At 37.2% G+C, this 288,358-nt stretch overlaps 10 protein-coding genes across 19 annotated transcripts in view; 4 read left to right on the forward strand and 6 right to left on the reverse strand.

The window, feature by feature from the left end:
• Positions 1 to 18,003: 18,003 nt before the first annotated feature.
• Positions 18,004 to 162,080, reverse strand: vti1a (vesicle transport through interaction with t-SNAREs 1A). 4 transcript variants are annotated; one of them, XM_032574341.1, is made up of 9 exons: positions 161,917 to 162,080; positions 157,340 to 157,398; positions 155,539 to 155,649; positions 136,197 to 136,274; positions 131,065 to 131,085; positions 124,357 to 124,441; positions 68,808 to 68,878; positions 64,461 to 64,522; positions 18,004 to 19,357 (listed from the first exon to the last, which is right to left on the reverse strand). In XM_032574341.1, the coding sequence occupies exons 1-9, from the start codon at positions 162,008 to 162,010 to the stop codon at positions 19,264 to 19,266; spliced, it is 675 nt and encodes a 224-aa protein (XP_032430232.1). In that variant the 5' UTR covers positions 162,011 to 162,080; the 3' UTR covers positions 18,004 to 19,263. The 4 variants fall into 4 exon arrangements, with proteins under 4 accessions (XP_032430232.1, XP_032430233.1, XP_032430234.1 ...); XM_032574343.1 differs by having other exon boundaries at positions 19,233 to 19,357; positions 64,450 to 64,522; XM_032574342.1 differs by lacking the exon at positions 131,065 to 131,085.
• Positions 162,055 to 169,155, forward strand: zdhhc6 (zDHHC palmitoyltransferase 6). Of its 3 annotated transcripts, none has more exons than XM_032574339.1 (11): positions 162,055 to 162,164; positions 163,667 to 164,195; positions 164,341 to 164,432; positions 165,592 to 165,751; positions 165,847 to 166,005; positions 166,394 to 166,447; positions 166,661 to 166,828; positions 167,250 to 167,291; positions 168,171 to 168,319; positions 168,397 to 168,443; positions 168,533 to 169,155. In XM_032574339.1, the coding sequence occupies exons 2-11, from the start codon at positions 163,929 to 163,931 to the stop codon at positions 168,631 to 168,633; spliced, it is 1,239 nt and encodes a 412-aa protein (XP_032430230.1). In that variant the 5' UTR covers positions 162,055 to 162,164; positions 163,667 to 163,928; the 3' UTR covers positions 168,634 to 169,155. The 3 variants fall into 3 exon arrangements, with proteins under 3 accessions (XP_032430230.1, XP_032430231.1, XP_032430229.1); XM_032574340.1 differs by lacking the exon at positions 162,055 to 162,164 and adding an exon at positions 162,170 to 162,367 and having other exon boundaries at positions 168,174 to 168,319; XM_032574338.1 differs by lacking the exon at positions 162,055 to 162,164 and adding an exon at positions 162,171 to 162,367.
• Positions 169,156 to 170,490: 1,335 nt separating this feature from the next.
• On the forward strand, positions 170,491 to 193,122 carry LOC116727363 (poly(ADP-ribose) glycohydrolase). Of its 3 annotated transcripts, none has more exons than XM_032574751.1 (17): positions 170,491 to 170,941; positions 171,027 to 171,112; positions 171,190 to 171,884; positions 172,441 to 172,563; positions 172,954 to 173,022; positions 173,396 to 173,470; positions 176,958 to 177,050; positions 177,371 to 177,525; positions 182,037 to 182,116; positions 182,210 to 182,270; positions 182,400 to 182,475; positions 184,214 to 184,361; positions 187,613 to 187,691; positions 187,951 to 188,059; positions 189,363 to 189,468; positions 191,440 to 191,568; positions 192,575 to 193,122. In XM_032574751.1, the coding sequence occupies exons 1-17, from the start codon at positions 170,835 to 170,837 to the stop codon at positions 192,748 to 192,750; spliced, it is 2,367 nt and encodes a 788-aa protein (XP_032430642.1). In that variant the 5' UTR covers positions 170,491 to 170,834; the 3' UTR covers positions 192,751 to 193,122. The 3 variants fall into 3 exon arrangements, with proteins under 3 accessions (XP_032430642.1, XP_032430643.1, XP_032430644.1); XM_032574753.1 differs by having other exon boundaries at positions 170,846 to 170,945; positions 171,029 to 171,112; XM_032574752.1 differs by lacking the exon at positions 172,441 to 172,563.
• Positions 193,123 to 207,156: 14,034 nt separating this feature from the next.
• On the reverse strand, positions 207,157 to 228,864 carry chatb (choline O-acetyltransferase b). 2 transcript variants are annotated; one of them, XM_032574904.1, is made up of 15 exons: positions 228,687 to 228,864; positions 227,298 to 227,391; positions 225,661 to 225,852; positions 225,150 to 225,268; positions 217,286 to 217,339; positions 216,989 to 217,169; positions 213,524 to 213,701; positions 213,259 to 213,428; positions 213,081 to 213,181; positions 212,876 to 213,004; positions 211,544 to 211,666; positions 211,317 to 211,458; positions 211,018 to 211,080; positions 210,180 to 210,317; positions 207,157 to 209,346 (listed from the first exon to the last, which is right to left on the reverse strand). In XM_032574904.1, exons 2-15 carry the CDS (start codon positions 227,340 to 227,342, stop codon positions 209,080 to 209,082), a joined length of 1,902 nt encoding a protein of 633 aa, XP_032430795.1. In that variant the 5' UTR covers positions 227,343 to 227,391; positions 228,687 to 228,864; the 3' UTR covers positions 207,157 to 209,079. The 2 variants fall into 2 exon arrangements, with proteins under 2 accessions (XP_032430795.1, XP_032430796.1); XM_032574905.1 differs by having other exon boundaries at positions 227,298 to 227,394.
• Positions 228,865 to 229,582: 718 nt separating this feature from the next.
• Positions 229,583 to 232,672, reverse strand: LOC116726631 (probable vesicular acetylcholine transporter-B). The gene has a single exon (XM_032573432.1). It carries the CDS (start codon positions 231,891 to 231,893, stop codon positions 230,337 to 230,339), a length of 1,557 nt encoding a protein of 518 aa, XP_032429323.1. The 5' UTR covers positions 231,894 to 232,672; the 3' UTR covers positions 229,583 to 230,336.
• Positions 232,673 to 246,778: 14,106 nt separating this feature from the next.
• rgrb (retinal G protein coupled receptor b) lies at positions 246,779 to 254,365 on the reverse strand. Its single transcript, XM_032573416.1, has 8 exons — positions 253,917 to 254,365; positions 251,390 to 251,546; positions 250,610 to 250,731; positions 248,791 to 248,944; positions 248,554 to 248,671; positions 247,711 to 247,824; positions 247,095 to 247,408; positions 246,779 to 247,061 (listed from the first exon to the last, which is right to left on the reverse strand). The coding sequence occupies exons 1-7, from the start codon at positions 253,990 to 253,992 to the stop codon at positions 247,268 to 247,270; spliced, it is 882 nt and encodes a 293-aa protein (XP_032429307.1). The 5' UTR covers positions 253,993 to 254,365; the 3' UTR covers positions 246,779 to 247,061; positions 247,095 to 247,267.
• Positions 254,366 to 258,689: 4,324 nt separating this feature from the next.
• lrit1b (leucine-rich repeat, immunoglobulin-like and transmembrane domains 1b) lies at positions 258,690 to 262,046 on the forward strand. Its single transcript, XM_032573533.1, has 4 exons — positions 258,690 to 259,018; positions 259,343 to 259,803; positions 259,982 to 260,287; positions 260,399 to 262,046. Exons 1-4 carry the CDS (start codon positions 258,897 to 258,899, stop codon positions 261,463 to 261,465), a joined length of 1,956 nt encoding a protein of 651 aa, XP_032429424.1. The 5' UTR covers positions 258,690 to 258,896; the 3' UTR covers positions 261,466 to 262,046.
• Positions 262,047 to 262,969: 923 nt separating this feature from the next.
• On the forward strand, positions 262,970 to 265,819 carry LOC116726828 (leucine-rich repeat, immunoglobulin-like domain and transmembrane domain-containing protein 2). Its single transcript, XM_032573704.1, has 3 exons — positions 262,970 to 263,079; positions 263,295 to 264,076; positions 264,622 to 265,819. The coding sequence occupies exons 1-3, from the start codon at positions 262,970 to 262,972 to the stop codon at positions 265,407 to 265,409; spliced, it is 1,680 nt and encodes a 559-aa protein (XP_032429595.1). The 3' UTR covers positions 265,410 to 265,819.
• Positions 265,820 to 267,487: 1,668 nt separating this feature from the next.
• LOC116727719 (cadherin-related family member 1) lies at positions 267,488 to 284,156 on the reverse strand. Of its 2 annotated transcripts, none has more exons than XM_032575326.1 (17): positions 283,775 to 284,144; positions 282,698 to 282,793; positions 281,935 to 282,080; positions 281,801 to 281,851; positions 280,930 to 281,019; positions 280,750 to 280,836; positions 279,356 to 279,472; positions 278,371 to 278,514; positions 278,199 to 278,277; positions 278,007 to 278,107; positions 277,091 to 277,294; positions 276,609 to 276,761; positions 275,624 to 275,788; positions 273,882 to 273,949; positions 272,522 to 272,750; positions 271,760 to 272,014; positions 267,488 to 269,089 (listed from the first exon to the last, which is right to left on the reverse strand). In XM_032575326.1, exons 1-17 carry the CDS (start codon positions 283,833 to 283,835, stop codon positions 268,547 to 268,549), a joined length of 2,589 nt encoding a protein of 862 aa, XP_032431217.1. In that variant the 5' UTR covers positions 283,836 to 284,144; the 3' UTR covers positions 267,488 to 268,546. The 2 variants fall into 2 exon arrangements, with proteins under 2 accessions (XP_032431217.1, XP_032431218.1); XM_032575327.1 differs by lacking the exon at positions 267,488 to 269,089 and adding an exon at positions 271,131 to 271,420 and having other exon boundaries at positions 283,775 to 284,156.
• Positions 284,157 to 287,462: 3,306 nt separating this feature from the next.
• The window catches only part of ghitm (growth hormone inducible transmembrane protein), a 5,549-nt gene continuing 4,653 nt past the window's right edge, over positions 287,463 to 288,358 (reverse strand). Inside the window, exons 8-9 of the mRNA XM_032574796.1 lie at positions 288,190 to 288,358; positions 287,463 to 288,095 (exon numbers count right to left, since the gene is read on the reverse strand). The exon at positions 288,190 to 288,358 is cut by the window's right edge and continues 3 nt beyond it. Coding sequence (XP_032430687.1) covers positions 288,008 to 288,095; positions 288,190 to 288,358 — 257 coding nt within the window. The 3' untranslated portion in view covers positions 287,463 to 288,007. The remainder of the gene's footprint in view (positions 288,096 to 288,189) is intronic.

Genomic DNA, 288,358 nt, shown 5'->3' on the forward strand with positions numbered 1-288,358 from the left:
TGAAGCCATTTTCTCCAGCTTATTTGTCCGTTTTGAGCCCTGTGGGTTCTGTAGTCACCAAAAGTTACACTGTTCTCTGTGTTTCCTGGCGCTGCTGGTAACAATGAGTAAAAAGCCTGATAATAAATAAATATTTTAAGAGTTTGGGCATTTTTTTTCTACCTTCTTTTTTTTTAGCCAGATAAACAACGAATCCCTGAATTAAGATCATCACACATCTGTTTTATTTGAATGGCATGTTCTCTCGTCTTCCCATTTTGAACGCCGAGGAAGAGAAGTGTGTCCTTTTTGTCAATTTAAAACAGTATATATTAAGTGCTTCATTTACATTTATCCTATTGGACCATTATTAAGAGCTACAAATTCTGTTTTACACATTTACTTGAATCGTGAGTTTTCTTGTCTTTTTCATTTTGGGCGTAGATAAGTAAATTATGTCTATATAACTTGAAAACACCTTACTTAACCATCATGTTCGCTTGTGTTTCCACTTCTGAAGAGTCAACTTTAAAACTTTTATTTAAATTTCTTTTGTAGGAATTGTCAGGACTGGTTCATATCAGGTGTTTTATTTGCTTGAAAGATATGTTCTCCTATCTTCCCCCTTTTGAGGAGCAGCTTAGAGAAATAGACTCACTCTGTCACCTTTATGAAGTACATAGTTTACATTAAAAATGCTTCAGCTTAATTTATTTTTCAGAAATTGTTTGGAGCGTCACTGACAACTGCCTTTCTAGAATAGAATGGTTTCTCGTCTTTCCCATTTTGAGGAGAGTCTAAGAGAAATGGGTCTCTAATTCATTCATACTTAAACTGGAAGAAAACAGTCTTATTGATTACTTGTTACAAAACGCACCTACGCATTTTGATAACCAAAATATGAATTAAAAATGTTCCAGATTTACTTTAATAAGCGTTATTAGGGGAGCTGCTGAAGATCAGTAACTGTAACAGAAAAGTGGATTAAAACCAAAGAAAGATCACATCCAAAAGCTCAAATTTCTGCCTAATTTGTAATTTTAGATAAAGCTATTCCTATTTAAATCTGTCCTACTTTTAAACGAGAAAGATAATTTACTTAAAAACTCAGTGAAAAGTTGTGTAGCTGTCCATGGTGCTGATGAAACCTGATTAACATTGTTTCTGATCTAAATGCTCATCTGGCTCTTTAAATCTTACATGTCAAATATGTTGCAGAGTTTGTCACTATGTCTGTCACACAAGAGTCTTCAATTCTCCATTCTGCATGCCAAAGCCTGACGTTGTGCCCTCACAAGTCGTCCTCTTGCAGCTTTTCTGGCATTTCGGAAACCCTTAAACTGAATTTCACATTTAAGAGGACCTTTCTTTCACTTGCAAGGTCAGATGATTTCCCTTTCCATGTTGGTTTCCTCTGCTTTGAAGCAAACCTCTCATGCATGTCCCCCGGCTTCATGTTCAGCTTGTCTTTGTCCACATGTCTGGCCTTTTCTTGGATTCTTGGTCTTCTCAGGTGGATAGCCATCATCCATCAGTCAGGATATTGTAACTCCTGGAGTTAAACCCCTGACAGATATCTACTGAGGCATCACGACTGCTAAAACTCATTTAAGACTATTGACTAACACACACCTGGCCTTAAATAAAACAAACATTGTGATTTAACGTTGGATATCTATTGGATTGAAAATGTTTTTTTGATTGGTTTTCCATCAATGATCTTTTATGATAATTGGATAAATTGCATAAATATTACCTGAAATGGCCATAACCTCCTAATTATGTGGTGATCAGGCCAGTAAATATAAACAGAAATCATTTCAAAATGAGGTTGTACATACTTTTAGCAGCAATGGCGCCAATAAATGCAGCATTTTAAAAGACACTGAAGGTTGGATTATCCTCTTTGTTTTGGTTGAGATTATGCTATTGCTGTACAATAATATGTCTCTTAAATCACTGAAGGCTCTTGTCTCAAATAAATCAACACAAAATAGAAAAAAGAAAGTTAGTTCAAGGCTTTTTTTTTTTTTTTTACATATTTTTAACTGTGGTGAAATTAATAAATGTGGGGCCAGTATGAGGTTTTATTTTTCTGCCCACATGGATTTCTGCTCAGCCAAATTTCCAAATTGATTTCACAACTTTTTTTTTGCTTAGTGTTTTCTTATAAGATGCTTTGTTCTGTATGTCAAGCTGCTAAATACGTTGGTTTGACTTACATGTTTAGGTTAAATCACTATGATGACATCTTCAACCATTTGCATGATTTATGTTCTTTATAGTTTGGAATTGACTTTATTTTTTATTAGCGGTCTCTTCATGAGACATAAAACCCTGAAAATGTCACAAGTTTTCAGTTTTAAAGGACACAGCTCTGCCTGTGAGGCTGAACCGTATTTCTAGACGTTTTGTTGGACATAAAGGAAAGTATGAAGTATATTATATAGCGTTAGAGTTGCACCGAGATAACCCTTACCTTCAGGAAGATTTCCAAGTTTTCCTCTTCTTCTAAGTTTGAATAGCCTATTAAGAGACAAAGACACATCTGTTCATCACTCTTTTCATGTTTTGTCACTTTATGGCAAAATCAATAAATCAATCAAATTAGCTTGTAAGGCACATTTCATCAACAAGGCAGTTCATAGCGCTTTACATCATAAAAACATAAAAACATTAATAAATAATAACAACAACATGTAGTCACCAATTGAGAAAGCAGCAACAAACATTACATCTTGTCATTTTGTTTAGTGCCGTCCTCAAAATCATCAATACCCATCATTTATTTTGGTTCGAAAGCAGCTCTAAACAGGTGGGTTTTTAGTCTTGATTTAAAGGAACTCAGTGTTTCAGCTGTTTTATGGACGTTTGTTCCAGATTTGTGTCGCATAAAAGCTGAATGTTGCATCTCTGTATGTGTTTGGGGAATTTATGGAATTAACTTCCAGAAATGTTGAGGAGCAAAACTAATAAAGTCAAGAGCTTTTCTTGAGGAAACCGCGGTTAAAAAGATGACAAGATAAAATCTAATCAGATTTAAGACATCATTTATATCAGAAAGAATGGGTATGGGAACAAGAGAGCTTAAGTTGGTTTAAAAACATGCAAACAAAAATTGAGGAAAACATTCAATTGTATAGTTTTGTTTTATTATTATTTTGTTTGTAATTCCTGGGTGTTAAATTCTGGCCTGTAGTGTGAACTTTTCCAGAGTTGACGGCAACAGAATCCAACAGGAAGTCCATGTGTTCGTACCTGAGGCAGCTACTTTAACACAGCTTCTCTACACATCCAGTTTAAAAAATATAAACATCTTTTAATATGTTTGAAGCATTAGGGCATTATTATTTTAGGGAAAACAACTAATCTCTTTTTTTAGATATTAAGGTCATAAAACATTCTCCAAAATTCTGTAATTTGCAACCGTGGGGAAAATATCTCCCCTTGTAAAGCACTGATATACAGTCTAGCAGCTCAGTTTGAGGGTTTATATTCATCAGGAAGGGAACAAGAGGTGCATCTGTTAACTGAACTGCTAATTAAAGATACAGCGCAACTCTCAGACCATCCCTCTGAATCCATGCAGACCTTGAGTCCTGTCCGTTCAGTTATCAAATGAGATACTGGAAAAATAAATAACTACAGCATTCAGGTGAACACTTAATGGAGTCCCTTTCACAATCTGGTTTTAAAGCTGTTTCATTCATTTCTTTAGTGATTTGTGATGATGTAATGAATGAAATGAAGAGGACGCTGATGAGGGTTTCTCACTATTACTCTAAGTAATATGTTCTAAAAAAATGTTTGATTTGGAGAAAATATCAAATTTATCACAAGCCTTTATCATCAACAAAATTTAGTTGTGTTCTTCACTTCTTTTAACTGCAGCAATAATTCAAACCACTCATTCATATCTGCAGCCATTATCATGAATCCCTTAGAAAATTTGAGCAAGGAGAAAAAATAAGTTTCCACACAATGAAACGGTGTTGAATGACCATGTGGAAATAAAAGATGGGCCTTAATGATGGATGAACAATGCACATAGGACCAGGACAAGTGTCCTACTAGGACACTTGTCCTAGTAGGACACTTGTTGGTCACCATGGACAGAAAGAGGAGAGTTGTCTGAAAGAACAGAGGCAAAAACTGTGCAGAAGATAATCTGGAGCTCAGCGTTAGGAGCAGAAGACGCCCACTCAGATTCGAGGACAACCCGAGGTCAACGCACAGCCACCCCGGCACGACTTGACCTCTCTGCATCTTTGAGTAAGGAAAAACAAAATTCTTTGTGAAAGCATCAGTCTACCAGTTTTATTTACCTTTTGTTCCCGTTGTCCTGCTTCAGTGAAAGACGGCCACTCGAGAAAGCATTTTCCCTCTTTGAATGAGTCCTGCGGTTCTGAGCGTCCTTTGAAAGGAATTAGATGCGTGCTACTCTGAGATCGTTCTGTATCCAAATTGTTTGCCCTTCAACCGTTTCCATCAAAATCTAATGCAAGATTACATTTGATTTCAATAGTGCACACAGGGGGTTGGATGAATAAGCAGTTTGCTTTGTGCAAGCCATAGAAGAGGATTTATTTTTAATCAAATGGTATAATTTGTTTAGCCTTTACATTTCAGAAATACTGAAATACTCTTGTGTACAGTGTCAACTGTAACACTAACTGACTAGTGTTACAGTTGAATTCAGAGGGACGGGTACTTTGAATCCACTTTTGGTTCGGGGAAACCTCACTAGAACATAAACAGTTTGGTTCGCTTTAATCAACCTCTAATATGTTTGCCTGGAAAGTTTGGTTCATTTGGGGAGGTGTGAATGAACAATCAAACTCTGATGTGGACCAAAAGAGCGAACTCTGGTCCGCCTGCAAATCTAGGTCTCAGTTTGAGTCTCCATCCACATGAAGATAATTTTTCCTTTTTAAAAAAAAAAATCCTACTATAAAGTATTGGTTCATTTACCCAATAATAATATTATAATAATGCATTTTGTTTGTTAGCACCTTTACAAGATGAAAACAATACAAAAATAAACAAAAAAAAACCCCCAAGATGAGTGAAAAAGCTAACTTGAGTTTTGAGTTGTGATCTAAGCGTCAGAATAGTCAATATTATGGATGTCTGGAGGTACGAAGTTCCAGAGTTGGGGAGCAGAGAGAGAAAAGGTTCTGCTCCCCATGGTGCCGAGGCGGACGGAGGGAATAGTGAGGTGGATAGAAAAGAAAGAACGGGGAGAGAGGGAGAGAGGGAGATTGGACCGGTAGGGAGGGTTGATGCACTGGATGGCCTTGAATGTGTACAAATTGTATTCTGAACAAGTTGCTGTAAGACTGGGGAGATATGATAAAATGAGGGGTTTTAGTCAGTTTGGACCATTTGAAGTTTTTGGAGGGATTTATTCGGCAGACCAAGGAGAAGAGAACTAGCAGCCTGAGATCAGAGCGAAACCACGGAGACAAACTGTTGACTTTGGATAGGATGGATTTAGAGCCAAAGAGTAGAAACTTTGTTGGTTAAGGAAGTTTGACACAAACCAGGATTTTATGTGAGCTCGACAGGAAGTGGTGGAAGAGGGAGGAAGTGATGAATTTGATGAATTAGAAAAGAAGAGTTGAGTGTCATCAACAAGGACATAAAATTAATGCTGAATTTACAGAAAATATAGCCAAGGCGTGACTTTTTCCAGCTTTTCATCACCAGATCAACTTTAAATTTGAAATGGGTGAGCAAAAGACAAAAAATGTTCCACTATTTTTTTCTTTAAGTTACCTTAATACTCCATCCTACCCATAGTAACTCTGGATGACATGCAGAAATAAGAAGTGGGAGAACTTATTAAAAAAGACGACAGCTGAGAACTCTAATAGTATGATGACCTTAAGTATGCCCAAAGAGCTACAATGGAATAGTTTGGATGAATGGTCCAGTCAAAGTCTAGACACTCAATTGAAACCTGTGACAAGTCTTTAAAATTGATGCTTGCATCTTCCTATCCAATCTCACAGAGCTTGGGCTGTTTTGGAAAGCAGAATGGACATAAATATTCAAAGCTGGTAGAGAAAAACCTAAAAACACTTACAAGTTATTTGGTTGCAGTGAAACAAACTGTCAAAAAATTCAAAGGATAGTTATTTATACACGGGCAGTCTGAATCAAAAATATTAAAATACAGATTTTTCTCTCTACCAAAGGGAGTAAAATGTCTTTAATTATTTTTTTAAAGTAAGTCATTACCAAAGGTTTAACTCAATATTAACTTTAAGGCATTGAACATATATGGAATAAAACAAAACTCAAAGGCTTTTTAGTCTTTGTATGTAGAACTAAAGAAATATAAGTGCTTTGTGAATTGTTAGAGTCAAACTGTTGGCCTGTGTACAGAATATCCCCATCACAGGTCTCTGCATATTTCTCTTTTCACCTCCTTCTCTCCTGAGTTCAGTGTGTGAATTCAGCATTTTGATCCTGAAGTGTAATTGAGCGTCTCCGTGTTTGGAGAACCACTGAGGGATTGAAGTGCGATCAATCACCTCGCACCGGACTGTCCGCAGGTTTTTTTTTTTTTTACATGTGGCTGAGTCCGTGGGGTGTTCAGTCGTGGGAACCACAGCATGAAAGTTTTCATGGCACTCGTAAAAAGAGAAAAGAAAAAGAGAAGAAAAAACCCCTGACGTTTAAGGTCGGTTTATGTTTTTCGCATTGCATTGAAAAATGATTTTTGAAAATTGGGGTTTGTGCCAATGTCTTGTGTCAGAACTGAACCTCGCTTAAATCAGTCTGAGATTCAAAAAATAAAACACTAAATGTGTTAATCTAAAGCAGCACTGTGCAATGGGCTGCTTTCAGCTGGGTCAACCTTTGTGGTGCGCTTTAACAAGCATGCCAGGAGAATAATTAATATGTTTTTACACCCTCCTACGTCTGGTCAAAGGAAGACCTATGGGTCAGGGATGTACTTGGCCTATTTAGCATAAAATGAGAACATTAATATCCGGAGACTCAATTATTTTACAAATAGTCGTTTGACACCGCAGGTTATGAGGAGCTCCAACACTTTGAAGACTGCTAGCTTGAGGCGATGACCGTTTTCCAATGAATTGTAGAAAACAGAACGGCATAGATTAAATGAAATTAATGATTTTGTTCAGAATCTTTAAAAATACCTTTGTGAAGTCCTGCAAGCCACAAAAAATCATATTGTGTCTCAGATTATGAATTAGTGTATTTAGCTCCTAAATGATCTTGAAGTAACTATAATGTGCATAAACAAACATGAAGTTCATTCATGTGAAAATCAATTCTTGGTCTTTTCAGTGAGTTGAAACACACAATCATAAAGAAGAGGATTAGTTTTCTTTTTTGAAAGGAAAAACTAAACAAAACATATTTATAAAGATCATAGAGAAAGAATATCATGTCCAGTAAATTATTAGACTAAATAAAATAAGCCAGAACAAGCCTCGCTTACAATTAAACCAATGCCAAATTGAAACATACAACTACAGTAAATGAAAAATAAACACTTGTTGACAAAGGGTTAAAAGAAGCGGCAACTCTTTTTCAGCAAAATGAAGCTGTTTAAAACATTACATGTCAAACAATATCTATTTAGATGTCAAAATGAAAGTTATTTCAATGCTCTAACTAGGAGTTTATGAAGCTAATTTTTAAGAAAAACATGTTATCTCTGCAAACTTCTTTTCCGAGAAGTCTTCCTATGATGTGGAGTCCACATAAGACTGGTTACATATTACCTGTTTATCACAGATTTTTTTCTCCCTAATATGCAGTTAATATAATTTCCTTTTTCCCCTGTTTGTCTTGCCTTTCACCACGTTGTGTAATGCAGAGCCGGCCTCATGTTGATGTTTTAATAGATTTGCTTTTTGTGATTTAAAGACAGTTTTGAGTCTTTCCTCAGTCTAGCTTTGCATTGGCAACAAACAGAGCTATGCATTATCTGAACATTAGCACCCACCATCCCTGCCTGCGGTTGTTTCCCACATTTAAAATATTTCACACATGCAATCACTCAACAGAATTTTGATGTAATAAACAATTCGCCATTCACTTTTGAACAATAATAATAAAATTGAAGTGAAATAGTTCACCTTTGCTGTCCCTTGTTTTGTCTCGTATGAGAGTCCAACGCCGCTGTAGAAGGGTTTTGTGTAAACAGAACAACAACAACAGCAGCAGCTCAGAATGTTAATAAAATCATTCATTACTTACAGAGATTAGTTGATATTTTTTCAAATACTTTATTTGATCTAAATTGTAAAGCTTAGTTTATCTGGAGGATGAAGGTCAAAACTAATGGGTGGTTTATCCTACAAGCTTTAAAAGTGACTCCAGACACATAGTTGACCCTAATTCTTTAGTTTTTGGACAATTATAGTCACAATAGCAGTCAGGCATCTGAAAAACCCTCATTTCGAGGACTTGACTGAACCGGCTGTGACTTTCATTCAGCCTCACCTCTCGTTGCTTTTTGCCCTGTAGATCCATACGTTTCTCTTTACCCATAATCCTCCTCCTGACTCCTTCCCCTTCCTCTCACCTGATTAGAATTTCTGGTGTGGCCTCTGGGATCGGATGATTTCAACATATTTTATTTAACCGCTTTTGTAAGCCCTGATATTCAGCAGCTGTGATCTATGGCTGCATTACAATTTCAAGGGTCAAGGAAGGACTTGGTTGTAGGAGACAGTGGTAGGTACAACTGCTGCACAGGTGTGTGGGGGGCGGGAGTGGGAGAGGGGGGAGGGGTGTGCATGTGCGCGCATGCTGGGTGGAAGTGAAGGGTTATGGAAAAGGGAAAAAAACTGAGGGAAAAGGAAAAGAAGAATCTCTCGAGTGGTGTTTAAAAATGAATGAGAAAATGGGTAATCCCAGAGTCGCGGCATGAAAAGAGGTAAAATCAATAAGGCCTCTCAGTTCACTTGGGCCCTCACAAGTCCTTGAGATGAACAAAAAGTTGTGCATTTTGTTGCCACGTCCATACGTCTCAATAGGGAAGTGTGTGTTTGTGTGTAAAGCTCAGAGAGTGTGCACAGTAAGAAAGCCTGTATTATTATTTTTTTCTTTAGTGCCTGCGAGCTGTTTTCTAAGGTGAACACAAAAATGTTTTCCCAGAAAAGCTTGGTTTACAATTTGGTACTTGAGTATAACATGGGTCGGTCTTTGGTTTCAAGAGATACCATGGTTTTAAAAAATGTTCCAGTGGTTTAAACTCCTTTTAATAACTTGCCAGAGCTGGTTAAGGGTTGTTTTCCGTTTATATGACACAGGGTTGCATGGAATGAGGAGTGACACCTTATCCTACCTGCTGCCGCAAGTTGTGAGTCAGCTGTGTGCAATGGTCAAGTGGAGGGAAATTCTCCTAACTTTCTCCTAAGGTGTTTTGGCAAGAACGTGGTTGTAGGAAGAATTTAGAGAGGCTACAGAGAGAAGGAGTTATGCTGGTGCCAAGACGGGATGTGATTGGTACCTAAAGGCTGAAGTCTCTGTTTTTTGTGAGGCTGTCGAGGTTGCCACATCTCTTAAAAGAGGACGATAATGCAAAATTGACATTTGCACATTTTTCTAATTTCCTTTGGGTCTCAGCTGCTTTTATAAACAATCAAAGAGGTTAAAAAAAGCAACCTAGTTGTTATATGGCAATAAGTTAATGTTTTTTGGTGTCTGGAAAACGAGGCATTTCAAAAACCTCCCGACTGTTCAGTCATAATCGATGGGTATCAGCACTGCGCTCTTACCCATCAGCCCCAGCTGAGCCCAGTTCCTCCTTAGTAATCCAAGTTGCTAAGTGAGCTGGTTTTACTGTATGAGTTGTACAATGGCTGCTGGAAAAGATAACTGTTTTGTTGACAGAAACCACTTGCTGCATTCTTGTTGGTTGTGCAGGAGTCTCTACTTCTGCTTTTCAAAGCTGTATGATTGTATGTTTATGCATCTGTTTGCAGCCATTTTCACGTTCAAGTGTAAGCACTGAGTCGGGTGTCGTGGCCATAGCAGCAAATAAGTTGTGACAAGGGATTTAAAGTGACAAGTGGCCCTAAAACAGCTCTATCTGTTTGAGAAGATTTTTGTATATAAATAAAATCAATTATAATCAGTTACATTTTCTTAAATTTCACAACACCTGCATTTTTATTCAAACATCATCCAGTCAGAATCACAGAGCTGCTTCTACTGACTTACAGTACGTGCATTTTGTAAGCAAATAAAACGAAGCAGATCTCGATCCAGTTGGTAGAAAAGTTTGAAAAGACGTTACTAGAAATGTCATAATTACATGAGAAAAAGGAGAAATGAAAATACTGTTTTAAAGGAGAGATCATGCAAGTACTGCAACCTTTACAGTGTTGATTCAGCTGACCCAGTACACCAGTCTGAGAATCAAATAAAACTTCCTGGCTGTCATGGAAAAACTGACCAGAGAGTTTCCGTGGTGTATAACTTCTGATGAATATTTAACTACCAACATCTACCTGCAGGGAGGCTGCATATAGATGGAGGTGGTAAACAAAGACTTGACGGAAGTATTGGAGGGCGTCATCTCTATGCAAACAATCTCTACTTCCTTCTGTCCTCCATCTAGTTAAATGTCTGAGAGCTTCAGCTTCTCAATCTGTCCATCCATCCATCCGTTCCCCAAATCATCCACCCATCTCTGTGCTCTTATGCTAAGCAAATCCCCCCCCTCAGTTCTCCTCCCCACCACCCTTTCAGTTCATTAGCGAGCTCCTCAGTAGCCTGTCATGGCGGATGTGCTCCATCAAAGCTGATCGACTCCCCGTTTTTCCAGAAAGATGTCGCAGGTTATCACGGCGCGCTCAGATCTCCGTCTACGGGAGAAGCGTGACTGGCAGGACGTCTTTTGAAGGCAGCGATTCCTCCACTGATGCCTCCCAGTTGGAAATTTAGAATCGTGTCTGCTAAGACACCGTATGCAAAGTAAATTAATGTACAGGGGCGAGCCCAACTAAACTCTCCTCTCTAAGAACGTCCAGGCCACTCAGTGCCTCGCAGGCAACCTGGCTTCCTTTGCACTCATCCCTACTTTTCACCTTCCATCTTCGTTCTACGATTTTTGTCTTTTAAAACTGACAACCGACCCAAGGAGAAACTTTCACAAGATTAGACCCGACCCCAACATCTGAAAAATCATAAATGACTTTCTTTAACATTTACTTGGACATGCTGTAATCTCTGACTGTACAGTCAGGGGTGAAGGGCGTACGAAAAAGTGGCAAAACATGAATGAAGAGGAGAAAAAAAGGGGGGGTTGCCATTAGCAGCTCGCCTTTCAACATCTTCAGATTATCATGCAAATGACATTGCTGCTACAATTGTACGTCTTTGTAGAGGTAAAGTGTTAATTTCAGTTCAAAGGTTGTGGCGGTATTCTACAGGGAGAAACATGGAGGTGTGATGGAGATGAGAAATGAGGAGGAGGAGGAAGAGGACAGGAGAAGGGGGTTGGTAAATGCCGCTAAGTGATTCGGTTTGGCCATCTCAGCTCGGCTTTTACTTGCTTCTTTGCGTTTTAATGCTTCTTTGGCTGAACATTTACAGAACAACATTAACAGGCTTTAAAAACACACGGCTTGTAGTTGATTTGCCTTTTTACTTGCCTCCAAAGTTATTCAAGTAGTTATTCACTTGCAGCTGGTAGCAAAGCTGGTTACCGGGAGACCGACATTTGGAGAGTCAGCAGAAATCTTTCCAAATGTTTGCGGTGGCAATTTAAGGTAAATACAAATTTTTAGTTGTGCCACAATTTTTGGACAAAAGTCAAGCAGGAAAGCTTTTATATACAATAAATACCTTGAATTCAATCATTTGGTGAGAAAAACCCGTTCCATCGGTCTTCAAATATCTTCAGTAGCCGAACAAAAAACAAAATTCCACAAAAATGTTAATTTTCAAGTGAACGAATCAGACGTACTCTGTTCTCTATGGTGCCTCATTAAAACAAAGCAAGCATAGAACTGTATAGTCTCCTTTTGTGGGTGTGTTCCCTGTGTGTTCATATGGTTACAATTGCTATCGCTAACATTAGAAAGCCTCACAACAACTGAACTTGTTCCTAGAACAAGTTCAATTAGGCTGTAATGTCAACACAAAATCCAAACTAGGACTTTCAAAGCCAACGAAACTCAACATGAGCTAACACTCAGCTAGCCAATCTACCCATACGTAGGTTTAGTGTTGGAGAAGTGTTAAAATAAGAAGCCAAATAGCCGTTTATTTAGCTGTGCTAAGGGTAAAAATTGCTGTTTAGTTAAACAATAGAACCCTTGCCAAGCAATCGTATGCAAACAGAAAATTGTAAACATATCCCCTTTTACGAAAAGCGCACCCAAGAAACACTTAATTATAGTGAGTTATCACATCATGCTAATGCTGTTAGTTGATCCAAAGTGTCATTTAAATTGTTCAAACACAATCACTAATTGTTCAGTAGCCTGTGTGTTGGAAAATTTGAAAGAAAAATTGTACTAAACCTGAATTTAAAAAGGTTAAAGCTGTTTGCTACTTTGCTTTTAAAACAATCAATCCTATGTGTTGTTTGCCCTCTAGGAAACAAAACAGACAGTTTAATTTACATTTGTTTTGCAATTTGGTTGTAAATAGTTATTTATCTGCATTAAATGCTCCTCTACATTGAACAAGCTCCAATTTTCCATGCAGCCAAATCGCTCGGCAATAATAGAGGGCTTTAGTTTCCAGAACTAAAGTCCCCTCCCCCCCTTTTTTTGCGAAGTATCGCTAAGTACAGCTAGTGCTTTGTTTGTACTTTTATCTGAATTATTGTTTTCAGAGAGATTTACCATGTGTCATACCTTGAGAAAACAGCAAAGGTTTCCAGATAACGTGGCAGCAAAAAGAGCAAGAGATACAGAAAGAGAACCAGGGCTCGAAAAAACAGATTTGGTTTTAGATATCTTGAAAATGATCATTTGAGTCTTCTAAGCGATATCCTCAGCTTAGAATACCAGAGGTTTTTCTGCAGCTCTTCACAAACGGGTAAACCCACTGCAGAAAACTAGTCCAAGTTAAAAAAACAAATATTTTGAGCGCATTATCCACACTTTACAAAAACTCCTTTTCCAGTAAATTAACACCTTCAGTTACATTTCTGAGTCACATCCTGAGAATGTGGAATTTTTATCCATCTAAATCCCAATTTACAAGGAAAAAGCTAACACAAATTCAACAACAGGTTGTGAGATTTTGTTTTATAGAGATTGGACTATTGTTTGATTTTCCTTGTTTAACTCAGATTATGTTAATTGCAGCTTATTTTAAGATAAAAACAGTAAGAAACGACGCTGATCAGCTCAGATTCAGGGCCAAACTCTGATGTTTCTTCCTGGTGTGTAAAGTTAATGTAAAAAAAAAAAAAAAGCTTTCTATGCGTCACCGTTTTATCCCACCGCTCAGGCTGCGTCTCAACTGCATCATCATGTAAGCCCACAGACGTCCGTGCATCTACGGCTGCAGAAGCTTCCTGAAATAAATGGGGCCCATTGTCATTTCACTGTGAGCACAAATGGCAATAAAATGCTTGACAGCGCTGATGGGGCGAAAAGAAAAGACAGATGAGAGAAAGGCGGCCATTCTGCTGGGAACTGGTGGCGTGTACAAACGGAGAACATGGCTCCTCTTCTAACAGGCGTACACTGGATTGTGTGTCCCTCTTCTTAATGGGCTGCATCCACCATACGTGCTGCAGCGTGCATGCACTTTTGTGTGCCTGCTGAATCAAAAATAATGCTCATTGTGGCCCTCAAACAGCGCCATTGTGTGTGGGGCTTTCTTTCTTGGGCGGCCGTTGTTGCGGGCCCGCTTTTTCTTTATGTTTTTTACACGTGTGTGTTGATGTGTGGCAGATGACAGCATCGCGGACCCTGCTGAAGATGAAGCGAACCACCCTCCCGTTGAGATCCCACCACTGGCGCTGTTTATGCAGTTTAAGGCCCACCCTGCACGGGGGGAAAGACGGCTCAAACGTCGCTTGTCATAATCTCTTGTCGTCTTAAATGGCTGACAAACATCAGGCTGTTTGTAATGGTGGCGCATCACAGAGAGTCCTTGTCTGGGAGGCTTCCTTTTACAAGTTTTATGTGAAACCTTGAAGAAAGGACGAAGGGAGAACTGCTGAGATCGGCACAGCGGATGGCACTGATGCAAACAAAGGTGGCCAAGAAAAATCAGCACTGCAGAATCTCTAATGTAATGTTTGCAATATAAACGATAAGGAGCTTAGAATATCATGGAGAAGTTTTAATCGAAGCATTCCTTACACACAGAGTGACATACTGTATTTCAAGTGAGAACTTGGTGATTAAAGCCTGCAGCTCACTTCTTGGAAAATCAGATTACCTTATAAAACTGATAAATATTTGCTTACTAAGAAAAACGTCCTTGGTCATTTCTCCTCTAGCATGAATTACTGCATCAATGCGGCGTGTCATGGAGGTGAACAGCCTGTGGCCCAGCTTGCTTTAGCAGCGGCCTTCGGTCTGTCTGTATAGTTGTCTCTGGGTTCGCTTATATTCCTCCTGACAATACTGCTGTTCGTTTCTATGGGGTTCAGGCCAGGCCAGTTTGCTGGACCATTTGATTGGCCTTTAACAGGCCATTAAAGCAGGTTTTGGTGTTTTTTATTTTTAAACAGGCGCCAAGTCCTACACTTTCTCGAAAAAGCTCATCAGTAGAGGGACGTATGTGGAGCCTGAGTTTCCTGCTGGATGGTTATTTTGGACTTCAAAAACTTTTGCATCATCACGACTGCAGAACATTCACTTTCAAGCAACTTGGATTTCTGTAATGTTGTGAACATTACAGAAATCATGGAGCAGTTCACTCCATGATTACAAAGATCATGGAGTGAACTGCTAGCTAGCAGTTCACTCCATGACTGTGTAGGCCAGAGGAGTCCAAACTGAGGCGCAGGGGATATTTGCAGTCCTTGGACTGATTTTGTTTGGACCTCGACAACATCAGTGAATGCCAAAATTTGTTTTGCCAGCTCAGGCAGGGATGTAATAACAGAACTAAGACTGCTTTGCTTGTTTCACTAAAATATTGCGGGTTTAGCTAATTATTTAGCAGGTCAAAATAAAGAAATACAATTTTTTTTTGCAGTATTTTTTTAAAAGAAGACTGGTTACTTTCAGTTTGACATTTTTGGCCCCCACTGCAAACAAGCAAAAACAACAGAAAACACCAATTTTCAGATAAACTCAATTTTGGATTTTCATGAGCTGTAAAAAAAAATCTTCATAATATAATTTACTGAAATAAATGAACTATTTGAAGATGGAGCTGTAAATGGGAGGTGAGTTCAGCAGGATGTGTAGGAAAAACATGAGATCAACGGATGAATGAAGAACTTTCTAAAGCAAACAGTGGAAGGAAATCTAAAAGAAAGAAAACCACTCCTCAGACATCAAATAATTAATCGCCCCACCCTCGTCCTGTGGTGTCTGTATGGAAGACGTCGCTCCTCCAGTCACTTAAGGAGGGTTAACACCCGTCTAAATTAAATATTAAAAGGTGTCTGTACCTGCTGCTATTGTTGCCCTTTGGAATAAGATATAACCTATTTTTGACAAGTTTTCATCCTCAGCTTTCTGCGGTGAAACGCTTGTCGAAAACCAAATCAGCCGATTGAAAGATGATGGTAAAGTGAAGGTGTGTGTGTGTGTGTGTGTGTTGGGGGTTTGCGGGGGTGGGCACTGATTAATAATCTAGTTTGTATTCCGATGACACACGTCACTCAGTAGGGGAGACTGAAAGAAAGAAAGAGATGGAGAGAGAAAGAGGACAGGTGGAAAAATGAGAGCAATGTATGGAGGAGGAAAACATAAAAGGGAGGGAAGGAGAAAAAGAGGAAAAGAGAGTTGATAGCCGACGTCTGCCAGGGTTTCACATGACAGTGCTCCTGTTTAAATAATAAAACAGGAAAAGGGGCTCTAAACAAATCGTTATCTCTCCACCTCCATACGTCCCTCCGCCTCTCCCCCCCTGCTTTAAAAAAAAAAAAAAACTTGTTTTAATGCCATTTCTTAATGAACATAATAGCTCGGCGCTAATAATGAAAAGAAAATAAAAACATCTAAAAACGCGGAGGGGCCCCCGAGTTGTCGCCAGCGCTCAATTATTTCCTTGTCAAGTGGGTCTGTTTTTAATGAGGCCCTGTGGGACTGACGTCTGTCAGTCAGCCCTGACTTTTTGACACCATTACAACTTCAAATAGAAGCCGCCGCCACGCTGCCTTCCACCGCTCGCTTGCTAGCTACCACTCATCTGACAGGCTGGGAGGGGGGGGGAGTGAGGGGAGGACAGGGAGGAGGAGAAAAGGTGGCAGAAGAGGTAGAGAGGGAGAGAGAGAACAGAGCACATCAGCACATACTGTACAGGCTGCACACACAGTACATTTAGACCGAGTGAAAGCACAGTCACACAGGGTCATTATCAGACAAGGTTTGTCAAACTGCCCGGGAATCCAACCCCCCACCTCTCTTCTTCCCAGTCCACTTCCTTCTTTTTCCTTCCTCATTTCTCCACTTTAATGATAAGTCTCTGTGGGTCGGCCCCACGCGGGACGGTCAAAGGGACGATATTTTGTTGGCCGTTAATTCGGTGCTTTGAAGGAGACAGTGACGCCGCGGATGGTGAGGGCCTGCGAAATGGAGGCCGACAGGGGAGGGAGAGATTTGTAAGTCTGCGTGTGTGTATTTGGGGAGGGTGGGGTGCTAACTCCCCTGTATCTTGAAAATGACGAATACGGCCCTGAAACGGAATAGCAAATGTCCTCACAGGGAACCGGGGAGCCAACCACAGGAGACAGTATTCACAGTGAATGCGTGTGTGTGTGATGCAAAAAAGTATTCATACCCCCTGCACTTTTTACCATTTTATCGCCACAAGCCTCAGTGTGTTTTATCAGGTGTTATGTCAGATCAACACAAAGTGATGCATGATTGTGAAGCGGAAGTGAAACGATGCACGGTTTTCTGAATATTACACAAATAATAAGAAAACCTGTTTTAATATTTAGTGTAACACCCCTAAATAAAATCCAGTGCAAGCAACTGTCTTCAGAGAGATTAGGGTTCATCTGTCTGTCATTTACGGTGCATTCACCCCAGCTTTGTTTAGTTCACGTTAGTCAAACTATTTTGTTTGGGGAGCTGTGAATGTGCAACTGAACTCTGATGCAGACAATAAAAGAAACTCTTGATTCACCTGAAAACTCTGTCTTTTGGTTGAAGTGAACTCTGATGCAGTTCTGGATCAGAGACCGCTCCAAAAGCAGGAAGCAAACTATAGCGCACAGCATCCTGGTTAAATACAAACAAAGCAAACGCGAGCGTCCAGTGCTACCAGGAAAAAAGGCTCGTGGTCTTTTACAAAAGACATTAGAGAAATCCTAGAACCACTGAAATCTGACGCTACTCCATTTTTATTTACATTTTGTGAAGAAGGAAGTTTTGCTTCAGGGATTTTCATGTCATTTTCTTCAATGGTTTTTGGTGCAACGCCCCCACAGGCGAGGAGGGGAACAGATTTTTCAAATAGTTTGAATCATTTGACACAGTCCAGTGTGAAAGTGAACCCAGCATCTGAAAATATAACAAATACTGCAATTTTGGTGCCCAATCAAACCAAGTCTCATTGACTATCATGTGAAAACAACCTAAATCTCCCAAAAAAAAATCCAGTTGCTCTGTGAAGACCGGAGAAATGCTTTTCTTCAACAGGGACAAGCACCATTCATTGCAGATTTTTATTTGTAAAATTTTCTGAAAACAATGAATTATTTTCCATCCATTTTAACGTTATGGCTTACTTTATGTTGTTCCATCTCATACAATCCCCCGAAACACAATAAAGCGTGTGGCTGAAATGTGACAAAAAGTGATAATTCAGGGGGTATGAACACTTTAGTGAAACAACCTCAGATTTTCCAAAGAGCCAATAAGAACCACACGGGAGGACAAACCTGCAACCATATTATTTCATCGGTTTGGATACTGATAAACAGAAACATGTATTGTGACAATCCTGAAATACAGACAACAAACATTACAGGTTGTAAAACAGGTAAGATCTGTTTACAGAGAAAAAATAAGAACCTCGAAAGCAACTAAAAACCAACACAGTTTCTTTTGGTCCTGCAATACAATTCATGTTAATTCAGACAAAAAAAAATCGTTAAACAAAAATAAATCATACAGCTATATCACAGATATTTAAATTGAAACCTCTGCATTCTTAAATAAATAGTAACAGAATCACTTGCGATGAAAGCAAAAACACTATACATGACATACATTTAAATGTTAGTACATACATATATAAGCTATATGTTCTCACAAAGAAAGTTGAAAAGAGTTTTGATTTATGATGTGTGTATTGGGAGAAAAATGTACCAAATATGGAAACTTTTAAGGATTTTTTAAGAGTGGGCTCACTTTCAGGTTAAAAATCTTAGTCTCTCTTAAAACAGTCACACATTTGTTCTTGAACTGAAGCAGCATTCTTTCAATAAGCCAAACTATATGTTTTTTTTAGTAGTATGAACTAAATTCTGCCCTGAAAATAATATTTTTGGCTGCGCGGGGCGATTTAATGCAGGAGTTATCTGTAAGCGCTTCTCTGCATCATAAAAATGGCTGACTCATTAAGTTACCAAAGCTCTGACATACTGCAGTTACACATGTCCACATAGAATAGTTTGAGGTGAACAATAGTCAGAGGGGCTGTAGTTTATGACTGTGACTGTTGCAAGCATGCATGCATGCATGTGCAGAACTGTGTCCAAACACTTATGCAAAATGCACACAGTTGTATTTTCTTCCAAGTTCCAAGACAAGATGAGCTGTAAATCTACATCGAGGATGACATGAAAAGTTTTACCAATCAGAAAAAAAACACATTTCACACCACTGTTGTCTCAAGAGATGGTAAAACAAGCAAAGAAAAAAAGGCCCGAGTACAAAAGAAAAGAGAAAGGAAAAAGCAAGGGACGTGAAAAGTGGAGAAAAGGAACAAAACCAGAAGGAAAAAAGGAAAGTCAAATGGAAAAAAGCTCCCTGTCAGGCTTAGGAAAGTATGATTCATGGGTACCATTTGTCCTAATTACAGCAGAACAACGCTGTTGTCGCTATTAATCACGCGTACGTGTGTGTGTTTATATTTGCGTTGAGAGGCGTTGGGGGGGTGGAGTGTTTTTGTATGGGTACACAGTAGAGATCAGTGACTTCGCAGATTTAAATAGATGGCCAAGATGATGGTGAGAAGGATGATGCCTCCGAGGACGAAGACCAGGATGCGATTCTGGATGATCCTGCAGAGAGAGAAGGGAAGGGAAGTTAATGCAGTGTCAACACAGAGCAGTAAACATGTAAAACAGTCACATGTTTATGTGCAAATTAAATGACCAGTAATCAACTGGAGGCTTATTGTGTTTAATAGTTACCATGAGGTTTGGATACAAGGTATTTATCACTCTGTGGTCACTGCTATGAGAACATTAAAACTTGCATAAAGTTGAATGAAAAATGGGGAAAAAAATCTGCTGTGTTTACTCCTGTGTAGTGTCTGTAAAAAGAAGGCTGCCCTAATGTGTGTACACTTCTGAAACAGAGCAAAACACTTATAAACAAATGTGACAGATCAGTATATACACACTGCAAACTGGCTCTAAAACTTTATTTGCACAGTAAAGTGGAAAAAGTGGCTCAGGAGTTCCTGGAGGTAATAAAAGTCGCAGAATTACTGAAGGAATTCACCATAAAACAACCCAGTCTTTTGGACAATAAAATGGTGCCATTTTAACTAAAGCGAGGCAGTTCTGAACCAACAAAACACAACCAGAGAGCAGAAGCGCAAACATGCTGAACTTGAGACGTTGAGGTTTATTATAGAGTTTATGAAACAACATATGCTGATCAGACAGGACGGTAGCTATTGTTTTGATTGTCTTCTGGCATTTTAACCATCTTAGATAAGCACTTTATCAAATAATAAAAAAATATGATAGCTTTAAAAAACACTACACTCAGTGCACTACTGTGAAATGAAAGGAAAGTTATGAGTGGCTTGAAAAAAAAAAGACTGATTAGAATAGAAATATAAAAGATTTGGCTGTAGACCCAGCTCTGGTCAAATATTAGTCAATAATTCCATAAAAACGTTTTTGTAGAAGTCTAAAAAAACACCAAACTTGATGTTGAACACACCCTCCCGATGGTGGAACACGACAGTGGCAGTGTCATGATGGGGGAGTGCTTTCTCATGTGAAAAATGTTATAATTGTGTTTTGTTCACTTCACAGTTATGTCCTGCTTTGTGTTGGTTTAATGCAACTTGAGCAAACATGACAAAGTTCAGGTGGTGTGAATACTTCTTCACGACACTGTATGTGTTTTCTCAGGTTGCAGTAAAACAAACAAACAAAAAAAAAACCTACAGTGAACAGCATCTATTTACGGCTAATTATTTGATATTGTCTGTGGAACGCAACTCAAAGTTATTTGTAGAAAATTGGCTCATTTGAGGAGCTTTTTGTAATGCGTACTTGAAACATAAAAAAAAAAAAAAAACTCAGGTTGGGAAGCTGAAATATTAAAGTGCAAGGATCCTTTACATGTTACTGGCTGGCCTTTACAAAGCAGCCAATCCAGGAGCTGCATTTATTTTCCGTGGCTGTGATTGGCTGCAATCCTAAGAGCAGAGATAAGAAAGACAGTAGATATTAGCTACTGCCAAGATGGTTTGTACTGTGTGTGTTACTGCATATTAAGGCATATTTAAAGTTTGAAATAGACTCTCTAATGTCCAGTGTCTTATTTTTATAAGCAGTTATAATTGGGGTCTCATGAATTTACAGATTTTTTACTGTGGTCCATAATTCCTACGAATACCAGTGTCCTACAGTTAAAACCTGAAGTTGAGAAGTCCTAAAGCAGAGATAAATGATGCCACTTAAAACAATATAGATAAACTGCATAGTCTTTTAGAAACTGATTTGTTTTTCTTGGATAAAAAAAGGAAAAGCTCAACCATTTTTAATTTATTGGAGAATAATACAGGCAAATTCAGTGCTTTTCCAGACATTTTAGGACTCTGCGGGAAACCGTGGCAGAAGCACACGCTCATGCTCACACAAACACATTCCCAACCCTCCGCTGCATCTGACAAATGAGAGAATTATCACATTTGCTGACTTGTGGAGGGATAGGGGAGAGGCCATGCAGGGGGGGGTACTGTCCACTTCTCTAAGCATGAGATGAATAGCCCATGTCGCGGCCATTTATCACTGGGGAGGGTTGAGAAGGGGCTGGCTGGCTGGTTGCTCAGTCACCCTGCTACCCTCTAAAGTCCAAGTCTGAGCTTGCGGCCTTCTACACTCCACCAGCTCAGACTTACAAAAGATTCAGCAAACCAATTAGTTTAAAGCCATGACTGCGGAGGAATGTTTTAAGCAGAAAGCTGCAAAGATGCAGCTCCTCTCGTCCTAATCGATGAGTATATAAACTAAACTCAATCGCCTTGAACTTCATTTTTTAAAACAAATAAGACACTGGACATTAGAGAGATCACCACAAATAATGTTTGAGATTTAGTAGGAATTTAGAGGGAGATTATTATTCATTAAACAGAGAAATCAAACAAAAAATGTGAAGTTCTTTTCATATGAACTAGTGCAATGCATTTTCACACTCACCAAAACAAAACGGTGAATAATTCTGATGCTACAGTGAAATATGAACCGGTAATCGAGAAGTTGTAATGAGTAAACCCCACTCTGGTGTTTAGATGAGGCTGCTGTGATTGGCTGAAAGCAGCTGGGGAGGAGATCCCACTGAAACCCTCATCAGAGCACGCTTAGCAAGGCCACGTCTCTCCCCATTAATTGACATTCATTATTTAGAATGATTATTTATCCAAGCCAAATACCCGGAGGAGCATGTGTCTTGTAGGGGGGGGTGTGGGCGTGTGGGTGTGTGTGAATGCTTTGGGAGAAGCCAGCTTGCTTTGTGGTGTTTGTTAAAAAACAACAACTTAAAGCTTACTTTGGAAAAAGAATTGTACAGGACGTTAGCTTTATCCATTCTGATGAGGAGGCAGAGCACTAATAAACCAGCGTTTATTAGAGGAGTCTTATTTGGCAGCAAAAAACACAGAGAACAACTTCAAAAACCCAAGTGTTCAAAGCTGCACTGAATATGATAAGGCTGGAATTTGTTTAATTATTTATTTCTGTCCCAGGGGTATATTAAAAAAATACCCATAAACACATATTTTGACTTAAGGAGCCTCTGTGCAGAGGAGGAACATCTGTTTACAGATACAAAGCTGAAAAAAAAATCATGTAAACATCGCCAATTAAAGCTTTCCCCGCTGAGGGAAGGTAAAAGTGCAAATTCAATCCCCATTTTTAAACATCTTAAATGGACAGTGAAAGCTGAGTTAAAAATCTAAATGTCTAATTAGAGAACAGATGATTCCGGTTTGATTGGTTTTAAGGATATAACTGCAGAGGTTCATGTTTGAGCTCATCGTTTGCTACAAATATGTGGAACAACAAAACTCGAAATTATTAGAAGATTGAGAATGGATGTTTCTTAATGTCATGTCTTTCAAATAGACTGTTGAATTATTATTGTTTTTATGAATTCCTCTTTTTATCTTGTCTGCGCTGCGCTGCACATCACGCAAGACACGAGAAGTTTTCAGCTTGTTTACTTTGTAGATCTAACTGTACATTCAGGCAGCAGAGACCATATTCCACAGCAACAAGTCCTGGATCAAACCATCAGTTGTTGGTAAGCACTGCTAATCCACCTCATTTGCTTTTGTTACTCCTCCTTCAATCTCTGGAAAACAGGACAGAGAGACGTTGGAGTTGGGGATATGATCCTTGGTCCTACTCTGCATCCACCTTTTCGAGTTCTCTAGAATTATTTGAGTTTTGGGGAAGCTAATCAGTTCCCAGTTGCAAAAACATTCCACCTTGTTGCCACTGTTACGCATCTTCATAACCGTCCTAAAGTAAAATGAAATAAAGGTAAAAATCCTGTCAAGCTCAACACATCCAGAACAGGAGGGAATAATCGTCCAAACAAACAAATGATGAACAAAGGAAACATTGTTCTTACACAGTCACATGAGCAGCGGCAGCAAAGCCTGTCGTAATTAGCAATAAATCAATTAATCGCATGATAAATTAAAATGAACTCAATAATTTCCATTTGCATGATTGTCTTTCTCGGGTCTGTCTCTCTTTATACAAAAGACTAGATGACAAAAGGCTTCAGTCTGCTGCTTGGTCTGAACTAGACCCTTTTTTGATGCTCTGCTTTGTTTACAAAGACTTCAGTTTCCATTTTATTATTTAATTAGCTTGTTTTGTTTATTTATTTTAAATGTCTTCCAGTTCTGCTATTAGATGTTCATTGGAAATGAGAGTTTATTGATCCTTGAGAGGACTAACTTACATTATTATGCCATTACCATTATATTTTTTGAAAATGGTGTCAAAACGATATCATCGTTTATCACAATAACTTCTGGGACAATTTAACATCCAGCAAAATTTGTTATTGTGACAGGTTTAGTGACAGCATCTCATAAGTAATAAGGAGGAGGAAATATGACTTACTTCCCTTTGTGTCTGTGAGAGACAATGAGTCTGTAGATATAGATAAAAGTTATTTAGAATTTTCTTAAATTTTCTCAGACAACAGAAACAACTAAAATGCAACCTGATTGGTAAATAGATAAATGTTTCCTTTAAGCCCTCCCTGTAAAAGGAATTAAAAGAAAAGAAAAAGTGGGAGGTAGGAAAGTGAACACAGCTTTCCTCCACTGTGTGGTTGATCCTGTCCTGACACGTGGCCAGACAGAACAGAACTTATCAAACCGGATCCATCCTCCAGTTTTGACACTTGACATAAAGGCAGAGGGTGAGAAATGTGTGTGTGTGTGTGTGGGGTGGTGGGGGAGACGAAGGATTGAGGATGTGTGACTGATGCAAAGGGTGCACATACAAAAGGGTGCAGATGTGCACACTGACCCACATCCACTCAGATCCCTACAATGACGCTAAGCTACTGAAAACCCAAATCATAACGTGTCGGTTTATGCATTATTGAGCTTCTGAACCATGTTTTCCAGATCAGAGTGATGATAATACTAAAGAGTACATGTAGTGATTTATCATACTGCAGATTCATTCAATTAAAATGGTTTGTTGTAGGATAAAAACTACATCAGAAGCCTTTGTTTCTTATTTTATAAACTTTAATGTTCAACATTTTACATGTATTGCATCTTAATAGGGCAATTTGGATCAGACTAAACCAAATGTTTCCTACAAAAAGATTTTGACAAAAGTTTGTTGCAAAATAAGTAAACAAAAGAAAAGCACTGATATCTTTTTCTGTGACAGGATAGATAAAAAAGTTCATTAAATAAATTAATACAATTCTGCTAAAGTGGTTTCAGCTATTTATTTCACAAAATTCATGTCAACTCAAGAACCTGCCACTTCTTTCTTTTTTCATTTTTAGCAAAAATAAAGAAACAAATAACGGAATAAAATACATTTATTTCCCTACTTGGAGATGGATGTTTAATGTGACAAGTTAAAAACGGTATTAATCAACTCCACTTTCAACCATTTGATGTTGACAAAAGCATAAAAACCCCAATCATGATGATGTCATCTCAGGGATACCCTCTTATGGCCCACCGGTTCTTTTTCAACCCAGCTTGAAGTCATAATTTCTTCATGTTTACATCATGTTTTCTTGTTAACACTGTTAAAGTATGTTATGTAAAATGTTAATAAATTCATCATTTAATTCTGATGTTTTATTCATTTAAATGATATAACGTCGGCAATTTGTTCAGTGCCTGATGTTTTTGTAAATACCATTTAAGACCTTTAGTCAGCAGAAAATATTTAAAACTAATAAACATCCAATTCTTTATAAGGGTTTTCTGCAGCACTACTTTTGTAATCTTATAATGAAATACTTGCTCATCAGCTTTCTTCTAAAGAAGGTGTTTCATTTAGTGAATGGAGTTAGTAAACTTTTCAACAATATTCCAATTTATTAAATATGACTGTATATAATGTTTATGACCTAACAACAAATTTACAGCATCTCTGACTGAAAGAGCAGAGCAGTAACTGTAAAGTGACAGCCAATAAGAGTACAGGGTCCTGGCTATCCTATTGGCTCTCGTCATTGCTCCTCTGCAGGTAACCGGAGAGGTAACACCTAACTGGATGGAAATGCGATGGAGGAGAGACGGACACAGAGAGTGGAAATGATCAGCGACAGAGCAGAGAAAGGAAAAGAAATGGACAATAAAGGAGCTGGAAATGGAAAAACACGAAAGAGCGGAGGGGTGAAACAGAGAGGTGGAGAGTGAGGGGAGAAACACAGATCCGAAGATCGGGAAAAAAAGAGAGGTAAAGAGAGAAAGGTCCGTTTACCCGAGGAGGCAAAGCTGGAGGAGAGGCTCCTCAGAGACAGATGAAAATAATGAGGACTTTTCTGTCAGGAAAGATTTACAAAATCGTACCAGTGTTATTAAAATTTAAAATCTCCCTTTTTTTCCTCCCCTTTTTCCTCCATTCCCATCCTCTTCCTCCCTCCCTTCCTTCCTTCCTTTGCCTGTTTTTCCCTCCTCTTTCAGCAGCACAGCCTTATTACCAGCTTTAATGAGCACCGGGATACACCTCAGCTGTGCGCGCGCAGGCGTTTGTGCGCGTGTGTGTGTGTGTGTGTGGGTGTGTTTGGGTCCAAGTCCCTGGTGCCAGCTCCATCAGCACCCCAGATTCCCCAGCTCCTCAAATGACACACACGTGTGTGTACACACGGAAAACACACAACGTTGGGCACACAGTACACTTGTACAGTCTGCTTTTGATGGCTCTCTGAGGCGGCTGGACATGCACACCCAAACAAACACACACACATAATTTTCAGACGGATAGATAACACCCCTGCCCCAAAACAAAAACAATGGCGGTGAGACAGACATAAGCAGACAGGCCCAACCCACCTTCAAACACACACACACCCACACCCGCCCCTACACACACTTCACTACGAGCAAACTTAGCAGCAGAGTTGCATCTCTCAGGCCCTCCCTTATCCGTCCTCTTTCCACAAGTAGACCAATAAAATAAAAATCAATGGCTGTCTGAGCCATTCTGGCTCTCCTCCTTGCAAACCCTGGGAATATACAGCAAGGAAGACAAGGAGGAGGAGGAAGAGGAGGAGGAGGAGAGAAATGGGAAAAGGAGGCAAGGATCAATGTGTTCACAAATGGTTTGAGTGATGGACACGGAGGTGGAGCACTGGTGGGGGTAAGTCTTAGTAACACCCTGACTTGTTAAAACGAAACTAATTCAAATAAATGTTTCATTGTAGAAGCACATGTGCTCCCTAATATTCACACACCGACTCCCTTTGTCTGAGGCTTCCACACACTCTCGAACACGCACAGAACCTGAAACCGCAGCCTGAAATATGATGAAACAAAGGGCTGAGATGGGCCTGCGATCGCCCCGGTTAGGCAGAAAAATGTGCAACGTTTGAAACAAGTGAACGTAACGAGAAACAGGAAAGCCGAAGCATTCGGGAACGTTGGATCAAGTTCATTCTGCAGACCAGAGATAATGACTTGACTTGTTTGTAAGAGAGATCTGATCCCGCCATGTATGCTCAGCCTACTGCCCCCAAGGGGGTGTTAAAGATAAATGGTGATTCCCCCCCCCCCTCCAAACATCTGCACACACACACTCACACAGAGTTAAAGTAGGTCTTTAATTGGATGCTGTTTACTGTAATTATTTAAAGAAGACCCCAACACCATGTAATTCCCCAAAGAGAAACAACATTTAAGAGCCTGCACACACCAACACTTATATACCGACTGTAGAGCGAAGAGCGAGGCTATTAGCTCTTATTATAGGCAGTCATGCAGCAGTGGAGGGAATTTAAATATATTTTTTTTTAGGAAAAGTACATGTAAACAATTAGAACAATAAGAACAATGATGAAATAAACAATATTTGATTTAAAAAAGTAAACTGTCGTGCTGAATCACTTTCCTAATTTGAGGTGCAAAAATCAAAATTTTGTTGCTGATTTCTGATTTTTTTATAAAGCCCAAACCTGATGGTAGTTGATTTCTCTTTAAGAACTATAATTTAAAATAGTTTTTTCTACCCTTACTGCTGTCAGTGACCCTGACAGCAGTAAGCAGCGGTAAACAGCAGTAACAGAACCCACTTATGAAAAAAGTTAAAAACGATCACCCTGGTAACATTTCAAATGTTACCAGGGTGATTATTGGCATAGTTAGTGGGGGTTAGTAAAGATCGGTCTCGTGGTATTTGACAGAGGCTGAGACGACTTAAGGATAAAACAAATTCACGTTGCTATACTTCCTTCAGCCTTACTGTTACCTGCTAAAAGTCTTGCTCTCTCTTGCAAAAATACAGTTTCCTTTTAAACAACCTTTAAAAACTTTGTTTTTACTTCCTCTGTCTAAATATTGAAATGAGTTATGGATACTGGAAAGAACAACAATCATCATCTTCCATCAGTTACTGAATCCAAACCAAAGAGCAATACTTTTGTTTCAGCGCTTAAGTGTGGTTCAGATTCTGATTTATTTGGGCATCTCTATTTTTACTGTTTATTTATTTTTTTATTTCTGAAAACTAGAGCTATTAGGCTGCAAAAAAAAAGTTTCTAGATTGAAATCCTATTCAATGTTTAAGCCAGTAACTAAAGTCCAGCAATGGCTGTAGATAGGCTTACTAAAAAGTACAGAGTAAGAAAATGCAAGTATATAGCATAAATAAATGTAAATATACAAAAACATACATTTACTTTTGTAGAGCTCAAACTTTATGCAAGCAGCTATAAAAATATTTGCAAAAAATATGAGGGAAGCTCTGACAAGAAACCAACTCCTCTTATGAAAGCAAACAATAAAATAAAGATGTAACAAATAAAATATTTCTAAATTAATGAGTTATAATAATTTATGGCTAAATTTGAGTAAAATAAAAATAATACCAGAGGTTCCTTTAAAGTTACTGATAAAATATATAAAACCTAATTGGTCAGGTTTCAATAAGGAAGACATGGCCTCATTCAATACAGTTTCTTTCTTCCTTTTCCTTCCAACTAAAGGCAGGAAAATAGCACCAGAGCTTTAGCAGTTCATCCATTTTTTATTTGGCTGCTAACAACCACGGCCAGCAGCGGCAGCAGTTCAAGGCTAGACTGGGATTCAGCAGTCTGCTGGAGAAGTAGTGCGAGGAGGAAGGGAATGGGGGCAGAAGGAGAAAGTTAGCAGAAAGAAGGTGTAAATTCAGTGTGGGAGGCAGTAACGTGTATGCAAAAAATGAGATAAAGGATTAAAAGAGGGGGAAAAAAGAGATGGAAAGAGGAAACTGAAATGGGTGAAAGAGGAAGAAGGAATATGTTGCAACTGTTTCTGGAATTTTTAAGAACTTTTCTTGCCGGCAGCAATTTTGTGTTTCTGCTGCAACTTTTCCCTCATTCTGGTCTCGGTGCAGGTGGCTTTCAAAGCTCCAAACACACACAGATCAGTCCCATGACAGCTAACCTTCCTGAACCCTCACCTTCTTCTGTCTTTTCTCTTCTGGTGCACAGTTGTCTCATCTTTATGTCCCCTCCCTCACACCTTCTGCTTACTTTCTGTTCCTTCAACAGAAAGCCCTTCTTGGTTGACCTTCTCTAATTTTTCCCCTTTCCTATTGTTCTCTGTTCAGGCTGTAAGATGATAGCAGCATGTATTTTTAAGTAGAAATGTACTTTATGAAGGCATGCCATATTGACTAACTGTAATTTTCTGAATAGAGCATCCTGAAATAAGACTGTGCAGCATCTTGGTTAGCATTTAAGAGAGATAATGGTCTATTTTGAACAAGTTCCATTATCCTTAATTGGTGAGATACTCAAAGAAAATGTCAACACTAAGGGTATTTTATATAGTCACTGATCAGGTTTCTCCTGGCTGATGCTGATTGGTGGTCCACGTTTGTTCAACTGATTCCAATTTTATTTCTCGGGTCTATAAAACAAAGAACAGCCAGTTCTGATGAAGGTTTCTTGTCAGAGCTAGCAGGTTTGAATCAGACAGAAAATAAAGGCACTACAAGACTATTGCAAGTCATACATTACGTTATGAATTGCATTAAGTTATAAATTGCATTAAAGTGCATGCTGTTGGTTATAGAAATTGTGGATAAAAAAACATTTAATTGGTAAGGGAGGAGTAAATTTCTACCAAAGAATTTAAGTTTTGAGAATAAATTAACGTATTTACAATAAAAATCTCAGTTGTTCTCTCAAAACTAAAGTTTTTATGATTAAAAGGCATAAAATTACAATAATTTATTATATAATAAAAATATTGTGAAGTCAAGAATTTGAAAGAAAAAAAACTTTAGAAGGTTTTTAAAAACTACACAGATTAAGATTTGTGACAAAAGCTCTAGAGGTCCTCTATAAGGCTGAAGTGGAAAGTTTATGAGATGAGAATTGAGATGAGTTTTTCAAAGTGTAAGTAGTAGAGTCGGGTTCTTTTCCTGTGTCAGAACAAAATCTCCAGAGTGTGGACTCACTATAAACCTGGAGTGAAATCCCGAATGCACATCTAGTGAAATTTAAGCCTTTAATCAGAGGAAATTGTAATTTTCTTCTTGCAATTTATAACTTTAAGATATCAGACAGTAGTGGAAATGTACTCAAATGTTGTCTTTGTCAATAATTATTTTTTCCTCTATCTACAATGGCCCTAATTGTCCGACACAGTTGTTTGATGCATTTACAGACTGAAAATATTGGGAATTCTTGTATTTGATGCATTTAATGAATAATAATAATAATAAAAAAAATTCAAAGAAGGAGAAAAATGGCCAGAATCTCTCTCTGTCCAATTAATTAGTGCTTCTCTGTTGTGTTGCAACTGCTTTCACCCAATGGAAACAAGAAAGTAGAGTTAATTCAGTAAAAAACAAAACTACATGGGGTAAGAGTTCCTTCCTAAACATTGATAGTCATTATTAAATTTATATTGAATGAAAAGAACAGATACACTTATTACTTGTATGAAGAAGCTAACTTTGTTTTGTGTTTACTCCTCGTTTCATAAGATTTTCTAAAGACCAACCTGCCAAATGCAAATGCCATAAAAATGTGATCCGGTGAGAATTCGAAACAGCTGAAAGTATTTTTTTATTGCATTTTTTAAATAACTCAACATGACTTGATTCATAAACGCACAGTCTTCTAAAATAAATCTGAACACATGTTTGAATGTTAAATTTAAAAATAATAAACAAAACTTTGTTAAACTGTTGAAAACTGACATTTTGCACCATGTGCTAAGGTTACCCCATAAAAAAAGACCCTAAATCCCACTTGTATACATTCCACGAGGGCCGGGGGCCAGCTGCAGATCCGATTTCTGGCCACAGTGAAAAAAGGTGAAAGAAAATAAAACATTACCCATTACAGCTGCAGGCCTTCAAAAACCTATGACTTCAATAAATTTTTGCTGTTTGTTCAGTGTCGAAATGCCATTAACGTACATAAATCGAGTTAACGTCATGCTAAACTTTTAACTTTTTTCAAGATAACCTGTCGGAGCTGCTTTTCTTTTGCTGGCTTACTTTTTGCAGACAGACAATGTGAATCCATGCTTGGACACCTAAAACCAGCACTATTGTACAAAATGTCTTTAAGACAGTAAATAAAACGCTGAACCAATATGTGAGATTAAAACTTTCAGCTCATTTTTCCTTTCAGGGTTAAATTGCTGGTTTAATTGCTGGAGTAATCTGTTTTCTTAAATGAAAGTTCACATACATAATCTCCAAAGCTTTAACTCACGAGGTGCCTAAAACTGTTTTCCCAGAAAAAAAAAAAAAGATCCCAGCTTGTGATAAATGGTTTAAACTCTTTGGTCACAACAAATCCAGTCTATTTAAGCTTCCATGAGAAAGATGAGGACATTAGTATTTATGTTTGTTTCTGTATTTTTTTTTCTTTTTATAAACGGGTAACAAAGATCCTCTAAATGCGGCTTGTTTGCTTTCATAAAATCTAAATATTTGCTCCAAGTCCCGTGTGGTTTTTGCTTCATGTGTCTCTGCACATACCATGACGTTTTATTGCCCACCGGCACACACTAAGTTAAGCCACTCAAATACACACACCCACACAAATTGGTTGTTTTAAACAAATGCAAAAAATCTGATGCTGGCCAATTCTCAACTATGCAAACTTTATTATATAGTTCAACTGGATTCTTCAATATTACCTTGTTACCAGTTACTTCTATGCGAAAGCAGTCCCAATAGAAGGAAAAATGGCTTTTCAATGGAGCTACTATTTGAGAATGCTAGTGAATAAATTAAGATTCAGACAGAGAGTCGTTCACAAAACAAAAACTAACAACAAAATGGAGAAATTTCTTCTTCTTGAGCTTGTAACTTTCATCAATAAAGTCTCATTTCAATGGTCTTTTTAAATAAAGTGTGCACATTATTAAAAACCTTCCACTGCTAATGCTTTTTTCAAACATTTTGTTTTAATATTTAACTACTTATTTTGTGCTTTTTCTTCAATTCACACATCAAAACAGATCAGGAGGTGTTAAAAAAAAAGCTACTATGTTTTTACAGATTCCTTTGTTTTCTTTGGTATAGTTGAACTAGTTGTTGGGAGCTTAAACAGATTTGTATTAGCTTTAAGTTAAAGCCAGCAAGTTTTAACTGATTCCTGTGAATTTGAATAAGTTTATGCCAATTCAGAAGAATAGCAGTGAATTGGTTCATTTCAACTCGGCTTGATTCCTGTACATCTAAATTGTGAACTAAAACTGGCACATGTGAGTTAGATCAAATTCATGCAAGTTTGGAATGAAACCTTTGAGTTTGAACAGATTCTGACCAATGTTTTTGCTAATTTTTATAAACGCAAATGCAACTTTGCATGTTCGTGGAGGCAATTTGGTGGAGAAAATCTCACAACCTCGACAAAAATCACACAGAACAAATGTACATACGTAATGTACATTTAGCAGCCACAAATCACTTTATCCAGCCAGTGAGAGAAGAGAGTAGGAGTGCAGCAGAGGAAGAAGATGTACGGGTATAATGTCATTCTACAATCCCCCATTTGACACTACATGGTAGACTTTAGTCAGTCTAAATAATCCATGCTGTTCCATTAAATTTGCAGACAAGCTTCCATAGTCTCAGAGATGAGAAAGACCCAAGAGTTACAAGGCAACAGATATGGAGCTTAGGTGGTGGATTAGATTAAACTTGAGGAGGTAGGAAACATTTATTATATTCACCTAATTCAGTGGTTCCCAAAGAGTGGGGCGCATCCCCTAGGGGGGGCGCAGTGCCATTACAGAGAGGAGGGGGCGCGGGAAGTGGTATGGATGAATGAAAAAAACCCAAAACAAAACAGTTACACAAAAGTGTTTCACTGTAAAAATGATTTTGTTGCAACCTGAAGTGTGAAATAAACTTCAGTGGAGTCTGAAAACAAAATATCTTTATAGGTTTATGTCTGGTTGAATACTGTGTGTGCCCAGATGAATTTTTTTCTTTTTTGGGGGGGATTTTATTGTAATCCATAGAGGGGCCCAGAAAATCTTTGGGAACCACTGACCTAATTTAAGAATATTTCCAATTTCCAGAACATAAAATAGTTATAGTTTAGAAAAAATAGAGTCACCTGAAGGACAGAAATCACAACATAAGTGTACACAAATAAGTTTAAATAAGACAACGATCTGGAATAAACACAAATCTCTCCTTTTTTCTCAATCCCTGAAAAATACCAATCGTGAGTGTGCGGGGGAAGCCACCACTGTGACTGGGATTGTTGGAGAAACAGCAATATCGACTGGTTTCTCCAGCTACATTTGCTTAGTGCTCTGGAGGCCTGATCAATAGACTCTGAGCTCTGAAGCCCTGCTAATCAGGGCTTGCATCCTTGCAGAGTCAATCATCTGCTGAAACAAACAAAAAAAAGAAAATAATAATAAAAGTAACTATTAAAAAAAGGGAAATAAGGTTGGGGGAATAAAACGAAAAGAACTTGAAGGGGCCAATGATGACAGCTGGAGTTTATCGACAAAGATTTTCTTCCTCTTTGTTTTAGAAGTAAACTCATGTGGCATGCTATCTTTCCATCTCAGCTACAGCGTGGGCGTGAAGCGCCATGAGAGATGCAGATTGCTGCTTCACCTCTACTTTTCCTGTGAACCACAGTTCAAAAGTCAAGGGGCATCTGGGTTGCTCTGGGACATTTGGAAATAAAAGAGGCAAATCATATTTGCAAAATCCAGTTGTGATATCTCATGAGGACACAAAGAGCTCGACTCACATATATAAGAAGGAGGGAATTCATTTGGAGCAAGTTAACATTATTATTCATGCAGGAATTTAAAGGTATGCCTTTTGAGACAACAGTCTCTAGAGTACTTAATGACCCAATTGCATGAAGTTTGCACAAAGGGGTTTGAATGATTTCAGTCATAAGGGTTATTAATATTATTGGGGAACTCTGAACCTGTTAAACTTTATAAACCTAACCTTGTGGTGTTTCTTTGTGGTGACAAAGGTTAGTTGCTTTAAGTTAAATAAAGAGGTAATTTCAGGATGTGGGCTGCTACACAAAGTTCTTTATTCAAGCTTCCACTTAAATCTTTATCTTCCTGACCAACCTATGTCTATGTATTAACAGATTTACAGCTTAGATATTATCTTTTGTTTACAACACTGTCCTAAATTGCTGACGCCAGGTCTTAAAATAAATGGTTTGGTAGATTCACTGACCACAAATTGTGATTTTTTTACTGCAGTTCTCTATTAATGAGCATGGACACCCTTACCATCCTCCTCAAAGTGAATGGTGGAAAAATAAAACTTGGATTCTTGTCCAGCCTTGTTTGTCAAAGTTACATTTTTAATTCTTTGACTGTAGATATGGGAAGGTTTAGGTGACCATCTATATTCTTTCAATATTTCATTAAGTTCAACCCACATCTGCAGAAAAGTGCATGATAGGTTTATTTTGTCACAACCTGCAAAGAACCAGCCAGAGACAGAGATTAGGTTTCTTTTGATTTCTTTTCTGCAGAATAGGAGAATTGAGAACAGACGCGACGAATCGCTGTCAAACACTGTCCGGACTCAATTCTACCAGTTCTTTCTTTGCATTTCTCTTTATTGTATAGAAAAAGGAGGTTGGGCTTCTCTTCACACAGTCACACAGAGAATTGACCAACCGTCTTTACATTCTGGAACCTCTCATGGACATGCCCTTATAAGGGCATGTGGCTGACCACAACTAATCAGTTACATATGGAACTAATAACACATGAATGTTTAACGTTTTTAGCTTCTAAGCAAACATCCTAAACAAAGTTAATAACATACTACAAAAGAAAGAGAAGTTAAGTAAATATAAAAAGAAGAATAATATGAGAGTAATAATATAAAAGAATAATATGAAAAGAATAATATGAAAACATAACTTGTAAAATAAACTCATGAGTAAATGAACAGGAGGATAAGTTTCCTAACAGTGCAGGTATGTTGCAATATATCAGTATCTTAAAGAACTACTTTGCAAGCAAGTTGTTTATCTATGTGGTTTTACGAGTTGGAAACTATGAATATATTTGGTCCTGCTAATTGCTGAGAGCTGCAAAAATGTTTGATAGTGTTGCTTAAGTAAAGCCAAGCATCTAATGAGTTTTATTGCCCATTACTGAAACTAGCTTAGTTTCTGTATTGGGCAATGTTGTTGAAAAGAAAAAAAATGATTTCCTCTGGAGTATATACCTGCAGTCAATACAAATTTGAAAATTATAAACATGTACATTCAAGTATTTTATATATTTCACAAGTCAAAACAGAAATTTCAACAGTCATTTAAGCGGATTGCATATTCAGCCCTAATTAAAATACAATACAGTGAATATGTAGACAAAACATGAGAAGGTATTCTTATACATTGTCATTTTTTCCATTTGTAATATCCTCCATTTTCATAAGCAAACCATTTTATAACCTCCACAAACCACTACAGATCTAATTTTCTTCACAGTTTATACTTTTGAGGAAATATGGACGCAAATGGTTATAAAAATGGCAAAAGTTTTCATAAAATTGACTAAGGTTTTTTTCCTGAAAATGTTGTACACCTGTAACTTGCTGATAGATTGAATTTCCCCTTTAATGGACAAATAAAAATCATTCTATTCTATCTAATTCCTATTTGGGACTGTCAGCTGTTCAGAAATATAACAGATTCTGGCGTGTTAATAACTCAAAAATAGCTTTGAAGGACGATGAGTGGCCAAAACTGGATCCTGGATTACAGAATATATAGCTACATTTACCAAAATGTAACTTTTTCCACAATACTTTTGTCATGTTAATGTGACAGCTGGACTTAGAACTAGTTCCTCAGGCGTGTAAATGTGCGCAACATTGACACCGATCACACAAAATAACACAAACTGGACATAATTGTTAAAATAGCTTACTTGCTAGCCAATGATCCATGTGATTACCATGTTCCTGAACCTGACTGTGAGCTGGGCTTCAAGTCAAATAAACTCTCTGCAGTCTCATGCACATCATAAGCTCAGTATGGAATGCTATGGGAAATTCATGGGGGACCAATCCATCAAATATTAATGATCTAGCTGAGCGAAGCCAGTTTTCTTGCAGGTCCCCTCCCTCCCCCCCAACTGATATCTATGGTCACTGCCAGTCCAAAAGAGTTTCCATAAAAAAAGAACAACAAAACAAACCAAACTGTAAAGGAGAAAGAGGACAAAAGGGTAAGAAAAGGCAATAAAGATGTGTGTGGGGGTTCAATATTTTCTTTTAAGGGGCCAGAGCCTGGTTACCTTTAGTGCAAACAGGGGTTTGATACATAGGTCCCTCGGTGTAAGCACAAACTTGTACAGTGTGTCATTGCTTTTTCTCTTTCTCAACACTTTTGTTGGACTGTCAGTTGGCGAACTGGGATTATTCTATCCAGAGACAAAAAGGTAAAAAGAGAAATATTTTCACTGGCACTGAGGTTTTCAGTTCTTTACTATCTTTATGATCTTAAAACCAGAAAAAGTGTTTATCAGCTTATTTTAAAGGCAAAACATGTAACTCACTAAGAAAAAAAGCAAGATTGTATGTTTTATTACTGTATTCATTGAAACTGGACATTACTGGTGCTAAACAGAACAAAACCCAAAACAAATAAACATGCAAATACTCAGAGATCTGTAGAACTAAAACCCTTGGACACAGACAATGATGGAAATATTTAATCTGCTCATCAATAGAGTCTTATTCTCCATCTCTTTCACAACCCTCGCAACAACCCCCTGAAATACCAACACCCTCCATAGCTGCATAAGTGGAAATGCAGGGTCAGCACCCTCCCCTTTGGCCTTGCTGACCAACAGATATTTTTATAATCACCTTCTTTCTACACTTGCAGGCCTACAACCAATGGATCCCTCGTCCATTTTGGCCCACAGCCTCTTCCCTATACTGGGGGCTTTACGGAGCGGAGCTGCTTCGATACATTAAAACTGCTGCCCCATGATCAAACGAGCAAATACCTCCCGGGTCAGCAAAGGGCTGCCCCACGTCAGTTAACAATGCAGCATTTAAACATCAGTCGTATGCAAAGCGGCCGATTCGCAGGGGAGGAGATGTGCGGCAGGAGAAAGCGGGGAAGCAAGGTCTGGACTGGAGAGATAATGAGCGCAGAAGCCGACAGGAAGACATCAACAGCTATTTAACGGTACCGTGTCAGCACCTACACAGCTTTATGATAAAAATACAATGCTGCGAGGCTGCATCAATATTATAACAGGGATGAACTAACCATTGCGCATTTTTATTTTATCATTGTTAAAAAGCAGACACAAAATTACATGTGCTTGATTCTGGCTTTAGTTATGTCGTTTGTGTTATGTAAATTATACCTAAATCCACATTCTTAAATTTTGACAATAGGAAGTTACTCTAAATCTACAAAAAAACAAACAAAAAAACAAACTATTGCAACAGAATACAAAAGTTTTACCTCCACCACAGATACTTGAACTGCATCAGTGAGGAGAAAAATATTAAAGATTTTTGACAGCTATAGGACATGTTTATTTTACATACTTATGGTATTCTTTTGGCAGCCTGGAGATCTACACAGGCCAACACAGATGCAAGGCCAGACTGAAAATGTACAAGCACGGGTCATGTTTGCTCAACAGCATTCACTCAGACCTATGTCTCGGGATGTGAGGCCAGGACAATTTGCAGGAGCGCAAAAGTACATGTTTACTCTAACATTTTTGACAAGAATATGATGCACCTTTTAAAATGTGTAGGACTCTTTAATCATGCAGCAAAAGAGTACAGAAGTGTTTTTTTTTCCAGCTGTCTCCCTCTGCCTACTGCTTGGTTAACCGGCTGACCTGCTGTCAAAGGAGCCTTTGTGAGTGCATATTGGCGGAAGGCCAATCAGATCCTCTGGCTTGTCTGTCTCAAGGAGGAAAATGGCGCCCCTGGTATGCCATCAGCAGCAAAAATGTGCAGACTGTCTGACTTCTGAGGCAGCCTTTGCTTGCTGTGGCCCTTTCCAAAACTATGCCGGAGGTAGTACCTGTCTGGCCCGCAGCCAGAGGGAGTCGATCTGTAAAGGCTGCTGGTTGTTTATCTGTTTATTCACTTACACCTTCCTTACATGGGCACTTTAAAACATTTTTTACTACTTCATATCCATTTCCTCAGGTTCCCCTCTGAACTATAAAAGGTACAACATGGGAAACAATCCCTGTTACTGCAGTTTAAACGTACACTTACACAAAACATGTTAATTATAATTACATTTATGTATACACACACACACATGCCTACATATATATATACAGTACAGACCAAAAGTTTGGACACACCTTTTAATTCAATGAGTTTCCTTTATTTTCATCACTATTGACATTGTAGATTCAAACTGAAGGCATCAAAACTATGAATAACACATGTGGAAATATGCACTAAACAAAAAAGTGTAAAACAACTGAAAATACCCCTTATATTCTAGTTTCTTCAAAGTAGCAACCTTTTGCTGTGATTACTGCTTTGCACACACTCTGCATTTTCTTGATGAGCTTCAAGAGGTAGTCACCTGAAATGGTTTTCACTTCATAGGTGTGCCCTGTCAGGTTAATAAGTGGGATTTCTTGCCTTATAAATAGTCATGAAAATAAAGAAAACCCATTGAATTAGAAAGGTGTGTCCAAACTTTTGGTCTGTACTGTATATATATATATATATATATATATATATATATATATATATATATATATATATATATATATATATATATCAGAGAATGTTTTATTTATGCATATTAATGGAAAGTTGAGTGGAAGGAAAAAATGTTGCAGAGAAAGTTGCATGTAACCTTGCTGTAATCATTGTAGACATTTGTTATACTCCTGCGAGAGCCAAGGAGAATCTATTTTTAATTTTTCCAAGACAAGTCAGCACATTATTCGAAACACCCTGGAATTTAAAGGCTGTACTATACTTTGCATGTGAACAAGGTTCCCATGGTTTTCCACCTCACTTCCCATTAGGCGAAAGTTGCTTTACCACATATTTAGCCTTTATTTCATGCCAAACCCACCTGGAGTTTCGGCTTCAACCTTTTAGATTTACCATCTAATTGTTGTTATGGCAACATGGGAACCACAAGATCAATCTTTGCTACAGTTCTCCAATTGTAAGCTTTGGGAAGTGCTTTTGCTGCCTTACTGTCTTCCTAACTGTGCCTGGAGGTAAGATGGACTTACTTGGCACAGTTGGCTCTTTTAAATGTCTCTCTTATTGCTCTGACTGCAGATATGAATGAGTTCAGTGATTTCATATCCACTTGATTGTTAAAGATGATCTTTTAAGAAAATCGGTAATAATGAGAGCATTATTACTATAAAATACTGCAACTTAATTTAATTGAGGCGTCTTCATTCATCTTTACTAGAGATCTCTATAAATGGAGAGAGTGAAAAGACTGTATATAAGTAGTATAAACAAATTTAATTTTGGGGCTACTGCATAAGAACAAATTCCCCCCCAAAAACCAAAAAAACAAAATCAAACGCAACAATAAAACAAGTTCTGAGAAACAAGAAACAAGACTTTGCACACTGTATCGCTGTGTATTTCTGTTCATATTTACTGTGTAAAACCTGCCAAAGACAAATACAACTGCACAACAAAGTGCCACTTGTGACAGATCATCCAAGGAAGCAAATGTTCAGGCTCCTGCTTCAGAAACAAACTTCTGACAGCAGAGGATGATGAAACAGAGCGGATCTCAAATTATTCCTGTGCTCCTCAGAATCTGCTAAACCTGCAACAGCCTGGAGCATGCCCCTCACCCTGACACTGACAGAAAGATAGAAGGAAAAGTAAGGAGAAGAAGTGAAAATAGGTACGAGAGTGTTGACGTCGGAAGGTTTTAGTTTTTAACGTTATTTAGGACTGTTTTCTTCGCAGTGAAAACATGAGGCTCCTCTGCTGTTTACCTGCTGCTCTGGGAATGACGTCAGCAGTTCAGTGAATGTGTGTAAATCAGAAGTCCATCTTCCTTTAAAAGTTTATACACACATGTAGCATGCTTCATTTAGTCACTGTCACACTGATGCACTCAGGAAACTCAAACACAAACATCTCTTGACCATGTCTATGTTTGTCTCCAAGCTTGATGGGGAGATTTAGGGCAGGCGAACCAGTAAAAAGCGACCAGAACAGGTCATAAAACAAAGAGGAAGAAGGGAAAATATAAGATTACACTATCATGGTAACTGTAACTAGTTCCAGACTCTGCCTTCCTTCAAAGTTACCAGTTATCAAGATCAATATTTGTAGCACTTCATAGCAGAAGTATGTAACTTTTATGAAAGAAAGAAAAAAAAATTCACCTATTTGTTAAAACTATCACTATGTCGTGACAGTATGCTATGAGACATGGACCTGCTGTCATTCTGACTGCTCTATTAGAAGCAACCAATCAGAGGCAGGGGGAGGGCCTTAGCTCTGTCAATCATCCTTGTGTACATGCTGCTCACAATCTCCCCCTTTCTCTCTGCTATGCTACAGATGGTTCACCACAACTGATGCTGCAGTGAATGCTTAGACTAGTTAGCATGAAAACCGATGACAGCAGATATTTCTTCAGATAGCAATAGTAGCTCAGGGAGGAGCTTGATCTTTTCAGAGATTATCTGTCTCTTCTTACAGTCATGAGATGGTGACAATTTTAACAAATATGTCAAAAATAGAATTTTGTAAAAGTTACATAGTGAAACTTTAAGAAAAATCAGCTAAAATTAGTATCTGAGAATCAGAGCTTAACAAAATGGTGACTGAAAATTGACCACAAAATCTCTCATCAGTGAATCTTTGGTCTTGTGTTTCACTAAACACACCTCATGAAATAGGTTAAAACTTGAAACACTCCCTCTGGGAGCAGAAATAACCCTCCAATGCAGGAATCAGAGCAAGCAGCTCACAAAAGGGGAATGAGAGCTTCTGCGACAGAAAAAAAGAAAGCAAAGAGAGGCAGATCTGACAGTGGAGCTACAAAAAAAAGCTAAAAAAAGAAAAACTCTAGCTTGATTTTTAAAGAAGTTATGAAGTTTAATAATAATAGATGAAGAGATCTCTTCCTTGTCAAGTGTTCTTGTGATTGTGCCAGTCGGTTCCTGAGGCGGATTTCACTGGTTATTCTATTCTCGTCTGCAGGCCACAGTGGTGTGTAAAATGAGAGGGAATGCTATGTTTTGGGAAATCTAATTTGAGGCTTGTGTTTGTTTTTTCGGCCTTATTTTGCAACCAGGAGGCTAACTCCAAAGTAGTACGACTTTCTCTTTTCCCTTACTTTCACAACAATGTCCAGCAACAACATCGAATACAAGGCCTGCATGCTCCAGTTTAGGTAAAGGTATTATTCTTACATCAGCTGCTTTTTCTCCCGTCTCAAATTTAGCTCAGAAATATACAGACAGTTAATTGGAAGGGTTTTCGTCACAGGAGCATATGCCTACATATAGATGCTTTAAAAACAGAAATGTTAGCAGTCATCCTTTGGCAGCTAATTGCGACATGCTCCCTGTGGGAGGAGAGAAGGGTCCTCTGTCGATAATTAATCCTCGTTTAAAAGAGTAAATGACATTCATTAGTGGGGAATCGAGCCAAGTGCCACTATTTACATGGCAATAATCTTGAGCATGCTGGTGGCAGTCTTTTAATGTTACAGAAATAACTTTGGGACAGGGGATGAGTACAGTTGCTTTTCTCCTCCTTTTTCTCTCCATGTCTTCGCATGCAGGAACAATTAGGCTCAGGCGAACAGATGGGGACGCCTCTGACTGTGAAAGCTCCTCTTCATCTCATTCCTATCTCATTCCCTCATCCACGCAGACTCAGGCATGAGACAACTTTTACAGCCAAAATAAGGCCTAATACACAAATACTCACAAGAGAGCATACTTTTAACTGAGTCAACTTCAGTGTTTATGATAAAGGAAAAGGTTTTACAAGAGGCTAAACATGGACTTTAAAAATGCACAAATTTAAAGAAGAAAACATTGTAATGGGGAAAAGGATATGTTAATGAAAAAATTATTAGGAGTTCAATATGACTGTTTCCTTTTCATTAGTAGCTGGTAATACAAATGCATCTCAAATTATTAAAATATGATCAAAAGGGGTCACAGCCAAGACATTTCTGTATTAGAATACTTTTCTCAATCATTAATGGTTGTATGTAATGTTATAATTTTCTGAGAAACTGAAATTTGAGGTTTTCTTAGCTGAGAGCCATAGTCATCAAAATTAAAAGAAGTAAAACGCAATATAATTTTATTGCTATTCAAATTCATTGAGATTCACATTTGAACCTCATCAGAAATACAAATATCTTTGAGTCAACTCAGCTAACGCTTGTAAAATGATCAAAATGTTGCATAATGGGCCATTTGTTGCACAACCTCAAACTTTCCCACAATGGCTCTAGTGTCAGTGGAATGTACTGTACTGTCAGTGATGTAGACAGGACAGGAATGGAAAGAGGGAAAGACATGACCCGAGAGAAAAAGAGCCACTGTTGGTCACAAAACCTTGGCAACACAAATGAGGGGATGCCTAGCGAGAGATGGGAGCAGGAGTTGTAACGTTTACTATCTACACAGTATAATCAGCATCTGTCTGCTTGATCATAGATGAACGTGAGAATGGGCCTTGAGGTGCAGTATGAATTGGAGTCAATAGGGGCTGGATACTAGAACAAAGTCTATCCCAATACAGTTTCTTTAAAAATGTACTGAGATTAAACAGTACAGGTACCATTAAATAGATGGACCCCACAACCACCCACAAATACCTGAAGTCTTTGAATACTTGAGACCAGGAGCTCATATCTACAGTTTTTCTTATCTCCGCTCATGGGGGTAACAGCCAATTACTTAATGATCCAGGATCATTAACTGATCCTGGATCAATTAATTGAGTTGGTAAATATATCTGAGTTGTACCTAGGTATCTCAGCTTCCCAAGCATCTTTCAAATATTTTAGACATGTGCTATGAAAAAATCCTTGAACAGGCTATTTTTTCGAAATAATTTGGAGTCATACTCCACAAAAAAAAATCTGTGAATAGGTGAATCCGTGAATACTGAACTGCATATAGGTGGGAGTCTACTGTAGTAACTAACACTATAAAAAATCATATAAGATGAATGTTGGTCTTGGTAAAGAATATCTCTAATAAATAGATGCAAGACCTCAAATGTCAACTATCCAGGTGCCAGGGGCCAGTGGGAAAAACTGACAAACCAATCTGGGGTTAATCTGTGAATAGTTAGATGGTAATTTCCTTGACTTGTTAATGTCAGTTTTCTGCTTTTTTCTGGCAGTTTTCTACTCCAAACCAATTCCAGAGCTAAAGTGGTGTGAGTGTTTGCCAAGCACTAGTTATCTGTTTTTCCACTGGTGCAAGTACCAACTCTGGTACACTTAAATTGGTGCTATTTCAGCACCAAGTCTTTGTTGAACCATAAAAAACAACAGCCTTCATTAGGAGCTGGAAGGCCAGGCCATGTTTAATACCCCTGGGTTATTTTCACTTTTGAATACAACTGACAAACTGTTTTTGTCAGTTGTATTGGCTGACAAAAACAGCCAATACAACTGACAGTTGTAGTAATAACACAAGCTCACCATCTCATATGTTCCCAATATTTATTTTATCATGTTATTTAAGTGTGTTAATGCACTGATAGATTATTTTCCACCTGAAAGACCATTAATAACCCAATTTCTAAAATCTGTACTTTTTGTTATATTAACTGAGTCAGTGGTGTTGATAAATCTTGCTTTAAAAGTTGTTTTGAACTCCACAGAGTGATCTACATGTTGGAGATGTAGGAGCTATATTTATTTAGTTTTTGTATTTTGTGTTTATGTTTTTTGTAGGTTTGTTGTGTTGTTTGTGTAGCCACTTGGTGTCACTTCTGAGTTAGTAAATATGTGAATAAAAGATAGGGACTTTCATTCAAGAAACAGTTATTGGTGGTCTGAAGGAACATAGTATAATGTTTTTTTTGTTGAGTATTGTTTGAAATTTGGATATTTGGTTACCCATTTGGTAACCCATAAACCCTTTCAGTGACCAGATGAACATGTGTTAACACAAGAAAAATTCAATGCAGCAGTATATAATTTGTATTTTTTCACTGTATGCGACAGAGTGTGTTAAACATTTACAAGAAGAAATGTTTTGGCGATGAATGATGTGGCTCCACGCTGGCTGTGGAAAACCAAGCTTGTAATTTGATACAAACCAGTAAAGAAATGGCTCTAGCACCAGCCCTTGTTAAGCACTAGAGCTTTGGTGGAAAACCCCACTTCTAGATTTTAGATTAATGAAAGCACACTAAAATATTATGTGAAAATTATGAGAGCTACTTCAAATTTCAATCTCATTGGAGAATCAGCGATCCCAATGACCTGGTTCCTGGACGGATTCTCCCTAGCCTGTCCAATATCAGACAACAGGTCACACACGTGAAAGCTAACACACCTGTTTTTGTGCAACCTGTTACCCATCTTTGTCTGCTAAGTACAATGATTAAGGTATCAGTCCTTGGGGAACCATTTTGAGACAAAAACAGAGGCAGAGACAGCACTGGGAGGAAACATAACAGCATCACAGTTTCAGTGTGCCCTCAACCTCCTCTGTGGGGATCTTCTCTGCTCCCTCTGGTCATGCTGTTAGACGGAGAAAGTTCCATCAGTCTCATTTCTCTCCTTTATCCAAAAATATTAGGTAACATTGACTTGTGTTTGGTGACACCAAGGTAGCACCCAGATTCCCTTAAGGACTCGTCCTACATCATATTTGGTTACAATTCCCAAACAATAGACCTTGTCAAAAAGGTAAACACAAGTATTTCTTCATTTTTCAAGAACAGCACAATAAAGAAGTGTTACATGTAAAAACAGAGCAACTATTGTTTTGTACATACTGGCTAATTTACAAACCCAGTCCTTGGCTAAAAAACACCTAAATTAAAATGAAAGATTCCTGTCACACACACATACACACAAACATATATGGTGAATTTTTATGACTATAGACAAAAAATGATGAAAGTGCATATTAGAGAAAACTATAGTACTTCACCTCTAAATAGGCCTGTATAAATCAGAGTTCACTACTTGTTTTTGTATTGTTTCACCTGGGAATAAAAAACTCTATGATATTAATACTAATGTTGATAGCAAACTGTTCCAGATATGAGGACCTCTGAATGAGAAGGAACCTTGACCAAATTATGTTTAAATTAATGATAGTAAATTAAAAGGGCAAAGGCAGGGTTAACGCTGAAGGATTTATTTCTATTTCGAAATTGTAAAACAAATAACCTTAATTATTAACCAAACTTAACCTTCTGCGCCCATTTATGTTCTTGTTAAGATCTACTGCAGCCTTTTAAATTGTATAAAAGGCTAAAATTAAAGAAAAATCTTCTTCTTAACTTGTGCATCCAGCCAGCCACTTCCACCATCTCTTCTTGTTTGACCACTCCTCAACAAACTCCCATCGATCTGCTTACCTCCAGAGATCAAAGGTTTGTACGGTTGTTGTACATTTAGCCTGGGCCGAGTCCACCCACATTATGTCTAAATATTAATGATAATAAAGTCTCACACCCATCCCTGTGTCAGGCAATTACACCCAACATCGATCCTTAACTCTCTGCTCCAATTAGAACTCACCTCTCGTAATGCGTCTCGGCACATCAAAGGATAAGAGCCATTGATCCACTCCTGGATCTTAACATTTACTGTTCGAAGAGGGAGAAAGATGTGGAGCAGCAAAGAGAGGGGGAAGCAATACTCTGACCAGAGGAGCAGATAGAAGCCAAAGAAACCATTTTATCCAGTAAGTCAGGAGAAAGAAGTGTGGAAACTCAGAGGGTACGTCACGGCAGCGGAAAATTTAACGCAAATATCAAAATTCACGTGTGAATTTATAAGCCTTCAGTGTGGAAACATACTGTGTGAACAAACCACTTGCCATTTCTCTTATATAGACTCAAATATGTTGTATTATTAAATATATACTATAATAATTAATTGTTATAATATATTCAGAACAAAAGAAAAATCTTATTTTAGGTTTCTAAACTGCTATCAGAATCAGAAACAATTCAATAAGAACAACTTATATAAACAACTTATACATTTTTGAAAGCTTTTTAGCAATGTGTGCACTAACAATAGGATTTATGTGAAATGCTTAATGTTGATGCCAGAACTTGACCTAAACCATAAACTCAAGAGTAGAGTACAGTTTCTGATAAGACAAAAAAAAAAACAAAATAAAAAAGTAAAGCACAAGTTGTCAGAGGAAGGGGAAAAAGCCACCATGTCTTCACCCACACCTATGTCTTTAGGCTATCTATCCCTCACAACTGACCTTTATGACTTTGGAAAGTTTATAGAAAGTAAAAATATTAAATCCTTGTATAGCTTATAGATGGTAAAATCAATTCAAAAGCACAATAGGCAGAGAGAAACATGGCAGAATCTGACCTACTGAGTCTATAGACAGCGACAAGTCACCATTAAAACAGGGACATTCCTTACACAAATGAAGCTGCACAATCCCACTGTTGACACCATTATTTGACAGGGTACGTTGTTATAGTGTTTCCCCGCTAGACTAATAGCACTGATAGTCTTGGCCTTGGTCACGACCTCACTGAGGCCTTTGTCACAGAGCTGGAAGAAGGCTTGTCTATCGCTCTGGGCTACAATGACACTCTTCATGACATCGTAATACACCGAGAGTCTGTGTAACGGGAATGCAACCCCGTGGTTTGTATACCTACAATTATTTGACTGTGGGTTGTCACTGGAAGATAAACTAAAAATGTGAGCAATGGAGTTACATGGGGAGAAAAAGAAATTAAAGAAAGGTGTAAAATAAATAAGATAGTTTAATTAGTAACAGTGTCACAACAGTGATTCATTATTTTTTCTCAAACGTTTTTGATCAATTAGTTTTTAACATCACATGAAGATAATCCGATTGAATACTGTACATAAAAACACTTTTTCAAATAGTGATTGCATTTATTAAGGGGAGAAATCCATCCAAACCACCTTAGTGTACTGTGTTTTCCGCACTATAAGGCGCACCTAAAACCCTTCAATTTTCTCAAAAGCCGACAGTGCGCCTTATAATCCAGTGCGCCTTATATATGGACCAATATTGAGCCACAACAGGTCTCGCAACTACAGTAAGCAGTCGCCGACTTCATTTTCCCCCGTAGAAGAAGAAGCGTGCGGTGCATGCTGAGATATATGACTGCGTGAAGCGTGCCGTTTCATTTCCATTTGTGTGTTTGTGTAAAGAGCCCAAAATGGCTCCTATTAAGGACACGCTTACGATGCAGAGATTAAACTCAAGGCGATCAGTCACGCAGTAGAACATGGAAATAGAGCAGCAGCGAGAGAATTTAACATGAACGAATCAATGGTGCGGAAGTGGAGGAAGCAACAAGATGACCTGCGCCAAGTAAATAAGACTAAACAGAGTTTCCGAGGGAACAAAGCGAGATGGCTACAGTTGGAAGACAAACTCGAACAGTGGGTTGTTGAACAGAGAGCAGCAAGCAGAAGTGTCAGTACAATCACTATTCGAATGAAGGCAACAGCGCTAACACGCGAACTTAACATCAATGAATTTAGAGGCGGTCCTTCTTGGTGCTTTCGGTTTATGAAAAGATGTAATCTCTCCATCCGCACACGAACGAATACCACGTCACTGACTTTACCTCAGGAAAAATAATAAAATAGCTGTTTATTCATTTTGGGAGTGAACGGAGTTGTCAGAACGCTGGTTTGTAATCTATTAATAAAGTTTGACTGACCTATCTGACTATTTTGTTGACATTCCCTTTAGCGCAGTTCCATCTAATGGATGCATAACGTAACCCCAGCCTCTACTGTAGTGTCTATTCTGTGTGCCTTATAATGCGGTGCACCTTATATATGAAAAAAGTTTTAAAATAGGCCATTCGTTGAAGGTGCGCCTTATAATGCAGTGCGCCTTATAGTGTGGAAAATACGGTACTTATGTGAAAAGGTAATTGTACCCCCTTGTTAAACTGTGAATCAACTTTTCTAGAAAGATGCAATCAATTTCACTGGCCACACCCAGGCCTGATTACTGCCAGACCTGTACAATTAAGAAATCCCTTAAACATAGCCTGGCTGACAACATAAGGCATGTAAAATTATAAAAAAAAAAACACATCATGTCTTTAATTATATAAATGCAATGGAAAATGAGAACCAAATGTCAACTATTAGTCTAGACAGCAACTTAAAGCTTTTTCTAGGGCTTTGGGACACTGCAAACCAAAGTGGAAGACATAAAACATGAATTGAACCCTGCCAAGAGCAGCTGACCAACCAAAATTACTCCAAGGGTGCCAAACAACTCATCTAGGAGGTCACAAAGTAACCCAGAACAATTAAAGCACTGTATCTGTCTGCTTAGTTAAGGTCAGAGAATAACATTCAACCAAATGAAACAGACTGGGAAAGAACAGATTCATGGGAGAGTTCAAAGGTGTACCGATCAAAAACCCGCGCTTAGGCCAATCTGAGATTTGCCAAAAATAATTATAATGTCATTATAATCGACTGAACTGATGACAGCAGAAGTTTTAAGTTATTTGTCCAGTTACATCAAAACTAGCACAGCTTTTCAGAAAAGAAACAAGCCCCCTACAGCCAAACTTGGCAGTAGTACTGTAATAGTCAGGGTCATTGAAAAGAAAATTAATTTTGCCAGAACATTTACCATAAAATTCCTATGAACACAGTCAGGAAATCAGTTAGTAATCTTCAGCTCAAACATTCTTGGGTTATGCAGAAGGACAATGATTAAAAAGTTTTGGAGTGGTGCAACTTAAGACTGGACTTAAACGCAATTTATGTTGCATAAATGGGGTAATGAGAGAAAATGCTTCAATGTGGCACAACTAAAACGTTCATAGAAGTAATAAGGGGTAAAATTATTCCACAGTGGTTTAAAAACACTTAAAGCAAATACTTTGTTGGCACGTGGTTTAGTTATTAGGGCAGCTATGTTTTCACATTGGGTTTATATGGTTTTTATGAAAAGAAAATCTGAAAATACTTTTTTCGTAGGGTTGTATGCAGGACTTCATGAAAGCAAGTGAATGAACAGTGGCTTGTTTTTTTTAATTACAAAGCTATAATCATACACTACATTTTAAAACAAAATGACAAAAATCATGAAGACAGTATTAGAAATCTGCGGGCTCTTAACACCTTAACATTTCTTAAGTATTTTTTATGTCTGATATTTTTTTCTTTTCCAAACCCACTGGCTTTCAGCTGTGGTATCCTTCGCTATTATATGCTTTGATAACATGGTGCTTTGCTTCAATTCTGTACCTCGGTTGCTACGATGTAATTAAAGATCGGTAAAATGAAACCAGTGTTTAGAAATGGTTTATGTCTAGTCTGTTTTTTAAATGCTCCACCACGAGGGAACTTTTAGATGGGATGAGTGTACGTCAACGTCTTGTTAAACAAAATGAGAGTCCTAGCCTAGAGGCTTAGGGAAAAACAACCGCACAACAGAGCCTAAACACGAGCCAGGACAGAGGACAAATACAGCAGGAAAACATTTGCTGCTGGCTGGAATATCAAGCTCCTCACATGTGTGTGATACTCCATGATGCAGTCAGGTCAGCTGAGGAGAATGAGGGTATTGGCGGGCTCCACAAACAGGCTGGGAAAATGACACTAGGATGCAAGGCCAAGACATCAGTGTCCTCACAACTTCCTTGTAACAGTGAAGCAATGTTAGTCATGGCGCCATCAGAATGTGGGGTAAGGGGGGCTATGGTTTACACAATGGCTAACAGGATGTATGCAAGGGACCCAGCAAACTCTTAGAAAACAAACAAGATGGCTCTAAATGCTGAGCTGCTCTGAATTTCAGAATTCAGTGTTATTCTAGGAAGAACTGGATATTTTTCTTATGTTCCCTGCATCTAACAGGCAAGAATGAGGCAGCTGTGTGACAGCTGTAGCAATTTGTATCCAGATTAGCTTACAGATTAAGATATCACTTAAGGCAAAATTTTCTGGGGTTGTAAGGAGTCTTGTAGCAGACCCCTTTTTTGATTAGACAAAATTTGCTTTCTTTGGCTTGCAAAGGTTCTCTAAATCTCTCAAACTGTGAGAACATCTTTCATCCATAGCCATCTTTAGGTTCTATTGCATCGCTGATACAATAGAACCTAACCGGCTAGTATATCAGATAGAAGACACCATATTACACTGGTTCCAAAAGTTGGGGGTAGGATCAATCCATAAGAGTAGGGGCATGAATTTTCTTTTAAAAAATCACACAAAACCACAAAAACTATAATAGTCAAGCTAATTTATGCTATAATTACTACAAGAACTTATTAAACATTTCTTTATAAATAAATAAATAAGCTATATAATTTTTAATGACATTTGTGCTGTTAATGTGCCCTGTGTAATTGATCTGGTACAAATGCTTGTACACTCAAATAATAATAGTAATAGTCAGGGATCACTACCATAGGTTTTTGAGGGCGGGAAGGTGGAAAGTTTGGGATAGAGGTAGACTTAAAAGTACAATTTGTTATGTGATTTGATCTTGGTAATTTAAAGTCATAAACAGTATATGAAACTAATTATTTTTTAAGCTACATTTCTAGAAATTTTAATTACTTCTTTTACAATAACTTTTGTCATATATCTTGTTTTTTAGTAGCCCTAACATTTAATTTTACAAGCAAATAACAAAAAAATAGACATTAATGTGTTTTATAAAATTTGACCAGTCACAATAATATTGCTAGCTCACAAATAAATACAAATAAAAAAGGCCTATAAAGGGTTTTCAGAGTTGTGCTGTGAGCATGGATCTTCATGCTGAGGCAGGTCACAATGGGATGATGTTGACCCTTTAGGTGCAAACTGTGATCCCTGTCGCCAAAGAGACGCGAAGACTATGGTGTGAGCAAGGAAATCTTCTCTAGAGCTGGCTGCAGGCCCGATCTAGCACCGAGGTGCACAGCCAACAGCTCCCATCCCTCAGTCACACCCTCCCTTCTCCGTGTCTTTCCCCCACAGCCTCCTGAATGCCAGTCTGCCTGGCTGGTGTGGTCCAAAAAGAAGCCAGCCGTTGGGGCCAATGGGGCACGGCGTCTCTGCCAGCTGGGCAAGCACTTCACGGCCGAGCAACACTCTCCAAACAAACAGTGCAATGGGCCACAAGCCACGGGCAACATGGAACCTGTCATTACCAGCAGTGCAATGCTGGTACACTCCCCAAAAGCCCAAGCCAGGCCAACAGCTTCAGTATGCAATGCACTTGACTTTAACAAATTTCTTAGCCGTTTTTGCCAACAAAGACACTTTGAGAGAATCAAGCTATCCACTTGCTTTGTGTCTATTAACACCTGAAAAGTTACGCTAACTTTAATGGTCAACCGTTTGGAATGAGAATGTTACGTTTAAATTAGAGATGCTTAAACAAAGTGAAAAACATACAAATAGAAAAATAGTTTAATTTAGGTTGGGATTACCTGTAGATTATACAACTTATAGAAAATATTCAGATATTTCCAACTTTAGAGTGGAATGTGCATATTAAGGTTTATCTCAATAAACTAAGGTAAATTCTGTTGAATTTTTTTCCTCAGTTTTTGAAGATATTTTCCGAATAAAAATGAGCTAAATGTAAATTAATACAGTAGGATTAGAATTATTAATCAAAATGACTGAAACGAGGCAAAAATGTTTGAGGGGGATGACTAAAAATGCAGTAAGATGAACAAAAAATAGATTTAAAACTAAAAACACTACAGATGGCTAAATTGTGACCAAAACTAAACTACATCTCAGTCAAGTGACAATGAATAAAACTAAATTAAAACGTGCTCTCAAAGTTTACACGGGTTAAAACTGTTTTTTTTTTAATTAATTATTTTTTTTATTAAATTGGCTACAATGTTAAAGCAATGCAAGTACTTGTGGCACTTTTTGTAATTTTGTCACTACCAGAACTGGTGTAACTACTCTCATTCTTCTCTTAAGTCTGTGCTAGGACAGATGGAAGAAAAATTTATAATAAAAATGTGCCACATTATAAAGTGGCAAGGTACGTAGGCCTTTTATCAGCCTAAAACTAAGACCAAGATCAAACAAAAAAGAGCTTCAACATTTTAAAAAAGCTAGATTAGCACCAAGAAAACATGAGCGCAATTTCTGCTGTTTATTTTGATATGATTCTTTACACGGTTGATGTACCACATACAGCTGTGGTTACAAGCAATATTTTCAAACTAATCCATCAATAAAATTTCCAACTTATGTCGTAAACATTTTTTAAAGATTGTGTGTCTTTAATTATTCCCTTAATTCTACCATAACACCAACTCTAAAGTCATCTTGCAAGAGTGATGAACTAATGTTTGCAAAAACATTTAACCAGAAAAGCATTCTACAAAGACAAAGTAATAAGAATACATTTTCAACATATATGTTTGCGAATACATCCTATTATCAACAAGCACTGCCAAAGAGAGAGCAGAGTTCAACACTCAAAGAATGAATTTATAACAAAGATCTCAAGAATCTACATTATTATGAAGTTTCACCAATTACAGACCAAAGGCCAAATAATAGTCTGAGAAAAATAATTCTTTTCTATAAACTATTTATAGAAAATAACTCAATTATTATCAGGACAAAGAAAAGTCTGGGCCAAATGCAAAGAATAAAAATAAATTAAATCTTTTTAGACAAAAGTATTACTGGCCTATTATCCTTCTCACACTAACAATTGCTTTTTCAAATCCTGAAGAAACTACGTGCAAATGATAAGAGCGACTGGATGAGTCTCTTTTTCCATAATCTGAATTACTTCCTTAGTTTTTGTAATAGCATTTAATCTTGCAGCAATCACTACAAGATTAATTGATCAAAATTTTAGCATTTATTTGAAGATTAATTCAAAACTGAGAAAAAGCCACACAAAACCTGAACAAACAAGGAAGAAAACAAGCGTGCTTTAACACTTTAAAGGGTTCTTTTAAAATGACAAAACTGAATGGCATCTTTTACTTTCACAGGGTAATAAAATCTGTTGAATAAAACAACAATGATGATGTGAATCAATAACAAAAAGGCAAAAGCTCCGCTCTTCGATTCAGTTATTCCTCCCTTCTGCTGTATCTTTTTTAATCGGTGACACTTCTGTCAGGAATGAATCACTCCAATTTTCATATGACAATAGAAAGAATTCAAACAAGATTGAGATTGAATTTGAAGATTGGATTTTGGCAAATAAGACATGTTGAAAGTGCTTTTCTTCAGTATTTGTTAAATAAGACCTCTTGTGTTTTAGACATCATGGAATGCCTTCACAACATCACCAAACCAAACTAAGGGATGGGTGGGTCTGGCCTTTTGCCTTCCAGGCTTTGGTATTGAAGCACAGAAATACAATATAAATCCAATTTTTGTGTTTTGTATAAAAGCGCTCAAGGTTAGAGGGTGTTTTGCTTGGAAGCAGGACCAATGTGATGTTTAAGTATTTTACAGGAGCTCCTGTTGTCTACAAATGTTTTTCCTTTAAACCTTTAAACTTTCTTAAAGAAAAAAAAAAATATTGTGATTGTGTTTTATTGTTTTGCCCAGTTGTGATAAAGAATATCTTTCATGCCATCAACAACATTGCAACAATGTTCTGCCTTTGTTTCATTGCACCATCCTGGGGGGCAGCGAGGATGAGAAACACACATACAGAGGCACAGTAAATGATTGATGAGCTAGAAGAAAATATTAAGACAAGTAAAAATTTGAGCTTTTCTAAATATTTCAAGCATTTGCACCCTTGCAAAGAAGAGCAACACCACTAACAGTAAAATGTAACACTGCTCATAACCAAAACAACTCAAAACCAACAGTAAAATATGGCGGTGCCAGCATTACACCCTGGGGTTTTCTATCATTAGACAGAAAACTAGAACTAGACTTTTTTCAATGTGGATGAAATCATGAAAAGTACAAAATATTTGCTGATCGCTGATAGCTAACACCGAACTCGTTAGGAGCCTGCGAGAAAGCTAAAGATAAAGAAGGATTTTATTTTTTAGCACCAATATGTGTTAAAATGCCCCCCCCCCCCAAAAAAAAAAAAACCAACAAAGATTTGGAATAGCCCAAAAAGGTCAGAACTAGATTTGACTGAAACTTTGCACGGTCACCTAAGGAGGTCTGAAAATGACAGATATCTTCAGATTTTATTAGATTTGCACAACTTTTGAAGTGCAGGGTTGAGAAATATTGCCCGGGTGTTATGACCCGTTTATTTGGATGGTTAGTTCCATTGACGTCTATGTTTTTGTCGTCATCTTGCAGCTTCATTTTATGTACATTTTCATTTATCTTCATTAAAATATGAATGCAATGATAATCCTGTTCTGCTGTCTGCATTTTGGTCCAGTTATAAACTCAGCAAACTTAACACCAGCTTTCTATTATTATATTTTTGTTGAATTTTTACAGGATAAACACTATTTTGCCAAAAGCATCTTCTCACAGATCCAAAACAGTTCATTCAGGTGGTCCCATCATCTCCTTGGCCACAAATGTATGACATCCAGCATCTAGGTACACACTCTGCTTTTACAAATATTTGTGAAAGAATGGCTTGTTCTCAGGGGCTCTGTGAACTCCAGTGTGTTATGGTGTTAGAATCCCACCTATGCAATGACTGCAGTAAGAAAATCTCCTCGCTACAGGATGTACCACAGCCAATTGGGTGACTGGGAATGACAGCAACTCTGCTACAAAGTGGGAGGGAACATAAAATCACAGAGTGACGCAGAGTGTGCAGAGGTCTCCAACTTTCTACCAATCAACCAGTGCAGACTTCCAAACTTTACGTGGCCTTCAAATTCACTCAATCATGCATAGAGCAATTCATTTAATGGTTTCCATGGTCAAGCAGTTGCATCCAAGCCTTACACCACCAATAATGCCGAATATTAGGGCTGTAAAACGTGTTGCCACAGGATTCTACAGCAATAAAGACATATTCTCTGTTCTGAGGAATCATACGTCTTTGTTTGGCCACCCGATGGATGACTCTGTATTTACCAGTTGCCAGGAATATGGCCTGACAGCATTGTCCTAAGTTTAGAGTTTGGTGGAGAGGAGATTATGGTGTGGAGCTGTTTTTTATGAGCTGGGTTTGGACTTTTAGTTCCAGTGAGAAGAACTCTTAATGCATCCACACACCAAGACATTTTGGACAATTTTAAGCTCCAATCCATCAGGATGTGGATGAGCAGGTTTTGTGTGGAAGAACTTGACTGACCTCAGCCTCACAGAACACAGAGAATGTGAGCCAGACCTTCTCGTCCAACATCAGTGTCTGACCACACAAATGCACTCCAGAATCAGATTTACTGCCCAATACTGTGTGCACAAACAAGGAATTTGGCTTTGGTTTTCAAGTGGTCATGGTGTACAGACAACAGAAGGAAATAACTTAAGAATAAAGGAACAATATGTAAATTTTTCTGGAAGAATGATCAAAGTTTCCCATAAACTCCCTCCTCAACTTTAGAAAACACCTTCCCAGAAGAGTCACAGCAGTTAAAGCTGCAAACCTTCTGGATTAATGGCAGTTAAGATCTGAGTGGATTGATTGTGCATTTATTTTTAAATCACAACCACCTGACATTTTAACTGGGGTGTGTAGACTTTATACATGTGGTTTAAATATATTAACATAAGTACAACAACAAAAGGAACATACATCATCACAGTAAATTGTCCGAGTGACACTACTGCAAAACTATGCACCACACCACAGCTGCCTTTTTTTCCTCTATTCAAAACAAGCTTTTATTGATGAAGCGGCATTCCACAAAATTCCTGGAAGCTGTGGCAAAAGCCTGCCCAGAAGTATCTATGATGGCATGCTGGGAGGAAAAAGGAGTCAAAGAACAGACAATGTGATAGGTTCTAATTGCTTCAAAATGTCCTGGAGAAGGCCCCCTATTACCTATTTAAATCAGCTGATAATGGGAGGCTAGAAGGAGGAGACGGAGGGGAGTGAGGGGAGGGTATGCAGAGGGTGAAAGCTATCCTCTGCGCTGCTGTCGCCTCATTATTTTCTGTCTTGACGGACGCCTGCGCTCAACCCCTGGATGAATGGTCCTGTGCTGAATAAGTTATCGCCAGACAGACAAAGGGAAGGGTGCGCTCAACAAACAACACAGCACTACTGCAAAAGCACAAATCTCTTCTTCCTCTCCTTCTCAGCCCCTCCACCCACAACCCCACTCATACCCACTATCTTTTCCCCTCTAGACGAAAGGCTGGGCCTGCCACAGACTGAGAGCTCACCTGTAATTTCTACAGAAGCTCACAGTAGGAGGGGATAACATAAGGGATATAATAAAACAAAAGGCAGGAAGGAAACCAGCATCTATGTTCGCTGAGAAGATATACACTTCTATTCCTCCATTTTGTTTTATCTTCCCCTCTTTGTTTGTGCAGCACCTCAGTAATAACAGGGACCTCCTTTGGACAGCATCTGAAGATGTCTGAGAGGATGCTTTTTGTTCTCAAGACAAGGCCCACAGCATGATCATTGAGGATGTTTTGGTTTCATCTGATGTTTATTTTGCTTTCTTCTGTTCTGCGAACTGTCAGGGCTTGGGACATCAAATCAGGATCATTCCTATACAGTGCTCCCATGGGTGGTGGAGGTGTCAAGAGGATTCCCTATAGCTGCTAAACTCGAACTAGGCAATATCTACAACTGGAAAGAAGCCCAGCTCCACAAATGATTATGGGGACGATGTGCTCCACATCTGCCAATTCCTCACCCTTCCCATCACTCAAAAGTAAGAGGTGGAACTTTTGGACAGGAAAACCTCTTTCCCTTCTGACGGGGAAATCAGAGGGTGCCGTGGCCCGACAGGAGCTTGACGGCAGATCAAAAAGGGCGGGTACCCTTGGAGTGACACCTGGAGCCACTTCAAGGGATGAGAGCGCCACTGATCTCCAGTCATCTCGTCAGAACGACAGTCTGTCAGGGTTAAAGGAGTGTGGAGGGAAAATATAGAAACTCCATCGGTTCGGACGGTGTTAGTGAGGTCCAACGAAGCATCACCTCTATGTCGGAACAAGATGACCCCTGAGCAATTGGAGAAGTGATGGCACAAAGTCTGTTTTTTTTTGTTGTTGTTGTTGAAATACTGAGATTTAGCTTTGAAGACGAGTTCCTGGACAAGCTGAGAGATACTTGTACCAATAAAAGAGTCTAACTCAAAATATGCCCAAAGTTTCTGCTTGCTTTGCTTTAACTTGAAATGCAAATTGCCTTAGAAGGGGTAAAGCAAATATTTTGTACTGTATTTAAAGTTTGCTGCCCATATTAAATCCTGGATTTTTTTACAAAGATGAATTTTGAAGCAATATTTCATTGCACTCACTTGGAACTAACCTTGGAAGAAAAAAGGATGCCCACTATAAATTCAGGGAAAAAGGGGGCTTTGCAAGTCAGTGAAGCAATTCAAGCCTCAACAGACTAATGCATGCGTTATATAAAACAACAACACGTCTTTGCCCTTGTCAACAACCCCTTACTCTACAGCTCAGGCTTGTGTGCATCTTTTTCTTCCTGCAAAAAACGTCCCATCAGCACTCTCTAATGGGCGAGGTGTAGAAAGAGAGAAAAAGACAGCGATGGAGCGGGAAGGAGAGTGAGAAAGAGAAACAGTAAGCAGCGGTGCTTGTTTGACTCTGGAGCAGTGAGTAATGAGGCTGAGGCGCACCCTGTCATTGTCCCAGCAGCAGCCTGTGGCCACAGACACAGAGGAATAATAAAAAGTATCGTCTATCTGCAGACTGCACACTTATCTGACATTTAAAACCTAAACAGGTATTTCAAAATAAATCAAATTTATTGGTTTGTTTTTGTTTTTATTTGATGCCTTTAGGAAGAGGCCACACAGTTTATATTTGCATTCAGCCACATTCCTTTGAGAAATTTTTGAAAATTAAGTTAGACCCATCAATAAAGGATATTTAAATATGAAGGATATTTAAAAAGCTGAAAAATTTGTCTTTGTTTGTAAGTCCTTTTACATAAATTAGGTTGTTTTTATTTTGCAAAAAAGTGTGAAGATTTATCATAAACACAATGTTACCTCAACAAAAACAAATGTGATTTCAAAGGCCATGACTTACAATATAGGGGTAAAAACTATGTTTGAATTACTTTTGGTTCACATTTTTCTCAAGGTTGTGGTTATCCCTGCTGCTTGTTCACCTTTTTTCCCCTACACTTTTCCTTCCACTAATTTTTCCATTGATACAACACTTGGATACATAATCCGGTTGAGAAGTATACAGCTGTAGGCACCACTGTCGGCTCTTTTGGAGTTCAAAAATACTTTACTTTCATGCTCCAATATGTAAACTAAACCTAAACCTAACATTTACTCTACTCTTGACCCACACTTTTATGACAAATCACATTAATAAGTTGTCAAATTATTTATTGTTTCTCAGCCTGTACACAGCTTAGAAGTGTGCATAGGTTACTGGTATTTACAAACCAGAATGGGTTTCAGACGGTGGAGCCCTAGGGTGATTTTGAGTCTTACTAATGAAGTGGTGTTAACAGTCTGCAGCTAAATACTATTGCTCTGAATAGTCAGTTGCTAGTGGCTCAGCCGCATGGAGACTACTTGACAACTGTCATGTCAGCAGTCTTCCGCATGATTATGTAGACTATAGCTTGGATTAAAAATCCCTTTTTTTAAACTGGTCATATACAATATAATTTTCTGAGAAGCTGAATTTTAAGTTTTCATTAACTGTAAGCTATTTTAATAAAAATGAACAGAAAGATGCTTAATATACATCATTCTGTGATTAACTACAAACTACAAACAATTCAGTTTTTAAATTAAATTGCTGCAAAACGTCACTTCTCAATCATATTGAATATACAGCACTGCACCTGCACTCCATTACTATCAAACACTATAAATCCCTTTTACTATAAAAGCAAAAAATACAGCAAAGTACTAGAAAAGAAAGCACAAACAGCTATGCAAGAATAATGATCAAACCCTTAAAAAATTTCAGTCATCAGATCACCAAAAAACAACAACAAAATCACCTCTAACAGCTAAAATAGCATCCTATCCCTGTTTCTCTAAGCATATCAGACAACAGCTGCGCTCACCTTGATATGTACTATAAAGTTAACCTAAGCAGTGCCAAGGGAGTACACATGCTTCAAACTTTGATACTGTGCTTCTTTGCCAAAATAAAAGCAGACTGGACATTAAAAACTCAAACACGAATAGGATGTCTCCTGAGATGGGAACAGGGGAAAGGGCAGAGGTGGGACTGACCCAAAGGAATAAACCAAAAGTGAGGAGGAGCAGGAAAAGGTGTGTGCGTGCGATGGAAAAGGATGCCAGGATGAACAAATTGCAAAGCAAAACGAACATGTTCACATTTAGTATGTGGAATTATTGTGGCAGCCACACAGACAGCAGATCAGAGAAGAAGATCCACTAGGAATGATCTGCTACACTTGGGACAAAAAAAAATGGCTGCCATGATGTGTTCAGGTGTAATGCACAAATAAAATGCAAAATAGGCCAAACAAACCTTACATAAAAGACACTGAATAACTTAGTACTTCAACACGATATGTGAATATTTGGCTGCGGTTGTAATCAATCTTATTGCTACAAACAAGAGATTTAAAGAGCCATCTTAGGGGTGACTGTGGTGGGTAGACTAGTTGTTAGCTCCTGAAATAATATTATGATAAGATGACTTCCACTAAAGCATATTAAGGCATATTTGGTGTTTGAACAATTAACCCTTTATGTCCTAAATTTAAAATCTCCGGCTGGATACTTTTGCTTATTTTAATTGTACACAGTTCTTTAAATGTCCTGTGAGTAAATATATTTCTCCATTCATCCATAACAACTGGATTTTGGCTGGATCGCTGATGCTCCATTTAGGATTTAAAGGTATAAATTGGGCAACTATAAGCGAGTGGATCTCAAGTATTTGTAGATTTTTGCTATTTGTGGGAATATTTCACCCCTTTACTATCAAAAGTAGAGTTCATAAGAGATTGTTTACTTGATTAATGTGCTTAAATAAATGACTGTATGAGTTAAATTATGATAAAACAATATATTATTTGATTAGAGAAATTCAGTCTTATAGGCAGCTAGATTGTGTGAGTTAATGAGAGACTGTTAATTTGAGCCATTAGAGATTTGAAACTTGATTTGACTTGGGGCAAAACACTTGGGACTTTACTGGATTTTGAAAAATGACTTGTGAAAATCCTAGCTGATAAAGGTTTTTTTTATATATAAAATCTGTGATACATGATACATGGTAATTTGAACTTCTCTCCTCTTTAGATGTTTTTCTGTGACTTGTTTATATTCAGTTAGTTCCATGTTTTTGCTGAATTTTTACCACTGATCTAGTATGTAAAACCAAAGAGGAAATAATGGCCACATGAAAATGAAGCTGAAGAAAGTAAGTTCATGGTTTGGTAACTGGGCAGCACTATTGGCATGTAAGCATCATCCTCACATCATCCTATGGGCTGATCTCTTCATCAGTGCACAGAATGAGCCCAAGTTCTGTCCATCCTGCCTGCCCGTCCGTCGCTACTGCCAGTCCCAGCCATGAATATGGAGCTGTTCTGTGGCTGTGAGCTTGCTTATGTTTTCTGTCTGATATCTAGACCCCATTCCCATTTCAAAGGCAGGTCCACCCGGGGCCTTGACTTTTTGATCTGCCTGGCGACTGAGTCGACCACCTGCATGTGGGATCAGCTGCCAGTGAGAGCAGACAACCCCTCAGCTTCAAAATATACATCCTCTCCCCCCTCATCCTGCTCTTGCTGCTTCATTGCCCTTCACTGTAACCATCACCCCCCCCTCCGTCCTGCTTCCGTGAAGTTGCCAGGAGCCCCAGTGGTCCTAACTGGGTGTGGAGCTGCATCCCATACCCCAAATGTTCTGACCATGGGTGGGTGAAATGCTGGAGGAGTTCAGAAAATCAGCTGGAAGGATTTTACTCTTGTCAGAGAATCATCTTGTATTTATGAACGCCTTGGTGTCAACATGTCACAGAAACAAGAGAGGCCTTAGTCGGGGCTATGGCCTTTTTAATCAGGAACAGCAGACAGCCAGCTTAGAGCTCCTGTCATGCTGACACAGAAACAGAAAATCCCTCCTCATCTTCAACTTTCTAGTTCAAGTTTGTTTTCATCCAAAACAATGGACCCACTCAAAGTTTTTTTTTTCTAAGACTTTAACCAGGTCTCAATGTTTTCTTGCCAAAAGTGTGAAGTGGAAGAAAAACATGATATATGATTTGATGTTTTTAAAAATAAAAATCTGAATGATTCAAAGTGCATATGTATTTAGCTTATTTACCCTAACTCGGGGTAAATGGGCACTGGTTTTTGGTTTCTAAACAACCCAAAAACCAATCAATTACCTCCTAAATAATCTAGAGTCCACCTCCGTGTGATTTAATCTCATTATAACTACAGTTGTTCTGTGAAGGTCTCAAAGGTTTGCTAGAGAACAAGAAGCACCCTCTGAGTAGGAAAATGTCCTTTAGCATACAGCCAGAGTTGAGAGTACATGGTTTAGATCAGAACGTTTTCGTTCATTGGAATGACCCAGTCAAAGTCCTAAAGTTGAGCGTTTGTGGCAAGACTTAAATACAGTATATATGGTCAGATACAGAGTGACTCAGCTTGAGCTATTTTGCAAAGAAAGTCTGCAGAAATTTCAAATGTGCAAAACTGGTTGAGACAAAAAGAAAGGCAGGTCTACAAAGTACTGACTCAGAAGGGCTTAATAAAAATACACGTTACAATTTTCCAGTTTTTATTTGTAAAATAAAAAAAACGACACTGTCAAAACTATAATATGAAAAATGCAAAATTTCAAGTGATTGAAAATATGTTTGCAAGACATTGTAGCCTTCTCCTAACTGATACCTTTGTCCGAACAAATACTTTTGGATCATTTGTAACCTTACACTTGAAAAAATGTTCTGGTCCTAGAAGAACAGCTGATTTCAGGTCAGTCAGACTCACTGTGGTGAATGGCAGGTGTGAACTCAAAATACATATTAAAATAAATTAAAATGTGTCAAAAATATTCTAGGGATGTGCACAATGATGCAATTAAGTTACAACAACATTTATATACATACATATTTTTTTGTAGATTGGTAGTTTTCACTTGAATTTTACAATGCATTTTGCATTAACGGTAGAGCATTAATAATTTCACAAGGTCAACTTTTTAACATTACAAAAACCTTGAATTTTGTTAAGAAGTAACCAAATCAGTATGAGGAGACAATATAAGCGGCGTCTATATTTGCAGGCCTTATTCCACACAGCCAATTAACAGAACCATACCCAGTGTTTTATACCAATTACCCTCACTGGCAGAGAGGATTTTTCCCAGTTTGAAAGTTGTAACATTTTATTTTCGAACAAAACAACAGCTTTTTAGAGGCAAACATGTTTCTGAATGTTCCTTACAATAAGTGATATTCACAGAGTCTTAAAGTTAATTGGCTTTCTTGAACCAAGGCAGCCGGCTTAATGAGTGAATAATTGTTTCTCAGCAGGGGTGACAGTCATAAGACCTAAAGGACAGTTTGAACAGCTGCTAGTTATAGTGCACTACATCAGCAAAAAAGGGGGAAAATCTTTTATATCCTGTGAATCACAATCAGACAAACTCCACTTATTTCACGGTGGCCTTGATGAGAGCCAAAATTACCAACCTTTTACAATACATTATCTCCATTGCATTTGTTTTACTTTTTCCATTCAGTTTGATGCAGAAAAATGTGAAGTTGCATTAGAAAGTAAATGTTAAATCCTCTTGAGTCGAAATGTAGCGGCTTCAAAAAAGGGACACAAATATTTGAAACCACCTCTGGCTTGTATCAGTGGAAAATCTTACCTATTTTTAAAAGTCTTTTGTAAACTCCACTTCTTTTGTTGCCTTTCCAATTCATGCGCAATGACAAAGCAAGTGACATCAAAAACGAATGTACGATTAATCAAAAAACTGGGAACATTTCACTAACAGGGGTGGTGCGGGGTGGAGGGAGTAGAGAGAAATCATTCAAGCATCCTGAACATAATTTTTGCTCTCAGTTCTGCCTCTCTGGTTTTAAATGACTTTAGACGTTAGGTTTACAATAAAAACTCAACCTTTTACGCAGACGATGATAAAATGCAAAAAAGAAAAAAAAAAAGCAGGAAGTAGTCAGAGGGGTTTGCAGTCAGAGCCTGAGTCTGGAGAGCCCTCATAAATCCTGATTTCAGCAGGGCACTAACCAGAGGAGCTGAGGCACATCAAGAGGAGGAGGGGGAGCGGCGGTGTGCCTCTTAAAATGCTACGTCTGATTAAGTCTTCCCATTAGGTGACAGCTGAACTTTAACATTAATATGATAATATTGAAATAAGTGCGTGTTATTTACTTCAGCTCCAAAGGGGGTGGAGGGGAGGTGGAAGAGGAGGAGGGAATGATGAATGATTTCTGGACAGCTTTGGGTGACAAGCCAGGCGAGCTGACCCCCTTTTCCCCCCCACTCCTCTTCACATAATCAGAGTTGACAAAATGGAGACATATGCAGAAATATCGGTTACAGTCGGCGTCACAGCCCTGCTCAGGCCTTCCTCTCCCTACTTTATGTTGGTCGCCCCGTGAGCCGCCCAGCAAATTGTCTATGGGCACTGAAGCATCTATTTCAATTGGCACTTCCTTCCTGCCCGGGGATTTTACATTTAGTCGGTGTCATTTACATATTACTCTTAATCAAAATCCACAACGAGCAAGGAGCAGAGAGAATAAAAAGGAGGAGAAGAAGAAAAAAACAACAGAGAGCAAGAAACAAAACTGTGGCGTCACGGTTCAGAGCTAAGCACCACCAGCACTTTATGAAATGGAGATGTGACAAGGTATTAAGTGCGTTCCCGTGTGTCTCCATGCGCATTCGCAAAAGGAGGGGTGGGCACAAGATAATGCAAGGCCGATTGATATGTCTGCATCTGAATGCTTGGACTTGTGCCGTTTGTTGGGGGTTGCTTTGTGCATGAAGCAGAAAGCAATAGAAACAAAGAGTGGAAGTTGGATTTGAGGAAAACAAAGAAAGAAGAAAAGACGTGTGCAGTGTGAACTTGTTTTCAGACGTGTTGGTACTGGGATGTTCTTATGTACAGTCAAACCAAGACTCTATGCCATAAATACAGTGATATTTCATCCAACCTCATATTTTTAAGTGTCGTTCACTCACATAGTCAGGGTTCTGATTCATCTGAATGATTTACAAACAAGAACAAAAAAATAGAGACCCATCTTAACTTTAACAGGAAGAAAGGAAATAACCAATTTTTCTCACAGCTGACTGATTGTGATCATGTTATTTGCTATGCTTTGTATGATGTTAGAAGAAAAGATGTTTTATTCATTCATTCATTCACAGCTCACAACACTGTTAAAGCACAATGCACAGAGAAAGGTGCAGAAACAGTGTCCCTACCTGCTTCTTACCTTCTCAGCATGCCGGTCAGGATGCGAGAACTCTTCCCCAGGTTGGCGTCCGTTTCTCTCAACTGGGAAGACAGAGACAGTGCAAAATACATTTTAGTTTCTGTCCAGTAATCCACTTTGGTACAATCATCAAAATCATTAATTACCTGTGAATCCTTTTCTCATTATTGAAAGAATACAAGACATACTATTAAGAAACTTACATTTTCTCTAGATTAAATGTATGTTAAAAATAAGAAGATGCCAATGTTTTTTTTGCACTGCTTTTTTCATTTTCAGACTGACGGAGAATATTAATTCAAAATGTCACTTTTTTTTTTACTTTTGCTAAAAATAACTACAAAATCTCCACATCACTGCATTAAATCTGCTGCTGTTTAGTTGTTAATCACATTAGTGCTACAGGTTAAACACAATGCAGTAGTTTCGTAGAGGCAATAACAGTAGGTTGCAGGTTTGCTTTGTCTTTACTGGAGACTGTGTTGTATAATATTTTCCCAGAAGAGGTTATAATATTAAAATCTTTTTTAGACTGTTTTCAGATCTAAACAATGTCTGGAATGACCAACTTTACTCAGGAAAGCATTACAACAAGCAATAAGATTAAATCAGATCCACCTGTATCCACAGAATGAATTACCTCACCAATTAAACTTCATACTGCTTTTATTATGAACAAATAATGATTCACTTTTACAGAACCATGACTGCTCGGTCAGTTGGTTTTTCCATTACTTTACAACATCTGCTATTAAATTACTTGCAAAGACGAAAAGTAATTTCTATTAGAAACAGTTACTGTTCTGGTTAGTTCTTTTGGACGACTATTATTTTGTACACAAAGATTCCAGAAAGGGAGCTTTCTATTTTACCTTAAAGTTGTTTGGTTGTATAGGAACAACCAACAACAAAACCACCTACTGAGCAAACACTCAGCCAATTTATCCCAAACAGGAAAGGCATGACTGAGTGTAAAAACCATCTTGGCCTTTTCTTTTTTTTTATTTCATAGTCTATAAATTGTTACCAATGTGAACGGAAATCTTCCCTGGCTTTAATCATGTAGTCAACAGCAGTTGCTCAAATGGCCTTCTGCTCATCTTGCTGCAGAGCTAACATCAGAATAGTGTAGAAAGAAAGAATAAGAGGCACCTTTACTTTTGACGTACATGGCAAGCATAAGGAGTCCTTGAAGCTACCCTTGAAATAATGATCATGGCTATTCAGGACTAATTGCCTTGGATATTTCCCTTTTCTTGATGTATTTTCTCTCTTTTCTTTCTCTCAGCCTTTTTTCCCCTCAGGGGTCACAGGAATGTTTTCATTCCACTCTATTATCAGATTTAGGGACTTCAACAGTAAAATGATTTGGCAGAGATGTTGCCAACATGGTGTGAAAGAAAAAATAAGCTGACACGGCACTGAGTGAGCTGCCACTAACATCTACCTGTAGTTGTGTTTCCAGAGGATGATGGGGAGAACGGGGAATACTCATTGCTGAGAATTTTCTCTCTACTTAGCAGGGAGTCATTTATCTCCATCTTTCTGGAGAATTCATAACTCCGATGAATTCTCTCTCACACAGTATTTTTTCATTAGTTTGCTCCATTTTGTTTTTAATCTTCCGTTTTACATCTTCTTCCATTTGCCCCCTTTTCATACAATGCATCCAGCAGCGTGCTTGTTGCCGTTTTCTCTTCCACTCTGATATTCATGCACTCTTCCCTCCATTCCTTCGCTGCTACTTTCTTCATCTTCTTCCATCTTTCCTTCTTACCCTCTGGCAGCCTGGACTGATGCGATGCAGGTTGCCAGAGCCAAGGATACATGTGATGCAGGGTAGGAGGTGGGGGACCTTGGGTTTGGGCCCTCTGGCAAAGACAACAAGTCCAGCAGTTTGCCTGATGTCTGCCTCTACCCATAGATGTGTCCCCCAGATACTTCACACTTTTTCCCAAAATACACTTCTCTCTTTATACCGCCCCTCCATCTCATTTTCCTCCTTCCTTAACCTGAAATGGGAACCAACTGAAAATTGTGTTCAGTCGAGTTTCTAAAATTAACTGCGTTTGCCTATATATGGAGTGAAAGAACCGAAGCCGTTTCAACTTTTAGTTTTCCCCAGCACAGCTCAAAAACATATCCAGTCTTAATTTGAGGGAGCTAACCACATAGAGAAAGGTAGCAATTATGAAATATTTAAGAAAATTGCCTTAAATATCAACATTAATTTACTGATCTCTAGCATTGCATCATAACATGTTTAAGGCGATAAAACGTAGAACTTTTTCAGGCTCAAATAAATTAGAAAAAGAAAATGAGGGTGGCTTACACAATAAACAACTTTAATTGCTTTATAAAAGCATGACTTTTATTTAAAGTCGAGTTATTATATTTAATTGTTTGCTACTCTGTTCAAATGTAATTTTGGAAATTTGAAGTGAAGTTGGATGTTTGACCACACTTCTTATCAGAAATGGAAGAATCAACTTAAACAGATTCTTTTTTCAGGCACAGTCACTCCTTTTAGGCATTTTATTTAAATGTTCCAAAGGACTTGAGGTCAGGACCTTTCCTGATCCATAAGGATAGCCTGCTTTACCCACAATTTTTTTTAAACTTTAATAAAAATGGCTTTGAGGTTCGTTTGAAATCGTGACTTGTTGGAACACCCAAATGTGTTTCAGCTCCCTTGCTGTTGATTTGGGGTTTTACAATGGACAGTACTGTTTAAGTACTGTCTTGGCTACAGACCAGATATGGACTGTTTGTGATTATTCTAACCAATTATCTTTCATCTGAGGGCTGCCTCTTTGGTCACATAGTTGATACTCGGAGACAATCTGATGATCCAAACAGAAAAAGAGGCCAAACAAACATTGAAAGCTCGATGAAACTGTCTAACAGTAGACTAGTTGGATTAAAAGTCAGCTTCATGCCAAATAAGAGAATATTTTAAATTTGTGCTACCTTCTCTGTTAAGAAGAGTAGTCAGACATTCAATTCATCAAGGCTAAAACCCCTAACTTTAATACTTTGCAAGAATTTGGACTAATAAAACGGATTAAAGAAATATCTTTGTCCATTTCTTCCTTTATATCATAGCACCAATCCTGCTATAAACTAGGATGATGGTTACATACTCAAATAATCCCATGGTGAAACATTTCCAATTCAATAAAATCCAGCTTTATTTATGAAGCACTTTAAATTACCAAAAGAACCAAAGTGCCATACAGAACACATAAAAATATTTAAAATATTACAAATGTCACTATAAGGAGACATAAACATAAAATACAGACATATAAAACACATGCAATAAAAAATTTATAAATACATAGCCGACTTCTATTTGAAGAATAAAAGTCAAAACAAAAGTTCACATGTGAAGCTGTGCATTCTTGTGTGTTTGTGTAATGTGGAACGTGTTTGTATATATATATATATATATATATATATATATAAAGGTTAATTTGTGGTGACATATCTCATATTCAGTGCAAAACAATGTAGTGCCCAATCTTTCAACCCTTTTCTCTTTATATATTGTTTTTTTTAACTTAACTTTTGCTCTTCAAACTTCCGTGTGTGAATTTGTGTACATGTGGTGAGGAGAGTTTAAGCAAAGGAGACTCATGGGAAGAGGGGAGCAGGAGAGAGAGAGAAAAGGAAAGAGAGCAGGTACTCTCAGTAGACACTATGGAGCGTTTTGAAAGGAGATGTTTGATTTTCTTTGAAATCGTCTGTGCGAGGCCCACTGCCATGTTATGATCTTTAAGCATTCTGCGTTGAGTGGGCCAACGGGGCCGCGCCCCCTTTCTGTGTTTGGTCTTTTCTGTGTCTGCCTACCTGTGCGTTTGGCAGGCTGCGTGTTAGGAAGGGGCAGAGCTAAGGATTAGAAGGGACTCTTTGAGGAAAAGTCAGATGGAGAGAATGAAAATGGAGAAGACTGGTGAAAGGTAAAAGAGGACTGGAGAAAAAAAGAAGAGGACATGGTGAAGCCCACCTATCTCAAAGAAAAGGCAACATTCCCGCAGAAAGCATGCAGGCAACCTGATCACACTTCATAAGATGTTGCGTGGTGTGCGTAGTTATTCAAGACTAAAAATATCCGCAACACTGGAAAGCAGTGATATCCATAAATAGGCACCCAACTTGCTTTGGCAGCCCAATTCTGCTGACTCAGTAGGCACACAAGTATACACAAGAATTTGTGTTTACTTGACAAACTCAAAAGAAGGAAAAGTATGACAGCGATGCTAACCAGCTGTCACGGCTTACGGTTTTGCATGCACTTGTTGGAAGAGACGACCCAGTTTGAGCAGGTGGCAGGTGGGTACTCACCCTTTCTCTGGCTCTCTGAATCTTCTCACGATCAGTGTGAAGGTTGGCAAGAATCTCCTGCCCCACTTGTTCTGCAACAAAAAGAAACAAAGCCAAAATGTTCATGCAGTATGAGAAAACAGTGTGTTCAGCAATGGCTAAAAGGTAGCAATGATTTGTGATACAATGTAACATATTATTACTGGTGAGAGAAAAACTACTGAGAAAAGATTTTGTTTACACTCTTACAGGGTAGATTTCATCATATTACAGAGCCTTTAAAGTATGAAAAACAACCTGAATTTCCTCTATTTCACAAGGGAGTTGAGTAAATGCAAAATATACTTCTATGATACAAAAGAGGCTCTTCGAAAACACAAAAGTCACATTAAATGCATTGATACTGCCAATACTCTTAAATAGAAAACAGTTTGAATTTCAGAAGAAAACAAAAAAATATTTTTAATGTGAATATGTTGAATGAATCCCCAACAATCTACACCCTATTATTCATGCCTCACAGTTTGTATGAAAAAAAAAAAGGCGGAGTGCTGTCATAATTTCATGAACATCAGAGTACTAATGCTGGGTAAATAAGGAGCAAAAATTACATGCACACAAATGCGGATAGAAATTTTTGTTTTTTAAATTGTAATTTTTGGGGCCATTCATCACTGTGGAGAAGTACAAACAGATCGGGCAATTCTTTATGTCCCTGGGTAGGGTGCCAGATTGTTGGGTCTCCAACTATGGTTCTAAGTTCATATTTCACAAAAAACATTCATCTTATGAACTCAATTTTGAGCTGGAGACTTTCCTATCATAGCTTTGGTGCTCACATTTAGCTGTCTATTATCACTTCGAGCAATTTTCAGCACCTTCTGCATGTGTTTTTATTTTCATATAGTTCTTGATTTGCAGATGGAAATTAATAAAATTCTTGTTCATATACAGTACAGACCAAAAGTTTGAATTTAATTCAATGAGAAGATGTGTCCAAACTTTTGGTCTATACTGTATGTTCAAACATCTGCTTAGCAATAGATAGTTCTGTCCCTCCTTTACACTCTAAGAAGGCCAAGTAAATGGGAGAGAGAAAAGTCAAAGTGTGACAACATGACTTGAGGGCTTTCTAGGTAATGATCTGATTTAACAAGAAGCTTGACAGTAGAAGTCAAATTTTTTGGAATAGACTGAGAACTTCACATTACTTTGCAGGAAAAATATTAAGGTCCAATAATTATTTCAGATGTAAAATTAAAGAACGATAGGCTGAAAAAATAGCTTTAAAGTTTCTCTCAGCTTCAAGCCTCGTTTCTTTTCACATACTGTAGCCAAGTGTGCTTGTCCCTTTGTGACTGATCCTCAATTAAACTCTGAAATCGTTTAGTCTTTAGAAAAATGGCAACAATTAAATCTTCCTGCAATGAAGAAGAAAATCTGGGTCACATATGACAGTAGCTACAGCATTCACTGCTCCATTCGACACTTATTGCGTTGTAGATGTAAACATTATCAGCCTATATACACCAACAAGACGCTTCGGATAATCTCTGTGCCATTTTTCTGAGCCTTACAAAAGGAGAAAGAAAGTAAAAACATAAATTGAACAAAAAAAAAAGGAAATAAGTAGCCCTCTTCCACAACTACCAAAAAACAATAATGCAAGTATTGATGTAACCAGACAACTTCACATTAGTGGTTAAAAATGAGGGGAACAGGGGATGAATCAGGAGAATGAGGGGGAAAAAAGTGACGAATCTTTGCATGGATCAAAGACAGGCTTTCAAGCGCACCAAACAAATCCAGAATAAACAACACAGTTGCTGACTGTATTACACTACACAGGTGCCGCACACCAAAGGGCCCACGTGCTGAGCGCCTGTTTGGGGGTGGGGGCAGCAAAAATGGGTTACATCTGGCAGCTAAACAAGAGAAAAGAGAGAGAGAGGGAGACGATGATAGAGAATGAGAGACGGAGAAATGGGATCAGGGAAAAGAAGAAGAAAAAGAAAAACCACTGTCAAATGAACAACATTTGTCTCCCATTCAACCCTTCCGTTTTACAACCTCTTACACTGTAACTGACTCAAAATGTTTCTCTTCCTGCCTTCATTAGTTTCTAATCTGGAACAAGACAGATTGAAGGATACCCAGATTAAACAGTGCAGTCAGACAGTCACATGTGACAAATAGGGCAGATTAAAAGACTGAGTGCAGGTATTAATAACCATAGAAATACAAGCCCTCCCCCGTACTGATTGGAGAAGAACAAGGGGTAAACAGGATGGGAGTTGAAGCGGAAATCTGCTGTTAAAGAGACAAATAACCACATCGATCCATCTCTGTCGGTGGCATGGCTTCTTTTTTAATAAATGAGTGTGTGACAAGCACTGCAGGAGTATATACAGTATATATATATATTTCTTAAAGTAAGTGCATTATTGGAAGGGTTTGCATTCTGTCAAAAGATGGATGAGGTTGCAGGTGAGAAAAACTTCCAGCCAGAGTATTGAGCAATAGGAACTCTTTGTAACTTTGGGCTACAGGATGTTTAGGTGGCAAAGTGAATGGGTTAGGGTTAGGCTGCGGTTTATTTGTATGAAGCTGTCATTTCCATTTACCACTGGTTTTTGAAGGTTTAATTTTTTAGGTTAACTCTAAAATTTGTTGAAAAAAACAAGAAAAATGCACACAGTGGTCTGACTTTCCCAGGAGGAATGTTACTCAACAGGCTATTGGCTGGAATTTTGCTAGCTGGCATTCATTTTCCTTGCAGCTGTTTGATTACACCGAAGAGTGTAAAAACTTAAGAAATAAGAAAGTGCTAAGATGGTTTCCATTGTGCGTATTAATACATAGTAACATATATTTGGTGTTTCAACTACTGAAATAGGCAGCTATAAGGCTTTTTGGAAGGGATAGCCCCTAACCCCCTTAAATACTAGGGGTCCACTGTTCAAATACACTATTTAGGATTTATTAAAGTTTTACTGGATTCATAGATTCATAGTTTTCTCAAAACATAGGATAAATTTTGCCCATGAACCAAATATTGTATTTAATCTCATTGAGTGAGCTGATTTAACTAAGTTCATATTTAAACTTAGTTAAATATGAACTTTTGCTGAATCTTCTTTGAAATTCTATTGGAATAACCTTCTCCTAAATGTGAAGCCCTTCCTGAGCATAACAACATATTTAAACGACGGTATCACACACACTTCTTCTATTATAAACAAAATAAGTTCATTTTTCTGTGAACACAGTCATTATTCATCATTATTTCCATCACATCTTCATAAACACCATATATTAGACATATGCAGACCAGTCACCTCATGCAAAAAAGGATTTTCAAAGGTCAAAACAAAAAGAAAAACTAAAGTTCTAGGATATGAAGTTAAGCTTTTACCTCCTGCAAAGTCACATATTCATATCAGAAAAATAGCATAATTAAAAAAATACATAATTTATAACAAAAACTAACACAGATACTACAAAAAGAAAATCTAAATCAAAAACATACAGCTGATAAAACAACTCGGCAAGGAGAATTCATTTACTGTTAATGTCCCTGACTTGTTGCTCGTTAGCGTATAAAACATTCCTCGCCTGTTTAAGCAGCTATTAACAATTTAAATAACCCTGGCCCGCAGGCCTTGCTCTGACTCTCTTGTTAAAGATTCCCCCCAAAGGTCCATTTAACAAGCCCATTATTCCATTACATTACATTTACATCTGCACCAGAGCACCTTCATTTAACTACTTCCTGTAATGTAAAAGCAGAAAATAAGATTTTTCTAAATAATAAAAAAAATCAAATATAATAGAATAACAAAACAAATGCTTGTATGGGGAATTATCCCTATTAAAAGCATGACCAGAGCACACGCAAAGCAGACTCTGGCTGCATTTTCTCAGCTGAACATCTATGGTTTTTTCCGTTCTACAAAAATCGTTAAAAATATCAGAAGTTTAATAAACAATGTAATCTGCGATTGTGAAACATAAATAAAACTAACTAAAAATCAGAAGTGTATTTACCCTGATTCTTCAACATTTTATGGGTCATAAAGCAGCTCCCACTTTTTCTGATTCCATGCTTATAATTTGTTTTCATTTCAATTAAATATGTAAATTTGAACTAAAACTGGGATGTTTAGCTGTGGGGAGCTTTTCTTAAGGAAAAACATGAAGATAAGCTAAAATGAAGAATATACAAACATAAAGTAGAAAGTCATTCGCCACAAGATCCTGAACTTAAGCTAACTGGGTTATGCAACAGTACAATATACAGATGTGCAAATTATACCATCCCAAAATGAAAAATACAAACAAAACAAAAAAAATAAAGGCTTTTAAGTGGACAAGCCAAAGTCTTTACCTAAATTTGGCACACCCGTAAAAGGCTCATGCTTTTACAGATCATGCTTTAAAAACACTGTATCTGTATTAAAACAATTGTGCAAGAGTGTATAAAAATGTCTTAAAAGCTTGTTAGTTAGTTGCTAGTTATTGGTTGATGTAATTCATTATGTTCTAAATCAATAAATTACTTCATTCAGTGGATCTCCATCTATTAGCAGGTCAGTATTTGTGGATTTTTCTGCATAACGCAATTATTTGCAGAAAATCTGCCTTTTGCTTTGATACTTGACATGATACTGGTGGGTATTTCTAAATCAGCCAATCCAGGCGGGGCATTCATTTTCTATTGTCGCTGATGCTCTGAACCCCCAAGAGCAGCATTAGGAAGACCATGAATGTTAGCTTCTGTATTAGTGCTAAGGCGGCTTCCACTGTTTGTATTTATGCATATTAAGGTGGATTTAGTGTTTGAACTATTAAAATAGGCAGTTATAACTGCTTTTAGAGGGGGTCTTAAGTATTTGCTGATTTTAGCTGTTTGCTAGAGACTGTAGTCCCTAACCCCTATGAAAACATAGAGCCCACTAAGCCTACAGTGGGCCATTCTGACATTATTTATTGTTTCAAAAATTATTTGTATTTACTCAGGTTATATTTGATATAACATTTGTAAAAGATCCGAAACATGTAGGTGTTTCAAAAACAGCATAAATCAGTGGGGAGAAAATGCTTTTTCAAAACATTGTACTTGCAGTGTTGGGATCAAAGATATTACATTCCTCTACTTTTTTTAAGACTTTGCATCAATTAGCCCAAAATAAATTCTGCGATTAATATTTTAGTGAGAACATCTTTGTGTTATTTCTATGAGTTCTGAGGAAATCATAGAAAACTAAAATGTTACTTAGAAAGCAAACAATAAAAACTGAGAGACTCAAGTTTCTCAAGTCACTTTTAATTGGAGGTATAATCTATTTTACGCCTCTCTTACTGTGGGTAGCAGTTTTTGTCCCCCAGAGCCAACAGGGTACAAATCCTGACAGTGCTGTTCTCCGAGGCTCAGCAAAGCGTCTTTTCATTAAGCTGTTGAGACCACTTTGTGAGGGTTACCACACAGACCTCTATCTCAACACAAGCCACACATTGCCAACAAACGGGGTATGAAATCCCAATGGATGGTTGAGGGGACGCAAGGAGAAGCCTGATAAATGTTAGACCATACATTTCCCCGCTTTCAAACTCTCACAAAAAAAAACAAAACAAAAAAAACACAGTGCAGCAGCCAACTTATACGTCTCCCAGGTGAGAAAAGTTACCTGTCTTTGTATGCTTTCAGAAAAGCTTCTTTTTTTTAAGGACTTCTCAAGTCTGCAACTGCATGGTGACACACTTTCATCACCCCATCAAAGTTTTACCCACAGTGGAATGTATTTGTACTGCTGAGCCCACAGGCCATGAGGCTAGCACATTCGCAGTGTGAGATAGCTCACAATAAAGGAACGCCAAGCATTATGTCACAAAGGGGCGATGAAGATCTGGGGACTCAAGAGTTGCTGTTACAGACAGTTTATAATAACGACAACAACCACCATTGCATGGTTAAGAGAAAACTCGAGAAGATTCCCTCAAGAAGCATACTGTTCCTAGAAAGATTTTTTTTATTATTATTTTAACAGTCTCTCTCTTGCAGTGTGCTCACTCAAACAGTAATGTTAACATGGCAACATTAATGAGCAGCCAAGGCGAGAGATTAAGCACTTAAAAAGACCCAACCAAGAAATATTCTGCGTAGATTAAAGCTGGCCCATTCCAGTCAATCCTAAGTTAGCCCCTGCATCGGCCCTTCTCCTCGCATGCATTTGAGTCGTGGTGGGCAGTCAGGGTGAATTTCTGGGGCCTTTCTTCACTTCGCCAGGCTGTGTTTTATTCATCGCCTGTGCCCTGACCCCGCAGAGCTCCTGTTCTGACAAATCACTTCTGATTAAGACAGATCTCTGCTAGTCAGCCACTCAACTTGGCTTATTCATCATTCCACAGAAAATATCCTTCTCTTCTCTCCCTACCCGCCATCCCTCCTCCTCCCAGCTCGTTTGCCTGTCCGTCAGACCGGAGCAAAGCACAAAAGAAATTTCCGCTGGTGTTTTAAATGGCTGATTACAGACAATTGGTGGATGGAGAGACGTAAGGGCGTCTTATGGTTGATAAGACGCAAGTTTAATGGGTATAAATGACCGGGCCTGAAGGAGAGCAGCTGGTAATAACACCATTTGTTTAAGGCTGTACTAGGGTGGAGAGAACTGAGAGCTACATTTTCTTTCTATTTGAGCTCCCCCTCCTCTTTTCCCTTCACCTCAACCTCAAAGTCAAATTCTCAGATCGCCAGATTTACATTTATTTCCCACAGCAGAAGTCGCCCTAACCGTCCTAAAATGAAAATTGATGGGGTTTGAAAAGAAAATGCTTGTTTTACATGCATAACGTAACTATACCAACATGTCCCAGTGGACAAACACTTTAAACTTTGACATTACCAGTCAAATATTACATTACTTTCCTCACTAAAGTGACAATTGGTACCAAAATACTTGCTGCATGTGTAATTGCAAATGCAGCAGCTGTATTCACATGCAAAGTTATGCAACGCGCAAATTACGGCAAGCTCTGCCATGTCGAGGTGTCTACACAGCCACCAAGCTATTGTGTAAAAATGTCTTACAAACAAGATTAAATTAACCTGAACGACAACCCCACTGGTGGCAAAGGGCTGCGAGGCAGGAGGATTGAGTGGAGAATGAGGGCTCCTACAAGCAAATTGCCTGGACTTAATCAACCAGTCTCACTGAACCATCCAAATGAAAACTAATGGACTTGGATGCCTGCAGTGATTGCCCCGCATGCAACAATGCATGGGAAGGAGCAGTATGTTCGGAGGTCTTCAATTAAAAATAAAAAATAAAAAAACAAGGAATTTCTACAGGCGGCTGGTCAGCAAATGCACCCATTCCACCGCCACTCACAACTGGTCAATTGTGAAGCTCAAGCAGAGCTGACTTGTTAATTGTATTTCAAGGAGTGGAAAATGATTTTTTATGTGTTGATTAAACTTGGCCAAAATTGCAACAAAAAAAAAGAATGAATGAAGTGTAGAATTAAAAACTCATATCTGAATGAGCTAATTTGTGAATGCATTATTCATAGTGCTGACATTTGTGTCACACAATTGTGCTGGCCACATAGCAAGTAAAATACAAAAAGTAAGTAGTGCATGAATAATAGGAAAAAACAACCCTACTACTACTACTACTACATTAAACTTTATTCAATCTAAACAATAAAATCAGAGTTTAAGTACAACAATTAAAATAATTAGACTTTAATTTTGGCCGAGAAGCTTTGTGAATGTTGGTGTTTCCACTCATAAGCATAAAACACTAATATAATCAGATCTAAGCTGAGACAGGAGGAGTGTATAGTGCATTGCACAAGTAGTCAAACTACCTTGAACTTCTTGTAACATTACAACCACAAACCTCAACGGATCTGCAACTGATTGGCCAAAACAAGTGAATATTTGTGAATTAGAAGGAAGTGCTGAGGTTTAAGCATCACCTGTAAGAGATGGGGTCCATTTGACCCTGTAAGCTTTCTACTCTGTGCTGGGTCCAGCGGGATCACGCTGATGTACTTTTGGAAGTTTTAAAAAAATTATTTATGTGGTTTTGGGAACTGACGGTCTGACGGGACATCCCTCTCACTTCCCCACTATCCGACCGTGACATCTGCCGCATTTCTCCTGAGCATCGCACTAAGACTGTGGGAGGTTCAAAGAACAATCACAGCACAAAACAGTTTTGCAGAGGGCCTGGTACTCAGCCATTCATTTGTATCAGGTGTTTTGGAGAAGGAAAAAACCTTCTCCAAAACACCAAGCGCACTAAAAATCTGTCTGCGATTGGAGATAGGCACCTCTGTTAGACAACATTCAAAGCTTCTCATAGACCACTTTTCAATCCTAGACAATATCAAAGTAACATAAATTACAATTATTTGCATCTTATTCCCTCTTTTCTTCCTTCCTTTGTGAACTTCAGTATTTCAGCTATGAAAAGTTCAACTTTAGGGCAGCTAGAGTCCATCCAGTTGATAAAGTATTTTATCAATGTGTAGATTATGGATGGATGACAATTGAAATGTAGTTTCTTAAGAGTGTTTAATATCACACTTATGCAATATGCAAGCATATCAAAAAAGGTTCTCTGGTCAGAAGAGACCAAAACAAATGTTTTTGCCCTCAAAATCCAAAATGTTTTGAGTGGTAGAAAACTAACTCTGCACATACCCCTGAACACACCATAACTACAATGAAACATTGTGTTTGCACTGAGGTGGATTTAGTTTAGTAAGTATGGGGAAACTGGTCAGAATATATAGGAGGATGTATGGAACTACATGGATACTGGAGGTACACCTTTGAGATGGGTTCTCCTTCCAGCGGGACAACAACCCAAAGCATCCAACTTGTTTGTGTTTTACAATGGACCAGTCAGAGAAAACACCAAAATCTAACTGAGAGTCCATTACAAGACTTGAAAATCAATGACATTCTCCTTCTACTCTCACTGACCTTGAATTATTCTGCAAAGAATGAGAGAACATCTCAGTTTCTAGATGAGAAGACCTGGAGACCAGGCTCAAACCCCAAAAGTCTTGCACCCATAATTTCAGCAAAAGCAGGTTTCATAAAGTATTAACTCAGTAGAGCTGCAGACAAAAACTCTACTGAGTTGGCCACACCTCTACAATTTATTAATAAAAAACTATATGTTTTACACCATGTATCCTTCTCCTTTCACCTGACAATAATTTACTTTGTGTCCGTCTACCACATAAAGCTGCAATTAAAAAACATTGAGTTTTGGGGTTGCAATGTGACAAAATTTGAAAAGGCAACAAAAAACAAGAGCTATGAATACTTTTGCAAGACAGTGTACAAAATATCAGTACAATAACTCTTTTGAAAACATTGGAAAGCTTTAACACATTTAAACACATACTTACAATGATTTATAGGTGATTTAATATAAGTGTTCTCTCCTTTCATATATCATCTTGGTAAGCTAAGCCCTCAGCTAAACATTGGAAGAAATTACATCAAGTGAAAACCAGGACAGAAAAAGTTTTGGCTCAAATCAGATACTGTCAGCAAACTTTTTGGTGTTGGGCCAGGGACAGATCCAAAAGTTGCAGCTGTGAATACTGAATCGCAAATCTAGTCTACATTGGTATGTATGTATGCATGTTTGTGTATATTTACTCATTTTTATGTATTTAAATGCTTTGTAAAATTTTAGAAATTGGGAACAGTCTTCGTATGCTAAACCAGTGGTTCCCAAAGTGTTGGGGGCGCAGTGCCATTGCAGGAGGGCGCAGGAAGCAGTATGGATGAATGAACCCCCCCCTTACCTCCAAAAAACAAAAGTTACACTAAAGTGTTTCACTATAAAGATGGTTTGCAGTGTGTTTTGTTGCAACCTGAAGTGTGAAATAAACTTCAGTGGAGCTTGAAAACAAAATATGTGTATAGGTTTATGTCTGGTTGAACGATGTGTGTGCCTAGTTGATGTTTTTTTTTCTTTTTTGGGGGGGGATTTTATTGTAATCCATAGGGAGGCCCAGGAAATCTTTGGGAACCACTGGGGGGGACAGTAAATAAAATTGTCTTATGCAGATTTGTTGGAAAACAAAACACTTATTTTTATTGACAGTCACAAATTGTTGGGTTTGGAGGATCAACTTTGAATATCTAAGCTGGAGGAATAGGCGCTCATGCCAAGAGTAGCAAGAGTTACAACAACTGTGGGGGCAAACCAAATTGTATCTTGGTCCTAATCAAACACAACATCTAATTTAACAACCTTAAGTGGATACTGAGGGAGAAAAGTTTGCCAGTGGACTGAGGGAGGGATGTAAAGAGGCGGGAGAAGAAGAAAGGGAAAACTTGACGCTCCTCTGATTCGTATTTAACAGTTTAGGAACGTTAATCATCACATTACTGTTGATTAAAAGCATTTGCTTCTCTAATCAGAAACTTGACAGGCAGATCAAAGTGTGAAACACAAATTTCTTGCCTTTTAATTATCTGTACAACACCACACCTCGGGCAGCTCTTCCCTGCCTATCTCCTCAAACTCAGCGAAAGATGCGAAAGGAGATCTAACATTCTGCAACAGTTCATTATCCAATAAAATCTGAGAACACACATCTCATACACAAACTCACACACACACAAAGCTTTAAGGCTTTTTGATTAATAAAGACCTAGGGGAGGCCTGCAGTCTTCCTTATTAACATGTCTTGAATTGAAACACCTTAATTATGTTTGTCAAAATCGGACATGGCGTCAAGCTCATTTGCATGTTTTGACAGGGCCTGTTGGGAGGCTCCCTCTATGCAGAGTATTTGGCACTTTTCAACACCTACTGGTAAGAGGCTTTTGTTGCAAAATGAATTAAATAACTTTTTAAATGCACTTTGTTGGGTTTGCCAACTCAGCCCCAATCTACTGTAAAACTAATGCGAACACTGAGTGAAGCAAACAGAAAGAAAGCTCTGCACTGTCTTGATCAGTGCTTGATCACACCTCCTGTTCAGATGCGCATCTGATGCTCCCCGCACACCGGCTGCTTCCAGTCAGCTAATGCAGATTTTAAAAAATGAATATTTGATTTGACAAAAACATTTTGGCCTTGCTCTGAATGCACACACCTAAAGTTTTAGTAAACCAACAGATTCAAGACTTATTACTTCAAACAACTTCTTCCTCATTAAATCAATAATTAATAAAATAGCCCTGGATGAAAATAAACGATCACTGGGGGGAGTAGACCATCTGCAGGAATGTTGCGGTGAAGAAAAACAAGTTCACGAAAGTAACCAGCAGACATTACTGTAAATCAAAGAAGCAGGCCATATGAAGGAGCCAAAAATTACAATTTTGAACCAATTTTTTTCTTAAATCAGTAAATAATTTTTACATATGAGCCAGGAAACTGTAGTAGGCCACAAACATAACACTCCTCTTCAATTTGCATATATTAAAGATTTGAAAAATCAACATGCTTTTTACAGACTTAAGTTTCATATGTACGTAAGATCAAAGAAGGTCATTACTGTGAGTAAATTGACCACATTTAACTTGTAATTTAATATGCTTAAACCAATTTTTAAAATGTGAAAAAATAAAATAGCTTTTACAGCGATCTCTTATCTCTTGCTTTTGTCCTCAGGCACTTCATCATGAAAGATCCAGAACATTATAACATACTTTTTCCATAAATAAGTTAAACTTGGGTACTCAACCATACTGGTTTAGCTTCTTTGTAACACCGCATTTATACTCCAGAAAACTGGATAAATTACTCAATAATTAGACATTCACACCCTCTGATTAACTTAAAGCGGCAATATTATATATTGTCCAGAAAACTGGTGTCTGGAAAATAACTGTTACCTTCAGTTGTAATAAAAATGCTGAATACACCAGACAACACTTAAAAGATATTTTACTTCAAACTGTTCTCAAATATTTGAATCTACTAAATTTTGCTCCTTGTTCGTGAAATATTGTTTTAATAAAGACACTGATTTTTGCTGAAATTAAATATCTTCTGGTAGTTTTCAGTCATCTGGGAGTTATTTTGATCAAATTTTGAGACAACTGTGTGTGAAATAATATGCCACATCATAAAAGCTGCCATGCTCACCTGGATAGCAGGCATGGAGAGAAAAATGCATAAAATTTTTGAATTTGCCAATTAAGAAGCTAAGAATACATTTAATCCAACATTGTGCGTTACCATGAGGCTGACAAGTGTCGCGTGGTCCTCATCATTAAGTAAAGCAGCTTAAGTGAAAACCCAACATGCCTGCCACCATTTCCCATACTAATGAAGCATATCTAACTTTTAAGACATGGCAGAACGAATTTAATCTACCTTCTGAGGGCCCTTGGCACCATCAAATTAATTATTCATAAAGGACATGATATTATAACTCAATTGTCAACTCTGTAGCCATCTCTTTTTTTCAAACCTTCCTTTCCTGCTGCTCCCTTTTGTCTCGAGTTCTCTTTTTAGAAAGCAAGTCATTTTCTTTTAATCTATAACAGAGCACACACTCATTCTGGGGAATGAACAAAATCATTTGCTGACTTTTTTTTAATGTCTGCATATGAATGTTGCAACCCAGTAAAGGAGGCAGCTCTCTGTGGGGTTTTATAGTAGTATACTGAAGTCCTCACTAAAGGAGCCATCAACACTAAAATAACATGACCTTACATGCCTTTTTGTTATGTATTAATGATGCATGCCATTTAGTTTAAATAATTAACTATAATGTTGCTGGTTATAAGAAGGGGGAAAAGTGTGATTGTTTAAGCCAGGAGGCCTTGTTAAATTTGAGAAAGGAGGAATTCATATGGATACAATCATGAATGATGGGAACAGCAACAAACGGCCTGGATAGGTTACAACACCAAAGACAAAATAAATATAAAACTCATATGTTTTTAAGTAAATAAGATTTTCTGTGAAAATATGTGTCAATAACAGAAAGCCTCAAAACACACCATCTCCATTCTGACCTGTGTATAAATAACAATAGCAATAGTTTTGAGTAATAAATAAAACTCAGAAGCAGATGAGAAGTTATTTGCAGATTAGTTCAGATCAGATTACATAATCTGGGAATGGGAACTGTAAACCATAAAAAAGTTTTTTTTCTTGACTTAGAAAGTGAAATACTAAGTAAATAGCAAGTGAATAGAATTCACATTTACGTATTAAGTGCACAATTATTCACACCTCTAACAGATTTATATTTCAGGTTATTTTCTTTCAATCTAGATGTTAGGTATTGATATGAAATCAAACAGGTCTTTCCAAACAGAAAATAACAATTTGACCACAGTTGGAATGTTAAAAATGATTAATGTAATACTCATTAATTAATGTAAGAGACTTTATTGGGACTAAAGAAATCAATTGCATCCTATAATTGCTCATAATTGACAATTTGATGTTAAAATGTGCACAAATCTGAGACTGGAAGGGCTTCTTGTCATCACCCTAATCAATTTACAATATTGATTACAAACACTTGTTTGTAAAAGTAAAAGATTATTTCAAATTTAAATCTGTCAGAGCATTAATTATCTTTAGCTTTATCCTTATTTGATGATTAGACAATGTAGCCCACCCACACTCAACCTAACTGCAGAACACTACATTTATTTTACTAGCAAAAGGATACCAGTATATTGTTTATTTTAATTGTTTTTGGAGTTATTGTAGCAACTGTGTTCAATGCAGTATAAAATGACTCGTAAAAAGCACAAACCCGCTCTGTTAGTGAAACGTCTGTTCACTTTTATAGAGCACCCTGTGCTTAGGCTAAAGACAGTGAAACGAGTCTCCAGACATGGTGTGGTTTTGTGTTTTTAAATCTTTTGTCTATAGTGACTGTGGGCTGATGCTGAACTCATTCTAGCCAAAAATGTTTGAGTTCTTTTACCTCTGCCATTATTGCATCGGCAAAGGTAATGAGTTTGAAAGCTGAAGACTTTGTCATTGATATAATTCTACAAAAATACAAGTAAAATGATTCTTAGCTGTGTCAGAAGTGAAGTACAGCTGACTGAATGTATCTTAGATACAAAAACATTGAACCTTTGACATTTTGTCAGTTGATAGCTCAGCTCACCCCCAATTTGTGATGTGGCTTCATGCTTATTCCATGTAAAATGGGGACCTGTGATCTGATCAATCAGAATAGAGTTTAATGCCAGATGTGAAAGGCGTTAGTCAGATTCATTCACTTACGTCTAAACTGGTTTTATCTGAAGTGTATGTTAATGTCAGGTCTAAAAATACATGAAGTCTGTTTCCAGCACAAACGAGTAAGCTGTATACTGTTAATTCAAATGAATTCAAACAATTTTAACAACCAAAAGTCAAACAACATTTCACTCTACATGTGATTGAAATTTACCTTAAGCAGACACACATCTTCAGTCACTATTGTTTCTATCTATATTTCAAGCTTAAAATTAAATATTTCAGAATAATCAAATTCAACATAGTATGCAAGATAACTGAAAATATATCTAAACTAAATATACCTAAATCCGATTTCAGATTATTTGGGTGACAAGTAATTTTCTTTTAAGCTCCTACTCCACTGAAATCATTTGTAGTGACAGTATCCACCTCTTTAAATCACCTGTTTGTCTATTAACACAGAGAGTTGAACAGGAAGATAAAGTTCAGTCAAATAAACATTCATGTCTTGAAAAAGATCTTAAACCAAAGAGCTTTTAACAGCAACCAGAGTTCAAGGGGGGGGGGGGGGGGGGGGGACTGTTATGAAGACACTAATCAAAACCAATTTGTGGTAGAGTGTGAGGTTTTAAATGTAGACTCAAAAGGCTACATACCTGCATAAAATGATTTAGCATAGCTTTCACAAGCGACAGTGGGCAGTCTTTGCACGCTCCGCTCCCTGATTGTAATTGAGGACGACGCGTGACAGCCCCCCAGTGCCCTCTTGGCTGTGGCCCGGAGCATAGGACATGCTGACAGAGGATGCACTGGAGACGGTGGTACAGGGTCCTGGCCTGGCACGGCCATGGCATGGTACCCTTTGGGGCACCAACCCCCCTCTCACTCTTAACCCACGGCAACTTTCACTATGTCACCTCTGTCACCAGGCATCTCAGAGGCTAACGAGAGGGCAGCTGAGACTGCTTAGCAATTCTTCCACATCAGTTAGCTGCGTATGCAAGCGGCTTCCCTACTATCCCCATACCTACTCTGAATGTTCATTTGACACCTTTGGTGAAATATGTGTCAGCTTGAGGAGACAGGCACTAATCAACACTTTAAACCTGGGAGGTATATTAATGCTGTGACGGTTTCCTGAAGGAGGGAAGAAAAAAACCCTTTGTCCTCCTAGAAAGAGATAAAGGACAAAGCTCAGGACAACTTTCGAGTGTGTAAACTTTAGTAACATAGATGGACAAAGAGTGACGAAATGCTTTATATACGAAAAAGACACCATGGACATTTGAATAATTGTGTTTCTGAGAGAGTTTATAGTTTTAGAAGTTTCATTTACACAGGAAAAGAACAAGCATAAAAGGGGAATCTTAAAAATCTTCCTTTGCATATTCTTCACCAGACGCTAAGCTGCAAATGAAACTTCACTTCCACAAAGAAGTGAGGAAACCAATGGGGGCCTCCTGGTATCCAGTTGCAGATACATAATTAACGGAACAAGGATAGGGAGCATGTTATTACCAATGTTTTCATTAGGCCAAGTTACTGTGTCAGTCTCCCTCAAGACCGACAGACAAGAGGCAAGAAAGTGGACGGTATAGGATAATGTCTATTGGGGTCTAAAACTCTGTTCAAAACATTTTCATATTAGAGCTTTCTCTATATCTTTCCATTCTAGCCATACTGCTACCATATAAAAACATTTAATTTTGACATCAGAGATATGAAAAGGCTGCACAGCCTGCCCCTTTTTTAACTATATTTTCACTCCTTTTCCGTAACATCCAGGCTTAAATTAGCCAGGATTTTTGAGATCAGGGACTGTTTTTTAGGCTATGAAAAATGGATTAAATGAAGAGGAAGTCTGGCCTAATGAGCTCCCTGGGCTATGGAGCAGCAGGGACTGTGAGGGGAAAGAAGGGAGTCGAGGCAAGCCTTTGAGGAAGAAGGGGCTGCAGCCATGCCCAAAGTGTGCCAGTTTCTCCTTGCTTTAGCGCCAATGGCACAGACGGCACCTGGGCAAAGCTTGGCCACCCTTGTCCTGCGCCGAAGGGAAAGAGATAGTCAGAGCAGCAAGTGTGCTGAACCTGAAAAGTTCCATTAGCGATCTAAATTTGTACAGACTTTCAGCTGACTGCTCAATCTTTAATTGACAAAATAAAAATAAATATTTGATATATTTCAATTAAGAATATTTTTACTTAAATCTAATGTAATAAATGCTTGTATACAAGAAATAGTTCATCATGGTAAAAGTTGCCAGATAACATTTGCTATTACACCCTTTATGAAGGAGCTTATCAAAGTGGATTAAACGCATAACAAAGCTGGAGCAAATTAAATTTGAAATTGTATTTCTTGTGTTTCTAATGTCTACAGGAAGAAGTAGTTTCTTAAGTCATTAGGGGAATAAATCTCATTTGGCAGATAAGTAGCACATGTCAATTCTCTTGATGTTGAAGCTTCAGAAAACATTGGGACAGAAATCATGGTAAATAAATTATTGGTCAACAATGTCTCTCGACCAGCTTGCATCCACATCATCTTTGGTAGTGAATTGTTGTTGGTGGCACCCACCCACTTTCTCATTGTGATGATTAACATGGCAATGAGTTTGCTTTGCTCCATTAATCTTCATAGTCACCAGATCTCATACCAGTAAACTGTTGGGTTGCTGTAGAATGAAAAATTTAAATCTTGGATATGCACCTGGCAAATCTGCTGCACTGAAATGATGCTAAAATGTCAATATGGACTATAAGCCCTTGTTGGATCAAAGCTATGAAGGATTAAAATGTCTTACCATTTTTATGTCCTGCATGCAGAGCATTACCTTTCTGGTCAAACTTCAGCAATTTTAATGGGTCAATGCAGTCCTGAAGGCAAATTGGGTCAGAACTAGTGGAGTGAACTTATTACGGTGGCTGGTGAGCATATTTACAAAGCGGATGTATCAAAAAGATAAGGTGTAAAGGTTTTCAGATTTGGATATACGCTATAAATACCAGCTTGCTCTGTGCAACCATGTATAGAAGATGAGGAAAAAATAAAATAAAATTAACCCTGCAAGTTGATACTCCCGAATACCATCAGAAATAAATAAATAAAAAGTAAAAGCAAAAATAAAAGGAACATAAAAAAGACCTTTCATTCACCTTTAAGAACAACAAGCAAAGCAAAAGCTATCTGAGAACACTGAAAAGGGAGATGGGGTCTGTCACATTCTTCAGCTACTTTTCCTGACAGTGATTAGATACAGTCAGAGCCTCTCAATCTGCCACTCCTTAACACTCATAAGAGGCTTGTCAGTACAAATAGCCCCCATTAAAATACCACACTCCTGAGGCACAGGCCTTGACCCCCTCAGATACCCCACACTGCCAAATATCTACCCACACAGTTTACCATCCTGTCAAATTGATGGGAGGCGGGAATGAGTGAGGATGGAAGACAGTGACAGGGACAGGCCCAAACAAAAAATGCTGAAAGGGATGGGAACTTTAATGTAACGTAACACTGTAAAAAAAAATTAAAAAATCCATGAACGTTCAATAAAAGATGTAGAAAAAATGATGAATATTTGTGTGTTGAACTAAACAGGTAATTCAAATCTGTATTTCACCTAAAATACACAACAATGTTTCTTCATTTAACCAACAGAAACAACGATTTTCAGCGCAAGCCTTCAGTATGTGTCAGCTAGAGTGTCGGTATGAAGCAGACATTTGCAAACACAGAGTAATGAGTCCAATGTGTCTCGGATCTATCTGGTGCCAACGTGAATCGTCTGTCCTGACACTGAAAAATGACCTATCTCAGCAAGATTTCAGAGAGGAAAAGGGGGCAGCGGGGGGGGGTAATGTGTGCGGCAGTCACCAGCAATGTGCTGACAGCCAAACAGAAGCAGCGGAAGAAGGGATCATTAGGATCACACACACAAATATACAAATGCACACATCAACGCACCAATATTTATGTACAGAAAGCTCAAATACACTCCATCAGACATGAGAAATTGTCTGCATGCATGCTTGCACAGAAAAAAAAGAAAGAAAGAGTCACTTGACTGATATTTTCAACCTCAAACAGAGCATGACGTCGTGGCCCCCTGTCATGTTGAACTGGCAAGCAGATTGTGGTAAAGCCAGTCAAGGCTAAATACAACTGAGACCGACAGGAAAAATAAAAAAGAAAATGATTCCATGACAAACGACATCTTAGTTATACATTTGTTTAATAGAAGCAGAAACACAAGAGTGAGCACAACTCCAGAGGGCATGATTTAACACAACGTTCGCATCACTGTCATAACATTTTATGAAAACAGATTAGCTTGAAATTACCTGACTGTTTCGGAAGGTAGACATAGAGTTGTTGACGATTGTATTTACTCATGGCACCTGCAGCAGTTTTCAAGACATGCTCAAATTGTGGATAAAATGTTTGTGTTTTAATATTGTATTTGTAACCTAATGTTGATCCTAACCTAATCTTATCAGATCTTTTTAAGTTGGAGTTGTGCAATATCAAACAGCGCTGTTATTAGAAACATCTGGTAGCCTTTTACATTTTGCTACATTTACACTCTACATTTCAATCATTTATTTGGCCAGTTGGACAGACTTTCCCTGCTATTGTATACACTGTACACTGGTTTAGGTGGCCGAAATGCCAAAGCTCAAGGGAAACAGTGGAAATCCTATTTACAAAAGGGGGAAAGTGATGAAAATGTTAATTATTTTAATTGATATTGGTAAGTAAGTTTGACTTATGGATAATGCACAGTGGTCATATGTTTTTCTTTTTTTTTTAAAGAGGTTTTAACAGAAACAGATTGATTTTAATTTGGATTTGTAGTTATACCTGAAATCACACCTGTTTTTTCTTATTAAAAAAATATTCAGGCTTAGTTCTAACGTAAATATAAAGTTTTTTCCATGCTCTAGTTGGCATATATTATATATCATATATTTTCAGACTTAAATGTCGGTGTCTTTTTTAAAAATATTTGGTTGTAAAAAATACTTACGGATAGAATTATCACAGTAGAGGAAAAATATCAGCGTGTAATGAATCTCTTGTGACAAAACTCCAACTGTACTTTTGCAATCATAAGTTAGAAAGTTGAAGTTGTGTATAATCTTTTTAAAAAGATAACCTGTTGGGCTCAATATGTATCCGTCATTACAGACGAGTAGGAGGTGCAAAACTGAGTAAAAGAGGGATGCAGGAGGTGACAGAAAAGGACGATCCCGACTGACATGTTGAGACGTAAACAGCTGATAGTTATCCTGTCGACAAGCTTAGGTTTATGGTGTTGTGAGTTGGGTTCAGACGAAAATAATGTGTGGGATCCGACAGAAAAACAAAATCCAGAAGACATTTTATGACAGACAACCATCAGCATTTGTGCAGAGGAGTCAGATAACAATGTCCACAGAAAGGGTCATTTTGATTGCTGACTTTCCAGCTAGACTACACTTTTCCTAAAACTATGTGACATAAAGAACATTCAGCAATACTGTCAACTCATAATTTTGACTGGAATCACTTAAAAATAATTTGCTAACCCTTGTTTAACAACTGAAGATTGGCATGACCTGAAGAGACCAAAAGGTGTGCACATGCAGCACCTCCATTTCTCAGCTCAGGTTGTGCTCTCCAAATACAGTAAAAGAAACAAAAAAGAGACCCTCATCTAATTAAATTACAAAAAACCCAACACTGCTTCCAGGCTACGCAGTATTTATGTGGTATATTACACACAGACAGTACAAACACATTATGTATAATGTATAGCCCACTTGCTCATCACATGAGAAAAATATGTACATATTCCAAAACAATGAGGTGGTACACCAGCACGAGTGGCAAAAAAGGAGAAGGAAGAAGAGAGTCTGTTTTTTTTTTATGTGTGCAGGCAAGCTCCTGATAGTGACCCCATACCTCATCTCCAGGGCATAAATAAACATGTGTGAGTGTAAGCGAGCCTGTGGATTATAATCAGAGAGAAAAGGGAATCAAATTTATTCTGCAGCTGCCATTAATATTTCAGAGCCGTTACTGTAGCCCATGTGAAAGAGCATGAATGATTAATTTAGACATCACCTCTGTCACAATCCTTTACCAGGCCCGGTCCGTGATCCACCTTTTGAGAGTAGTAAACAAAAGGTGGCTTCTGCCTCGTTTTTTGTTGCGGTCTAGTCTCAGCTGTTCCTGTCTGGCAGCAAAATCGGGTGCGGTGTGTTGTTGGACAAGAAGGCTGCCTTTTTGTGGTTTGCCTGTGACAGTCGGGTGATAGGACGGATCCACAGCCACAACTGGAGGAAAAAGTTACAGTGGTGATAGTTGTAATGGAGGGCTTCACCTACAGTGATAGGTGTAGTTTGTTTGAATCAGCAAATTCAGGGACTCTAAGAAATTTGAGGTCCAAAGTGCAACCTAGGGCAAATTTGCAGCTCCTGGATTGATTTTCTGTGGCACACCTGCACAAAATTATTAAAATTATGATCCACAAGTTTAAATCTGGAACATGTTTAGGTCAACATAAAGCATGTGTTTTTTAATAACTTAATAGTAATAATTTCATAGTAAAGGGGACATCATTTTTTTAAAACAAATTTGTTTTCCAATTGAGCCCAAAAAGAATTAGCAAAACTTGTTTTAATTAGACAAGCATGCAAAGTTTTTTTGTCTGCAATGATTCACACATCCATTTCCTACCAAAAAAATAATCAAATTACTTTATTTGGTTAATAAAAATATTGGATGCTTAGCTTATTCTTGAGGAAGTAAATAAATTCATAGCAGAGGTTTTTTATTTTGTTTTCTTTGTTCCACAAGTAATTTGACTTGACAATTTTATCCCATGTGACAAAATTTTGGGACATAATTGATTACAGCTATTCTGCAATAACTCTGGCTGTGTGATTGGGTTCTTTGTTCTGCAGATTATATTATATTATATTAACTAACTGGGTGCCTTTTGAAAGAATCAGAGGCAGAGTAGAATGAGGCTTAGTACGTAGTCCATATGTCTGTCTCCAACTAAGAATATGCACTGCTTTCCCAACAAAATACATAAAAAATTGCACTGCTGGTCTGCATACCTGTCTTTACCCTTTATTCCGGGTCACATTGTACAAATAGGCATCCATTCAAAAACTAATAATAATAATGCCAGAAAAAGTTTCTAGGTGACAACAAAACTCTGGGTAACAGTGTGAACCACACACAACGACCTGTTAGTCTGCTAAACCAGGTACATCAATAGCCCAAACACTGACAGGTGCACATTAGTCCCTCATCCCAAGTCGATGGATGAGCATCTTAGCTGCTGATGGATGGGGAGGCAACCGTGAGGTCCTATCAAACTGACGTGCACCATACCTGTGTTTTTCATTTGTGTTTAGGCTTTGTGTGACGCTTGTCTGACAAGTGAAGATCACAAGGAGACAGGATCCATCTATCAGACCACAGATGCCGCTGCTGCTGACTCCAGAGCCTGAGGGCGTGGTGAATATACATATATATATATATATATATATGTTTTGTGTGAGTGTGTGTGTATGAGAAAAAGTTGTAGAGTCAACAGGCTATATTTATCTAACAAGAAACTACAGACTTTTTTTCTCCTGCCCTCTTGCAAGAAAACAAAATTATATCTTTATGTGTGCCTTAGAATGTAATATAGTAAGCATTACTCTGCTTTCAGCCTGTGTGAATGTGTTTGTGTTTGCGAGGCTACCAGGAGAGCAGTAAGCCCACGGGGGCAAAGCGAGAAGGAATGACACTGATGCGATGTGTTGGCATGTGCCCTCGGGTGGTTTTGGTGTGGCTGTCATCTTGTTGTTTTCACACAGCCTGCCCCCTCCCTTCGTCAAACCCCACATTATTCAAATAACGCGCCCAAAAGTTCTTTAAATAATGAATTCGCAGCTAGATGGTTTGATGAACATTGATGGAAAAGAAGGGTGTGTTTGTTTATTGTTTTTTTTTATGATTTGCTCAGATTTCCTGTTGTTTTTTGGACGACTCTTTGACAGGCACTTGTCTCATGGGAGATTGAGCGTATCAGAAAAATAAGCACCAGGGTTGGAAGAATGCTGCCTTGCTGAGATGTGTGTTATTGTGTGTGTGTTTGGTGGGGTCTGTCATAATGAAATTCAATCAATTCATTGCTGTGTGTTTTAAAAATAAATAAGTTTTATTCTCTGAAATAGTTAGCTGTGTCGGTCAATAACTTGAAAGAAGCAACCAAGTGTGTCAAGAGGTCAAATTCGACAAGAAGAGCCAAAAGATGCATTGCTTGCAAAATAAAATAGAATGAAATGTAAAATAATCAAAACACACAGTTGCCAATACCGATACACAAACGACGGAAATGATAATGAAAGAAAATCACATATTAGGTCCTACATTCAAGACCTTCTTTTTCACATATATACGTGGTACAACACCTCACTCCTTTCTCTCAGCAAATCTCCATAGCTTATGAGACCCATCGAGGTCAACGTGCATCTGAAACTTCCTTTTCTTTTCTGAGGAAAAAAAAAAACATAAAAATGTGTGGGACTTGAAAGCAGTAGCAGCAGCTCGCTGACTCTCTTCACTATAGTTCCTAAAGCCAATCCAGATCAATACGCAGCCATACATACCACAACTGGAACAACTCTTGTCAAAGGTTACTCCTTTTTCTACTGTGCTATTCTCTTCACTTTAGCAGGGTGGAGGAGGATGAGGGAGATGGAGTAAAGAAGAAAAAAAACAAACAAATGAGACGGCGAGAGAAAACGACTACTGAGAAGTGAGAGGAAAGCAAGAAAGATAAACCTAAAATGATCCCCTCTCTATAGTTGAGGAACTCGGTGCTAATGGGTTTTGACACACCGCCGGCAGGCCAAAGAGAGAGGGGGCCAGGGGTGAGTCGATAGTGGTGCGCGGCTGTGGCCAGGGGCAAGCAGCCGAGGCTAGACCAGACCCCTGGTACCAGCATGGGCTGGGGGCCTGACCACTAATCATTATAAAGTCAATGAGTCCTCTAGCGCTTGCAGCTACACTAGCCTTCCCAAGGAGCAAACACCACCTAGTGAGGGCCATATTGTGCACGCTAAATTTATACAGCATGTCCTGTATTTATGCCAAGCTCTGCAACAAGAGTGGTATTCAAACAACAACTGCAGATACCATCTTGGTGGCATCTTGACTAATTTAGATCAGCCCTACTTCTCTTTCTTCTTTAAAACATAGTTTGTGAATGCTGGTATCTTTTCTTTGCTATCAAAATTAAAATAACAGTCTTTGGATTTTGTTTGACTTTTTGAAGGACCATATGAAGCAAAATTATCCCATTTTTGAATTTTCTAATGATTCAAAAATCTAAATACTGATAAGCAAACATGCTCAAACTAAGGCATGAACAGGGTGGGGGAAAGAAATCACTGGCTGTATTAAGTAATATAAACCTTTATTCCTTATCCAGATGTAAATAAGGAATTTAATAAAAGCAAATTCCATACTTTCCAAACTTTTCAAGACTACATAGCACAATTTCTTGATGCAAGCCATGTCAGTCAGTGAAAATCTCCAGACTTTGATGGTGTTGCTCTATTATTAAGTGCCGACACATCTTCCGCCCTAACCTGGACGCTGTCTCTCCTGAGACGCCACACAAACTGGTCCCAGGTCAAACTGGGGCTCGGCGGCGTCACCTGGTCCCCATGCATTTTTTAATGCCTCAAACCGATCCTGACACACAGCCTCCGACTGGACTACCAAATGAGGCAGAGTTTCTTTAATTGGCAAAAGAGCTCAAATAAAGGAGGGTCTGCATGACTTTAAAATATCCATATGAATATTTGTGATGAAGCATTGTTTTTACCCTTGACAATTTGTAATATACTAAATCCACACTAGTAAGCTTTGCCCTTGTTTATCCACTCTGTAAGGTCACAAAGCTTTTATCTTATTAGGATGAAAAGACTGAGGCAAGCTTATGGGGTTAAAAAAAAACATTTCAGTTATGCTGAAATTTTTTCTTAGTTAAGATTTATACTGCTGATTGTAAAGTATTTAAAAAAGAGACAGTTAATTTGTAACCATTTTTCAAAAGTTATGGCTTCAAAACTTGGGGACTTTCCCATCATTCTGTTCCTGTGGTATAAAATTCTTTCAATTACATTCCACTGAAATAGCTGGCGTAACCGGACTTTTCTTCATGAGCGGAACATAGAATAACTCCTTCCCCTACCTGTTGCTGCAGAATGCTGGGCAACTGGTGAAAGACAGGCCACTACATTTCAGCAGTCTGAAAACAGTTGTGATTGCAAAAAAAACACAAAATCATCACACTCTTCACCACAGACTTATAGAAAGATATTCAGCATCTTGGTGTGATCACTGAAGGAGCTTCCTCAAAAAGTAAAGTCTGCTTTGTCTGTTCTTGGAAACAGCTTTACAGTTTACTCTTCTGCTGCCACAATAGAAAGTGTTTGACCTAACCCTGTTTCTCTTGAAATCTATAATCATCGATTGTTTGTTCACTTTTAATATGAGACAATTGTTTTCACACCACGCCACAAAGCGGTCCATCAGCTTTCTAGTCTCAGCTTTTTGTCCATTTCTTAAAAATATGACGACTGCAGAGTCATGCAAGTATTTCTGGAGACATGAGTCTGTCAGATGCATACAGCCAAGTTATAAAGCAAAAACATATATATAACAAGATCAAACTGCTTTTACTGAAAACAGAAAGCAAACCAGTAATTCCCACTTCTAAAATACAATATCTATTGATTATTACAGTCTCCATTTCATTTATTACAAGAATCCTCGAGTGATCCTAAACAGAATTAAGAAGGTTTAGAACATATAAAAAAGGATGGATTACAAAGATGTTACATGCATAGACTCGATTAATAAATACAAAAAGGAAACAAAATACATAATACGAATATTTAAGAAGAGTAAAAGCTTTAAAACTTGAGGACATTCCATTTATTTTCCATTCAACTTGACCCAAATTTTCTAGAAGCCTGGTTTTCTAGAGCATGTCCAATAAACCAGGATTCTTTCAATGTCCTTTCTCTGTTTAAAATTAAGTATGAAATCATACAATGACCATGACACTAACTGATTAAACTATTTTAAATATTTACCATTAGCTAACAGTTACCTACTCTGTTGTGCTTTGTGTGTAAACATAAAATGAGCTAAAATGTGTTCAATAAAAAAAAAAACTTGAATCAATAGCCTTACAGCTTCTTAGCTCCATTCTGATCAATATGCATATAATCAAACTTTTTGCCAGCATTACTTCCACCACTACGCCCATCGATTGAGTTCATTGATCCTGATGCTCAACTGTCTTTTAGGAGCGGATGGTATGGATATTTAGCAATAGAGACCCCATCTGGCCAGCTTTGTGAACTTTGACCTTTGAGCTAATCCTCAAACAAAAGGTAGAACTTATTGGAACCTATACAGTCTGACCTGGAACTATCCCAAAGGGGGCCGACTAAAAACAGCATGGTGTCAAACAAAACCTAACAACTCAGACCAATGCGCTCTTCTAGGCCTGGTCTCTACTGCAGCAACTACAACCCTCAACAAACCTAAGTTATTCAGCTGAAGGTTGTGCCTGAAGTCCAAATTTTTCAGACACTGAACAAAAACATTGGTTGAGCTAGATGGATAAGATCAAAAGTAAAAGATGACGAGAGCAGCACAGGGAAGAAAAGGAAGCAACTGAGGGTCAGTGAAGGAGGGGCAGGCAGAACCCAGGTCTGGTGGAGGATTGGGCGTTCAATGAAGCTCTCCACTGATGTGCCGCCAAGCTCTTTGAAGGGATTATTAACACATTTTGATTACTCTGGTCCAGTTGTCACAGAAAATATTACCTCCATCAGGGCTATAAAATGGAAAGCTCTTTTCTTCCCTCATCTACTTGCATTGTTGCTCCTTTCACTCCCCGAAGACCATCTCATTGCTCTGGGATTGACTGGCTCAAAGCAATCCACTAATTACAGTCTCAGACATCTTGAAGAATAATCTTTCACACTATTATTCTGATAGGGAAAACACACCTATCTGCAAACGCAGACCCACATGCTGATATGGCGCTAGGTCTAATGTCTGACAACATCCAGCTGGTTGTGTGCAATTTCCTGTAGTATTTGAATAATTATAGAAAACATAGTATGAAAGCAGGAGAGAAATGTAACAGGAAACCATACATTTCAGACACCAAACAGCTGAAGAGAATTAAAACAAAACAAAAAGCACTTTGGATTAGTTTACAGTGCTTGCTGCTCCTCCCAAAGGAAAGCATTCCAAAACCAGAATAGTCAATCAATTTGAGGATATTTCCACAGTGAATAGTGGTGATGACAGCACTATCCACATAATATATTGACGATGAGGCCTGGGAAACATGTGAGCTAAAGGAATCACAGATAGCAGTGACTAAAGAAATAGAAACTTGACTGTAGTGGAAGAGATGCATTCATTTTTGTAGGTTCGTGCCAGACAGTTTTGGGAAGGACGGGCTTTCCATACAACACCTGAACTGAACTAGGCAGTGACTAAAGAACTATTAGACCAGATGATACTTATCTAGCAACCCTGAACAGGAGTACATAGTTTACAAACAATATCTAAATAATATCTAAAAAAGTTAACAAAGCTAAAACACAGCATTAAATTGAACTGAAGTTTAGAATAAAACCAAAGATTCTCATCCAAAAACGTTACAATTAAATCTAGGCCTTACACAATTTAATAAAAGACGCCAACATTTTAAAATCAATCATATATTACTATTTACAAAAAAGTAATTACAAAAAGCCGACAAATTTCTACATCCAAGTCCGTGCAGACAATAAATAGCTCTGTTTGACATAGAAAGCAGGATCAATTTTTATTCATGGGAAAATCAGCTGCAACATATTCATATAGTCACTGAATTGACCAGGAGAACATGAATCTTTGCAGTGCAAGTTGAATTTAACTTAAAAAAGGGAAAACAGTCAACTTGATGTCTTGTTAGTGTTTGAGCTTTTGACTTCTGAGATGCACACGCCTACCCAGCTTCACACCCTGTCACTTCAAGATTAAATGAAAAAGATGCTAACAGACAACCAAACACGCATTTACGCACTGAATAAAAGCATTTTCCTCTAAGAACTGAGTCGGGAGGTTTGTTGAAATAAAAACATCAAAAAAAAAAAAAAAGGCAAAGAAACTTTCAGTGTTTGAAAAAAAAAGCATAAACAGAAGAGCGGCTCCAAGTGCAAACCTTAGGATCATTTACAATGATAAGCACAGCTAATACACATGAGAGGGAATGCTTTTTTTTTTAGACCATTAACTTCATATCATATTTGTGAAATGTATATTCATAAACAGACTGAGGATTGTCCAAATGGGATATATTTATAAAGCACACTTGATCTGTGAAAAGGGCCAACGTGGCTGACATCAAAGGGTCCAAAGTGGGAGAGGTAAAAGTAGGCCAGGCCACGGCCTGGGAGAGAAGTGGAGAGGATACAGAGAGGATACAGAGGAGAGCGATGGAAAGAAGAGAAAACAGGCCGTACGGACGGAGGGAGAACTGGAAACAGAGGACGGTCCCAGGCTGGGAGGAGCTCAGGTGTGAGTTGTGAGGAGGCACCTTCTGTTCATGGCTTTAAGGCCCCTGTGCAGACAGAAGAGGGGGCCCAGACAGACCCGGGTCCTCTTGTTTGGCCCAAATAATCCAGGTGGCTCAAGACGCGTGCCCATTGCACTGAACACATGCTTTAATCTCACAGACAGACGCACAAACTGTATAAAGAAATTTACCCACTCAAACACAGTTCAACACTAATAGTCATGAATCTAAGTAAATTATACCATTGAAAAGTTCTTTTATCTGCTTTTTAGGATTTGGTTTTGAATTTCAGTTTCACTGAAAAAACAAATATTTCATAAGAACAATTAAAAAAAACATTTTAATGCAGAAATTTTGGACTTTTGAAAGGTATGTCCATGCTCTGTGCAGCGTTTGCACTCAACACTTGGTTGAGGCGTGTTTTGCATCAAGTACTGCATCGATGTGGTGTGGTATGGATGCTACCAGCCTCTGGAACATCTGCTAAAGAATCTGGGTTGCTTTAAAAGCAGCTTTCAGCTTGTCTGTATTGTTGGGTCTGTTGTGGTTTAATTTAGGCAAGTTGGGAGTTTGCTGGTTGGTAAAGCACAGGGAAACCATGGTCATTAAAGCTGGTACTGGTATTTTTGGACTGTGGGCATGTGCCAAGTACTGCTGGAAAATAAATCCCCCAAAAAGCTCATCAGCAGGAGAAAGCTTACGACCCCAAATTATCAACAACATCAATTCTGTGCCTCTCCATTCCTCCTGCACACTCTGGGGACTTGTTTTCCAAATGAAGTTCAAAATGTACTTTGATAGGAACAGATGTTGGATCACTTTGTAACAATCCATTCTAAAAAAAAACATTTCTGTAACTAAAACACTTCGGACATCTCTGGGTCAGTAATGACTTTTAAAGCACAGGTAACAGGACACTTGTTCATGTCTCAGGTACATCTTTTCTCTTAGAAAGGCGCTGCCTCCAGATGCAAGCAAAGAATTACAAATCTTTCACAAAATGGTGTCTTTCCCCTTAGACTTAATTTCAATTTATATGCTTACATAAAGAACTGTATGAACAGCCAGATTCATTAGGAATAAACTTTGATGACATACAGTTACTGTGAAGAGTGTGAATGGCAGTAAGTTGGATAACTTTCAAATCAGTATTCCTTCTCCATCAATTTGTAGTCCATAAGGTTATATTCTTTCTTTATTGGTCTTATGTAATACTTTTTTTCAGGGAAAATGAATTTTGGGTTTTTATTGGATGTAGCCATAATTATCTAAATTAATAGACACTGAAATATATTACTATGTGAGTAATGGCTATATAACAAAGGAATTTGACATTTTCAACTAATTTAATTTCATAAATTACCTGTCCCATGATATTATAATTCACTCAGATGAACCTGATATTCAAAGTTTTGTAGAAGAAAACAATATGTCATGCAACAACTAAAAGACATTTTGGTGTATTTCAATAAATAGATGCAATTTCATTGGCTAATCTTTAAAGGTTGCCTCTAATTATTTTCCACAAAAGTATTTTGATCAAAACTCTTACAGTATGTGACTGACGTTGATCGACTGAAAAGTCTTGCTTAATGTATTCCTTCTTTTTGTGTTATGTTCTCATTTTCTGAAAGTTTACTGCCACATGTCTGTGAAACAGATGCAACATCCAAGCCTAATGTGTTGCAGAGGCTGGAGAGAAATATCAAAGAGGAAACAATAGATACTCATGTACAAAACTGTCTCCATTCACACTAAATTGCTACCTACAATGGTGAGACATTACAGGGACATTAAACAAAGAAACTAAATAACTTGCAAGTAAAATGACCAACAGGTCTGTTCATTGATCCATTTCCTATTACTGACTTTTATGATTCCTCTGTAGCAAGAATGAATGAGTTGAAGGATTACAGAACTGCACTGCTGCTCCTGTGAACCTGCACAAAGTGAACTGGAAACAAGTCTAGGTCTGCTCTATGGTATACTGTATATTAAAGAAGAAAGTAGACATATATTTGAGGTGTTAATGTCTATAAAATTACAGCAAAGTTTTAAAAGGTTTTAAAAATGATAAAATGTTCCATGATAACTTTAAAGTTCAACATGATAGATGAAGTATTGCACTTTTTGCTGCACATTGTCAACAAGCTAGCTGAAAGAAGGCTATTACATTCATTCTTTGGTTACAGGAAAGACACATTTGGTTGCCTCTAAACTTTTCCAGTAGTCCATAACAGACAGTCGTGGTGTAAAATCTAAAAATAGACAACACTGTAGCTCGACAAGCTCAAAACTTAATAAGATAGCTTGACTATAGTAACCACTAATATATGCTTGTTATGGTCTGTGTTACTGTATAAACAGAAAAATAACAAAATATGAAAAATTTCATTTTATAAGCTCTGAAAACAAAACTTAGTGCATTCTTAATCTATATTTTTACTCAAGTTAATGTATATGACAATAACTGGATAACATATATAAGTGTATTTAACTGTAATTTGTAGTAAAGTGTGTTATTTTAGTAGCAGGAGGGATAATTGTGGCTAAGAAAACATTTTTTTATTTTAGTAAAAAGAAAAGTGTAATAATGTGGTATCTTTGCTCAAGGTTTTTATAACACATACTAGGCTCAAGGTTTTTATAACAATCTCATGTCGACCAATGCCCTGAATAATTGTACAAAAAGGTACAAATTTTTGCAAAAATGAGAAAATAATGACGTACATTCCTCTAAGGATCATCCTGACAGATTTGCCAAACAAATAAATAAATAATAAAAAAAGAAAGTTTTCTGCTAGAAAGATGCTGAAACTACTCAAATCAATTACATCAAAGATAAAGCTCACATATCGAGACTTGTTAAGTTAACTGCATTCATGTTCCAAAGGTAGAGTGCCGGAGCCATTGTTGTCATTTGACGACGGCTGCGTTTAAATTGGGAGTGAAATCCTCCCCAGGAGAGATGGTTCAACCTGTCACAGCAGACTGAGGGGACAGAAAGGTTTTTCTTTGGAAAAAGAAAAATTCAGACACATACACACTAAACAGTGTCTGCAGATGTGTAAGATCTTAATCATCATCACCATCATCTGTTCTGCTTGTTCAGAGTGTGTATGTGGTTCACATGAAAGGAATGCAATTCTTCCAAGACACACTCAGATGCAGAGATTTTCCCTTTGCTCTAAATTTGCATAAGTTCTGCGCGTCTGGCCTTTAGGAGGCAATAACAATTATTCGCCAAGTTGGTTGTTTAAGCTCAAATTCAAGATGGCCATCTAAATAGCTCATTAAGACAGCAAACCACCTTACATAAACCACATTGGATAGCTGGAAAATTCATCATATGCATGGACTGGTTACTGGTATTGAGGATATGCTTCCTGTAGTTTAATGAGATGCCAGACAAAATGATGGAGTGAGAGGAGTTTCCTTTCTTCATAAGACAGCCCCTCCCTCACTAGTTGCTGTGCATTGACAGTCAGCTGGCTGAAATACGGCAACTACAGATTTCCCTCACAACAGGGACAACTAAAAGTCATTTATACCTATAATAATCAATGTATTATTTTATCAACAGTGGGAAAATTGTCTTTTCAGATGATATACTTAAAAGTAATTACATCATGATATGGATATTTGTTTTAAAGAATCATACCTAAGGTTGTTATACAGTGAGAGTCTCATTTAGATCCAAGTCTAATGTAGGTAATACTGAGAATTTGTTTGCCTTGCTTTGAAGAGAAAGTTCAACTATTGTATATTTCTTTTTGATGCGCTGATACCACTTTCTTGCACAACTGTTTTACTGTCTGCCTGCCCATATTTTTTTAATTAGCCCCTACAATTTTCAAGTAAGTCTCATTCTGGAGGTACATTTTAATTCTAAAGTGTTGTCTGCAAAATATTTTGTATCTTTTCTCTTTCTAAGAGAGCTGCTTTCATGATTGCCAAAACATTTTAACAATTCATATTTCATTATTTCTATTATCAACTTGAATCATCACAGAGGAGCAATAAAATAAGACATTTAAGATATTCCACATACAAATCAAAAGTTTATACATTCTTAAGATGATGTTTTTTAATTCCTTCTGTTAATCTCCTGCACCTTGGTAATGTAGCTAAGGGCAGAAAATGATGAGAATTCAAGTAGCAAATTGATAAATTACTCAAACAAATCTCCCCCTCACAAAATTGCAAAAATGATTTTTAAAAAATACCAAAAAGAACATCCCCGCGATCAAATGGCCTTCGTCAAACATTTTCAAAAGTCTACATCAATGCATCAACTTTGTTCTGTGTGTAAGTTGTAACTAGGCACCTACGCACATCAAACTTGAGATGTGCCAGACCGAGGAAGGTGTCCCTTAGGCCGTCTTAGTCAGTCTTTCACAACTGCGCTTTAAAAGATGGGCGACAGAACAGTGCGCCGCGGTTGGCCCCGATTGATGATTGAGTAACCCGAGATCATAGAAGTTCTCGTCGAGGACTTGCCGCCGCATAACTGCGCATACATCAGCCCTTCAGGACTACAGCTACACACGTCATGTGGCGAGACCGACTGATGTGAACATGGGGGCTGTCTGGACTACTTAAAAGAAGTTTGCAACGCAGAGGTCAACGAGCAAAGACACCAAAAAAAAAAGAAAATAAAGAAAAACTGACAGGACAAGAGAAGAAGATTTTGTTGCTGTAAATATGATTTTAGATGATCATGTTACAACTTAAATGCACAGTAAATGCAGGATACAAAAAGATCCATGGATAAAGATAGGCAAAAGACAGATATTAACTAGATAACCTGGACAGATACAATCTCATGAACCAAACTAAATAAATAAGTTTGTGTTGACTGTGCAAACACCTTCTTTTTAGGAACTCACACAGGCCCATTCGCAGGGGTGTTTGTGTGTGTGTGTGTATTTGTGCATGCACAGAGGGCTCTCTTTCAGGACAGTCTTACAGGAGAGCGAACAGGCAGCGACTCCATCCTAAAGCAGCTCAAGGGCGCGGCCTATCTACCAAAAGTCAGAATGCATGAATAGAAATTGTTGCTTCAACTCAACATCGAGTCACTACTATGGTTCATTTATAAGGGATTCAAAGAGTTTCTTTTTGTTAGGGTTTATTTTTTTATTTTTTTTATTTTTTTGCAGAGAAAGCAAAATCCAGGTAATTTAAAAATCTGACAACTCTCTTATATCTGCTAATGACTTAACTTCAATCCGGATAAATTGATTCATATAAGATGAATACAACAGATTCCTAAAAAAATGTCATTTAAAAATGTTTAAACAAACTATTACTACACTCTGATGTTACAAATGTAAACTGTGGTCATTTTGGTCAACACGTCACCAGAAGCGTAAATTAAAACAATGTCAGCCTCCTGTTTGCTCAAAACTGCAAAGCAGAATCTCCTACTCCCATAAACACGCACACACACAAATCGCCTAGAAAACATGCCTGAACAGGACACAGAGCACTCCTAAGGTTACCCCCCAGGACAGCAGCTTTACCATCCCACTGACTGACAGATGGGGCGACCAGCTGACATCTCGGACCGGCTCCGTTTCATGTTCCCCGGGTGTCTTAAATGGGCCGGCGCCCTGTCAGATGGGCGCAGAACGGCCAAGGAGGAGGCTTCTTTGACAGAGGACGGGAGGTGTGCTTCTAGGGGTTACCACAGAGCAACAGAGAGGCGAGGAACAGACGGAGAGGGCTAATGTGCTTCACTGTGGTTGGACGTTATAATTGTGCATCGTGCAGGGGTGGTATGTTCTGAGAAGGTCTATAGAAGATGCAGATTTTTTTTTAATGAGCTAAAGACCACATTTAGCTCTATATGGCTTTCCAACACAGGATCAAAAATAGTAGCCTCAAGGCTGCAGCCAACATTCATTTATGCAGGATTCATGATCAGTTGTTGATTTCCATATTTACACCATAGGTTATTTACATCTAAAAGTGTGAGCCTTTTTTTTATTGCAAAACATGCCACTTAACAGTTTGCAGACATTATCTGGTGAAATGAGAATTGACACAACAAATCAGAAACTTAGTCAATCCAGATGGGAAACATTCTTTAGAAGTGAAAACAATGTGTTTAACAGAATAAAAATCCCATAAATACAGTTTTTATTACTCCACGGCATATATGTCATTTATATAGGAGCAGAGATTATTTATAAAAACAATCTGATCAATTCAATAAGGAAGGTTTTCCAATTGTTAAACAGAATTTTTTCTAAAAACTCCACATAAATATTTAAAAGCACCAAATTATCTTGTTCAAGTTTATACATTCTTAGTATGAGAGTAATAGGGAAATCGCCTTCAAGGATGTGACTGTTATTTGCTTTTACATTATTGTTATTTTTTCTTCAATTTGAGGCTTAAAAACAGGCATTTTAAAATGAATAAAACAACTTTTAAGTACTTGTGAACAGTGTGGGAAAATATTCCATATTTAATTAATCAATTTGTTTAGACATATTTATTCATCTTTTGCAATAAATTAATATAATTACATGTACCCCTAATTTTACTGTTGCATAATAATGAAATAAAAATTAAGTTTGCTTTTCTTTTTGGCTGTTTTTCTGTTTGCTATTAAGTTTGTGCCATTCAATACATTCATTTAAAAAAGTCAAAAGTGGCTAAAAGTTCACTTTTGTAAAAATACGTCACTGATACATTTTATTTGATATTCACAAAATAAAAGAGTAAAATAAAACTGTTACTGCTGTAATAAAAAAAGCTGAAAGCAATTTTTTTATCTCAAAATATAATGCTGATACTGCAGAAGAAAAGACCATGTAGCTAAAGTGAGGCAGGATTGTGTTTAAATAGTACTTTTTTTAAATTGTTGAAACGACAAAATAAAAAATAAAATAATTTTATTGGTAATTCTCCTTTCACTTGAATTCCTGCCTCTGGTTTCAGATAAAAGTCTGTTTTATTTAACATCTTGTCAATTCTTTTCTCAATCAGAGTTATTTTCATCACCAGATTAATATTCTTGATAAATATTCCCTAATGACAAGGTGGCACCATTGTCTATCAGTTCCACTCCTGTTTTTTTTTTCTTTTTTGTATTATTCATTTATTTGTCCGTCCTTTCTGCTTTTAATATTTCAGCGTCTCAGATGTAGCGGCTCTTTAAAGCGCCCATAGGGGGGCTGCGAGTCCTTGCTTTTGTCTCCCATTTCCTTCTGAAACTGTTTTTCTTTAACCCTATGCGGCTCTTCACAGTTGTTGTCTTAGCTCTCTCTCCCCCTCCGTCGCTCATGCTGTTGTTTTCTTCCCTCTTTCCCTCTTTTTCCGTCTCCCGCTCTTCCCTCCGTTTTCTCTGTGTCAGACAGAGGTCAATGCTACACTTTTTTCTCCTGCATGCACCAAGGCAGGGGGTATCTTTTTTTGTTACTGTGACCTAAAAATAGGAATAAAAAATGATTTAGGGTGCCTTTTAAGAAATAGCAGCAAACCACTATCTTGCTACTGAAAGGTGCTTTGTATCTAGAGATCGAGGCTGGATTATATCAAATGATTTATGGGAACATAATTACAAAATAACTTTATTTTAGCAGTTTTAAAGACAGAGATTTACTAAAACTGGATTAACTAGCTGTTATATGTTCAAAAGTATGACAGAGAACAAAAAAAATATTGTGGGAAGTTTGAGGTTTACTTTTAAAAAAGATGCTGAACAGATTGTTCTGTTGCAAATGTTCACAACAGTAGTTACAGAATTTTACTCATTGGGGCCTGCCATGCAAAGCAATGGCAGGAACCTATTGTTATTGTCGGAGAAAGTGTTTCTTTATTGGGGCCTGCCATGCAAAGCAATGGCAGGAACCTATTACTATTGTCGGAGAGAAGCGTCTCTTTAAGTTTCTTCTTTATTTTTCTTCCGTCACCGTTAATGCGGCTCATACCGCTGGGTGCACACCTACAAATGAGGTATCAAAACGTGCAGAAAATTCACGCCATTGGAGCTATTATTTTTGGTGGAATTTGGGGTTAACGTGGCGACATAATTCGCAAAAAACTACGAAAAAAAACCCATTATAAGTCAATGGGAAAAATCCTAGAAATACCCTATTTTTGAGGATTTTCTGTGTCGTCACAAATTCACCTAGAAATGCCATTCAAATTTCATTTTGTAGATACATCTGTGATCTCTTCGAAAGTGAAGACGGCTCGTCGATACCAATTACGGTTTGTCCACAATTTGCCTCTAAGCGACCCAAAGTTTCTCATTTTTGCTCAAATTAGAGTGACAGCCGATGTAGGTTCAGATCTGGGCACAACATTTCTTTCTCTCATCACTGTAAATGCTCTGAGTGAGGTACAGATATGAATCTCGGGACTATCGCAGAAGACACATTGCCCTCTCATACGCTCCAAACGCTTTTCGAATATGTATTACGGTTCCCGAACAAGAAGGATTTGTTTCCAATGCTTTTTTGTCAGTAAAACGTGTTTGCTCAAACACACAATTGTGTGTTTGAGAGCTCAGAGCTCAGAGCTCACACCCTGCTGAGACCATTATTTGCCATAGCAACGGAACTCAAGAGGCTATTGGCTGCTGATTAGGACTACAAATTCGCATCGCTGTAGTTCTAACTATCCTCAGTTGAAACAGATCAGGACTGAGAACTGGCCTTTAGAACTACCTGCTGCTATGGGCTGTATATTACTGATTTAACTCAGTAACTGTTACACATGGGATTAGTTTGGAACTTTAAAATTAAGCATACTGAAAATTTCAAAATAAAAGCCTTGAATATTTTACATGACGTAATTGCTCTTTTTGGCCGTATATGACTTTTTCATCCAAAGCAATGTTACACATGGGATTAGTTCGGAACTTTAAAATGGAGCATAATAATAATTTCAAAATAAAAGCCTTGAATATTTTTACATCATGTAATTGCTCTTTTTGCCTTTATTTGACTTTTTCATCAAAAGCACTGTTACACATGGTATTAGTTTGGCCCTTTGAAATGAAGCATACTGAAAATTCCAAAATAAAAGCCTTGAATATTTTTTACATGAAGTAATTGCTCTTTTTGGCTTTATTTGACTTTTTCATCCAAAGCACTGTTACACGTGGTATTAGTTTGGCCCTTTGAAATGAAGCATACTGAAAATTTCAAAATAAAAGCCTTGAATATTTTTACATCAGCTACTTGTGTTTTGAGCATTATATAACTATTTTAACCCAAGGACTATTACGCATGGGATTAGTTTGGCCCTTTGAAATGAAGTTTAACAAAACTTCCAAAATAAAAGCCTTGACAACATTTTAAATCGTACCGAATGGTGCACGTCCGCCTCGCTTAACGTTCTTGCGGTTCTCCGCGTGCCACTGCTTACGTCGCGGCGTTCTTTGGCGTCGACGCCGATTTGTGGCGCGACGACGCCGGGCCCGAACCCCACGGCCGCGCCTTGGCAGGCCCCGGCTAAATTTCTTCCGAAATTTTCTAGTTGGGGCCTGCCATGCAAAGCAATGGCAGGAACCTATTACTATTGTCGGAGAGAAGCGTCTCTTTAAGTTTCTTCTTTATTTTTCTTCCGTCACCGTTAATGCGGCTCATACCGCTGGGTGCACACCTACAAATGAGGTATCAAAACGTGCAGAAAATTCACGCCATTGGAGCTATTATTTTTGGTGGGATTTGGGGTTAACGTGGCGACATAATTCGCAAAAAACTACGAAAAAAACCCCATTATAAGTCAATGGGAAAAATCCTGGAAATACCCTATTTTTGAGGATTTTCTGTGTCGTCACAAATTCACCTAGAAATGCCATTCAAATTTCATTTTGTAGATACGTCTGTGATCTCTTCGAAAGTGAAGACGGCTCGTCGATACCAGTTACGGTTTGTCCACAATTTGCCTCTAAGCGACCCAAAGTTTCTCATTTTTCCGAAAATTACAGTGCTTCTCTCGCTGATTAGAGTGAGAGATGAAGACAACTTTATCAACCCAAATCATTTTTGAAATCGCCATCACGCCCACAAATATCGCACGATTAGTATCAAAATCGGTCCTGACATTGATACGCCTGTCTGCTCCGGTAAAATGTTTTCGAAATTTATCTAGACCGTACGGTTTTCTGTCACGGTGCTTCAGAGCAAAGTCATGCGACAGGATTTTCTGAGGCTGTCTGAGGCTCTCTCCCATGTATTTGAATAGAATTTCAGATCTGGGCACAACATTTCTTTCTCTCATCGCTGTAAATGCTCTGAGTGAGGTACAGATATGAATCTCGGGACTATCGCAGAAGACACATAGGCCTGTCATACGCTCGAAACGCTTTTCGAATATGTATTACGGTTCCCGAACAAGAAGGATTTGTTTCCAATGCTTTTTTGTCAGTAAAACGTGTTTGCTCAAACACACAATTGTGTGTTTGAGAGCTCAGAGCTCAGAGCTCACACCCTGCTGAGACCATTATTTGCCATAGCAACGGATCTCAAGAGGCTATTGGCTGCTGGTTTGGACTACGAATACGCATCGCTGTAGTTCTATCTATCCTCAGTTGAAACAGATCAGGACTGAACTGGCCTTTAGAACTACCTGCTGCTATGGGCTGTATATAACTGATTTAACTCAGTAACTGTTACACATGGGATTAGTTTTGAACTTTAAAATGAAGCTTAACAAAAATTTCACAATAAAAGCCTTGAATATTTTTACATCATGTAATTGCTCTTTTTGGCTTTATTTGACTTTTTCATCCAAAGCACTGTTACACATGGTATTAGTTTGGCCCTTTGAAATGAAGCTTAACAAAAATTTCAAAATAAAAGCCTTGAATATTTTTACATCAGGAAATTGCTCTTTTGAGCTTTATATAACTGATTTAACCCAGCAATTGTTACACATGTGATTAGTGTGGCAATTTAAAATTAAGCTTGATGAAAATTTCAAAATAAAAGCCTTGAATATTTTTACATCAGGAAATTGCTCTTTTGAGCTTTATATAACTGATTTAACCCAGCAATTGTTACACATGTGATTAGTGTGGCAATTTAAAATTAAGCTTGATGAAAATTTCAAAATAAAAGCCTTGAATATTTTTACATCAGGTAATTGCTGTTTTTGGCTTTATGTGACTTTTTCATCCAAAGCACTGTTACACGTGGTATTAGTTTGGCCCTCTGAAATGAAGCATACTGAACATTTCAAAATAAAAGCCTTGAATATTTTTACATCAACTACTTGCTTTTTCAGCATTATATAACTGATTTAACCCAATGACTATTACACATGGGATTAAAATAGACTGTTTTGCATGAGCAGCAGATAGATCCTCTATTGCACATGTGTCAAACTCAAGGCCCGCGGGCCACATGTGGCCGGCTACGTCATTTTATGTCGCCCTCTCCCCCCTACCACCGTTTTACAGCCCCATTGATTGACTTAAAATAGGTTTTGAGCACGAATTGACTACAACCTACATATCCCATAATGCCTTCCGATTCTTACCAACCAACATTACGGCTTCTCGCCACTAGAGTGCAGCAGAGTCACCTCAAGCTGATCATTAATTTTCCCAGCGAATAAAACTGAAACATCGACAAGCTAACAAGCTAAAGAGCGAAGTCCCGTGATGTTTCAATCGAGGACTTTTACCGTCTACTGCCCCCTGATTTGATGCCACAGCTTCGACTCCATGCAGCTCGTGTTTTGTCCACGTTTGGAAGCACCTATCTGTGCGAACAGATGTTTTCAATAATGACTTTAAACAAGACCAAGCACAGATCGCGCATTACTGACGAAAACCTACACGCCGTTTTGCGGATTGCCACAGAATAGAACTAAAACCAGACATCGACGAACTGACCAGGGGAAAACGGTGCCAGACATCCGGCCAGAAAACATTGGTAAGCACGAACAAACTACATTTAAATAGAATGGATGTAAAACCAAAACGCAGTATACTGGAATATGCATATAGTTTATTGATTTTGCTTGTGTTTTGTTTATTTACAAAACACAACGCAATTTTTAAACTGAGCAGTAATTTTACATCCATGCAAACTCAAATGTAATATTTAAAACTTGAATACATAAAATCAGTTATTTAACAATATGAGGTGTTGTTTAAAAATAAAAAAGATAGCAATTTCTTTTTATTGCAGAGACATTAGATTCTTAAATTTATGGTATTCTTTAAATGTTGTAATTTTGGTTCATTGTAAACTTTACCTGTAAAAAGTTTGTAGAAATCTTTAACATAAGGTCAATATATATTTTTAAACTGTAATATGTTGTGTGTGTGTGCGTTATTGAAAATTTATATTTGTGACAATCATTAGGTAAATGCTAATGAACTGCCTTCCTGCAGTTTATGAGCATTGAACTGTTACTAAACAGTTCAATGCAAGGTTCATTAGCGTTAGCATTTTAGCTTCAATAAGCTATTAGCTATTTATTTTACTTTTTAGCAATGTTTAGTATACTGAATGGAGTAACTCAATTACAGAAAATATCCTAGTGATTTCCCACATACTGATGAAAGCAATGAAGCTAACATTAGCGTTTCTGCTGATTTTAGCTGATATACTTACTTTATAATACTGAATGGTGCACGTCCGCCTCGCTTAACGTTCTTGCGATTCTCCGCGTGCCACTGATTACGTTGCGGCGTTCTTTAGCGTCGACGCCGATTTGTAGCGTGACGACGCCGGGCCCATGCCCGACGGGCGCGCCTTGGCAGGCCCCGGCTAAATTTCTTCCGAAATTTTCTAGTTGGGGCCTGCCATGCAAAGCAATGGCAGGAACCTATTACTATTGTCGGAGAGAAGCGTCTCTTTAATATTCTTTATTTTTCTTCCGTAACCGTTAATGCGGCTCATACCGCTGGGTGCACACCTACAAATGAGGTATCAAAACGTGCAGAAAATTCACGCCATTGGAGCTATTATTTGTGGTGGGATTTGGGCTTAACGTGGCGACATAATTCGCAAAAAACTACGAAAAAAACCCCATTATAAGTCAATGGGAAAAATCCTAGAAATACCCTATTTTTGAGGATTTTCTGTGTCGTCACAAATTCACCTAGAAATGCCATTCAAATTTCATTTTGTAGATACGTCTGTGATCTCTTCGAAAGTGAAGACGGCTCGTCGATACCAGTTACGGTTTGTCCACAATTTGCCTCTAAGCGACCCAAAGTTTCTCATTTTTCCTAAAGTTACAGTGCGTCTCTGGCTGCTTAGAGTGAGAGATGAAGACAACTTTTTCAGCCCAAATCATTTTTGAAATCGCCATCACGCCCACAAATATCGCACGATTAGTATCAAAATCGGTCCTGACATTGATACGCCTGTCTGCTCCGGTAAAATGTTTTCGAAATTTATCTAGACCGTACGGTTTTCTGTCACGGTGCTTCAGAGCAAAGTCATGCGACAGGATTTTCTGAGGCTGTCTGAGGCTCTCTCCCATGTATTTGAATAGAATTTCAGATCTGGGCACAACATTTCTTTCTCTCATCGCTGTAAATGCTCTGAGTGAGGTACAGATATGAATCTCGGGACTATCGCAGAAGACACATTGACCTCTCATACGCTTTAAACGCTTTTCGAATATGTATTACGGTTCCCCAACAGGAAGGATTTGTTTCCAATGCTTTTTGTCAGTAAAACGTGTTTGCTCAAACACACAATTGTGTGTTTGACAGCTCAGAGCTCACACCCTGCTGAGACCATTATTTGCCATAGCAACGGATCTCAAGAGGCTATTGGCTGCTGGTTTGGACTACAAATACGCATCGCTGTAGTTCTATCTATAGTGGACCGCTCAGTTGAAACAGATCAGGACTGAACTGGCCTTTAGAACTAATTGCTGCTATGGGCTGTATATAACTGATTTAACTCAGTAACTGTTACACATGGTATTAGTTTGGCCCTTTGAAATGAAGCATACTGAAAATTTCAAAATAAAAGCCTTGAATATTTTTACATCATGTAATTGCTCTTTTTGGCTTTATTTGACTTTTTCATGCAAAGCACTGTTACACATGGGATTCGTTCGGAACTTTGAAATTAAGCATACTGAAAATTTCAAAATAAAAGCCTTGAATATTTTTACATCAACTACTTGCGTTTTCAGCATTATATAACTGATTTAACCCAATGACTATTACACATGGGATTAAAATAGACTGTTTTGCATGAGCAGCAGATAGATCCTCTATTGCACATGTGTCAAACTCAAGGCCCGCGGGCCACATGTGGCCGGCTACGTCATTTTATGTGGCCCTCTCCCCCCTACCACCGTTTTACAGCCCCATTGATTGACTTAAAATAGGTTTTGAGCACGAATTGACTACAAACTACATATCCCATAATGCCTTCCGATTCTTACCAACCAACATTACGGCTTCTCGCCACTAGAGTGCAGCAGAGTCACCTCAAGCTGATTATTAATTTTCCCAGCGAATAAAACTGAAACATCGACAAGCTAACAAGCTAAAGAGCGAAGTCCCGTGATGTTTCAATCGAGGACTTTTACCGTCTACTGCCCCCTGATTTGATGCCACAGCTTCGACTCCATGCAGCTCGTGTTTTGTCCACGTTTGGAAGCACCTATCTGTGCGAACAGATGTTTTCAATAATGACTTTAAACAAGGCCAAGCACAGATCGCGCATTACTGACGAAAACCTACACGCCGTTTTGCGGATTGCCACAGAATAGAACTCAAACCAGACATGGACGAACTGACCAGGGGAAAACGGTGCCTGACATCCGGCCAGAAAACATTGGTAAGCACGAACAAACTACATTTAAATAGAATGAATGTAAAACCAAAACTCAGTATACTGGAATATGCATATAGTTTATTGATTTTGCTTGTGTTTTGTTTATTTACAGAACACAACACAATGAGGATGTGTGTGAGTTGGTGACAGGGTGAAGAGGGATCAGCGTTGTGTTCAAGGACAGTTCGTTGCGTAATAAATAACGAAAAAGTTTTGTGAATGAAGTTGAGAGTTAATATCAAAACTTGTTTTTTATTATTTGTCTGCTTATCTTCAAAGCAGACAAAGAATAATTTTCCCAGCGAATAAAACTGAAACATCGACAAGCTAACGAGCTAAAGAGCGAAGTTTAGCTGAGCAGTTTAAAAATACTGAGCATATTTTTAAACTGCTCAGTTTAAAAATACTGTAATTTTTAAACTGAGCAGTAATTTTACATCCATGCAAACTCAAATGTAATATTTAAAACTTGAATACATAAAATCAGTTATTTAACAATATGAGGTGTTGTTTAAAAATAAAAAAGATAGCAATTTCTTTTTATTGCAGAGACATTAGATTCTTAAATTTATGGTATTCTTTAAATGTTGTAATTTTGGTTCATTGTAAACTTTACCTGTAAAAAGTTTGTAGAAATCTTTAACATAAGGTCAATATATATTTTTAAACTGTAATATGTTGTGTGTGTGTGCGTTATTGAAAATTTATATTTGTGACAATCATTAGGTAAATGCTAATGAACTGCCTTCCTGCAGTTTATGAGCATTGAACTGTTACTAAACAGTTCAATGCAAGGTTCATTAGCGTTAGCATTTTAGCTTCAATAAGCTATTAGCTATTTATTTTACTTTTTAGCAATGTTTAGTATACTGAATGGAGTAAATCAATTACAGAAAATATCCTAGTGATTTCCCACATACTGATGAAAGCAATGACGCTAACATTAGCGTTTCTGCTGATTTTAGCTGATATACTTACTTTATAATACTGAATGGTGCACGTCCGCCTCACTTAACGTTCTTGCGATTCTCCGCGTGCCACTGATTACGTTGCGGCGTTCTTTAGCGTCGACGCCGATTTGTAGCGTGACGACGCCGGGCCCATGCCCGACGGGCGCGCCTTGGCAGGCCCCGGCTAAATTTCTTCCGAAATTTTCTAGTTCTTCTTTATTTTTCTTCCGTAACCGTTAATGCGGCTCATACCGCTTGGTGCACACCTACAAATGAGGTATCAAAACCTGCAGAAAATTCACGCCATTCCAGCTATTACTTCTGGTGGGATTTGGGCTTAACGTGGCGACATAATTCGCAAAAAACTACGAAAAAAACCCCATTATAAGTCAATGGGAAAAATCCTAGAAATACCCTATTTTTGAGGATTTTCTGTGTCGTCACAAATTCACCTAGAAATGCCATTCAAATTTCATTTTGTAGATACGTCTGTGATCTCTTCGAAAGTGAAGACGGCTCGTCGATACCAGTTACGGTTTGTCCACAATTTGCCTCTAAGCGACCCAAAGTTTCTCATTTTTCTTCAAATTAGAGTGACAGCCCATCTCGGTTCATATCTGGGCACAACATTTCTTTCTCTCATCACTGTAAATGCTCTGAGTGAGGTACAGATATGAATCTCGGGACTATCGCAGAAGACACATTGAACTGTCATACGCTTAAAACGCTTTTCGAATATGTATTACGGTTCCCGAACAAGAAGGATTTGTTTCCAATGCTTTTTTTCAGTAAAGTGTGTTTGCTCAAACACACTTGTGTGTTTGAGAGCTCAGAGCTCAGAGCTCACACCTGCTGAGACCATTATTTACCATAGCAACGGAACTCAAGAGGCTATTGGCTGCTGGTTAGGACTACGAATACGCATCGCTGTAGTTCTATCTATAGTGGAATACTCAGTTGAAACAGATCAGGACTGAACTGGCCTTTACAACTAATTGCTGCTTTGGGCTGTATATAACTGATTTAACTCAGTAACTGTTACACATGGGATTAGTTTTACACTTTAAAATTAAGCATATTGAAAATTTCACAATAAAAGCCCTGAATATTTTTACATGACCTAATTGCTCTTTTTTGGCTTTATTTGACTTTTTCATCCAAAGCACTGTTACACATGGTATTAGTTTGGCCCTTTAAAATGAGGCTTAACAAAAATTTCAAAATAAAAGCCTTGAATATTTTTACATGACATAATTGCTCTTTTTGGCTTTATTTGACTTTTTCATCCAAAGCACTGTTACACATGGTATTAGTTCAGAACTTTAAAATGAAGCATACTGAAAATTTCAAAATAAAAGCCTTGAATATTTTTACATCATGTAATTGCTCTTTTTGGCTTTATATGACTTTTTCATCCAAAGCACTGTTACACATGGGATTAGTTTGGAACTTTAAAATGAAGCATACTGAAAATTTCAAAATAAAAGCCTTGAATATTTTTACATCATGTAATTGCTCTTTTTGGCTTTATTTGACTTTTTCATCCAAAGCACTGTTACACATGGTATTAGTTTGGAACTTTAAAATGGAGCATAATAATAATTTCAAAATAAAAGCCTTGAATATTTTTACATCATGTAATTGCTGTTTTTGGCTTTGTATGACTTTTTCATCCAAAGCACTGTTACACATGGGATTAGTTCGGAACTTTAAAATGAAACATACTGAAAATTTCAAAATAAAAGCCTTGAATATTTTTACATCATGTAATTGCTCTTTTTGGCTTTATTTGACTTTTTCATCCAAAGCACTGTTACACATGGGATTAGTTTGGCCCTTTGAAATGAAGCATACTGAAAATTTTAAAATAAAAGCCTTGAATATTTTTACATGACGTAATTGCTGTTTGTGGCTTTATGTGACTTTTTCATCCAAAGCACTGTTACACATGGGATTAGTTTGGAACTTTAAAATTAAGCATACTGAAAATTTCAAAATAAAAGCCTTGAATATTTTACATGACGTAATTGCTTTTTTTGGCCGTATATGACTTTTTCATCCAAAGCACTGTTACACATGGGATTAGTTCGGAACTTTAAAATGGAGCATACTGAAAATTTCAAAATAAAAGCCTTGAATATTTTTACATCAGCTACTTGTGTTTTGAGCATTATATAACTATTTTAACCCAAGGACTATTACGCATGGGATTAGTTTGGCCCTTTGAAATGAAGTTTAACAAAACTTCCAAAATAAAAGCCTTGACAACATTTTAAATCGTACGGAATGGTGCACGTCCGCCTCGCTTAACGTTCTTGCGGTTCTCCGCGTGCCACTGGTTACGTCGCGGCGTTCTTTGGCGTCGACGCCGATTTGTGGCGTGACGACGCCGGGCCCAAGCCCGACGGGCGCGCCTTGGCAGGCCCCGGCTAAATTTCTTCAGAAATTTTGTTTTTCTAGTTTTTACTGTTCTTATTGTTTTTTTTCTTTCACATTTAAGATTAGAAACAGACTTTGTTGTCCATTAATTACAAAGTAGAGTTCTACTTAAAGCTTTAAATGGTGTCCTAAATGTTAAAATGTATAAAAAATGTAGCCCACCCCTGTTAGATTTCCATTTTGTTTTGTAAAGGAACAAGTATTTTTTCAGATTTGATGTGATATTGATTCTCCACAATTCCACCAAGAATCCAAATTTTTTAAAGGGGAAAATATCAAAAACAAAAAAAGTGTCAACAACTTCACTCCCTTGAATACTTTTTCACAGAGCCTTTTGATTTTCTTTTTTTTAAGATTTCACTCTTACTGAATTCACATCTAACCTTAATTAGTAATTCTAATTACCTTAAAGTTCTGCTGTGTTAGGTTGACTTTCCTGAAATTCTTTCAGTTGCAAAAAGGTTAAAAAGTTAAAAATGTGCAAAAGGATTTTAGTGTTTACATTTAGGGGATTGATACAAAAATATGGACCAGTTATTACTTATTAAGGCACAAAGAGGTCAATTATTGGAAAATAAAACGTGATAAACAACTGCACCTGGCTAAAATCTTCTGGAACCTTATGTGAGAATGTGTCACGGTTAAATTAAACCAAACTCAAACGTCTGGGCCACAATTCCAAAAAGGGTGTTCGAAATTTAAAAAAAGGAACACCAAAAGAACCCCATAACCATAGTCAAACAGGGTGATGGTAGCATCATGCTCTGGGGTAACTTTACTTAAAATAAAACTGTGATTTTTCCAAATGTATTTGTAAACTGTTATGTGTCGTTTCAAATCTTAGGGTGTCTGCTCAAAAGCAGAACATGAGGAAAGATTGTATTTAGTGGTACCACAGTGAGTCGCAGCACACATCCAAATCAACAACAGAATCGTTTCACATAAAGAAAAAGAAAAACTGTACAGTGGCCTAGTCAGAATCCAGACCTGAATCTGACAGGAAACCTGAGGGTTCCCCTGAAGAGGGCTGTGGATGAGAAATGCCTTCACAATCTGACACATTTGGAGCACTTTGCCAAGCTAAAGCAGGGAAATCATCAAGAATAAAAACTTGAATTAATTCAAGGGTGTTCACTCTTACACAACCAGGTTATTGCAGGTTTCATTTTTTATTTATTTTTTTACATTTTTCCCTCTGACAGGCTGTTTTTCAGCTGAACTGTACAGGATTTAGGTCACACTGAAGATGAAGTTTAAAACGAATTTACAGTGCACTCATTTTTTTACACCACATAAACTTGCCATTTTTACAGGAGTGTCTTCACTTTTAAGAGCTGTGTGTTTTGAGTAACCATGTAGAATCTGTTACAATATCGCTTATTCATAAAAGAGTAAAATTTGTGGTAACAATATTGCCTCATGTTTTACTAAGCAGTCAAGCTTAGATGAGCTGACTAGTCAGATCATTACCTCCAAGAGTCTCATTATGCTGAGAGGCTTGTTGAAACTAATAACTGACTAAAGGTCTAATTATTACATTTTCTCATAATTTTATTACAGCTATCCATAACACTTTGGGAGGACCTAATTGAGGAACACAAGGAGGGAAGCAGTGGTAGTTTAGCAGCAGGGGGATTGAAGAGTTACTGAGGAATCAAGATTCAAAGAAGGTTCGCGTTTACGAGTTTGCAACTACATCTTGGAAAAACACAGACTTCCCCCAAAGATATACAAGAAAATGGCTCACAGTCACAAACACACACTTGAGTTTGTTGGTTCAGCTCTTCCATTGAGGGCCCCTATGCTAGCCCGCCATTGTCCCAGTCAGGCCTTTTGTCTAGCTAGTCTGAAACTAGAGATTGCACCTTAGCTACCGCAGTTCAAGCGTAAACAGTGTTTTCATGCCCTATGATAGACACTGTTGCCAGTGGACCCCTAAATCCCTGGAACAGCTGAGTCCTAGGGTGTCAAAGATAATGGCAATTTATTGCAGTGCGAGGTTTTCTCGTTGCCTCCCCCTTCCTTTTCCAATCGTCCCTCCAACACTTCCTCCCCCCTCAAACAGATTAAAATTAAGCCGTAAACATGTGAGGACGGAATTAACACATTTACCGAGTCTCCTCTTCCCACAACCCATTTTCGCTCCGGAGCGGCTGATCCCCGCCGCCGAACGTGGGTGCAATTTTAATGACTCGCAACGTTTTTGAAGTCCACATGAAAAAAGCGACGCTCGCCGTTTGTGGCGGCGCTAGATATGGCTAGGCCATGGCCGACTATGATTGGGAGGGGGGGTTGGGCGGGTGGGGGGAACGCACGCCGCCAACTCGGACTCCAGGCTCTTCGATAGGATCGGTGTCATTTTCCTCTCCACGATAAGACGCCTTGCTGACAAGGTCCGATTAGGAGAGAAAAAAAATCATTATTGCTACCCCTTTCATCCACCGGGGGTTTACCGATAAACAGCTCACCCACGGCTAGATTTGCTGAGAGCGAGACGTTGTACGAAAAAAAAGAAAATTATATATATATATATATATATATATATATATATATAAACATACATACATATATACGTACATATACATATATATATATATACACATACTGTATATAACATATATATATATAGTTATCTGTTATTTTTTTAGCAATTGTTTAGCTGTTAGAAAGCCACATAAAAATATTCCACATATGAAAAAAAAAAATCTCTTGGCTGAAAACTCAAGCTGTGAAATATTTAAGTGCCAGCTCTTGCCTCCATTAATGAGACATATATCAAATGACTTATATTCTTTTTCAACCCAACACTACACACCAATTGTTTCAGCCTACAAAAACTGGATTGATTATGCTGTACCTCAAGGAAAACCACTTTAGCAAACGTCTTTTAAAATAGAAAATGAAAGGAAGTGTTTAAAATATTCAAGCTACATTCTAGAGCAAAGAGAATGAACTAAAAACAAAGCACAGAAACAATATTCAGTCACATTTACATAGTTTATATATATATAAATATACTTCAGATTTTTATATATTCATCACGTGACAGAAGAAAAAAGCTTTAAATAAATCATATAACTTGTAAATTTATCTTTTTAAGAGTTGAAAAAAATTTATTGAAATTATTTTTATTCACGTAAACATTTAGAAATGCATTATGTAGGAAGAAAAACAAAAAAATACTGCTAAAATGGATGAAAATATTTTAAAAAGTATAGAGTGAATTAAATTCTCTTTAGAGACAATTAAGGCTTGTGGTTAAAATACAACATAAGGTCTATAAATGCGATGTATTATGTCACTTGTTAAGAATCTGGAAGCAGTTTTTGAGTAGTAAGCACGACTTTGGTGGCCCGGCACAAAAAAGAAACACCAAGTCTGATCTTTCGAGCGAACAAGGAGAAAGAAAGCAAGCGGGAGAGAAAAAGAAAGAAGATGGAGGGGGAGAGATAGAGAGTCGGGACAAATGTGCTCTGTGTTACTGGGCCACTCCAGCACCCATGGACTCCCAGCAAGACTCAAAGCCACTCTCTGCTTCAAACAGGAGTCATGAGGATATATTTTTTTTCAAGTTTCACAAAAAACATATTTATTTATTTCACGTCACTCTCCCATTTGTCTGTTTATTTCTTTCTGCCCCGGCACCCCTCACGCTGTCGTTAAAACCCTGTTGATGAAGCCGCCGTGTTTGCCCTCCCCTTCCGTCTTTTAATACCACGGCAGCTGAAAATCAAACTCCTCTAAAACAAATTGATGTACCCTTTAATACAGTCATCACATCATCACAGGGTCCTCGTGTGTCTGTCTTGGTGACGACTGCAGGGCTGCTTAGCTGAGCCCAGCGATGGCTGTCACGGTTTAGGTTGCTTCAATGATTCATCACAAAAAAAGAAAGAGAGTTTCTGAGAATAGAGAGAAAGGAAAAGGGGATCGACGGAAAGAAAAATCCCCAGGATCATGGCTGAATCACTGAGACCTTTGATTGACAATGTCTAATCAGATTATCTCCAGTCTAATAAAGTTGACAGCCTGCAGTGTTGCTCTCTACCTGGCATGGTGTGAACTTTAGGCTGGGTTGGAGCCCCCGGGGCCCCAAAACCTGACCCTCTCTGCTTATCTAAACAGGACTGAAATCAATTCCTAATGAGGTGTTTTCATTTCAGAGGATTGATTACAGACCACAAACCAACAAGATGCTCACCTAAGAAGTTCCCTCGATCTCTTACCAGTCAGGTTTTAAAGTGGATGAGTTTTCTTGTGCCTCCCTCTTTGTTTCTGCATGTTAGTTATCTATATTATATATGTTTGGAATTAGAATAGCTTAGGGTTAGGCCTGTGTCTTATCTGCAGTCTTAATGCTCATGTGGGGAAAAAAAAGACATTTGTGAAATTATTTCAGGGGTAAAGTTTTGTATTTATAATTTAACGGTCCTCGCAAATGTAAAAAAGACTCAAAGGTAAAATAAACCTGGTTATTTTGAAGGTTGCATACATCAGGCTGGAAGTTATCTTATTTAATAAGGTGAACTAGGCTGCTGGTAGCTGAGGTAAACAACTAGCCTTGCTGTCCCTTTGCATGAAGAAGAAAAAATATAAAAACATTTCAAAACCTTTTGTAGTGCAGCTATAAAGGCTAAAATAAAGATACATTTAAGACCGTGGACTTTTCTAGGCATTAAAATGCCCCTGCTGTACATTTACTATATTTTAATTGCATCTGAAACAATGCACTAAAGAATGAAAAATAATTTATCAGCACAATTACCAAATACAGTTTTAATTGCAATTTATTTTAATAATTGAACTGAATCTCCACTGAATTGCACATTTTCTTTTAATCAGTATTGTGCCTTTGGAAAAAGACCTTGGGTCAAAAGTAAAACTGTCTTTTCCAACTCAAATCCATATGTTTATCTTCTTACTGAAATTTTAAGCCGTATGAGGCAGTTTATCAATAAATTTACTTGTTTTGTTCTTAAAGAAATTTGAGGCCAACCCTACTTTAATAAATGAAGAGTAGAAAGGTGCAATAGCAATTCACTGTAGCTTTGATGTCTTTACTGACATGCTTTTTCTATTTCTAAACAACCAGCCATAAATGATTCAAAATCTTTTCAAGTCTGGAGCTAAGGGCCAACATTTGGCATGCCTTTGATTAAACATCAGTCTTCACATTTGACAAGCCTCCACTTTTGGGCATTTCAAATACTCTTGACTCAAATGTCTTTAAATTAGCTAACTGCATACCCCTCCCCTTTATTTATCACCCCCTTTTAACTGGGCTATCCCTCATGTCTTCTTGGTGTAGTGCCTGGGCTTTCGAGGCAGTGCTCTTCACTAATAAAGTTCTATATTTTATTTATGAGACAAACAGAGAACCCTGGTTTCTTGAGGGTGCGTGTGGTAAATAGCTCTGCATGTCCAAAAAGTCTCCATGATATCCCTCTGAGGGCTCTCACTGCTTTTGGCAAGCCTTTGTTTTCTTCCAATAAACACTGGAGATGTTGAGAGCGAAGAAAAAAATTGGAAAAACGCAAAGAAGTCAAAACAGCAATGATAAAATGATACCATGTAGAGACTCATCTTTTCTCAGAACTAGGATTCCCTTATTTTTGCCTAAAATGTGACCTAGAAGCATCGTAGCTTTTTTTGTTTTTGGTCATTAAGGAATGTATTCTTAGCAGTGAGGAGAAAGGTGAGGCTATAAAGCATGTCTATGCCATCTCTCTGTTGTAGAACACTCGGTTTGCAAGAAAATGTCTTTTCGTTCCACTTCTGATCGGTCTAAGGAAGTTCTTAAGGGTGACAGTGTCACAGCTGCTAAAGAAAGCAACTTCAGATTACTGCAAATATGGTTATGGTTATATTTGCAGTTATCTGAAGTTGCAGTTATCAATTGGCAATAATAGATTATTGCCAATTCAAATTGGCAATAATCCCGAAGTGCTTAAGTACTTTACATTAAGAGAATATATATTAGAGGATAGTTAAGATGTGTAGCTAAAAACACTTACAGTGTGGCTATAGAGTGTCAGGTGGAACAAAAGCTTAGTGGTTTAATTATTCCTGTTTAAAAGTTGAGGTTGTCATACTTAATCATTCAAATACGCAAACCTTATTGGAAGGAACATAGCAAAAGTATTTCTCTATTGTGCTGGAATAAATTACGTCACCTTACCTGGGTTTTCATTATTTTCAATTTCTCGTCAGGTGCAAAAAAATAAGTAGCCACAATTCATTACAGTTTTGGTAAAAGTATAATCCTAGAGTCTCTGTTAATTGATCCAAAGCATGTCATGATATTTAGATAATATCAAGTGAGACATCTTGATGAGTAAAATTATCTAAAAGAAACTAAATGTGCAACTAGGTAACATTAATGAGCACTTATTTATTTATTTACAGTATATTTCTATCTAATAATCTAATGTTGAGGTAAGCTATATCGCAAAATATGTTTTTTTTTTACCTATAAAATTTCAAAACTAATTTTTTCAGTTTACTTTTGTATAAATTTAGCTCAATAGGTATAAACCTGAGCACGGCGACCAAAGACCATATTTAAGTTTTGCAAGTTTAAGGTCAAGTGCAAGAAATAATTGATGAACATATTGAGATACAGCAGGCCTTTAGCACACATATATTGTTTTGCCCATCTCAAAAAGTGAATTTTTATTCAAAAACGTAGACAATAGCAACAATTTTCAGGTAAAGAACACTTGAGCAACATAAAGTTAGTTTATGATTCTAAAAAAAAAGAGGGGAAAAAAACTGATGAGTCAGAACAAGATCAAAGAACAACAGGGAGCACATTTCATTTCAGCCCTTTGGCATTTCATACTTTTGTAGGTTTGGCCATTTTGTACAGGAGAGTTGAATATAAAATATACTCGACTGTCATGTGTACAGACTGTGAAATAATTAATTCCCATCTTTAGGACACTTTGTAGCCACTTTAAAAACTCATGAGTTAAACAAACATTTTGTATTCTACTCATAGCTTGTTAGGAAAAGCAGATACATGCCTCCAATAAATCATAAATATATATTGTATTTCCCTGACACTGATCCAGACAGGGATGCCACAATCAGCACACCTGTCAAAAGGTTTTGTTGTGTGTCTGGATGTGCAGTCACACTTATTTGGCGAGGATTACAAGGTAGAAACTACACCCACAAGTCGATTACATTTTAATGCCAGAATAAATATGCACTCTTCTATGATGATGCATGGGAATGAAGAAAACACAATGAATCAGCAAGTATCATGTGTGGGCTGGTTATTGCTGTCAAGGCAATAACCAAGCGTTAAAAAGGTTAGGGTTTCAAGCGGCTGACATTTCATACTGCTAAAACATTTAACACCTCCACACCAACCTGTTGCTGCTGTGCACTGCTAGCCAGTGGGCTGAAAGAATGCTGCTTCACTTTATCTGGCTTACAATAAAGACAAATGAAAAACTCAAGAGTTATGGTGTGGAAACTTTAAGGGCGCCACCCATAAGACTTGTTTCTCACAAGCTATATGTCTTTTCTAATATTCTGTGCAATAAACACTTGAAAACTCCATAATGAGCAAAATTTTGAATAATTTCAGCAATATAAACGACGTCTGTTTTTTGAGGTTAAATAAATATTTTAGTTTAAAATGTTTGAAGATTAAGAAACTGTACACAGTTTAATAAATGGACAATAGATGAAAGCCCATCTGGGTAAACTTGCAATTTACTCCAGAAAAGAAAGTACTTTCAGCTGTGAAAATTAAGATAAACAAATATCTGTCTGTCATAACATATGGTTGTTTTTTCTCAACAAAAATATTAAATTGGCAATAATCCCAATTATTATCTTAATAATCAAATGTGCTTTCCTCATTTGTCAAACGTTTCTCATTTCAGCTTTCAGATTAAAAATTACAATTGTTTTAAGATAAAAAAGTTATTACTGTGGGTAAAAAGAAACAGGAGCGTGATGTTAAAAGTGTGAAAAATTGTCACTTGGCCTGTTTCAACGTTTACATGGGTTTTGTGTTGCCTGTTGGTAGTCAGAGATATAGTGTAAATAACTGAATAAGTGATTTTTTTAACTGCATTTTTGCCCACTTTGTAAGCAAACATGGATGCATCTGGCTTGCAAAAATTCACTTCCACTTTTGAGAGCTTTGCATCAAAAACAATCAATCAGTCTCGTAAAGACTACATAATCTAAATGCAATCTAGGCCTTGTGCTGATTTATTCCTAATTTGACCTGGAGACATCACCAGTTCAGGTTGTGCATCTGAGCGAATGGTTCGTATCGACTGCAGAGTTAAGGAAAGGGTCGTGGATAAAAGAGGCAGGGTGAAGATTCCCCACAAACATACCCCACAGCTGGTGTGCGCCAAGCCAAGTGTGTGGGACTGAGCAAGGATAAACGAGCATTGTTCTCACCCTGCCTCACACAGTGTGAATAAGACAGCCAACCGGCAACCCGGGGTCAAGGGGCATGTGGCCGACAACAGCAGGAGAAACCGCTGGGCCCGGTAGGTACTGATCAATGTTAAGCTAAGGGCCCAGCAAGCTGTGAGGCAAATGATCCAAACAAGCTGTTGTATGAGATGCGACTGGGTGAGAGTAAAAAAAAAAATAAAAAAAACCCCAGCTGTCGTAAAATTCTACACTATCGAGAAACTGGAATAACGTCAGAAACAACCAAGGCGTTTGAATCAACATTTTTAGGCAGAAGATGCAGACTGTATTTATGAATTCGTGAATGCAAGTCACAGGGAACATCAAAAGCAGGTGGTCCGCGTGCAAACCTTAGTTGACTTGAATTATTAAATCTGTCGATGTCGCACGCACCAGCCACCCCACGATTATAGTGTAAATTGACAAACTTTTCTCCAAACTACAACGGAAGCCACAGAAACCTAGTTGATGCTTCAAGAATGAGCTTTGATATCTCTCTGAGGAATACACTGTGCCTCAATAATGTGGTGGCTGTCAGGAAGGAAGACAGGAAGGGGGGTGGGGGGTGGGGGGGTGGGGGGGGTAACTGGTTAAATCTATTTAGGCTCCCAATGAGATTTTTTTTCCCTATTTTAAGATTAAAACCACCCTTGATAATGAGGAATTTGTTTTAATTTTCTGTCCGTCCCACTCCTGAATTAAGAATGCTAACATTGTTTATTGTCATAGACCTCCTGCTTGAGTAAAAACAAAAAAATCTACTATAAAACCCAACACACTTGCATACATAACTTACAGACACACAACTATATGGGTACTTGAATTTTTTTTCAGGGGAAGCGGCTCCCGATATGCCGCCTGTACACTTCTTCCTCTCACCTTTGATGTGCACCCGAAAATGTCATCAGGCGTCAAGGAAAGATTCTTTTTTAACAGTCCTCCCCACACACAATCCAACCCTCCAAAACACACACACGCATCCACCCACCTCGTGTGTGAGCAAGACAATTTGCCGTTGCTCACTCATCCTCGTCGCTATCTTGAGCCCCCTCCCTTCACTGCTACCCCACTCTTTTCCAATCCGTGCAGAGTACGTACCAGTTTCCACTGCAATCTGATAGCCGGCCTCCAGTCTCCGAGATGACCTTTCCAGCCTTTCTGTGTTGTCCAACAGATGCGCTCTCTGTATTAAACAGAGGGAAAGAAAGAAAGAGAGAGAGAAAAAAAAAACATTACGCTTCAGAAACAAACAGAAAATAAAAATTGATTGAGAGGCCTGGGACCTATTTCAAAGAAACACATCAGCACCGTCACCCAAACAGAGAGACCTACAGCAACAACATAATACAACCAGCTTGCCAATAACCCTCTCACATGACAAAGTCTTACATGCTGATGGAGTATCAAGCAAGCAAATGCAGGTTTGCCTCATCTTGGACATAAAAAGACAAACTACTTGGAGCTTTGTTGCTCCTTCATATTATTTTATGACCTGATCAGAGAACAGGTAAGGTACAAAATAGATCAAGAGAGTAGCAATAAATTGGGAGAGGTTTCAATCAAAACAAAGTGATTCAAACATGTTGCACAAAACAGACATGCTTTAAAAATCAGTTGAAAACCTTTTTATTCATTTTATACAATGTGAAATTTTAGATAAATTGTCCCTTCATAGTCTAAACATGTAAATGCGACATTTTGCAGTAAACAGTTCTGAACTGCTACTGTCCATTTTAAACTTTCTTCACAATGTAATTTCATCTGCACAAACTGTACTGTGTGTAATTCTTTAGTCATTTTTTCTTTTTTTCTTTTCACTTTTTGAGAGCAGTCGGACTTTTTTGGAATATTTCCAAGTGTATCTTTATGGCTTTTGTTGAGAAAATACTTGGTAGGTTATATTTCCCATAAGAACAGTCCATATGAAGTCAGGAAATCTGAATATATGACTTAACTGAATTAAAATTAATTGTATTTCATTCGAATTTGGACTGAACTGAATTCTTTATAAGGTGACATGAGTTGAATCTGTTTATCTGAAAAACTATCGATTGTGAATTGGCATTATATACATGAATTGAAATGAATTAAATTGATCCATGATGTATGGGTTACTGTGTGTTCTCCTTCCTTCCTCATTATTATAATCAACATCTAAAACAACTATGCTTGACTCAAAAAGAATGTACAAATATGTTTCATTATCCAATAAATTAGCAATTTGATAAAAGTGGAAGTTGGTGAAGGTCAAAATGGCTGAAATAATGTGTTTGCAAGTTTAGACAGTTGATTAGGCCTAGTTTCTTAACTCCCATCAAAGCTCTTATTGAGCATAAAAGTAGTAAACTAAATCGTCTGTCGAGTCTGGTTTAGTGGAAAAATTATCCTTCGTACTTACAGTACGTGCCACCATCAATGCTTTGAATGTTTGTGGTACATTTTCTTTAACTCACTACATCAATTAATTTTTGCTGCATTTAGCTAAAGTCTGTTTCCTAGGGGCTTTCATATAGCTGATAGGATAACAATTATGTTTCCCAGATTTAAAATTAATTATTTTAAAAGGACTGATGTTGAACAATTTATTGGATAATTACTTTTCCCCAACTGATGTCAGCTCCAAGTGCATTTTAAATATTGACAAGATTTCTTTTTTCCTCTCTAGTTTTTACTTTGTGTTTTTCCTCAATGTTTCATATTCTGGAATATGAAGAATAGGAGCAAAACTTCCAAAAGAAAAGGGGGTTTTATATCAAGAAAATATTACCATTGTTAAGATCTAAGAACATTTCTATTCATTTTTGTCTTTTTGTACCTGACCTTTTTGAATTTGCTTGTTTCATAGTAACCATGTATGAATTCCTGTCTGTTTTGGAGACATTTTGCAGATAAATTGTTCCTTCAAAGTCTGAACATGTATACGCAGCATTTCGTTGATGATAGTGAGTGAAATGATTGTCAATCAGCTTTGACAATCGTTGATTGATCATATTCTACTGAACTATTAGGAAGCTTGATTAAATGACATCAGCAAATAATACCTACAACTAACTACCTAACTAACTAACCCAAAGAAGAATCAGAACCAAAATAAATGGAGAAAGGTCAAATACAACATCTTCAAAAAGACAACTGAATTAAATTATATGTGGGATTAGAATATTTATGTCCTTTTTTTAAACAAATTTATTCTATGTTTGGTAAATGTAAAGTTTCAACAACTCATCTAAGGCACAAATAACTCTTAAAGCAACTACTAAGGACTCTGATTAACAACATACTGGAGATCTTCATGTTAAAGTTCAAACTCCTGTAAGGCCCAGCTTTCATTAAACCCATACTACATACAGTAGATTATCACAAATAGCATAAACATGGGAGAGTTAAGTGTTTACCCAAATGCTGTTTGTTTTGATGGCCTTTTCTAACACGCTGCGTTAGGAAACTGATCAGATTTAACACGTTTGACAGTAAAAAAGAAGCCCGATGAATGACAACAACCCCGCTGACAATATTTGATGCCCATCACATGAGTGAAAGGGACAGGGGAAGAACTGAAATCTCTAGTCTTGGTTGGGCTGTCAAAATGTGTACCAGCTAATCACTCAGAGGAAATGAAAAATGTGGAGGAAAAAGGGGGGAAAAAAGCCTACGACACACTTTTCAAAGTTTGACAACAAGAGGGATGGGAAAAGAGCAGGGAGAAGAAAACTCCCTCTGAACTCTTCCTTCCCTCATTTCCTTTTTCTTTGTGTGTCTGACAGATGTCATTTAAAATTGCAGAGATAGGTTTTAATAGTTAAAGCAAGGGCAGGGGGAGAAAGGAGGAATGATGGAAAGAGTGGAGGAAATGGGTGCCAAAATGAGTTTGTGGTAGGTGTGAATCAAAATAGAGACAATGAGTGGGACAGGATATATGGTGTTATGTTCTTTTGCTGAAAGGTGTGGCAGGGGGCTTTGAGGGTGGGTTACATAGGTGTGAAAGTCGCAGCGGCACCAACAGACATGGTGGCAGTGCGGTTGCGGGAGAAAACGGTTACCAAACTTGGGCAATAATGAGCCCCTATGGATCAGTTGAAATAGTGGGGACGTATTGACATGCAATGCTTAAGCTAATACACCTAGACCATGGCTGCACTGCCTGTGTGTGCCTGGGAGCATGAGGCAGCCGGGGATACTGACAGAGCAGACGCACTCCCTGGGTTCTTCAAAGAGCTCAAGTGATTAGTATGTTATCATTACCATTCGAAACGTGATTTTCCTATTCCCTCTCGGCAAAGGTGACACGTCTCGGGGAGACGGCCGGCAGACTTGCTGCGATGGAAAGCCACTTCAAAGCTTTCTCCTCCTGAATTTCTCTCCCTCTCTGTGTCTTTTCTCTCCCTCGTTCTGTCTTCTTTTTAGGGCCGGGGGGAGAGGAGGGTGAGCGCGGGTGGGTTGGTGAGGCGGACGGGGGTGCTGCAGGGGTAGTGGTGGCGCGTTCATTAGAATAATACGTTCTGAGTTTGACAGTTAAAAAACCTAAAGGAAAGGTGAAAATTCAGCCACAGAGATTCCAGTAATGGCGCACTCTGATGGTCCTAATAATGGAACAACCCACCCATGGTCGTAGGAAGATCATTTAGAAATTAAAACCAAGCATCCTTCACTATATTCAGAACTACTATTGAGATTGCTATCCCAATAATTTAAATGTCACAACAAACAGGATTCTTACACCTTTTCAAAATTATATACTTTCCCAGTTTTAAATTTACGGAGTTCTTAGGCTGTTCTATTTTTACGGATGTGTTATAAATACATTTGCTCACTATGAATATATGGTAGATGTACTACAAGATGGATGGATGAATGGATAGACGGACGAATGGATGAAAAACAAACAGTGAGTGGGAGATGGTTAATAGATGGATGTATAGACAAAGAGATGGAGGGTTACATGGATGGATTGACAAACCATTAATGGCCAGATGGACAAAAAGGTGGTCAGATAGACTGCCAGATGGATGGCTGGATGGATGGATGGATGGACTGATTGATTGATTGACAAAAAACAACTGGATTTTGTCAATGCAGACAGATGGATGAAGGACAACTTTTAAACATTGTTAAAGGAAAGTCTACAAATACAAATTTCTTGTATAAATGTATTTTTATTTATCTTTTTCAATACTGAATTACAATTCCAGGGTTCTGCAGTTGCTGCAGATGAAAATCTCTGAAACATCTTTGTCAGCATTTTTGTTAAGGGCCCTTACAGTTCCATAACATCCATTTAGGATTGATCTTTGTGATTCTCGTAGCTGTTGCAATTCCCTTAGAACAAGGCATCTGCATACTAATCCTTATTTAGGCTTTAGGATGTACCTGCAGCCTAAACTTGTCAAGTATTCCTCCTAAAAACACAAGGATATGTTCAAATTATACTAGATTGTCTCAAGGAACCTTAAAGCAAAGTATTTAAATGTAGTATAAGATAAACTATGTGCCTCTGTGTGCACAGGTGTACCTCTCTGCTGCCACCACTATGTCTGCCTATGTATGCCTTTTCATCTGACACCTACATTTTGAACAAAGATCTTCTTAGGAAGCTCAAAAATGGTGTGTTTTTGTTGTGCTTTTTTGCGTCAAGAAACACTCTTCAGTTGTAAGTTATTAACAGGGAGCCCCAGAACAATGCAGCTGTAGCTCAAAAGAAATCTCTCCCCTCTTCTTTCGTTCTCCTGCCTTTTTTCAATATCAAACACAGGCGGTTACTATCACCATTTTCCAAAGTTCAGATGATTTCCTTATTATTTCAATAAGGGTGGGGGAGAGTCAAAGTGAATAATGATGACAGCTGTGATTCAGACTGACTGTGTGATCTTCTGTGTCGTTTGTTTGGGACTTGTAAGACGAGGAATTACAAGTGTCAAACAGCTGTGAATATGGGTGCTAAATATTTAAACATGTTTTTCAGCTGAAGGAAAAAGAAAGTGTAGTTTCTTTAAAAGCAAGGCTTAAGTGTGCATAAGCTTTGCCAGCCTTTGAATCAAATGTAGGAAGAGTGAAAGAGTTAAAGGCGCCAATGGCAGAGAAGGCGAAGAATCGAGTGCGATTACAAAGACTGGACAATGGAACAAAGGCAAGACAAGTAGGGTAGCTAAAGATGTCTTATGACCCTGAGGCTAAAGTAAATATAGAAAAATAACAGAGCAGCAAGAAGAGGACACAAAAGTACTGCTAAATAAAATCTAAATGCTTTATGCCATTGCATCTGGGTCAAGTTTCAACTCTAAATTATACATAAGCGTGAAAAAGAAGGAGCAGAAGTTCTGTGTTTGAGCATAATTCCTCATAGATTAACAAAGATAAGCTTCTCACCAAGAAATTCACACTATGACAAGAATTGTGAAATACCTCAATTAGGATCACACAAATTTTCCTTAAATATTTTTTCTTATTACCCAATGTCTCTACACATAAATGTTTCTATAAACCATGCTTATTAGTTATCAACTTTTATTTTTATTTTGTCAGTTTCTAACTGATAGTTAGTTCTTTTGATTGTTTAAGCTATGTTCACAATAACATGAAAAACGTAAGGATTTTCTGTTGTGTTTGCATTAGTGCAGAACAATATAATAAAACATTGCGATGGTGATATCAGTTGCAATATATAACTATTCAGAAATATAGGATCAATTCAATTCCGTCAAACTGACAGAGTTGATTGGATGTGTTCCAATTCAATGCAGCTACAAAACACTAGTCAAGAATAGTCCAGTTTGCAATTAGATAAAAGGTTTTCCATTGAAGGAAACACAACCAACTGCATTGAGTCACTGCAACAATCGCCCCCTCCTCCTGGTTTTTACTTTACAGTAAACCTCAAACAGAGCATGCATAAATAATGTATATTACAGTTATTAATGTAGAGCACTGAAAACTTAAAGGGAGCTCCACTGACATTGGCAAATGGACATCTGACATACAAATCACGGTTTTAGTGTGACTCACTCTGACTGTTGCTACAGTATTCTGTTTTTATGGCTGCATTACGTTCTAATAGCATTTATTAGTTCAACACGAGTACTATTAATGACCTTAGTATTACTTATCCACTATAGATAGCTAAAACAGACAAGGAACATTGATTTCACAGTTTGCTTGACTTGTTTACAGCCTGAGTGGACTGCCAACTTTAAAATACAGAAGCAGCTTTGAACAGTTCTGAAAAGGGTAATTTAACAGTATTCAACCATTATCAAAACTATAACATTAGAGGAGAAGTTAAGTGTCTCTCTATGCCTCTCCAACTTCAGCCACAAGGAAAATGGCTTAAAAGACTGAGGGAAAATAAGGATTTGGTACTGTAATCTCGCCCCACTGTTACCAATGCACATCACACAATGAATCATAAAACAGTGCTGATCTTGGAAAGATGAGAATTAAATTATCTCTGTCAAAAGTTTGGTTTATTGTAACAGACAGAAGATTGCTCTATTTGCAACCAGTCATGTCAAAATATTTGTATTAATCAAAATTAGCAACGTGTCACTCACACATAAGTTCATTAATGTCTGAACTGCCACTTTTTTACCTTGCTTCATCTCCTAATGTCTGTATTCACAAAGACCCATCTCAAATAAAATGTAAACCTTCTTATCTTTAAAGTGTGAAGGAGTAGGGAAACTGGCCTAAGCAAACCCATAGAGCTTTTCTTCCAGAAATGCAAACTAGTCCAGTGAGCAGATTATAATTTACTGCAAAGGAGGACAAATGAAATTTTCAGTAGGAAAAGGAGGTTTTAATAGAAGCACTTACCTCTTCACGTAACTTTATCAACTGCATCAGGAGAGCAAAAATGAAAGAAGAAAGAAAGATGGAGCAGGTGAAGGACAGATAAAAACAAGGCAGAAACATGGCAGGAAGACCACCACGTTCGAGGTTAGAATGAAGAAATAAGTTTGATGGTACATCCGTTTAAATGTTTAATATTCGGAAAGCGCAAGAGAAATGCATTAAACGAATCTAAATACACTGTTCAGGAAGAATCCAGTCAACAAACAGAGATCAAGTCCTGCTGCTGTCAGATTAAACAAGGAGGAGACTGGATTGCTCAAGTTAAACTATCTGCTACGTTATAAAGGAAGTCACATCGCAAAAGTTGATATGGAAATAGAAAAGATAAAGAAAGTTAAATATTGTCTTTACAGTGTATTTAAATGTTGTGGAAATATCTCATATCTGTCATTTTGATGATTTGTTTATTTAAAAAAAAGGATAAAAAGAATGTGTGCCCCTTTGGAGCAGAGTTAAAGAAATGTACTTGAAATTCTTTTTATTGGTGTTGATATGTTCTCAATATTTAATGTTGCTTATCCAGTTTCAGTAAAGGCACATGCTGTTCAAAACACATATGGAGAGTCACGTGAGGCTACCATTGTACACAAGTAAACTGCAGCTCATTATTGGAACAGCTGCAGATGATGAAAAATTAATCTTTGCCCAGCTATCCATTTTGGATGATAGAAAATAGCAAAATTACAATAAGTACATAAAAAGTTTTCTTGAAACTTGTGTCCCAGATAATGAATCAGATCGCAACTAAAAATTTTGCTTATCTGGCATGTTTTTAAATTTAAATTAAAATAGTGACACAACAGGCTTATTTACTTTGACAAACATAGATGAAATCATTTTTTAGGACGTCAAAAGAACAAGTCAAGAACCAACTAAGGCTTAAGTTGATCCTTAACGTTAGCTTAACGTTAGCATCAATAGAAAAAAAGAAAGAAGTGCCTGCCTGCACCTAACTCTACTCCTGCACTGATTAGGCTGATTTGACTGAGTCAAGGTGAGATATTCAAATCTAATAACACTGTAGTTGTTAAGAATGGCGGTGGGACATTATGCTGAGGAATTGTTTTGCTGCTAAAGGCACTGATTCATTGCTTAATGTGGACAGAATAATAAAGAACTAGGACTAAACTGAAACTTGTAAACAAATTTGTGTGGACAGTGATTCCCAATAAATATCTAAATTGGTTAGGGACAAAATAGGGTAACATTAAGCTTCTGGAATGGCTTGACACCATCAAACCACTTTAAATGAGTTCTTATAAAAAGACTGGCCAGATATTCAACCAGAATTATCTCAGATCCTTGTTTATGACTACAAATTCTGTGGGGTTGCTTTCCTTTTTCCTTAATAATATCGTTTTTGAAGGATATTAGTTGGGTTCTGTATGTATAACTTTGACCTTTAGTGAATTTGAGGGCAAAAAAATCACAACGAAATACAACTTATGCAACTAATAGTTTTTGAAGATGTCTGAAGTTGTTGTATAATCCATGTACTCTAATAAAATATATGTACCCTAAAGTCGTGTTAAAACTGCTTTAATTAAATCATTATTTTTTTTCTTGATTCTAATCTGTTCTTAATTTTTACTCAACAAAATCAAAATACTGTCACTTATGTTATTTAAAAACACACTGATTTAGAATTTTTAGATTGATCCAATTTTTTAATTTCAGAAGCAACAACAAATTGATTTTTTTGTTGTTTAAAATAAAAATACAGTGCATGTAGAAAAACGAAATAAATAATGTCAATACATGTAATGTAGGAAGTAACCAAGTGTTAATGTGGGTTGCTGATTTTTTTTTTTCCAAAGAGCTCTTACCCTTGAAAATGTTGGCAGAAACAAGACGTACTTTGGAGTGTCTTTTCTAAGTCGAGCAACAACTCCCTGCTAAGAATGTATTATTGAAGAGGCCAAAGTTTAAAACGACACTGTGGATGTGGTTATTTGGGGCTCGAACGAACCCATCAGATCCTGCGATCTCTCACCCCGGCTTTGCAATCAGTCAATGGATACCAAACAAAACTTGTTCTGGCTTATTTGTGCTGCCTGACTGATTGTAAGACCTTCTGGAGGATTTGTTAAAACTATACTAGAGCTGCGATTCTTGCTTCTTGCTGTTCTGCTCTGTTTTTCTTTGGCATCCATTCTTTGGTACTGCCAACCGTGTTTGTGTTGCTAAGAGATATACAGCAGTAAATACAGAATATTGTAAATGGTATAATTACTCCTGCATGAGCGCCTTTCCTTGTGTTTTTGTGATTCCAGCCAGCATTCAAAATTGCACTGCTGCAATTTTTCTGTTATGATAATCAGCAATTTTTTTTTTTTTTCAAACAAAAGATTTTTTTTTTTTATCCAATACGGAATTCGATACAAGTGGTAATCTGCTTCCTTTGTAGCCTGTAAAATCTGGTCCGTGCCGGCTCAAACCAGCACAATCTCTTGTGGCCAAGCCTTCTGCTGTGACTGAAATCGAAACTATTCCGTTTAGTGTTCGTGTGTGTATTTGTTGCTTTGTGTGCATGGGGGTGTGCATGTGTGTGTGTTGCATGCAGAAGAAACGGGGGGGAAAAAGTGCAATGGTAGCCTACCACATTATTAAAAAAAATGAGCGATAGTGCCAATTCAGTCTCTGTCCGCATACAGATAACGAATAAATGCCGAAGTCTATTAAATCGTCCTTTAGCCATTATCGCAGGGCCAACACGCCATTTTTAGAACTTATGACGGTTGCCTATTTACTTAGCAATAAATCCTTGCCATGTAACCAACAGATTTGTGACTGGTAATGATCTGCTCTGCCAAGGCTATATGAAATGATCCTGACCTCTTTCAGATCGTCAGGAATTAAATTGACCGACTTGCCCAGGCCCCCACCATCTTTTCCCCTTTCCTATCGACGCCGTCTCGTTAGATAAAAAAAAAATAAAAATCCCTCAAGTTCTGAGTACTCCACTCACAGCAAGACCAAGACAAGTGTTATCTCCCCAACTTTAGAAATAAAAAATGAACCAAATAGGGCTATAAATAACATCCCAACATGTAGATTTATTTTCCTTTTGTTACTCACAACTTGCTGAAACTGAGTTTAGATAGACTTGGATTTTCTTTAAATTGAACATCAAACATTTGGCCTAATTTTCAAAATAATCTCAATATGTTTACAGTTCATTAGTTTTATAATTCAAGCTTTAAAGATATTTAGATGTTTATCGTATGTTTCTTGCAAAACAAGGTTTAGATAGCAAAATATTTGTCCTACATTTTCTAATTTTTAAATTCCTGGTAGAGTAAATTTAGCACCATGCATAATGTCATTTCATTTTTAATTATTGAATCTGTTAATAATAAATAATAGATATTCTGAATTATATATTATTAATTATAACAGTGTGAAATCAGAATTATTAATAATGCGAATGACGCGTGTTTTGGGCTTTAAATGATAACATTCAGGCACACATATAATAAGGAATTTATTTTTCTTTTTTTTTTAATTGTAACATTATTTGCACAGGTATTTTAATTTTAATTACAATTATTTGGGTAAAATAATTATGATTACAGTAAAATAGAAATACAGCCTTAAGCAAGATTAATATTTTTTTGCTTTTTTTTTTTCAAAGATACTTTGCATCATGGAGTTTGTAAAAAATGTCCTTTCTGACAGCAAATCTCCTTCGAACCTCGATTTACAACGTTGAGGTGATGTCTGCATTTCACTGAATTGCCAGGAAATAAGCATATCAATAGGAAATCTCGGTTCATGCTACATGTCTCCAAAGTGTGCAGTTAATGGGTCATGACTTAAAGGATGATGGGGAGAAAAAAAACTTGAGAACTTTATTTGCCTTTACCCTCTTTTGCATGCGTCTGTAAAGTACTGTGGGACTAAATGTGAAGGTGCATTTGACTATTCCTCTGCCTTTTCTTTTCAGCCTACAAATTTGCAAGTGCAGAGCTTTTATTTGAATGTCAACATGCACAACTCCATGCTCGCCTTGAGACTCAGTAACCCGTGCGGCCTGACAGCCGAGTCCAAACAGAAAATATAATTAGTCAAAAGACGGCTGGTCATAGATCGAGAGTGGCTGAATAGGACATGGCAGCAGCTGTACTTGTGAGAAATAGGTAAGCTTGTCTAAAATGTTAAAATGCACAAGAACACTTAAGATTATTTTTTCCACAATTATTCAAGCTATTTATAATAATGAACAATTTGGAATTTAGATGCACAAAATATTCCAAAAGTTACTTAAAGTTTTAATTCATAAATAAACTGTATAAATGTTTTTTTCGCCTGTTTTTTTTTTGTAAATCATGACCAATTTTTCAAAAATTGTCCTTTTATGTGTATATCTATATATCTATCAGAAAAATTTTATTGATATTGCATTGTTTGAATAAACAATAAACTAATTTTTACTAAATTAATAAATAAATGCAATCTTTAAAATCATGAAAAATAATGAAGATTGACATTCACATTTTTAAATGCAAAAGGCATTGTTAAAATTTATAGTTATAGTGTTATAGTGTTATATAAAGTTATAGTGATATTTGTGACCACTTAACATTTTTGATCACTTCTATCAAACATTCTTGTGAACATTAAAATTTAGAAAGAGAAAAAAAAGTAAAGAAATAAGTGAAATTAATCAATTTTCTTGGTCCATTTGAGTGTGTCTTTGTTTGTGTCTTCATCGTGAGAATCTCTTATGAATCCAAGTCGGCACCCAGCTGGAGAACAGCTGTTGGGCGTTTGGGGATAGTGGGGTTTTGGATTGAAATGTGTTCAATTATGTCTTTCTTTTTTATAAGATGTGCATGTGTTGGTCCCAATCTGGCATGGGCCAGACGCTGGTCCCATGCCCTGATCCTTCTAACTGGCCGGCCAGCTTTGCATTAAACAGTGTTGCTTCCACATGACTTGGTGACAATAGTGGCGGTTTCAGCTCTCGATGGCCCCTGCGAGAGGAAGGGGAGGGTGGAGTGGGGAGGGCACCTAATCACCCTGGGGGGCAGTCGAGCCACCCACACCGGCGTTGTTTCGCGCCCCCCTTCACCAACTGATTAGCACCTTACCTGGCTCTCCGAGGAGATGGCGTCATCCCCCAGGAGCTCGTTGCGCACCTCATCACTGTAGGCAATACGTGACCTTTTCTGCAGCAGGAGGAGGATGAGGAAAAAGGACAAAAAAAAGAAGAGGAAGAAGAAGAGGGGGAGGAAGTAACAGAAGGGGAGCAAAAAAGAGAAAACAAGAGGGGAAATATGGTTTAGTGGTTCAGTTGATGCAAAAAATGTAACAGGCATTCTTGAAGCACGAGAGCCCCCTAATGGAACTCGGTGACAAACAATCCTACACATGCTGGTTGTGGATGTTTGTGTGCAAGTAAGTGCTTCGAGTAATGACAACAAGCTGCAGTGTGTGTTTATGCCCGTGCATCCATCTATCGCAAGTGATCTGTTACAGCCAGTGTTCTTAAAAGAAGCTCCCAACATCACCTTGCCCACTTAACCAAATACAAGTTGAGTAATGAAACATCTCATGTGCATGGAGAGGCTGTGGAGCAGGGGGACAGGGGAGAGGGCCATGAGGAAGTATCACTTGTCAGAGCTAAATCTTTTCTGGGGGGGCTGTCACCGCTGTCATCTCAGTGCACTGGCAGCCTCTGTGATAACACCAATGCTGTGACTTAGACAGGGAATAATTCATCACCCATTGGCGGCCCATCGGATTTAGGGTTGCCTCGCGCACGGACACACAAAGTCTAACCCGCTGTCTCTCTCTCTCTGCTTCTCTCTCTCTGTGTGTCTCCAGATAGGCTACAATAAAAAAAGGAATGCCATGTCCCACAAAAAAATAAATAAATATATAACAGAAAAGGAGAAAGAAAAAAAAACACCACCCCCCAAAAAAAGAAAAACACTCAGACACACATTTCACACAGACTTCAAGAGAATGCCACCTCCGATTGTGCTGGAGTTGGCTGCCATTGTACTACTTGTTTACAGACGCCCGACCCGTGGAAAAACAGCCTCTTGGCATGCCCTCTAAACTAAACACACACCAGCAGCAGACAGAGAAAGTGTTTACTGAGCCTTCCTTCGCTTCCCCCCCCCTCACTGCCTTAACAGGGTTTTCTAGGTGGGCTGCAAGGAGGTGGGCAAAAATCAAAGGCAAACACTAGCAGACGAATGAAAATATCGCTTTTCTTTCACACAAATTATTTATATTGTTTATTTAATAATTTATTTAGCTTGTAAATGACTCAAAATAAGTCCATGCAGTTTATTTATATTCAAAACAAAATAAAGAAATTCAGTGAAGGATCACCCAATTACCTGCTGGGGACATTGTTTTCCTGAAAGGCTGTATTTTTTCTTTCACCCCACACTTTCTAAAGTAGGAAAGTTTCAAGAAGGTATCGTATTAGGTACATTCATGCCACCTTCCTCAGGAGAAGCAGCTTGAAAAAGACTATTCTAAAACAAAAAACACACACACATACACACCAACCCAGAGAGATGATATCAAGTTGCTTGATTGAAATAACTCGGAATCCCATCGCAATCGAGCTGACTGATTTCTTTCCTTATTTTATTTTGTCTCTCCTCATAATCTGAAGCACTGAGTGGAAAGTCATGGCTGATGTGATTTGGCTGTTATTATCATGATGGCGAGAGCCACAGTTCTCAGGAGTAATTACTGAGGAGACAGAGGGGCCTGATTGACCCAGACCACAAAAACCCATTAGATAAAGAGAGCACCCAAACAACACTCGACCACAGGGAGCAAAGCCAACCGCTGAATGCCTACTGTGGGAGGAAAAAAAAAGAAGAGATTGGCAGCACAGACTCGAACACACAACACAGCCCACTAACCCCCCCCGCCCCTTGAAGAGCACACATAAGGACAGAATCACTGTCAAAATGTGCCACATAAGATCTGATTCCTCCATAAATCGATAAATCCTGGTTTTGTTGCACTTTAATTCTCAGTCATGGGACAGTTAATTATTATTTCTTGAAAAATCTTCAGAAATGTAATTCCCTCTTAGGTCCTAAAAGTCATTTTAATTTGTTTAATCAAGTTGAATTATCCAAAATGATCTGCTTTATTTCCAATTGTAAAAGTGTCTTGCAACTGAAAGTCTGCACATTCCAAGTAAATTAGGTGATAGTATTTTGTAAAAGAAAACCACGACCTTGGATGAATTTTAATGGGATTTTATGTCACAAACTCAAACTGAAGTGAGAGGAAAACACTTTTTTATATAGATTAAAAACTCAAAAGTGTGGTGTGGTTTTTTATTCTATCCCCTCTTTACTCCAGCACACCTAAGTAAAATCCAGTGTATCCAATTATCTTAAGACATTTTCAAATTACTTCACAGAGTATCAAGGAAGTGAGACTTTAAACAGATACAGTTTCCAAAAGACAGCGCCATCTATCACTGTCATTGAGGTAGCTCAATATATAAATAGACAGTCTGACTTGCATTAGACTGTAAAGAACAAAACTTTAAAAGTGCAATAATTCTGCACACCACCACCACCACATATTTCGTGGTGGTTTTCACCATCACGAAATATATGAAAATCTCTGTAGTAAATCGATATGAATAAATTATTGTATATTTTTTATACATTTCCCAAGTGTTATATATATATATATTTATATATATATACATTTTCCAAGTGTTGCTTATTATTAAAAAAATTTTCCTCTTATGAAAGCCTCAAAACAAACATTTTATTTAGGAGTTGCTGAGTAAAAGGGGAGCTTCTACAAACACCTGCTGTACTGTGTGGATTTTGGCTGAAAATAATCTCAACACCCATTAGCCTGTTCCTTTGCACTTCACAATTAATATTATAAATCTTTATAAATTAATATTTATAAAATTAAAATGTTTTGTGGTTGTAATGTGAAAAAAATGTGGGAAATTTCACGGGATATGGATATCTTTGTAGGGGACTGTATATTTAAATAAATAATATTTCCTTGTTGTTGCAGTGTTACTCATTTTTTTCAGCCCCACCTTCTGGTAGAGGTTAAATCTACCGTTAGGTCAATGTGTGTCTGTTTGCAGTAACTTTAAAAGAAATTAAAGATGCAAGTAGAAGCGTAAAAAGAAAAACGAGATTAAGGCAGCAAGTACACTAACACAACAGGCACACACATACACCTTTTTTGCCAGGATGGGGGGGGGCGACAAAACACCCACACTTTCCATTTAAGTCAAGTTTCATCTTAAAGAGCTGCAGTGCAACTTAGGGGGAAAGACGACTTCTCCAGTAATTGAGACGAAGAAACCCGGGAGAAGCATTGATTTGAATGCTGAGGCTTGCGTCGCCTTCAAACCATACGCAGGGTTTTTCTGTGTTGTTTTGTATTTCTAAATAGCTGTTTGTTGCAGATGAATGCATGAAGGGGCTTCTGCAATGAGAACAGAGCAGATAACAAAGAGAGCACGAAGAATGGAAAATGTCACGGAAATGAAAGCGCCGCCACCACTTCCCCCGTACCTACAGTATGCGCTCGGCTTTTTTGGATTCCCCCTCTGGAAAACAACAGATTCCTGAGCGATTGCTGCTTTTCCATTTGATGTAAAATATAAGCAGGTGCAACACTGCTTCATGTGGTAACCATTTTTTATTATCAGCTTGCTGTTGGATTAAATGACAAGAAGCTCAGTTTCGAGGTCAGGAATCAGATCTGTGCATAGTAAAAACCTTCTCTTCTTTATTTACAGTATGTTGAGGCAAAGTTCTGCATATTAGGAGAAAACCAACTAATCAGGCTTTGCAATCTAAAACAGAAGAAGTGCTTTCAGAAGATACCTTATTGCTCATACAAGGAAAAAAACTAAGCTTTTTTTAATCCTTTTGAAAGGTCTGTCTTTTATCACATTTTTTAATCCAGGGTGAGAAACTGCTTCTATTCCCGGAAGCACACAAGAAAAGTACAAAGATACATCTTAACTTTATGCAAAGTGGCCTGCCTTTAAAAAATCTCTACACATCCTGTCAAATGCGGCGACGGAGGTGCCGGTGTCCTGTCAAAAACACACGTTTTACCTCTGTTGACATGATGGCTGACAAAAAAAAAAGAAAAAAGAAAAAGCAATCTTCTATGCCCGTCAAAATGCAATTACATATGCACAAGGAACAATTTATATCAGATATGCTAATCAGTTCAGCATAATCCTCTAAGAAGAGAATGATCTTAATCTAATTATAACAAATACACGGATATTTTCTGTCTGAAAAAATCCTTTATAGTCTATTGGCTTATATATCATGATTCTTTTAATGGAAAGATTTGTGAAGTTCCTCTATAAAACAACAGATAAAACAATCTAAAACAATCTTTTAAACATTTTAAAAGATGTTTGTAATTACATATATATATATATAAATCAAATTTCAATCTGAAACGGATTGCAACCAATACCTCAACAAATTTAAAAGAAATCCAACAATTAAAATAAAATCAAAATAATCTTAATTCAGTGACCTCTAACTCTCCTCCTTGGTCCCAGCCTCATGAGAGGAATGACACAAGGACAAGTCGAATAATTGTGGTGCCTAGAAAGCAGGAATAAAAAAATGTAAACAGTTCATTAGATGGGAAATAAAAGGCGTAAAAATACCCAGGGGCAGAGTGTAATGAGGGGCCCTGAAGATCTTCCGCAGATGCTTATTTCCTCTACTTTCCCGAGCTTTTCCTTTCCACCCTGCACACACGGCTGGTGGCATAGCATGAAGAATAATTAACTATAGAAAATTTAGAATGCTGTGTTCTGTAACAGGCTTTTTCAGCAGTAGGAGAGCGACTGGGTGAGTTAGGTTTAATAACTCTCATGTCCGGCTCCATGTAATTGCAAACTGGCCTTTTATATTTTTTTCCTGCTACATTTTTCTGTAAGAAATGGCAAACAGATCAAAAGCAAAGTGTTAAACAAACTCTAAGTGAGCAGGAATCGCAAATGGATGCCTAAAAATTTTACATGCTTTCTTATCATAAAACTCCACAAAATAAATGTCTAAAACTTTATGTGATGGGGAAAAAAAAAAATAATAATGCTGAGAAAAATGGCTACTTGTATGCTTAACTGAAAGGTTATCTATATTACTTCTTGTCCTCCCCAGCTGTGATTTTCCCAGCTTATATGTGGATCACTGCCAGCAGGTCCCACTCTAGTTTCCCCACATGTGGGGGCAGAGGTTGACTGACGCGGCATGGCGTTTAAAGGAAGCAGAGACCTTTAAGCAGGCGCAAGTATCACAACAGCATCTTAAATAATGCATCTTTGCACGGTAGGTGTTTAATGCGTGCACAAGCACACACAGCACAAAGGAAAACATGCACACTCAAAGGAAATAAAAGGTTTTTTAAAAAACCTCTAGAAAAAATTGTTGCGTTGCATTTTCTGCTCCCCCCTACTAGTAACAAATTTTGAGAGGTTGTTCAATTAAGTTTCCTTTTTGAAAGCATTTGATATATTAAGAGACAAAGAGGAGCAGCTACAATTGAGACTGCCACAGGAGGGTGTCATTTGAGCCTTTGCTTTACTGTGGTCTTTGGTGCCGCTGGATCCTTCAATTATGTCTGCTGTGCGCTGTGTGCGAGTCCATGTGTGCGCACGAGGGCGACCGTTTGTATAACTGAGACTTTTATGAGACCTTTGCATCCTAAAGAAACCCTCCTTTAAAGGAAGTATGCGTGCAACATATGTGAGCGACGTACCCCGCGTGTGTGTTCTCTCCCCTAAAAGAAAAGGCAGCAGTTGCAGAAAAGCCTGAGCCTCAGATAACAGCATGGGGCCTCTCATTAGCTCACAGGTTGGTGCTCTGGTGGCTTCTGTACACACTGCATTGTGTTTTACTTCCACGAAATACCTTGAGGAGGCTTCAAGAGGTGAATGTCGAAAACATTAAAGGCGAAAGATCAGCAACGACAACGTGATAAATCAAACTGAGCCATATGAGCTGGTAACCGAGGATCGGGTGGCTTTAGAGTATACAATTCAAGTTACTATATTTTTGTATTGTCATTTCATTTGCAAAATATAAAATCAACATTGCCTAATTTATTGGTAGCTTTTATATGGTATTTGTGTGAATCAGTAAGGATATCTGTTCAGGAGCTGCTGTCATCTAAACATGACATTGTTTAGATGACAAACTGAGCATGTGATGAATAACAAACTCTAGTTTTCATGTTTGTAAAGCCCAGTAGCTATTAGTAGTATTTGAATTTTGACATTTATCTTCATCTGAATATATGCAAAAAACACTGTAGTGAAAAACATCCCATGTTTTAACCTGATGTATGCTACCATTTTATGATGTTCATCTTTTATGTTAGTTAACTGCTTTAATGTATTATCTACATCTATTAGTCACAATTTGAATGTTCTTTTATCATTGTGCCCTTTATAAATCTAATCAAAAATCTTATAAGGGGTTCCTCAAGGGTGCAATCTCAGCCCACTTTTAGTTAATATTTATATGCTCCCTGATCTAAGAAAAAGTAGTTTTATGACAACTCTTGCCATATGTATACTGATGACAGAAATATACATTATATTTCTGTGACCACAAAACAGGAGTCAAAAAATATCCACTAAGGATGGGTTAAATTTTCCTGCAGCTTAATGGAAAAATGACAAAATCCAATTTTGTCGTCATTACCTCAGACAGAAATTTTAATGCCCACAAAAGTCAATCACTAATTCAAACTGTTGCCATCTGAAAACATTTCCCCAAAAAAAGGGTTCCCTGTCAAAACAGCACACAGAAAATGTATGCTTTTATTTTCTGTGGGTTATTTTAACTCTGTCTTAACTGTTATGACTAGTCGTACAATACATTTATCGTTTATGATGTAATTTTCTTTACCTTTATTCTTTTATTTTCCTTTATGAATTGGTACTGTTCGAATAAATTAGAAATAGTTACAATTACTTTAATCAACATATGCATTTGAACTGAAATTCAAAGACACGCAAATTTTTTTGGTAACCATTTTACCATTTTTCTTCTAATACTTAAAATACAAATAAAAGCCAGACATGTTTTTAGAAAATCTATACACTTTCTAAATTAAACCACATTGATACAGGATTTCAACTCTTGGAAGAGAGTTTGACGGTAGAAGAATACTATTCTGATGGAGGCTTTTTATTCTCATTTCTCTGTGATACCAGTTGTGCATTTCCCTAAAAAGTAATTTCTACTGCAAAGTAGAAATGACTGATCGGTAAGATCAGTCAATATAAGCTTAAAAACTGTTACCATAAAGAAAGAGGCCAGGATAGTGTGAGTGAAGAGCACAGGCAGGGGTTGCAAGGGAACTCCAAACAAAAGAGCAATATCAAGCAGGACTTTGATGGAGAAGGAACTGTATACTTTTTGAAGGCTGATGGTTATTTCTTTAAGGCACAAGAGTGCGATTAAACCCAATATTAAAATATGAAAGTGCTTCTAATAAGAAAAAATCAAAACCCCCATTTTCCCTCCCAGACTATCTTCCCATCACTCTTATTTGTCGTCTTCTCTCATCCTGTCAGGTTTTGTCTTACCAAGAGCAAAGTTGTGCAGGATGGGACAGAAAGAAAGTATGAAAAGATAGAAAAATAAAGAGAGAGCGAAGGTTCTAAAGATGAGGGACCTGGGTGCTGGTGGTGCAAAACAGAGACAGACAGCATTGGTTGGAGGAGTAAATCAATAGAGTAGAGCCGTCGGGGAGATGGGTAGCCAGGGCAAGAAAAGAGGAGAGGAGAGGAGAACCAGCGCAGGGGCCCGGGCTCCGATCACAACGCTGGCTTCTGGCGTGCAGTGGGGAATAAAGCCGGCCTCCCCGGGTCAGCACCAGAGAAAAAGGTGAGATTAGAGGAAAAGTGGAGGAGGTATTTTCACAGGAGGGGTGGGAGAGGTGGGTACTGGAGGATGACAAGGAGGGAAAAAGAGAGCGTGTGTATGAATGTGTTTGTGTGCTTGCTGGATACCTGGCAAGCCAGGGACCAACCGGCCCATTAGCCTGTGGGCACCTACATATGGTTCACTGATCCCTTTGCTGAGAAGAACTCCTCACCTATCAGTCTTCCCATCTTTTTTAAAGATACCTTCACTTTTAACCCTTCCTCTGCTTTGGAAAGAGGCTCAGTCCTGACCTCGATTTATGATTCATTTCTGTTTGATGTCTATTCTTGGACTGTTATCTAAAATTGAAAAATGTAATAAAAAAAAGAAGAAACTAGACACAAAGGGAAAGGAGTTGGGCCTGCTGAGCGTGTGCACATGCGCGTCCATCAGTGGACACACACAGAAGGCCATCTCCTTTAGTGCTTTGCCTTTTATTGTAATGTGTCCATTGTTGGTGCTGAATTGCTTCACCATTAGCATAAGAATGCAGCAGCACACATAGAGACTTAGCCAGATCATTATCTCTATATATTTATGTATACTTTGTCATTTCACTATGCGGAACACATTGAAATGCTGATGAGGCCAGTTAGGCCTCTTTTCCAAGCCTTTCCAACATGTGCCCTCCTGAACTTCCCAATGCACTTCACAGTTTCCTGGGTGTCTGCAGGTTCTGCGCTGGAATGCACCAGCAGTTCGGAAATTAGGAGAAATGGCCAACTAATGCTTACGGTGGAGAAGTGAAGACAACTTAAAACGGTCAAATAAAAAATAAAATGGGTTAGAATAAACAATCTCAATTGTGTAATAATAATTTTTTTAAGTATACAAAAGGAAGTATGTAGAATAAATGTTTCCAAGGGGAATTAACTGAGGTAGACATGTAAAAGTGGAAACACTACAGCATAAATACAACAAAAACTGTCCTTCATAACTTTCAGGCAATTTTAAATTATTTTAATAAAATGGCAGAGAAATAGTGGAAGCAACATAGGAGTAACACAGTGCTGCCCCTCTCCCACTTCTTCCTGTGGACTGCTGATCAGCTGTTGAAAAATTAGATATCTTTTCCCCTTTATACTGATAGTACTGATAATCCAGTCAGTCAATTAGTGGAGTCCACATCCAAGCTGCTAAGACTTTCCATTCAACTATTTGTATGGTTTAAAGTCTGTTTGACGTGCCATAGTGTGTCAGAGTGACCAGAGTTTCGTGACTCTGGTCACTCAAAATATGTTAAACATATGTTCAAAATATGTTTATTTATTTATTTATTTTAATAATGAGGGCCTGAAAATATTACATGAGTTTATGGAGTAGGAGTTCATAAGTTTCCTACTTCTTCCTAATTATTTTCGAGCATGTTAAGATTATTGTAGTACAAAAATATGTGTCTTTTGCATTCCTTGTTCATGTGTGTGATTTTATACTTCTATCATGTTCAAAATAAATAAGATGTGAAAATAAATAAGATGTCCTCCACAACTTACTGCTGTGCACTGAGAATGACTGAATTAAAATTACTTTATTTTTTTCCTCAATTACAACAATGACAAATTTGACTTTTTGGAAATATTTCTGATACCAAAAAAATACATAGTGTAGGAATTATAGGAGTGCATTATATCACTCTTATAAAGATGATAGTTTAAAAATTACACCTGCTAAGCTACAAGGGGTGTGTCTGTAAAGCAGCAGACTTCAGGCTAGCAATCCTGGCTAATAAGGAATAGCTAGTTTTTTTTAATTAAACATCACTGATTCACTGTTCATTTTTACAAATAACAATAGGGAAAAAATTACTCCAACAATTTATACATATGTTTAGCCACACCTGCCAATGATCAACGTAATGTCAACTGAGCGACATCCAGGAATAGTGGTTGCTTTTCTATTTTAAATAAAACTAATCAGATCATGTTTTTATTTTACATTTTGTGTAAATCCCATGAAATCATGGTATTTGTACTCGAGTATCTCATATGACCAATGCCTAGCTTAAAACTATTTATCTAATAAACTATTACATTTTCTGTCATTTTATGTGCTTTCGGAAAACACACAGAAAAAAATGAAGCAAACAGGAGAACAAACAGAGGAACAAAACTAAAGACTTTAGTCTCACTGCAGGACTAAGCTGATGCTCTAATGTTTGCCAACCTCTGGGATAATTGAAAAAAAAAGAAAAAGCACTTAATTCATCTTCCACAATGTAATTCTGATCAAGGCCACAGCTAGATACCACTGCAGGCTTCAAAAACACCAGAAAAAAGGCAAAATTGTTGGTTGCAGAGAGCAAAAGTACATCCCCCTTTCTTTTTGGCATGCTCCCTCATTAGAAACACTTACGATCAGAGGAAGAAACTTAGGTTTAATTGTGTGTGTGTGTGTCAGGGTTGTGAGCTGGGATTAAAACGTGCAAACATGGAAATATAACTATTAGGAAACACCAGTAAACACAGGATGCAAAAAGAGTTCCTCATCTATTCACCGTGTTTCCTTCTCTGAGGCTTACTTATTAAAAATCAAATGCCACTGCCTAAAATACAGACGGAAAACACAGAGCCAATGATTCATAATATATTTCATAAATACTTCATGAATCCCCCTCAGCATACTTAAGCCAGTCTGGCAAAAAAAGAAAACATTGTCACCTATTCTAGTACCTGCTTGTCAGCACATCACTGGGGAGTGGGTGTCACATGTCACTTCTGGTTTACACTGGTGCATGGGATGGGCTCGCTGCATAAAAATGGGGAGTAGGACAGAGAGGAGAACAGAAAGAAAAAGTGAAGGGGAGGTGGAAAGGAGTGAGGGAGGAGGGGGCGTTATCATATCATCTCCCCATGTCTTTATATCCCCCCCTTATTATCTTTAGCCCCCCGCTCTCACCAGTCACTCAATCACACAAGCCCCGAGGACAGCGAGGGGACCTGGGAGGGCCTTCACTTCCCGCTTAAGACTGAGCCAGACAAGCGTCTGAAAGCTATACTGATCGCTGTCACTGTGTGTAGAAGTGCGGTGACTTTGGAGGGGCCAGGAGAGATAAGCGGGGAGAGGAAACGATCGGCTGGTCGGATAACGGCCGAATTTGCACACTGACAAACAAATCCGGTGCTTCGGGCAAAATGCAGATATCCCCCTCCTTACAGACAAAAGTTACCATAAGAGAGATGAACAGGAGGAAGGAGTGGGGAGATCTCACTACAAATGTGAGGCTATGTGATTTCTGTGAGGCAACTCTGAACAAAAAATAGAATTTATCACTAGAAATACCAAGATTTTTCCTAGTGCTTTCCTAATGCTTATTTGTTACCCAATGTATAAAAAAATCTGCAAATAGGCATAAGGTTTATGTTTACTTCAGATCTAATAAGGCAAACATAACTATTTCCATTCTGTATCTGTATGTACTATTCTTCATGACAGTAATACATACAAAATTATCAATTATTCTAGATCAAATCTTAATTTAAAGTGCATTATGATAGCAGAAGCCATTTGCTTATCCATTCCTCATTGATTATGATTTAGGCGATGGATCATCGTCGTCTTCTGCCTTCACCTGAAGACAGCACAGGGTGTTGATATGTTTAAAAGTCAACTTAAACGGCATCTTTTTGTCTTCCAATAGCAAACTGTTTGCAATAAATATTTTCTTTATATTTTGATTTTATGTAAAGTTAATTATAACTGTAGTTCTACTGCAGTTTTGGTTTGACTATAATTACTACATCCACTTATTTTGTTTTATCAATAATTGAAGAACTTTTAAATAAGTTGTTTGAATTTAACATTTTAGTATTTTTCATGTTTGTCTTATAAACACAGCTGCCTTCCCTTAGTAAGTTCAAACCAATGTCCAATATTTTTTAAACAATGTTGTGCATTTGGGTTAATTTTCCCATCCTTATTTAAGCTACCGTAGTTTGTTGAATTAGTTTGTTTTGTTGGTATTTATGTGTTGTTCATAGCCTCTTGTTCATTCCTAGTAAAACACTTTGCGTTTCCCATGTTGTTTATAAAAAGTACTCAAAATATAAAGATTGATTGATAGAGATGCACTGATCAATCTGGCAGAGATCAAAACGAGAACAAATTTCCGTTAATCAGCTCTGAGCAGAGGCCAGCAGGCCATATGTCGATGAATTTGATTTTAAAATTTCATGAATGTGTTGAAATTACCAACTTGCTCTCATAAGAACCTGCAAATTTGCTGTCTTATGTGTGTTGTATTCTTTACATGACAAAAAAAGAAAGAAAAATCAAAAATTGGTCAGAAATCACAATTTGTATCAGCTAAGCCAGACTGGTGCTTCTCCAGTTTGTAGCTTAAAACAAACTGCTTCAACCAACTTGAGTGACAAGAACTAAATCCATGAATGAAGACAATAGTGGTGTCCATTAAAAGCCGTGGAAAAGCCTCCAAGTCTCCAAATTGATAAGTAGCTTGAGGAAGATGCACAGTTCACAGCAACCTCCAAATGAAAGCCGTGATTCTTAAGTAGAAAGGAAGATCCGCTTGCTTACATCTTAAATCTGCACTCAGTGCAGAGTAAATGGAGGAAGAAAATCCCAGACAATTTAAGGGAGTCCCTTTTATAACTTGTTATGAGTGATTAGACTTTAGCGTTGATGGGTTATTAAGCAAAAAACAAAACAAAAAAACATTCAAAGAGTCAATTTGTCTTCACTTCTGTCTCTGGTAAGAACAAGTAAGCCAACCTAAGGAGATTTAAAAAGTGTCGAACAACCAACTCATGTTGGTCTGTCATGTTGTCTCTTGCAAGAGTCATAGTAATGAGGACAAGGGGCATAACAACATAAACCCTTCAAGATGGATTACAACAATCCCAATACATAATCTCTTGAAGCATGGTTAACGAAAGAATTAAACTTGTCCAACCCTCCCTCGAAAAAAATCTATCAAAAATACTGCAACATAATTATCAGCATTTGGGAGGAAAATTAACTTTTTAAAGGGTAAAGAAACTTAATACACAACTTTTTGATAAATGACTTTGCAAACTATTTTCTCCATCAAAGTTGTTTGTCATATCAAACATGTCAAGCATTAATGGAACTTAAATGGTTGCTGCAACCTTGAAATATTGTGGCTTAGTTATAAAAACTAACTCAATATAAAAAAGGTAATTCTCAACCTCTCTAATTTTTGCTCAACATGCTTATTTTTTTGTTTTTAAGCTAAGCAATAAAATCAGACTTAATACGCTACAGATTGAAATTATACAACTAAACAATTGTTAAATGAGTAAATGTAGTACTAAAAATGAACAGCTTAGTGAGTAGTAAACACCCTAATATTATGACACTTTCAACCAATAAAACAGGACACCAAAGTGCATCTTGATTCACACACAAAAAAATGTTTTGGTCAGATTTATGCTCAAAGTTGGTAAGTTTAATCTGATCTATCATTTCTTAGTGTATTTGCATTTTTTAAATTAATTTTTTATTAAAACTGAAACATGTTTTTTCCTTTTTAAATACTTAAATATGTGTTATAAAAGTGAAAAAACAGTCCAGCGGTTTAAGTTTTATTTTTAAGGTCACTTGTGAAAGGGATATACAGAGGGGAAACATTTTTTAGACCATATTTTCCCCCATTATGTTCAACTCTGTGTACCTGGAAAATAAACTGTTCAATATTTCAAGGTTGGTCGACTCTTTGGAAATGCATTAATTATCTCCCTGGGCAGACACGAGGAAGCATTCCATCTAAACCGTTTTTATTAAAGGATAAGGCAGTCCAGACATCCCCCTTGACCATGACTGAAGCTCCAAACAATACCCAGCAGACAACTGGAAATTAGGAAGGGATAGTTGTATCCCTGCGACAGCGGGGTCCGTGATTTAATTTCGTGATCTATAATGGAATAAATGAAGCCAGAAATGAGCGGGAGACGTAAAAGAATCATTCCATCATCGTTTCAAACCTTTTCAGAATGAACACGTTTCTTCAAGTACTGTATTTCAGATGAATACAAAAAAATGTGACCGTATCACGTTTTCAGATCGTGGAATAACGGGCTTTGTGCGCTGTGACAACATATTTACCAAGCTCACAAAAAAGGCTTAGAGTGTGTGTTTCAAAAGAAATCATTGAAGCGCAGTGATGAATGGCATCTTTTTGGGGGTCCTTGATGAAATAATATTCAGCATCTTATGACGAATCAGCATCAGCATTTCTATCCAAGTAAATTAGCCCTGCAACAAAAGCATCGCACAATGGCTCTCCTCCCATCAATATAACTGCCTTGACCATAAGAGATACTAAAGAGAGAGAACTATGAGGTACTCAATAATAAAACTTATCGGGGCTTATATTTAAAGGCTTCTAATTAACCTTACTTAAGTCAAGGATTCTTCAACAGAATGCCTCTTACATTTAGACCCTTCGGCTATTGAATCTAAAAAAAAATTCACATATTCTTAAGGAATATGTGAAATTTAAAAAGAGATGTGAAAATTGGTGAGGCCTAAATTATGAAATTCTTACAATACCTTTACAAAATTATATTAGACTTCACATATTTTTATTTTTTGTTCTCCTGATCTAAAACTTTAGAAGAATGCTGGGAATATTGGAAAAAAAAATAGCAAAAAGAAAACATAAAGAAAAGGTGAAACACAGTAATAAGGGGAATGAATTTGTCATTTTGACTCCACTCCAGCACCTCAAAGCAATTGATAATGTTGTCCATGTTCGTCCTGAGACAAAAGACAATCCTTAGAGCAATAGTGCCATCTACAGCAAAAAGACCTGAACATCCATGCAAGCCTGTGGAACCAGGGCTGCATGCTGGCGAGCTATCCTGAACGTTTTCACATTATTGTCATGTTGAAATCATAAATTTTGATGTGTTTTACTTTAGTTATTCCTAAAAAGAAAATAAAACAGTCTAACCAATTGCCTTCAGACATCACATCATTAGTGAACTTTTGTTGGCAAGCTTAGAAAGATTGATCCAACTAAAAAAAGTTTACTTCTTGATTATTTTAGAATGCTCTTTAACCTTCTAGGGCTTTGTTGCATGTTTATGAATGTACCACTTAATCCTATGAAACAAGCATTTTTCACAAAATTTGTAGAATATTCTACAGTAATCCAAGTAAACAATATTATCTGAGCAGTATACAAGGCTGACAGGCAGGTCTCCAGGGGTTCTGTCATTCCCAGCACTTGCCATTTGAACCTTTTTTGTAAATAGATGGTTTATTTAGTAATGCGTTTGTCATTGAAGAACATCTTTCTCTGTAGAATACTACATATACACATTGCACTTGTGTGTAATTTAATCTCAGTGTAAAGACAACTGTTCTGTGACGGTCTCAGGGGTTTGCTAAAGATTGTTCATGAACAAACAGCATCATGAAGACCAAAGAACACCCCAAATAGGTCAGAGATGAAGTTGTGGAGAAATTTAAAGCTGTGTTAGATTATAAAACAATATTCAAATATTTGAAGAGCTTACAATGGATTGGCCAATAGTCACAATCAGAGAAGTGGCCCAAAAACCCAATGGCAACTCTGCAGGAGCTATATATAATGACAGCTTAGGTGGGCAAATATGATGACAATAATTACTCATGCACTCTAAAAATCTGGTCTCAACAGGAGAGTGGCAAGGTGAGAGGGCAAATGACTAATCTGAACATCAATCTGAACACACCATTACTAATTTAAAGTATGGTGGTGATGGCATCATGCTGTGGGGGTGCTTTCTTCAGCAGAAACAAGGAAGCTTGTCAGAATTAATGGCAAGATGGGTGGAGTTACAAGTATGTCAATGGTGGAGGCTGACCTTACTGGAGGACAACAGCCTGAAATATTCAACCAGAGCTACAACAGAATGTTGTAGGTCAAAGCATATTCATGTGTCAACAAATGTAGATTAATTACAGTATTCAGATTTGCAAAAGTAAAAGTAAAAGTAAAACTTTGTATTATTTCATTCCTCTTTACAATAATGTTGCAACTTGTGTTGATCAGTCACATAAAATTCCAATAAAATACATTGAAGTTTGTATGATAAAAGAGACATTTTGTATGGTGTTGTAAAACAGTAAAACTTCAGAAAAAAGCAAGGAAGATACTGTTTTAAAAAAACCAACAGAAACACAACTTATGTAATTTAATCAAATAACACCAATTAATTTAATTATTTTAAAAATGTTGACAAATTGTTCCATTTAGAGAGGATCCCATATCATAATACCTTTTCCTCGGTAATTCAGAGGTCTGCTCAATAGTTCCAAAAAGAATCTCATATGACAAGCAAAAGGCAATCATCACTGGTAATTTTTCTTTTTGACATTTAGACTCTCAAGGAAGTAAGAAATTTTACTACAAATTATACTTTAAGATTGGCCCTGTCACAGCCATTGTGAACAGAAACACACTTATCAGCCATCAATCTGAATCAGATAATGTTCCCTTGTCAAATACTGAAAATCAGCATATTTTTTCCCTTTAACTGCATTAAAACTAAGACTACATCAATGTGTTGATAATCTATTATTAGATTATGGGGATGGGGATTGATGGGGACACTGATGGGGATTTTCTAAAAAAAAAACCTGCGAGTCGTCTTGAATTGATGAAAGCTGCTGCTAAGAGAGCCATTCTGCTTTGTCTTGCTTGAACCCTGGCAAGCAGGATTGTTCAAATCTTAGTTATATACTTTTTAAAAGGATGGCATCCCCTTCGGCTGCTGCACCTTTCAGACCCCCAATGCCTCCTCTATTATCAGGATGAAGCTCTCGACCACAGCAACAAAGCCTATATATCCACCTTAGGGAGGCCTGTTTGATAAGTTGTCTTCCTAGATGAAATGGACGGGTTAGCGAGGTCGACTCTTGCCCCGACTGGAAAGAAGCGGGAATGAGGTCTCAAGCTGGCACACCGGTGGTAGGAACACTTCAAACCATGGGTGAATGAGAGGATGAGAGAGAAGGCTAAGGAGGGAGACACCCGTGGGAGGCCAGTGGGGGGTGGGAAGTACGGCAAGATTGAGTAGTGAGGGAGTGAAAAGGTTTTGATATCCACGGAAAGCACAACAAAGACAGAGCTTTTTACATTAAAAAGAAAGGAAATTGCCTTTTTTCCACCAGATTCCTCTCGAACTGAGTGTCATGTCCTTCATTGGCCTGTAGGAAGTGAGAGGCTGAGGTTGGCTATAGCATTTGGCACTTCTGAGGCACATCTAAGAGAAGTGGAAGTTCTTGCTTTCCGAACACTTGCATCAGGGTATAAAAAAAAGTTCCCAAAAAATATAATTATGTAAGTTGGGTTATCTTAGTTTACATGTGTGCTGCTTAGGCCACAGCACATAATGTGAAAAAAGGCTAATTATGCTCAAACAACAAGAACTATGGTTGTCGCTTCTTTCCTTCTTTCGTCTTTGCATTTCATTATTGCATGCCGTGATGTACCCAACTTTGGTGGGTACTTGTTTTTTTTTTATCTATTTATATATATTATTGTAAGCTGAGTGTAGGAATGCATAACAAGTTTCCCATATGCTCCAAAGGGAGAAATAATAATAAAAAGATAATACCAATAATGAAAATTAAGACTAACATCAGCCTCAGCAGCTGATAACTGCTTGATGATTAGGCACAGTGAGTGAAGGAGGAGGAAAAGTTAAAGATTAATCATGAGCCAATTAAAAACCCAGGGTGAGGAGAGCAACCTGTCTTGGCACAGAGACCCCCTCTGTCATCTCCGTCAGACTGGTGTGTTCACAGATTACTGGTACATTATGTCTCCGTCCTAGCAGGTTTCTAAGCATGTTTACGTCGATGGTGTGCATTTAGAAGAGTAAAATGTTTTAAATATTACTTCATTTGAGACATAACACAGCTTTCTCTACATTTAATGTTGTGCTTTGCAAAGATGGGTAAAACCCTTAAAATAAATAATCTTTTATTGTAGAGGCATTATCCCACTGATATCAACTTTTCAGTTCAGTATGTTTCACAGCAGAGAAAGAAATCCAATATTTTTGGATAACAGTTCAACATTAATTTCATTCATTTTATTGCTATGATGACTATGATGATGAGTGTCAATGATCAATAACCTATTAAGTATTAATTTAAAAAATAGTAATGCATTAATTTTTGAACTACCATTTCAATTAAAGCTAATTTAACATTTTTTTTTTTTAATTCTGAAAAAATAAATGCAACCTGAAGCCGTTTTGCTATTTTCACAGAATTTTTTAGATTTTGTGGCACTACCAGCCTGAATTTATTGTAAGCAGACAGGAAATGTGCAAACTCTTCAAAACTAGAAAGAGAAGAGAACATGCCATTCATAGTAAATTGCTACAAAATACTACTTTTGTGTATCTACAGCCAACCAATTTTAAATATTGAATGAAACTATATTTTTCACCTCAACAATAGTTATATGACAATGTCACAGATTTGAATCCCATTATTTTTTAAATGCTATTAAAATATTTATATTTTTCTGTTAAGTATGATTAAAAAGCTTTTAAGTCGATGTTTGAATGTCCACTGAATTTAGAGAAAGTTAATTTCCTGTCTCTTCTTTGTAGAAAACAAGCTACCCACAAAGTCCCTTTCATGGAGACTAATAAAATACACATATTAAAGATCTTTTAACTTTTCTAGGCAAGTTTTCTTGAAATGTCTTCAAACATCTGCTACAAACAATGTTTAGTATCCTTGTTTATGTGATTTGTTCCAAATAATTGTAAAATGTGGAAATAAATCAAAACAGAAACATGAAGGAACAGACCTGAGTGTTCTCGTCTGCTAGGTCTGCAGTTGAGAACACTCAAGAACACTCTACTGCAGGGTAAGCAGTAGCACAACACTACAAACAAAACAAACAAATAACAAAACACATTTATCATTGAAAAATCCTCAACAACTTGTAGTAAAAAAGATCATACTTTTCCAAAGGAGAAAAAAAAGTAGTTGAATCAAATAATTGCCTCTTTTTAAAAAGGGTTTTCGATCAGGTGAAATACCTTGAGTATTTTTGAGCAAATATAGAGTAAAAAGAAAATGACCCAGAAGAATAGACTGTTCATTAAGCTTTGACAGAGGTTTGAAATGAAGCAAAAACATACAGTGAGTTATGAATTACTAAACAAGGCCAGATTCTGCAGCAACACAAACATGCACAACCTGCTCTCAGTGGGCATTCCTTGCAAGTTCAAAAATAAACTGTGAATTAACCTCAGCGGATGCAGCGCTGGGCCTCTGTGCTCGGCTGTTTGTGTGAGTAAAAATGATTGCAAGAGAAAAGGTGCTTGGGTTAGAGACCAAACTATGGTGCAAATAGACCTGATGATGGTTGACAGTAACAACCTTAAATATGGCGTACATGCAAATTTTGTTTTGTGTGGAAACTGTTTAAATATGTTGTGTATTCGCAGGAGCTAGTGTTGTTATCATCCGGTGAGAATTTGAGTTTATTAAAGGCACTTACGAAGTCTTTCTCGAGCTTCTCCACCTCCTGCTTGTAGCTCTTCAGTCTGCTGTTGTACATGGCGCGGCTCTGGATGGGGATCTCCCGCACCTCCAGGTCCATCTGCTCAAGCTAGAACCCACAAATAACACAGTTCATGGCAAAACATTTCCAAGATGTTTTCTTACACTTTAAAATACATTTCAGCAGCATCAAAAATCAATTTTGAAGCGAGGATCAACACACATATTTCCCCTAGTCAAATGTATGGCAAAAAACCTTACCCACCAAACACCACCACTTTGCTAGAGATTTTACATCATATTTTTTCTCTGCAAATTGAAACGTATTTAATGATTTTAAATATGTTTCTGTTGCTGCATACGGTCAGTGCAATGAAAGATGGTTAATACCCTTTACCCTTGACTAGAAGGCAAAAAAAGGCAGAGCTGCCCCTCACTACCTGATGCTGCGCACTGCCAGTCATCTGGCTGAAAGAGGGATATAACATGCTTTCTTTTCAGCAACTGCCAACTACAACTGTCACTATTTTTGTGTGTAAAATGAATAAGAACCATCTTGATATGGTAATGCAGTTTTAAAAACAGCAAGATACTGTTACAACGATAGCCATCATCCAATGCCGGTTTAGCAGCAGAAACACTTCCTGCTGCTAAAAATCTAATAGCTTTTTTAAAAAATAAAAGCTATTAGATATTTTCGTACAATTGTGTTTAGAAATATTTGTGTAAATGTCATCATACTATAAAACCATGGAATTTGTTTTTAGGGTTGTCATACTGAGAGCCTGACATTGTGATCTACCTGTCTGTCCTGTCTCTGTTTTTTATTTGGTTTTTTTCTATTTATTTTTTTTATTTCTTCTTGTTTTATTCCGAAACGTTTTTATCAACAGTTTCATGAATACTGTGCAGTAATTTGGAGCATATATACGCTGTTTTTAAAGCTTTTTATAAATAAAATTGACATTGGCATTGAAAGAATCCCATTACATCCACAAATAATTGTAATAAATAATTGTATTACAATTATTCCAACACAATATATAAAGTTTTAAAATCACGGCTGCTGTCTTCTGAAAATGGTGACTTTGCGCGACTGTACCATAGTTTGCGCGATAAAACAAAAAAGGATATCTTCAAAGGAAAACGAAGGCTTTAAAAATATTTTAATTAAAAAAAGGAGAAAACTTTAAAAATCTGTAACTACAGCAATATTATGTTCCAGCACTGACTGTAAAAACGTAATGTCTTCTGCTCATGTCACTCAGCTGTGATAAAAGTAGCAACAAATAGAGCATCTCTGTAAATAAATACAGCATCAACATATGAGGGGCCCTTTATTGCACTGACATGAATGGGCTCAACAGTGTCACAGCGGATGAGGGAAAAGTACATCTGATGCATCGGTGCACGGATCTCTTCTTGGCAGACTTGGAGGAATCTAATCACCATGCCACAACAAGACAACTGCAAAAACAATTTGTCTCCATCAGGTGACTGCTTCCTTTTATTTATTTATTTTTAAACAGCAACATGAAGTCTTTCACCTCGAGATAATGGCTTGAAATGTGTCATAGGGGTGTCACTTAAAAGCAGATTACTGGGAAGTAATCATGTGAGGAGGAAGCCTCCTTTCCGCCATGTGAAGTGCGTACATGTCTGCATGTCATGTCAGCACCGGGATAATACAGGTGCAGTTGTCTGGTTGCTGTGAAAACTGCCCCCCCTTCCCTTCCTCTTGCCACAAATTCATAATTTAGGAAATGGGAAAAGGAGAAAATTACTGATCAAAGACATACCAACTCTCTGACTTCTTCAAGCTGTTTGTCGACATTTAGAACCAGCTGTGTCTTCTCCTCTGTAAGAGAAAAAAACAACACCATTATTGATCAGCCAACGGAGGAACAGAGCTTCGTGACAACAGCCAAACTCCCCCACAACAGGGGAAGAGATGGGGGAGAGAAATAGAAAGACAGTGGGAGAAAACAACACACGAGGACACATTTGAAGATATATTTACACATTCTCTCCACACGAAGAGCCAACATTTGATGTCTCTTAGTTATGGCGTGTGTGAGGCCTTTGTTGGTTTCTGTTGAGAAGCAGTGAGACGCCTCATGCCAACTCAAAGGGATGGGAGGTGTCAGCTTTGCTCACTTGCCACGACTGTGAATCCCGCTCAGAATGACTAAAACTCTGCTCCACACCTCACCCCATGGCTGCTCTTCCACATTACCCATAGAAACTCATTAGGACTTCAAGTTCCAATATAAACTTCAGAACCTTCAATCATTACTTATGGCAGCAGTGCTCATACTTTGAGTACAGGTGCTAAATTGGTATTTGCTCTAAAATTAGCTCTTTTCAACAATCCCAGGAAGGAACATCAATTGTACAGCGTGGTGAGTTGCTTGGTGATCAAGTACCACCTTACACTGTTTGCACAATTGCTAGGAAAGTGAGTATTTTGACCATATCTTCATTTTTAGGCATATTTTCAAACTGAACTGGATACAGTTGATTGCTTAAAGGATTTAAGCATAAGAGATGATATATCTGTGTAATGAGGGAAGGTGTAAAATGCAAAATGGGCCAAAAGAGATTTAACTGACTCTCAAAAGTCAAAAATTACCAAAAGCTTCTCAAAAGCTACTCTTGAAATTGCTAAGATATTGGGGCATGATTATATCACCATCAAAGGTTTTGTTTCACATACTCAACAGGGTCACAAGAAACATATTGGTAATAGTCCCCATGAATATCCTCATGAATGCATAACAAATCAAACAAAAAAATTACTGGGTTTGACAATGAACAGGAAAATCATATTACAACTTTATTTAAAAAAAAAATCCAAATCACAAAGGCTTGTTTAGCATTTTTCATAAATGTTAAACAAAGGATTTGTAAATTCAAAAGAAATTTTAGATATGTTCTTACAAGCTACTCTCAGGCAGTAGTTATATGACTAAATGTATTTTACATGAATCAGAAGAACTATCTGGAAAAATTTAAGAGTATTTTAAAATATTTAAACGCAAGAGTCAACAAAACTTCTAACTCAAAAGCAAATCACAAGGTCGATCAGATGGGGGCTGCAATGTTAAGAAAAAAAGAAAGAAGAAGAACCCTAGATCGTCATTTATTATGGATCCATGGGCCAAGATTACCTTTTGCCAGTCCTCAAATACATTTTTAAAACCTGTGTCCAACCTCACAACGTACACAGTAAACAGCCAGAGGCGATTGAGAGAAAGGTGAGATTGTGCTCTCTCTCCAACTCAAACTCAAGCAGGAGAGGCGTGAAATATGTATGGATATTTACTGAGACTACAAACTGCTGACGGACACATGAGGAGTTTTGCACACAGAAGTCAAGTAAATAAAGAAGAAAGGGCTTGACCATTTTTCTTCCAACTTTGACTTGTGGACAAGCCAGAAGTTTAGAAGTTGTCCCACTGCAGAAAATCAAAATTTATACCTAAACGTAATTTTAGACTGTGGTAATTAGCACGGTAGATATAGTAGTGTACAACCTCACATATTTTACACTTAGTATCATAGAGTCTTAACAAGAAATGAACATTATAGACAACTTAGCGGCAGAAGTTCAAAAAGGTCACAGGTCTTTTAGCTCCTGCAAGAAATAACTCAGATTTTGAGCACATAATTTCTTATCTTGAAGGCAAGAAACCATTAAAGCTTACTGTATGAGCATCCACAATTACTCAGCACTTACACATGTAATGCAACATTTACATTTTCAAGACACTTTCTGCGAAGATCTACTGCAAAATACATACAAATATATATTAAGTATTTATATCTCAACACAAACATACAAGCCGAGTGCAGACAAGCAGGGAGAACTTTTGCTACCATTTCTGATGGGTTGTAAACAAACACTGTGATTTCCAGTTTACTTTTTGCATCATGCTATGCCTCTATTATGCTCTTTCCAGGCACCTTGCAGCAGAAACTGAAATTGCAAGAACGTATTTCACACACAGAATCTCTGAAGAAGCGTAAACAAGAGACTGCAGACCTACATTTTCTTGGAGAAATAGGAAATTGCTAAGATTTGTCTTTACATGTTTCCAACTAGTTTGCTAGGAAGATGATAAATATGATCGCACCTAAACTACAATGCCAGTAAATTGTTTTACTGGCAGACTGATTTTGAACTATTTGTTTGCATCAGTATAAGAATTATTTTAACTTCTTAATGTCCATGTTAAAAAATGATAAGCAGTGGTGCTTCACGGTGAGTTGAAGCACCAAACTTCTGTAGACAGCCACCTAAAAGCAATCATGTAAGAGCAAATAGTGCTCATACATTTCACTGTACTTTAATAGGCAAATTTTATGTCATGATGAATAAATTATCTCCAGGAAAACTAGAAATCAACGTTTTGAATACTGTACATCCAAAAAAATGAAAGATGGCGCTGTTTTTCATCACTTATTAATGGAAAATGAGAAAGATACATATAGACAGTGCCTTGGAAAAGTATTCATATTTTATTGCAACAAACATTCAGAGCATTCAAGCTTGGAGAATAACTTAAAGAATTACACTCATTGTACGACATACTCAAGTTATCAACAAAATATGAATTTTAAACACTTGGTTGACACAGAAAATGCTGTAACTTTCCTTGCTGCATTTAATGATGTGTCATTTTTGTACACCGAAGTTAGATTTTTGAATTACAAGTCAGAAATACAACAAAAACAATCACTACCAGGAGATTGCTTTCAACCTATGCTTGAAAACAATATCCCTGAACACATTATTACCACTGTGAAACACAATGGCACCATCATGCTGTGGTGGTGCTTTTCTTCAGGTGTGTTAGGAAGAGTTGGTAAAAGTTCGAGCATAAATCTTAAGAATCTTTGGAAAGATTTGAAAACTTCTGTTCATAGACACTCTCCATGTAAGCAGACTGATTTTGAACTATCTTTCAAAAAAGTGGGTAAATATGTCTGGTTGAAATAAAAAAATAATTCATGTTATTTCAAATGTGTATATTTGCAACTGACAAGTAGAAATATTTGACAGAAAGAATATGTTTAATCATTAGGGCTGTAGACATCCTAAGCATACCTTTATTTATGGATTAATTTGTCTTGGTTTCTTTGTATGCTTAGATTACTTGGTTTGTTTCCAACATGCCTGCTGTAAATTTTATGTGAATGGTCCGTTAGAAAGATTTCCGTTACAAAAAATAGTGACAGGTTCAATACTTATTTTATCATAAATACACAATTGCAGTTTTATTTTTGGAATGCGATTGCATCTACTTGGATATTTTAAAGTATTGAACACCAGTTAATTTTTCATCATGTTATAGTTATATTTATCCTGTGTTTATGTTAAATTTCCTATTTGACAAAGAAGATCACTCACTTCACTATCACCAAGTCTGCCTGGTATAAAAAAAATTGATTGATTGATCAATCAGTCAGCCAATGGAAAAGATTGGCCTCAGGTCCTGAGAGTTTAAAGTCTTTTTAAAGACTTTATTTCTCACTATTGTTTGATCTAAAGACCCATTCAATAAATTAGAATATTATTAAAAACTTGTTTTATTTTAGGTACTTTATCACAAGTGAAACACTTTATGAAGATTAATTAGACACAGAAAGCCTTTATTTCTTTATGTCTGTTAATTATGAAGATTTCACACATAGAGGTAATGAAAACATGACATTTAAAATTACAATGTTACATCAGACTAATAAAAAAACTATTTTTAAAAACAGAAATGCGGTCTTAATGACAAGTATGTTTAATAACTGCTTAAAAGTTATTTTCAAAAGGTACTTTTAACCTGACAAATTAGATTAATCGAAATATATATTCTGATTTATTGCATATGACTTCAGTTTAATCATGAATTGTATTTTTATTGACCATCATGTTAAGTTAAAATTCATTCATAAAGCACTTTAAAAACCGAACAATATACAAGTTATTGAATTGCTCTATCACGTTAAGTCGTTTGATTTGACAAACAACTCATAATGTTTTCTGCACTTTACTATATTTAAATGCTTTCAGTGTTTACATATTTCACTTTATTTAAGACACAATCACCATGCACATCCGGCTGTTAAATCCATCAAATAAACATCACAGGAAAGCGTTCACATTCAGTTTGTTATTTAACGAGCAAGAACAGGAAAATGTGACACAATAACAGACTAATATTTTTTTTTCCTTGAGGAATATTGAGTGACTGTATCAAATCACACAACCAGTAAGCTTCACCTGACACTACAACCTCCTCCTCTCAGCTGAGACACGATAGCTAACTGACATCTTAGCTAGCAACTCACCGAGTCACGTTAACAAATTTAGCTCTCTTACCTCCACTTAGTTTAGGAATTTTGCCAATTTTGTTCGTTACTTCTGCGGTGATAGTCCCAAAATCCTGCTCGTAGGTCTCAAAGTCTGAAGACATCTTCGAATAATAAGTTTAAACACAGAAGAAGCTGTCTGGTCGGCAGTTAGCATCGGATAATAACAACAAGTCTCGAATGGAGTCTTTTCCTTGAGTAGCAACAAAAAGGGCTCGACAAGAAACTAGACTTGTTTTTTTCCCCCAAAAGGGTTCGGTGAGTCAATAGCACATGTCATTCACCTTAGGCTTTGCGGATTATGCGTGATATATTTTCACATTTTTGAGGACTTAACGAGGTTTTGAAAGAAATTTCTGCTGATATTTAAATGTATTAGCGTCTGGGTGACTATGATGAGCAAGGTTCCCACCCTGTGTACACAGGAGAAATTGAAGGAAAAAAGGCAAGGAAGTGGCCAGGTTTGTAATTTAAAGTGACAGCTTTTTTGCTATTCTACAAATACAGTTTAAATGCGTAAATGGATTTGTATTTGTGATAGCTTTACATCGGTCTGTTTCATCTATGTTTTTGAAAATGCGTCGGCTTGTAGCGGTGTTAAAACTGGTGGAGGGGAAGCTAGGATATTTAACGTTAGTTTGCTATACAGCTAAGCGGAGACATCTTCATTAGCATGATGCATTTGATAATGATTCACCTGCTGACGTGGAAAAAACATAGCAGTTCCCTTTGCCTCTAATAAAAAAGTAATCTGCATAAATTCGATTAGTTTTGTTTTATGTTTATTTTTGGTTCGAAATTGCTAGCTTGGCAGCAGGAGCTAATTAGAAGCCAATTAGCACTGTTTTATATTTATTTTATTACGTTTCCTTTTAAACCACTGACATACTCGTTCAGTTTCTCTTACGTAATATCGTCAAAATAAATTAAAAAAACAAGACAAAAATAGAAATTTTAGCCCAAATTTTGAAATTCTGTCAAAGCTGAGTAATAATGTCAGGTGTGTCACTGACATGACAGCGATTCATTTTAAGCTTAGTTTAAGACAGAAGTTAGAAAATCCAAATTTTCACTTAGTCTGTTGGTTTGGAAAACAATACTGGTGGCTCTCAATTAACTTTAATATTACTTATTTGTTTATTTATTAGGTAAATTCAAAAAGCAAAAGTTATAGATTCATTGTGCACAGTGTTGTATCTCAGATATTATTAAAGGGGAAAAACGATGTTTAGCACAAACATTTCAGAGTAGTAAAACGTATGTCTCTGTCAAGATGTCAGGTATCCTGCTGATATTCCCCCTTTTTTTCTTCAAACGTTTTTTACCCCCTCAACTTTCAATGCTTGGATACAGCACTCTATGAACAGACAGCTTAAATAAAAACATTAACTCTTTGTAACTTCCCGTACTTACTGAGAGTCTCAGTGACTGTCTGCTGCACCATTTGTCAAGTCAGCATTCTACCTCATGATTGTGTTGGCTAGTGGTTCCTAATCCAGCTTTTACTGATTTTCTGAAAAGCAGAATGTTGAGATTTCTGTAACTGTAAACCACAATAACCAAACCAAATAGTAATAACTACTTGAAATCAATTGCAGTCTGTGATAGATTTAGGTTAATCAAGAACTTTCCGTTTTGAATTTTGTTTCTGAATTTTTCACTTATAACATAATATGTATTGAGATACACCTGTATAGTTTTGGATTGGAATTTCATTGCACATGTTCATTTGTTTAAATACCTTCTTTTTTCCTTAACAGATGGGGAAATTTGAGTCTCTCACTGGGATGGTGTGTTACAGATGTTGACAGAAAAGGATGCTGGACTTCATCACTGCAAGAATCAGGGGGACTCAAAGATCCCAGGTGACTCGAGGCCAGGACTGCCACGTGTTACAGAGTAGACGACAAAAAACATGTGCACCGCTGGCTTTGCAAGATAGCAGTGGAAAAGAGTAGCACACTGAACATTCATTTCAGGAACGGAACCAAAAAGAACGCAAGTTATCTTCCAGTTTAAAGGATGAAGTTCCTGTCAACTTTTGTGGCATTTGAGAACCTCCATGAGGTTCGGCGGTTGTGCCACTGGGGCCCAATCATAGCACTGTCTGTCATCGCTATATGCTCAACCATGGCAATGCTGGACTCTATTATCTGGTACTGGCCCCTGGACACTACAGGGGGCAGCATTAACTTCATCATGCTCATCAACTGGACTGTGCTCATTCTCTACAACTACTTCAATGCTATGTTTGTTGGACCAGGATACATTCCTCTTGGCTGGAAACCTGTAAGATTTTTTTTTAATATATATATATATTTATATATTGGTGCTTAAGCAATAGAAAACTATATAATACCCTCCAAATGTTCCTACACAGTGGTAAGTCATTTCATTCTAGTTCTGTTACTTGTTGTTTTTCATTCTCAAACAGGAGAATCAACATGATGCTCAGTACCTACAATATTGCAGAGTTTGCCAAGGTTACAAGGCCCCTAGATCCCACCACTGTCGAAAGTGTAACAGGTAAACACCTGCACAAACAAACCTTGGTTATGTTTTTCTTTTCTCACCTATGAATTCATTTTTGAGCTTGGGGAAATGCTCTGTGGCAGGAACTGAGCCGTTATCGGAGCTCCCAACTGCTGGACAGTTGGCTTATGTTTACACCTTTTGCTGTTATGTAAGGTGCAGCTTGTGAAGACTAATCCAGCACCTGGATTATGCAGTTGACACAATTACAGTGTCTAATGCATTGAATCAAAGTGGAGTTACTGCCCATTGTATAAAAGGTCTGGAAAACTATGGGATTTAATGTAAAATGTATTTAAAATATTTTTCAAGACCTTATTTTATTGTTTACTACATGATAAATATCAACCTTTCTATAAATAAATTGCTTCCAGATTGTTTATGAGGGTTTTTAATAGAAGTTGTAAATTCATCCGTCCGTCCTCTGACTGTACATCCATTTAGCCATCTGTAAATCCATTAAGTCTTTCTTCTATAATTTTATGACCAGACATCAATTCACAACTTCCAAACATCAATCCTTCTATCACTAACTCCATCTATTAATTTATCCCTCTATCCATTCATCAATAGTATGTACCCATTCATCTCTATCTGTCCATCTTTATGTCCATTAATCTGTCCATTTATCACTTTATTCTTCCATCAATCTGTCATCACATCCGTAATTCTGTCCGTGTCCATCCATTCGTCAGTCTGTCCCTCCCTCTTCCATCCTAAAAGCCTGATTGGTAAACTATAGCTATCTTAAAATTGGGATGAACTTTTGGATTTGTATTGTAAAACAATAACCAGAAATTTAATGCTAAATCTGGAATTTATGGAACCAAGTCCAAGACTTGATAAGAACTGCTTTTCTTCTCTTAACAAGTTTTCATTATTTGGTAAAAAAAATAAATAAAAAATAGAAGAACTACTACAACAGTAAACTGTTGTCAGAGGTTTATCATCCAGATGGAACAATGTACTAAATAAAATTTGGTTCACATTGATAAACTGAATGCTAATTAACTATGCTACTGTGTTCATTCATCCACACATTGAGGGCCGGGTTTTATGTTGTACTTTTAGTTTAATGTCTCTCTTTTTTGTTTACATATTTGACTCTGATTCACTGTGAAGGAGAATCACTGTGGTTTTTCCTGGCCTTCAGATGTGTTATGAAGATGGATCACCACTGCCCATGGATCAACAACTGCTGTGGCCACTTAAACCATGCTTACTTCACTAGCTTCCTGCTGCTGGCCCCACTGGGATGCTCACACGCTGCCATTATCTTCATTATGACCATGTATACACAGCTGTATGAGAGGGTAGTTATTACTTCCACCTCACTCTGCCTGACTTTCTTGTGTTTTTTTTGCAGCTGTAGAAAAAGTATCAAACCTCCTTTTTTTCTTATCTGCAGATATCATTTGGTTGGAGTACAGTAAAGATTGACATGAGTGCTGTGCGTCAGTTTCAGCCCCTCATGCCCTTCAGTGTGCCTGCCTTTGCTGCCACTCTCTTTGCCTTAGGTTTGGCATTGGGCACCACGATTGCAGTGGGAATGCTTTTCTTCATTCAAGTAAGTAGTTTGTTTTTTTTTTTCCTCTGAGCTTTGCATTTGGCATTTCCACTTTACATAAGTTGTTTGCCATGCAAAGTTGCAAGTGACATGTGCATTTAGTTGAAAACATGCAAAGCCACAATAAACTATGTAAGCCACACTGATGTTCAGCAGAGCTGTATGTTTACTCTCAGTATTGCTTCCCTCTATTTTTGGACTTTTTGTTATGTTGCACAGTGTTTCAGTGGCATGCAAGCTAAGGATAACTGAGGAATATTTCACTTTAAGGATCCAGAAATGAAACATTTTAATAGCAGCTGAAGCTATAAACAATGCAATGACTCTGTTTTTACACAAATGTACCATTATTAACGATTTCATGATAAATCATAATGTTTTTTTTCAGATGAAAGTCATTCTCCGTAATAAAACCTCAATCGAATCCTGGATTGAGGAAAAGGTCAGATTTATTATTTAATGTGATTAGTCTTTTATTTAACACAGTTTCAGTGTTTCCATTTAACAAAAACTATTTTTCTAACACATTTTCTACATTTTATTGTCATATGTGGCTATTATTTTGTTGTGTAGATGGCTGTGTTATTGCAATCTACTATACTGATTATAAAAAATAAATATCATGTACTTGCCACCATGTTTTTTTTCCCTTTAGGCCAAAGACAGAATACAGCATTACCAAACAGGGGAGGAGTTTATCTTCCCATATGACCTCGGGGGCCGCTGGCTGAATTTCAAGCAAGTCTTCACGTGGTCAGGGACACCGAAGGGAGACGGCATTGTGTGGCCGATTCATCCCAAGTGTCACCAGCACACCTTAACTGTAGGTTCTCCATATTGGTTGTATTATAATGTTCTGCTCTTCCGTCAGTCAGTCAGACAGTGGTTCTCAAAGTCTAATTAATTGTTTGTATGTTACGCAATCAAATTATCTCGTCAATTGTGACATCACAAAGCATTTTAAGGCAAATCTGACTGACCTTTGTTGATCTATTGACACATATGAGTATATCATCTGATATTCTCAATTATATATTATTAATTCTAGCAGTATGAAATTAGAAGATCTCCACTTTGAAAGATTGGCACAGCCTGGAAATGTTGAGTACCACTGTGTTAAGTAATAATTCTGAATCTGATGTTTTCTTTTAACTAAATATTTATGAGGCATTAATTATTTATGTTAAATGGTACTTTGCAATAGTCATGACCTAAATATGTCCTGTTTTTTGTGTATTTTACAGATAGAGCAGTTGAAGCAGAAAGCTGATAAAAGAGTTAGAAGTGTAAGTACCTGCTAAATCCTTATTTTGCCATAAATAGGTTGGCAGATTTACAATGTAAGATATTTATTCTCCATGTACAGTGAATCTCAAAAATGCCATGACCAGCATTGATAATTACATTTTAAACATTTTCTGCCATTAATGGGACATACCATCTATTTTGTACAACTTAAAAATAAACCAGTTTATGGGATGAATGTAAAGACACTTACAATTACCTGGTGGCATAAATGAGCAAACTTTTTAGTTAATACCTCATTGAAGGACCTCTTCATGGAATTTTAGCGCTCAGTTCTTTGTTAGAAATATTATACAGCTATTATCTTGACTTGCACTCAACCCTAACTCAGGATCATGTTATGTCTAATTTTGATTTTGGATTGATTAGGAAACTATTAATAAATTGAAATTAATTAAAGATGATTAAATGGTAAATTGAATCTAAAGGTGTCTGACCAAATTATTATTCTGACCGTGGCACAATAATGCAGCATGGTTATTCTCTTTTTTTTCTTTTGATTTCATATTTTTTACTCCTAACAAATGTTTTAATTTAATTTTCAGTTGGATTACACAGGGTATACGTTACATTTAAGAAGGAGGAAAAATTAGACCAGTTGTCATGGTCACAAAGCTGTGATTTTTAACAGGATTGTCAACATTTTTGAGTGACTTCACACCATATGTTTACGTTATATCTAATTGTTCTTTTTGACAGCTAAGATGTTCAGATTGTGACAGTAAATCCTATAGAAGTATAAAAAAAATTGCATTTGTTTTGGTGAAAACAAACTATGCGTGTTACAATCTAGACAAGTAAAAAACTGAACGTCATAATCGGATCAGCAAAATAATGTGATATGTGTTTGCCTTGACCAGCAGGTCCAGTACCAGGTAGTGGAGGATTATAATGGAGCCTGCTGCCCTCTCAGCAAGGGTCTACAAACCTTTTTTAGAACCCCTTGCACTGAAGAACCCAGGATCTCCCTCAGTAAAGGGGACATCATCCTGGCCACCCGTGGCACCAAGTATGTTCATCACACAAAAATGACCAGTCACTGAGTGTAATTTATCCAGAAATCTGATTTTTTTTTTCTTTTTGTAGATGGTGGATGTATGGAGACAAAGTTTTGAATGAAGAGGAAATGAAAGGTAAACTGTTTAAATCTCTGTAACTAAAACATCTGTCTTTATATCAGCTTTGAACGAATCCTTTCTGGCTTTTTCTGCTTTCCTTTTAGCTGGAGATCGCGTGCGAGGATGGTTTCCGAGAAGATGTGTTGAGAAGTGCCATTATGACACAGCTGCCAATGATAGCACCAGTGATAAGAAAGTAAATTAATTCATCCAGAGGCTTTATGAGGTGTAGAAGAGTTAAGCTGAACAGAATGTCCATCTACTGAAGATGTCTTGCCTCAGGCTGCAGGGCTCTACTCAAGAATTTCCTACTCTAAATAAATATGTCACCATGTTTTTTGGCATAAATTGATTTCAAAGTCTTACTTAGCACTTGCTGTTAAATGTCTAAAAAGGAATAATACTTTGTGTGAGGGTTTGGTTTGTCTCCTCTAACTGTAATGAAAACCCAGTAAGAGTCTTAATTTCCAAGAATTGCCAATTGTGTGACTTTATTATGATTATGTGATTGTTTTTCTTTTTACTTGAATCTCTGTCTTTCTCTTTTTTTAAAAAAACTTTTGTTATTTTTTCTACTTATGCAATGCCCCTGCCCAGCTAAACCCAGGGCTTCATAATGCAACTCTTTCTACAATATGGAAATAACAATTCATTACTTTTATTTTTGTAAAAACCAATTGTTTGCCTCAAATTATGAATTGCAAATTAAAAGAATAATCTTCCATAAGTGTTTTTTTTTTTTTTTACTTTAATTTTGTTGCTTGAAATTTCCTCATTTTAATTCCTAGAAATTGTCCTAAGCTTTAAGGAAGTATCCTGGAAAGGAAATTATGCTTGCTACAAAGCTGGTTCTAAACATTTTTAAAATTGCCCAAAAGACATTTCAAATTCATTAGAAATTTCAGAGAATCTGGAGTTTATTATAGAAAATTCTTGTGTTAAAGATGACTCTTGTTTAAGCATTTAATAACTTCAAGTCTGCTCCTTTTTTTTCTTTTTTTTTTGTTCGATGGGAGAAAAAAAACATTCATTAACAAAAGGTTCATTATGGAGAACCGCAACCTACGTACAAAAGACTGTGAGGTAAGATCCAATCAAGATTTTGGGTGAGGAATCCAAGCTACAAAAGCTGGACAATCACAGAATATGGGGTAAAGCTTTCACAATTCCCTGTGTTAAGTTGTTGCTTAACCATTGATGTTAGTAGTACCTGGGTTGAACGCAAAAAGCACTGTTGCTCAGTGGTTCGAAGTTTCTGATGTTCAAAGACAGGGCAGCCATTTACCAGGAAGGCATTTCATGCTTCCCTCTGCTGAAACACTTAAATGACATTCTGATTTTATACTCTAGCAGACTACTGTGTTTGACTGGCCAACACACTGGCCTGACTTCACCCCACTAGAGAATCTATGAAGGAGGATCAAGGATACCAGATCCAGTGAATGCAGAGGAGCTAAAGGTGGCAGCCAGGTTTTCCTTAACAAATGAGAAAGCACTCAGGCTTTTGACCTCCACACTACTCTGTAAATAATATAGTAATTTATAGAAACTATATTAGTAAATATATAGTGTCCATACATACTATAGGGATCTATATATATATATATTTTTTTAGCAGGCCTTTTGTTTGAAAAATGGCTTTTTATTGACCTTATGTAATAAGATCTTATGTATAAGTATAAGAATAAAATAAGTATTTAAAAATAATTATTTTTTCATGCTAGTCTTAAAAATGGCAGAATTTGCGCATATTTTTATGTTTTATTCAGCATGGCAACATAATTCTTAAATGTATCAGATCTGATAAGGTACTCGGTCCAATTATGGACTGTATAACAAAATACTTTGTACAGCCACTTCAGTAATTTCTTGGATGGTTACTTTATACTTTTACTTGGGTAAAAATATGTTGAAGTGGTGATACCGTTAACTTGAGTAAGATGATTTTTGCTTACCCCTAGTTCCTGACATTTGAGTTGTCCAACAATGAACAGCAGATGGCAGCAACACATCATTGATGCGCCTAACTGGGGCAACTTAAAGAAGAAGAAGAAGAATAGCTAGTTGTGACGTAAAGACGTTACATTAGGACGTGTTTTTTGACAACAAACAAACCAGCAACTGTATTTTCAATGTATTCTATGAAGTGATATGTGCATAAATGTCCACGTACTGTAGTATCTAAATTCGTGATAGTTTCTTTTATATTCGGGAAAAAGTTTTTTCGCTTATTTTGGCTGCTAGCTGTAATAAAAAAGGGGCACTTAGCATTGCAGCTAGTACGTGAGCTATCATCATTTGATTGAATACAGAGAAGAAATAAATTTTAAGTAATTTCTGCAGTATTACTCATGCCTCTAATCAATCTCCCGTCTTGTCTTTTATTTGTAAGATAGTTTCTCATGCATGGCTTCGTGGCGTTTGCTAAAACTAGTTTGTCAGCTGAAAAAGCCACAGTTAATTTCAACTAAACCAAACAACACCGTGTATCTGGCGTCTGTTCAAGCTTTTTTGTGAGTACATTTCTAGTTTTTTTAAATTTAAATATTTCTCTGTTCCGCCTCAAAATGTATTTGACGATGCCTCGCTGTTTTGTAGAGTAAGTGCATTGACAGACTTCGAACCATCAAAGAGAACAAAAGTTGAGACAACAAAACAAACAGCACCTACGACTTTTTACAAAGGTACTTTGCTCAGACAATATTTTTCTAATGTGTCTAACAAACCAATTTTTCTTACAGTTTCTATTTTTTTTCCTTAGGTGTGTGTTCTTGTCACCACAGCAACGGAAATGAGACAATAAATAAAGAAAGCAAGGAAAACAAAATAAAAACAAAAATGGATATGCGACCTAAAACTGGAGCAGGCGGTTTACGGGGCGTAAAGAGAAAAGGCTCCTTTCAAAACACCGGCCCGAGACCGACTCAGAAGTTTAGAAATACCCTTGAACAATGGTTGGTAAAGCCCTCAACACGTTTAAGTGCAGAAGTGTGTCCAGGTCAAGAGGATGTGGAAAGGACGGGAAATGAGCTGAACCCATCAGCTGAATCTGCAAACTATGAAAATGCTGAGAAGTCCTCAGTTTCTTCGATGGATGAAGATACCCAAATACTAACACCACAAGAGTTTGATGAGGCCTGTCCTTTACTGCCTGCTGCCAACGACTCTGAGATAGAAGAACAACCAGTGGAAGCATGCGCTTCACACTCTGATGGCTATACCAGACAGAGAACAAAAATAACAGACTTTTTTGCAGGGAGCACAGCACAGAGTTTTGCTGTGATAAATGGTGGGCAAAATAAGCCTTCAGAGAGGAAAGATCCAGACAAAGAACAGACAGCTCCTGGAGTTACATGGCTGGGAACGCCAATCGGCAAGCTCAGGAGGATGCCGGAATGTGGTGGGAAGCTTCCTCCGCTGAAAGATGTTCCTGACCAGCACATCGTGATGATAAGGGTTTGAGAACAAATTTTTTCGTTTTAAACAGCACAAAAAGAGTTTTAGGAATGCTTTTTCAATTTCACAGCCTTTGTGATTACTTAAAAAAAATACATACAATTCTGCTGTAATAGTTTTGTAAAATGTAGATTTCCAACTTGACACTGGTGTAGCTTGTATACGTATAATAACAAAAAAAGTTTATTGTGATGATTAGAAATTCAGAAAAAATATGCCAAAAACTCGGTGACTACAGAAAGTGTTTGGTCAATTGGCAAATTGCAAAGAGTTTTAAACCAATAGTTGTAGGCATGTGTGTGTTTCCAGTGTGTGTATTTAGGTCTGTTTTATCTTGAGTAAAAGATCTAAACTGAATAGAAAATGGTCCACCAAATTACTGTTTTAAATTAATTTAGGTTGTGTGTCATATCACAATTACAGCCTGAAAAAAGAAAAGTGTAAATGCATTAATAAAAATAATTAAAAGACTTATCCCAATCTGATCGGCAGTGTTTAGTTAAACATGAATTAACACATTAACACTATTACTTTTTATTGCTTGTCCCACTGATAGACAGACCTTCTTAAAAACTGTAAAGTTCCTATTCCATATCCAGCTACATTTTTGGATACATGGGATGATGTCCATGTGAAGATGCCCTGCTCAAACGGGAATTTATTTCCAGTTGATGATGAGGTAAAACTGGAAGTGTTTCTCATGCTGCTTGTTTAATAACATAAAACATCACAGATGCAGACTTTGTATGAAAGTGTGGGGCTGAAATGTGGAAAACTTCTAATTTGCTTTTGTATGAACATTTTTTTTGTTCAAATAAAATGTTGTTTGAGTTCTAGAGTCATTTAAAGCCACATTATGTTAAAAAGACATTATGTTGTTTAATCTTTTTAAGTTGTCTAGATATTTTTTCTTACAAAGTCTAAATGTATACTAATTTCACTGGAATAAATATAAAAAACCATGTAGAGTCATGTGCCTTATTAACCAGTAGAAGGCACAACAGTGTCATTATTTGTTCCCAATCTGAATTTACACCACTGAATGCTAATGCCATCTGTTTTTCCTCAGAAAAAGAGTCGGTGGGATCTGATCAAGGAAACTTTAGACAAGAAATTCACAAACGCTTTTGAGTTGAAGGTAAGTGGTTGTACGTTGTTATCCCTTCATTCTACTTCACACAAAATATTTTCTTCTGGAGTTTTTGTTTTTAAGATGTGTAAATCTGTCATGCATTGTTTTGTGTTTATCCAGTATCCAGTGTTTATGCATTAGGTTTACAAATTAGTGAATTGGAATTTGTAAAAATGAGACCAGGTGTAACGTGCACACAACTATAGTTGTTATTACCTGGTTACACCACAAGATGGCATTTCAGGTTCAGAAAAGGAAAAGAACAAAGCTTTATAACATGTAGTTGAAATTTCAATGGATTTTGAACACATAAATTGAACTTGCAATTAATATTTCTTTTGCTTAAAAAAAAGTTGAAATGTGTTTGATTCTGGTACAGGAAGCAGTGCTGAAATATAGTGCCTCACATGCCAAAAAATGGGACTTCACAGCACTGGACTTATACTGTAACAAGGTAAAGTATAATTATTAAAGCACTGTTACTCTTTATTTCTTGTTAATTCTTCTGATTCCGAAGATGGTAAAGTAATATTTGTTTTGCTCAACAAAGCTTTTACTCTGCATGCAAACACAGAAAAGTAGGAAACACAAGACACCAAAAGATTACTCTAATGGTAATGAACCGTCAAGTGTCCAACTATCCATCTATATAGAAAAAAAATCAAATGAAATGTTGCTTGTCGATCTATTTATTTTCATCAACATCAATAGAAATACATAACCTCTGAGCTCTGAGAGAGCATCATGACTGTCATATCCCTGAAGCTATTCTTCTAATAATTGTTTTCCACTCTTACTTTTTTGGGATTTGTTTTTAGGTATCATGGTGTCTCTGGAAATAGTTCAGAATCTAAAGCTACTTATATATATAATTTGAGGAACACAGAAATGGTTTACATTCATAAAATAATCAAAGTATATAATTGCCTCCACCTGCTGAATATCATTTAAATGTTGCCACAAAATCACTTTTGTGGCAACAGTGAAATCATATTCTTGTGTTAGAATGGCCCAGTCAATGTCCAGAACCGAATGCAAGAGGATCAACTAAATTGAAAGTGGATTACAACTGAAACTGTGTGGCCAGGTTTGAAAGAGACTCTCCATTGAGTCTAAGACCTGCAGCTGTATTTCTAGTGAAATATGATTGTAGGGTTAGGTTTTAAAGTCACAACGCAAGTATTTATTTATTTTTATCAGCAAAGTTACATGAATCAAATCCAAAGACTGATAGCAACGTGCGATATTATAGAGAAATGTATAAAGACACGTAGAATATTTTGACCTAAGTTTAATAATTAACAATACCTAGTTGTTTTTCTTCAAGTCAAAGATATGCTTTATTTTTCCCAGTAAAGCTTTGGCTCATTGCTCTTTGCTCAGAGTCGCCAGTGTCTTCGACAGTCGTTTTTGGAGGCCATACGTCATCTGTCCTATTAAAGTGCTCTGCGTCATCTTCTGTAAAGATTCAGAAGGTGGCTGAATGTCTGGATCATGAAAGAGAGAGGGACGTTCTGTTTGAGACATTGCTTTGTTGTGATACAAGTGAAATAAGATTTCCCAAGTTTATTAGACTATTGCTGGCAATGCTTTATGTTTTAATAGTGTTTCATACTCCAGGTGGAAAAAGTGACTGTTTTATGTCAGTATGATGCAAGTTTGAGCAGTAAATGATTTGAACGAAATGGAAAATTCTCCAGCCATTAAAAGCGGGAGCTTTGAGTAATAATTGAATCTTCAAACAAAAGGTCATTTTTACTAACTTGTCAGAAATGAAAATAGTTGACATTAAATAATAGGCAGCAGCTCAATCCAGTCAGTTTCTGTTGAATAACCATGCAACAAATGTAATTCATGTCAAAAATAAAGGATATTCCATCAAAGTGAACGCCTGCACTGAAAGAGGCTGTAGCCACAGGCTTAGTTTTAATGTTGAAATCTGATTTAGCTGTGATGTCGAACCAGAATGACTGAATTTGTTTCTGCAATTGATAAAGGAACGGTGGGGCTGCATGGAAGCACTGAGGTCTTTCTGCGTGGAGGTTGCATGTTCTCCCCAGATACTCTGGCTTTTTCCCACAGTCATAAAACATGACTGTTAGGTTAATTGCTCTCTCCAGAATCCAAATTGCTTTTAAGTATGTGTGTGTGTACACTGGATGCTTCCCCTGTGTGTTTTTTGCACTGTGATGAACTGGTGGTCTGTCTCTACAATGCCTTTCACCCAATGAAGGTTAGAAAAGGGCACCAGCTCCCCTGTGCCCCTACAAGGATAAGCAGGCATAGACAGTGGATGGATAAAAGAATGGTTGAAGATGGAATTTAGGTGGAACTCATATTGATGGCAAATATTTGATATTTTTTTAATTCTTATTAAATTAAAGGAGAAATAAATGATTATTCTTAAGACTATTAAGTTGCAGTAAATAAATGAAATTATTTAAATTAGGTCTGGAAAAATAGTGATTTAGCACAAAATTTATTACACTGCTGCTTGTAACTATATTTAAGTTAGCTTATGGATCTTAATATTGCACATTTTACACTTTTCAAGAAAACAATTATTGCTTGTGCAGCAAACTTGACTTTCAATTGTCTAATAGAAAATTGATTTTATTATATAATATTTTTAGCACAGTTTCAAAAATAATTTAAAACTGCCAATGAGGTATGATGTTTTGATTATAAAGTTTCATTTTCAGAGTGAAATAACAATACCACTTTTGTACAATGCATCTGTTTCTTCAGATTGTTATAGCTCAAGCTCTTGTGCTGGATATAAGCAGAATGTTTTCTGGTGTCAGAGCAAAAATGCACATGAATGGCATGGAGTGACGGGTCAGGCGTCCTCATTGAATATTCATCTCAGCTCGTATTCCTTATGAATAACGGAATAGCCGTTGACGGACAGCCTCAGTTTTGTTGAATTCAGTTCATTTTTCTCTCTTCTGCCCAACAAGTACTCTTTGTATGCTTATTAGCACAAAGGGGTTCATTTTTACTTAGTCACCTGTTCATAGACTGACTGAAAAATTTCTTACTTCACAATTATGCCTTATTTTGTGGTGGTTTATCTCACAAAATCCCAATGTAATGTATGTTTTATAATGTGACAAAATGTGAAAAGTTTAATCATGAATACTTTTGAAAAACACTGTAAGTTTTGTTAGATTTCTTCTATCTGGTATTACGTGCGGAGCTGGTCTTAAGTCGTACTGACAGTTAAGTCAGCTTATGTGAGTCTCTGTCTGCTGCTTATTTACACAGCTTGCCTAATATTACCTCAGCTATATCTACTATCCCCATCGTGTCAACTGCCGTCATTTATTACACCCAGAGGAGCAGTTTATGATGTCAGCCTGGTCATTACTTACAGTGGTGTTTAGCCAAGCTTCCATTGCCATAATATAAATGCTCCAAGCTAAATCACAAGCCGGAGCTTCTTGTTCTGGGCACACAGAGCCCTTTTTATTTCGAACACTTGGTCATTTGCATCTCTTCCTGGAAGATTGTTTAATGAGTTTGCTTGGCTGTGGAACTTTGATGAAATTGCGTCGTGATTGATAACTCTGACATTTTGGTGCCACTACTGGGCTAATGCAAGTAATATATAAAAATGCGTTCTATAAACGACAAGCATTATGAATTTTTGGATTACTTCTTTAATGTGTATTTTGACAGTATGACACCACGGATTCACATTATATACATTAAAAAATAGCTTCCATTCATGTCGTCAAAATTTGTGCTGCATCAATAATACTTTGATGGTTTTTCTTATTTCAATATCGTTTGTTTGTTTTACTGTTTCATAATTTAAATGAGTGTCAGACAAGTGTATTTAATATGTCTTCAACTAATCAGCCTGAATGAGTAATAGAGAGGCAGCTGTAGTTTATGGCAAAACAACAAACATAAACAGATCTCTTGCTGTCTCCAAGGTCCTGGAGCGTGATGCTGTGGAACATCTGTTTGACTCTCTGCTGCCAGACATGGTGCAATTAGCACTGAGAGCATCTGAGCTCTGCACCAAGGTAACACCAGTAACTACGCATTGCATTGACTGGCTGGTTTTGGTGAATTGTTGCAGCAGATTGATCCCAAAGGTCCCCAGATGATAAAGTATCTTGTCTAGTTGTCGTAAAAGGGGTGAGGACCTATAACATATTTCTTTAAAGAAACTGTAACATAGCACATCTGTACTAAAGCCACATATGCATTCTTTTTTAGTGAATCAATAAAAATGCATTCAGAGTTTACACATTATTACATTCATGCAGATTGCTTCCTTATCATGTTGGCATAACACAAATTATTTTATCCTTCTTCAGTTGTACCTCTGTTTGTCCTCTAGCCTATCCCCCTCCTGAAAAGAGGCATGAGCCACTCCATCACCATGTCTCAGGAACAGGTGGCATGTCTGCTCGCAAACGCCTTCTTTTGTACCTTCCCCAGAAGAAACTCCAGAAAGACTGAGTACTGCAACTACCCAGATATCAACTTTATCAGGTATTGTGTGTGTGATGTTCTGCTTTGTTTAATAGTCGATTGGTAAACCATAAACCTTTTCTGGCACAGGCACGTTTCGTTCTAACATGGTATAATTTTGAAATAACTTGCTCATCAAAAATCATCCGAAAGTATTCGTACAGCTGGAATGTATTCATGTGTTTTTGCATTTAAACCACAAGCTTCAGTGTATTTTTAAGAATTTCAGTGACATAAATTGAAGCCAACACAACAAAAATGTGGCTTTCATTTGTGTTAATTCCCCTTAACTCTGATACCTCTGAATAAAATCCAGTGCAAGCAATTGTATTGTACCAGATGAAGTGTTCTCACTTCATCTGCGTCTGCCTTGCCAATTCCTGAGCTCTGTTTCTTCATTGTTTGATTTTACTCTACGACATCTGATTCAGGAAAATGTTTCTTTAGATTTAGTCAAGGGATTGCATCTGTGAAAATCTTCCGTATTTCTCTCTCCTTACATACCGTCGCTATAAAGACCATCAGTTAGGATGTAATGTAAAATCTGTCTACAGATCTCTTGCTTAGTCATGTTGCCGATATCTGTTGGAATCACAATGTGATTACCTAAATGGAAGAGGAAATTAGATTAAAAGCGACTCCGATGGCTGCTTTTGACAAAGGAACGCACCACTGGCTTTTATAAAAAAAAAGAAAAGTTTCCATTCCAAGAGAATTTCATTCACATAAAGTTTAATGAGCTAAAATGAAAGTAGTCTCAGAGTTTTTCTTCTCCTTCGCTTTAAAGGGCATGACTTTACAAATTTCACTTAATTTTGACCTTGTAGCTCATGATACTCATTTCTATGTTGAAAAATTTGAATTATATCAAGATGGCATAAAATACATAAAACATAAGGTGGCTAAAATTGGCCAAGAAGTGTAAATGTTTTCCATGGAACATCAAACTCATGTGTCGAAACATTACACAATAGTCATCCAAGAAGAAACTAATAACCATGTAAATGTTGTCTGGCAGGTAGTAGGAAGGAAGCTAACTACCCATACCCAGGGTAACTACCCATGCACCATACCCAGAAATTTAAAAGCTCTCTGTGGCTAATTCAGTTTTCCTGTAGTCACCACAGTGGCAGCTCGTGAAAAAAAAAAGATTTCCTAGAAAAAATATGAATCACTTCACATTATGTCTGCTCTGTTTCTGACCCATATTGCCACACTGATGTGCAAAAAACTGACATGCTCATTCATTCATTTGGCTCAGACACTGAGAAAAATAGGTCATTGCTGCAGCTAATAAGCATGAGTAGACATGCAGTGGGAACACACTAATGTTGGGTTAATTAATAACGTGAGCAGCAGACATCAGCAGGTATTTTGCAGAGTGAGGCCATCTTCTGGAATTGTGTCATGAACTTTGCTATATTCAATTCCTTCTGCTTTGGATTGTTCTTTATCCAAAGCCTTGATTTCAGTTCTTTCATAATTCAGAGGCAAAAAGTGTTTTTAACTGTGAGAGTGACTTTAGTAAGGAGAAATCCATCCTCTTCATCTACCTGGATTAGAAAAGTTCATCCATTGTTTCTGCGTAGAGGATCTTTGGGAAAGTGTCCACTCCAACCTTTAGCTAAGTCACTAAGTGTCTGCACATTGTTTTTATATAGTCTTGTTTGAATGGCAATTATGGTCAATAATAAAATCCATTTACAATGTTTACCATTCGTGATTTGCTGTTGTGCATTTGTAGAATAACTTTTCTGCTTTAAAAACAAAGAAAAGGCTGATTTTGATGTATGTACATATTATACTTGGAAATTTGTTTTTGTTTTCATGCTCTAAGATATGATGCTGTTTGCTGCTCAATATTTTTAAAGCAAATGCACTTTGTCTCAGTAACATGGTTTTGGAGAGACGGCAGTCATTCCTAACTAGAAACTCGGGTGGGAATATTTTTGTGTATCCATGCTTTAGTTTAAATATCCTCATTGGACCCTATTTAATTCAATTCTAATAAGTTTCTTTTTATAGCACCAGTTTTAATAAATGTTGTCTCAAGGCACATCATAAAGCATCTAATCTGTACGCAAATGTATAGTGAATTCAGTCCAATCATATTGACAGATTGAAAGTCATGTATTGACCTGAGTGTTCTAATTTGATTTAAACAATCCGCTCAGATTCAGTTTATTATTCATATTTCTATCTAAGAAAACTCAGCCGATTATATTGAGCCACTGACTTTGCAGCAATTAATCTTCCCGAAAGGTCATGTAGCAGTGTATGAAGTCTTTAGGTTTTCAACAATCCCTTATACTAAAAATTTGTATAGTGGCAGTAGAAAGGAAAACTCCCCTTCGATGGGAAGAAACATCCATCAGACACCCAGGCTGAGCACTCAGTGCCAGTACCATAAATGCCGGTAATTTTATAATTTAAAAAATATATATTTAAGTTTATTTCTTGTTGTTTCTATGTAACTTCTGCAGTACGTTGTCAACTGGTCCAGATTTTTTGTTTTCCTTTTGCCAGTTTTGGAAAGCTTGATCATCTGCTCCCACATGTAGACATCTTTTTGTTCTTGGCAAGTTTACACCCCACAGCAGATGTGTAGAAATTGGCAAAAAGTCTTGCAAAAAAAATAAAAAATGGCCAACTGAAATAAAGATACAGTCTCTCCGCCTGCTGCAAAGGAAGCTTTTAGTTCTCTCTCACCTTACATATTAAAAGTATTCAGTGTGTGTTCTTGTTGTCAAAGAATGTTGACTTGTAAAAATGATGCTAAAACCAAATGCAGTCACCTGTATTGTTTTTTTCACAGCTACAGTCAATAGGAAAGGTATTCAAATGGCCAATTGTTTGGCCATTTTTATTTATTCTTTATATATTTCCAAACCTAGATTATTTCATAATATATAAATGTTATTTTATAATATTTATATATTTGTAATTTAAGTTATAGATGTACACAAAAATGATGCTAGACTCATCAGATTTAAACATAAAATCATGAAGTATGATACCTCAAAATATTATTACATTTAGACAGAAGTCGCATGTTTTTAAAATTATAACATGACTTTAATCCTAAATTGATGACAAATACTGTATAAATAATTTAGGTAAATTCTCTATTTCTATAAGATTATATTACAGTTTGTTACTAAAAGACTGCTTTCGCTGGTGGCAGACTCATGTCCAGTACATTTTTTCTGAGAGCTACAAGAGGGAGGATTGTTTCTTGAGGCCACTTTGACTAAAAAAAGACAAATGAAAGCAGAAACTGGCTTTACTGAACGAGTTTTCCAGTCCCTGAAGGGCTTTTAGTGCAGCAAGCTTTTGTCATTGCTTCATTTTCGTTCCATAAAATTACCTTTTTTTTTTTTTAGTGACTCATCTGTGCTTCTTTTAGACTCATATTAAGAAGGATATTGTGAGTTTAGTGTTCAAAGTGCACTCGTATATCCAGCGCTTCTCGCTGCCAGCAGTTTTATATATGTGCTAGGACCTTTTTTCCTCCTCAGGACACTGTTGCTTTAAAGGGACACAGCGTTTCCTAATGTATCCCTGGAGACAGAGAGATCTCTGAACCCTTTTTTCTTTTCTTTTTTATGTGTGAGTGCGGGGACAGTGCAGGAGTGTTGCACTGTGATGGACAGCCTAGGGCAACTTTGTTCTCGTAACTGCAAAGGAGATCCTACTTAATCGGCTAGCGACTGAAAAGGAGGCTGAGTGAGAGATGAACTAATTCATATCAAAAGTTAAAGCATGACTGAACTCACGGGGCTAAAATGGAGGTCATCCATCTCTCCAGCAATGATTCTGCAAATGAACAGTTTTTGGTCGTCTTGACTTTAGTCAGTTGGTGGTAAGATGGTATGTCATGGCCAACTTCTTTAAAGATTGAGCGTTCTTCCTCAGGAAGAAAATATAATCGTATTCACTGACATAGCACTTTATTTAGGTATACCTGTTTAAGTAGTTGTTTTTTAGAGATGGAGACTCTCAAACTCATTTTGACATCTGGAATTGAAGAACACTCTTTGCTGAAGTTCAAACTGAGCATTAGAATGGGGAAGAAAGAGGCTGTAAGTGTCTGAATGTAGCATACTTGTTGGTGTCAGACAACTTGATCTTTTTTTCTAAAACTGGAAATCTGCTGGAATATTTGCCTACAACTATCTCTGAGGTTTACACAGAATGGTCTAAAAATGAGAAAATAACCTGAGACCAGCAGTAAGGCAGACTACAAAACCTTGTTGATGCCACAGTAGAATGGGGGGGACTGATTTAAGATTATAGAAAGGATGAGGATTCCTGAAGCCTTGAAGCAGAAGGGCTACCCCAGCTGAAGATGACTTCAGAAGATTATTTGTGGAATGTACAGATTGTAAAATTTAGTTAGGTAAATGTTTTTTGAAAAATCAAAAAAATTGTATGGATGAAATTCTCAGTGGAAATGTAGGAAATAACTATAATAAATAAATAGGTGGCAGCAGAATTAATACAAATATCACTCTGTATCTTTTTCCTTTCAGACTGTTTGAAGGCTCATCCTCCAGAAAGATTGAGAAGCTGAAAACCTTGATGTGTTATTTTAAAAGTGTCACTGAACAGAGTAGGTGATCAGATTTATTGCTTTTTGATTAAATTGAACTGTTGTAGAGAAAACTAAGCAATCATTTTTGATTTGTGTGTTTGTGTCTTTCAGAACCTACAGGACTTGTGACATTCAGCCGTCAAAGACTGGATAAACCTCCCAACTGGAAAAGGTTTGCTGTCGTTTTTTTTTTGTTGTTTGTTTTGTTTTTTGATTTTGTTTTTTAGAATAGTATAAGGAGCACCAAAAGATACAGGAGCTTACTAAAAATGGAATGTGGAAAACAATGTTTGCATTTCAGCTCGCCGACTTTGCTCACAAGGCTCCACATTACATGTGAAGGGACCATTGAGGATGATGGTTATGGGATGCTTCAGGTAAGACCTCTATTTAGGGCTTGAAATCCTTGAAAATGCTTGAATTTCAAATAGGTGTTAAGGGAGTGCTCAGTTCTGTATAAAGTTCTTGAGACGCCTGATATTCAAATTGCAAGGTTTTGTAATAAAATGTAATCTAATGTTTGATTAAACGCCTAAAATGGGAAAGGGTTATTTACAGTTGAAGCCAAATATTTGCGTACACCTAATAAAAAGACAGACTTTCTTTTCTTATTTTCTGAAGTTAAATCCGACTAAACTTTTTAATTTTGGGTTATTTCTATTTGCTGAAACTTTGTAGCAAGATTTTTTTTAGTTTATTTTTGAATGTTTATTATTCCTAGTAGCTCAAATTATTGATCTGTAACTGAAATAAAGGTTGTCTCATATTTTCTACATTCAACTATGTTATTGAAATTTTGGATGTTTTTTGGTCATATTTGTGTCTTGTTTTTAGGCCAGTCAGGTGTATAGGTTGTGTGAGAGAGAACTTTTCAAAACATAACATGTTGTTATAGTTTAGTCTAACTTGTCCTTTCTGTAGAATGTAGAGTACAAACACAAGACATTATTAATAACAGTAATAAATACATTATGTAATAGTGAATTGAAACTTTCTTTTTAGTTTTTATCTCCAAAGTGTATGTTGAAAATGTTTGAAAAGTCCTTGAATTTTACTGTGGAAAAAGTTTACGGCCCTGTCTATTAGAAGTGTACACTAGTTAAAACATGTTACAGTCTGCTTTAGATTTATTTACATTTTTCAGCAACTTAAATGTACCAGGAGCTGTTTCTCCTCTGTAGTAGTCATTCACTATGCCACCACATTTTGAAGTCTTTCACCCAGAATGCTTAGCACTGCAAAATAAGCCCCTTTAAGGGAGCTGCTTACACGTCAGAGGGAGTTTGGGCTGGGACTGGGGTCGAGGCCTCTGGGCCTCCTCGGCTCTCTATGTTGGCTAAGCGTCCCAAACACTGTCAGCGCGGCCCCCTCCGACTTTCACCTTTTGTTTGCCTCTGGTGGCCACGGGCTGACAGTTGATGTGCGCACACGACCAGCTCAGGGGCTCGCAGTAGCTCCGATTGATGGATGCTCTGCAAGGGTGGGGCTGGGGGTTGAGGTCCTGACAGCTTGTCAAAGCAGACTCTGGAGTCTGGCTTGTTGTCCCAATGTTGAGTGACCACAGTGGAGAGATCTACCCTCACCCCGCTGCTCAACTTTTTTTTTGTAGCATTTTTATGTGGCCGTGATGGGTTCGGTCTGGGCCAACTGTGGGTCACGGAGTAAAAACCGTCAGCCCTGAAAATGTACAATTTCAAATGAATTGAAATAATTTAATTACTTGCAAAAATAAATAGAAAGCATAATTTTTGCAGTTTATTTCCTTAAATAAATCTCTTAATTTGATATTTGCTACTGGCGGCTACAGAACTAAATGCAGCGATGAGGAGAGCTCAAAGCTCATTTTGGCATAGTGGACAGATTGCCTGAGTAATGCCACCACCTCAGGCTAACCTCCCCAATAAACCTGTCATGGATTCTGTCAAAAATAAAACATAAAGGGCAAATACAATTTCATAGCATGTTTTGCTTCCAAAGTTTGAGAAGTTGTTCTTGTCTTTGCTCTTTTTTTTTTTTTTTTTTTTTGCAAAATCTGACTGATTAGAAAATGAGCAGGGTCAGCAGAAGCTTGAATGTTTTTTTCTTTATCTTTCATGGTCTTACCTTATCTTTCAGGTGGATTTTGCCAACAAGTTTGTAGGAGGAGGAGTTATTGGTGCTGGTCTTGTTCAAGAAGAAATTCGGTTCCTCATAAACCCTGAGCTCATCGTGTCGCGTCTCTTCACAGAGGCACTCGATGATAACGAGTGCCTCATTATCACAGGTCAGTGAACCCAAACGATACTTTATTTTTCTAGGCATTTATTTATCTACTTCTATAATCTAATTGAGTTGGTTGGGAGATTTTGAACCCATTGTTTTCCTTTTTCTGCACTGGATTTTTGAAAGAGGCTTCTCTGAATACATGCAGATGCAAACACACCCATTATGTCCAGCAAATTGGAGTAAGTAGATTATCAAAATCTGAGGCAGATTTCATGGGAAAAGAGATTGAATTGAAGCTTGCGGTCCTTTTCTGTAAACTCAGCATCACGATTGTATTTTTCTCTTTTCCTTAACTAGCTCCAGCTTTCAGCAGGCAGTATTTCTTCTGCACTGTCTACATGATGCAAACGGTCTTTGCAAACATCTTTGGGAATGATAAACTATTTGCTTTGCCTACAATTTCCTCTGATATAGAAACCATTGGTGGACTTTGTATACTTCTAGCCTTATTAAAATGCCTGCAAACAGTGTCTGTAATTAGATATCTTATTTGTTCCTTAGAGTTCTTTTGAAAGCAAATATTTATTTGCATCTGGCCTCTTGAAGACAAGGATGCCTGCAAATACACTCATGAATTTGCCATAGATTGTTATCCTTCCAGTTTGGAATTGTAATTCTTAAGATTTATTCCATTTGTGCTTCAATTTTCATACACTCTTTAATTTGATGTGAAAAGTATTGATGTTTACATCTTCAATTTACCCCATTCTGGGTCAGCTTGAAGATGTTTATGGCTTTGCCGTTTTTCCCGGTCGGTCCTTCTCACATGTTTCTTTTTGATTGGCTTCGAGAGGTAGTTGGAAGATGGAGAGTTGGTGGACTTGATTGCACTGTTGAACCTCTCTCTTAAATAATTCCTAGTACAGTCTGTACTTCACAATTGGATGTTTGCAACAAACACGGCTGTCAGAAACCTGTGTAGACCCAATAACAAGACGGCAGACATGAAGGTTCCCTCTGCAGGAGGCTGATGGCACCTGTCCTTTACTCCACTTCTTCTTTTTGTTTTGTGGAAATGTTTGCAGGAGCTTGATTGGGTTTAAAGAGGACAACAATCAGTGTATTCTAGTAATGGCTAGTAAAAAAAAAAAGTATGCCTTGTATTTTAGTATAATTTACGGATTAAAAGAATCTCTTTAACAAAGGTTTGGATTTTACTGATTAACATGATAATAATCTCTCTTAGTTTCGTTTTTCAAATTATTTTTAGTTTTATTTCTAGAATAAAACTGTGTTTTCTACTTTAAGGCAGGAAAATAAAGTTTATTCAGCTGTGGTGGGGTTTTTTTCTTCACTCTTTGACATGAGCAGTGATTGAGAAACTTTTTTCAGTTTCTCAGTCTGCATTGCCAAGAAACAACCATTCTACTTGCTTCTGGCTTTTGTTGTCACATTTTTTTAAGAATATGTTTTTTGTTATACATGGTATCAGAACTGTAGACTAAAATAGCAAGTGAGGCATCACATTCTTTGTCTTTGCGATCTCCAGACATGCCCGTCTTCCCGTTTGGCCGAGTCACCTTCAGACTTCGTGCCTGCCTTTGCTCCCGTTGCTCCACTTAACTTTATTACTCCAGCACAGAATTAATTATAGCTGGAAGACCTGCCCAAGACCTGCTCCGCTAATGGACTCTTCCATTCCATCATCTTTATTAAACTCAGCCAATATCTCTTCTTCCCATTGTAAAACTCCAAGCCTCGGATGCTTCGTGGCCCACTGCGGTAAATCATATTTCTCTGCAAGAGGTCTTGGCATGCAGCAACACAGCCTAATGGGTTGAAGCTCTGCACTGAAATTTGCAAAAGTGCTCTGGCTAATTGAATTTTTCTTGATTGGTAGATATCTGGCTGCCATTGGGACGGTCAACAGTATAAATAGTATCAGGGAGAAGTCACATGATTGGTTTAAAGACGATGCTGACCAGGAGATGCTTTAAATCAGTAAGCAGGAAGCAGTGACATGGAGATTGTATTTCTTTTTCTATCCGGAAGGTGGAAACCAATAAAACTAGTGGCAGCCTGCTGTGTCTATGCAATGTTTCCCATCTTACACCACTTATCCACAATATTCTGATAGCATAATTTATGTAATTTATGTTGTTGTTTATGTTCACAAAAACAAAATGTTTCCTTTTTTTATTCCTTGGTCATTAAGAAAGACATTGATATGAGTTAATTAAAGATAAAAAAGTTCACTCCTCCCAGCTTTGAATTAACATAGCAATGAGATGCACTTCTGACTTTTCACTGCCTTGTCCAGCACAAATGTGAGACTTTCATGCTTGGATATATTTGCACATGAATAAAATGACCTTTAATACTTGACTTTGACCTGCTGATTGTTGTTATTTATAAATAATTCTAATAGTTGGTTCTCTCTAAATGCGGTATTTATATGCTTCCCTCCACAAATACCTTTTCAAAGAACATTTTGCTCATGAAAAATTAGAAGAAGAATTAATTTTGTTCCTGACGTATTATCTGCTCAAATGCAAAAATGTCAGGGACCATTAAAATGTCATGTTCTTGAACAGCAAACAGATGTCCCTCCAGTTTTATGACAGAGATATTATTCCATTGTTGAGATTTCTAAGTTCTAATTTAAACAGAACACTTGGAAATAGTAGTTTAAAGTAATTTCTTCCTGTTTAATAACTGTGCTTTATTCCTACAATATAACAATTAATTGAGCAGTCACAATATCCATTTATACTGAATCAAAGTTAACCTTTAAAGAGCGTTTACTATGTGGGAAAATTTGTTCTGCATTTGTTTCCTATGTTTTTATGTAATTGTTTTTTGTTTATAAAGGGATTTTGAATTATATTGGCCATTACTTTAAGAGCAACATGATGATGATGCCAACTGGAGTTCAGAGCTCTTTTATATGCGTCTCTTCTTTAATTGCTTTGAGTAGGAGGAGTATTTTTTTGTTTATTTTGTTACAGCACGTACATCTTTTTTCTGTTTAATGTTGGACTTTTTTGTCACTTTTTTTTTTGGGGTGGGGGGTCCGTTTTTTTTTGTATTGGCAGTAAATATTCAATTATTGCAGGAATATCTATTTAAGATTATTTATTCTCCACCATTGGTCATATTATATCCCTTACTTTTAAGCTTTAAGTTGCCTAAAAAAGGACACAGTATTGAGGTTTCACTAAAACTTCTCTAATTTTACCTTTCTTTCATCATCATAACTAGCATCATGAACAAACTTTAAACATGGTTTTTGATGTTGCTGTCTTTCAGGATCACAACAGTATAGCAAATACACAGGTTATTCTCAGACGTATAAGTGGGCTGGCTGTCACCACGATACAATTCCAAGGTATAAATCCATTTCTTTTTTTATTTTAACATCAGCGGGCATCAGCCATGTCCTGAAGTTTGAAGTTTAAATTATGATCTGTTTGGTGTTTTGATTACAGCCTGTTGTTGAATATTTTATCTATTGAATGTCTATTTGTTTGTGGTTCCTTGCAGAAGTATTGTCTTTTTTTCCTTTGTTTATTTGTTTTGAGCAACATACTTCCTAAGTATTTTGTCCACATTTTGTTGTTCTCAAGTCTGTTTATTGACTCTTCCAGAGACGACTGGAGGAGACGGTGCACAGAGATTGTTGCCATTGATGCGCTACAGTTCAGGAACTTTCTCGAACAGTTTCACCCTGACAAACTTAACAGGGAACTTAACAAGGTGACCGTAAACTTTTTTTGTTTGCCTAAGTTTTTTCATTTCTTTGTAATGTTGCTAGATTTTTGCTGCATGCAATTTACCATATACAACCATTCTCATATACAATGATTTAGATGAAAATATATGTACATACAATACATACTATGAAAATATGTTTAATTAAAGTACCCAGAATTATCCATCATTGATTTTAATTGGAATCATGAAAATTTACTGTCAGGATACCAGTCCCATGTATCATATTCACATGGTACTCTTTTTTTTATATTTATCCTTAAGCTTCCCGAAGAGGTAATGGCCATTTGTACTGGAAAAAAATCAAGATGTTGATGTTGTCAGGTCTGCTGTCAGAAAGCATGGAGCAGTTTGACAGTTCTGACATCAGGGTGAAGAATGCATAAACACAGATATCAATCCTGTTTCGAATATTGTTCAGTTAAATGTCACATCTGCCCTTTCCCAAGAAGAATTTATCACTGGTCAGAAGGGAGGACAGGCTCTTACCATTTATTTTCACTCTGCATTTTGTTTTAACGTTAAAATAAATATTTCAAGCTCGCTTGGATCTTATGTTGAAGTAGCTTTCAAAACAGTGGCTCATATGGCATGTCTGATACCTCAGATTTACACAGGAGTGTTTTATAGTTATGACTCTCAACAGTGAAGCCAGATTTTGTTCTCATATCTCCAAAATGGCACATTAAAAAATTGAAGGAAAGATAAATCACCCAACGGCATGTATTTAGTATGAGCAAAGTCTCACAGCTACTGGAAAAAAAATTAAGAGTAGCTGGTATTTTCACATAATTTTCATTTGATTAATTTTGAGTGAAAATGTTCTAGCTAAAGCGCATGCCCCACTGGGAAATTGTTTCGTAGATGTGATGGAATTAAAATAAACAAGCCTTTCAATGTTTTAAATATATTGCTCTTTTCTGTGATAGTGATACATTCTAATGTGTCTGAAGCACTTTTATGATTTGAGATGCTTCAGCTACTGCCTGATTGGTTCTCTTTTAGTGCCTTTAGATACTGTTACCTTATAATTATTGGCATGCATTTTTATTTTATTCTGGGTGCTTAAATGTTTCATACACACTTTAAGGAAATACAGTAAAAAAGACAATCAAACAAAGGAAATAAATACATTTATGTGTGTACATTGTAATACAGAGCTTAATGTAGAGGATTTGTGAGGCCATATATGTTTTATTTTAATATTCATAACTTCTGCGCTTTTTTACATCCTCTTTTTGAACTTATTGTCTGACACTGCTGTTAAATCTTTTGATTCTCCTTGTAGGCTTACTGTGGCTTTTCTCACTCTGAGAAGGAAAGTCAAAACCTCGCCGCAGTGGCAACAGGAAACTGGGGCTGTGGTGTTTTCGGAGGCGACACACGACTCAAAGGTAAGGTTCACGTCTCTTGCGTAACGTTGACGTCAGCACATTTTGACTAGACAAGTGCTCAGATCATCACTTTAATTGGACTCTCTTTCCTGGATGCAGCAGAATAAATTTCAACTAGAAAGCGCTCCAGCATGGGCATCCATTTGTCTTCCAGGAATTTGTACGTTTACTTAAGGCATTTTTTTTTGCCTTCCTCCTATTGATCTAATGCCAAAGTTGATATGTTGCATTAATAGTGAAATTGATTGCCTGCTTGAATCCATCAATCAGTTCCAGCTTTCTGTGTGTGTTGTGTTGTTATTACTCCTCAGGGAGCTTTAGGAGACATTTTTCCATTCATTTGCAATAGCAACTTAGCTTTTCAGTATATTTATGCATTTCAGCCCTTATCTGTATCACACTGTATACTGTACATTGTATATTATTGAACAGTCGCTTTACTTCAGTGATCCAGTGCAAGGGCATGAAACTGGCATGTTACACACAGATTGATTTATTTGAAATGTTTACTTCTGTTAAGGTTTGATAATTATGGCTCACAAAACGCTCTATCCGTGTATATTAATGGAAAGTTGCTTGAAAGGAGAAACTGGTAGTAAAAGGTGTAGAGTAACAGACATAACTGCCTCCTTGAAAGGTTTGTGTGTGGTTTTTTTTGTTCTGTTTTGTTCTTTTTGTTTGGTTATTTGATTTCTATTGCTGTTATTCATTATAATATCTGGTTAATTATTTTTTAGGTCAATACCCCTTTTTGCCACTCTATAATGTTTGTTGTATATACACCTACTGGTGAATAATAATAATTAAAAAACAAACAAACAACAACAAAAAAGAAATAATGAGATCTGCAGGATGTTTATGAAGAGATATTAAAAGGCTAGAAATTGCAGATTGATGGGTAAAATTGGGGGCATGAGATATAACTACAACATTTTTTGCCATATATATTAAAATTGAGCATTTATTTTAAAAAAATACTTTGTGACGCAAAGCCTATTCAAGAATTTAGGGGAGATTTCACAAGATGTGGAGTTCTGCTACAGCAATATGCAATAATGCTTGTGAATGTGGAACAATATGACTTGTGATAAACAAATAGTCATCGTTTTCTAATTGTGATGAAATAACTTAGTTATAACTTTCGCCGACTGCACCAGAAACATCCAAATGCCTAATTTTCTGCTGTATTGTGCAAGCTTCTTCTAATATCACTGGCATAGAGAGCTTGAATGTGTGGTTATCTGATAAGCTGTTACTGTAGTTCATGCAGCTCTTTGAAATGTTAATATTGAATACGGTCACAAAGCAATAACAGTAAATTAGTGATATATTGTGTACCTTTAGTGTGGACTGCTACTGGGGTCAGTGATTCAAAAATGCTTCATTTATGTTGAGGACACAAAGTCAGTTTAATGACTCACTATATCGATACTTCCTACTTGAGAGGATGTCTGCTATCTAGGACTAGCTTCTCTGGTCCCTCATTGCCACGTTTTCTTTAATCACAAAAATTATTTTTGAGGACAGCTGTTGAAGCAGAGGCAGCGAGACAAACTGCTGATGGGTAGAATGCTCAGTGTTGAGTGCTGATCGAGATGTTGTTTCACTTTTGCTCATTACGTCTGCACTTTCCCAACTTTAATTAATCAGCAGACGTATTTCCAGTCTCTTAAAATATTCACAGCTTTCCGGGGCCAGTCGGGGCTCTGCTTACTAACAGATCCAGAGTTCACAGTGGGGGTGAGACCTAATCCCTTGATTACTCACCTTTTACAGTACAGGATACAGAGACTGGTTTTAATGTGGTTTTAATGGAAACATCAACTTTAGAGGAATTATTCATTTATTTAAATTTTTTTCTTTATCTTTTCAAATAATTTTTTTCTTTTTCCAAGCTTTCATTGTATCCGCTTTGGTCGAGCACAGAAACATTCTCTGTTGTTGAGGTTTTACAGCCCTCTTTTCCTCCAGCTCTGATCCAGATGCTGGCAGCTGCTGAGGCGGGCCGAGACGTCGCCTATTTCACCTTTGGTGACAACCAGCTCATGACAGATGTCCACAACATGCACTCCTTCCTCACCAAGAGGAATATCAGTGTTGGTGAGGCAGTCAGACATCCCGTCTGTTTCTTTTTTTTGAAAGTAGTCTTACAGCCCGTGGTTTTAACACTAACACTATTGCTTAGCCAATGGCATCAGTGTTTGAGTTTGGTTTGTTTATTTTTTCTATGAAGACAGCCTCCCATGTCTTTATACATTTTGGTAGGTGTATATACAGTATGTTGTGCTGAAGTTTTAAAATGCCTTCCAATAAGTCCAACATCTATTAGTTTTCTCTTAGTTGTTTTCGTATTACTTAAAATGTTTTCAGATGGGTAACCACCGTTCCAATGTCCAAATGGTTCCCTCAGATAAAAGAAGAGTGGTTCTGAGAGTCAGGATTATTCCAGCTCTCAAACTCTTGTGTCACTGTCCTCAGCTAAGAGTAAATCTAACAAAACGGAGCTCTAATCCCAAAATAATCTCCCTTAGGCTAGACTTGAATTTGCATCTCAACAGCCCACATGAAACTAAAAGTTTCATCAGAAGAGACGATGCTTGAGCTTTATAGCCAAGTCTTATAGAAAGTCTTTCAAGCCTAAGAACACTGTACTAGCTGTGGTGGAAGGTGGTGGCAGCATGCTGTCTGTCAGTGGTACTGGTGCTCTGCACAAAGTTGATAAAATATTCAAACTATCTCAAAAACTTGAATAAACCAGGCTAACAGAAATCCAATCAATTTAAACAAACTGCACCAACTCTGCCCAGAAAAGTAGTCAAACATTTATTTCATTTTATAACAGAAACTTGATTGTTGTAAAATACTGTACATCTGTAAATCTAATCCATATTTTAAAACGTCCTTTAAGTTGTATGTTGTATATTCATTGCAACCCGAAAAAAGTGCTTCTACTGGATCATCAAATCCCCCAAATTCATGCTTCATTCATGCTCATAGGATTGCATGTAAAGTTAACCTCAACTAATAATTGTAGATTTTTGAAAGTCAACATTTTCTTTCTCATCATAACAAGGCAGTCTATACAATGTCCTTGTCTCCATCACAGGGGAGGTGTATGACCTCCTGGAGCAGTACTACAGTTCGGTTTGTAAGAACTGCCTCCGCCGGCGCCCTGACGTCAGCCTCTACTCCTTCATCTACGGACAGGTCGGCTCCTCAGAGGCGCCGGATGAGTCCATCAGAGGTTCGGCCGGCCCACACTCACCCACACAGCGTCATTAAGCTCATGATGCTGATGAGTCACTTTGCCTTTAAATTGGGAAAATACAGAGTGCCAAGATTTTTGTCACCTTGCCGTAATCAACACAGGAATAAATAAATGGCTCAGAAATTGTTATGATAGAAATACAGAACTTAAATTGTGAAGCAAATTTCCTTAGAAAGAGGTTTTATTTTTATTTGCCTGTTATTTTTCAGATTTGTTTTTTTTTTTGTTTGTTTTTTATTTCTGATGCTTTTTTCCACCATCTTCTCCCTTACCCATGGAAATAGCCCAGGTATTTTAGTAAACAGAATATAATACATTTTATATACAAGCAAAAAATGATTCGGAAAAAGTAAATATGATTAAAAAATAAAAGGCAAATTAAAATAGATTAACACTGGTATAGTTGCATTCCATATTTTATACATCTAAGTTTCTTTTTGTTATTTTTGTACTTTTAGTTGGCATAAAAAACTTGATTATGGCAGTTTGTTTGGTCTTTTATAATATTTAGCCCTGGATAAACCAAATTACGTTCTCACTGTTGACATGAAGAAACGAGGAGCATGAAGATGAAAACCAAACTGGTCAGTTATGGCCCTGCCTGCTGCTGTGGTCACTATGTTGCAGTGGGTACGCTGGGTTCCACTGTGATGCAAGTTGGATGTTTAATGCTGAGGCAAAGGTTGCCATCCATCTTTTCTCTCTGTCGTGTAGCTGGTCTTTATACCCACACTTATTCAGTTTAATTGGGTTTTCTGTCAGAAATGAAGTTAAAGGAGGACAAGAATTGTTGTTGGAGACTCGGATCACCAGTAGGAAAGCAGTTTAGATTAAAAGAGCAATCTTCCTCTGGGTGTAATTTATTTCATTATCACAATGAGTTCAGACTACAGTTTAGTGAACATGTTTTGATTTTTGCTGAATGTGATTACACTCAATTTGATGTGATTTTCTATTTTTCCACTGATCTTATTGCTATTCATTCCTTGTTTTAACACAAGAATTAATTTATATTTTTTTCTGATGTATTTTGTTTTGGAGTCCAAATAAAATTGGATTTAATAAATAAAGTCGTCTCAGTTTTAATTCTTTCCACCAGCTCTTTTCAAATGTAGCTAGAGATGTAACTGATGCATTGCTGAAATATTAGATTGACAGCTGCCTGATACGTTGATGTTAAAGGCAAATATTGAATTTTTCTGGTATTTGTCTGCACTTATTTAATCTGAAAATAAAACTATGTAAGAGTGGATCACAGCTCAGCCAATCTAAGAGTTGGACACATTTCTGGAGTGACGAGCTTCTTCGGTATTAGGAGTAAAATTTTAAGCACTACATTGGTAAATCTTTAATTACACTGCCTACCATTTCAACATTTTAGTTTTGTTTTCTGTTTGCAGAAACTGTTTGAACCTAAACCATCTTTAGCTGAATGGAAAGTTAGTTTAATTTCTTTTGAATGAACTCGTGGGCTTATCTAAGTTTACTAAAGAGAGTGTAGGTGTCAAAGCTTGGCACCGTCTGCCTTTATGAAATCAGGACCTGAAGCAGGGGGTCGCTCTTTGTTGCATGCTGAGTTCAAAAAGCAGTCTTTGGGGGTCTATCTCCTGAGGGGGTACACCATAGACACAAACGGGGGGTATCCTACTGGAGTGATCCCACTGCAGTTAACGTCATGTGTGTTTCTGACCTTTAGGCTGGCACCTGCCATAAAGTCACAAACATGAAGTGTTTTTGTTTTGGTAACATGATCCCTGTTCTGCAGCCTAGTGCTGGAAAAACCTGAGATGGTGCCTTGCAGAAGTATTCATACCACTTTTAACTTTTTCTAACATCCACTTAAAGCTGTTACAGTATAGACTTTTATTTAACATACATTTGTATTGACCCATCTAAATGTTGTTGAATGCAGTGAAAACAATGTGATTTGCATTAATACTCAACAGTGTTGATGTTTGTCTAGTTTGGGTTTAATGCAAACATAAAATATGCAGGTTCTTAATGACTTTACCACAACAGTAAAAACCTTTTTATGATGCATTTAACAACAATTTTACAGTATATTACTAGCACAGAGAGCCTGAATACATGCTACTTCAATATTTTGTGCATAAATATAGGTCTTTAGTGGTATGCAAAGCACTTTGACTTGCCTTGTTGCTGAAATGTACTATATAAATAAAATTGATTGATAGATTAATGTCGCTATCTTAACAAATTTACCAGAGACTACATATTTGCCCATTCTTCCACACAAATCAGCTCAGGCTGGACATAGAGCTCCATATCATTCTAATTTATGGCATCATCATGTTAAAATTAGTATCAGAAGTGTTTTTTAGTCTAGTCTAATTTGTGTTTAAAAAGATTTTTTTAAAGAAAAGGGTAAAATGTTGCAAGGCAATAGATTCGTTTTTTTTTAAAGAATTTTGTTGCTTTCAGTAAACTTAAAAACTAGTTAGGTAATATACATTTTTGTTCTCCATTATGAAATAAAGTGTTTTTCCTCATCCTTCCTTCCCTGTTTTATCTCTTCTAATTTCTGCATTGCAAGTGTCAGATACATATGGCCTCTTTAGACTGCTCAGAATTTCATTCTTGAAGTTAAATAATCAACATTTCTCTGCCTCCATCCAACAAGGTTAACTGTGTTTTCGTAAGGTGTTTTATTATGAATTATAGGGCCTAATTAAGGTAATTAAAGGTTCTCTTTTCATGTTTCTTTATCATTTTTGATCATTAGTGGAAATTCCCTGCAGTGTTTGGATGAGTAATGCTGGCTTCTCCTGGCTGCAGATTAAAGGTATAATCAGCTGAATATTGATTTGTTGACTGAAATCCTGGAAGCTGAGGTTTGTGTTTGTAATACTTGGTGTCGTGACCGCTCTTTCCCCAATCCTCCTTTTTTTTTTTACTACTTCTTGTTTGTTGGGGAAAGAAACATAGACATAAGATTGCAAATGCACCTCGGATATTAGGGTTCATATGCTAATAAGGATATGTTGATATGCTAATTAGTCATTCTTATACTTTTAGTACCATTAGTACTTACAGAAATGGTTAATATCAAAGTGGGTAACATCAAAATGGCAAATTCTCAATCTTGGCACATTTGTATTGCATTTTCCTCATATAAATTAAAATTTGGAGACAGTAAATTCTTATTAAAGTCCTCTCTCATGGAAGTAATATGCACATTAAAAATTTTAATGTTGCAGTGTACCATATAATTTAACTCAGACTTGTTTAAATCAGATATTTTGAAGGCTGATGTTGAAACTTGTTTTATGTGAGATCAAATTTAAACTGTTTACTGTTAATCTACAAGTAATTCCAAATCAAAAACAATTATTCTTATACTTTAATAACATGTTAACAGAAACAGGAAAAAAAATACAAAAACTAAACCTTTTACTACCTGCAACATTTGATTAGTTAATCTTGATATTCTTGAAGTTTGTTCTGTAATTTTATACAAAACATCTATAAAGAAAAAACTGCTTGTCTGTTAATTTAATTTGTAATTCAGATTTGTTTGAACTCTGCATGATTTGCATGTCTGATCACCTTCCTCAGTGTCCTCTATTCTTCCTCAGAAGCAGCATAGTCAAAGCCCTTTAGTGGTAATTTAGCAGCTGAGAAGCTTCCTTCTCCAAAGGCAGTTCCTTAACTCTTCCACAAAACCTGCTTGCGTCGCCTTTTACTCGGGCTAAACAGCCTGCAGCTGAAAAAACTCTCGAAAGAGGAGGTGCAGGCAATGTATAAATCCCTGACAACAGCAATTATTTATTAGTGACAGATTTCTGTGGCCACTTACAGTTCAAATATTTCCTCTGCAATTGATCCTAAAGGAAAAATCCATTTTATGTGAGAGCTGCAGCTTTTAACCAAACTGAATGCTTGCATTGTAAGGTCAAGGATTGAGTGAGTGAAGTTATTTTTGCTCCCGTTATTAGATTGCCTATCCATCACTGGACTGTCACATGATTGATACTGACTCAGCTTGAATGAAAGATGATGCAAGGCCATGTCTGCCTTCACACAGGAGTAAGGATTGGACCAATTATAGAGGCAGATGGTGTGAAAAAAAGCTATTGCAGGAAGTGAGGAAGGAAACATTCGGCTGCCCATGTTGTACTGATCTCTTTTTACAATTAAAATGTTGGTGTTTTTGTTTTTGCTCAACTTTATAAAGAATGAAATAATGATTGCCAGCATCTAGGTACTCTAAGAGATCTGAGCTGATTAAAAATATTTCTTATTAATGGTATAACTTTCTATGCAAGTAAAGGTATAAGCTAAATGTTACTGTGTGGCTAACAATAGCATTTCTTTCTACCAATAAATCTCAGAGCGTTGCAACTTGGTATTTCAGCTTTCCAGGCTGCATTTTCTTGCATTATGAAAACATTTTTGTGAATATTATGAAACTGTGTTCCAAAGAAAACCACAAATATTGAACCATAAGTAAGAGGGAGTCAAATGCACGTGTTCTGTTCTCAGTATGTTTCTGAGAAAAGACCATCGCTATCACTATTCTGTTAAATATAACAACACAGTAATTACTACTGGATTTGTTTTAATATGGACCTTGGCATGTCTCTGATTTTGTTTAGCTTCATCCTCAAGGACAAACTAATCTGTCTGTATGCTGAATGAAAATGCCCAAATAAGAGTTATGTATAGACAATAATCAAAACATCACTCAAAAAACTGGAATTGTCCCTTTAAGTCTTAAATAAGTTTACATGTTTTGGGGATAAGATACCTTCATTTATGGTGATCATTTTTCATTTAGGCTAAATTTAGGAGCACTGCACGAAACACATTTTCTGTCCCAAATCAAATTCTGACTTTCCATTCTCAAGTCTATTGACTGAACCATAAGCTGCGTCACTGAAAGCCAGCACCAGCGGCGACCAGTGGTCTCGCTACCAGAGGAACAGCTTGTCACAAGACTTGGCGTCGAGATCAATGGAGGAAACCCACCCGGAGATGGATGATGGGAGAACATTACCACTAATAAGCGTCTGCCACGCTGTACAGATAGTCGAGGTCTCACCTGCTGGCTGCTATCGACTGGAAACAGAGAGGAAGGACCCAGAGCTGTCCATCCAGACCCAATTCTTCCTGTTCATTATTGGCTTTAAAAGGTGCAAGTGAAATAGAGAGGGGTTGATGCTATTCTCACTTCACATCTAGATTTTATTTAACAATTTTTTTTATTGTCACTCATTTCACCTAATTCATGCAAGAGGAGGCACAACTTAGTGTTGAGAGTATAGAAATTTGCATACTTTTCAGAAGCTTGCATTTGTGCTTAAAACAAATTAGTCCGACGTGCAGTTCAAATTTTCCCAGACTTTGAATTTTGAGTTTTCATTACCACAAGAAAACTCAAAGCCTGTAAGCCATAATCATTAAAATTGTGAAAAAATAAAACTTGAAATATTTTCCAGATATACAAGACAGCTCAAAGTGCTTTACATCATAAAAACACAAAAGTACAAAGTCATAGAAAACACAGTCAACAACTAAAACATTAAATTTTATCTAGTGCTGTCATTACACATTCATTTATTATGGTTCAAAAGCAACTCTAAACAGGGTTTTTAGTTTAGACTTAAAGGAACTCAAATGTTTTATATTGCAATTTTAGACAATATTTTGCAGATTTTAATCTGTGAAAATAGTTGAAAGCCATGTATCCTTTTCCTTTCACTTGACACGTTTCACTACTTTGTGGTGGCTTATCACATAAGATCCCAATAAGATGCAAAGATGTATCAATGCTCGTCCTATCAAGCGTCTTATTGCACCATTGATAGTGTCAAGGATATTCAGAAACTGGACCAGTGATCCAGATGTCTTTGAAAATGAAAATGAGCCTGACATTTTCACTCAAATAGGAACAGAAGAAACGCATCTAATTGTCTTCTTTCTGACATTTAGAAGGAAGCCCAAAAAGAAACAGGACCAAGGCCACCCTTACAATCTTTCAATTAAAGCCCAGACGTTATTTTAGGTGTCTGTTTTCACTCACAAAGGGACTGTCATAATGGCCATTCTGGCATTTATGAGGAAACTGCTTCCGAGGAAGGAGCTACGTTTACACACCATCTTGGCGCGTAATTGGGCGAGAAGCAAGGGTCCATTAAGTAATCTGCCAACATAAATTACGTGCCAAGAGTAGACACGAGCTGCTTTGACAGAACAAGTCTCATTTAAGGCAGATTTGGACAAAAGTGGCGATTATTCTCTGAAAGAATCCTTAACATTAAAATTCGAATCTGGTAGGTTTTACGGCAGCTCATAAATTGGGAACAACTTAGAATATTCTTAGTTTTATTTTTCTTTTTAGTATACGAGACCTATTTCCAAACAATTGTGTATTTTATAAGAATTGCACTGTAACTATGTCATAAGCTCTTCAGTTATTCCCAGTGATTGTTGTCATAATTACCAGAGTAAAATGCCTAACTTCAAACTCTTCACACACACTGCTGTCAGTGGCTGCTTCAGCTGGTCTAATGAGGCTCAGCTGCATGACAACAGGACATCCATTCATCTCAAGGTAAATTACACCCTGCTCAGCTTCAGCTATGTGTTTTCTCGAGGTTTCCAAACTATAATCCATCTAGGGGGCTGCATATTAGCTGCAACCACACTACTGTAAACATAGCACCTAAACAGAGTTGGCACCATATGATTCATTTTGGGATTGGAGGATCAATAACCAATTTGAAGATGACCTGGTGGAGAGGGTCCAAGCTCTCTGCTTCGATGTGCGGCGTAAATCTCCGCCGGTGGATGCGTTTCTGGTCCTGCCATTGCTCCTGCTCTGCGGGATGATTTATGCCTCGTCCTTCTGACAGGTCCAACGCTGGTTGGGCTTTCACCGAACAGCTCTGGCTAATTTGAGAGGCTCTCTGTGGAAACGGGATTTTCTGTGAATTGTAGGGATGGTAAGTGAAAGGGTCAGGGTGTGAAAGTAGCTCCAGACAGTCATGACTTGTATAGATTCATGTTTGTAATTATGCTTTTGTGCACACATGCAGGTTCATCTGATTAAATCAGAATCCCATTGAAAAGTGAAACTCGCATACAGTTGAAACCAGATGTTCACGTACTTTGTATAGAAAGATGCAATCATTTCTCCTTTTTTATCTAAAATAAAACAACTAAACCTTTCTTCATTTTTTCCCATTTGCTAAATGTCAGAAGAATGAAAGAGATAAAATTTTTTGGAAATAAAATAGTTTTAATAAACTTGTAAATGCCCAGTCAAAGTCAAGTAAACACCTGTATGCCTTTAAATAATTTAGGAAAACTCAGATTTTATGAGCTTCTAATTGGATAATTCAAAATACTTCAATTCAACGCAAGCATACATATGGATGTATTTTTAAGCAGCAACCCAACACACACTGCTTTCTTTAGGATGTCTTATGTCATGTTTTTCGTCCAAGTGGAGCATTAGAGGGCTGACAGACTAGACTGCAGGATGATGGACTAGAGAAACCTTGAGGTTGCTGGTTGTGGTAATTCTGATCCTGAGGATTGTTGCACTGAGAGATTGAGCAAAAAAAATCCCAGAAATAACAGGTAGCAGCTTGGGGGGATAACCTGGAATTATGAAACAAGGAAGATCATTAGTTTGAGCTTATGTGTTCATTCCATAGTGTAGGGAATGAACACAGGGAAGCTTCAGAGCAGCGAATGAAAACCCAAAATTCAGTTTATCTAAAGGTTAAAACATTACCTACACAACAAAAAGGGTATTTGATGCAGAAAATATCAACCAAGTTCAAGTTATGTCTATGTAATGCATTTATTACATAGTTGGGGCTCCTTTTGCATGAATTGTCTGTGTGTGAGGTGACTCTTAAGATATTGACTTCAGCTGCAGTCCACATCTTGAGAGTATCCCCTAAACTCTTAAATAGTTTCTGACTTCACAAGCCTCTCAAGGCTGCTGTTTTTCTTGTTCTGCATGTTTGCGAATTCAGTTTTTCCTTCCATTCAATTTTCAATAAACATGCTATGATAAGCCAGCTTCTTTAGCAATCCAATACCGTGGCTTACTCTAGTCAGTGGCAGTCACTGCTGGAAAAAAACGTCAAGTCAGCAGTCTGTCTCATGATTGCGTTGCCATGACAAAACATTTACATTTGATAAAAATTAATCTTTTTTTTTTATTGTTCTTGTGTTATATTGCAGTTTTAAAAAAAAATGTGTGTAACAAGTTTATGTAATATATGAGTTTTCATTTTTTTAATTTAAATACACTTTAATAAATTATTATAATTATTATAAATAAATTTATTGAGAGGCACCTGTATCTACTTTAAATATTTCACACGTTATGTAGATAAACAAAGAAACAAAAACAAAACAAGAGCGTGGCAAGTAAAACTTTGGAAGGTAAAAGGTTGTGCCAGGCTGATCTTCAGTCATCCACTACAGTCCTGCAAAGTGACAAACACTTAAAAGCCTTCCTCACATCGGAGTAACAACCGTTCGTCTGCCTGCATCGGCCTTTTCGTTCAGCATGGGTGCTGGTTACAGAAGAGTCAAATCTTAATGGATCCAGAGCGACAGGAAGGAAAAAAGTTAGATGGAAGGAACTCATTAGGATAGCTGCAGCCTCTTTTGAAACCCGCCTCAGTAATGCAGAGGAATTTGTGAACTGGCCATGAGTTCTGGAGGATCTCTCATAATATCTGACAAGTGAAAACCACCACCAGGCAGCTAATGGCCGTACTGTCATGAAGGCAAATAAAAAGGCATGGCTCTGCATGCATGCAAGCTTTGCATCTCTGGTCATGTGAAGCACAGTTTGCAAAATGCAGTTCTCCTCCCCACCCCCCACAGTTCCAGAGCAGATCTATTTTTCTGTCAAGCCAGATGGGAGATGTAGAGATTGTGTACGTTAGGGAAAGTGGTTGACGCTGAAAAAAATAAAAAAAGAATAAGAGCGTGCTTCATTTGGTTTGTGGCTCCCAGGTGGCCATTTGTCCCAGTAACGTTGTCCCTGTGGAGCAGAACGTCGTGGGGTGGAGAGGAGATGAGCAGAGGCCTCTGTGGGCAGTAACAGCGTTCTGGAGCCCACAGCTGCTGCTACTGGCTCCATCACTTTCAAGACTCCAGTAACTAAGAACACGCTCCATGAAGCAGCTCCTGCTTCCTGATTCCTGCCAATTACAGCGGCCCATTAAGGATGAACAAATGCTGTCTCGGCAGATGAGACAGTAGAGGTGTGTTAGTTCACTCTCGGGATAACGGAGGAGAAAAAGGCTGATGCTGATCGGCTTTTCAGCTTCCTGTTGAAAAATCAGACCTAATCTGCAAAGTTATAATTGAATGTTACAGAAAGCATCTCCACTTATGATAGGACCATAGTACAGATAAGACATTGACAGGTGAGAATGTGCATAGATTTCCCAATATGCCACTGATTTGAAATATATATATATTCCTTTATTTAATCAGGTATAGTTTGTGTAAAGAAATGTTAGACTTTTTCAACAGGATTTGTTACTGGCACATGCTTTGGGTACAAATATAATTGATCTTTTGAATCTGCATTATTGCCAGAAAAGGCTTTCTTGTTTGCCATACAGTCTTAATCAGTACAGCTGACATAAATTTAATTGAATTCAGTTTAGTTTGATTCAATTTAGTTTAATTATTTTTTATTCAGTTCAGTTAAGCTGACTTACACAGAGTTACATCTCATGAAAAACAACAGATCACTGTACAAGAGTAAAAAAAGTAATATTTAATGCATGAGTACCTTTAAAAGTACAAGTTTAAAAAAATTATTGAAATAAACTGAAGTAATTTTTTTTTCAACGAAGCCAAGGTAAATGCCATTGACTCTTAAGAAATAACGAAACTTAAACTTTCTTGGAGCAAGTTGGGAAAAATCACAAAGCAGAAATGCAAACAGCACCTCAGGGGATTTACACACTGTGATCAACGAACACATCAGGCCGCATAGATCGCAAAGGAATTCCTTATGATATAAAAATAATCCAAGCACTAAGACGTAATTAGAAGCATGAGGAGGTTTATGGGCCACACAGATGTGTTAATTTTTGAATTGCCACTTTTGCAAAAGAAAAAAAACCCATATTCTTCTGTATGCATTTATGGGAACATTTGTGTTTAAATAGCACAAAAGGGATGGTGGATAGAGAGGAAGGGAGCAGGGTCAAAGCTGGATAATTGTTCTGTATTTTTAAAAGCGAATTGGGAAAGCAGTGCGCTGTCTGATGACAGAGCAGACTCTCCTGCTGGGTCTCTGTCACGGGGAAGGGCCTCATCTTAAATCTTTCTCTTATAGCTACCAGCAGTGTGACAATATCTCACTCTGGAGGAGGATCTTCGGATTTTTATGGACGCTCTGGTGATTGAAAACCAATAGAGGAAAAGGGTATAAACCACTTAACTATAAAACAAGAGTATCTAAACAAAATGAATAGTGTACTGATACAAGGATTGTCAACCGTCGCTGTTGACTTTAACTGTAAGTAATTTTTTTTTGTGAGATCTCTTTGTGAGCCACGAGCGTTTGGCAGAGGAGCAATGGTCTTATCAAGGCTGCATGTGTCCTGGTGTAAATAAGCCTGTCAGGTTAGTTCATATGTAATAGAGGACAGAGCTGAAGGATGACGCCTCTGCCTCTTTATGGCCCTTCCAGCAACACTTGTCAAGGAAACTGGAAATGCAGGACAGCGCAGATGCCCAAGACAAATAGGCTTTGTTTGTATGGTTTACAATTACCCAACAGAAAGAAACTATAAGACTATAAAGTATTTTCCACATCTACACTGAGATGACAAAAACCATGGCATGTGAGGTGGGATAACGTCTTTGGTGTCAAGTAAGTGAGAAGATTATCTCTAATCTGATAAAAAAGCAGAAGTCAAAGCATTTGTAGGTCAACCCAAAATGTAAATTACTCTAAAAAGCAACAAATAGAAAGCGTTATTCTGCCTTTTTTCTTTATCGTACAAATCTCCACTCAGTAATTTGATTAAAAAAAAAAAGAATCCTTCCCATATTTCAAAGACATTTTGGATCAATAAACAATATCCCCATCATGTGCTTTTCATATGTGCTTAGTCTGCATTTCTTTCCAGATGTAATGGTATCTGAAGAATGTCTCACTGAGCGATTAAACTCAGGTTATCTTTCGTTAAAGTTACAGGGATTTTATGTAATTTTATGACTTTACTTTTTTTAACTTTTCATTTGACAACAACGGTTTTGAGAGTTACATTACTGAACTATTAAAATAGGTTTTTATTAAAGTAAAAGTTTTTAGAGAGGGTCTCAAATATTAGTAAAATACGTTAGAATTAAGCAGTTGTGGTCCCTACAACCATTAAATGCCAAGGCTTGCTTTATAGTTATAATGATCATCTGTTCAACATGTTATGTAATGTTCGGGGATTACTTGTTCACACATAATATTCTGTGTTTCAATTTGTGTAGTTATACAGACTTATAAGTTGTGCAAAGATTTAGAAAAATTAAAAGCAGATGTGGCGAACCACTCAGGTCTTTTGGTTCTATTTTACTCTGCATTCCCAGAACCAGAACGATCATGGAGAAGTAGCTTTCAGTTTCTATTCTCCACTAATCTGGTTCAAACTTCCAGAAAATTACACAACATCCAAATCACTGAATTTATTTAAATCAAGGTTTAAAACTCATTTGTTTAAAATTTTTGAAACATTGATCAATATATTTTATGTATATTTGCTTGATGATTTTGATGATGGCATTTGACAAAATGATTCCTAATTGGTTCCTTTGTTATGTTTTTGTTGTGTAAATCACATTGATTTGCCTCGTTGCTAAGATGTGCTACACAAATTAACTTGTCTTATCTTGAGAGAAGGCAGTTTTCAAATAAACAAGGTCTTGCTTTTTCTTTCTTTTAGGCTGGTTTAAATATACCAACTCATTATTGATCATGGCAGAAACAAGATGCTGAGCACAATAAAAAAATTATAGTTTCTATTTACAAGGAGAATTATGTGTCTTCAGTAACTGGGAGGGATTCTGTAGACAAAATCCAATTAATATTGTACAAAAAGCAAAAAGGAGTTTTCTTATTAAGCATGAAGTTCTCAGCCACCAGTGAAGTCTTATTGGCTTTCAAAATGCTAAAAAAAGAAAGGGAAAAAGAATCAACATCAAGAAGCTGTTGATTCTTCTTCTGATCTTAATCAATCAATCAATCAATCAATCAATCAATCAATCTATCTATCTATCTATCTATCTATCTATCTATCTATCTATCTATCTATCTATCTATCTATCTATCTATCTATCTATCTATCTATCTATCTATCTATCTATCTATCTATCTATCTATCTATCTATCTATCTATCTATCTATCTATCTATCTATCTATCATCAGTATTTTACTGTATATTTGGTATTTCTTTCCAACTTCAGAGAAATGGGTGGGTGTTACTTCACCCCACTCCCAGTAGGTACAGCTTTAAGTTGTGTGTGCCTCTACCACTTTTGTAATGTGGAAACATTTTTCCAAAATCTTTGTAAAATAGATTGCTTAAATTATTATTTAAGTGTTGTAATCTGAAGCATTAGTTTTCTATATAGAACTTTCTACATAGGTCCTGTGCATGGCACATTGTTAATACAGAAAGCATGGACTATTAGCTGTAACACATTTTGGTTGAAACCAGAGCAGTGGGGGGATGCGACACAAATACTGGCTGCAACCTTGTGATGAAACCAGCATGGCCGGTTCTGCTTCTATCCAATGACCCAACCAGAGTGGTGTGCAACAACTAGTATGCATGAAAAGTTATTTCTCCGCCAACAATCCTAGTTTGTTGTCACACAGTAATAAACCACCACATCATTGCTATGGAAACATGTGTTTTGCAAGTAAAAGTACTGCTTTACAGAGTTTAAAAATAAAAGAAGACAACAATATCTCTTATCAAATAAATTGAGTCTTCACTAGCATTGAGCCCCTACAGTACTATGTTATTTGAAAATAAAATGTTTTCAGACTTGTTTTCTTTACTTTTTCTCCTCGCTTAGTGACTGTTGCCATATGCTGGAATCTAATCATATCCTGAAAATGATCAAGGCCAAAAAGGCAGTAAAACGTCGCCTTTGAAATGTCTGTGAAGCATCTGTTTTAGACGGAAACATCTGTCTGATGCGGTAACAAACTCAAAATATGGCAAAAATTTCCATACATGTTTATGGAAAGGCATCTTATTTGAGCACATGGCTCTTTACGTGTAGCACTATCATTTTAAATACTTCAGTGTAAGTGTTAAGGGTGTCTTGCGTTTTGTAATGAGCTTCCTGTTGTACTTTTAGATCTCTGCCATGGAACAAAATCTATTTTTCTCTTTTTGAAATTATGATTGGTCTTGTGCAGGCACTGAGCAGATGGCGGTATCTGCCTCGTGAGGAAATGAGCAACAACTGTGCAATTAGAGAGCTGAAAAAATACTGATTAAAAAAAATGAGACAAACTAAAAATAATAAACCAACTAAATTATAAAGCAAAGAATTAATTAACTCCTCCACTAGTATTTGGTGTAATAAATTAGGAGAATTTATGTTGAAGTGAAACATGAAATTACACATTAAAAGAAAGAGCTCAGCCTCTCCTAAGTGAGGTTCAGTAAAGCAACTATCTCTTGTCAGTATCTTGCTTTCAGTAGACAGACGTTTTATCACAGCAGGTTTGTAAATAGATAATCTGATTATATAATGTTATTTTTGTGGGTGTCAACTCTCAGTAGAGCTAACACTAATGTTGAAGAGTTCGTAAATTACAGCTTTTTAAAGTTCATGATTTTTTCAGTGGCAGTTTTTCAGTGGCCATTTGTCATTACTACAAACTACAAACAAACTACCAGATAAACCTCTCCAAAATATTCGTTTTGATGTTATAGCAAATCTGATCTTATAGTAGGTAATGCTTGCATCTGCATCCTAATTTGATTTCTAGGTTCATATGTGTAGCCATCTGTGTACAGTTGCATTGAAAAATCTCTCAGTTTGACTGCTCAGGGTACCATTACAAGGAGACCAAACTTTTTCATGTGCGCCAAATGGTTCAAGAACTGCATCCAATTAAGTCTTTGAGGTGAATGTGGTCTTGATGGAAAACGAGCCTCTTCCTGCATTTACTCCATCCATCTTTCCATCTTACTAGCTTCCCTGTTCCTATTGAAGAAGTATCTGTACAGAACGATGGTTCCACCTTCATGTGTCAGTGCTGGGATGATGTTTTCATGGTGATGTGCAGTGTTAGTTTTCAACTGAGGTTTTCACACAGCAGTTTCATAATGAAGTTAAATTACACATGTGGATTCTGTTTACTAAATAAACCACTTCTGAAGACAACTGGCTGCACTAGATTTTATTTAATGGTTTCACAGTAAAGTGATCTGAATTAATATGTTTACCACACTTTAGATTTTTATTTTTCAAGAAAAAAAAAACACACACACACACTTTATGATTTTTCTTTCACTTCACAGTTTTGTACCACTTTGTGTGGACCCATCACATGATGGGTCAAAATACACAGACCGCAGCTTGTCAAATGAGAAAAGAATTCAAGTGATGTGAGCACTTCTTCAGCAGAAGCCACATTTATACAGGTTTTTCCTATAATTATCAATAAATACATTATTGGGTGATACATACGAAAAAAACAACTTGTGACAAATACATCTTACCCATGTTGTTCCTACATTAATAGGTGTTTTCTTCAGACAAATGACAGCAATACTTTTACATCGTTTTAAGGCATTCTGATTTTGCACTAATGAGATTTTATTAATATTTAATCAAAATTGTTGTAGCTTTATAGAGAATTAAACACACACATTTCATGTATAATACTTATCTCAGCTTTAAAATTATAATACATTCACTTTGGTTTGTGGATATACAACAAGACAGTAAATATCTTGACACCTTTAACACTGATTGCCACTTAGAGTTCACAAAATAAATAAGACCCACAACACATACTGTACTTACAGGGACTTTTTCTGACGAATAAACATTTTTAATTTCATAACTTCAAATAGTATTTGTTTCTTTTATTTCTGAATATAAAAATAGCAACTCGTATTGATTTATCAATGAAGAAGCTCCATGCACATAATGAACTCATCTGTCAGATTGCACAAAACCTTCACTGCACTTTGTATATTATTGCACAGATTGATTAAGCTATGCAGTACATCACTGGTTTTGTTATCTATTTTCTCTATTGCATCTGCTTTAAATGCAAATGAAAAGACAAATTCTAAATATATACATATGGTAAATATATATTTTGTTAATAACTTGATAATAAAGCAGCACTGATGACTGATAACACATATGCACCAATTATTGCCACTACTGCTGTAATACACAACACGTCTAGATAGTTACAAATATTACCCTGGAATTCTAACAAATAAATTATCATCTTGTATTTGCTGTGTGTCTTTGTGAAATTTTAATGGTTGACTTAGAATATGAATTCCAATTAGGCTTGTTTGTCAGATTTAAAGGGCCTTTTCAAGATAACAACCTTTAAGCAAGTCCTATACATAATTTTCATGAAGCCCCAATTTCTGTTGTAAAAATGTTTTCTTCTATTAGGCTGAGGAAATTTTCTAATCTTAAATGTGAGGTTTTAAGTCAGCTGGAAGCAGAACATCATCATAATGACATAAAATAGAGGCTTGAAAGCATCATCTGTAGTGTTTGTACATATCTGGTTTCAACTACATTTTCTATGAGTGTGTGTGGGCGTGCTTGTGTGTGTGTTAAAGTGCTTTAAAAGACATACTTCACATATACACACCTCTTTGGAAACCTTATGATTAAAAAATAATAAATTACACATCTTAATACATCATATATTTGAACATTTAAAATCACAGTGTTGATCAAATGGCAAAGCTCATTCACAAATACCAGATGGCATTAATAAATTATACTATACTCTATTCAGATTTTTTCAGTCTGAATCCTCAGACTGGTGCTACTAACAGACATGGCTTCAAGTTCCTTAAGTGCAGCAGACCGATTAACTTCAGTCCACCAGAGTAAGTTTTGAACCCCACATCACTCTTACACATCCAAAAATGAAATTTATCTACTCATTTTTCTTTTCTATATATTTTCTAAAGATTTATATATATATTTTATGTAGTTAAATATTCATTTATAAGGCTTTTCATTTTTCTTGAACTACCAGGCTAACTGAGACTAACTCTAAGATTTGATTAGGCGAGTATAGGGGAGGTTCTATCTGTATAGTTTACTTTCCTGATTTACGAGGCTGGCCAGCCGCCGGGCTGCTTTTGGGTGGTTTGGTATCTGCAGTTGCACTTCTATTGCACAGATCCATGATTTCCAACAGGCCCTCGTTTAGGGCTTTGACAAAAACGGCCGAGCTCGTCTCTGTGTTCTCCCAGAAACTCGCCACGCTGAAGACAATGTGATGCGGCTGCGGGTTGTAGCAGGTGCCGTAGCCGTTGGGCACCACGGGTCCGTAGCAGCAGAACATCTCCACTGTTGTAGGAACCTGGAGATAAACACATACAGTTCAGGAATTTTTGAGTGGCTTGGACATTTTGATGTTATTTCTAGTACAAAAAAAGCTGTTGTCATTATTTTTTTCACAGTCAAGTAAGGTTAGAATAAAATTTTCTTTTAACCCAGGACAGGGCACAACTAAATCTTCTCTGTTTTTACCTGACAGGTCTGTTTTGATTAATAAAATATCCTCTTTTCTATAGTAGATGACTGATAAGTGTATATTTTTTTATCTGTGCTAACAAGTTCTGTTATATTTCAACTCTACTGGATTTGTGGCCAGTAATATTTCCCCAATGCTCAAGGTTAATATAATTACCTCTTAGCCAAGCACTATAACTGCCAGGTTCTGTGGAAGCTTATTGTTAAAGTTCCTTTCATCAACCTGATGCATGCCCTCATTTAAAGCATTGTATAAGAAAGACTAATTATTTAAAGTGTGGGCATGAAGTGCTGCCAAAAAAGTGTCCAATGGGGGAAAGAAAAAGGTCTGAAAAACCAAACGTTTTGCTGAGGCAGCTTGTTTTACTGGAGTCTAAAATTAATAAGACTGCTTGCAACAAACACTGAGCCATCAGCATGAGTCTGTGCAACTGGATGAGCTAAATGTCTTAATTGGCTCTAAAATGGTGTTGCATATTTTTTATTGTTTCGTACAAGAGTTTGCAATCACACTCTTTAAAAGTTCTCTTTCCGAATATACTAACTGCATCTTCACTGAACCAGAGATGATATTACAAATTCATTTAAGTTTTAAAAAAATCCTCAAATACTTTTAAAAGCTTCAGGATATTTTAGAAAATAAATAGCAGATAATTGTACCTGACTAGTAGAGAGGGTGAAATGGTTACTGGCCAGATATGTCTCGTCACAGAAGATCTCTGGCTTCTCCATGTTCAGCTGCTTTGAGACCTTCAGAAGTCCAAGGAGATGATTGTCTATGGCCATTCCTGTAATTGCCTGAGGAAAAATCAATACAATTAGAAAACCAAAATGGTAAGAGGCTCAGCCCAAGTTTCATACTGGTTAAGTTCTATGAAACAGCCACCAAACATTTATGATCAAAGGCATTGCTTTGGAGACATTTTGATCCAGAATTGTTTTAATTTGGACATTTATTTAGGCATTAAAATCTGGTCAAAGCTTCTCCGTTGCTTCTAAACAGATTTTGACTAGGCTACTCCAGAACATCACAAAATGATGATGGAGCGTTGTCTTTGGAACGTAGATTGAGAGCTTTGCCTTTCACCTCAGTGAATTGGACATAAATCTTTCAAAACGTTTCCCTTTTTGCTCATCTGCCAAAGAATATTCCCCAGTTGTATTTGGAACATTCAAGATATTTACTTAACGAATGTAAAATGGGCCTTTGTTTTTTTTTTTTATAAATAATTGACCTTAGAGTAGTTCGTTAGAATCCCGAAGCCTAAGAAATGTGATTGAAACCTTTTCCAGGCTGATTGAGGTCAGTAATGTCATTTCTTTTCAGTTCCTGTATTCCTTTAGATTGAGGTTTGTTATGCTGTATCTTTAAGCCTACTTTATAATATACTGACCTGAAGAGTAATTTAAAAAAGATTTTACAAAATTATCTTGTGAAAAATTATCAGAATATATTTGTATATTTGACCCTAACCCTTTCAACAGACACAATACTCACTGCGATTGTGTAGTCTGTCTGCGCCTTTACTGCATCCTTCAATCGTTTCATTTTTTCAGAATCCTTGGATTGGTTAAAAAAGATAAACACAAGATATATTTTTCAAGCAACATAAAACACATCAAGCAGTGCAGCATATTATGCTTCATGCGTTGGATAAATCTGCAGGGAGATCATCTGTTTGATTGGAGTCACTTGGTTTGGCATGCCTTTAACTGGCTGTTCACACCTGTCTCATTTATAGGTGACCATTGTTCTGGGAGTTGATTATCAGGGAGAAAGTGAGACAAATGACTCACTGTGAAAGTTGCTCTCTCGTCGGTCATGGACCTCACAAAGGCCAGGGCCTCAGCTGTGGCTGAACGGATGTTATCTACCCGACCTTCTTGAAAACGACGAAGCGAAGCACTCTCATACGTGGACACCAGCCTTCCTCTGCATCTAACGGTTTTGATTTGAAACGAGCGATTATATTTACATGTTCTACATGGTGTTTACTATGCACTGCGTGAATGGTATGCTTTACTTGTAAAATGCAAGCTGCAAGGAGATTTGTATGAATGCATCTGGGCTCATCTTCTGTTTTTTGATAAATTCTTTTCCATAAGTTTCAAATGTGAAAACATCCATATCAAGATTGTTCACCAGCCTGAAGTGAGACATGAAAGAGTATGAAACAGAATATGAAACAGGAATATTTGTAATTGCAGGGCCTCGAAAAGTATTCATTTCCCTTAACCTCTTACACATTTTGTGACATTATATTCTCTAAATTAAATGCTTTCATTGGGATTTTATATGATAGACCAACATTAAGAGGCACATAAATGCAAAGTGGAAGGAAAAACATTTGCAGTTTTCAAAATGTTTGGAAAACCCGTGTAGTAAACATAACAAACTTGTGAAAAAGGGTGTGCTGGATAGATGAGACAAACACACCACTCCCATTATGAAACATGGTAATGGTGGTGTGATGCTTTGATTCATCCAGAACAAAAAAGTTAATGAGAAGAAAGATTAAACAGAATACAGAGAAATCTTTGAAGGGAGCCTGCCTCTCTCTATGCAAAGACTTGCATAGAGAGAGCTAAAATTAAATGATTTCAAAAGCACAAATTTATTGTCCAACTGAGAATTTGTGACACAATTTGAAAACTACTGTCATACTATTGTAGCACTTCTTTGCAGAAACAAGGTCCTGGTTTTGAAGCTCAGTCTGAGGTATTTCTGCATAAAGTTTGCATGTTTTGCCCCTGCATGCGTGGGTTTTTTCCCACGCATCCACAGTCCAAAAACATGAGTGTTAATTGGCCTCCTAAACTGCTCTTAGTGTGTGCGTGTGGTTGTGTGTCCTTGTGTGTCTCTGTGTTGCCCTGTGATGGACTCACAGCCTGTCCAGGGTGTACCCCGTTTCTCGCCCAGTGACCTCTGGAGAAAGGCACCACCTTCCCCGAGACCCTGCATGGACAAGCGGGTATAGATGATGGATGAATGGATGTTCACAGATGTTCTGCCTCCACTTTGACTTAGCTTGAGCTGGTTTGGAAAGAGGTATATACAAAAATTCAGGGAAACCCTAAAAAACTCACTGCTATAATTACAGTAAATGGTGGAATACAAATCAAAGACAATGCACACCTTAAATTTTTAGTTGTGAATAATTTGAAAAACTAAAAAAAGTTTTGTTTTCCTTCCACTTCACAATAAGACACTATTTATGTTGGTCTATTACCTAAAATTTCTATCAAGTTTAAAGTAACATGACAACAAATTCAGAACTTCTAGAGATATAAATACTTTGGCAAGGCACTGAATTAGTACATTTAGATTAGGAAATTTTTGTGCATGATGTTCTTGCCTCTGCAGTCTGTCTCCAGATGCTTCTAGGAGAGCCTGAACGTGGGAGTTGCATTTCCACAGCAGCCTCCTTGGAGGGGGGAGTGCTCTGGTGCTGGACGACTGAACCGTTCTGAACGGACTCCCTGTTCTGATCACAACAACAATACCCTGCCTGTGTCAGATGCATTGACTGGCATGGTAGTCGCTGTAGGGTGCTGACTTACATGCGTTTCATAAGGAACTCTGAGCACTCCACCATGACTATTCCCTCAAACGGGGAATGCTCACACACCACCCCACACACCCCATCCATTCCTACAACAAACTGAGAGAAGGTGGAGTAAATAGTTGCCCAGATTATAATGTTGAAGAAAAAGTGAAATGACTGTATTAAAATCTCACCTGCATTGATTTATCATACCAGCGGTTTGCGCCATTTCGTTCCCCGCCACCACCATGCAGCATCATCAGAGCCCTGTTGGTGTCGCTGGGCGGAATGCCGCAGGGCTCGTCCAAACACACCACACATATACAGCTCTCAATCAGAGCCAGAGAGTCACGGTTAGCTTGATCTGGACACAGTAAGGGAGGAGGGGAATTTACACGTCTGTCAGGTTATTACAAACCCAAGATAGTAATGAGGAAGTTGGAGGAGGTACTGGGTGACCTTTTATTAGTGCTTCCCTAGCTTGTGCCCATTCAGTCCTTCCGTCTGAGGTCAGGATCCCAAAAGGAGGGAGTCTCTCTTCAGCATTTTCTGACATTTTCAGAATCTTCTCCAGCTGGAGAAAGATCTCTGCCTCATTGAGCTGCTTGTTGTTTGCGACTATATCCAAGAGGAAAAACTAATGAGGAAAAATAGATTTCATAATTAGTAATCAAAGGGTAATTTCATCTCAGTCTAAAGTACTGTGAAGGTCTCAGAGGTTTGTTAGATGACATTGATGAGCAAACAGAATCCTGAGGGCCAAGGAACACAGCAGACAGCTCAAGAGTTAAGCAGCAAAAGCACATCCAAAGCTTTGGATACCTTAAAGAGTTAGGTATATAAAAGTGGAAATGGAAAGAGCATGACAACTCAATAGGCTTAAACTGACAGGCCGTCCAAGAAGAGCGTAAATGAGAGAAGCAGGGACAAGACCCATAATAATCTGTGGAAAATCAACAAATATCCCCGATGGAAAATTCTGCAGGACAACTACTAGTCATGCACCATCAGTCAGTCCTATGTGGAAAAGGCATGAGAAAAAACTATTGAGAAACTTTAATTATTTTTACTGTTTGCCAAAATCACATAGTTGAAACTGCAAACATGTAAAAGGAGGAGCTCTGGTTGGAATTAGACCAAAATTGAACTTTCTGACAAAATGCGAGCTGTGGAAAAATATTTACTTCCCTATTTTTGCTGTTTTGACTCATCATCAAATCATGAGGCAAATTTCAATACCAGCAAAGAAACCCTGAATGCATATTTAAATGATTTAATTTATTAAACAAAAACCATGAATCCAATCCTGCAATCCTGTTCTTACTACCTTAGACAGCTGGCAAAGGTGCAGCCAATTCTTTTGAAACAACATTTTGAAAAAGTAATTCATCCCTTCCTTGCATCCTGGCTTGATTACAGTAACGCTCTTTACCTTGGAGTCAGCCAGTCCAAGCTCCAATGTCTGCAGATAGTCCAGAATGTTGCTGCTCAGCCTCTAACGGGGGTTTGGAAATAGGGAGCACATCACCCCATACCCTGGCTCCCCTTCACTTGCATTTTAGAGCTCATTTTAAGATTTTCTTATTTGTTTTTTTTTTTTTGCATCATGCCGGGAGGGTCTGTGGAATTGCTATTCAGGGGTCCTATAAACGGTATTAATCAATCTGACTGAGACTAAGCCATTTCAAACTGTAACTGCGGCAAAGTGTGACTGTGTGAAATATGGACTCAGGAGGAAAGCAAAGCATGTGAACACGTTGGCAAGGCTTTGTTGTAATTTGTTAAAATGGCTTCCTGGCAAATAAGTGTTTTTATCTGTGGCACTGACAGTTATGTCATGAACTAAAAATGTCCTGTTGTTAGTATCCAGCTCCTCTGCTACCATTCATTAAAATAATGCTACTGGAAGAAGAGCTAAAGCAAAGTGGCAGATTTAATCAGCAGTAATGAAGCTAACTCCTTCCTGTTTCCACAGAGACAGACCTTTATATTCAACAGACTGCTGAATGCTCCCAGAGCCTTTTCCAGGTGAGAGCTCCTCCAGATGTTGGTGGCGCTGGCTTGTATGCATTTGTGTGAATGATGAGAATTGCTCGGGATTGGGGGAAACGAGACGGCACTGGGCACACACAAGGTATGAGGGAAGCTGTTTTGGGAACAGTTAAGTCTTAAACTTCAAAATCTCTCACAAAAGACATTTAAAGTCACAAAAAATTTTCTAGTTATATTTTACTGCAATACTATCAGCCTCTGCTGGAGTGGAGTTCAGATTCTGCAGTCAGAGGAGAGAAATCAATCTGTCAGCTGTTATAAATACGCACAAGAATTGTTGCTGTTTCTCTGGCATATTTAATGTCTTAAAACATGTAAATCAGTGTGTTTTTCCTCTTAGCTACTACTGTTCTATTAAAGCTTTGGTTTCTAACTCAAAAGAGGATATGTGTCACTATTATCATGGATAAAAAAGCTGTCTGTCCTTTAGAAGGCCTACTTCCTCGTTCTCGTAATCTGAAAAATCTATTCAAATGGACACTGTAACATCAGATAAGAAAACCACAGTTTCCTGAAAGCATCTGTTTTTTTAAACCTCAAAATTTGAAATTGAGCCATGTGTAACTCACCACACTGGAGTTTCAATGTCTTATCCCAGACAATATTAAAATTACACATGAAGCTACCAGGTCAAATAGAAGTTATACTGTTGTTGAGCAAATGAAAGGGACCGTTGGAGTCAAAGTGATGACATAATATCACTTTGACTCATAAAGTGATACTATGGTCAGCATTAAATATGTTGTCAAATCTGTTGCTCTGAAGCTTTAGCAAAAAAAAAAAAAAAGATTACATTCCATACTAATTTACATAATTCAGCGGTACAATGTACCAAAAAAACCTATTTTTATGTTTGGAATTAACAGTTGCACTGAAATATGATCAAAAAACATGAAAGCATCTTTAGATTAAACTGCAGCATAACGTGTTCTTTATTTGTCATTAATTACTAACTCTGTCTTGCAAATATTCCCGAAATTGATCAGATTGTGAGGATAACTCTTGAGGATAACTCCGACCCCCCTTGAAGTGACTGGAGAGTTTTCTCATGACGAAAACAACCATTCCTCGCCAGATCTCCTTGAATTTACCTTCTACATTGTGGTCTTGGTCTGAATTGAGACTCTCTCCTGTTTGGTACATACTCAGAAAACCTTTCAATGAACATCCTTGGAGGTATCTTCATTAGATGCCCTAACCACCTTAACTGATTCCTTTGACCAGGAATCAATTAAGGTGGTCCTGGACATATTTTCTTTGTCCAGGACTTCATTCTTCCAGTTACGATTCTTCACCACAGAATCTTCCGTCTGTCTGGTTTGACAGCTGCTTTAGGAGTCAACCAGGTCCTAAAGGTTTCTTTGTCTAGCATAATGGCTTCCATCACTGTTGGTGTCTACTTTTACAACCTCTGGTTGCAGCTTCAACTGGCATATTGACCTTTGACCACAGCTCTCGGGCCACATCTGCAAGGGATGATCCATCCCTTGCAGATGGCCTACATTCACCATGTAGGCCAATGGCCTACATGGAGGTAGCCTCCTGTTGCCTTTTTGAACTGACCTTGGAGCCAGGGCCATCCAGAAGGATGTCTGGGCCCCATATTTAAGATAAGGAATGCCATTGATGGTAGTGAGATCTTGATTTTGGTGTAAACCAAAGAAGACTGAATGTTGAAATTAAATCAAATGTGAAATGTATTATTTTACAGTTGTGGACACTCCAAATCACAAAAAATATGCATTTCAACAACATTGTGCACACTATTTACATCAATTGTATTGACAAAGCCACCTCTTAATTATGCAATATTATGTTCAGTTAGAAGTGTGATGCGGTGTAAAAAGCCTCATTAACAGCCTTTTAACTGACCTGGTTTTTGCACGCCACAATCATGTGCTCTGGCACCGAGGAGGCAGCGTTCAAGTCAACCTTCAGCGTGTCCGTCTTCAGCCCTGGGTAGCGGTAGGAGGTGAAGAGGCGGTAATACTGCTCCATGCACAAAGGAGTTCCTGCTAACTGTCCTCGAGCAAAATCCAGAGGCAATTGTCTCCTAAAACACACCATTACAGACATTTGAGTCAGACCTCTGACTCTTTGTTTGGGGTTTCCAGGATTAATCAGAAGCATCTACAATATGGTAGTTGATCAGTTACAGACTGGACTTACTTATAAATGAGAGCCTTATACTCTAACACACCACAGATGAGACGAGCAGCAAATCTTAGGGGAGCAGAAATAGATGAAATTTTAAAAACACAACAAATGTTTGGTGTAAAACACTGAAGCCACAAAGAGGATTGGTTGGTGAGTATAATTCAATAACGTCCCATCTCTCAAAAGGCTAACAGTAATCAAATCATGGTAAATTACTAGGATACAGTGCGTGCATTTATCTGTGTGTGTGAGCAGGCAAACTTGTCAGGTCTTATGTTGTATGTCATTTGTCTCAGTGTTATTACGTTCAAAGCCAAATCGATACAGAGGAGTCAGTTGCAGCACACCAAACCCTCTGAATGGGGCCTGAGCGGCGGTCTCTGTGGAGAGCTTGGCCCTGTCACTCCCGATCTAATAAGTGGCCGCGTCAGTAGGTATCCAGCTGCTTTTTTTGTGTGTGTGTTCTGGAAACATTCAGCTTGTGGGTCATGAGCTGACAAAAGCTGATGTTGGGTTACAGAGATGGACGGAGCAGACCTCATGCCTGGTGGCGCAGGGTTCACTTAATAGATGTGCATGACTGTAATTCAGATCTTAATCTAAGCATCTCTGTCTGTTGAAATGAACATAAACCTTGTCATCAGCTGACAAACTCAACATGTATGTTTTATACTGTTTGTGATAAATGTGGAATTTATAAACATTACGATAATCCCTCTTAACAGGCTGCAACTGACAGGATTGATGCTGCCTGCACTGTATAACTGATGCTACAAGTTGCTTTGCTGCATATTCTTTCCTATTGCTTTTCTCTGTGATTATTTACGCGTTGTCAAAACAGTGTTAGGTGTCAACAGCAAAAATAGATTATTTTTTGTTAACGAAAGAAACTTGAAGCAAAGATTCCGTTAAACCTACATAGTTATTATTTTTTTATTTTTACAAAATGTTTCTAATGTGTGATATGTGCTCAGTATACAACCCTTCTGAGTTAAGGCTTAATAGAACCTCAATCATTTAAAGACGTCTAAGACAATCATATTGGATGCAGGGCAGCTGTGAACATCGATTTTCAAGTCTAGCCACAGATTGTCAATTGGTTTTAGGTCTGGACTTTGACTGGGTCGTTTCAGTAAATGAGCACGCTTTAATGTAATCCCCCCTATTGTGGCTGTGTCCGTGTGTGTAGAGCATTTGTTGTGCTGGACGATGAACTTCTGCCCCAGTCTTTTGCAGCCTCTAACATGTTTTATTCCAGGGCTGCTCTCTATTTAGTTTTATTAATTTTGGGGAAAAAAAGCATCCTCAAGACAGAGATGTTCCCACTTACTATGCTTTGTGATGGAAATGATGCATTCAGGCTTATGTGCAATGCTGGTTTTCCACCACATGCTACATTTGTCATGTAAACCAGCAGTTGTATGTGAGAAGTTCAATGGGTGGGATATTCTTTTTTTTTTTATAAAGCTGTACTAGTGTAAAGAAGCATAAAATTATTCATAATGTTCCCCCCGACTCAAAATTATGCAGTATTTTTCAGTCAGTCATATAAAATCCCAATAAAAGATCTTAAGAGTCAAACCAGAAATTAAGTAAGTAAAAAAGGGGTTTCATATTAATATTTAAAAGGGGTTTTGTTAGAATAATTATCTAAGTTCATTTACTTGTGAGTTTATTTGAAAGGTTATGTTTTCATATTATTATTTTGTTTGATGTTTACTTGACTCCTTTTCTTCTGTGAAACACTATTAACCATTTTTAGGATGTTTGCCTGGAGGCTAGAGACGTTTGCACATTCCTGTGTTATCAGCTACATGTGTAACTGATTAATTGTGGTCAGTCACATGCCCTTTTAAGGGCATGTCCACAGAAGGTTCCAGAACACCCTGTAGCAAAGGTCATTGGTCAAATTCTTTGTGTGACTATGTGAAAAAGCCCAACCTCCTTCCTCGCATTTTCTAATAAAGCCAAATGCAGACAAAGATCTGGCAGAGTTGATCCCAGACAGTGTTTGACAGCAGTTTACCGTGTCAAGGATCAATTTCTCCTTTTCTGCAGAAAAGAAAATTGTGTCTGGTTGAATCTTTGCAAGTTAGGAATTAAAATAAACCTATCATTTGGGGGCTCGTTCAGGGATTCCCAGCATACCCGCCGCTGACGGAAGGAGTAAAACGCCCTGAAATCTGCCGGCAGTTTTCTGAAAAGTCCCGGGGGGCAATTTCCTCGCTGGGCCAGTGTCTTAGGTCAACCTCCTTCTGCCAACGGCGGATTGACGGGACTCAAAACTGAGACAGAGCAGGATTCAACCAAGTAAGTAAATGGAATGTTACGGGCGGTTTTCAAGTCCCCCGTTTGACGTCAAGTAAAAGAAAAAAAGGGAAAGTATAAAAAACACACGTAGGGAAAGGCAATAAATGTGATACCTAAAAAACAGTGGGAAAAGCAAGTGGTGGGCTTGTTGGGGATGAGTAGCAAGAATTCTCCACTCAAATCATTTATTGAATTGAGTCGAAGCGAGAATTACCACAACAAGAACTTAACCACCACCCCACTTTCCTATTCCCTGTTCTGTAGAGTCCACTCTAGGTGTGTAAGGAACGGGAAGAACACACTGTAAAATATGGGTTTTTCATACGGGAAGGAGAAAAGTCTTAAAGGGGATGAGAAGTTAATGTGTCAGATGGAGCCAGGAAACTTAATGTACCTGACTAAATGGAAAAAAAAGAAGTACGGTGTAGATGGCATGTTGAAAGTAAAATAAAGAAAAAACGTGGTGTTTCGGATTTAAAATAAGGGTTAAGTAAAAAACTGGTACCAGAAAACAGGAAATTGTTGGTTGTTGTTAGATTCTAACATAAGTTTGAGATATCTCTTTTTAAATGTGCACGTTATTTAAAACAGGTTCCTGAAGACTAGAGTTAAAAAAAAAATTAATTAAATTAAAACATGAAAAATGTTAATAAAACATTGGAAAATTCCTGAAGCTTCAGTAAAATTTGATAAAATAATGAGGACAGACTGAAAATTGGTGACTGATGACATTTTGACTGACTACAAATCTGACCAGTTGTTTTGTGTTTTTGTTTGTGTTACAATTCATGTTGATGTGAAAGAGTGTGTGTGATTGGAGATAAAATACCACTTGGTACTTTATGTCATATAAATACAACGAGAATGTAAACAGCACCTCTGTAAGTGGATGCCATAGGCAAGAATTTCTCACTTGGACACCAAGTTGAAGCAGAAATTACCCTGCAGAGCATTTTTTTTAGTGCTGTCTCGTGGTGCAAAATTTCCAGTTTTTAGAACACCCTATGTGTTAAACTGGACTAAATTATTCAAATTAAGCAATAACAGCAGTAAGTGTGACCTGCAGTGTAAAGATTGGAAGGTTATTGAAAGATAGAATCCTGATAAAATAAAACATCTGAACAAATTGAAAGTAAAAAATATGGGTTCTAAGGTTAAATAAATTGGTAGAACTACAGGATGAAATAAAAATAAATAAATAAATAAATAAAGAATAAGCCAAAAAAAAAAATGAGGTCACAGAGGATTGTGGAAATGATGTATTGGCAAATTAATAGATGACTAAATGAAAAATAAAGTAAATAAATAAATAGATAAATAAATAAATGATTAGGTAGAGAAATAAATAAAATTTAAAAAAATGTATATAGAATTGAGAACTAAAATATTAGATAAAAATGTTAATTATTCCTTCTAGGCTGAGAAGGTAGTAGTAAAAATAGAATAAAATACAATGAGCTACAATAAGACCTTTTTATTGAGTTGAGGATAAAGAAAAAACAAAGATCTTTAGAGAAACAGGCCCTAACTGTAAGAGGAATTGCCCAGATAACAACAAACTGCAGCATTCAGCTGATTCTAGATAGTTTCACAATCAGTCTATTTAAACTGACCAAAACTTTAAGATAGATAAATATTATTAAATCTACAGGACTTATTGATAATTAAGACAGGATAAATTAGAAGTATCTCTCTTGTTAAATAGAAATTGATTAAATACAGAAAAGTTTGCTAAAATTTACAAGATTTGTTGTTGAAGGATAACATTAAGTTTGAAATAACTTATTGGTTAATGAAAAAAAAAAAATCATGTGGAACTATTGTAGAGAATCAATATCAAACTGTAATAAGAGATGATTAAAAAGTACCTACAGAAAGAAGAGAGGGCTGCAAATAAAATAAGAAAATAAGAGAAAAAAAATAGAACAAAACAGGAAAAAGCGACAAGTATGTTTATTTAGACAAGAGAATAATGAAGTACAGGGAGGAGTTGCAACCCCCACTCACAGCAGCTCAGTACGGGAGAACAAGAAGAGCTGTGCTGTAACTTCTACCCCCACTAGATTCAACTAACCAACATGTGAAGCCTCTTTACAAAACACTAGTATGTTTTTTTTAAGTATAAAGCAACCCCAAATTTTAAAATTAGATGAAACCAAAACATATCTGATGATTCAAGTGCCAAATCCTAATAAAACAGTAGGAGAATTAGGAGTTCCTCCTGAAATCCTTATTGACTCTCTTTCCTGCCATAAAATCATTCCCTCCAAGAGGTGAAGGAAAGTTCATATGGTGGGGTTAAAGATTTGTTTTATGATCTGACAATAGAGATTGCTCAGACTAGTGTAGTGACCTTAAAACATAAATTGTGACATCTAAAAAATACAAAGGATTTAATTAACCTTTTTTCCTAAGGAACATAGAGATTGGCTGTTTAAATCTTAGGGTTTTGTTTGGCACCGCAGATTATAGGAAGTTGTAGAGAGTCATTATCATCACATAAGGCAGGATTTTGATGTAGTTTTAGTTTCCTAAAATTCAGAGAACCATTTTCTCTTTGGTGCAGGTTGTTTAAGCAAGCAAATACATAGTGAGCAATGAAATAATGTGGAAAATGTTAAATGTAAGTTTTTAGCATCAAAACACTGAGTCTAAATTGGTAAACATGCTTTGTCAAACATTAGTTAAAATTCTTGAGGAAAAGTTTGTAAAATGAATTATTTGAAAATCATAAGAGTAAAATGAAATAATGAGCTTTAAAACTGTAATATGAAGTGTTTTGGGGAAATAGAGTCATCTTGAAGGTTTAAATCATGCTGAAATAAATTATTCTATTTGTTTTGAAAAGTTTACCTTTTAGGAAAAAGGGCAGCATTGAATATGGGTAGAATTTCTCAGGTAAAATAATAAACCTGTTTCATCAACATCTTTATTTAAAGTAGTAGAAATTGTGATACATTAGCAGGTAATGCATCATCAGGGGGGAGAATATGTTATGGGTTTACCTTTTATATTACTTAATTAGATTACTGAAACTTATATTACTTCAACAAAGTTTTGAAGAACATGTCTGATCTGTGCTACACATAACCCACAGGGAAAATCAAAAAGTGAAAGGAAAGATATTGTCTGGTGAAATATATGCTTATTTTAAATGGATTTGAGTTGTTCTCCATTAAAAGATGTTCTGACAATGGGCTAAAGTATTTTGAAACCAATAGATAACAAATTTATAGTGATAATGAAGCATATTTTGGTTAATTAACTTGGGGAAATAATTATAGAAATTAAAAATATTATTGTGCTAGCCATTTTCAGAGCACTAATTTAATGGATTAAGAATGGTTTAAGAAATGTTTTGAAGAATCTGTTATTGATTAAGTTATCACTAATCAGTAGAAGTACTCAGGTGGGTCTGAGATGCGGGATTATAATGATTTTTCTAAACTTGATTTTTGTTTTGATTTACATCCATTTAAAATGACTTTGAATAAAACTTTAAATTCTACTACCAGTAAAAGGCCTAGAGAAAAAATTGGTGTATTTTGAAAAAGTCTGGATTTGTTACGATATACACTGACATTATAATTACTCCAGGTCTAACTCTTTTGAATCTTTGTTTAAGGAAAGCATGTAGAATGTTTTAGACAAACAACCAGTAAGATCCAGTTTGTTCTATAAAAGTAATTTAAACTGGACTGTTTAATTCGCACTGATATTCATTGTTTTGATGGTAAATGTAAGCTATACATCTACATCTTTAAGCTTTTGTCATTGTTTTGTTTTTGTTCAGTCTTATATTACAAGATTAGTTTAAAATGAAGATCTGCATATGCTTAACATTCAGGGCAAACATTAATTTAGAACCATGTCTTTTGAAGCAGGTGATTACAGGGTTTCGGTGTTTTCCATTTGTTGGAGGTGTAGTATATAATAATAGAAAAGTAAATTGAATGGATCACATCCACCATTTAATGAGCAGAACTTAGTAAAACTGGACAAGCAGGAGATAAGGCTTCGCATGATGAGTTGCTCATGGCTTTCTACACACAGACTGGCCAAAAAGCTGTTGTCTCTGAAGAAGAGTGCGACTGCTTGGAGAAGCGGTTTCACATTTATTTCGACGATAGCAGCCACAGATGGAGACAAGCGGTGGAGAATTCACTCAGACACATAGTGAATTGAAGATATTTGTGTTGAATACACAAATGAATGATGCCTTTGGAAAATCTGATCTCTGTTTTGTCATTGCAGTTTTGCAGCTGTTTTTCTGGTGTCCTGTGGATGTGGTCTCATTCAAAGTCTGCGTTCTTTGATAAAAGATTAAAGTAATTCCCTGATGGAAAATAGCAAAGCCAAATTTACTTTTTTAAGTTAAGCCATTGTTTGATTATTCTGACACTGATGAAGATGACACTAGAGAATGTTGTACTTATGTTTCTGATGCTAATGAAACTCATTTTGATAAAGCAATGTCTGCCTTGAAAAACCTGCAACAGGCCATGTCACAGGATGCAGTTCCCTCACGAGGAGATGTTTTTTTTGGCTCATATCTGGACTATGGTGGCATCTGCTGTTGAAATTAATGATGCCTCTTCTTATTCTTTTCTTGTTTTGTATTTTTACTGCCTGCATAATTCCATGTTTAAAATCAATGATAGCTCAAACTGTTGGAAATGTTATGTATCAGTATCAACTTGTTGCCTCCATCTCCGAGGGAAACTCCGATGTCTAACGTTGTGACCATACATTGAAAATGTGCCAGCAAGAAATGTATTTCTGATGTCTGTGTTAGACTTCATAAATAATAATATGAAAAACAGGAGGGAATGGTAGAATAATTATCTAAGTTCATTTACTTGTGAGTTTATTTGAAAGGTTATGTTTTCATATTATTATTTTGTTTGATGTTTACTTGACTCCTTTTCTTCTGTGAAACACTATTAACCATTTTTAGGATGTTTGCCTGGAGGCTAGAGACATTTGCACATTCCTGTGTTATCAGCTACATGTGTAACTGATTAGTTGTGGTCAGCCACATGCCCTTTTAAGGGCATGTCCACAGAAGGTTCCAGAACACCCTGTAGCAAAGGTCATTGGTCAAATTCTTTGTGTGACTATGTGAAAAAGCCCAACCTCCTTCCTTGCATTTTCTAATAAAGCCAAATGCAGACAAAGATCTGGCAGAGTTGATCCCAGACAGTGTTTGACAGCGGTTTACCGTGTCGAGGATCAATTTCTCCTTTTCTGCAGAAAAGAAAATTGTGTCTGGTTGAATCTTTGCCAGTTAGGAATTAAAATAAACCTATCAGGTTTTATATTGATGGATTCATATCCATCAATATAAAACCTGATAGGTTTATTTTAATGATGGATTAATGGATTAATCTGAATCATCAGATGGATTCAGATGAGTTTCAACTTGTGTACTTCAATCTTTTAACATGTAAAGTGTTTTTTTTTCTTTTTTTTTTACTTTTGTAAGAAATTTTTCACAGTTTTCGTCCTGGCTACAAACAAACTGAAATAGAATCTACGACTTAGAAAATAAAAAAGCAGCATATACCTGAGAGCATCTTTGTGATCTCTGAAAGCCTGTTTTGGAAACACCATGGCAGGATTGGAGTTAACTGGCAGGGCCAACCTATTGTTTAGGTACATGTCTTCCAGCCAGTAGTCATAGACCTGAATGGAAGCACAGGGACACTTTGTAAGAAATATTGCTCTTTATTTAAAGCTCTATTGCTTTCAGATATGAGAACAATGGGCAATGGAGTAAAGAAAAACAATGCCGTGTATCATCCACCAGGTGAAAAGAGGAGTGGGAGTGTGATGGACTTCACTGAGCTGGACCACTTACCCAGACACATAAGGGAAAAACGAGGTGGCAAAAGACAAGGGAATGCTCTATAAATCCTTTTTAGTGACTGAACTTATGAAATATTGTTATATACACAAAGGAGAAACACATACACATATTCATGAAGAAAAAACCTGATGCAAGAAGCTTTATTGGTCCAGGAAAAACTCTCAGTTGAACATTCATAGTACTGGGAGAGGCATTTTTAAAACTTTACCCAGTTGGCTTTTTTGTCCTTCCGCTCCAAAAGTTTTTTCTGAAGAATCTCCCCGACACTTCCTGGAGCCCCAAACTTCTCCACTATGGCCTTAGTCTTCTTAAACTGCTCTTCTTTCACAAGATGCTGGACGCATTTTAGGTAGTTGTCGAGGGTTTGTTTGAGTGGGGGCACAGGGACCTTCGGCAAGACCTGAAGTAAAAACAAATACAGTGTTGGGTAGAAGTCTTCACAAGCTCATCGTAAACTCATTCTTGGCTTTTGACGATGATTCAAACTGTTCTTTTTTCAGTGTGGAGTCAGGTCTTTTAGAATTTCTTTAACCTAAAATTGGATAAAATTGTATCTACAGGCGCAAATGTGCATGCATCCCAAATAATATTTGGCTAAATGTCCAGTAACACCACATGCTCCTTAAAAACACCAACAAGCCAAAATGGTAGAGTTAAATACCATCCATAACACCATGATGTTACCACCACTGTACTTTACTGTTGCCACAGTATTCTTTGATTTGAAAGCTTTACTTTGACACCTCCAAAACTTACTTCACACCACGGTTCTCAACATAGCTCAGTCTTTGTCTGCTCTCGCAATAACAGATTTGTCCAGAAGACTTTTTTTTGTCCATGTGTTCAGCCGCAAATTTCAGCCAATCTTGAATTTGTTAGTTTTGGAGAACAGGCTTTTTTCTTCCTCAGTTCAGTATGATAAAAAACTGAATTCACTGTGGACCATGATACTGGTGTTCTAGTATATACCAGTTTATGAATGGCTTTAGTGTTCCCTTTAAAGGAGTCATCTTACATCTAAATAAAATAAAATTTGGTTGGAAAGTTACAGGTGAAAAGGCATAAAGGTTTGGTGGGATCGACCGAACCCAACCAACTTGACTTTTGAAGTAAATTTAGTCAGATTCTGGCTTTTTAGGAAAAAGAAAATAATCAAAAATGAATTCAAACTCTTGAAAACCTGAAAAAAATAATGTATGAAGTCCACACTTATGTGTGTTTCTACATTACCAATCCACTGCAGTCAATGAGAAACATACGATTACAAAAGCTACACTACACCTGTATGTATTTCCATAGGTTCAGGGTATTTTTTCTTTAGATAAAGATGTTTTTAATGAATCTGGTTTCATTCGTGTCTGAGTTAACATTTAATCCCATTGGCTCCCAGGCTTGTCTTAGAATAAATTCCACCACCTCATGGGTTTTGTTAGAAAATCCAAAGTGATTATGTTTTCTGTCTGATGTTGATATGCATACTGTTTATAAGCCAAGTGATAAATATTGATAAGTTGGGGGTTGTAGTGAAATGAGGTTCCACAGTGGATTTGAAGAAATATTTCCAAGTGATTGTTATGGAAGCTATAAAATAACAATAGTGATTCTGTTATTCGGCAAACAAACTAACTCGTGATTGTGACGAGATAATATGAAATAACGGCAGTTTTCAAGTAATTATCTGAATACAGTTTTGAAATATACACCCCTAGTGGTCAAATGGGGTCTCTGATCTGTGCTCTCTCCGCGGTACTGAATTCGGAAATCCCCCAATATTGACTCTAGAAGAACAAAGTTCTTTGTCCAAAATTTAAGAAGACAAACAAACAAAAAAGTAGCATTTCATACATGGCGGTCTTGGCCTCTTGTCACTTGTTTCTGTAGTGCTGACATTGCTGCAGTTCAGTCCGATCAGGTGAAAAATAACCTCTCAGGGCCGTCCCTGCTTTGAAACATGGGGGAACATTTAAAAGAGGACAGGGAGGGGAAATAAAAAAGGAAGACAGGGAATAAATAAAATTATGCCCCTTTGAGAAATGCATCTATGCTGTTTGGAAATGACTCGACGTGCTTCCATTCTTCATCGTTTTGCAGCTTAAATGCAATTTGTTTCATGTCCTTGAATTCCAGCTGCGTCCCACTGCTCAGCGCCGCAACGAGGCATTCAGCTTAAACACTAACTCTCATCATTCATTCCTGAGGAGACTGACACATTTAGTCAACAAATAGAGTCCTTTGTCTAAGGTGAACGATGAATGCCCCAGCATATGTATTACTTCATTAATTACATTGATAATTGTCAATGTAATTAAAGTCAACTTGATACAACTTTGTAATTTTTTTAAACATTGACTGAATACACTGGAATACGTGTTTTACAGCAAAACCTTGTATTTTTGCAAAATTGTGGGACATACTTAAGTTTTTAAAAATTTTGCCATCTCAAAAAGTAGCCAGTTTGCTTAAAATGTCAAACTCTAAGAATGAAAGTGACCAAAATCAGTTCCTTAAAACAGCCTATGAACTTTTCAACAAACAAAAAGTTTATAAAGACACACGTCAATTTATTTCACTGAGTGAAAAAACGATATTTAAAAAAAATCCACGAACAAATTCCTAAAGTAAGTCAGAATGTTTTTTGAAGTTCTTAACAAATTGAAATTCTGATGTTTTTAACGCACTCACAAGCATAATTCAATTCAGATCATTTGCATAGCTTCAGTTCATAGCACAAATCAACTCAAGGCACTTTATAAAGAAAGTTATTTTAATCCAATCACACAAAAGTAATGAAATATAAATATAACTATTAAAATATAAATGAAAAGATTGTATTGGACCACTTAAGAAAAATATTAATCTTTATCCGAATCTCCGCTTCACAACAATGGTTGAAGAAACTAGAAAATAACATCTTATAGGCAGTTTAAAGTTTGAATGATGTCCGAAATGAAATGTACAGCTTAGTAACAAAACAAAATTTGAAAAAGAAGATTGTGTCAATTATGTTAAAAGTTACAAACGGAAAAACTTTAGACTTTTCAGTAAACGAACAAGTAAGTCGGCCTAAATATTTTCAAAGTTCTGAATGTTTTTAAGCGGATGAATGCACACGCAATCATAGGTCAATAAATATTGTTAGATAAGGTAATGTTATACGTACAGAATTAAATTAAATAAAAATCAAATCAATCAAATTTTAGGAGTGGTATATGAGGAAAATAAAAAACTTCTTACCTTGTTTCTGCAGCACTCGGGGAGTCCGAGGAAAGCGCTAAAGTTCACATTGTGGCCAGACGCCATTCTCATGTTACGAGTTGCAGGGAGGAAAAAAACATCGCTTCGCCGCGATGCTGCGGCTCCACATGAAAGCGCAGCTTGAAAAGATGCTGAAGGTGTTTGTATTCACCTTCTCCCCTGGGGCAATACACTCCTCCCATCGAAATCAGCTCATAACATATTATCCGACAAGCTCATCCCCCTCCCCTCCACCTCCACCCCCCCCCCCCACCCCCCAACCCCCCCCGCCCCAATCCTCATTCGCATCCGATAATAAATTGGTTGCATTTATTAAGAAGACACGAAGTCCAGTTTCTGGGCTCCTGTCATGACCCCACTGGTGGAGCGTGGTGCCTTTCCTGGAATTAATAGGTTTTGCAGTTGCCTTTAAACAAGAAGAGTTGACTTTTGTGGAAAGCAAAATATTTGCATATTTTTTCCGCATTTATAAACTGGTTTTGTGCGTTTCCTGCATTTGCACTATTGCGCAACCTTAGCATACTGCCTCTCTATTCTACTATGATTTTTTAAAAATGTATTGGATAACTTTACCATCTCACTGGACAGACAGACAGACAGACAGGCGTATTTGTACTATTAAAAATAAGTGCAAGTTTTACAATTAAGCGGCAACATTAAATAAAAGGAAAATTCATGTCTGTCTGTCTGTCTGTCTGTCTGTCTGTCTGTCTGTCTGTCTGTCTGTCTGTCTGTCTGTCTGTCTGTCTGTCTGTCTGTCTGTCTGTCTATCTATCTATCTATCTATCTATCTATCTATCTATCTATCTATCTATCTATCTAAACGGTAAGACTTCGTTTTTTATTTAGTTACAATGAAATAAAAACGAAACCAGTGTTATAACACAGATCCAAACAAAGATTTATTAAACCACAGCTCATCCCAATAAACACATTTGTTCATCGTCAGGACATTGTTGTTTCCGTCGTCTTCACACACACACACACACGCACACACCCAAACAAACAAACAAACAAACAAACAAACAAACAAACAAACGCGTAAACAATTTTACATTGTGCATATATCCACATTATGTACACATCCCGTTTACCATGACACATTTATCTTCAAATATCCACAGAAAAATAAAACTCATCTGGAAAATAATTCACAAAGTCGTTAATCTACGGAGGCCTTTCGATGTGCAAAACTAACTAGAAGATAATGTTCTATTTTTGTGCTGAAGGAGGGAGAGAATGTGCTGCTTACAGTTTGGTTGGTCCCATACATTAATTATTGTCTTTATCCTTTTAATATAATACTCAGTAGTACACACAAATTCAACAAGTTCTGTCACAAAAACTCCTGTTGACGAACGCCACGTAGACTTTTTTTTGACACGGTATGACAGGAAAAAGAAAGAAAGAAGGAAGGAAAGAAAGAAAAAAAAGAAACAAACAAAGCAAGACATAAAGAGAAAAAGAAAGAAGAGAGAAAGAAAGAAATAGATGCTTTGGCAATCATCTCACACAATCATGATTTTCTTGATTGGGTGTTTTATATTGTACATACATAAAAGTTGAAATCACTAGTTTAGGACCTGTCTGTCTCATCCTTAGAACAAAACTCCTCACTGCTGGGAATGTCTAGGTGTAGTCTGAACCGGAGGACTGTTGCGCTCTGAAGGGATCGAACCCATTTTCGTCCACCGACAAGCAATTCCCCGAAGAACTGTAGCCCTTCTTTTTAGCCCTCACCTCCTCCAACTTGATGGTGTCGTACAGCCCCTGCGGAGCCTCGTCTAACAGGTTATCCCTTTCCGAGTAAGACGGTTTCATTTGGCACACGTTGCGCAGCAGCAGCAGCGCCGGCGCGTAAAGCACGTTGACCAGACCCATGCCCAGATTCAGCTGGACGAAGCCAAGGTTGTGCACGATCTGGCCGGCCACTATCGGACCCATAGCGTAAGCGATCGAATACGAGATATCAGCGATGGCATAAACGCTGCCGTACACTGAGACGTAGCGCACGTCGACCAGGAACGCGAGTGTCGGCAGCAGCGCCGTGTCCACCAGCGCAATGCCGAAACAGATGCCGCACAGCGGGGCGATGAGCTGCCCGAACGTTTTGCATGCAGGGACCGTGCATGAGCTGGCCCCTATAATTACCATGCCTAAAGCCCCGTAGAACCACTGCAGGTGGGGGTTCTTCGCGGCCAGTTTAACAGTAATGAACACACCAAGGATGTGAGGGAAGAAAGCCGGCAGCCAGGTGAGTCCCATCTCCCACTGAGTGGAGTGCATGGTGGTCTCCATCCAGTTGGCGATAGTCGGCTCCAGAAAGGCCAGCGGGATGTTGGCCATGGTGAGCGCCCCGGCCACCACGGCGATGTAGGGGTCTACCATGAGTCTGTATATCGGGGTACCCACTGGCATGTTCTCCCGAGTCCTGTTGGAGAAGGGCTTGATGACAGTAAGCAGCAGAAAGCCGTCAGCCAGGCAGACAGAGGCGAGAACGATGAAGGGGACCCTCTTTCCGGCGAACTCATACAGGACGCCCCCGAAGGGAGGCGCCACCAGGCTCCCGAACGAGATGAACGCCAGGGAGATGCCGAGCGCTCGGCTCCTCTCCGCTTCCTCCGTGTACTTGTCAGCGATCATCGCGAAGCCGGAGGTGTCCGCGAAAGCAGAGCCCAGACCCTGCAGGCTTCTGGCCACGAAGAGCGTCGCGTAGTTCTCCGCGAAGGCGAAAATGCAGGTGGAGACGAACATCACGGTTAGCCCGATGAGGAGAGGGATGTCGTATCCGACTCGATCTATGAAAGTTCCCGAGAGTGGGTTGACCAGGAGCTGCAGGATGGCTTTAGAGGCGAAAAGGACTCCTATTTGGATGTCCAAATTGTCCTTGTTGCTTTTGTCTTGACTTGTGCTGTTGGCTGAGGAAGTGTTGGGGTGCAGCACTAAGTGGACGTGCTCTGATTGCTCGCTCTCCAGGTCAGCAAGATAGTCTGGGATAATTGGCACAATGACCATGTAGAGCATATTGTCCAGAAGAAGAGCCACGCAAACAATCACTAATATGATCCGCTTCTGCTGGTGAGGGTCTCTCATCGCGGAGCCAAGCTGCTTGGTCCTCTCGCCCATCTCCGAGAGTTTTACTGCGGCTGATTTGGCCAGCCCGAACGATCCTCCTTCTCCATCCATGATGTGCTTTCCCCCTTTCTCTTATTAAAAAGTTAAGAGTTCTAGTAAAACGGAAAAAAGAAAAGTAGTTGTGCTTCCGATCTTTCAGTGTCTTGATGTGGTGGTCTCCGTCCTCGCCTCGCCTGTGCGTAAAGGGAGAGGCGCAGGGGAACTTGGCTGCCTCATCGGTGAAGAGATGGCTTTCTTCAGCTTCCTCCACTTGTTCTCATGCGATGCACTTTCATGATCTCCCCAGAAGTGACGTGGTTAAACAGATTCAACTTCTGCAACTTTGCAGAGGTTTTTTTGAGCCGCTTTTCCCCCACATGGCAAAGTTTTCGATACAGAGATTAATTTTGCTACCTTCTACCCGCATACACTGTGACGCTCAAAGCAGCTCATGTCTTCCATCACCTGTGGCACTTTTCTTCTCTCCGCTCTGAGACCACAAATGACTTGGTGGCCATTGGTGCACATTAACCCGCAGGTTCTGCGCTATTTTAGTCCTCTTTTCCTTCCACCTCTATCTCCCCCCGTTTTTTTTTTCTTAAGGAGTTGTGACGCACCACCGGCTTGCCACCGAGTGGGTCCTTTTGCCACTTGCCTCCTTTATGGTAATTCTACAATCACTTCAGCCAATGAGAGCAAGTGATGACCAGAAGAGCAAAGACAGGGGCAAAAAAAAACCCTAACCAAACAAACAACAACAACAACAACAAAAAACAGGCTCTTTGCTTCTGTGGAATCTTGTTTTCGGTACACAAAAGACATAAATTGGCACAAGTGTCATGAGTGATAATTGTGAGATTAAAGATCTTAATTTGAGATTTAATCTTGAGTTTCATAGTCATTATTTCTAAGTTCAGTTGCGATTTTTATTCTCAAGTTCACAATTCTAAGATGTAAAATTGTAATTTTGAGTTTCAAACGGATGTTTTTGACTGTCAAAATAACAGATTACAGATTTAAAGTTAGAATTATGACTGAATATCATGCATGTGTAACATTCAGTGTCAAAATTACAAGACTGATTGTCATTAATTCAGAAGTTTGACTTTCAAATGAATAATTCTGAGATTCATAGTCACATTTATAAATCATAGTATATTATTTGCATTTTCAGAGTCGATGACATGAAATCTAAAGTAAAAATGATAACTCTGAATGTCATAAATATCACTTGGAACACATAAATATACCATAACTAGACATTTCAACTTCCAATTTCATACTTATGATACTCTAAAACATAATTTTGACTATTAAGTGAAGCGATGTGAGATATAACATAAAGATTATGACTTTAACTCTCAAAATTGTGACATTAAATCTCACATCCCAAACATTAGGTGGTAAATTGTGATTTTCACTTCCAAAATAATAATTATGTTCAGTGTCATGACTTTTAGTGTCAAAGGCACACGTAGGAGATTTAGTCTCATGATTGTTTAAAAAGCCATAATCATCAAATACCATGTGCTAGTGTTTCTTTCTTTCAAGTGGCAGAAATTCACCATACTACTTATCATTTCATTTTAGCAAGAACAGAAAAACAAATCCCATATGTTTCTGAAATGTCAATAAAATTGTGATCAAGATAATAAGATTTCAAATAAATGATTACACTATATTACAGCTTCTTCTAAAATCAAATTCCTATTTTTTCAGAACACTTTACACAATTAGCACCACTACACATTTGATACTCAGAATGTGAATACGAACTCTGGCTCCTGCATCTTATCTCATTGTTATTGTGCTCCCGTTTTTGTTTTTTCCCGTTTTGATTTTTTGCAAAATGATAAGGAATACACACATTTTTAGATAAAAAAAACATACTTTGTCATCATGTAAACTCACATGGCTAATGTAGTTCTACATCTTGTCTTTCAACTAATCATGTTTTGGTGAAACTTATCAGAAATTGATAAGACATCGATCCGACATTAATCAACGAAAAAGCTAAGCGGCCCATGTCAGCTCTGGAGGAGCTGCAGAAATACACAGTCAAGGGGAGATAATCTGTTGACATGATTAGATACATACTCTATAAATATGTCATTAAGGAATAAGTGGGAAGAAGAAAGGCACTGTAGAAGTAACAAACAAACAAACAAACAAAAAAACCGAACAGTTTGGCCCAGGTCACTTAGGTGTTGTGGTCAGATAAGACCAAAACTGATACTTTTATTACCATGCAAAACACTATGTGTGGAGATAAACTATACTGCACATAGCCCAGAAAACACCAACCCTGGTGACAAATACTGTTGGCAGCATTGTGGTGTTTTTGCATGTATATACCACAATATTGAAATCAATATTCCAAACCAAAATATACAAATGAACATAATTTAAATTGATGATCTTATAGAATACTAAATAATATAAGAGGCCACCTTTACATCGTTTTCAGCACCCCGAGGCTCTGGACAGCTCCACCAGACAACGAAATCACGTCAACCACAGTCTATATATTCAAATAAAAGATGAATAATTCTGAAGAACAAGTCAAGTTTTTCCAAGGTGAGGTGGGTACACGATTAGCATCTTTTCTTTCTTCATTTCTTAGAACCAGGCGTCTCAAAAGTAACACCTAATACAATCGCGGGAATGAAGTGTACCTCAAAGGTAGGATTGGAAATTCTAGCATGAAGTTCAGCTTGGTATTTATGTAGATAATACTACCACCTGGTGGTGATTATGAACAGGTGCACACAGGAAAATATGGATATTGCCTTTACCCTTGTAAGGTGAGTTAAACTTTATTTATGTAGCACATTCCACGGGATAAATCCACAAGTTGCTTCACACTAATACAACTATAAAACACGACAGAAAAACAAAACGTTAAGGAGAGTAAAATAACATACATGATACTTTTAACCAGCATAAAGCTAGATAAAAGCCAATCTGAACAAACGGGGCTTTGTCTTAAACGAATGAACAGAGTCAAGAAAGTTCAGAGAAGAAGGTAACTCATTTTACTATTTAGAAGTCACAGCTCTAAAGGACCTACCTCTTCTGTTTCTAAAATGAGTTCGTGGAACCGTTACAACTTCTTGTAATTTCCCTCGGGTTTCACATTTTGTTCAGGATCGATAATTGTCTAAATATTCCCAGAAGAGGGCAGCAAAGACTTGTCCATAGCAAAAATGTCTTTCAGTTGGCAGCACACAGTGTGACTGTGTTCTGCAACAATATAGTCACCTTCCAAAAATAATGACTTATAGGGCTTTTTTTTTTTTTGCAAAAAGCGATTTATTTTTAAAAGTTGTCACCCCCTTTTCACCAAAACATGATTTAGGCAGAAAAAGAAATCCCTGTTGGCAAAAAATGACCTAGGCCATTACTTTAGGAAGATGTTGATATGTAAATAAGGAAACTATAAAATTAAATCTGCTCTTTTTTGGTGCTAACCAATACTGAAGTGCACATGGCAGCTGTTTTTTTGGGGGGGGCAGAGGAGGAGATTTTTGTTTAGCAATTGTTTTCAAGATATAAAAATAGCAAAAAGAATATTGAATTTTGCTGATAATGCGGCTAATAAAGATAATAATAATAATAAAAACAAAACTCTTCCTTTAGCTGTATGTCTTTTTTACCGTCATGATTTCTCTGTGGGACGTTGTCGTGCTTTTAAAACAGTAGATTATATTGACCGCTGCTCTCAGTATTCAGTGGATTATCTGAAGTAGAAAAGGCAGCATGAATACACCAACTGGAGGATTAGTACGCCACTGGAAATAACTGCCCAATTTTACTAATGACAGAGGCTTGGCACTGCAGCAGCCATTACATAAATACTCTTTTTTGTAAATGCGTTTATATTAAAATCCTATACTATGCCTTGACTTTTTTTTTTTTTTAATACATCTGTCACATGAGAGGCTGTGACTGTATGGATAATCTCTGCTGACTCGTAATTTTAAATTGTCAGAATCAAATAGACAAGTGTCAGAATAATCCTCACGAGTTACTGATGATGTGCTGTTATCTCAGTGTGTGGACATTGTGAACAAGAAGTGTATTATGCAAAAAAGGAAAGATTCATCTTCTTCTATGCAAATGGAGTCTAATCCGCTAAAAGATATGTCATATAAAAATCCTCATGGTATGCATGACATCTTTAAATTAATCTGTTGTGAGGAGTTAAAATTGCATTTTCAGTCTATCTCTTAAGAACTAACCCACCCACAGAATTACATAACATGCAACTGAGATTTAGACAATACTTTTTTTTATTATGTCTCTTTCTAGCTGTGGTATAATCTGGCCTGTAACATGTCGTGTATAATGTTCAAAGGATTTACAGTGACCTTTGTTTTTTCTCTAAGTAGCTTTCACCCTTGTCCACAGGAGTAATCGTGCTTGTTGCCGAGGTGATACTGAATGAAGACCTGCTGTTGGGTTCAAACTTGTACGCTGTGAGTTTCAAAATTTTACTCTATTTACAAAAAAATAACGTTTTTCTAACCCTTTCATGCAAGGATTATAAACTGGTTAAATAATACAGCATTCAACAAAATGGTAGTGCTTTTAGAGGTAAAATAAGGAATTAACCCCCTCATCCCAAAGTCAGATCTCCCATTAAAGTTCCCATGAAAATGTAAGATGGTGTTTGAACTATAACACAGCAAGGTGTTGTAGGATGTTACAAAACCAGAAGTTTCACACTCCCATGAGTCACTGCTTTAAAGGTCCTGGGATCATTTGTTGACATACCACAAACACACCAAATCTTGCTTCTCACACACATTGAACCTGCAGATCTACTAGAAAAGCAAAAACAACCTCTTATCACACATCAATGATATCTCTAAGTTCCAGTGCATCAGTGGTCAGTGGTATTATGACCTTTAAATTGTAAAAAAAAAAGTCTTGTCAATGTGTGTGAATATTTCTCTATAGTATCTCATATTTGAATGATCACACGTTGCTGATTTAGATATTTAACAGCGTACTTTAAATAATTCCAGAATAGTTAATAATTAGTGATAAATGTATAAATATGATATCTGTAGTTCTTAGAACAATTATGTGTTGGAAACCTTGATTGCACAGACTCTAGCCAGGAGATTGTTTTAGCCTAAAATGAAAGTTTGGTTGCCTCCTTGAATTCTGTTGATTTTAAACAATGCATTTGAAATAAAAAGGCAGAATCCATGTTTTCTTTTTTGCTGTGATGTGACATGTCCACACCTCTCCTAAAGTTCTCATCTGATTAGTTGATGAGCCTCATGACTTCTCCATGCTGAATACTCTAAGCTGCCAGCAGCTGAGGTGTGTGTGCTGGTTTACAGCACAGAAGAAACAGATATAAATACAACACAAAGAGCAAGACAGTTTTGTCCAACCCAATTAAGACCAAGTCCAATTAACTTGCTACAGTGTGGTTTTAATCTTTTTTTTATCATTATTTGCATCTTGTATTACTGTTTTTACCCAATTTTGTGTAAAGTTCCTCCAAAGTTTTGCTTTTCTTCACTTAAATATGTTCAACATCATCAAGAAAAAAAACATGTGGTTTTAAAAATTTTAAAAATAAAACTTGTGGTGTCCATTTGTGTTGAGTCCCCCTGTATCAAGGTTTTGCTGTGTCCAGTGTTTCTGGATTTCTCTTTTGCTGCTGTTCCATCTGCAAGGCTGATTGGATATGTCTGCCAGCTTTGCATATCTGGACACATTAATATTGTAACATTTTTCTCCCAGTTTTTGAGACAATTACGCACGTCTTTGTGTTGGGTCTATTGAATGAAATCCAATTAAAATGCACTTAAGTTTAAAGCTTTAAGGTGGCAAAATGTTAATGTGATCCCTAATGCTAATAAAGCAACATTCATTGACAATCGTATTTTGGTGTTTATCAGTCTGTATTCCTACTCTACTGAAATATTGAAGCCCAACTTGAACCAGAATGTGTCGGTAGTTTAACAAGGTTTAATCTGTTTGCAGCAAGTAGCTTTACTTTTCTCCTTCGAGTGTGTGGCCACTTTTGCTATCCACGGCTTTGACCAAATTAGATCACGACTCCACACACCCTCTTCTTTCTGATCAGAGATTAGCCAATTGGACTGCTTTTACCAGGAATTGGGCGCTAATCCGTTGGATTCTTCAGTCTTCTGGGAAATCCTTCAACAACCCAGGTAAATGAAATGGCACCAGCAGTTTAAGGAAGAATCTTTTTCTTCCGAGTATGTGTTACATACCAATGAGTGGCTTGTTTGTGTTTATCCGATGCAGAGACGTCTGTAAGCAGTTTTCCTGAGTCAGCGGCTCATTGGGGCATTCATTATCCAACAAGTTCAGTCTTTTTTCTTCAAAGAAAAAGCTTTGCAGAAGTTCCTTAACTAAAAAATATCAGTCATGCTTACAAATATTTAACAGGTTCAACCTGCCAGGTACAATTTTGGTAATTTGGTAGAAATCCTACTTCTGCATTTGATTAAAAAAAAAAACAAATGCAGAAGTAAGGTAACAAATGCATGATTTGTTGAAATGATGAACTGTCAAAAATGTACAGGAATTAGGAACCACCTTGCACTTTGTTGTACACTGTAAAAAAAAACGGCCTCATTTTACGGTAAAAAACTGGCAGCTGAGTTGCCAGAAGTTTACCGTCTTTATACGGTAAAAGTCTGGCAACCAAAACTGCCATTTTTTTACCGTATTTCTAAAATACGGTAAAATTCTGGCAACCAAAGCTGCCAGTTTTTTACCGTATTTCTAAAATACGGTAAAATTCTGGCAACCACAGCTGCCAGTTTTTTACCGTATTTGCTAAATGCAGGATTTCACCGTATTTTTGAAATACGGTAAAATTCTGGCAACCACAGCTGCCAGTTTTTCACCGTATGTTGTAAATGCAGGATTTTACCGTATTTTTAATATACGGTAAAATTCTGGCAACCACAGCTGCCAGTTTTTTACCGTATGTTGTAAATGCAGGATTCTACCGTATTTTTAAAATACGGTAAAATACCGTACTTCCTAAAATATTTTAAAAAAAATAAAATGTGGTTTTGCCGTAGTAAATACGGTCATGCTGACTGAGGCATAATATCTACATGAGTGAAAAACACATCCAGACTGTATGATATATTGACATTTTATTGTAAACCCTCCCCCCCAAAAAAAACTTATGGTAAATTACTGGTCTCTGTTCCTACCAGAATTTTACCATACAAATTATAGTACAACAACCAAGGAAGTGTAACTTGTCAAGCATTTCTATACAGAAAGTTATAAAGAAAATAATTTCTAATTAAACAAAAATACAGATTACGAGTAATCCACTTAAAGAAACAATTTCTATTTAAAAAGTCAAGTTAAAAAAAGAACTGATTCTATTTTATGTCCAGTTTCCTCACGGTATTACTGAGATCTGGAAAACAAAAACAAAACAAACAGTATGTGTCCACATAAGAGATAACATATTGTAGAAGACAAAATGGTGATAAAAGGATTCTTGTTCTGGGTTGAGAGTCACAAGTCGCTGAGATCAGACGTTGCTCAGGATGGTTGTAGTCTTCCCAGTCACAGGTTGAAATTGAGACTCGCATGTTGTCAATCGGGTGTTTCCTCTCTGCTGGAAAACAAAAAGAAAAAGTTAGAAAGATGCACTACATGAACATCTTATTCGCTTAAATGTTTGTTTCACCTTTGTTGACTTGCATATGGACACAGGTACTTCAACCAGGTGGTGTGATCATTTCTGACTGAAAATTCAGTAGTTAAACCTTTGTTTGTTGTCAACAGGTGTGATCCTCTGGTCTGCAACCAGACAAAATACACAAACTAAAAACAAATATAACTGTTTTAGGCAATTTATGAAATAGATACTCACCATTTATCTGAGTCTCATGAAGGCCAATAGGTTGTCTTCAACCATTTATGTAAGTTACATTTCCTGCAAGCTAGCAGAAACAAAGCTGTAAATGTGAACACTTTTCATACAGGCAAACAAATTGATACAGCTGAGACAATTTATGCTAGGTTAGTTTTTCTCAGTCACTTTTGGTGCATTTCTCGAGTCATTGTTGGCATTTACAAAACAGTAAGCGCATTTCTCAAAACAATTTGTAGAAACAGGAAAAATAGCATTTGTTTGCTTTCAAAATCCTTAGTTCAGCTCTTAAAATCCTGTCTGTTAACATATCAGTGACTCAAAATAATAAGTTATAGTCTCTCTATGTACAGATAAGACAGTCAAATCGATTAGTCATGAGAAGAGACTACAAAAGGATCATTTACGCCAGTGTTTCTCAACCCTGGTCCTCAACGCCCCCCTGCTCTGCATGTTTTAGATGTGCCTCTACTCCAGAACAGCTGATTCAAATGATTGGATGACAATCAAGTACTGCAGAAGCTTGTTAATCATCCAGAGATACAATTCAGGTGTGTGGCAGAAGGGAAATACCTAAACCTGCAGGACAGGGTGACGCTGAAGACCAGGATTGAGAAACACTGATTTACGCTTTTGCTATAATTTATTCATGGACCATGCCATGGTGATTCAGAAAGAAAAAGACAGAAATGCAGAGAACAAAAAAAGTAGAAAAGGAGCCACAGGACAATCTCCTCAAGGAAAACTGTACAGTGCTGTAGAAATTACATTACATTTTAATTTCCATAGTCACTTTGTTCCTTAACTCCACTGAGGAATCTTTTTTCCTCAGTGGGGTTAAGGAATGAACAGTAGGGTGGGAGGACCTCCATCAGCATCATGTTGTGGGTCTCAGCCATGTCCTGATGTTGGACTGATGGAAACTGGCAGATGTCCTCAGCCTCTTCTGACTCTTCTTCTGCTTTCCTCCCAACTATTTCCTCCTCAGCCTCACTCCTCTTCTTCTCTCTGGCTGTTCACTCTGCCCAGATACTTGTTCATCAGTTCTCAGACATGTAACATTGTGTTGTGTTCTGACTATATAGAGCATAATGTTGCCAACTGATGGTTCACAAGATGCACCTCCAATCTGTTTCAGAAAACTGGTTGATCGTTGGTTGAGCTAATGGTTCATACACTGACCTGTTAGAGAAACTCAGGACTCACTTGGGAGCAATTTACCAATTCAGGACAGATTTAGAAAATAATAGAATATAAATTAATTAATATATGATTCACATTATGACAACTTTAAGACTTATGCATGTTAAGACTTACACAATGAACTGATGCTATTTTGGAAGTTGAGAATTCAACACAGACACGTTGTTGTCCTGTTGTCCTCATTTTCTGTATACACCCTTTATCCTCCGGGTCAAAATGACCCGTCTTCAATAAACCCCCAATATAAGCAGCTTAATTGAATTTTAAACACCAAATTCTATCTTGTATATTGTCACTCACCACAAAATGTGTGAATACTTGACTTTTCCCTCTCCACTTGAATTTCTATAGCTTAAGAAAAAAAATGTGCAAAATGAGTTTCGAATGCATTTTTATTCATCACAGTGACTAATTTTCTTTTACTTTTCTCCAGTGAACAAGAGGATGTACAATACAAAAATATGAAAAATAACATAACCCATTCAACTAATTGGCACATGTAGGGCAGTATGCAAGTGCACAGCCTTTGCAGATATATTTCTTACACCTGCAGCACACAGTATGTGTTTTACAGTCTGAGGGCAGAACTGACATCTCTTCCTCTTACTTGGCTTAGCTGAGGAAGTGGCTGTGGTAGATGGATCCTCAGGTTGATCAGGAGCTGCTGCACTCTGAATAGCTTTCACAACTGCTGCTGAGGCTTCTGTGTGGGGGACATGCTTCCTTCTTTCAATGAGTGGAGTTACAAGTGCCTTTCCTAGCTGCTCCAGGAACACCCTCTTCTTGTTGTGCTTATGAGACATCCAGGTTGGGTTGATCTCTATCCAAATCACAAAGGCATTGTAGGAGGACACATCAATGATGTTGTGGAAGATGACCAGGGGCCAGCGGGCAGTCATTCTTCTGCAGCTATATGCTCCAATCACCTTATCTAGGTTGTCCACACCTCCTTTGTTTCGGTTTTATTCCAGGATGATGATTGGCTTCCTGTCCTCACGGTCACTAATGTCGCCGTCTTTGTGCAGTGTGCTCAGAAGAACTACATTCTTGTTTTTCTTTGGGAGGTAGGAAACTAGAGTGGTGGTGGGTGTGAAGGCAAACTTTGAGGAGAAGACCTCTCTCTCCTTTGACCCAAGCAGTGCAGGTGGGAGCTCAGGCTTGTTCTTTTGAACTGTACCAACCATGGTGATCTTCCTCTTCAGGAGCTGCTGTCCGAGTTCATAAGAGTTGAAGAAATTGTCACATGTCACATTGTGACCCCTCAGTCCCTCTGTCACATCAAGCACAACTCGCAACCCCTGGTTCTTCTCTGGGCATCCACTGGTTGACTTCCCAGTATAGACTTGCATTTTCCAAGCATAGCTTGATTCAGAAGCCACCCATGACTTGATCCCATATTTTGCTGGCTTGCTGGGCATATACTGCCGGAAAGGACAACAACCTTTGGACAAAAGACATTAGCATCAGTGATTAGTATCAGTGTCACAGAAAACAGTCAAAGAAATCAATAGTGAAAATCACTTTTATTACAAATATGAAAACAGATTACCTCTAAATGGAACCAGTTGCTCATCCACTGTTACATCAGGCTCTGGATTGTAGAGGTAGGGCAACCGCTCCACCCACTTGTCCCATACCTCTCTTATGGCTGCAAGTTTGTCTGTCATACGTCTTGCTGGTCTTGATTCACGGTCATCAAATCGCATCAGTCTTGAGTAGGTGTGAAAGAGTTTGACTGGCATTGTGGCTCGGAAAATTGGCCTTCCACTCTCTGCTCACTTCTGCTACTGATTGATCTGAGACACAACTAAAACTTTGTAACATTTTATGGTTTGTAAATAACTCTGTGACCTTGATTTCAACTCCATTTGCCTCACGGGTCATTTTGACCTGAAGACCATCTTTGTACCTTTTTTTGTACAGCTTACATGGAAATGAGAATAAAAGCAACACTGAACTTTTTCTATTGTCTGGGCCAATCTAGGAAAAGTCTTAAAATCTCAAGTTAAAAAAATTACATTTAGGGGATTTTTTGGGGGGGGGGGGGGTTTAACACAGTGGCGGGTCATTTTGACCCGAGGACAACAGGAGGGTTAACATATTTTGATCAAGACGATAAAAGCAAATTACAATTATAAAAGCATAGAAGTGTACATAACCAGCTACATGATGTACAAAAGCAAAACTTGCAAAACTAATTGTTTTGATGTGCAGAAGTGACACAGTAATTTGAAGATTGAACAGGTAGTTTTAAGAATTTCAATTCTGTTCTGAGAGATGCACCCAAACTGAGAAAAGCTGTAAAATATTAATATTTAAATTCTCTTATCTTCAAATCCTTCAACTGTCATGGACCCAGTGACTTTAGTGCAAGTATTTTGGGTGTGAGAGTCAAGAGGTCAAAGGAAAATATTAAATAATATCTCTGATGCCAAGCTTTATACTTCTAAGTATTACCAAAATATTGAAACAAAAGCTAACATGTTCTTCAGAGATTTAACTTGCATGCATGAACATTTCACACTCAAAGTAATTCAAATTAATTATTGAACCAAACTTGGAAAAAGTTGCTTCTGCCATTAACAATAACTTTAAGCACATGTAGTCTGAAGTAGACCAGAAATATAATCTATGCAGCCGTTCCTACAGAAACATTAATGGAAGTGTTGCATCTGTGAAGATTAAATGTTCCATATAGTAAAAATATCTAGCTGCAGTGCATGTACATAAACAGCATGGCTCAGAAACTACACATTTCTTTGTCAGTTGGTTAAAGTTAGCTAACTTCAGTTGAAACCGTGAAAGGGACTCACCTGTGATGTGTTGCCCTTCTCCTCCTGAACGTGCAAAAATAGCAGAAATTTGATTTCAAAGACAGTAGCAGCATCTTGACAAGGACCAGGCCTACTGGGCTCTCAGCACCCTAGTTAGCAACCTTAGTTAGCACAGTGACTTTACTGTGTTGAGTTCAGGACACCACTACAGGAACAGAGTTAAAAGAATCTTGCTGCTGATGCTGAAGGATCAAGCAGCAATGCAAACTAGATAATTATTTGTTTACATGACAAATAACAGTCTCCATTTACTGTAAACCCTACTATTTATCACAATAACAAAATGAAAAACTCTCTAGACCAGGGGTCCCCAAACTACGGCCTGCGTCATTTGGTCTGGCAATGCCGGATCTGGCCCGCCTCCTCATACCAGAGAGCATTCAGTGTATTTTTTCATATATTGTATTTTCTGGTTTGTGGATTTCTCTTCAACCACCAGGGGGCTCTTGAGCAGATGTTAAACTAACTTTCCCTCAAATATATACTAGTCAGTCCCAGTCACCGTTTCACTCACGGTTTTTTCCATTTCCATTCTGGGTAAAAATCTATCTAAAAGCGACCGCGAATGTGTCGTAGTCAGCAACCCCCCCCCCCCCCCCCCCCCCCCCGTCGACAGTTTCAAAGACAGAACAGCCCCCCCCCCCCCCCCCCGCCGACAATAAGTTTCTAAGGTATCTTTCTCCAAAAACTAAGACCGGCCCCCGAGCAGAGAAAGGAACAGCTATGTGGCCCTCGCAGGAAAAAGTTTGGGGACCCCTGCTCTAGACTATTCTCTACTAATAGCACAATATTTAAAACCAAGTGTGGGATTTGTGAAACTTCAATGATGGGTGACTTTACAACTTGTATGATTTTGGATAACACTAGAATTGTTCTTTATTGAAGTTTCACAAATCAGATAAAGGTTTTACAAATCCCACACTTGGTTCTAAATATTCTGATATGAGTTGAGAATAATCTAGTCCAGATTTGAAGAGTCTAGGTGTTGTAGTTTTTTAGCTAGAGTAAATTAAAGATGCTGATTGCAGTGAAAAATTAGGTGGAATTGCCCTTTAGCCATTTCCCAAATTGGAAGCAGCAATTGGAAACCAACTTCAGCTTCATTCAAGCAAGAGGGGCTAACATACAGTTCTCTTAATGTTAATGATCAAATGCTCTCATAAATGATGGTGGCGTTGGCTGTAGGAGTTTGCTTTGCAATCGGTGGATCGCCAGATCGATGCCTGGTCTACTGCTGAGATTTCAGTTTGGTGTATTAAAGGCATTATTAAAAAAGAAACCAAAATATCACACCAGCATTCTGTTCTTTGTAAAAAATTATTTTGCAGTCTTGTTTACGCTTTTACATTGTAGATCTAAACATCAGCAAAATTTGTAATTTTGGCTGATTGCTACTGTTAAGTTTAGGGTAATTAACTGCTGGCAATATTACAATTTTTTAAGAACTTTACAATTACTTATATTTTTACACTATATTTCTGTATTTTCTACATTCGTGACTGTCACAATTATTTAGGATATATGTTTATTCAGTTATGATAATGCCATGTATTTTCTACGGCAGTATAATGCTGTGAATATTCTGGTCAGTAACTGCTGGCATTTTACAATTTTTTACCGTAAATTTACTGACTTTCTTTGCAGTTTCGACTTACGGTAGTTCCATGTAATTTCTACGGTAATGCAATGTTTTTGGATACGACGGTCAAAAACTGTTGGTTTTTTACAGTTTTTTACCGTAAATTTACTGACTTTTTTTACAGTGTATGAAACTGTCTTTTAGGGGAACCAAAAAAACTAAATGGACCTTGAAGTTGGAACTCCAAGTGGAGTGTATAAAAATTGACATTTAAGAGCTATTATTAGACTCTTAAATGTCTAAAAATGAACCTGGGCATGACGTCACACTCAAATTAAACGTCTAAACTCCAAGAAGATGAGTGGAAAGAGTGAGAATAGAGTGAGAGAGAGAATATCTCTTCTACATGTGCACTGTAGTATCATTTTCTTGACCTGAAGTTGTGTATCCCTGATTTAATGACTTGCATATCAAAAGAAATATAAACATTTTTCACTTGCAGCAAGCACCAAATTTTGTGCACCCGGCAGCCATTTTCTATTTACGGATTTGAACTGTTGAGATTTTGACTTCATGTTGATTTTTGAGGCTTTGGACCTGAAACACAACAGACCACAGCTCACCAAACTCAAAATCCATTGATGCTGCTGGTTTATTAGTGCCGCCATGATAGGATCACCAATAAACTAATTGCATTTCTGACAGTTTGTATTTAACCAGGTCAGCTAAATACTCAGTCCTACATAACGTGTTTGTGAAAGTGTTGCCTTTAGTGTTTGAATGCATAAAATATAAAAAAATTACTGTTAACACCAATGACTTTCTGCTAATTCCTGTTACTGTCATCGAGTATACTCTAAAGCGTAACTTCACATTTATGTCTTCCGGTTCTAGACTATAACTTTAAATCCCAAATAAATACATCAAAAAGCTGCAACTTTAACTCTGAAATAAAGAATATCAGTTAATTGTTGACCCTTTCCTTGATGTTGAACTTTAAAGGCTGCATTAGTGCTGTTCATCAGACAACTTCTCCTTCCACAAGACTGAACCACTGACTGAGAGGATTTTATCTGCTCACAGCCAGCCTAAAGGTCAGAACGCTGGGGTTAGTGTAACTAAGACTTGCTTCATTGCAGGTTATTTATGGAGTGTGTATATTTAACTGCTGACAGTCAATGACCTAGGACATCAATGACCAATGAATGCAATGGATGTAAAAAAAAAAAAAAAAACAAACAAAAAAAATCAACTGTCAAGTTAAATCCCTGAACCATTTTTTTGGTATTGTAATCTTTAAAGAACTTAGCTTGATTTTTGTTTTAGTTGTTATAGGTCATTACTCCCCCCATTATTTGCTTTTGACCACATCAGCATCTACTGAGTAGAAAGGCTCTATTTACACAGTTTAAAGTCTGTTTTAAAGAAAATCTTTCCCTTAATCTAGAGTAAAATAATCACTACATGTTCGTATTTATTACTTCACGAATACACTATAATAATCAGACTCTACATGTAAAAAAATGATTAAACTCGCTGCACCTTAAGCGTAGTAAAATTGTACAAGACAGTCTTAACACAGTAACTGCTTCCTCTCATTAAAGAGACGTTGCATAACCAGGTTCAACAGCTTCAAAACAAAGCACACAGCAAGACAAGCAGCAGCAGCAGCATTCATTTACAGAGTAGAATGTTAATGAAAACATTTGAAGTTGTTTGGTGAAGAAAAAAGTTTAAGTTTTACAAATCCATCATGAGGCAGGTACAAACAGAAAGACTGTCCAGAGAGTTCACTACTGTCTAATTAAAGGAGAGAAGAGCAAGTGTGCAGCCATCACAATGGCTTTACATCCAAGTATGTTAGTATAAGGAGCCTATCATAAGAGCGAATTACAGTTTTGTATGATTTGAGAAACATGTTAATTGGTTTTATTTATTTGGACTTCTTGACGTCTGGCTCAACAATCTTCTGTCCAGTGAGGAAGTTCCAAATGCCTCCTCTGTAGAACTCATTTCCAAATGAGTAGAGAAGAGAGTTGAAGATGGGATTTGTTTTTGCAACAACTGGAAGCAACTGCAAAAAAATGACGACAATTTTGTGAGTATTTAGAGGGACAAAAAGTCATTGCTGATACACAGGACTCAGATTTTAGAATTTTCTATGATTATTTTCGAGATCCAGCAGGGAAAAAGTAAATTGAGTATGAAAAATATTTTGAGCCTCTAGACTTCCTTCCTTATTTTGTTATCTAAAAAAAAAAAAAGATAGCAAACAATAAAGTACATTTAAAATAACAATTTTAATCTGGAATTATGAAATGGAAACTGTAGGGGTTCTGGATACAGAAACAGCATACTTTGACAATAAGAGCTTACCATTCGCAGTTTTGGAGAGACAAGTTTCACGTTCTCAAAGCAGGCATAGATGCACATGAGGACATAAGGGCCCCAACATGACAGCAATACTCTCAAAGGCAAACTGGTGTTAAACTGAAAAATAAGTGGACAGTATTACATGCTGTTTAATTCAGCGTGATGTGATTAAAGTAAAGATGGAAGAAGAATAGCTTGTCATGTTTAAGCAGTAAATGGTTGGATTGGAGGGTTGTGGAAATGTGTGAAACAGAAATTATGCACACCAAAAAAAATCTTCCAAATTTTTTCATATAATGTCTTATAAAAAAAACAATTGCCATAAAAAATACTTCTATAAAGGTTTTTGGAGGCATGCCTAAGTAACATTAGGAGCCATTCTTTATGTCAGAGCCAAAAACGACAGTTTTCTATTTAATGAATGATTGAAGCGTACAATTAACAGCTGTCAAGTTAAATGCAAGCACATAAAAAGTTCAGATAGCCAAATGTAGCTTCCCTGTATATCACTGGATGAAATGTGATCAAAAAGTCTTACAGTATTAAAAAAAACACAAGAAAAAATAAGAATTAAAACAAAAAAATGGGTCATCAGTCTTTGTTCCAAATAAAGTTGAGATCATTTTACAAATATCCCCTGTTGGGATTTCCTTTCAAGGCTTACATACTCCTTTCAGATGCTAAATTTTGTGATTTACTTCTTTAATCAGCTACTATAAATATACAGTATATAATCATATTGGAAACCTTTGAATCTCTTTTTGTACATTAATTATTCTTTCTTCCACCTATATTTGTCTCTGCCAGAATTCAATGCTGCACCTAGAGACATTTCAGCATATTTACCTTGTGATGATGAATCTTCTTGAAGTGTTTGTAGATGGAATCATAACAAGAAAACATGGTGACAGCTGGGAAAGTCAGGTAGAGCACCGTCAAAGTAAGCATGTAGGTAATGTAGTCCCTGTCAGAATGAAAAAAAAAATGTTTATGGCTTAAAATAAAGGAAATTCATATAGAATAATTCATTCTGTTGAGCGGAGCATTAGTCTCAGTATATTCTGTAATTTTACATAACTCTACCTGTCTCCTTTAGTGTAGTCAAGCGTGCAGCATGTCCTCATTGGCTCAAAGTCATAGACGCCCCATCCCATGAGTGGAACGGCGGACCAGAAGATGGAAAGAATCCAGATGATGCCGCACATCGTCACTGTGGTGCTCCAGAAGAGCTTCTGTCCTGCACAGCAGTCAGATTGGATGCAAGCAAGATGTTTGATTATAACACAAATGGAATAAAAAATTTTCATTGCTTTATTTTTCTTACTGCAGTGAAGATAAATCATTTCTTTAGTCAAGTTAAATGGAACATAATTTTTTGCCATTTAGTTTTACAAATTAAATAAATGTCGCTGTGGATTACACATAAATTGTTAATTGATGCCTTAAATAAGGGTGAAATCATCTAACAAAACACTCACTTCCAAGGTCTGTGTTTGAGACTTTTTTTCCCCAGAGATTATCACTTTTAAGAACCCATTACAATTTCTGCAATCAAGCATATACCACAGGGTATATATATATATATATATAAAAACTGCAGCAAGTTTGTTTAGAGACTAATTTAATTTATTTTATCATCTGACGTCCTAATCTTTAGGTTTTTACTAAGGCATGTACTATAAAGCAGGATTAGTGGCTTAGTGAGTTAACTCCAGGATCAATCTGGCACAAAACTGGTTCAGTAAGCAATGTACGTAAATTTTATTTATACAGCACCCTTTTATAGTTCAAGAACCACAATCAATCACTACAGCGACACATGCTGGAAACATGCTGCTCAAGAGCACATTTGTGTTAGAAATAATTTCCCCTCTATCAACCATTTTTATAGAAAACAAGAGAAAATAAAACACATTTAAGGTGTTACTGCATAGAAAATGAATGTTTTCTCTCATATGTGTCTGAGAAAGAAACTGTGAAGATCGACATTTAAAAAAAGAAACATAGAATAGAATAGAATTATAGAATTATTCATCCTATTAGTGAATAGCTCCACTAATCATTCAGTTTCAATTGAAGTGTCAATACTGTGTTTATTAAAACAATTTTTCATAAATATATGAATCTCATCCATGTCCTTTTTCATTTTTGTGATAAGATAGATTTTTGATAAACATAATTTGCACCTTAAGACAGATTTAGGACAGATTTTTATAGACTTGACAATGATGAAAGTTTTAGTGAAACAGTCAGGATTTTTGATACATAAATCTAATTTAGCAGAGCTTTAATCATTTCCGCAAAGATTGCAGTGCAATCAGGTAAACTAAAGGCATCAAATGTGAATGTAGATCTAAATTAAAATGGACAATCTTACATTTTATTTATGTCCACACATCTTTATTTAGATTATTTTTCCTTGTGTAAGTCAAAATCCATTTATCTAATATCCATGTTTGTTTTAGTTAATTTGTATACATATTCACCTTATAAAATGTGAGTGGAGTTCAACAGTAGAATGATCATTGTTATCTAGGAGCTACTTAAGCCAAACAGCACAAAAATACTTTAAATATCATGAATTCCTTCTGAGTCTCCTACCTAGAAAATTGTGATTATTCTTCGGCAAAATATTAAGAACTGGAATTGAATTTGTACTTGTATACCCAAACTTAAAGATGTGAACTACCGGGGTTAAACTGTATCTACAAACTATAAAACACACCTTTAGCAGAGACAGCATTGATGATCAGGCTACCTTTTAATCTCAGGTTTACAAATCAGAAAATATAGGGGTGCAAAAGCCAGGGTTTCAAGGAAAACTGCAGTCCCTATCAAATGGGGAAGGGAATCCAACTTGAAATCACCTTTTTGTACTTTAATGGAATTTTTTCCCACTTACTGGTGCAGTACTGGTGATATCTGTCCCACGCGATCGCAGCCATGAAACTGATAGAAGACAGGACTGATATCATCCCCTGGAAAGCGTGATAATTACAACCATCTTGACCAAATGGCCAGTACCTATAAAGTATAAGGAAACATGAATCACACTTACAGTAGTTTAACTGTATAATTTTGCTACACAGAACAGAACAGGGATTTGTTAACAGATTAAACATCAGCTCAAATCTCCCTCACTGGTGATACACAAAACAAAAGCTGCATTACGTCACATGCATCATAAAACTTTGGGATTTATTTAAAATGAATTAAATGGTATGAATTTAAAAGAAATAAAGATTTTATTGTAAGTGGGGCAACTCTTGCACTGTTGCAAGAAGATAATGTAACTCCATGTTAAAGTTGGGCGTGAAAGAGAAAAGAAAACCCCTTGCTGGGAAAAAAGTATTTAATTTGACATATTTGAATTATAAATAGATGCTACAGTAAAATTAAGATTATGAAACATTCTCACCAAAAGTTGTGGAGATTGTTTTATTTTATCCACCTTATTGAAGTGTTAAGGTTTGCTATGCGGTTTCTAAAACCCTACAGATTTGCTTGCAAAATCTTGAGTCCAAGCAAAGTGGATTGTAGACTGGATTATAAAAGACAGAAGCTGACTTGTTTGGAGCAGAATAAGTTCCTGTATTCAAATATTAGCAGATTTTGTACAGAACCAAAGTAGCCTTACTTTTGAAGAAAAGTCTTAACAATATAAGACAACATGGGTTGTTACCTGAGATAGCTGGCATAAGCAGCTGTGAGACCGTTTACATTCAGACTGATGTCAGCCAAGGCCAGGTTGAACACGAAGAAGTTACTGGGAGTTCGCATCTCCTTCACTCGGAGGAAGGCCATGATGCTGACGGCGTTGAGGAAGAATCCCAGCACCCCTGCAGGTGAAAACAAGTCAGAGCGTTCCCTTTAAACACATCATCAATCATCATCACAATCTTTCCATAAATTCTATTAGATGTTTAAGAGAAATAAAATCATGTAATTGTGGTCAACCACAAAGCTTAGAGATTATCTTGATACTGGAACCTGGAAAGAAATCATTTCAGTTTTCTGCTCCATTTTATTGGAACCTGCACCAGAAATACGTGAACCTAAAGGTTCTGTTGTCACTAAATGTTTTTACGATTGTTCTTTTTGGATTTGAGAAGAAATAATTTTTCTGTAAATGTTTTAGCTGAAGAATCTTTTAATTAATTTATTTTGTTTTTCTGTTTTGCTCTTAATCTTCTGTAAACCATGCTCTTGGCAGTCTTGGCCAGGATTTCTTGGAAAAGAGATTTTTAATCAATGGGATTTTCCAAGTGAAATAAAGGTTAATGATAATGATAATCTCTCTACGGTATTGTAGTTTTCACAAGCACACTGATTTTACCAACAACTGTTATTTTATTTTATATTTTCAAGAGTCTCATACAACAATGGTCATTGCGCCAATGGTATGCTAGGATACAATGATCACACATTTTAAAACCTTGAATGTGGAAACAGCTTTAACCTAGGAATAGTCTCATTAACAAGAATATTTTGTTGATTATATATACACAGTCGATCAAGGAGGTAGGAGTTCATCTTGTAACTGCTGGGTTGCTGGTTTGAACACTCACTGTGTATCTCAGTCATTGTGTCCATGGACAAGACACTTCACTCACCTTGCCTGCTGATGGTGCTCAGAGGGTTCGGTAATGCTGGTTTATGGCTTGCCGCAATGTAGCTTACCACCACCACCATGTGAACGAGTGTGGTTGAATGACTGAATATAGTGTAAAGCTCTTTGGAGTCTTCTAGACTAGATAAAGCACAATACAAGTGCAACTCATTCTCGTTTCAACAATGTGGAAGGGAGAATAAAGGCAAACATTTTCTCTTGGCTAAGAGAAATATAACAAAACCCATAAGGTATCTAAAGTACTCTGACTGGTTGACTATTACCTTATGAAGACTCCTTCCCTGCTAGCTCTAACTTTCACACTCAGAGGCACAGCTAAGTTTTAAAAACAAAAACATGAAATAAGGAAATAAAATAAAATAAAGCCTACCAAGAAGTATTTCCTAAATGGTTCAGAGAATTGATCAAACATGGGATTTGGCTGCAATAGATGTTTATTTTCTCTACATGCTTTGCTTGTTGTTCCTGCAAAATATTCTTTTCCTCTACAAACCTGACATGTTTAGTGTCAATCAAGGTCTATCTTGGTGTCACCCAATAATCAAACTAAGAATATGAAACTGATATGAATGTATATTAAAACAGTCTAATGGTATTTATCAATGCTACGACTGCTTGAATGGGTAGGGCATTACATTACAAATGTTTAATAATTCATTTTTAACTCAGCAACCATTTCAACATTTGCCTCAAAGTGCATTTCCCCAACTTTTTTTCTGATTATTTGAGTTTATGGCTAAAACAGTGAGAGTGCTTAGTTTTAATGCTTTCAATGAATATGATTAATACATTTTAAAAAAAGTTAAATCTGCATGGGACATGTGACATGAACAACTGATTGAGTGTAAGGAAGAAAGCAGAAGCAAAATTTGGTAAGTCGACAAAACCGAAAAAGGTTTAATAGATCAAAACAACAAGCATTAAAATAAAACCTTACATGATACATATAAAATATTTACAATTTCACTTGTTAGAATTGACGTCAATTGACTTGTAATCTGTTATTACTGTGCAACAGGATTCATTTCAGCATTTAAAACTTGAAACATAAACATTGCATTCTTTTTCAATTGTAGCAATATGGTTCAATTGTGAAATCAACCTATAAATTACAGCCACCTTTTGATGGCATCAAATCCTTGCAGGGATGAGCCAACACATCAAATCAGTTGATATTTTATATAGGTACTTGAAAACATTTGAGGAGACAGGACATAAAAAAATGTACAATCAAGCAAGCTTTAACTTTGTTAATCTGCACAAAGTATTGATGCTTTAAAATATAGTTTGGGATTTATAATAAATGTATTTGTAGAAAAAAGAACATTTTCTGAAGCATTAAAACTGTGAACCTCTACAGCTGACACATATTCGCAACTTAACCCTGTTTTACTATCTTCTTTTTAAAATGAAGTTTATTTATTGTAAAGGGACATCGGACTTCCTGATCACACAAAACGGCATTTCAAGTACCTTTGTACTTGAAATGCTTAACTTTTGTGTGTGTGTGTGTGTTTTTTTTTAGGTGTCTGTCTCTTTAAATCTTGCACAAACATCCCATCCTGCGCTGCAAACTTACCCCCAACAAGAAGCGCAGAGCCGAATGCAAACATGTCAAAGTCCGAGAATCCCTCCGGTAGAGTATAAGTTCCCATGTTTGGATGTTCAAAGTAAACTTAGCTGCAAACTCAGTTCTTTTCCTTCAAACAGCGACAATCAAACCACCGTTTCCTTCAAGATGTCGTTTGTTTTTTATAAAGGCTTTTTCACGTGAAAAAGCGTAAAGACACTAATCTGGGTTAAACTCCCCCCCATCCGTCCACTTTTGCAATCCTCGGAGGAATGTCCTAACGAGCAAACTTTTAGCAAACTCAAGGCAACGTTTACTGATCGCATAAAAAAAAATGAAAGAAAACAATTTTAGGGTCTTTTCTAAATAAATATTTGATCTGAAGGCTGAGAAACGTCTAATGGGTAGAACCTTTGCTGGTGGACAGAAACTATAGCCTTTCCTGTACCTACTTCAACTTGGAGTGTGTGATAAGGAAACAATGGGAGCATGGGAAATGTTGTCTTTAAGCAGCGATTTGGACTCAATCTCACAGTCTTTCCTCATACAGTAATTCAACTGGTTTAATGGGAATAATGAGCATTTTTAAATACTTTATGGAAACAACCGTACTCATTTACGTTGCAAAACACAAAAAATGACAGAGAAATTGGTGGGATTTTTTTGTCTTTTCTCAGACTATACAGTTTATGTATGTTTTACTGTCCTTTCTTTTTTGGAGAGGCTCTAAATACAATGCTCAGAAATAAAAGCACTATAAATAAAAATACGTTTTAATTCTTTTTTTTCATTTTAGATAATGTTAGATCTTATTTATTGTGTTGTTCCAAAGCTTCCTGTTCATCTTTTCAGCTCTAACATTTAATTTTTTGCTGAAAAATTGCTGGTAAGATCATATTTGTGCTCTTTTCTTCATTTGATTGACTCTTCAGAAATCAAAGCAGTTTCTCACGTTTGTCTTCTTGTAATCTCTTGTTTAGTTGGCAGCACAGCAGCTGTATGTGTTAATTAGAACAGGAAGTGCTTAAAAGGTGTCCCTGATCCTGGGCAAAAAAAGAAGAGAAACCAATGAGTATCTAATATAATGAGAATATAAATACTCTGACATATTTATTTAATTGCAATGGTGTAGTTGTGATGTTGGCTATGTCTAGGAAAAGTGTAATATACCTTGCAAAGTATTCACAAATGTGAAACGTTTCCCATTTTTTATGTGGTATCAAAAACAAAGTTGTGCATTGTTTTGAACAGGAAGAAAAACAATATGATTTTAAATCTTTCAAACTCAAAATCTGAAATGTGTGCATATAATTATACCGGCTTTACATATTAGTGCTCATCTTTCACCATAATTACATCTGCAACTCTTTTGAGATGTGTCTCTACAATCTTTAGAGAGAAGACGCTTTGCTCATTCTTCTTAGCAAAACACCTAACTCGATTTATTGTGAAAATCAGTTTTTAAGTCTTGACACAGACATCCTGGATTTGGATCTGTACTTTGACTAGGCAGTTGTATGTTCTACATGGTTAAATCAAAGTCCAATAATAAATTAATCTGGTTTTGCAAAAATGCAACTCTATACTTAGTCTTAATTGTTTTGCAGCCTGTAACTGGTTTTCGTCCAGAACTTTGTACGCAATGCATTACGAACTTTTTGACTTGAATTCACCTAAAATGCTATTTTGTGTTTGTTTATAATTTGAAAATCTGAATAGTTGATGTTTGTGGCTCCAATCGGATACGACTTTCAGGGTTGTAAAAAGCAGAACATTTCACATATTGGCCTTTTACTAATATGGATCCTGTCTACTTCACATGCTACATTTAATGTGAAAGGTCACTGAAAACATCAGGACCTCATTTATTTAAATACTTATCTGTTTACCAAAATAACCCCTAAAAAATCAGGACAGCACAAAATTGTGACACTCACCCAAAGCAACCTCAACCTTTTAAAATGCAACATTTGGGCTGAGTCTGATGGCTCTACTAATCTGTGCCCAGATTACCACAAACTCATTAACCATGCAGCAACAATGTGTCCCAATGGGCTTATAAAATCCAATTTTTCTGAATCCTCCCATATTGTGTACAACTCCGGGTCCCAGACAGAGGAGAGCCACAACAATGAAGCTTGTCTGCATCTGCCATTCCGACAACAAAAGATGCTGAGATTTCATGTGGAGCATTCGATGCAGAAAGTTATCTCCACTATCACTAACACAAACAAGCGGCCCGATAGGTTTACCTAAAGCTGTAGTGTGAGGTCATGCTGGAACATAAAACAGGGACAAATTTCACAACATGCAAGATTCAATAACACAATCTTTTAAGCTACCACAGCTAAGGGTGATGAAAGTGGAGCTGGTCTAAGCCAGCCTTACAGAGAATGATTGTAGTGGACTTCTGTAAATGAGCCAAGTTGAAACCTGCTGATGAAAAGTTTAATAAAATCAGAGGGGAATAAATTTCTTAATGATTTTGATATTTGAAAGAATGCAGGCCCCAGTGAAAATGTCTGTGAGTTGCAAATCAACCCACAAAGAAACATTATTTAGTTTAAATATCAAATGTCTCTTTAGTTTTAGTTTACATGTTTCTGCAAAAAATAAACTATGAGCTAAACTTATTGCCCTGCCTGACCCTAAAACCTGCCAGTGGTGTATTTGCACTTTTCTCGCTGTTGGACATTAGTCCCTTGGCAAATAGTTAATAACTGCAAGATAATCTTTTAGCTTTGCAATGAAACAAAGGTTCAACTGTTGCAACAGAGGTAAATCACTGAAATGAAAGTAGTTTTGTTTTACAGTGCATTGCAAAAGTATTCACATTCCTTAAACGTCACTATTTACCACATGACAACCATAAACTCCAACCTGATTTAATGTGATAGATCAACACAAAGTAATGTATAACTGTGAAGAGGAGGCAATCTTTCTATTTTTAATGTATGCAAATCTAAAAAACTTGGAGTCAATTTGTGTTCACCCCCTTTACTCTGATAACTGTAAATAAAATTCAGTGCTTTCAGAAGTGACCCAATTAGTAACGAGACTCCACCTGTGTGTATTTTAATCTCAGCACATTTAAAACTGTTCTGAGGGCCTCAGAAATTTGTTAAAGATCATAAGAGGACAACACATTGAAGAACTAGGATGGAATATAAATGTCCAGCAAGCTTTTCAACTATTTATTTAAAAGAATTTAAAAACGATGTATTATTTTTTTTGAATTACCCAATGATGCGATGCTTTAAGTTGGTCCATTTCATAAGCAAGTTTTTGACTGTAAAATGGCAAAATGTTGTTCTAGAACAAAAGGAAGGAGAAAGTGGGAGGATGAAAATTGCATGGAATTTGTCATTTTCTGAAAATAAGAGGTTGAACTAAGATCCTATATTTATTATCATTGACTTAAATATTGGGGAAAAAAGATGTTAAAATAGATATTGACTAAATGAGCAAGGTGGCTCGGCTATATGCTTTCTAGAAAATGTGCAGAATTGTGTGTTTTACCCTTGAGTCCCTTGGTTTGTTCAGTATGTATGTCTATTCTTTCCGTTACTGTGTCTTTGTTTCTCTGTGTCATTCACCCTCTTTCTGACTTTATCAATAACATCGTAACATACATCTTGATACATCAGTTTTGACTGCAAAATGTAACAATATTTTCAGGGTTGGTCAAACAGTACAGCAATTCTGATTTTAAAAAAATGTGTTACTTGAAATACCATGCCATCTTATCATGCTTGAGCCAAGAACTGCTATATTTGGGTTTTACCAGGGATGAGGTGCTACGATGGAGATAGATGCAAAAATGGACGTTTTTCTTATGTGGGAGAGCCTCTGTATGAAGAAACAGAACAAAGACAAAATAATAAAGAGACAGAGAGATGACTGGATTAAAGGATTTAAAATCCCATCAGAGCCGCCGTGTCATTAAACTTCTGGACCTGCAAAAAAAAAAACAACCCAGGGACTGTGACTCATTCAGAAAGTGTGTCACAAGCAGGCACACTTTACAGACTGGATAAAAAATATATACATTTATTTCCATCCAGCATGGAAGTATACACACATTCATCATAAGCATGAATATACTATTATGTGTTCTTGATGATTTATTTTAACTTCCATCCATCCATTTTCTGTACACCCTTGTCCCTAGTGGGGTCAGGAGAGGTTTATTTTAACTTATACATTTGAATTTATACATTTGAATTTAAACATATGATGAATATGAGCAATGCAAAGTTCAAAACTCACTTTAAACTAACTCAGTTTGTAAAAAGTACATTTTGCCTTCTTATGGGAACTTATTATAGTCAAAAAGCACGGATAAATAGACAAGGATGCACTTCACCAACATGGTTCCTTCATCAGATCTGAGTACTGATATGTAAACAAGACAGAATAAAACAAAACAAAACACGTTGTACCTCTTTTTACTCTCAACTGCCATCTAGTGGGGAACCAGTGCAATTTTGTTTTTGTGTCCTTTTCCTATATTTTTGTGTGAAAACAATAATAATTACAAGTAAAAACTCAAAAATACTAAAACTGACATCACATGTTAAAGTTTTTTTCCCACACAAATGTATTGTGCAAAATACTCAAATCTGCTAAATCTGGTTATTTTCTTTTGTGCACATCGGCTTGAGGCTTGTGATGCCACATTCAATATTCCATTATTTTTTTAGCAGCCAATAAACAGTTTGGAAAGCAGTTCTGAAAGTGAAAAGCATGCAGCCTATCAGCTTCAAGGAAAGAATAGCCTAATCGTGTGAATGAAAATAACCCAAGTCCTCTTCTAATCCCTGCATATCCCTTTTTTATCTGTGGATTCAGAGCAGGCGGAGCAGTTGGAGCTGTGAGCCTCGAACCACCACCATGCACCCGATGTTCCGTTAGACCTTAATTGCTGCTCTTTAATTAATTGTAGTTTAGTCTTGTAGAGCTTTAGTTGCTTGCAGATAGGGGGGAAACATGAGCCGGCACTTTGCTGTTGCTTTTAGCTTGGCTTTAGTTTTTTTTCCTATTTTCAGCACATCATGTCCTGCACAATGCAGCTGCTTCTTTCACAAGTTAAGTGACGGATCAAAGGCAAGGTAAGTTATTTTAATTTAGTTCACAATGGGAGCAGTTAAATTTGTATTGCATGCCAACTGCTTTTACTGCTGCTTTCTACAATTCAGTCACTTTGTAGTAAACGGTTGCCCTGCTGTTCTTTAATCTCCTTTCCTTATAACTGAACAATAGGTTACCACCTTTTCCCTCAGAATGATTGTTTTTTTATTTGAAACAGAAGCTTATAGATATCTAGTTTTTCTGCAAATATTCACCTATAAGCTTCCCAAGTTCCAATTTCATAATTATTCTTGCATTTATTTTTGGGCTTAAAGTAATCACAATTCTACTTATTGCTTTTACAGGAGCGTGCTTTGCAATGACCCAGAGATCACTGTGATTCCTCCAAACTTCCCATCTGACACATCAAAGCTACGCATAGAGAAGACGGCAATCACGCGCATCGCCAGCAACAACTTTCACTACCTCAACAGCCTGGAGTTTCTCTGGATGTCTTTCAATTCCTTGAACTCGCTTAATGCAGACAGTTTTCGAGGCCTCTACAACCTGGATGAGCTCAGGCTGGATGGAAACTCCCTCACTTCCTTCCCTTGGGAAGCTTTGAGTGACATGCCCATCCTGAGGCTCCTCGACTTGCACAACAACAAGATCTCCTCTATCCCGGCCTCGGCCACCATTTACATTAAAAACGTCACTTATCTGGATTTATCCAGCAACAGCCTCACAACGCTTCCAGCAGAGGCTCTCACAATGTGGCTGAGTGTGAAGCCTTCCCAAGACTCGGAGTCATCTAAGCTAATTCTGGGTGAGGATCAAGCTCTGACTGTTTAGGATGCTGGAAAGTTTTCTTTTTAGAGCTGCCCTCTTTGAGTTAGGGATTAGTCTAACTATAGTACTTCTCTGTTGTATTGTCAGAGCGTTTGGCTAATTCTGGACTTGATGTTGTCAAAGCTTATAGCATTTGTTCATTGTTGGTTCTGCAGGTCTTCATGATAACCCATGGCTGTGTGACTGCCGACTCTACGACCTGATCCAGTTTCAGAAATCCCCCTCATCATCCGTGGCACTTATTGACACTCGGCTGAGGTGCGCTGATCCTGAGAGCCTGTCTGGGGTTTTCTTTACTGAAGCAGAGCTTCAGAGGTGCCAGGCCCCCAGGGTGCACACGGCTGTGGCTCGCGTTCGGAGCTCACTGGGCAACAACGTCCTACTGCGCTGTGGCACTGTTGGGGTCCCCATTCCGGACCTTTTCTGGAGCCGTGCTGATGGCAAGAAAATGAATGGCACAGGTCAGTTCAGAGCAGTTACTTTTGTCCAACACTAAATATCAGAGAGATTAAAGGTCTTCCCTTGTGTGTCAATCTAATTAACTCTATGTGTATATTTGTTGGATTTTTCAGTTCAGCAAGAGATTTCAAAGGAAGGCATCATTTGGTCAATTCTGAGTGTCCCCGCAGTCTCCTACAGGGATTCTGGGAAGTATGTGTGCAAAGCCACCAACTTTGTGGGCACTGCGGATGCCATCATCTCCTTGGTGATCACTGATTCCATTCGATCGGAGGAAGCAGTTGGTGGCGTTTCTAAGAGAGGCAGCAGAAAGAAGCCGGGGAGCATGGGAAGAGCAGCTTACCAGGAAAAACTCATTGCGAGATATGTTCCACCACCCACCAGCACTGCAGCTCAACCCATCATTGAACCTCTTAATGGCAAAGGAGTGACTGGGAGATATGAAATTGAGAGCTACAGTGTTTCTGATGGAAATTCTCAAGGACAGTCCAAAAATTCTTACCCTCTAAAGTCAGGGGAGGTGAGTCAAGGTTTAGGTAACCTGGTGGCAAATGCCTCGTCCCTACAGCAAGTTCCTGATAAGAGGGTGGTACGATCGGTAAAAGTGATTGGGGACACGGATCACACCGTCTCTTTGAACTGGCGTGCCCCCACAGCCACAAACACCACCGAATTCAGTGTCCTATATGCCGTTTTTGGTGAGAGAGATATGCGTCGTATTAATGTGGAAGCTGGAAAGAACCGTATCACCATTGAAGGCCTTGTACCAAAGACAAAGTACATAGCATGTGTTTGCGTCAAAGGTTTGATTCCGAAAAAGGAACAGTGTGTAATCTTCTCAACGGATGAGGCTGCTAGTGCCAGTGGCACACAGAAGCTCATTAATGTGGTGGTGATAACTGTTGCATGTGTGATTGCAGTCCCCCTGACTCTGATTGTTTGCTGTGGGGCAATAAAGAAACGTTGCCAAAAAATGCTGGGGCAGCAGACAAAAGACATGCAAGACTCCTATGTAACGTTTGAGACTCTTGGTCCTGGAGGCAAGGCTAAAGGGATGGAGGGGGAATATCTGACCAGGCTAAACCCTGATGAATCCAACAGGCTCCTGTCAGCGAGGTCAAGTGTCGATTCAGAAGCTATAGCGAGGACTGAAGGGCCACCTAATGAATACTTCTGTTAAAATGGAGCAGACAGTGTCAAGAAGATGCACTTTGTTTTTGAGGAATCTTTATCGAGAAAAGGACTGGACTGCTCAGAGACTCAAATGGCATTTTTTTGTGGAGTTGTCTCTGTCATTAATGGTCAAAAGAGATTAATTTACAGCCTTGACAGGAACAAAATCAGTAACTTCTTTGACTGAAAAGGGAAAGGGAAAATAAGAACAGATTGGTTTTAATATTGTGTATGGATTAAAAAAGCAACTTTTTTATTTGTGGTGCACTATGGAAAGTGATGTTTTTTCCAAGAAAATTCTCTTGATGTCCTCAACTTTCATAAACCCAGTCAGTTATTGTTTTTCACCCTAAGCGTAACTTCTGCTTTGTGTTAAAAGCACAGTATGTTAAGTATGAACTATAAAAGGAAAAGTTTAGAGCACCAACCGTCTGTTTAGCCTGTTTTGCATGTCAGCATACAGCATAATGTGCCAGATTGGTTGTTGGCTCATAAACTTAAACAACAGTGCATTTTATAATATGTAAACATTTGTAATCTCAATGATATGCATATAACAACTGAAAATAAATATTTTTTTATATCCAATTATGCTTATAATCTTTTTTTCTTGATATCTCTTCATATATTGAAGTTAACTCACAGCATTATAACTATTAATCCAATCATATCAATGGATCAAATGTTAAGTTTCAGTTTCAAAATTGATGTGGAATATTTGTTGTGCTTTGTACATATAAGTTTAACCTTACAGAACAGCCAGAATGACAAAATCGTAAAACATTATTAGGAGTCGTGCCCGATAAAAAAAAATGCTAATGCCATATTATAGCATCACTTGAAGTCCAAAAGTTGAATTTGTAAATGTCATGGTGCCTAAAAACTAAGAGACTATGTTTGTTACTTATCAAGAGTTTAATTTACTAAATTTAAGTTGCCCAAAAGTTGACAGAGAAATATAAAAGATGGAATCTACTTTGTTATTGTTTGTCTACCTTTACCTCTTCTTTCAAATGATGACTCGAGCAACCTGAAAGGCGGCCAGTGTTCAGATTATTGAGGTCAGATTACAGTCCTTTCCAGACATCTGTCTCTGTCTCACTGCGGCCCTCCCTCTCAGCGCCGTTAAGCCTGACGGGCTCCGGCCCACTTAGTACAGATGGGCCTCCTATTTATCATGTCAGAGCTGCTGCTTTGGTTGGGTTCAAATAAATTAAATTAGACTGAAGAGAAGCATTTTGAGGACACACCTGAAAGAAAAATCCCAATACGGTCAAAGTACAATTCAGCACAACTCTGAGTGAAGGAGACATGAAAGATTTCTTCAACAGGTCTGACAATGTTTTTGAGCAAAGTGGACCACTGCTATAAATACTCATTTCGTTAGTCTCACATGTCATTTGGTGTCTTAAGCATTACGTCAAGGGAGATTAAGGTAATAGGCTTTCTTCCACGCAGCCGATAGGCATGTTCTGCTCCGACTGGCCTGCTTCACATGCTCATCCAGCAACATGGACGTATTTTGTGCCGTGTTTGGGATGTTCTTTGTATTTGATATCATCACCCCTGGATTATCTGCATGTCTGCTGGGTTGCTCCTGCACTAATGAGAACTTGGGAAGGTAGGCAAATCACTAAGTCTGTAGAAACATTCAGTATCTGATTGTATCAACGCTATGAGCTAGTTTTGAGAATGTTAAATGTTTCTTAAAATGTTCTATGGAAGACAAACGTCTCAAAAACTGAAAATATTGACTAATTTGAGAAAATGATGCATCTACTTTATGAAATCCAGAAATAGATGGTCTTGTAAACACTTTGCCATGTATCATTCTAGGACTTTGCTGTGCATGGAAACCCCCCTGGCGCACATCCCAGAGAACATCCCTGATGATTTTACTAAAATCCGAATTGAAAACTGCCACCTGACTGAGTTACCCCAAGGTTCCTTCTCTCAAGTTCATGCCTTAGAGTTCCTCTGGCTAAATTTCAATGAGATCACGCTGATGAACATCAAAAGCCTGGAGGGCCTCTCCAACCTGACCGAGCTAAGGCTACAAGGCAACAAGCTGACTTCGGTACCATGGACTGCATTTCAGAGCACACCAAGACTCAAAATTTTGGACCTGAAGCACAATCGGTTAGATGTGTTGCCGGAGCACGCTTTGAGATACTTGCCTGCACTGACCTACTTAGATTTATCCTTCAATCAGCTTAGCATCACATCAAAGGAAGTGTTCACAAATTGGCCTCTTTACCAAATAGCAGAGAAAGCGTGGGGGAAAGAAGGTCTGGTCTCCAACGTGGTCTTAGCGCTACATGACAACCCCTGGTCGTGTGACTGCCGCCTTAAAGGTTTCGTTGAATTCATCCGTAAGGTGAGCCCTCCTGTCATCCTCATGAACTCTTACTTGAAGTGCTCTGGCCCAGGCAACAAAGTGGACAAATATTTCCATGAGATCCAGCTGAAAACCTGCATGAAGCCGGTGGCCTCAGCGGCAGAGTCTAACGTTAGTTTGTCTCTGGGAGCAAATGCAACACTGACGTGCCTAGTCAAAGCCAGGCCACTTTCACACATTCAGTGGCTGTATCCTCTCAAGATCATCAGAGGATTTGCTTGTAAGTCTTAAGTTTTAATTATTACAAAACTAAAAGAAATGTGAACTCATTTTGTTATGTACATTTATATTTCAAACTACTGTTGCATAACCTGACATGGGATCCTTTCACACCACCATACTTAGTCAGTCAGATTGGACTATCAAAAAATGTCACGCTTTCATCTGGTTTGGGCCACTTTCACACAACTCTTTAGAACCACATGCATAGCATAGCGTCATTTAGTTTCAGCAGCTGTTAATTGGGACAGTATTGTCTGCCACATGCACTGACCAGTAAGGAAAAGAAGAAAGAAGAAGCAGTCAGTCACCCTTTTTCCTGATTGCTCACAGCAAAAACAAAAAGTGGAACAACACCAAATGTGCACAGATTTAGGATTTGGTGTTGTATCCTAAAGAAAGCAGATTACAATTGTAAAAAAATCAGAGGTTCATTTAAATGAAACCAAAGATCTGGGGTGTGAAACTGCCATCAATAAAGGGAAGATGTTGACTTTTGTTAATTCTAATGTAGTAGAATGATGTCTTTTTCTTGTATCCTTGTAGCTACCCAGACTCAGATAGATGAGGAGACCATCACATCCCAGTTGGTGATCCCGTCCGTGCAACTGGTAGATCGCGGACTCTACACTTGCATGGCGAACAACTTCATTGGCAACTCCTCTGTTTGTATCTCACTCAACATTGATTCCCCCATTTCTTCAGCTCCTCTTCCTCCACCTGTACCCATGCTGTCATCTAATGACAGTCCCCACATTGACATCCGCATCGCCAAGCAGACTGTTTATGGCATCACCTTGGAGTGGCATGCCGTGACGGACAATCCAGCAGAAACCTGGTTCACCATTCACTTTGGTAAGTACGATTCACCCAAGAAAGAGATGATCTTCATTGGCCCTGGCATAAACAGTTACTCGGTCAGCGACTTGCTTCCTGTCACCAAATATGAGGTGTGCGTCACCCTGAAAAACCACCCCCCCAGAGAGGGCCAGTGCATCGTCTTTGTGACAGGTAGCGACATTAGTCAGCTGGAGCAGAGGGAGAGACTCATCCACATCATTGTCATTGTGTGCGCCATGGTACTGGCAGTGCCAGCAGGCATGTACGCATGCACCACGGAGGCTAGGTTCAGCTGCCTGGACCGCTGTGTGGATCTGTGGAAGAAGAGGAGGAGGCATGCTGAGGACGCAGAGGGATCAGAAAGGCAGAACACCTTTGACAGCCTGCAGGCAGCCAGCGATGAAGCCCTGTATAGGGACTCAGAGGAAAAACCAACAAAGAGGCGGAAATCTGAAGACAGGTGCAGAGGGGGAAGTGCTGCTCATCTATACTAGAATCAATGTGGAGAAACTATGTCTCCCTTTAAGAAAAAAAATGTATCTTTAGCTCCAATCTGTGCCTTCTTACAGCTTTAGTCTTTGTATCAAGCCTATATTGTTTTAACATTCAGCTCAAAATAATTTTAAATTTAATTATTTTGTTTAATGATTACATAAAACTTGAAAAGTTTAGAAAACTTAAAAGTTCCTATATCAAATGTAAAAGAAAATCACAAGCTATCACCAGAGATTAAACATGCCTTTCTTCCTTTGCTGATACCCTGTATTTCCTGTATTTATATATGCATGTACAAACTGAAGTACTTTGGAGTACTCTTTCTTGTTTTTTATACTGCACCGTAAGTCATAATGAATACTTTGTTATTCCTTTGTCACAGGTTTGTGAATAAATTTTAATATATCGACTGTGTGTGATTTTATGGGCACAGTGTGTTGCATTTTGTCATGAATAAAAATAATATCTTTTATTGTTTCCTTTTCCAGATCTCTAAATGTGAAGTCTTATAAATGGTATGCAGGATTTTTGATCTGGATTAAAGAAAAAACAAATGCTGAGACATACTGGGATTGTTCAGCACAATCACTCAGAGGATTTGTTACGTAAGCAGTATTTTCATGAATTTATACATACGCCAGTAAGCAGATTAAAGTGAATTTCCATCCGAATCCTAGTCAGGAGGACATGATATTTCTATTTAACAGCATCTCTGAGTGCACCAAATTTTAATTAGGACAAAATGTCTGGCTTTTTATCTAAAATAAGGAGTGTCTAGAAATGTTTTGAAATATTTATGAATTTATGTCTTGAAGGTGTTTGTTCATCATTTCAAACTGGAAAAAGAATAGTTGAAATTTAGAATTTACAGAGAAAATAAACAAAATAATCTAAGAATCCAGGGGTGATGAGAGTGAGCGAGCAAGAGGTGTATGAAGGTTTTAATTCTGTCATTTTCCCTTATAGGAGTCTGAGACTCCAGCAAAAATCAAATGTACTATAAAAATAGGAGTCTGCAGTGACAAAGAGTCTATTTTATTGGAAACATTGGGAAGTGTTTTGTATTATAAACCTCTGGTTTAAATCTATAAAAATATTGTAGAACATTAAGAACTAAAAAGAGTAAATAAATCTCAGATGTACAAGACGCACACACACACACCCGCACACCCACACCCACACACACCAGATTTGACCATTCACCTTCAGAATGTGGTCTTAAATTATTGTTACACCTATTGTAAGGTATGAAATGTATTTTCAATTCAGTTTCTAATTCATACAGTTGATTCATGACCAGAGAAATCTAAACATCTTATTTCAGTAATTATTTGTAAGAGTTAAATGTTTGCGTACAAAGCAGCAACAAGAGCAATTTTCTGAAACATATTCCTGTCATTTGTGTCAGGGGAGCAATTGGAATGACCTTAGTAAATTTTTCCATACAAAAAGCCTTAAAGACAACCACAGAACTTACGGAGACCAGAGACAAAGTTGCCAAAAAACAGTGCAAAGGAAAATCGTAATAGAGGGAACGCTTTAGAAGAGATTTGAAACAGCAAATAACTTTTCTTGCTTGATAGAAGAAAAGAATGAAAAAACCCCTCTAGCCTCAAATTGAATTACTATTTTGTATCACACCTATAGTGACCATAAGGCATTAAAGGATTTATACCCTGTTGGTGAAGAAGGCGACCCAAAGGACAAGCAGTAGATGAAAGGAAGATCCACCTGGAGGTGCCAGAGGCTTAAAGCACAAAATGGCAGATTCCTCTCAGGTGCACCATTTAAGATTCAATCAGATGTGATCAAACTTGATGTAGTAATGATAGTGTCCATTTTTTTTTTCACTTAAGATTTTCGGGGATATTATAACACCTCTTTAAAGTAAAGCTTCAGGCTCAGCATGCAAATCAGGCTCAATATTCTTCTGTTCTTTTAAATAGGTTTCAATCATGCCCAGTCTTTCATTTTTCATTATTGTACTTTTATATGAACATTAATATAATTGAACATAGCTTAATATCACAGAGCAGTCATCCAGCCTCTATACACAAGAACACAACATAGATCAAAATATGTTCAAATATTTATTTAAAATCAAGACAGTACAAAGACAATATAAATTTTTTTCAAAGGACCAGGCAAGTTAAATTCATATTTATTGTATATCGTTTATCTTAACTTATTTAAAATAAGTGTAAGTTAAGAACTACCCAGATACAAGTTATGGTTACAGCAATGATATTTTCTTTGCCTACGTTGAAAGGCATTTGAGATTGAGATGGAAAGTATCCATGCACAGCTTCTACACGTTTGACAAAGATGCTCCAGATAAACATTTATTTAAATAAAAATCTCTCAGCAACATCAGCTTGGAAATTTCAAGCATGACTAGCTCTTATCAACAATTCCCCACTAATAGAGTTAGATTTTTTGTACTCATATAGTTAAAAATAATACAGTGCTGTACACTTAAAATGGATGCATGTTCATTTATATAAAAGCATTTTCTTTCCTAGAATTACTCAAGCAGGCTCATGTTACTACAGTGGCACATTGTCTTCATACAAAGGAGCAACTTCTCAGCTTTGAAGCGGCTGATGTAACACAGTAAAAATATCAACATACAGGTCCTTTAGCACTTCATTGTAAAATGTTGCCATATTGTTTTAGCTGCATGCTCCACTGAGCGAAAACACACCATTCTGTAATGGGAATTTACCAGGTAAAAAATATTTTTTTGTGCTGAAAACACTGCACATTTGTGAGCATCACACTTTTCGGGATGTTATGCAACTGATGTATAGACACTAAACCTTAGTAATCCTCTCCCAGGACAATTTACACTAGTGCTTCTTACTGTTAAGATCACATAATCCTCCTCAAGATGTCAGTGTGGTGAATTATCTGCGACTGCACCACTGACTCTCCACACTTCTCTAAATCTAATACAGTGGAGGATGAAGTGCAGCCTACTTCTTTGATGTCTGTTAAGACTTAAAAATGTGAAAAAAAAAAATCCAAAGTTAGATCCTTCAACCAATCATCACGATGGCTGCATGTAAGATAAGAGCACAGAGCCATTGATAAATGGACTGAGTAACCCTTAAACCAGATGTGTTTGAGGTTGTGTTTAATAATACCCTTGGTTATTCTCATTAATCTTCTGCTCCAGCTTCATTTTAAGCTCAGACACCAACGCAGAACTGATGTTTCCCTCTTTGCGGCGGCCAGGCTTTGCTTTCTTTGAACCTTTGGAGGCCAGTGCACCAGATATGGTTGGGACCGCCCGGGGCCGCTCAATAGCCCGAGAGCTAGATGGAGGCGGAGGGGGCAGACAGGGAGCAGTAGGAGGTGGAGGCTTCAGCCTGGGGCTGCTGGTTTCCTGCAGTGGGTTGCTTTCTGGGTCACTGATCAGAAACTTCTCTGCTGGGCTGGACAACTTGATGACAGGAATCTTGAATTTCCAAGTCTGCTGGTCCCTGGGTCGCTTCTTAATGATGCGTCGGACTGGCATGATTCTGTTTGACTTTGAGTTGCGCATGTACATGACTGTAGAGATCATCACAGTCACTCCTACCAGTACGAGAATGATAAAAGTGACAATGCCTAAAGCTCTCAGAGGATTGTCCCTACTTTTCATTAAAAATGCTCCCATTGGCCCCTTGAGAGGAGTCTGTGAAAGAGCACAAATACAATCAAGTTGAATCTGAATCAAAGGTTTGGTAAAGCATTCTTACAGAGCATGCAAGCATGAACGATGGACGCTGCAAAGCACTGACAGAGGAGAGCTAGGCAACATGTCTACCACTCAAGCAAACAGTTTCCCACTCACTCTCATTCTTCAATTTTACTCTACTCTAATAAACACAACTGCTGACACAAAGCCTAGAACTATTGTTACTAGATGTTGGGAATACGTCTGGCAGTGCACTGCAATGGGGTTTCTCTGACTGCTTGGGAGTAGCGAAAACAATTTCTTTTGACCAGAAATGTGGTGCTTATGTCAGAAAAAAAATACAGATACTGGTGCACTTGTTGGCACCCCTGGCAAAGACGTGTAAAAAACTCTAAGAAAAATTACATTTTTGTTGAAGCTGCATAATCTCAAACTGAAAATTTTAGAAAAACGCAACATTTAAATTGAGCACAGTTACACACTCATTAACTGAAGACTGTGACAGCCCTAAAATATACAGTTTCTGTTTTGATTTTGCATGTTTTGGATTATGATCCATTTGGAAAACCCAATGATGACCCAGTTTTAACAGACTTCCTCTTCACTGCATATGGTGGCAAGATAAATATGGGTCCTCATTCAGGCTGGTGCCCAGTACTCAAAAGAATGAGGCCACACTATATTTGCAACCCAGGAAAAGATAAAGTCTGTTGAGGCCTCGATAATTCTGTCAAAAAAAAGTAAAGTTTTTAACAGAATATTTTTTCTCTCAACTGATTAAATTATCTTAACCCTCCTGTTATGTTCGTTTCTGGGGTACAGCAATAATATTCGTGGGTCAATTTGACCCGGGGAGTGTTTAATCATGCAATAGTGAAAGAAACCAAAAAATTCCTCCAAAACATATTTGTATCTGATTATTAACTCCAATGCTAACCATTTCAATCAACATTTGTGCAATGATGTTTTTTTTATTTCTCACAAATAAAGGATCAATGACGACAACCTGCTTATTTACTCATTTGGACATAAAAAATGGAATTTACATTTTTTGTGTCCACTGAAAAAAACCTAGACACAAAAAAACTATAATTTCCTTGAAATTGATCTTTTGAAAATTTTTTTATATTACATTTTGATTTTTTAAAAATTTGAATGGTGATCTTTATAATCAAATTTGAGACACATATACTGTTCTGGGTCGAATTGACCCGCTGATTAAAATCAAGACAAATGAGTAATGCAGAGAGTATTTATGTTTTCCTCCACTTCTGCTGAGTGTCACTCAGTGTGGGTGGAGTTTTCCCACAAGAACAGAAAATGTTCCAGTCAAAAGTTGCATGAACACCTGCTTTCTCGCAGTTTTCTAGTGAAGTAAGGAGAATAGTGAGAAAGCGGGCTTGTGTGTGTGGGGGTGTGCAGGCGTGTGTGTGTGGTGTGTGTTGGGTGTGGGGGTGTGTGTGTATTGGTGAAATACGGTTCATAGCTGCAAGGAAACATAGAATTGGATTTTTTAAAATCTTTTTTACCCTTCAACTTGACTGCCAGGTCAAATTGACCTGAACAGTATCTATGTAAAAAGTAGACGCGGGTGGGGTGGGGGTGGGGGTGGGGGGTGGGGGTGCAAATGTGTAAAATGAATACATTTGCAATTTATATGTAGAGTGCTCCTGTTAAGACAAATAGTAAAAGTTTCATGCAAAAAAAATACTTCCAACTATTTAAAAAAAAAATTTAAACTTTAAAACAGGTCAATTTGTCAAAATGCAACATAACAGGAGGGTTAAATTATAAATTGGATTTTTCTCAGATTTGCAATATGAGATTATGCGACTGTGGTAAAAGGTGATATTATTTTGAGACTTCATCTTTATCAGGGGTGTACACTTTTAAAATAAATTAATTTTAAAAAATCACTTAGTCAAGTCATGCTCTATTTAAAGAAAAATATTAAGATCATAGGTTTAAAAAAATTTTTTTTTTGAAATAATAAATTTTTCACTTTTTGTCATAAATATAGCAAAAATAAAAACAAGTAAAAAAACATTTTCAAATTGTTACAGTACTCTTTTACAGACAACAACCAGCTAACCAATGCTTGGAGCTAGGTCTTGAAGTACCGGCTCTTTCTCACTTCATTCTGCGGATCACTTTGATATAGTTACTCTCAGGGTTGATTCTGGACTTTTTTACTGCGTTACAGTACAGGATTGTGGAAATGCAGACGGTCAGAAAAATGAGAGACGTGATAATGGTGGAACAAATTCCAAAAACCGTCAGCGGACGCTTGCTAAGGCCCATGAAGTATGAAACCATTCGACCTTTGATCTGGAAAAAGCACGACCACAACACAGAAACAAAGCCAAAAACATGATGAACGGTGACAAAATGAATGTACTGTGAACACATGGTGTTTAAATAAAAAATAAAACTTGCGTTTAATAGCTATGAAGTTTAAATCATTTTTATACTTTACACAAAAGAGCAACACACACAAAAAAAACTCAGGTTGCAAAAAGGATGGAGCTTGTGGAGATGGAGATAAAACAAAGTAACATTAGCATGGTAATGATGCTCTCTGCTTCATACTAAACTGCCTCAAGCTACAGCTCAGGCATGCAGAAGGAGGAAGAGGAAGGATGCTGCGAGTTAGAACAAAAGCCTTACCGCCTCTGTGATATCGATGTTGACCACAGCTGTTGTGCTAAAGGATGGAGATCCCCGGTCCCTGGCCTGGACCACCAGAGACCACTTGCAATCCTTCTGCTTGGTGATATTGTGCACAATCTCCATAGACTTGATGAAAGGCTTCAGCTGGATCTCCCCTGTGTTTGCATTGATGTCAAACGCGTTGTCGGGATCGGCTGTCATGATGGAGTACTCAATGACGTTGTTAGGAGACTCTGCGTCCTCATCCACGGCCTGCATGAAGAAAGAGTTGCAATGAGCATATAGTAAGTTTCACAGTCTTCCCACAGAGTCTGAGTTCAATTTAGTCCACACCTTCCAGTTTAAGGTGTAGCTCAATTATTACTGTCACTCTTTAAATAAGTAAAAGGAGAGAACATGACATTTAGGTAAGGCAGCTTTGTTGGTCTTCATAAACCAGGAAATGGTTGTAAGACTGACTGGAAAATTACTTTTCTGATCAACACCAGAAACATGAATGTGAGTAAGCTTGAACTTTTAAAAACACTCCAGATGAAGGTTCTGTCATACTGGGAGCTTGTTTCTCTCTGAAACTCCCTGCAACCTTCCCCGAGTGTACACTATTAGGGAACCTTTGAATAACAGGAACATTTTAGTACACTATTGAAAAAATATTTAGACAAATGAACATAGAAATAATTCTATAGTAAGTAAATTCAGCTTTCTTCCATGACCAACTCATAGAGTTTACATTTGTATATAATGATTAGAAAAATGTACCTGAACTTTGACAGGTGTCCCAATGATCATGGTCTTCTCTTGAAATTCCTCATCAAACTCCGGAGGATGGTCATTCATGTCAAGGACGCTGACAAAGACTTCAGCTATGCTGTACTTGCCTTCTGAATCTTCTGCCTTGACATAGAAGTTGTATTTTGACCTCATCTCTGCGTCCAGACTGGTCCAGGGTTGTGTGATGATAAGGCCTGTTGATGGGTGGATGGCAAATCTGCAGACAAGACAAGATTAGCTACTGAATGAGTCATTGTCAAAGGTGTTTTATTGTGTGTCACCATCTTAAATTACTGGACAGAACTTAGAACACCTTTCAAGGTATTGATATTCCTTGAACTCTTTAGCATTTTGACATAAACATGCACCACCATGTTTTTTTTTAAAGCTCATACAATATATCTACTAATAAATAACGCAGATGTGGACTGTATTTAGTAATTAGATAACTTCTAAAAACATTGTTGTGAAAAACCTTTGACTTTGGCTTTAAATTGTAAGTTTCCAATGTTTTTTATGACTGTATTGATATTGCCCAATGAAAAGAGTGTACTATTTGGTTTTACAATACGTACGACAACATAAACCAGGTGATTGTCTGTCACTGATAGATTTAATACTGTTAATTACTGTGTAGTTGTTTTATTGATTTTTATAAAACTAGTATGAAAAAGGTATGGAGCTGTATCAGTCTTGGCTTTATTCTAGTTGAAGCAGCATGTTATGCTGCCCCCTCATTAGGATTTTTTTGTTTATAACCAAAATTATTTTCCCTGAATAAAAACTATGCTTAAAATATTAATATATAATCACATAAATACTTAGTTTTAACAAATGTAAATTGGAATTTATTTTTAGTTGATATCGTTGTCATTTTATCTTTCTTTTCTACATTTTCTTCTCAGTGAAAATTCACAAGTTGCTTTGAAACTGATAACTTTCGCACAATTAATGTTGATGTCTGCAGACGAGCATAAATTCTCACTTTTGCTCTGCTTCGTGTTGCCTGCCTGGCTTTTCAAAGCTACCGTTTTCTGTAGCTCCAGCTGTCACATTGCATGTTAATTGGCTCTGCCTATGTGAGATGGGGCCAGGATGGCTATTTTTAACCCTCCAATCCAATTAGAAGATTAGACGGCATCTTGCAGCCATTTTGGAGTAAGCTGTTTGAACAGTACAGTAGAGGCAGGCTTTCCTGTTTTAGTCTTTGACAAAAAGTTGAATTCAAACCAGTATTGCTGTTGTTGAGCTTACCAAAATCTCCTTAATCTTTTGTGGAAGTGAGGAAATTTCATATCTGATCAATGATGTAATAATAAACTGGCAGGAGTAAAAGGTTTTAACTTACAAATCTGATCCTGATCCATAAATCGTGTATTTGACTTCACCCCAGGAACCAGAGTCTGGATCATTCGCCTGGAAGAAAAACAAAATAGTACAGCGTGTTAATCCATTATGCTTTGTAAAATATGAAATTGTTTATCCAATAATGTGCATGTTATATTGTGACATTTGAACATTATGTGATGATATACGCAATGATTCTTTGCATTTGGAATTCACTGTGGTCTTTTTAAACATTTCATTTGACTTTCACTTATAAAACAGACATTTTGTTCCAGTTTTTTTACTTTATTTCTTTAATTTTAAAAAACTGCTGAACACAGGAAGTAAATGAATGTGCAGTGCTGTGAAAAAGTATTTTTTCTGTTTTTACCTTTTTGCACTTAAAAGTTTCAGATCATCAAACAAATTTTAATGTCAGACAATGACAACATGAGAAAAACAACAACAGTAAATTATGTTTTCATTTATTAAAGGGGAAAAGTTACCAAGCCAACCTGGTGATGAAAAATAAATTTCCCCCTAAACATAACAACTGGCTGTTCCTCCAACTGGCAACAACATCTATCAAAGAGTAAGAAAATTCTGCCAAATTTGCAACATTAGAATATATAGTAGCGTAAAGTTATTAAAAGTCACATACTCAGATAAAAATAAAAATTTGCTTCTGAGTAGAAGCAAATTCAACTCAGAAGAATTTGCATCTAAAATGCTTATATCATCTTGACAAAAAGCAACAAAGTATAAGAAAATTAAAAGATTTGTGTAATTAACAGCTGGCATGCAAATACTCAATGAGTTTTTGTTTGTTGGGAGATGACTGGGTGATGGTTATAAAATCTTAGAACTGCTGGGAGGAAGGATCTGCACTCCACTAACTGCACTCGGGCAAGGGGACATCCTGGGACAGAGCTGGCCTTCCTGATGAGCTTATCAAACTGTTTACTGTCAGCCATAGATAAGCTGCTGCTTCAACAAACTACACCACAGGAGATGGCTGGTGCCACCACAGAATTAAAAGGGGTGTTTAGGAGCACCCTCTGCTCTCCAGAAGACGACTGTTTCCTTATCAGGTAGAGTTTGATCTGACCCTTCCTGTAAAAACCATCAGTGTTGTGATTCCAGTCCAATTTATTGTTCAGGTGAACCACCTGGTGCTTTTAAGTGCCCACTATTTCAATGTCAATGTCCAACTTTTAGCCATTCAGAGGTGGACGTGGTGGTATGTTTTGGATCATCGTCACAAACGGCTGGTCAAACAGGCTTCTGCAGAATTTATAGCCGTAGTTCCTGATGGACAATGACACCATCACCATATTTGACTGTCAATATGATCATCTGTCTGAAACACTGCTAGATCAATAATACATACACTGGGGCACACAGCTTCCAAAATGTCTCATTAGAACTCCACATAATATTTTCACCCAAATTTTGGAGATTATCAAAATGTCTATGAGATGGTTTTATATGTATCTGTTTTGGCCTGTGGATGCCTTTATTGCCCAGATTCTTTCTTATCGCTGGATATTAAACACTGATATTAAGTAATTTTAAGTATTTTTTGATGATGTGAAAAATTTAAGTAAGGGTAAAAAATTATTTTCCACATTATACAAAATATCAAAAATGCATTTTTGATAATAATACATTTTGTATATTTATTATACAAAAATATACACAAATGTATGCAAGCTTGTGTGCATAAATTTGACAAGAGCAGTGTTTAACCAACAATGGACTCACTGTGACAGACAGAACACTGGAGCCCCCAGGGGAGTTCTCAGGCACTCTGGCGATGTAGTACTCGGATGTGAAAACGGGGACGTTGTCATTTGTGTCCAGCAGGTTGATCACTATGTCGGCTGTCGCACTGAAACGCTCAGGAGTGTCAATCTCTACCGCCAGCAGCTGGAAAGAGCAACGGACAAAGTGATGGGTCAGTTTATTTTATAGTTCAGTTGTTTACACAAGGAGAAAATACATTTTATATTCTGGGGGCTTCACACATTTAAATTCTCATGAAACATTCGGTAACTGGAGAATAAAAAAAGGACACATTTTTTGTTTTGAATTGCTTCTAAAATATTTGATGTGAGACTTGCTACTGATTTAAAAAAATTAATTTGGAGATGAATTTGTTGCATGAAAAACTATTAAAAATAAATGTGACATTCATTGCAATTTGCTAAATCTCACACTGAAACATGATTCTTTGGGGAATAATTATGACGTGACTCAATTTCTTTCAGCCTCTGACCTCTACACATTTTATTAGAACAAACAAACATTCAGAAGGATGATACAGGAAATGAAGGAAAATGTTAAAAACTGCAGCACAGTTTTATCTTTTGGTCACTGAATCTTCATAACAAGTTTTAGATATTAAATATATGCTATCCAGGTATTTGGCAGACATGCCAGAATAGAAAACTTTTTCTGTCTTACCATCATTAACAAAAATATTATGGAAAAAGTGTTTTATGGCAATGACTTAAAGACAGAAGAAAAGTCTGGACTACAAAAAATGGCTTTTCACAAAGGTAAGGCTTCTTTAAACCAGAATTAATCTGGTCCAAAATAGTTTTGGCTTTGTTATTCTTTTGCACACACAAAACATTATATAACTCATTGAAACTATTTTAAAATATAAAACATGGTCTCTTTAAGCAGAAGTACAGTTTCTATGTCATTCCTAATGAAATTAAATTGTACACTGACCAGAGTTTACCTTAAAAGATAGGGTTGGTCCCTTTTCAAAGTCTATACCAGACGCGTCCTCCACAATAATGGTCACCTGAGCTTCATTCAGGACCGTCTGGGGAACAACTCGAAGAACTCTACTGGGTCCCACCAGTCTCAGTTTAAATTTAGCGTTTGCCCCCTGAAACAGTCAGAAATGTCTAGTGAATATAAAGGTGCTTACCCAATTTATTGTTGTGACAAAACCAGGGTAGATGTTTTACAAATAATACCCATATAAAAGGGTAATTACGATGCCAGATGGAGAGCATATACATGATGGCTGACAGATTTTCTGAATATCTTTTGTTGCATAATCAGATGTACTGTACTTGAAATGTTGGATATTTATGTAATGCTGTACATAGAGGTATTACTGTATCTGCCAGTGAAATATCCAGCTTAGGATGAAAAAAATCAATATTTAGGAATTGATCCAATCATTTGATGAAATATTGGGAATGAACTCACCTGATCAGAGTCATTCACTGTGATCTTAAAGCCTCTGAGGATCTCTCCAGCAGGAGGATGCTCATACATGGTGACCTCAAACTTGCTCTGGGGTCCATTTTCTCCATAAAACGTAGGAGGATGGTTATTAAGATCCACCACCCGGACAGTCACTGTGGTAACATCGTAGTCTAACTGCTGGTTGTTGGATCCAACTTCAGATGCCTGGAGACCAATACGTATGAGAGATTCACTATATTCAGTGTGTTGCAAAATGGTTTTATATTTTGTCATATTTCAATTAAAGTCCCTTATGCCTTTTTTGAGATTTTGTGTGACAGGACAGCAAAAGGTTGTATAATTGCGTATTTGTGGATTGGAAGGAAAATGAAATTCAATTTCAGTCACAAAGATGGACAGATTTCCTTTAGGCAAATCAGAGTAAATGGTGCTGGATACATATGTTCACCACACTTTTCTGATTTAGATTTTTTCAAAATGTTGAAAACCATGTGGCTCCACTTCACAAGTGTGGACTACTTTGTGTTGGTCAATCAGACTAAAATCCCGGTAAACATATTGAAGTCTGTTCTTGCATATTAGAAAAATGTGAAAAGAATTTAAGGTGTAAGGACTCTATTGCAAGCCACAGAATAAAGACATAGTGCAGTACACTTAAAGTGCACGTTGACAGCACACTTTTCAGATTTTGTCGTTGAAAAAAATTGCCGCCATTTATTATTTTACTTCTACGTCTTAATTTTTGTGCTCTTTAATCACATAAAATCAATTTTGTGATTGACAAAATGAGAAAAATTGAAGTTTAGTTTATTTAATTTTGGTTCACTTCTGGTTTCTTTTGCAAGGCACTGCTTGTCTGAAAGGTGGCTACACCCGAAAAAAAGTGATTGTGATGGAATAGAAAAAAGAAAGTTACCTTTACTTTAATTTCATAGAGTTCATTTTTCAGCAGAGATGGAGGAGTTGTTAGAGAAATGCATCCACTGGTGCTATTTATGTCAAAAACACCATCACTTCCTGGACGAAAACATGTCAGATCAAGAAACGTGGTATTATTAACAACAAGAAGCTCGACTAGAGATATATTTTTGTAAATTTTCATCCTTACCATTCACAATGGAATAATGGATAGGGTTGGGATTGCCTTGATCCCCGTCTTTAGCAGACACTGTGTATATTTCAGACCCCTGAAATTACAAAAAAAAAAAAAAGTAGTGGGTGAAGAAAGAAAGAAACAATATTGTAAAATGTATGTTGCATATGGAGAGCAAAGGTCTTACAGGGACCGAGACTTCATAGATGTACCCAAAGTATGGGGTTCCCACAAAGGATGGGGGCATGTCTTGGGCATCAAGAACATTGATTGTTACAGTAGCCGTGGAGGTCAGCACCTGGTGCCTCCCTTTGTACTTTCCACCTCCATCCTGTGAAAACAAAGGCACTTCACTGTACTCAAATTATTCTATTTAATACAAAACAAAAATACACTTAACACACTTTTAAAAAATATGATTTGAATGTGACTCTCTCCTTTAATGTGGTGGTATTACTATGACCCATTCAGAGACGGATGATGAAATAACAAAAAAGGCTCAACTCTACATTTACAACTAATCATTTTCAAAGTGAGGTCATTCAGAGAGAAGTGGCACTACTACTGACAAGTTACTGACTGCTGTCATAACTATAAAGTTATGGCAAGAGATACTTTCAAAAACAAGCTTTTTTGGCATGAGACACACTGAAAAAAAGTTGAAAATAGCTTTTAAAATATTCCTTCTGGCACAAATTTCAGTAGGTTATAAGAAACACAAAATGACTTTCATACTAAACTAACTTATTTCAACTAGTGGTTTCAATAAAAATAATTTCTAAAGGGTAAAAACTCATAAAGATATATGGGTATAAATATTATGCTGCTGTATTTTTTATCGATGTTTATCAATCAGACCTTTATAACATATTGACTATTTATGACCTGTCATATAGACAAAAAAAACTCATCAACAATAAAAATAGATGTTTATATAAGCTGTCACAGTATTCCTGCAAGTGAGAGAATTGTTGGCAGAAACAACTCTCACCACTTTCCAAAGCAGCTAATTAAAGCTCAGTAGCTTTAACATTGATTTAGTCATCAAGGCTTTGCTTAGGTATTGCAGTATAACGGACTTCAAAAAAGACATGACTTAAATGTGAAATGTTTCTACGACAATAGATTAGTAACTCCTAATGACTGCTAGCTCAGTGAAAACAGCTGCTCACCTTTGCGACCACTGTAACAAAATGTGTTGCTGTGGTCTCATAATCCAAAGTCTCGCCAGGTTTTACTCTGAGGATCCCGCTGTGTCCATCTATAGTGAACTTGGCAAATGGGGAACTCTAAAAATTTAAGAAATCAAACAGTTACTGGGACAGAAACAACGAGAAGCAATCAAGCTAATGCTAATGCATTATTTGCTCTCAGCAGTTTTAGCCATGGACAGTTTGATGTGACATTTAACACATGAATTATAACAAACACAGCATTGCCAGTATTTGGGCCTACACCAGATCTGAGCTCCCATTAAGCTCTCAGTGCTTTGCTCAAATGTAATTGAAATTTAATCCACTAAAGTAACGCTATTTCCAGACTGCTCTCTTTGGTATCAGATTAATCTTTCTCTTTGTCGCTGTCCCATCACTCGATTCCTCCGTCCACATGGCAGCACAACTCTCATGATGACAGCTTGACCTCTGTTCCTAACCCTGAATGTTAGACCAGCTGCTAGCACCACCATATGTGAAAAGATGATGCATGCTTTTAAACTGAGTAAAAAAAACAAAACAATAGTAAACATAAAACTAAATGCATAAAAAAGAAACACACTGTGTTAAATTGTAACAGAAAACTTTATGATGTATTCCAAACAAGGCTTTGGAAACAGAGATGTCAGGACAAACTTATTTGTTTGAGAATTCGGAGGTCGAAAGCCACAAAGAGCTCAATTGTCATCAATCAACATTAAATTCAGCTGGATTCCTCAAAAGAGGGCTGAGGGAGGTGTGACGAGGTTATCTTGGGTTACTTTCTGTGCGAATAAAAGGTGTTGCAGTATAAATATGAGAGCTTTTTCAAATTGATATGGGAGTGCAGATAGTAGATTCAATGCTTTTAAAATAAAAAGGACTGAAAGCCTTTAGGAAACATTTGTTTGTGTGTACCTTAAAAACAGGAATCATTGTTTTCGCTATAGAAAGTACTCCTGGCTCTGTTCTTCTGTGTTTAGCTGTGTTTCAGGACAGAGTTAAGCCTTCCATTTAGTCTGTGTACTTTTTGTTTTTCCATCCATAGAAGGTACTTCTGGGTCAGTTCTTCTATATGTAGTTATTCTACTTTTCCAATGAAGCTACTGATGAGAGCAAGCGTTGCTATTTGTTTTTCTTACTGATAAAACACATGTCTGGCTAAGTGATTCTGTATTATTTGTGTTCCAACACACAACTGGTCAATTCAATTGGCTGTTCATGCTGAGGCAGGTTTTCCAAGAGGTTCTCTCCATTAAAACAGAGTAGTTTCTTTCCACTGTAGCCATGTGCTTGATCAAGATGAAAGAGTTACATATAGACTCAAAGTAAAAACATAAAAAAATTGAACAAACAGCATTCTGAAAAGTTACCTGCAGATAATATGAAACACTGCCTCCTGAACCCAAGTCCTTGTCTATAGCATGGACTCTGTAGATGCTACTTCCTGGAGCAGTGTCCTGGTAAAGAGACTTAACTTTATGATCAGGTTTCAGACGTAACAGTATAAATTGTGAGGCTTTCAGTGAGCTTGTATTAATTTGGCACGTTACCTCTGGAACATCAGTGGTAAAAGGCAGACTTTGAAATTCTGGTGGCTCATCATTGGCGTCTGTCACAAACACTCTCACTGTCTCAACAACCTGTGGACAATAAAAATAAATACTTGTCTGTGACTAAAAAGAACTTTATTTCTTATTGTATGAAAAAGATTTTAAAAAATACTTTTATGTTTTAAGAGTTCAGCCATTACAGATAGGATTCAGTTATGCATTATTTTCTGATCACATTGTTTTCAATTTACATAAACAGTCAAAGTTATAGAAAGATAAACTTCCGAAAGCAAGGAAAACATAGTTTAACCTTGGAGGATTAAACTATTAGGCCAATTACTCACTATCTAAACTGCAAATATACCGGAGGGAAAGCATGTTGTAGACAGTCACTCATTTTGCATCAAAAATACAGAAAAATATGTAGTAAATAATGTCAGGAGAACAGAAAAAAATAATCTAAACGAGTGAGCATAAATAAATAGAAGGATTCAGAAAAAGTAAAAAATTATGTTCTCCAATTAGATGTAAGAGGAAACAACACTACTTTGCATAAATAAAACTCTCTGTTTTCTATTTTAAGTCAGCAATATTGTGTACAATGGTGACAAGAACACATGTACCACTTCTAATTAATTTCTCACATTAGTTTTAATTTATTGCAATTGTTTTTATCTGTTGTTACAGATATGGCATGGTAGCACCATTAGTAAAATCTTTTTATGTATAATTTCTGGTGACCATCATGAGACCCTACACCTAGTGTCTTCATGACCCAAAGCAACCGCACAGCAGGGAACCACTGCCGTATGCTGTAAGTTGTTCAGAAACAATAATAATCGAGCAAACAAAATCTACACAGCAAACTTACTTTATTGCGTCCATCTGTTATGCTGACAATCACAGAGATTTCATCTTGTTTCTGGAGAAAGAATATGATTACAGTTAATTTCAGTGAAACTGCTAGCTTGCTTTAAACTCTAATGTGTCCATCAGCAGGCTCACCTCTCTGTCCAACTCCTGAATTAGAGTCACGTTTCCTGATTTAGGCTCCACCCTGAAATATTCAGTGGAGCCTTTTTCAAATGTGAGGCCGTATCGTACAGGATCCCCCTCCGGATCTGTCCCGTTCAGGATGTATATCTGTATTCCTGTCAACCACCAAACACAGGTCTAAATTTAAGGCTACATGCCTGAAAAGCATAACTTGAAGTTCATAGTTAGTTTATGAGTAGTTAAGTCAGATCAGCTACTGGATGAATAATTTTTATTTAGCTGCTTTCTGTTTTAATCAACCCTGTCCAGCTTTGCTGCCCTGTAGAAAGAATAAATTCCCACAGATTGATGCTACCACTACCATGTTTCAGGGTAGGAATGCATGTACATTTTGTATGTAGGCCAAAGATTTCAATACAAACGCTTGCTAAATGGATTTTTCATATTTTTATTTGCAAAAAAGGATTGAAAATTGTGGCTTAGCTTCCTCAGCTCCATAATCATGCATTACTTTGTATTGGGCGTATGAATACTTTTGCAAGGCACTGTGTTGTTTTCTTCCTGCAACGCTTCGACGTGCATCACAATCCTAAAGGTATTATAACTGTGATTAGCAGCAGCGCCAGTACATATTCGAGAAATTTTAGACTTAAGAACCAAACAAGGGGCATAAAATTTGTTTTCTCTGACATATGTCAGTATAAACTCTGTCACAAATTATTCAAATCTTAACATAAAAAGGTGGAGACATTCAAAAACACAGTGGACATACCAACAGGTGTATCCTCAGAGATGCTGAACAAGGCCATGTTCCCACTTATGCTGCTAGGACCGTTGTCATAGAAATATGGAGCATAGTCTGATTGCCCTGTACAACAAGACAGATAAATAGGATGAATAAAATACTCTGAGAAGGAAAAAATAAGCAAACAAAGGTGTTCAATGCACTCCATAAATAAGATAAATAACACAAATTATATAGATGTTATTCAAGATTATGTTCAAAACATCTATGAGTATTCTTTATGAATAATTGCTAATTATGGACTATGAACAACTGCAGTCATTTACTAAGAACAGCAGAAATCCTAGACAAGAGTGGGAATAATGGAGTTATATCCTGTGTGTGTTATGCTCTCTGTATATTTATATACAGCTCTGGAAAAAATTAAGACCCCACAAAATGATTTTCTCTGATTTTACTTTTTATAGGTATATATTTGAGTAAAATGAACATTGTTCTTTTATTCTATGAACTACTGACAACATGTCTCTGAAATTCCAAGAAAAAAAATTTGTATTTATTTGCACAAAATGAGAAATGGTCAAAAATAACCAAACAGATACAATGCTTTCAGATCTCCAATAATACAACAAAAACAAGATCATATTCATTTAGAAACAAAAATACTATTGTTTTAACTCAGGAAGAGTTCAGAAATCAATATTTGATGGAATAACCAGGTTTTCAATGGGGTTCAGTGCAGTGGTCTCTTCATTTTTCCCAGAGCTGTATATATGCATATATATAAAATTTTATTGGGTAGCCTATGTGCCACAATCATAGTCCGACCAAATCAAAGAGCATTTTTCCAGGATCAGCATAAGAAATAATTTATCCATGCATAAATTCAAGTTTAATTGTTCAAATTCAAATGTATATATCAAAATACAATGAAGTAAATAACACACAAGCAGCCCGAACAGTCTACTGTAAGACGGACATCCCCTCTTTATGCTGGAGGATTAAGCAGATAAGAGCAAGGCAAGAAGTCTTAACTACACACACACACACACACCCACGCACACACTCAGACACACACAAGCAAAAGAAAAACAACAGTCTTACCCAAACTGTAGTGAAGTAGCAGGAGAAACATGAATGCATGCGTTTTCTTGTATTTCTTCATCCTGGCGCGGAGCTAAGGCTTGGCTGGCTCATGTGGAAGGCTTGGTGGAGGGAAAGCGAGCGGTGAGTGTCGTGCCCTTCTGGAGATGTCTCGGCAGGCTCAGAGAGGAGAGGCTGGGGCAGATTCTCAGGCACTAATCCAGTGACGCATCCCTTCTCTTTACAGGCATCTTCTGCCTCACTGCTTGTGCTCCAACCTATCCAGGGAGGCAACAAATGCAAAGATGGGAGTTCAGGTTTCACACGTCGTGGTGTGAAAATTACACTTCTGCACACACGTGACAATCAGTAGATGGGCTGCCTGCATCAGTGATTACTGCTAATTCAGTTTCTAGCATGCTGTTTAGTTTTGTGACAGGGAGTCGCATTATCAGCTGCACTGGGTTTCAGGTGTTGTGAGCCAGAGCCAAGAAACTCAACTGACCTGTGTGTTTACTAAGGTAGGTGGTTATGTCACATTTATGTTTTTGTCTTACCAAACCATACCACTTCATGAATGAAGCACTTGAATACCAACAAAAATACTAACTACAGGACTGTCTAATAAAAACATAACTAAAAATCAAACATATATAAATATGACTTGACATGCAGGCCTGTTTTTCTTAGCTACTCTTCAAAAAGACAAGGGACCACTTTATTCAAGTTAATTTTATTTCATAACTTCATAAGTAATGACATCCCTAAAGTAGTGACTGAACATTTTCACATCTACAGCAAAAAAAGTAAAAGAAGCTGAAATTATGACAAACAAGGCTGCAAAAATCGGTAACACTTTAATTGATGGGTTGTGAATAAGACTGCCATGACACCGTCATAAACATGACGTAACACCTGTCATGAACATGAGTAAGTCTTCATGAATATTTATGACTGTTAAAAAATGTCATATGGTAAATCATGACACTTTTAATACAAAGTTGACATTATTCAAAATGTCTTCGTTATGACAACTTGTTATTAAGAGTTGTCATGATTTACTGAATGACACTTTATGACAACAGTCATAAATATTCATGAAGACTTACTCATGTTCATGACAGGTGTTATGTTATGTTTATGACGGTGTCATGACAGTCTTATTCACAACCTGTCAAATAAAGTGTTACCCAAAAATCCATGTGTCTTTATCCCAAATACAGTGAGGAAGATGGTATTGCATTCTGATTTTTTTTTTAATCTTTAATTGCACTTGTGTTTTATAGACAATAAGTAAAATTCATTTGTTTAAATGCCCCAATTAAATATGTTCCATTTGTTCAATTAACAATGAAAAAAGTGGAATTGTTCAGTCATAATCTTAAGACACACTAAAAAAAATAAAAAAATTGTTGCATGCTGAAAATGATGCTTCTCGTTATGCGTGGTGGATGAGTTGTTAAACGTCATGCTTTTTATTTTTGAACACTGTTTTTCACTTTGGCCCTGAAAAGAGAGAGAGAGAGAGCTTTTGCACCTTGTCTGAAAGAAGGTGTCGAGCGAGTGAACAGTTGTGTGACGTCTCAGAGAAGAGTGTGAACTGTACTGACTCATGCTAAGGTGCAGAGTGCGCACCTCCTGTATTCACAGCTATAAAAATAAGTCTCCAGCTGAATATTAGTCAGTAAGTAGATAAAGCAGAAGAGGTGGAGAAACTCAGTGAGGATAATAGAAAATACGTCAGAAAAAAATTACCCATTTTCTTTGAGAGTCCATGCATGCACCATCACATGAGGTTATTATATGTTACACAGTACTGTTAATGATATTAAACTTTTGTTTCATACAAGAAAACATTAAATTCTTCATACAAAAGTATTTAACATTTAGATTTTTCTTGTTCAAATACAAGATAATTTAAGGTCTAGTGTTACAAAGATGAATGCACATTAAAGAGTTCAGTTTTGTGCAAATCAGCAAGAATGTAAGATGTGAAAAAGTAACTTAGTAAGATGAGTTATTCTTTAACACACCCTTATCAAGTAGCTTGACAAGAGGCACTTCTGTTGCTCCAATAGAGAAGAATGATATAAAATTACATCCCAAAGCCAGGGGCATGGAGGGGTGAGGTCATCTCTCCTGAAACAGAAACCCATTTCAAGTCTCCTTCTCAGAACCTTCAAACATCAAATCTGCCTAAATGATCCTATTAAAATTCATCAGTCCACTGCTTGTACGACATGCAACAATTCTGTTCAGTTTTTCAAAATAAAATTTGTTTCCAGAAATGAACAAATAAACAAATATATGTGTAATAATTCACATATATGTCCTGTGGTGAATTATCAGTGTACTTTAGCGACTTATCTAAATATGTAAACAAAATAATGTCTTGGGTCTGCTCTGTTTTTTAAACAGACACGCAACGATCCTGAAGCCTCTAAGCTGTAAAAAAAACCTTGGAACCACACCAAATATTACTCATCAATTTAAAAATTGACTGACAGATGGACGTTTCCATCCCAGTTGATGGCACATCACTTCACACCAAAGCCTGCTCCAGTCTCATCCATTACTCCCCTCTTCAACCCTCCCATTAGGGTTGTTTTCCTGCCTGGTATTTGTACCAAATCATTCACATGATCTGAGCAGGTTTAAAGCAAGAGCTTGGCAGCTGCTCCCTCCACGTGCCCACGCCTCTTCCAAACACCTGTATATTTACAGATGTTAACATCTGCTGCAAGTGCCCTGGTTTGATGGTTTAATTTTAGAGGAACAGCCAGATGGTGGACAAGAGGATTACTAGGCTAAGCCTTTGTCATCTGCTGCTTCACACCGACTTGTTTATGGGGGAAACGGGCTACAGGGTGGACCCCTGATGGTTGATCAGTCTGGCACAAACAGCGAAGAGCGTGGATAACAAATGGTAAAACAAGCAAGTTTTTATCTGTCAGATTACTCAGCAGGAGCGGGGGTTAAAGAAGGAAACTGCAGGAGATCAGAGATTTACTGTTTGGAAACCTGAAGTGAGCAGGTTGTTGAATGTTATCGGTGGCTTCAAACTTTAAAAATGTCCTTTTAAGAACGTGAACACGTTATTGTAAACACGTCTGTTTCCAAACAGGGATGTTTAGAATAATTGCAAGAAGTAAACACAAAATTTTTATCGAATTCAAGTGTGTTTTTAAAATGTAAAATACAAAACCCTTTTAGCTTTTAGAACTTTGCAGGTAAATTGTGTATAAATTGATATGTTCTAATTTATTTTTATTACTTTGATTAGTAGGAAACGGAACATTGATCAACATATTTGATGTGTATTCATGACTTTGATGAGCACTGGCTACTACAGGGACCCAAAACAGAGTCTTCATTAGCTTACAAAGTTATTAGCAAGACATTTTAAGACATTTAAGTTTATTTTAATTAAAAACAAGATATTTTGTTACCTATATATTTTTTGGCAATATTTTAGTGTAAATCTGTGTCCTAGGAAGCCATTACAGCAGAAATCAAAGGCAACATTTACATTAGAACAATTCAACTGCAAAGCTATAATAAAGTTTACTGTCCATGTTTTATATTGACGAGATATGAAAAATGATCTTGTGAAAATGTTTTGTGCATGTCAGCTGTTAACGTTCACCATGTGCTTTGTTTGAAAAATCATTTCAGAAAGAAAAAATGAAAAGAATCAGACAGAAACATCTTGCAGAAAAGCTATTTTTAACTGTTTTATTAATTGGTGTTGAAATAGCTTTGTGTTATTTATAAACATATGAACTAATGTCACCTATTCACCATGAAACTGAAGTGACATAACAGTGAATGCTTAATCAGAAACATACACCAGTCAAGCCATTGTTCTAATGTGGAATAATTTTGGTCGACATGCAGTAGTTCTGCTTAAGTATTTTTGAAGTCTGTCAGCAAAAATAAATAGAAAACAAAGTATAATACAAAAACAGTTCCTCTATTTTAGACTGAGTGGTTTACCAGATCCATGCACTCCCAGAATAAACAAACTTTCAACAACCAAGTAAGAGCTCCATGTCAGGTTGTAATCAAAATACATAAATTTGTCTTCTTGATTTGTAGCTCAGAATCCCATCCCTATCTTCAAAATCTTTCCAGAGCCTTTATTATCATCATCTACCAGCCACATAAGATTTGTATTTGAAGGATAACACTTGTTTGCTGACTGGAAACTTTGTTTAGCTCTGTGGGGAAAAAAAGTAAAACTCCAGCGGATGTCTACTTCCGTTTGCCGCCACCGCCGCCAGCCAGGATCATCACCAGCCTCATGAAAATGTTCAGCGTGTCCATGTAAATCCCCATACACCTGTGGGGTTAATCCACTCATGAGATGCACATGTAACACATTACAAACTGAAATTGCAGGAGAAAAAAAAAGAAAAACAACAGAAATTACTCACGCATTTATGGGGTCATATTTCTGTGCGGCATACAGTGGGTGTGTCTCCGCTTTCTTAATGACCTTCTGTGTGTCGTAGAGGAGGAACATGCTGAAGAGAACAAGGCCTCCGTAGACAGCGACAGAATACAGGCCTGCTCCAAATGCTGAGGTGGGTGGCAGAAACATCG

The sequence above is a fragment of the Xiphophorus hellerii genome, chromosome 10, assembly GCF_003331165.1.
Source record: "Xiphophorus hellerii strain 12219 chromosome 10, Xiphophorus_hellerii-4.1, whole genome shotgun sequence".
In the NCBI taxonomy this organism is placed as follows: Eukaryota; Metazoa; Chordata; class Actinopteri; order Cyprinodontiformes; family Poeciliidae; genus Xiphophorus; species Xiphophorus hellerii.

Bases quoted from the DNA above. Each gene is read 5' to 3' on its own strand.
- LOC116727363 (XM_032574751.1), top strand. From the start codon at position 170,835: ATGGCTTCGTGGCGTTTGCTAAAACTAGTTTGTCAGCTGAAAAAGCCA. The intron at 182,117-182,209 runs GTAGGTGATCAG...TGTGTCTTTCAG, and splicing joins TAAAAGTGTCACTGAACAGA to AACCTACAGGACTTGTGACA. The intron at 182,271-182,399 runs GTTTGCTGTCGT...TTTGCATTTCAG, and splicing joins AAACCTCCCAACTGGAAAAG to CTCGCCGACTTTGCTCACAA.
- LOC116726631 (XM_032573432.1), bottom strand. From the start codon at position 231,893: ATGGATGGAGAAGGAGGATCGTTCGGGCTGGCCAAATCAGCCGCAGTA.
- zdhhc6 (XM_032574339.1), top strand. From the start codon at position 163,929: ATGAAGTTCCTGTCAACTTTTGTGGCATTTGAGAACCTCCATGAGGTT. The intron at 164,433-165,591 runs GTAAACACCTGC...CCTGGCCTTCAG, and splicing joins CACTGTCGAAAGTGTAACAG to ATGTGTTATGAAGATGGATC. The intron at 168,320-168,396 runs GTATGTTCATCA...TTCTTTTTGTAG, and splicing joins CTGGCCACCCGTGGCACCAA to ATGGTGGATGTATGGAGACA.
- rgrb (XM_032573416.1), bottom strand. From the start codon at position 253,992: ATGGGAACTTATACTCTACCGGAGGGATTCTCGGACTTTGACATGTTT. The intron at 250,732-251,389 runs GTAACAACCCAT...TATACTTTATAG, and splicing joins GCTTATGCCAGCTATCTCAG to GTACTGGCCATTTGGTCAAG. The intron at 248,945-250,609 runs GTAAGTGGGAAA...ACTGCTGTGCAG, and splicing joins ATATCACCAGTACTGCACCA to GACAGAAGCTCTTCTGGAGC.
- lrit1b (XM_032573533.1), top strand. From the start codon at position 258,897: ATGAGCCGGCACTTTGCTGTTGCTTTTAGCTTGGCTTTAGTTTTTTTT. The intron at 259,804-259,981 runs GTGAGGATCAAG...TTGGTTCTGCAG, and splicing joins GTCATCTAAGCTAATTCTGG to GTCTTCATGATAACCCATGG. The intron at 260,288-260,398 runs GTCAGTTCAGAG...TGGATTTTTCAG, and splicing joins CAAGAAAATGAATGGCACAG to TTCAGCAAGAGATTTCAAAG.
- vti1a (XM_032574341.1), bottom strand. From the start codon at position 162,010: ATGTCTTCAGACTTTGAGACCTACGAGCAGGATTTTGGGACTATCACC. The intron at 155,650-157,339 runs GTATGTCTTTGA...TGTGGGTTCTAG, and splicing joins TTGAAGAAGTCAGAGAGTTG to CTTGAGCAGATGGACCTGGA. The intron at 131,086-136,196 runs GTAAGGTGCTAA...CTCCTGATGCAG, and splicing joins CCATCTCCTCGGAGAGCCAG to TTGATAAAGTTACGTGAAGA.
- chatb (XM_032574904.1), bottom strand. From the start codon at position 227,342: ATGTCAGCACTACAGAAACAAGTGACAAGAGGCCAAGACCGCCAT. The intron at 225,269-225,660 runs GTAAAGTTTTAA...GCTTCCATTCAG, and splicing joins AGGACAAAAAAGCCAACTGG to GTCTATGACTACTGGCTGGA. The intron at 217,170-217,285 runs GTAAGTCCAGTC...GGTGTGTTTTAG, and splicing joins TATAAGGCTCTCATTTATAA to GAGACAATTGCCTCTGGATT.
- LOC116726828 (XM_032573704.1), top strand. From the start codon at position 262,970: ATGGACGTATTTTGTGCCGTGTTTGGGATGTTCTTTGTATTTGATATC. The intron at 263,080-263,294 runs GTAGGCAAATCA...GTATCATTCTAG, and splicing joins ACTAATGAGAACTTGGGAAG to GACTTTGCTGTGCATGGAAA. The intron at 264,077-264,621 runs GTAAGTCTTAAG...GTATCCTTGTAG, and splicing joins GATCATCAGAGGATTTGCTT to CTACCCAGACTCAGATAGAT.
- LOC116727719 (XM_032575326.1), bottom strand. From the start codon at position 283,835: ATGAAGAAATACAAGAAAACGCATGCATTCATGTTTCTCCTGCTACTT. The intron at 282,081-282,697 runs GTATGTCCACTG...GGTGGTTGACAG, and splicing joins CTCTGAGGATACACCTGTTG to GAATACAGATATACATCCTG. The intron at 281,852-281,934 runs GTGAGCCTGCTG...TTCTTTCTCCAG, and splicing joins TTCAGGAGTTGGACAGAGAG to AAACAAGATGAAATCTCTGT.